Genomic DNA, 276,137 nt, shown 5'->3' on the forward strand with positions numbered 1-276,137 from the left:
AGTTTTGATACATGACTTGAGGTATTTAGAGCTTAGTATTTGGAGATACTGAGTACCAGTGACTGAATTCTGTACTGCAGAGTTTTGTATTAGAATATTTGGGGCTAAGCTATGCCATTTTGGTTATCCAAAGCCAAATGATGCATTCAAGCATGCTGGTCTCCATGTTTTCCCCAAGCTCTCGTGGTGAGTCATTGAGAATGAAGAGTGCTTCTCAGCAGTCATGGTTCCCAGCTCAAATGCCAGACCACACCACTTCTGAGTCAAAATAGGCATTTCTTAATCTTTCTTTGCTAATGGCCGTAGCTCTGAAGAAAGTAATTCAATAATAAAGATGGAAATGGCAGCCAGGAAATGCTGACTGTCTCCGCACGCTTTAACAATACTCCCCATAGAGCAGGATTAACCTTTTCACATCTAGTCCGTATCTGTTAGTAAAGCTGTAGTTTTAGAAATGGGCATTTTTCATTGCTGTGTTCAGGAGCTGCGTTCTTCTTGGATTTCTGCTCTAAATGTCCACATTATCTTTTTAGATTTTTCTTTCTTTCTTTTTCCTTTTGCTTCCCAAGTAGGAGCCAGGAGACAAATGCAAGAGATCACCCATTCTCTTCCAGTGGGCGGAAGACCCAACATTTCTCTTCTAAGAGGCTAAGCATATGTATCTATATATGTGTGTATATACATAGTCCATGATGGCATGCAGAATATCTATTTCCTGACCAGACTATCTTTCTTCTCATAATACTTTTTAGGTATTGTAACAATAATATACAATATATGTGTGCACTGTTTCTATTGCATGTATGTATATTTTATGTTTATATTCATTTTGTTATTTTTTCTCCACATGAACTTCAGCACCTAAACAGCACCACAGGTTTCCTGTCTGATATTTTTCTCTATACCTGGAGACATTTCCTAGCTAGGTTGTCTGCTTTTCTCAAGCTGTTCTGAAATGCCTCTCATGTAGATTCGGTCTGTTGGAGGACATTCCTTCTTGAAAAGAATTGTCTGGGCATGCTACTTCCTGACCTTTTCTAGATTTGGTAACAGAGTGCCCTGTGCATGTATATCAGTAACTCCTCTTGTTCTAAGAAGTCTTGGGTTGGCAGTTGTTGTTCAACTGTAAGGCTGACATCCCCTCTCCCTGGGGCCAAAGAGGAATGAGTCTGATTATGGTAGAGCTGTTGGGGGGATCTGACTTTTCCATGGCTCTGAATTGCTCAGGAAAAGTAGTTGCTAGGAGAAGGCTGCATAGTATTTAGGGCAAGGGTGGTGGCTCTGCCTTTATTAGCAAAGCTGGTTTATTTTGTTATTTGGGGAACAGAGATCAAACCATCTAATTGTGCAATCTGTGTAGGATTTTTCACTGCCTGACCTTCTTCCATTGCTAAAGCTGTTCCAAAATGTTCTACTAGCATTGGGTGGTCTCTCTGCTGAGCTAGCTGTGTAAAGTAGTTCATATCTGTCCCTACAGCTTTAACTCTTCTTGTGTCTCTCCGTTATTTCTTTATAGACTGTGTCAGGCAGTTTAATGGCAAAGGAAAGGCTTTCTTCAAGTAAAGCCTCTTTCCAGGATGCTTGGGATGTCATATGCCAAGCTTACAGTCACAGAGGCACCTGATGCATCCTAAAATGCAGCCCATGAAGAGTAGGTAGGGGGCATTGTCACCCTTCCACTGATGACTCAGTAAAGCTGAATTTCTCCCCTTCACCCTCTGTTTACCAAATAGTTATTTAGGTAAAGCTCCCTGCATTCACACTGTCAGGCTCATTAGGTTTTCTATCACCAGACTACCTTGTTAACTATCTGTGTACATTTGAGGCTTAAGATCAGTCAACAATCATCAGGTGGTGATTGCGTCAGTTGTGTACAAGGCAGCAGCACAAGAGGGGTCTGTGTCCTGCTTACCCCTGTCAGAGCTGCCAAGCAGAAAGAAAAATCTTCAAGTCTTTCTGATGGTTGCTGCCCAGAAAAGAGAGCTGCAGGCCAGCAGTGATGGCGACTAGCAGGAGTTGCAGGAAACATGGTGAGCTGGAAGAGGCTGGAAGAAGCCAAGAGGGCATGAGACTGAGTTATGCTTTGGGCACTAAAATGTTTTGCTGCAGCTTTGGGTGTTGTCCTCTGTCTTTATGATCCAGTATCTTCTTCTGTTGGTCCATTTTTCTATGCTTGAAATACGCATTAAGTACTAAAGTGGCAAGTTCTGTGGTGATTACACAAATATTTGTGCAGAGAGATTTGTGCCTTATACTTGATAATATCACATAATTAACTGTAATAATGTTGTGGAGTGTCTGCCAACATGCAGTCTAAAATCTCACACTAAATAATCCTCGTACATGAAAAAATCTTGGAGAAGGATAACAGATTTCCAAGTACTTATCTGGCTATGATACACAAGCAAGACAGCCACGGGATGATTCACTGCGTTAGAGTTTGAGCTAGATGACCTAATGGCTTCTTTTGGAGAGAAAGCCCTTCTTCCAGAGAGCAATCTTGTCTGGAGAAGACGGCTAATTTACACTTAGTTATTGCAACAGACCACCCGCTCCTGTCTTTGTGGTGCTTGTGTAGCAGTGAAAATGCTGGCTGTAGCGATGCTGACACTGTAGGCCCTTGCAGTCCCCGAGGCAGGAATGTTTGGTCGTGGCCCCGTACCTCCAGCGGTGCTTCACAGACTGTCTGTAACCAGAAAATACCGGTGTTTGTGGCGGATATGCTGCTGTAACCGAGGAGGTAACAGTTTGTTACAGGTCACAGCGTGAGGTGGAAGGTCCCTCTGGTGGAGGAACAGACCCACTGCAGAGAGAAGAGCAATGTGGCAGTGTAGATGCTCGTCCTAGAAGATAATTTTTAGAGGTGCTGAAGTTCAGCTACATGTATGTCTGTACCTGCAGCTTTAGCTGAAGACTATCGGTGCTATTGTTTTTCTGGGAACCACGTCCAGAGAGCCTACATAATAAAAGATGATTCTGTTATAGAGGACTTTGAGCTGAGTGGAAGAAAGGTGTTAGGTAAGGGCTGGATATTGTGTGATGAACATCCTCCTGTGGAGATGGACAGGAGTGTGGGGATGGCTGTGGCCACCTGGGGCTGGAGAAGTCTGTGATCAGCTCCTAGCTTTGCTACCTCTCGTTTGAAATGTTCAGTCTGTCCCTAGAAGATTTTCTCACAGGTTTCTCACGATACATTAGGGAATTTCAGCCTCTTTCAGCTACGCTGTCTCAGAACGATGGGGAAAATTTTCTGCAGATGCACAGTCCTAGAAAAGAACAATGTGTCGGGCATGGAGGCAGGGATCCTGTGGTGCAGCCAGGGTGGCTGGAGCCCTGGCGCTAACGCCTGAAACCAGGCCAACAGCTCCACGGAGCAGCCTCCAAGTGAAGCTTGCGGCTGGGCTGATGGTGGCAAGCTTGAGAGGGAGCTAAGGATTGCTGCAAGACTAAAACACTTAACGAATTCCCATAGGCACGTATGCTTCTGATAGAAGAAAAAAAACAAAGCAGTGGAAGATGATTTCTGACAACCTAATCCCATTTGGCATGTGCCAACATAGTGAAGGAAAAGAAGAACCCAAAGGAAACTTAGGGAAGAACAACCTGCAGGTCAAGCCACTGTCTGTTCTGCATGTGGGCAAAAGTTCCTCGTGGAAACTGGACTTGATAGCTGTGAGACCCCCTAATGAAAAGTAGTGTGGAGGAGAGATTGCTGGCTGTCATCACTGATGGTGACAGGTGTTCACCTGGATCGTGTGACTAGTACCCTTGTCCGTTGTGCCTGCAAACTTTGGGGCGTGGAGGGGGATCCCTCTCTTCCTATGTATCCAAGAAGCCCATCAACACTTTGCCTTAGCTTTGTCCTTACTTTGATATGAACAGTCGATAGGGTTTGTTTTGTGTCCTGCTCTCCTGCAGTGGTCCAGAAGCGCACGCGTGTCTGCCTGATGCCGCAGCGTGGGGAAGGGACCCCCGCCCGCCTGGCGCAGCCACCGCCCTCTCCCGGTTCGCCCTCCACGATCGCCCGGGGGTCTCCCGCTGGGGAGGCCGGCGGGGTCCGCTCCTCCTCCTCCTCCTCCCGCAGCGCCGAGCACGGCGGGGGGCGGCCGCGGGCCCTGCCCAATCTCGGCGTCCGGGCCCGGCTGCGCGTTGGCTGCCGGCGCCGCCGCCAGTGAGGCTGCGCTGAGGCTGCGGGGCCGGATGGCCGAGCCGCCCGCCCCGCTCACTCGGGCGGCGGCCGGCGGCGGGCGAGGAGTCGGGGCGAGCCCTCCCTGCCGGGAGAGCCAGCCCTGCGGTACGCAGCGCCATGGTCTCATGGATCATCTCCAGGCTAGTGGTGTGAGTAGCTGCCGCTCGGGCACCTGCACGCGTGTGCCCGCATGTCCGTGCGTGTGTCTGTGTGCGGTGTCCGCGCCGTGCCTGCTGCCTGTCCCGCTCGCCCCCGCTGTGGATACGCGGTGGCGGCGACTCGGCTAAATTTAGCAGGTTGTTGTTAAGGATGGTGCGCTCGGCTGCTTGGTGGATGAGGGTGAAAATAGGTGGGTCAAATGGTATTTTCCAGCGTGGGAAAATTACCACGGGGTGGGGGGCAAAATGCTGCCGCGCTGTACAGCGCCAGGTGACAGGGGAAAAGGAGGGCGGTTGGCATCGCCCGGTGCTCGGCGATGAACGGGCTCGGGGTCGGGAGAGGGGGAATCGAGCATCAGCGGGTGGGAAAATGGATGTGGATTTAGGCAGCGGAGCTTTGTTAGCGGGGCTCGGCGCAGCTGGCTGGGACTCGCGAGGGGGCGTGGGAGAGGCGGCTGCGGGGTCCCCCAGCCGCTACTGCTGCTTTCTCCTCTCTTATTTTTTTTGTAAAAGAAATATCAAATATTTCTTTCCTCTTTGCAACTTGCCGCCCACCTTCTCAAAAGACGTTCTCGATTTCCCTTTAACCTGTCAGCCTGGGAGGAGCAGCGTGTGGCTCTTTGCACTTGTCCTACAGCTTTTCCGTGGCTGGAAGTGCTGTAGGTGGGAATACATGTAGAAATTCCCTGGAAATTCTTCCCAGGCAGTAGGGGGAAATGGAGCAAGGTCGAGGTATGTGTTCATCTGCCCCACCTGAGAAGAGATTCAGTGAGAAAAAAGCATTTTTGATGCCCCTAGGAAAATTCCTGTGGGAGGAGTTCAGGCTTAAGGTGGGGCGGCAGCATGGCTGATCTGTCTCCCTTCTGGAAATGTGGCTGGTCAAGGTTAGTACACTGAATCAGGTGAATAATTTGCCAGTTTTCTCTGTCTAGTATGCATAACTGCAGACTCAGGAGAACATCTGTTGTGCTCTTAAGTTATTGTAGAGGATCTGCAAGGGCCTGTCACTTTCTTTGTCTGAAAGAAATGTGCCATGATGTTGCACCGTCAGCATAGCTCTGGAAAGGCATTTTCAAGGTCTCCTCTTTGCCATATGAGATGAAACATCTAAAGGAAACCTTGTCTTGATCATAGTTATCTCTCTGTACCACCAAGACATTGGGTGGCTGTCAGATATGAAGATTTTTGCAGGTTCCAGAGTTGAATTTAGCCCCTGGAGGTATATGATCTGGATTCAGCTGCAGCTGTTGCTAGCCATTATTGGGTTTGCACTTCATTCTGGGAAAGCATGTTCAATATTTAAATGATTTAATTTGAACAGCATCACTGCAGATATCTCTGGCAGCAATGTGAGATGTAGCGTGTATTGTCTTTTCTTGCTGCTTTTCTTGCCTCCCTACTAGACTAATTTCCACTTTGAAAAAACCTGTCATCACGTAACCCAGCTAATCCTCAAGAACAAAGAATGTCTAAAGAGAGGTGGTAGTTTGACTTGCCTCGGCACATGCACATACATGCAGGTGATTTCATCTGAGACACATGGACTGGGTAAAAATCTAATGGAGCAGGTCATAAAGTAGTTGACACATGCAGTCAGGTAATTAGCTGAACATACAAACCTTCTCGTTCTCTTCAGCTTTCTCTTTCTCACAGTGTGAAATCATCTGTGTAGAGGGTGGTACCAATTATTTTTTATACTAGATTTTCGGTAGAAAATTATAATTTGAATACGCAGTGTAAATATTAATCATTTAGTAGTCATAGTAATAATTAAAAAATAATTTTGCAAGGAAACCTAGAGCAAGCCAGGCTTGATCACCACTTTCTTTGCGTTGCCACTTAGTATATATCCACCCTTTAAGGGTGTTTTGCACCAGGAGGTGCTGCTTTGTTATGATCCCAGCAATAAACTTGGACTGTGTACAGTATTGCTTAAAATGCCACTTAGTAGAGCTAACATCATAAAGAAAAAGAGGAGAGTATGATTAATTTTGCAGCCCTTCAGATGCTGGAAACCCTGAGCTGTGTAACATGGGACTTCCCCGCAGTCTGGGCGCAGCACACCATGCAGATCTGTCTGTGGAAAGGTTACATGTTGGTCTTTTGAGATCCTTCAAAGATTTTCTTAAAAAAAAAAAAAAAAAAAAAGGGGCAATTCTATTCATCATTTCTACTATCAAAAGGAAAGGATTTTCACAAGAGAATTTGTTTCCTCACTTTTAGATGATGGCAGAGAAGGACACACAGGTGGTTTGATAGCTGATGACCAGTGTGAGCTTTCTACAGGTTCCTTGGTTAAAATTAACTAGCTGAGTTGATCGTGCATCCAAGGGGTCAGAAGGCCAAGCTATATGTGCAGCACAGCACAGGCCTGAACCCGTTCAGGATAACTATAGGTGGGTCACTGACTCCTTTTTGTACAGTGGTCTTCATATTAGGATCATGACAAAGATTTAATCTATCTAATCTGGTTTCCCCATCTCATTATGAATCACTAGTGCATCCATCAGTACAGATATCTGTGCTCTAAGTAGAATGGCCACCTGGTCGGGCTTTTTCTTCCCCTGCTTGTGCCTATTTAGTTGTTCTTTCATCAAATCTTACTAGCTGATAAGGATTATGAGGGAAGTGGTGTGGTGTGCTTTAGTCACACTGTCAGTATTGCTTTGTGCTCTTACAACTTCTGCTGATGTCCATGGGTGATATGTCTGATATGACTTGACTAATAGAAAGGGCTTTAAAACAAAAAGCAAACCTTTGCTTTGGCTCTTTGGTGCTTTGTTGCTTCCAGTATCTCTGATTTGGTTGTTACCATCTCTGTCCTGGCAGTTTCTATTTCCAAAATGTTGCTGAAAGAGAAGAGTCTGTGAGCACATCTCACCCACTTCAATGGGAAGTCGGGCAGCTTACTGCAAACCTTCTCTTACATCATTTCAACTTTAGTGTTTGGACTTTGTGTTAACACTGGTCTGGGGTGCTGGCTTGTTCAATTCTGCCTACAGAGCTGTGTGCTGGTAATCCCCAGAAGAAAAATGATAAAAACTTCAGAGCAGCACCATATACTGCTATAGCTGTGTGTTAAAAGTCGAAGACTTTATTATTGTTCAGGATCTGTACTAGGTACTGTACAAATGCAAGCCAAAAAGATAATCCTGTCCCTGGATATCTTTTTCCTTTAAGAGCTCAGTTCTCATCCTCCTCTGGTCCTGGTAGTTTTTTCACTCACCTTGACAAGAACAAACCCAAGATGTTCTTTTTCGCATGGTAGTAGATTACAGGTGACTTTTCCAACAAAGGCTGTCTGATATCAATGCAATTGCAATTGTTGCATCTTGGAGTTATTTATTGCTTTATCTCTCACAATAACTGCGATGGGATAGCATCGTTATCTGTGGGTTAATTACAACCCCTTTTTTATTCATCACCTCTGGGAAGATCTCAGAGGACATCCTGGAACACCTGTATCTCAGTTTCCTCATCTGTGAAGTGTAATGAACTGTGCTGAACTTATCTTCCCTGATGCAGACCAGAAGGGATCAGTGGCATGTCCTACCATCTACAGTTTATTGATATTCATTTTGAATTAGATTCTTTTTTGCTTCAAGTGGTAGAGGCCACTCTAGCAGAAGAACTTGGCATCTGTCTTTGTTATTGCAGTCCAGTTCAGCTACAGTGCATATCACTATCAATCCTAGGTGGTTACTGGTCTGCTATACCTTTTGGCTGTTGCGTAAAAGCATTTTTTAAAGTTAAAACTGGTATATATAAATGCCACCTGTTGTATTTGCATGGAAATCCTATTCTTTTCCCGGAAACATGGAGCTTGCTTATTGTGCTCGGGATCATGCAGAACAGAAACATGGGTTTTGGCTCCAACTCTGGAAGTCAGGCACATCACACTGCCTCTTGAAAGCCTTTCAATCTGGAACATGTGGCAGAGGAAGGAGATGTCAGTAGAAATGAGGCTGGATCAGACAGGTTATTCATAGTTGAGATGATGCCGTGTGACTTAGGCATTTGAATTCCTGCTGTGAGGAGCTTAAAAGTGCATTACAAATTGTTATAAAATGGTTAAGTATGTTCTTCATGGTGAAAAACCACAGCCTTAATTATGTGTTTTTTTCCTGTATTTGTTTTCTTTTAAATAAAAATATTAGTAATGGCCTGTCTGATCTCTTATGGTTTGATGTGAAATAGGATGGCAACCTCAGATATGTTCACTGAGAATTTCTGGCCCTGTGTGGAAGTAACAGGGATTTGGGATTTTATTGGAGGCATCCTTTCTTCTGGCTGTCCCTGGAAGTAGGTAGGTCTGAACGGAACCAAAGAATTCTTTAAGCGGATGAGTGAAATTTCCTTCCTTGTCACAATTCCTCTGCTGTCTCTTTCTTGGTAACTGTGATGCCATTTTAGCAATGGTAGGTGAGATTGGCCACCCCCATCCTCAGCTGTTATAAATCCGTAGTGCCACTGACTCAGACATTGATTTAATCAAAAGACACTGCTTATATCAGTAATGAATTTCCATTTTAGAGAAACTTAGCAAATCGTTCCTCTTACCATTTTTCATGTATATGGGAAGCCTGAAGAGATTTATGAATGAACAACAAAAAGAAGTAGTCATGTAATAGGGGTTATATGATGATAGAAAAAGATAACTTGTATCCTTTTTATCAGAGGCAGGCAGGGATAGGATCTGCTCAAGGGGGCGAGAGCTGTTCACATGAAGACATAGCCCAGTCCCTTGCTTTTGGTTATTGATAGGTCAGCATTAGCCCCTCAGTTGATATATACAATGTATGTGAAGGTCCTTCTGCACAGTCCGCATTATTTACTTGGTGCTGGCAGGTGATGTGAAGGATTCTGGTGTTTATTGCTCTGTACAGGCCTCAACACCAGTGATGCAAAATTATGTGAAAATACAGCAATGGACCTAGCGTGGCTTGAGCTCTCTGCTAAGGCTATGGGATGAGTTTGCAGTAGACTCTTTTATGTGCCCTGAAGCTGGAAAGTGGGGAGGGCAGGCCACTTGCCATACATGCAGTATTTGCTAAGAAACACTACCTATACAATAAGGTGGTGTAATCCCTCTGAAACAGATCTTGCAGTCTTGCATTGCTGCTCTCCTTTGCATGAAGAGCAAGTGTTCTCTGTGGCTTCCAGCTCAGCTCGGCATCCACCATGTGCATCTCTGCTGCAGCCTTTACGGCGTTGCTGAGGGGGCAGAACTTGTTGGTGACAGTAACTGACAGAGGACCATCCAGCGCAGGTGCGACATTTGCTTTGCCCTTCATGTGAAATGTGACTGTGCTGATCACACTGCAGGGGATAACGCCGCCTGCTGCTTTGTCAACAGTGATCCAGATTTTCCTGCACAAGCACAGACGTGCTGGAAATGCTTTTAGCCCCAATGGGGAAGGTGTTCTTGCATGTTACTAGTCCTGGCTTGGTAAGGAAGGATGTTTTACCGAACTAGAAGTTGTGGAGTATAGCTAAGGGGCCTGGCCTTTGCAGCTGCCTTAGTACAGTATTTTGCCTTTGTGTGACCCTTTCCATTTCACTGTATTGAAGTACTTTGAAGCATTAATTTAGTAAATATTGTGTCACCGGAATGATTTTTACTGCCATTTTACTGGTAGAGCACTGAGACACAGAGAGATCAAGTGATGTGTCCAATATTCCACAGAAAACCTGTGGTAACAGGTAACATATTTCCTCCAGGGTCCTTGATCAATAAATTAATGAAAGGGGATCTGATCAAGGGAATTGGGCATTATGTTTGCGGTTTGTTTTATGGATTTGTGATGGGTATGGTAGGGGTAGAACAAAACTACAGACTTAAACAGTCACTACCTGAAGTAGTCAAACCACCAAAGGCTTAAATATTGTGAGTAATGACCCATTCCCTTTCGGATCCTCCGTGCTGTTGTCAGTGTCATAGACAGCAGAATGCAACAGTCAGATTGTCTAATTCAGGCTACTAAGTCAGGCGTTACACTACCTAAAATTGGTTACTTAGTGCCAGCAGGGAGATTCAGTTCCAAGTTACTCAGCCTGGGGTCCAGAGATGGCTGGCAGTCCACAAAACATCAGGCAGTGCATGAAAACATTCCAGCTCTAAAACAGAGCCCCTCATACAGGCAGTTGTCAGTTATGTACTGACTGATTTCATCAGGTGATACCATTTTTCTTACACTTTTAGTTACAAATTTTGTAATTATAACCTAGATTTGTAAACTATTAACATTTCAACATTTTACCAATTCCATGTGACTGACTTATATATCCTTAAGCAACAGTGGGATGTAAAATGAGCTATATGTTTCTTTCAAGGGGTCAGGTCGTCCAGTGATTAGGAGAGGTTGAGAAACTCTCTTCTGTGCTCTTATTGCAGTTAATAGAGGGAGACAGTCATCTCTAAGGAGCTTCCATTAAAGGTGAAGTGTTGCATAGAGAGCTGTTTGGTCAAGAGGAAATGCTTGATGCAGAGAAGACAAAGGAGGGCATATCATCATGCCTCCTCCTTCTTGAGCAATTGCTTCTGGGTACTAAGCGGTGCATTTGCCTTTCTGCTTCCATGCTTTCAGCAGACAGAGGTGGTATCTTGGGAACTTTCAGGCTAATTATAAAGGTAGGCGAAGACTTGAGTGCTGCAGAAGTATTGGCCAGTTTGGATTGCTGTAGAACCTTTATATGTCAAAATTTCTTCTATGTCCTAATAAGGCAGCTAGGATCTGAGTTTAGATTTCCTTTTGTCTGACTCTGCGCTTGACTTGATGAGGGCCACTGAGCAGATTTCAAGTAGGCCTTGTGAGATGAAATGGCTCAATGGAGGGATGCATTGTGTAATCGGGGTCTTTGCGAGCAAGACCCATGGCAAAATCTCACTTAAATCACCTGTGTTCTTGAAGTTAATCACATGCTGCTTTTTGCAGAGGAAGGTGTCACATACTTTTGTTATCATTTATATGCTATTTAGTGTGTAAACTCTTTTGGGCAGGATCTCATATTTAGTTATTTTTGATTTTACAGCACCCTAGACAATGGGGTTTATTCTCTAGGTGGTTCTCCAAAGCTCTGTAGTAATATAGAAATAAATAATATATAAATAAATGCAACTCTGCCTTCTAGGTGAATCATTTATGAGACCGATCGCGTGCTACTTGTTAATTTCTTTGTGAAGCTGTTACTGGTACTGCGTTCATGTTCTGTTTTGGCATTTCATATGCATGTAGTAAGGCAAGATTCCACTCTGAGGAGCTCCTAATTTAAACTGATGGAATATAGGCAAAACAGATGGTGAGCAGAGCGGTGAGAATGAACTAGAAGAAGCGACAAAATGAAAACTGTGTTTTATCTTTCCATGACTTGTGTGCTTCTGAAGAGAAGGACTGAGATAACAGGACATGCTTGCTCATTCTGCAGGCAGGACCCAGGAGAGCACTCCAGATCTGGAGCCATTTGCCAGAACTAGAAATGTGCCTGTTAGTTTCCTAAGCTTCGTACACAGAACAACTCCATCTTTTGATGTGAATCTCAAAGCAGGCATATCTCCTTAGTGGGGTATCTTGCTTTTTGTTTCTTGTACCTGCATTTTGGAAGATTTAGAGGGGAGGATAAGGGATTTTAATTTCGTATGGGTGGTAAAACAGTGACCTGCAGGCTGGACAAAGCTGCCAAATAGCCAGATGAAGGGCAAGGATAGTACTGAAGGAGGAGAGAAGTTGGTTGTACAGTAAGCAGAAATGAAGAGCAAGGATTATGTTTCAGAAGGCACACGCGTTTATATGGAGGCAGAGGATTAGGTGTTGAGTTGGAGATTGACTCTTGGGAGACAGGGGGACAGCTGGGAACGCTGGCCTGGTGTCATGCTTAGTAAAGGTTTGTTTCTTCAAATGCTGCCTACTTTCTTGCTGCGTGCCTTACTGCTAATGCACTAATTGCTAATAAATATGCAACCAACCAATTCTAAAGAAAGAATCGATCAACTGGTCAATAAAGCTGCATTAAGTCTTTCCCCCTTCTCTCTCATGTAACCAAGAGTAATCTTTTGCTTTCCAAAAAGGCAAATTTTGCAGGACAACAATACCAGTATTGAAGAACCTATTTGTGAGGAGCTGGAAAGAATGCCCTTCACGTCTGGTATTTTGCGCTTTTTTGGATGGGTCCCAGGGATGCCGGGGCAACGTGTGTAGCCTGCTTTTGAGTCTACCAAGCAATTCAATACTATCAGCATCAACAAACAGTTGCAACTCCTGCTCAAGAAGTACTTCTGTTCTGTTGAGTTCATACTGTTGCTTCCTTTCATTCAGCTCAGTTGAGCTCATCTATTCTATTTCTTGTTTCCAGCCTCTAAATAAGTGTTTTCAGAGGAAAGCCAAAAACTGACAGATAGTTCTTGCCTCATGTTTTGGGGAGAGGCTTATGACCAATAACCAGCCTCGTACGAGGGAGGAGGGAAGGACTGGTGCTGCAGATTTTGTATGAGAATACCAACAGCCTGGATTCAGCGGTGCTGCAAACTCCCTGTGAGAAGATGGCAGGCTATTTATTCTTTCTTGATTAGGTACCTGTAAAATAGGCTTAGTGATAACTTCTGTCCATCTAAACTACCAGTTCTGCTTTACATGTTATAGACCCTGGTGTGGGCATGAAGAACACTCTCTGGGGTAGAACTGGAGGGGCAATGTAAATATTAATTTTGACCTGAAATTTCCAAGCCAATGGTCAAAAGTTCAGGATTGATCTGGGATGTTTTGTGTAGGCTGATCTCTTCTGTGGCAAAGCTCTCATGAATGTTAGTCCCTGAGAAGCACTCATGGAGGAATGAAACCCGGAAACTTAGATGGCATTTCATGAGGAATATCCTTCTAGGGAGGATTCATAGGGAGCACTTGGTCAAGATTAAGAGCAGAGAAACCACGGGAAGACCTTCTCCTGTCATCACAACATTTCATGGCTACCTTTGTCTTCAGCGCAAGTACCCTAACACTTGCTTTGAGCGTGTGGGGAGAGCAGCTTACCCAGGCTGCAGGTCACATTAAACAGCCGCAGTTATAAAGTTGCTGTTCTGCCTCAGGCAGTTCCTGCAGGGCTGCTCTGGGATGCCCTCTGCCTTGGGCCCTTTTGTGGACGAGCAGTTTGAGGGTCTTGAGCCTCATCCTGCTCATGGAAGGGTTCTGCTTGTCCTACTGCCTCTTCTGCTGGGGACTTGGGAGGACTTGTGTGCGTGTCTTAACTTAGACCTATGAGCCACCCATATTATGTGACCCACAGTGCTAGATGAGCCTGAATAACACCATCCGGCTCCTAAAAATCTACCTGCAGAATTCATGGTGACACTTGAAGGAGAAAGGTGGATGCTGGAAATGCCCTGAGGCTAAAAGGCTTTAGTTTTAGTGGTATATTTAATGGGAAAAGACTAAATGGTTTCACTGGGCTTGCATGGCTGGAGAATGAACGCGAGACTGGTGGCTATGTGGAAATGAATTAATCTAGTGTTTAGATTTCACTGATCATATGCCTCTGCAAAACCCCCCACTGTTCTAGCTGGTATTTTTTGCTAGAAATCACAGCAGAGAGGCCAGGGACATAATGGACACAGGCACTGAACGAGACTTTCTCACTTCCAGATGATCTGTCTAGGTTTGAGTTGAAGCACATTGGCAGGGCAGCTTGGAGGCTATTTGCCTCTTCATGGCTTAATTGCACCTGTTTTGCGGCTGAACAAAGGATTCCACTTTCCAGGTTTATTTTTTTCACTCTGCTTATAAGGATTTCGGTCAAAACAGAAAGATGTTGCTATTTAGAAAGAACATTAATAATTAAAGTAAGATACTCAGGGGAATATGCCCCATAAGGCTGGATTTGTTGAATTTAAGTAGATCATAATAATTTCCATGGCAACACACTCTACTGTCCTATATACAGAAAGGGTATTTCTTGTAGGATCAAATGAAGAGATGAAGCTGTTAGTTTAAAACAGATATCTTAAAAACACAGACAATGAAATAAGAGTAAATATTTTCCTGCATAAATGTTGTTGGAATTTCCTCATGTTTATTATATTATGCTAACCTCTTTTCATAGCTGTCAGGCTGCAATCAGTCAAACCAGTCCCCTGCTGACTTTAACGATTTAGGTAGAAACCGTGATCTAATGATCCTTTCTCAGGATATCATCTCTCTCTCATAGATACATCCATATCTGTAGATGTATATAGCTGTAACTGTCGTGAATCTGTAACATAGACTACTGTGGTAATTTTGAACAGGCCTACTAGAATCTCTCTGCCTTACTGCCTGTCCCTTTGTCTGTGCTAGTACTCTCCCATCTCACAGCATTAGATAAAGCTTGTTTCATCAGTATTTGGATAGCATTTTGAGATCCTTGTATATGGTATGTTCTGTTACATCTGACTGTTAGATGGGAATTTGTAATGGTGGTCTAGCACCTGAACACTTAGAGATAACTGAGTAACCACGCATTCACTTAGACAATTTGGAGATTCTTTTATCCAACAGGAATTGCATCAACTCTTATTCTCTAATCTAGCAATCGAGTAAGTGTATCATTTTATATGATCAAAAAAGCCTTACAGGCAGATGATCAGAGCCACAGAATCCTTGTGAAATGAAAAGTGATTATCCACACAGAAAAGATGGAATTTAATAGAAAAGTTCTTGATGTAACCTTCTAACAAAAAACCGCACAGTATATGAGAGGAAAAAAATCAGTTAATATCTGGAATAATTGCAGCGTCTCTGTTTTGTCAGTGGAAGCAGGCTAAGTGGTGCATTGCCAAATTTTCACGAGAACTGACACAAAAATTTCCAGTCCTGGCTTGTGGTAAACCTGAAGGATCAAGGGTGGATGTTCTGCAGACAGAGGGAATAAATAGCTGGAAAATGCTTGATTCAGTGCAGCCCTCAATCATTTTATCATCCCTAAGGCAATACCAGGGCTTCAAGTTGTGTTAACTAGTGCAGCTCTGCTGAAGTCAGTGAGTGGTGTAAATCTACCCAGGTCAGAATCCCAAGGTTGTGTTTGTAGCCCAGAATGGTGAGGGCCTTGTAGAAGGTGCCGGCTGGATCCTAGAAAATTGAATATTATAGGACGGAAATTGGCCAGTTCAAGACAACAGAGGACTTCTGTTCCTGAGCCTCATTTAAACTGCCCTTTGAAGAGTGACAGATTGAGGATAGAGGGCTCCCAAAGGTATGGTTCTGTTCTGTCAGGATAGTTATTTTATGCTTTTTTTCATTTTACTGTTGGGAATGTCATCACTAGATTGGCATATGGCTTTACCCGTACTTCAACAACCAAAGCCAATCAAATGGGCTGTCCCAAGAACTGTAATCAAGATATCTCTGACCTCAGATCTGGAACTCTCTGTTTAGCTTCGCTATTGAGCTTCTCTCTAGTAAGTGTTAATGCCCACCGAAAGCTGAGGATGGAGAGTATGACCACCTTCTCTTTAGATTCAGTCAAAAGAATCCTAATGCCTTGCTGCAGACCACCCAAGCATGTATATTTTAAAAGCTACTTTAATTGTGTCAGATGGGGAGAAGCTCTCTTATTTCTCATGCTTCATCCCTGTATCCTTGAAGACCTGTTGCAGAGGATGCTGCACATTGCAGCATGCTGGCTAACCATGGCTTGCTGTCACTAGCTCTTTGCTTGCATCCCTGATTCTGGCTATCTTAAATCCCATCAGTACTGCTTTGCAAGCTTTCCGGAACTAAGAATCCCAAGGGCTTGCTGACAGCCATTTCCAGGGCCTAAGGGGATGTGACATCCATGACTGATGTTATAGACCCTATGCATATTTCTACAGATTATTCCTAGATCAGTGCAGAATGAGCAGAGCTGGTCAAGAGACTACATACAGCCAGAGTGAAAGATCTTGCTTGCTGTCCATGAGGCAGGACGTGCATTTTAAGTACATAAATACTATGCCAGATTTTGCACGGTACTGGAAACCAAACCAGTCTGCTTCCCTTGTGGTTTGTGTATGATTCATAGTTAATCTCATGTAAACCCACTCTGTAAAATGTGCTTCCCCCCCGCCCTCCTCTAGGATTTACTTGTAGGTTATTTTTCCTCTCTTTGCTAGAGTGTGTCCTGAGGTTTCTGTGCTCAGATAGCTCAGCATTCTTTTTCAATTATTATTCTGCTGAGGTTTGCAGATAATTGTCTGTAATAAATCAGATCCCTGTTCAAATCGCTATTGTGTTTTAGGTATATTCTTGAAACCAAGAAACCTCACTCTGGGTAGTCGGTCCCTAAATGGGTGAAGTCTGTGAAGACCCAGTTCTCAAGGCACGTTTTATACAGCTACATATTTTGTTTGAAACAATTAACCATTTAACTTCAAAATAGCAATGCCTTGTTTCTGGAGAGTAGCATTTGCAATACTGTCATCCTTCTGCGTGAATCTTCTTGCCTGGGAAGGAGAACAAACACTGGACTGTGGCATTTAAACCAGCAGTATTACAATGAATAAGAAGTGATAGAAAAGCATACATAAGATAGCAGGCAGCGTGGGCGTTCCCACAAAAAGTACGAGCTGCCTTCTCAAGCAGCTGCTTGCTTAGAAATCTCTGTAACGGACTTGGAAGCATTGGCTGCCTTTCCCTTTGCTTTCCTCTAAAGTTATTTCTGTGAAGCCTCCATCTGTCTCCTAAGCCTCAGTTTATATTTCATTTTATATTTTGCGTAGCTGCCGGCTGCAAGGTATATGCGTGTAAAAGAAGGTGAGAAGGGAAAAGAGGTGAAGTTGCTAAGCCAAATGAAAGAGAAGATGCAAAGCCTTTACTGTTCTGATTTATACAATGCACTGACTTTTTATTCAAGCCCAGAACAAAGAGGTATTCCTCACGGTGTAGGAATGGAGCTATGCCTGTGTCACAGGCTTTGATCTGAACACATTTGTGTTTGGGGAAATGCAGACTAGAAGAGGGTGGAATGGCTTATCCCTTTTATTCCCTAATGCTCTCAGTCAAAGCCTGAAATTCAGAAAGATATGAGAAGTCTGGGAGAGATCAAAATTGAATGCAAATGGGAACATGACATCTGTGAGAATGAAGATTGAGTATCTGGGTATCAATACTGCTGTCTGGAGACATTAAAAAAACCTGAGCCAAACCCTGTCACCTTTTCAAATTGTGAGACTGAATTTTAAATCCTGACTTTTATAATATGTATATATACATGTGTGTATGCGTGCATCAGATCCTTTGATTTGTACCCTCAACCTGCAAGATCGTTTGTGTGCTCTTTTCTGAGAAACCATTAAGTCTGAGAATTTATTTTGAACTGAGATGTTCCTATAATCGCTTCCAAGAAATCACCTGATGAGATTAAATAAACAAATGTGAGAATTGGCAGTACTAAGATGGGCTCACAGAGTGAGATCATCCAAGTGTAATGATGGAGGTGATAAAAGCTAGCACAGAAGCATAGCCTGGAAATTGCGACTTCTGTTCCAGATTTCACGTTGGCTCTACCTGGGCTGTGACCAAGCTGCTGATTTCCAGTGGTGAAAACCATTTAATTTCCAGCACAGTCAATGGAACCAGTAGATGTTCATCATCTCTGAGAACCGCCTGTTGTCTCGGGCTTCTCTAAAGATTGGTACCCTGGGGATCTCTCTACCCAAAATCTATGATTTCCAGTTGATGTTGTGAAGCTCTCAGTATGAAGTGCTATACCGTGATATGCTTCAATAGATACCTGTCCTTGCTGTCAAGTCTCTCCTGCACTGTAGGTAATAGCTGGTTGTTAGAAACTGTAATGCAGATGAACTTTAGTAGTGCTATGAAAATTGGTGTAATCTCAGAGAAACCCCTTCCTCTGTCTTATCTTTAGTTAAAGACCCAAAGTTCACTTAATAAAACACTACAAGGACTGAAATCTAGAGTCCTGGGTGTAATAGCAAAGTGTTTTAACCTGTTAAGCTTCAGGGAGAATCTACATTAAGATAGGAAAACACCAGAAATTAAACAAAGAAATCAGGTGTTGGTCAAGAAATAAAAAATCTGGAGATACTTAATGAGATAAAATGATTTGGGAGGAGCTGCAAAATAATTGTCTTTTTGTAGCAGAAGAATATTCAGTTATGGGATAAATCATGATGTAGGAAAATTAAGTAGATGTAAAGAGATTCCAAAGTTCAGAAGAGATGCCTTGCATTTTAAGAAACATCCCAGAGTGCTGAGGCAATGTGTCTGTATTTGTCTTGATGTGTACATTTGTACATACATACTCTTTGTTGAGCAAAGAACAAAGACACTTTAGAATCCTGTGCAAACTGCAGGAGTTATATCTGTCGCATGCACCTGCAAAGTGAATTGCAAGTCAGAAATTTTTAACTTGGGCTGTGGTTCTGGGCAACATGAAACTATTACTGAGGGAATGGCATGAATTTTAGAGGCTATGCAACTGCATCTCCTCCTATATTAGTACACCCACACTTTATGCTGGTATGCTCCAAGCCAGAAACAGTGACAGTATCCTGCCCAACCCGTTAAAGACACAACAGATGCAGCTTTTGCCTGTCAGCACTGCAGGATGAATGTCCAACCAGGGGAATACTCAGCTGGGCCTATGAGAAACCAGCCTGTAAAATGGGGATACGAGAACTTAATTGTTTCCCCAAGGCTTGGAGAGAACTAATTGAGGATGGTAACACTTACAGAGATGCTGATATTTCTGTGCCTAGGGTCCTGCTATGCACTCAGTTATAGTCCTGAAAAGCCTCTTAGTGTTAGTCAGAGAAATGAAAGCTTCCTGAATCCTGGGGGGTGTTATTTGTCCTGTTAGTAACATAGGTGAACACTTTGAAAGTGCTGAATATAATTCTTCTTAGAATCAGTTTAATTTAATATTTCTTTATTTAACCTGAAAATACAATTCTTCAGCTTCTAAAGGATGCATTTAGGCACTGAGGTGGAGATTGTCATTTAAGGAAGCTCATTAAGGAAGTTTTACCTCAATTAAGGCTTTGCTGGACGTTGCAGTATCTGATCCTTTTAAAAATGATCATAGCATGACTATTGGCCGTGTGTATGGATAATCTACTTTCTCCATGAGGTTCTCAGCTCCAGCAAAAGAAAGAATGTGTCATTTTTATCTCCAGATATGTGCCATGGGCTATGGTGTTTGGTATAGAAGTAAATAAGCTGATGATGACCTCTCTACTAGTGGCTTTATGTAAGAATAGACCACGCAACACCATTACCATAAAACCATTACATTTCACAGCAGTGCTGCACCATTAATGACACAAAGGCTTACACTGTGATATGTGGCTGCAGAGATAAGAGAAATCTAGCTGTTGTTCTAGCTCACCAAAATTGGCTAAACAAGGGAATCAAAGCTGTAGGTGTTTGTAAATACTCATTTCATCTCCCTCACCCAATTTTTTAAAGCTCTTTGCTAATGGCAACCTGGTCCATGTTAAGTCCCAGAGTTAAGACAACGTAGTACTGGTCTTCATATACTTCCCTTGGCAGTCAAGTTTTGTTTTACAGGTAGGTAAGTGAGGTTTGTACTACTGCAACAGCTTATTTGCAGCAGGGTAAACCGAGCATTTTCAGAGTCCTGCTGTAGTGTGACATTCATTAATTGTTATTCCAGGACCCCAGCTTATCTCCTTGGGGAGACCACCACTTGCAGAGGAAAAGGTGTGATGTGGCTGAGCAAGAAGGTTCTCCAAGCAGCAATGACAAGTCCCCTCATCATTCAGGGAGTGGGTCCCTGGCCCTTCCCTGATGGGAAGGGTACAATGCTGCTGTTCTCCAGATCTCGATACAGGATTGGTTTAGTAAGAGGGTTAGCCAGCAGATTGAGGAAAGTGATTGTTCCCCTCTATGTGGCAAGCGTGAGACAGTGTCTGGCTGGAGTAGTGTGTCCCGTTTGGGTCTCCATAGTATAAGGAGGGTACCGACAAAGTGCAGTGAGTCCAGTGGAAGAGGACTGGAGCACATGGTGCACCAGGAGAGGTGAGCAGACTGAGTTTGTTCAGCCTGAATAGGAGATGCTGTAGAGGAGATCTTACTACTGTCTTCAAAAATGTGATGAGTTGTTACAGCGAAGATACAGCCAAGGTTTTTTGGAGGCACACGGTGAAAAGGTGAGAGGCAATGAATGCAAGTTGGAGCAAGGGAAATTCTGTTTGTGTGTAAAGAAAAAATTCTTCAAAGCAAGGGTAAGCAAACATTGGAACAGGGGTCCGGAGATGGAGATACTAAAAATTTGACCAGGCAGGTCCTGAAGCAACCTGATGTGAACTTGAAGTTGGTCCTCTTTTGGATTAAAGACTTGTAGAGATCTCTTCCTACCTAAATTACTCTGTGATTCTAGTCTAAAGGACACATTTCTTTTTCTTACATTACATTCACCATTCTTTGTCTTGAACAGTTTCCAGTGGCACACTAAATGATATGTCACATGGGTTTTGCTTGTTCTCTTCTCAGATGGGAGTGTGGGGAAGAAATGTGTTTACAATGGTTTTGTTTTGTGTTGATGGGCTCTTTTTAATATCTAAGCTGCTGTTTGTTGATATGCGAGAATGTGGGCTGATTTACATCTGGCAGGGACTTGGTGCCACTCCTTAGGTGCTGGGTGAGTCTGATTCCTCTGGAGTCAACCCCGGAGGAAGTTCTCTCACTCTCATCACTAGGGCTCATTGGAGGCTCCTTGGCACGGAAGCTGAAGTGTTGGCTGTCCCCTATGTTCTTCAGGAGAACTTCAGGGTATTATTAGGCTCCCCTACCTGCTGTTTTTTGTCACTTATCCTAACACTGTGGTTTAGGCTTATTCACTAAATGGTCATTTTTCTTCTAATTTATTTTAATTAGAGACAAATAATTTTATTGGTAGTTGAAGCTGAACTCAGAGGTGTAGCCAGAAGCTCTGATTATTCATTAGTGATCCGTGGCTTCAGTGCAGAGGCTTGATTCCTTCTGATTTCTGTTCCTTTATGTCTAGGTTAGGCTGGAGGCTGGTCTGTATCAGTTTAGCTCCAGCTGGAGATCTCTCTCTCTCTCTCTCCTTGTTTATCTCAGTTGTACCATGCATTTCATTAAGATGCTGTTATTAGCTGTATAAAATGGAGGGATTAAAAAGGATGAATGAAATGAGAAAAGACCCTGGAGGAAAGAACTCTATTAAATTCACACTAGAAATCCTTGTCAAATGCATATGAGAAAAGACTAGAAGTCTGTCTTTTTCAAGCTGTGTGACAGTGTCCCATTTTACTTTATTTCCTTTTCTAAAAAATTTGTGCGGGTCCTAGTAAAAAAAGCAGGTGCCCAACCCCTCCCTAAAACCCAGTTATAGTACCCAGAAGAAACACCAAGCTGTGTTTGTGGGCCATAAAGAGAAATGAGGTTTGCATGGCCCGTGAACTCCCTGCAATGTCGCAGCTGTTATATATAGCACATGGCATTCTGATACCCATGCTAACGAAAGCATTGAGATGGTCTCAATATTCTGAAATTACCTGTAGAATCATCTTGCCTTAGTTTCTCTACACTCTTGCTTTAAAACTGGAGTTGAAAAGTGGGTATTATTCATGCCTCGGACATGAGTTTCCTATATAATTTCAAGTGGGTCTCACTGTCCTTATCACTTAAAATAGACATAAACAAACCACTGATGAAATAGAAATAATCAGAAATCAATGGAAGTGCAATCAGCTGTGATACTCAAGTCACTAATATTTATACTGCACTTTGAAATCCTTCTTTGAAATGTGTTATCCAAATGAGAAGATATGTTTTGAAGATGGGTGTGGCGTTTGGTTGGTTCGTTGTTTTTTTACTTAATTAGGAGTTAGATACCAACTCTGGTACATAGAGTTTATGACTGAGTTGGGCCCCATATGCTTTCAGCGTGGCTGGTCCCTCCAAATGTTTGGTCTTCTAGTTTTTCTGGTAAATGTTCTAGAGTCCTTGGAGATGTAAGTACTTATGGTCAGTTATGGATGGAAGGAGTTATGCTGTTTTTTGTTAATTTACTAGCATATTTATAGAAATACCCAGACAGTAGTAAGATTTTCTCCTCAGGCTGTTTTGCACCAAGCTGGCCATGACCCTACCTGTTACTATACCAAACTGCTCTCCTTGGATGGTGCAGAGATCTAACCAGGCTTTCCTGTCCTCCTCCAAGAGCTTGTTGAGATCTTTGAGACCCTGTGCTACTCAAAGCAGCCTTGGGACTGCTCGATTTGTGTCTGTGTATTGAACCATTGGTAACCCATGAGAAGTCTAAAGCCATGAAAAATTTTGCTGAATATTTGCGCCAAAGAAGTCTTTTGGTTTGATTTTTAAATTACATCAGTGAGTTAAAATATTCCTTGCACTTTGTTAAGCACTTCTAGTAATATTCTGTCCCTGGGAAGCTGAAGTAATGTTACTCTAAGGAGATTACGTTGCAATTGATTTGGACAAGTTATAATTTAATTTTTTTATTCTTATTTTCTGTCCCGTGAGTACAACACTAAAAGTTTAAAGAAGTGTTTCAGTGAGGAATAGACAAACAGGAGCTTTTGTGTTTCTCACCACCTTCTCAGTCAGCGGTAGCACTTACGGTTTGATGGTGAAAGACTTCTATGACCTGAACTGAGTTTAAGGATACAGAATATAGGATTATGCTCTAATTTGTGATTTCTGTATGTATTTATGTTTCCTAAAGGTTGATTCATGTAGCATCAGTTAAAATAACTCCAAAATAATACTTGCAGTGTGATCTGTATGGTTTTGTATGAAAATAATGCAGAGCTGCTTTGTTGATATGCAATCCATATTTTATACCTTTTTTTTGCTTAGAAATTAGTTTGGTTAGGTTATATGTCTCTTTCTGTGCCTTTTTGTATCATGAGCCTACCATAAATCTGTAGGCTAACTCACAATACAGATTTTAAACCATCTGTCATCTCTGGAATATAATGTCAGTGCTTCTAAAGAAGCCTTTTTCCACATAAACATCCCCCTCTCCAGAGTCAGGAAAAGCAGCCCTTCCCATTTAAAACATACCATTTAGTTTTCAAATTGCCATTTATTTGGTTTGGAAAAAGACAGGCCTCTCAAAGCAAGAACTATACGGCCAGTACTGGATAGAGAAAACATCAGGGGCACACAGATACTAAGCCCTGCCTTTTTGGAGCAGTGAAGCTGGGTGAAGATCTGACCCGGTCACATAGCAGAGAATGTTTTCTTCTCTAAAAGGCACAGATTTTATTCTCCTCAGTATCACACTTTGATGAATTATTTCTTCTCCCTCGAAAGGGTTGGAACGAAGCAGTGGGCTGTGCTAGTGCTGGGAGAAGACTCAGTCCTGTGGACTCCTTTCTCCTGTGGTCTCCTGCAGAGCCGAAGCACGGAGAGGGGAGGAGCAGCGAGAGGGCAAATGCCTCCGATGAGGCCCACGAAACACTATCTCTTGCAGGCAGCTGCTCAGAGCCTTATGGTGTGTGCCAGGCGCTGCGTTCCTATCAACTCGCAGCTTCTCACCCATAGGTTGGGGCCCCACACCAGCCCTAGAGACTCTCCATGCAGACTCCTCCTTTGAAGCATTGCCTTGGGGGCAAACAAATTCCACTTAGCTTGTCAGCAGTCCATCTCCGCTGGGCCAGGCAGCTCCACTGAAGGCAGCGTGAAGTAGAACAGACCAGCTTAGTAAGCCATCTACCTGCAATGTATTTGTTTCCTAAAATAGCTGCAGAGCCATGGGGTATTTTTACAGCAGCTGCACAGGCCTTTTCTGTTCTGAAGGACTGTAAAGAAAACTTCAAAGTGTTAGCTTGTGTGTAAACTGATGCAATTCTGCCTGAGTTTGGAGACAGCCTGGGGTAATAACCCTGGGAAGGATGAAGTACCTGCTTAATCTCAGTTGGGCTTTAAATATGACAGTCAAGAGTGTCAGTGTAAATATGATCTCTGTGAGACCCGTCACTGCTGGTAGTTTTAGTAGGAACATCAGGTTTTAGCAGTCATCGGGTGCATTATCTTAATGATCCCAGTATTTTACAAGGTCTCTCCATCAGTAGTATTGTTATTTTAGCATTTCCATCTTCTGCTTGTAACAAGAAGTGCGGAAAAGGAAATCACATTTATCTTCTTCAGACAAGTCTGGATGTAGGATCTCAACGTGCGTAAACATAATAGTCGTGTGATAGCTCCAGGCTGGCCAAGGCCACTTCCTCCACCCATCCTCCTCACCACATCTCTTCACCTGTTTGTGCCTAGCTGTGTTCTCTTCCAGCTCCTATGTAAAGAGTGCCCTGGCTGAGGATAAAAAAAAAAAAAAGGTAGTGTCAACTGGAGAGGAGTATGTGTTTCTTTGGGAGGATCAAGACTGCTTAAATTAGAAACATCAAGGACAGCCCTTGCTCCTGCTATTTCTGCTGGAAGGAGAGTCGGGCATCCCTTTGCCCCACAGGTATACCAAGAAAGGCGTTTAGGTTTCATCAGCCATTAGGTTACATTAACCAAGCTGAAGTTTGTAGTTTGCTTCTGTAGTAGCCTGTCTGAGAAGTCAGAGGTGGATCTGGATGGAAAGTGGAGTCTTTGTATTAGATGCTGAGTTCTGAGCCTGCCCTCTCTTTCCTCAGCGCTGTGGGTTTGCATGGGGCTTCAGGACAGAAGAGCTAAGCAGGTCACCCACTGAGCAGGTGGGAGCAGTGTTTCCTAAGCAGAGGGATGTGCTGGGTGACTATTCAAGTGGAGCTTTACACCTTGTTAATACCCGTGGAGGCGGTGTGCGACTGGCCACGGGTGCAGCTGCACAGCTGTCCTCAGCACTGAACCAGCCCTTCTTGGATGTTTGATTCAGTTCAAATGTGTTTGAAGTCAGCCTGATCTGTCTTGGGGTGTCAGGGTCCAGTGCTTTCCTCAGGATTTTTTTGTCACTGAGGCACTGTGCATCTGTGATGTTCTCAGAGTTGTATTGGGATGTCAGGCTGGCATGGCCGAGTATCCACATCTCCTGGGACCCAGGGATGGCATCAGCTGTCACCCTGAGGGTGAACAGGCAAGTTCGCGGCTGCCCTGGAGCCACCATGCAGGACCTATTCTGCTGCAAAGTGACCACTAAGAATCTGCAGGAGCCATCTCCAAGGGAATACCAGCTTGGAGCTGGCCTCCTCTGCAGCTGGTGCTTCCTCCACTTCAATGTCTTCTTGGATATCAGGCATTTGGCCTGTCAAGGGGCCCACATTAACCCTTTCCCTGACCTTACGTGCGGCTTATTTTCACATCCCCAGCTGTTGGATTTAAACTGGGAACCTTTGGTGCAAAGACAGTGACATTTATTTTTAATCTGTGGCATTGTGTGAACGTTAATTTGGACGGATAATAAGGAATGCAAACCCATTGGCACCCTTCTTGGCGGTTGCAGCGAGGAATGCTGGCGTGGTGACAGCTCAGCTGCTGCTCTATGTGTAAGAAGCACGCACTAGCCAGTGAACATGTTGAGGAAATAGGAAATATTTCAGTGATTTCTAAATGTGTCCATCCCTGTGTTTGAGCAGAAGTTTGCCATCTTGGCTGCTGTGTGCTGATGATATGGAAACATTAGTTATCTCTGGGTAAAATAAGGGCTGTTCTATTTGTATTGTAGAAGTACAACGTTCTAAATGTTTGGGCAGCCCAAACACCACTGGTGGTATGGTAACTAGATGAGCAAAACTTAGATGGCTTGGGATGTGGATGGCACCATGCTGATATATTTGTAACAGTAGGTTACCATCCAGAAAATACCTGTGTGGTTAAAAATACACAAGAGAATGTGTATGCAGGCATTTCTGGGGGTAACCTGAGTCCTGGCCAGTACTCCTGAGAATCGCTGAGAGTCTTTCTATTTATTTCAGTGGCTGCTCTACAAAATGGGAGAGTTAATTTTACAGGTAAATGTCTGCAAAACCAGCCCCCTCAGGAGGAAAATAGCATCACCAAATCATCAGAACTCAAGTCATTACGTGGGGCCCTTCCAGGTCCTGGTATGGGCTTTGATGGTGATCTAAAACCTGGATGCTATTAGGAATATTCATACGCCTGGGTTAGCCTGTGCTCTGTGGTGGTTACATCACTGTGCTAGCAGATCTGGAGAAGGAATATAAGGATATAGTAGCCAGGGCTGGCTGCAGCTGTACTGGTAAGTGGAGACAGGAGGAGGTTTGGTGATGGTGCGGCCGCTCTCCTGGAATATGACAGATATTGCTAAAGAGGAGCCAATAGTTCAGTTGCTTTAATATTCCCCTGATAATCAGGAAACTCCACAATACGGGAAGCTTTGTCCTTTCCTGTCTCACTTAGTGGTAAACTTGAATAATGAAAACCAAAACCAAACCTTATATCCTATGTAATGTAACTATATAAATAAATACAGTTATTCAGTTCCACAGATTAACTCCTGGTGACGGAGAGGGTTTCTCCCCTCCTTTTTGACTTTGTTCTCTTTATTCAGTTGAACATCCCTTACACTGCATCAGGAGTAGAAGCAAACAACCTCAGTTATATGTCTTTGCTGCAAAAGAAAGAATCACAGCATTTACAGTCACTCCTATGGATATTTCCCGGTGTACTTCCACACACTTTCGTTGCCCTTCTCCTTTCCCTTTCTCCCTCCATCGTGTCCCTTTTGACAAAGAATGACTGGAAACACATTTAGCGTCCAGATTGGGGATTGCTGCTGCTGATGTGCCTAATAGGATTATAAGATTTTCAGCATTAATCCTTATCCTGTTCTTTAGAAAGACTAACCTTTTACTTAGATTTTTGTCTCCTGTTGCACAATTAATTGACTCTTCAGTGATTTCTTTACAGCTGCTGTTTTGCCCTTTTTCAAGGCGATTGTGAGTGATGTGTGTAGACTTCCAACATGGAGCAGTGTAAGAATTCTTAAACCGTTGTGGTTATTTGTTTAGTGCTGCAAGTGAGCTTTTCTGAACTTGCTGATCAATGTCACTACTTCCTTGCCTTTCCCTATAACCTTGAGGGTAGTTTTTGTTTTAGGCCCGACTGTAGGAACACATCTCTGCAGCTTTAAACATAGCAACTACTCAGTCAAGCTCTGGGAGTCCCTGGTTTGCTGATCAGGATGTCTGCTTCTGCTGTTGCACAGAGGGTAAAAGAGCCAAGGCTTTCCAGGGCACATAGCTCATTCAAAGGAGCTTTGAAAGATGGAAATGGGTGGGGAATGGGTTGACTCTGTATTTGTAGCCTGGTTTCCTAAGGAAATGAGGCTTAAGCAGTCTGTTTTTCCACTGCTGCTAACTTTTGGATCTGCAAAGTGATTGTGGCCAAAATAGATGGGTCAGAGAGGTGTCAAATATTATGTTTCTACATTATTCATAAGAATTAGCTGCTGCATAGGAGATTGTCTCATAGCAGTGCCTGCCAGGAGGTAAAAGCTGCAGTGATATCTCCATAGGTAGGTTGTTAATTTGGCTTGCGAACTGGTGGGCACCAGTCAGGCAATCAATGGGTGTGCCACAGAAGGAATCGCAGCACATGCGGTTTCCAGTTCAGCTGGTAGTTGCAGGAGGGAACTGAAGGTCTGTGCTGCGATTTTGAGGATGTGTGGAGGAAAGCTGAATGTCCTGAGATGTGGTTCAGAGAATGTCAGGTAGAACTGAAGCATTGCAGAAGATTAGAGAAATGAGGAGGAACTGGGGAATATTATGGTTGGAATTTGTGTGGTTTGGGCTGCTGTCTCTCAAACTGTGGGCTGTCAGGATAACTGTCAGGGAACAGCATGTTTTAGAGGTGATGAGCTCATATGCAATGGAGGAGCAAGGGGCACAGGAGCTCCAGGGTGTGGGAGAAGACACACAAAGAAGATTAAGAAGCTCGTGACGCTACGGTCATTAAAGGAGATAAGGGGCTGAGGTGGGGTGTGATAAAAGACCAAACCAACAGTAGGTAGGACCAACAACATTTTTCAGGCCCTGGAAGGCAAGAATAGGAATACTACTTCAGCTTGGTAGGCAAGGGTGACGTCTGTGTGCATGTGTGTGTAAGAAGTGCATCCAGGTGGGATAGAGATCAGTAAAGCACACAAGGGAGGCTGGAAAGGAGACTTAGACAAGGAATGACTTAGTGGCTTGGGCAGAGTGACAAAGAATCAGCCTTGGTTTTGTGTATAGTGTGCAGAAGGAGTGATTTGGCAACAGTCTGAGCATGGGAGTGAAGGAAGGCAGGAATCAACAAAAACTTTAATTACACAGGAAGCTTGGATGAGGGGGAAGAGAGAAGTATTGTCTTCAGCAGTGGAGAGGAACTGAGGGAAGAGATAGAGGATTGATGTGTATGTTTGAATTAAATCAATTGTACTCAAGCCTGATCCAAAGCTCTGGTGAAGACAGTAACCTCAAGAGAATTTTGGAATATGTCCATGTGCAGATATTTGTCTCCAAAACCCTGAATATGCTTTACAGAAATGCCTAAAGGTCTTTTGTAGGGTATATCCAGAGGCTAAGTGACTGCAAGCCACATAGTAAGCTATAGCAGTTACAAGACTGGGATCCAACATTCCTTAAAACAATTTTCAGTCTGGTAAACCACAGCACTAATAAATGTCCATATATGTACACAAATCGCTACAAGGCAATTCAGTGAAACTCTCAATCTCCAATTTAGGGAGAGCACATCACCTTATTAACTGTCCCTTGCTCTGCCTATGCAAAGTTATTGCACAGTTTCCTTCCCTCACAGGAATTTTTTCAAGTGTTTATTGTCTGCAACTGATTCTTTTCAAGTGATCCTGTAAACTGTTTGCTTCTTCAGGATCCAGTTACTTTCTGTTACCAGCACAAACTGAGGAAATGAATATCAATCATTCAGTGATTATTTGCAGGAAATAAAAGCGTGAGATGGCAGCTGGCCTGGGCCAACAAGGAAGGACAGAAAAGCGGTACTTTTTATAAGTAGAGCCAAAAATATTATTAATGTGCTCAGCTGTTAGTTTCTGAATATTGTGGAGCTTTCTTCCTTTTGTGAGCTCTACCTTCTTTGGATTAGGTCCTGCTACCATTGAACTCGGAGGGAATATTTGGTATTGGCTTCAGTGAGAACAGGATCAGGCTATTGTTTGTGTGTTCTTCCTTGCCTTAACTCGTGTTGCTGTTTGTTAAGATACTGCAAAGGACAAAAAAGTGCCCGGTTTCCCAGAATCTTTCTGAGCATTTGTATTTAATCTTTGCATATAGCACTGCCCCTGTGGGTGAAATAGGTTCAGAGCTGACTCTTTCCAGCAAAGCTTTTTGAAGCCAGTGTGAAGCCTCTGTAAAATACTGAATCTCCTCACTCAGTAGCTGCTTTTCTGAAGTCTGCATTGTGCTTCAGGTTTTGCTAAGCTATGCTACAGTAAGCATGATGAATAGCAGGCAGATAGATTGTCTTCGGTCACTGCTTTGGAAATCAAGATGTGTGCTGGCTCACCCCATTCTTTCACAAATACCTTCTTGAGCTACGGGAAGTACAATGGTACACCATATCCAAGAGTGTTAATTTTTAATGTCTTATGCATGTAATGGACTCAACTGTAATTATGAGTCCCACGGCACACAATTGCTACTGGCAGGATGGAAAAGACGACTGTGGGTCCATGTGGCTCCGCAATTAGGGATTGAAACATTGATCATTTCCATTCCCAAGAGCAGTGGAAACAACTAGATGAACTTAAAGCAAAAGCTCCAGTGGAAAGAGGGGTAGTTGAAAGCCAATAAACATTCCCCTGCAATCTATTAAATTCAGACTTTGCAGCATCATCCTACTGCATTGAATAAAACTCACTGAAGCCTGGGCAGGGCAAAGTGGTTTTGACAAGCCGGTGCTTATGTCCAGAATAATTGAAGTGAATAAGCAGCTAGGCAGTGATGCAGAGAGGAGTTAGCATAAAAAAAATCTCAATGTTTTTTCTCAGTAGTGCTATTTTTAACTTACGGATCCTTATTTCTTTCTTACATGAAATCTTGGAGCTGACAGCATCCGTTTCAGACTTGAAAATTAAAGGAAACTGTCTGAAAGAGCAGTAGAGCTGGGATTTTTAGGTCTAATCCTGTTGGCATATATTGGTGGGCAAATTCCTCCTCCCTTGATGAGCCCAAATTGACTTTACCGAACAGTGCAGAGCTCTTCCCTTCAGCAGGTTTAATGTAGGATAAGGCCCAGCATTCAAAATCCTGCGTCAGTAGAACACCTCCAGCTTTTCAGAGTATCAAGTAGAGGTGGAAGGGATTTTAGGCAAATGATTCTCATTTTGTCCTGCCTCTGAAAGCAAGACTCCTATATTTCTGGTGTCACAGTAGATTGTTTTGAAATCAGATTTTTATTTGCCTTTTAAAAGTGGGTGGTCTTTTTTGGTTTGTTTTGTTTTTGTTTGTTTCTTTTGTTTTGTGTGTCATTCAGAAGGTACAGCTATGGAAACCATTGCAAAAGGAAAGTCAATCCCTGCTCTTCATTCATGTCATTGGCAATAGTTTCTCTGAATTCAGTGATGCAAAATCACTCCTGTACTGTACTCAGTGCACTCAAGCTTAAATCAAATTCTAATGCTTTTTACTAGTGCAAGAAACATATTTAACAGACAGGAAAGAAATAAAATCTTCTTCTGTGACAGGAAATCAATTTAATCCCTTTGTTGTTTGTTTTTTTTTTTTTTTTGCAGGCTTATATTTGGCACTCTTTACCCCGCATATTATTCTTACAAAGCCGTGAAATCAAAGGACATCAAAGAATATGTGAGTAATGAAGTTTGTGGCTGTGCTGCAGGGTTTGTTTTCTAAGACTGCTCCTCACCCCATTGTAAAGGTGTTGCCTGTATTCTGGGAAAGCTCGTAAAACAGTCCAAGGGGAAGACTGGCCTGAAGGTGGACTGGCTGATTGCTAGGCACAAGTCTCAAATAAAGAGACTTGGGTTTGTGCTTCTGGCTCCTCTGCAGAGTTGATGTGCTCTTTGACAAATATATGCTATTTCTCTGGTGGTGCGAACTATATACAGCTGACTTAAAAGGTTTTTGGCATCCAGAGCTTTGTGTGTTTTCCTTTGTTTCTGAAGAGCAGCATAAATCAAAGCCTTTTCAAAAAGCCTTGAAGCTTTAGCTGCTCATTCAAAACAAGGATCAGAGGAGGCAACTCGAAGCACGTATGACTGAATCCTCAGATAGAAACATCTTTCCTTGTGGAGCGACCTATTTACAAGCAGGTCTGGCAACTGGGTGTGCTGTCTTGTCCTTTTGCTGAAAAATCTTCCCTCGGCCCCAGTTTGTAAAGGCATATGGGGTCATCGGGGAAAGTGAAATGTGGGAGAATCAAAACCAGTTGGATGCTGTTGGGGTCCTGTAAGATTTGTAGTGCCCTTCACAACCTGAGCACTGGTAACTTCACTGAACCGGGATCAGCCTCCACATCTTGCCTCTTCAATCCTCTCAAGATCTCAGGGATAACAAGTCCATTTTCTCCTCTGGGTAACAGCATAGATGGCTATCCCATTAAGTCCTTAGTGAAAGCTCAAACTGGGACTCGCTGTGGTTGCTGAGATTTTTCCTTTCTGTCAGTCCCCTCCTTCAGATAATGTTTTTAGATGTTCTGAAAATCGTAACTATTACAGAACGTATCAGATACTTAAGGCAAAAATGTCCCTGCAGCCCTTGCACAGCTGTGCTTCTCAAGGTTTGTACACCCTTTCCCTGGAAATGCTGAAGACGTGTGCTAGCATCCCAAAGTGCTGTCTGCCACTGACACTTAACATTTCCGTAGCCCCTTTCTGGAAACTATTTTGTTGAAGGGTCGAATTCCTGTTGGAAATTCAATTGTAAAAGAGGAACTCCCATCAGACACATGGGGACCCGGCCCAAATGTGGGAACAGCTGATCTAAGCCCTGGTCTGCACTTATGATTGTTTTTCAGTTTAACACACCAGTTGTGGCAATACACCCATTAGGGGTCTGATTTTGGGGAAAAAAACCCACAACAAAACAGTAGTAATTTACACTGACACAGTGCAAACTCTTCATGTACTAGTTAAAACTTGTATCACTGTAGTTTATTTTTATTTTGCTTAGTAATAGTAATTTTGATAAATGGTGTTTTAGGCTGATTCAAGCCCATGTGTACCAGGTCTTGGTTTGTGTTTAAAAGTTTTGCTGGCAGTGATGTGTAACTGACAGAACTGTGCTGGCTGTGGGGTTTTGAGAGAGTCACGGTTATGTAAAGACTCTGGCAGAAGCTGCCCTGGGAAGACAATGCTGTCAGGCATTTGGCAGTGCCATTTCACAGCTGTAACACTAAATATAAATATGTATATAAATCTACATATAAATCCCAGCAGAGCAGTTATATAGCTGACAGGTGCTCAGGGAATAATTTCAGTACCTGAAGGGAGACAGAGCACAGGTATTATCCCCACTTCATCGATGGAGGAAGCCGTTTCAGAGCTGGTGAAATCCAGACTTATTGCCACCTCCATCTTCCCTTCCCCAGGGCAGCACCTGGTGTAGATATCCCTCTTGTACTGCCTTATTTTCAGCCTTCTTTTATTCTATTGCAATTATGCCAGCCTTAGGTAACACGCTCCAGTTCTCTAATTCATGGATTTTTGTGGTTTTTACTTCCTTAAGCTTTCTGACATTCCAGCAAAGCTGCTTAGGGATCTCCATTTTCAAATATAGCTAATTAGACAACAAATTTCAGTTAAATTAACAACTTTTGTCTTACCATCTCTTTTCCTTTGGAGACACAGATTCTTAAAGTTTTTTGAACTTTAGGTTTTATAGTTTTACAATGGAAAAAAAAATATTGATGGAGAATAAAATGTTTCTCTCTCATCTCCAGTACTCAGAAATTATTCCTTACATCATCTCTGTTGTGACAGTGCCGCACAAGAGGAGCACCACATCACTTGATAAAAATCACTGGACGTGCTGATGGCATATGACAAATATATTGTTTCTTTGCAGCCCCAGAAGAACCAGTACTACATCAGAGTAGTGTGCTGTGCTTTTAAATGCTGTTTAGTGCTCAGTGACAAAAATCCCCAGAATCTTGAATTATTCAAGGTACTACAGTTTCCCTGACCAAGTCATGGTCCCCAAAGACTCCTTCTGTGTCTGTTGCTACCACTGCAAAGGAGACCGTCCATAAATCACCCACCAAGCAGTCCACCCCGCAGTGTATTTACCATAGTTGAATGCGGTGACGGCACAGCACACGCTTTCACTACCAGTGTGAGGTAAAATGCTCTCACCTAAGCCCCAAGTAATAAGCCGATTTGCTTGCTGTTGTCACTGCAATGGTCTCAGGGTGTGGATGTGAGAAGGCACCACTAATTCAGTAAGATTATGCTCCTGAGCCCTGGATCGTGGGATGGGCATTTACCTCTTTATCTCTCCCTGGCTAGTTTCCCCTGCCTGTAGATATTATATAAGTAATTACATTTGGTCTTAATTGTAGTTTGGCTAACACTCTAGTATTAACCTTTGCTAAGATGAACCAAGTGAGATTTTTTTAATGCCCTGGATAGGGCTGTGGTCCTCTGCTGGCCACTGGAGCTTCCTTTGTAGTGACAGTCAGGCTGCTTGTCTTTTCATGAGACCAGTTCTGAAGGCCATAGTCTTCGATCTGAAGGGCTTGTGTGGAAATCTGATGTGTGTTATATGCTGGGGTGGGAGGAGCTCTGGCATCTTCAGGTCCGTAATAATTGTCAATTACATGGGGCAGGGGGGGAAGAACCTTTTTTCTGTGAGAGTTATTCCGTGCACTTGTGCTTGTGAGAGATAGTTCAAGGCTCTTGGGGGAAAAATGAACTGGCTACTCTTTTTGTTTACCAGGTCAAATGGATGATGTACTGGATCATATTCGCACTCTTCACAACAGCAGAGACATTCACGGATATCTTTCTTTGCTGGTGAGCATCAGATGGGAGAGGTCTTTGGCATGAGATGGAAAGAAAATGGAAATGTTGACAAGGGGGGGAAAAGGAGTATAAAAGTGTGCTGCCTCTTGAACATGGGGTTAGCAGCTTCAGGTGCACGGAGGTGTTTTGTCTGGAGGAGACACGCTTCCTTTCTCAATGTTGTCATAGGAAAAAGCAAGAAAGAAGATGGAACTGCTCAGTGATATCTCATTAGTGAGAAAGCGTTACAAGAGTCTCAGTCCCCTGCCTCTAAGAGAGCTGATTGCCAAGTTGGATGCTTGCAGAAATCATCACGTAAACTGCAGAAGTTTTAGCTGCAGGCATAGGTCTAGACTTACCTAGCTGTGTCTTACAGTAAATACACTGACTCTAGTGATCAAGCAGAAACAGCCCTGCAGCACAGGACTTTGTAGGTTGCTGCATGGGTGGTTGCTCTTGGCATGTTTTGCAGGCCCATTCCTGGTTAGGCTGGGTTCGTGGTTTATTGGAGGACAGTGACAGTCCATACTGATGTGGGCTCTGTAGTGCCAGTGGAAGGATTCCTGGTGACCTCTGTCAGGAGAAGAGCACATAAACACACAATTATCAGATTCGGTTCCTTCAATACGGATGCTCAAGTTTGAAAACGTTTGTTGCTTTGTTGCCCTTTTTAGGAAGGCCTTTCTAGTTGTTGTGGTTTAGGCCAGATTGGCCAATGACGGATGACAGATAGGTCTTATTGCTCTGAGAACAGTTTTCTGCACAATATGCTGTTAATTTCAGAGAGTTAGAAGAGGCTTAGCTAAAAAGTAAAATCACTGAACAGAAAGCTGGTTCTGTTCTACCTCAAACCAGGACACTAGTGGATACCAGTAAGAACAGTAGACTTCAGTATGAAAATTTAACTGTAGTGCATGGCCCTCACCTAAAGCCTGTTCCTGTATAGCACTGCATGCCTCTAGTGAGTCCTCCAGACAAAGGGAATTGGGGGTACTTGGCAACATGTCAGATCTGTTGAAAAGGAGATAAAAGGCGTTATTGTCTCTCTGTCTAATTTGCATGCAGAGCTACTTCCACTGCGTTCATCTGGAGCTTTGTTATTTTGGAGGATCTATTATGTGGGTCTCTTGGGAGGAATGACAGAGGGCTTGTCCAGCCTGTGAAATCAAGTGTGCTGTAGAGATCCTCAATGAGGTGTAAGACCAACCTGGCAAATCCATGCTCAGAGTAAAGCATCGCAGAGGCCCACTGAGTCAGACTTGGATGCTGTATGACCCAGTGGGCTCGGTCACAGTGCTGTGCTACCACAGCAGGAGTCTGTCTGAGTCCAGCTGGGCTGGTGCACAGCCATAACAGGGTCTCTGTGCTGCTCTCGCTTGCACTTGCCTACAAAGGGTAGCGTTGGTTCGTCACACTGCTGGCAGCAACATTCCTGTCAGCATGAGGATGTTGCTAGCTGGCCAGTCTTGAGTTCTAGGCTTTGTCCTCCAGAAAAGAGTCTGGATAATTTAATCTCAAGAAGTCCCTGGCTTGTTGTTACAGCTAAAGCATGTCCTGTTGTTAGTTATTTGCAGTGCTACCTGAAAGCCAAAGTGTGGATCTGCACCTTTATGTTGCATGTTGCTTGGACAGCAAAGGTTCTTGTATTTCAGTTTCAGTCAGATAAGTGTTATCTTAAAAGCAGAAAGGCAAAGAAATGAAAGGTGCATAAATATATCAGTGAAATACCGATTTACTGGTTTGCTCTTTGCTCCCTCATAATGACTGCAGGTGCTATGAAGGCAGCATCTGTGCTCTTCGCATGTAGAAAGCTCCTCTTATCACACAGCAGAGTCTCTTCTACACCATTAAATAATGGCCCTGGTACCCAAGTAAAGATTTACCCACATGCCTAGTTGACATGTAGGCGAAGGTGAGTCAATGTGTTAGGTCTTTGGATTCTTTGGTAAGCAAAAGCTGCCCTAAGCTAGACTGGCCAGTCCCTTCCTGTGCTGAGCATCTCTAATTAAAGGTAGTAGTTAAATTGGGAGTGGACGTTAACAGCTTTTTTTCCTTCTAGGTTTCCATTCTACTATGAACTGAAAATAGCTTTTGTAGCTTGGCTGCTGTCTCCATACACAAAAGGCTCCAGCCTTCTGTACAGGAAATTTGTTCATCCAACGCTGTCTTCAAAAGAAAAGGTAATCACAAATGCCTGTGTCTTCTCTGAGTGGAGCAGATCAACAATGTGTTTAGTCCAGCCCTCGCATCACTCATTTTCATTGAAGGACTGGGAGTCGCTGATTCTCTTCCTCTATAATTTGATCATCTCCTTTTGGTTGGCGTTTTTGGTTTTTGTGATTGTGTGTTTTTAAATACTGGCATCTGTTCAGTGCACTCACACATATTAACTCATCTTTGTGCACTTGAGAAGTTGGGAGGGAGGGGGATAAAAATACCTCCTGAGCTGCTTTGCACGTACTGGCTGAATATATCTGGAGTGTTATGTTGTGGCTGGATGTAATGATTAGAGAAACAGGGTCTGGCAGCCAGAGGTCCTTAACTTTGTTCCCAGCTCTGCCTAAAAAGTCATGCAGCAATGAGACAAATAGCTAGGCCTGTCTGAAAGGGGCTTAGTAAGCACTTACCTGGCTGGGAGACGTACAGCAGGCTGAAGTAAGGCATGTAGTATGTAGAGATCCTGGGCTGAGAAATATCTTGCTCAAATTCCTGATGCTAATTTCGGGGGCAGGAGGGAGCATTACGCTTGGATCATTTGGCTGCCTAGGAGATTCCTGTGGCTGTGAATGGGACATTGCCGGGCAGATCCATTTGGCCCATGTGAATACATGGGCCAAGAATGGCTATCAGTCACACATCAACATGCAGACCACTAAGAAATGAGTAACTGTTTCCCATGTTTAACATGGGCAACCATGGAAGTGAAAGATCTCTGTTTAGCCACAGGCAGTGCATGAACAATTGTGTCTCAGTCCTGACCAAGAACGACAGTAAGGATCAGTCCCCTGTCTCTCTGCTTCCTGGGAACTTCTGCTTATGCTTTTCACAAGTAGTGCTCATGTATTTTGGGTTGCCATCTCTTATCTACCAGGAATAGGGAGGGGAATCACTAAACAGCCATCAGCTTCTCGCAGCTTCCAGTTCCTACTAACCCAGCATATCTAGTAGCTGAGTACTAGAAGTCATTGTTATCCATTATCATCCAGACCCCTGTGTCTTGAGGGAGGGAGGGTGAGGGCAGAAACTTTCATAACTGTTCCATTGTATATTAAGGAGCATTGAAGTCCAGAAGCTCTGGGCCCACCAATTCTGTGGGTATGTTGAAGCCAGATACTGTAATGATGTGCAGAGATATCTTGGATACTTCTGAGACCACCAGTCTTGGACCCAGGGCAGTACAGCTGCAGCTGCCCGGTGCCATAATATGATTCTTTTTAACTATGGGGCAATCCAATTTGTCTTTAGAGTCTATAGATTCCAAATGGCTCCTGGCCCACCCTGGTCCATTCTGCCCAGCTGGGTGTGTCTGTCTTACTTCCAGGACCTATTGGTGGTGGTTGCACTGTGCAAGTGTATCCAAACTTTGGGTCCCAATCTTCCATTCGCAGAATAAAGTTCCCAGAGCCTCCAGTGGGAGTTACTGTTCCCCTGCAAACCTTTCCTCTTTGCAAACATTGGTTGTGAACTTCTCCCCAGCCAAGGTGGAGAAAATGGAGGATGTCTGCCTCCATAAAGATGACCTGGCCCTGCCAAGAGTTTGAGGCTGGAAGCACTCTGAATTGTCCTTATTGTGGTTTTTTTTGTGTGTGTGTGTTTTGTTTTGTTGTCTGCTGCGACAGGAGATTGATGACTGCCTCGTCCAGGCAAAAGACCGGAGCTACGATGCCCTTGTGCACTTTGGGAAGCGAGGGTTGAACGTCGCAGCCACAGCAGCCGTCATGGCTGCTTCAAAGGTAAAGGTGTGGGTCAGGATGGTGACATTAGCATCTCATTTGCATCCATCGCCAACAGCAGCCAGTGTGGAGGGGGAAAGATGTTGAGGGGATGGATTCTCTCACTGGTTTTGATCATGCCTCCCAACTCCACATTCATCAGCCACACAGGTGCCTCTTGGGATGAAGTAAGTGTGGTGCCTTGTGAACCTATAGGAGGTTGGAGATGAAGGATAAAGGCTAAGGTCTGCCTCAGGCCTCTGTTGTGTATTTTCCATCAGTACCCAGGTGACAGCGTTGTTAATGCAATTCTGTTCATCACAGCCTATGCTCTTCATTTTCACTGTCAAAATAGGAGCATGCTTCCATGAAAGACGCTGACATTAGGTGATCACAGTTAACACCCTGGCAGGGAAATATTTCTTTTGGTCAGCACCTTCTGCGGTGAAGGGAAAGGCCATCTGCACCCCAGTTTTTCAGTTGTTGTGCTGAATTGTTGGGAAATCTGGAGGCTCTAGTGACCTATAACTTCGGTACTGACAGAAAGCAGATGTGACCTGAAGTTCATGAAGGCTAAAAGTTTGTCTGCAAGGCTTACACATAACATCCCTGGTGTATAATTGTCTGGAGACATATTTATGTAAGAGTGAATGGGAAGTGACATTAGTTGCTTTTGGAGAACGAGCAGACATTGGATGAGTGGTCTCATCTGAGGAGGTGTATCCTGTATTCTGTTCCTGGTTTAGAGCCAGAACCAGCAAATAGCTGTTATCTCTGGTTTTTTACTTACATAAAAGCTGCAAGGACTTGATAACTGCATTTTGTGGTCCTGCTCTCTGGCCATGGATTATCATGGTTTAGGGTAGTTGTGCACAGAAACTGTACTCTTTGTGTTTTGGGAGCAAGATTTGTATAAAAGATATGGCTTTTATGCAGTCAGATGCTCTTGCAAAAGGACAGTAGAAACATACGGGCAAGGTGGGTACACTGGTATTTGGAAAAATCACAGAATCACAGAATGGTTCGGTTTGGAAGGGACCTTAAAGATCATGTAGTTCCAACCCCCCTGCCATGGGCAGGGACACCTCCCACTAGGCCAGGCTGCTCAAAACCTCATCCAGCCTGGCATTGAAAATGTATGAATAGGAGTTGAAAGAAATTATTTTCCTCTGTCAAATGCTTTTCATATGACCTCAGGTACATCATTTTAGTATGTCTTTGCCTTACCTTGTGTAAAAATGCATAAAACATCCTTAGGAGGCCAAATACCATAAAGCCTATAAAGCATGTTGAATGCAAGGTATTATAGAAGTGGGGAGCCCCTGCGGTGCAATCACAAGGATGTGCAAAAGCTATATCCTGTTCTAAAGAAAAACCCAAAATCGCCTCCCTTTTCCCTGCCAAGCATTGTGCGGCCTGTGGCTGTCAGGCCTGACTCAGTTCTCCTGAACTGTTGGTCTTTAGTGGGGAGGTTCTGCTAACATGGGGACTGATAGCTAATCCAAACCTGGACTGAAACCTGGGATAAATGTGGAGCTAAGGCAAAGCTGTGTATTATATGCCCAATGAAACAACAATTGTGTGATGCCTTCATGGCACTTAACACTTTTACTGCTGCTATGTAAGCCTGGAGGAGTCACGCCATGGACATAAATAGGGCTCTGGGAATGCCTGTTTTGCAGCACTGCCTTTGCTGTGAGTCCCTTCCTACAAGGTGCTGCAGACACTCTGTGCTAGAGCTGTTTTTAGGACAGGGTGAGAAACTATTTGTGAATCCCAAAGAAACTCTGGCTCCTGTTTGGGTAGCTCCTGAATATGAGAAGCTCAACAGTAGCCCAGGCCCACAGTGCCAACCTGTTCATCTCAGGACTGCAACAGTAGTCTTCATCAGCTCTTCATCCTGAATGAACAGTCAGCACCTCAGTTTTTCTTCCCACTGTTCTGCTTTTCTGGTGTTTTTTTTAAGAATCTCACTGCCTTGAAATGTGGATCCACTGGCAGTGGGAAGCTGGGTAGAACAGAGAAGAGTCTTCAGGATACGAGGAAGCAATTGTTTTGCGTGAGTTAATGAAGCTCCCCATTCATTACTGGGAGAAAGCAACTCTGTGCCATGTGTGGTATTGTTTTATGGCACATCTGCCAGCCTAACTTGAGAGAAAACAGTAAAGATATTGCAACCTGTAAATGAACCAGAAGAATCTTCCCTGCATGATACTTTAGGAAGGTGGAAAATGATCATTGATAAGATTGAGGGGCTGTTATTAGATTGATTGATTGATAGACTGATTTTTAGAACAAAGCAAGGACTGTTTATGTCTTCATTGCAACCTTGAAATTTAAATTACTCTGAATATGTGAGGAAAAATAGGACTCCTGGCTTCTTCCACCACTTTGGCATGTGGCCTCCAGCAAGCTGCTGGCTTCTGTGTGCCTCAGGGTCCAGATCCAAGAGACAGGGTGAGCTGATCTGATGGCTCTCCTCCAAAACGGGGTAGTGCTCCTGCTCCCAGTGGATTACTGCGCACCAGCTCTTTGGACCTCCTCAGATTATCTCTAATCTATCAGAAAGCTAATCCAGAAAGAGAAGAAATATAATACTGTTTTTTTGAGCTCACAAATGTGTCTTGAGTGCCTGAGCCAGCACAAGGGAAGGGACAGAACTGCATTGTGAGGAGTATCACCAGACAAATGGAAAGCAAGATCTTCCCTTCCTGGTTGTGGGAAGCAGACAGGTTAGCTCTGCTGCTCATGGAACCACACCCTTAATACATTTAGACTCTTCATGCTGTAATAGTCAGGAATGGTTAAAGCAGCTTCAGTCCCTTGCCCTTCTCAGACTGAATTTGTCTTTCAGGCAGGGAGAGCTGAATGGCTGTGATTTACAGCCTGATGTGTTGCAGTATAGAAGTGCTGAGCTGGGGTTCCTCAGGTATTTAGGATGTGAAGTGTGATGGGTCGGATGTGGACGTGTCTCCATTTAGCTGTCCCTGCTGCTATGAAGGGAGCCAAGAGAGGAGCGCTAAAGCAGTTACGGGTGGTAACAGCTTCTGTTGCTCTGGTTTTCAGCTGCAGTTAAATGTATATCAGTGCCCTTACTTGCTCACTTGAGAAGGAGCTATAACAGAGCTAGATTATCCTGCATGAGAGAAGTTTAAATGAATAATTATCTGGAAAACACTTTGAGCTAACAGATGCTAGGCAAGACTGCAGTGCTGTCCTTAAGGGGGAGTTTCCAGGGAGGGAGGTATTTCTAAAGTTTATCCTGACTTTGCCAATGCTAAGGTTTAAGGGTATCTAGGTAGCCTGTGCCAAGTGTTGAGTGTAGATGGGGAACTGAGCCCTGAAAAGGTTCACTGGGTTTCAGCCTTTAAAGGATCGTGTTAAAATTGGAACCTATAGAAATGACCATGTATTCAGAAGCACTGGCCTCCTGCAGCTTCTATGGAAAACATGGCTTTTACCAGGAGGTGAATATGAGGATCTGTCTTATTTCCTGATTCATTTGGATTAATGGGTGAGGAAAAAATGCTTTTATAGTAAGAAATCGACCCTCAGACTTGGCAAGTCAGCATCTTCTGGTGGCAGATACACAGTGAGATGTTGGGATGAAAGTGTGCTCTGTACAGACCGGTCTTCAGTAAATGAGCTTAAATCTACAGGCTCTTGTACTTGGAGACGTGTCTCCCACTGTGCATAGCCCTGTCCTCTCTCTCTGAGCTGTGGTAACTGATCTTCTTGTGCTCCCACGGGATCCGTCATCATCTTTTGTCTTTTGTGAAAAGATCTTTGGGCAAGGTCCGTCTTTTCCTTCTTTTTATTCATCATGCAGCAAAATGCATCCAGTGCTCTGATTACTGTTTGTGTGTGACAGGCTGCTACTTATATATTTACCACAGGCTAAGATGCTGCAATCTGTGCACAGCCACACCTTCCTTATCTCTGATCCCCTGGCCCTTTCCCCTTTCTATCTTAAATAGCCTACAGTTTTAGTTAGGCAAGTACAGGCTTGCCTCCCTTCCCCTTCCTCCTGTTCCCTTCCCCTGCTCTGTTTTGTTTTGAAGCCACAGTTGTGCTAACACTGGCGCAAACCTGTGCCAATTCATTTTACAAGCTGAAGAGCTGTCAGTGTCCCAAGTACCCTGAGTCTGCCCAGCTGGCTCACTTGGATGTTTTCTCTCTCTCCAGAGAGTCTATTTTTGATGCTGTCTAAGCAGACACAGCCTTGGATATCTAGTCTTATTACCCCTGCTAGGTGTTCAACACAGATCTTTTCCCTGCCCCCAGCAGCTTGAGTCCCCATGAAGGAGCATAATCTCATTTGGGGCTCTTTAATCCTGTTTTCATTACTTGGTCATTCTGTCACACGCTGTGACTTCAAGTGGGTCAGTCCTAAGTGGTGGGATTAGATGACCGGGCAGTAAATCCTTGCTGCTCTTTGTGTGTTTTCAATTAGTTCCAACTAGTTCAGCATTTCTGCCCTTGAAGGGCCCTGGGCACTGACCGCCAGCTTCTTTCCAGTTCACCTCCCCAGTTTACCTTGGGGGAGGAGAGGAGAAGCAGAAAAGGAGCATGCTTTTGGGTCAGAGCAAAAGGGGAGCGGAAGCAAGGCTGTTAACAGCCCCGGTAGTGGGGCAGGTGCATGGCCTTGGCCAGGCAGTGCAGCCATCAGATGGAGGCCTGGGCATAAGTGGGCTTTTTATTGGCACCAGTCAGGTTTCTAATGTGAGCAGCTGGGACACGTGTGGCTGCAGTGAAGAGAGGTACCGATGGTTTGGAGGCAGCAACAGCCTCCTCCAGCATGCTCGTATGTACTCCCTTGCTGTCACCACGCTTCCAGCACTTTCTCATCCTCCGCCTGTCACCCTGAGCCTCCCACCACCTGCTGCCTTGCCCTGTCCCCAGTCCCCAACCCTTCTACTCCCAGCTTTTCTTCCTAAGACCTGGCCCAGCCCTGCCAATGCCTCCTCTGTCTCTACAACCCTCCCATTACCAGTTTTACACTCTGCCTCAGCTTTCTGACCCTCTCCTTCAAGCTGGGTTTCCCAGATCCTGTTTGCATGTATCCTTATTCCTCACCCTGAACAAACCAATTCTTCCAAACAGGCCAATGTCTTTCCCCACCACAAACACAAATCCTGCTCCCAACCTCTTAACTATCCCCAAGGTTCAGCCTCAACTCTGCTCTTCAAAGGAGAGCTGCAGAAAACATCCCACAGCCAACAGATCATCGTAACCCAGAGGTTTCTGACAATGTACCTTCCTCTGCCCTTATTCTGCCCTCCTGTGTGTAGGACAGGGACTGTTTGCACAGCAGCTGGTGCTGTGGCCCATTGTGTGCCCCTTGGTACAGCCTGCCTTTAGGAAGGGGAGTGGGGCACAGTGTGCTGCTGGCAGTGGGTGCAGTGCCTTGGCAGGAGATTATAAATGAGGTGGAGGGAGCAAGCACGCATGACTGGTGTTGATGAAAAGCCTGCTTGTGCCTAATAAGTCTGCAAAACTGTCCAGGAGCCTTTCATGAGTGGGGAAATATGGCTTGCGGTGCTGCCAGAGCTAGCAATCACTCTGGTTATCAGTTAAAAAGACCAGGCACGCAGACGAATGCAGGAAGGTTTCAGTATGCACATCCACCTCTTTTAACGCTCAGGAGTGCAGCATCAGCAGTTCCCAAACTGCCTCAGCTCGCAACTACCTGTCCAGTCCAGCATCCTCACTTCCATTTCCACCTTCACGTTCACCATCCCCTGGGGGGTTGCTGCTCCACTGCTTTAGGGCCCCTTAGCCCAAGAAGTTTATTGGGAAGTCTTCCAGTGTGTTTCCTGGTTTTTAAACCAGGGCACTAAAAGGGAAATGCTGGCAGTGATTTAGATTTTATCCTCTCTAGTCAAGCGGCATCTTTTAATTAATTTCTAGTATCTGGCTGGTATAGCCAGTGCAACTGCCTGAAAATCAATATTTAGATCCCTAATTTTCCATGAGAATTGAGACCTATTTTCTAGGGGAGTTTGGAGCAAAAACTTGTGCAGGAGAGAGATGCTGCCTTTTGTGGCATGACAGTGGAGAACTGCACTTCTACTTGAATTGGGAAAGAGGGAGGCAGGGGGTGGGGAGCATCCTTCCCTTTAAGACGTTGGATTAGGCTTCTTTGTAATGATTAGATCCCACAACTCAGAGGGAGAGTGTTTACTTACCAAACAGATCAGAGGATGGTTCTGTCCAGTCTGCTTAGTACCGTATCTGTAATGGCCACGTTATGTGCCCTGGCCTGTAACATGGCCAAGAGCTGCAGAAGTCAGGAGTCATTTACACAGTTTGAGAAACCTTTGGGGATCCGTGTTATCTCAGAAGGGCTGAGCACACTGCTTTTGGAAGTAGCTTCCTTTAAAGGATCTCCATTTGAGATCCCAAATGAAAGATCTCATGGCTGAGCTATGTTACACCAATAAGGAGAAACAATGAATGTCTTTCTTGAAACGTATGGTAGCGTGCCATGGATTGCAGAATTTTGTGAACTGTTCATGTCATGGTGTGATGTGTCTTTCATTCTTAAATCTTTTGAGAATCTGTTTTTCACAAATCAGTAAAAACCCAGCTACAATCCAGGTAGCTGTTTCCAGTTTGTCTCTCTTGCTGGCTCTTTCGTTGATGTCTCCAAGAAGCAGACAATAGCCAGTGAATGCACAGGACAGCAGAACCAAACAATAAATTTATACAGAGAGACCAGGCTGGGAGAGACAATAACAAACAGTTCCCAGGAGAGGAAATGAACTGCACAAACAAAAAGGGTGGATGAAATTAAGTTTCCACCATCAACATTAACGTCAGCTGGCTTCCCTTTGATTCTTTAGTACTGTCTGACATCTCCAAACCGGGTAGCTGTTTCAGGCTAGGCACGGCACGCAGGCCCTGGCCATAAGGATATTGCTTGTAGGTTTTTGTGTTCATACAGTGAAAGAAGCCATTTCCTCCTTCACTCAGGCCTGTGCTCAGAGCATAAAGCCAACGGTTTTGCTCTTAGCAGGGCCTGCCTGCAGCCAGGCGTGATACCCTTCTGCATGCAAGCCCCCACTCATTGACATGAGCAATTCCCCAGCATTACCCTACTTCTGAGAAGACCTGTGCGTCACCAGGACTAAAATGACTGCCACGTGTCCCTCACCTAATCCTGTGCCTAAATTAGTCATAAATGCACTTTCTTCTAATGGTCTTAGGTCTGGATTACAGAGATGGCCAGACGCTGGGGTTTTCTCCAGGGGGAAGCATCGGCCAAGTGCAAAGAGTGAAGTGACAGCCCATTGTGTTTATAATTTGCTTTACTCTTTAAACACACTTGCTAGGTAACACCCTGTCAGCTGCGGTTATGGAGTGGTTTCTCCACCTCTCTGGGAAAGCTGAGGAAGGGAGAATCTATGTTCAAAGGTGTAGTCCACAGGTGGGTCTCCCTGCTTTTTATGCGTATGTCAGTTCCTGCACATTGGTGCCCAGTGTCGTGCTCATGTCTGCCTGGATTACTTATGCTTCAAATAGACCTTATTCTCAAAGCTTTTATGTGTGTTGCCACAATGGCTCTCTTTTTTCCCTTGATAGGTCTCTCAGCTACTTCATTTACACTTGTATTGGGACCAGAAAAAAGGGCAGGTAATCTGCTGAATGCTTATACTAACTCCTAACTAATGTCTGCCTCCCCATTAGACTAGTTTGAACTGTTTTCAGCTGAGATTGGTCTGAGGCCAGGTGCTGTCTGCTCTGCTTCCAGTGGGTAGATCCTACGTGCTGAGCTTTAAAATCCTGTCTTTGATCTCATCAGCAAAATGCCTTCCAAGTCCTCTGCTGGCAATCAGAGAGACTCCAGCAGCCAGGCAGGGAGCTTTGTACGTGGAAAACCTATCTAACTTAGGTTTTTGCTACTGCATTGGCCAAGCTGCTGTGTTTGATCATGTTTTCTTGCTAATGGATAAAGGGAGCCTCTCTCCCACTGCTGTCATCCCAATAGGATGGTTTGGGTTGCAGTGGAGCTAGTGAGGCCAGGACTTGGCTCAGAAGTGAAGGTGCATCTCTGCAAGCATTTTCTGATAGGTGTGGTTGGGGGAGTCCTGCTGACACCATAGGGATAACTGACATCCTAGGAATATGCGCTACACCTTGTAGTGAATCTCTGCAGAATGGAGGCTGTAACATGCATGCAGACATGTCTGCTAGCGTGGAGGAGAACTGCTAACCAAAGTGACAGCAAAAAGAGAGGAGAACATTAACAGATTTAGTATTGTGCTGGAAGTGTGGTGAGTGTGACTTAGTGTTCCCTTGCCTGTCCATTAACTACTGATCCTAAGATGCAAAAGGCCAGAAGGTGCCATCCTGTATTAACGTTGATCGTATTAAAAGCTTCTCTTCTATGACTTGATGTTTTTTTGTTCCTGATTTGTGTCATTTTACCATGCTGTGTTACAGTTTCCACAGCTGCAAAGTGGAGTTTGTAGATATTAGAAGTGTTTTGAAGCCTAAATAATGTCTACAGAATTCTTTCAGATTGTCAGACTGAAGTTTATATTTAGATATATAATATTTGTTTATATTTAGATCATATTTAATGTGACTACTATATAAATTACAGATTTTCAAATTATGTGCCTAACTTTATTTACCTAGAGCCTATGTAAAGCTACCTACATATCTGGATTATTTTTAATGTAAAACCAATTTTTCCAGATTTATAAATCCATCTCTCTCTAAAAAGTTTTACTTCAAATGTGAATGCAGAGATTAATTATAGAAAGGCAAAATAATGAAGACAATTCTAGCTGTTTCTGATGGAGTGCCTTTTAGAGTGCCCGACACAGTAATCACGTCATATTTTGGAAGGGATCAAGATTTTTGATCCTTCCAAGCAAATATTGGTTGCATCAGTGCTTGTGCGCTGGGCCCACAGAGGTTAATGTTTGTTTCTGGAAATGACGGTGTCTGCAACATTTAGAGGAAGGTAGCATGCAGGTTAGCTGGCTTTGAAAGCTTGGTATTTTGATACTGTTTTGTCCTACTCTTTAAGGCAAAAATAAGGAGAGAATGCACTAGATGTGGGGAAGTAGGGTATGCCTATACTACAGTTGCAATTTTGACTGAAGCAGGTAGAGATGTACCTAAACTAGTTTTAGATTAATTACTATGCCACATGGGTGGGAACTTTAACTTCCCTTAGAATCACAGGTGAGCTGCTGCAGCTTAAACATCCATGTCTTGATGGGCGATGCCCTAATACCATTGGTAGTGTTGTGAACCTAAATAAGGTTGATACCAAGTTACTGGGGGGTGATATTACTGTGTCCTTTCTAGGATTTGTCTTTTGTCCTATTCAATAGCACCAAGCCCTGCCCCAGCCTGGCCCTTTTCTGTCCCTTTAAAGAGAGAACTGACCATCTGTGGACCTAGCGAGGTTGGTGGGTCCTGGGAGAGGAAGAGGTGAAGAAAGCCTGAAGAGGTCTGCTTTCAGCTAGTGCTATACCTTCACCTACAGGGTGAACTTTTCTAGGGGTGAGAAGATCAGATGAATTTGGGAGCAGGTACACTATAGTGAACAAGGAACAGACACACACGTGCTCCCACTTGTTGCTACCAAAACCTCACCGTCTAGCAAAATCACTGAATACTGGATCAGAAATGCCATGTTCATGGGGACGGTCTGTGTCCCAGGATAAGTCTCAGCAGGATGAGGTAGAAGTTGGGTCTAGACAGTCTTGTGCCCAGGGAGGGTAAGGGTTAGTCTTCCAGCACCGCTTCATGCTTGGGTCCTCCAGCAGGGGATGAAGTCCCTGACATGCTGGTCCCACACTGCCAGCACAATCATCCTGACAGGGCAGTTGGTGTTCAGTGACGGGAGAGAGAGAGGTGGTGTCATCCGTAGTCCTACAGCCCTCCCCATTTTCAACAGGTTTTATAATACCACCATGCTGTTTTGCTGTTGACACAATGAAATGTTGTTATCACAGCGACTGTCATAATATTACTGCTGTCACGGTCTGTAGGATAAAACTAGCCCAGATCTGTGTCGACATGCTGCAAGCACACCTCTCGCCCGCAGCATAGACATAACTTCAGGACCTGGATCTTCTCTCTGTGCAGACACACGGTGTGCTGAAATTTCTAGGACATCTCCCGTGTCTTTAGCGGTTGGAAGAGCATCTGTATGTTCACGGCCAAGACGGTAAACAAACATCCCCAAAACAGCAGCTCTTCATCTTCCACACAATTGTTTTAACCAAACACAGCCCAAGGTGTGTGCTGTGCTAAATCTATTCTATTGTGAAATAAAGCTATTAACTTTTTTTTCCTTTTGTTAATAAATGATAAGACTTATTGTGGAATAATAAGCGTCACAGCTGGATAAAGTTGTTATTGCTAAAACATATAATGACTGCGGTGCAAACTCTCACAGTGCTGGCTTTTCAAATGTTTGTGATTTCACATACAGCAGCTGCTTATCTGATGGGGAAATTAAGGTTGGTAACAAAATTTTCCATTTCACTCTGAAACCATCCTGACTCTACTGTCATCATAATTGCTGACATGTTTTCTATTTGGGGCAACTGGGAAAAAATTGTGGGTGTTATGTTGTGCCCTAGGAGTTACTAAATCAAGTCTATCCCTACAAAGACCAAAGGTACAAAAATTTGGAAAAAAAAAAAAAAAAGAAATGGAAGGGAAGTCATCAGCCTTTCACGCATGTTCACTGTCCTCACTCAGCCTAAGCCTTTGCTATCCCTGCCATTTCTGAGATTTGGACAAACTGTTTCATGGAATGGTAGGAACAGTAATATTTTGTTATGATCATAGAATAGAATCACAGAATGGTTTGGGTTGGAAGAGACCGTAAAGATCATCTAGTTCCAACCCCCCTGCCATGGGCAGGGACACCTCCCACTAGACCAGGCTGCTCAAAACCTCATCCAGCCTGGCCTTGAACACTTCCAGGGATGGGGCGTCAACAGCTTCCCTGGGCAACCTGTTCCAGTGCCTCCCCACCCTCCCAGTAAAGAATTTCTTCCTAATATCCAATCTAAATCTCCCTTCTTTCAGTTTGAAGATGGTACCCCTTGTCCTATCACTCTACTCCCTGATAAAGAATCCCTCCCCATCTCTCCTGTAGGCCCCTTTTAGGTACTGGAAGGGGCTGTAAGTTCTCCACCGGAGCCTTTTCTTCTCCAGGCTGAACAGCCCCAACTCTCTTAGTCTGTCCTCATAGCATAAGTGCTCCAGCCCTCCGACCATCTTTGTGGCCCTCCACTGGACCTGTTCCAACAGGTCCGTGTCCTTCTTGTGCTGAGTGAATGATTTGTGTGATGAGCAATATTTATCTTTGCTGTTATAAACTTAGTTTAAATTAAAGCAAAAATCAAGAAAAGATAATTTTTAGATTTTTTTCCTGGAGAAAGTTCAAGTTGTTAAGCACAGCTGCTGGGACTGTGTGTTTAGGGTTGTCATGTATTATATGCTAATGTAACAGATTCACAGATGACAGGCACATGTCAGGCCCTTGTTGTTTCAAAGTTGTCTCTGGGGCCTTTGATCATTATATGCTGCTACATCACAAGTTGCAATGCAAGAATATTAACATATCCTCCTCATATTCAATGCAAAAGGGTGCGTTAGTGACATATTCCCTGCCAGGTTGGTCTGACATGTGAATCTCGTCTCTAATCTGACTCGTGCCCACATGCATCAATTGCTCGCTGGAATGAAATGGTATTTGGGTTAGCTGGCTGGGCAGAGTGGCTGGGAGGAGGTTAAAAGCTTGAGCACTGCTGACACTTGAGCTGGTGGTGTGGGAGGAATACAGCACTCTGGTTACAACAGCTCATCAATTGCTAACTCTCTGGATGTGCTGATCCAGTCATTCTGCAACAGCAAAATATTATTTAGTGATCTGATTGCACTCATCTTGATATCGCTAGGGATCTGTCTGTTGTAGTCAAACTGCAGGGTAGGATGTCTTGTGTTAGCTTTAAACCAGTTACTGAGAATAGGGTGGCAATGCAGGAATTCAGTGCAAGCTACAAAACCCACCTAGAACTGCACTGAGTTTTGAGCGGGTGAGATGACACCCAGCTAACCAGCCATGCAAGGAAATTTCAGTATGCCAGCCCAGTGACAGTTGCATTCATAGACTGCAGAGTAGATGTACCTTAGACTGGCTTAAGACGAAAAACTTGAGATGCCTGTTAGAGTGAGAATGTGTCCCAAGAGTGGCTCAGCCACTGTCAGGAAAGTAGCCAAAATTCGGCTGTCAACTTTTGTGGCAGATTGGAGAGTGAGATGGGAGAGGTGAGGTTTTAACAAAACATCAGCTCTATGGACTCCACTGGCAAGCATATAAAATAAGCAAAATAAAATATCTTGGTATACCAGCAAAAAAGCCTCATCCATTTAAAATACTTTCGGAAGTAGAACAGGCTAATGAGAAAGAGCAAAGTAAGTCTGCAGGAAGAGCATGGTGGGTGTGTGGAAAGTCCTCTGTAATAGCCTGCAGAAAAGCTAGATGCAAAATGCTGCCAAAGACAAAACACAGAGAGAGATCTCAAGAAACCAAAGATTCAGTCAAATAAAGAGAAAAATCCCAGTGCAGCTTCCTGGCTAGCTCCACCAGGTGACTCTGCCCTACAAAGGACAGATCAATTTTATTTTTCTTAAATGAAGTGTATTTCTACTGATGATGCTTTGGGACAGCATTGGAGAAATTATCATTGTGTGCTGTTTGCTTCTTGCTAATGCAGAAAAATGCTGTAGTCCAGGATGTGTAGCCTGCCTGTGGTTAAGTTGATGTGCTATGGAGTTAAGAAGGAAGTTTGAACCCTTAAAGGATTTTTCCTGTATGAAAAGCTTTAGGCTGAAAAGTTGGAAGATTTCTGATCTAGCAATTTTCTTGAATGTAGAAAGCGCAAGCTGTCACAGTGACTGTAGTTACAAACACCTGATGCCTTGTCTATTTACAGTCCCTAAAAGTAAGGTGCCAATGAATTTATATGGGATACAGCCACTGATATTTCCATGACTCTACATGTGAAATTTCTGCAGTGATGTTGGTAAATCAGTACTGGTAGGTAAATTAACGCATTGCCTTCCCAATGTATCCATGCCAGTGCACTAGGGGACAAGGCAGCGTTGCCCAACTGCTTCAAGTAGGGAATGTGTCCAGTCTTGCTTTTGATTGTAGATGGTCAGGATGAGTCCTTTCTCTGTGCCACGCCAGCACCAGAGCGTACTCTCCACTGGCCCTTCACCTCCACCCTGGTTTTGCGGGAAGGAGACTCAAATCTGCAGCCCAGAAGGGAGCAGTGGTGTGTTCTGCTCCAGACCCAACCTAGAGACCTCTGGCAGTGTTCAGGCTATGCTTCCACTTATGTATTGCTTTGTCAAATAAAAGTCTAAACGAAGGTGGTGTGTGAATTGCTATGGAGTGTCTTATCTGTTTCGTTAAACAGGGCAATAGTTACTGGTATTTGCCATCTTCCTGATTTCACCTCTGTCGAAGCATCTGTTGAATTTTTCCTCATTTACACTAGCAGAAATGATTTTGGAATCAGGCTCTATGTATTTAATTCAGTATTTTTGTGAAGACTGTATGCTATGAAATATCTTTTAGACCCTCCACCACTCAATAAAATCCTAAAACCTAAATGTACTTTTTATCAGTTATGCTATTTATATTCTTAATGACACTTAATATAGCCCATAGAGAAGGATAGATAGTTCTGTATTGGTTGTATTTTCTGGTATTCTTACTTTATGGCAGTGGTGTAGTATGACGGTTACAGAATTCAGAAAGAGGTATCCTCTTTCTCTCTATATATAGACAACTTTTTGATGGGATATCATTTTAATGAAAGGTGTGTTTTAATTGACCCATCCTTTACAAAGAACAGCTACATTCCTTTCACCAAGAATATGCATGTTGCCTGATTGAGAGCTAGTCTAAAAAGAAAGAAAAATGTTGTGTTAGTTTATTTCTTAAGTTGCATGAAAAAAAAGCACTGAAATATTTCTTTGATTTAACAGTAGCTTTTTATTACTTTAAAGTGTCAAATTTTCTGTCCTCTAGAAATTCTGTGTATGACTGAGTGAATATCTTCATAGATAATTAAAAGAGAGTTATTTTGATGCAGACTATTTAATTGTGTTTCTGAAGCCAAGCACATACATGACTCAGATCCTAGTAAAGAAAAGTACCTACTAGAAAGTTACAGCAACATCCTGCTCCTTTAGATGTGGCCAAGGCTGCTCTGAGCTCAGAGGACCGCATTGAAGAATCAGAGATGCTTGCTATCAAAAGTTTGAATGACTTTGTGCATAGAAGCAGTTACAAAGGAAGAGCAAAGAGGGGAATGACACTTTTAACAACTCATTTTTGTCCTCTCTAGGTTACTGGACCAGAAAATTTTTTCTCTTGCTACTGTCCTGGTGGATTTCAATGAGCTAGGGAGCAGAAATGCACTGTGGAATCTAACTTTTATGTGTGTTATTTGCTTGCTTGTTTAACTAGGGACAGGGGGCCCTGTCTGAGAGACTAAGGAGCTTTAGCATGCAGGATCTCTCAACGATTCGTGGAGACAGCAGCAGCACCGTTCCTCCTTCAGTCACTGTACGAACAAGTAGCAAACAGAGCCAGCCAAAAACATCCAGAAGTGCATCGGAAGGCACTGGCAGCTCAGGTAAGTGCCAGTGTTATTTTCAGTGTTGTGTTGTCTGGAATATCACACAGCTGAATGAAGTCATGCAGTTGGCAGGAATATATAGAAACAGACATTGCAGGCAGCGCATACCAGAATTCACAGGACACAGACACACTGTTGAGTCTCTTGGCATTTAAGAGAGAAAACAGTGTCATCGTTTGATGATTACTATTCCTGGCTGGTACCAAGGGCTGGACTTGAGCATGTAAGGGAGGCAGCATCAATCCTTGCAACTTGAGTTGTAAAGTTAGGCTCTGCACTGGAGGCTGCAAGCTGTTGTGGGTTTTCAGTGAGAGCAGCTAATGGAAGTGCAAAAAACAGGGATAGGAATGCACAGTAGCAGGCAAGGGACATTATTATCAAAGCCTTTCTTTTATGTCATCTAAACATAAATGTGAGTTCTAATGGATATCTGGTTTGAATTATGCCCACTTGTGCTTCTTCTGAACTGTACGGTAGCTGTTACAACACTTGACAGTTGTAGTTTCAGAACTTTATCCCTGATAAAACCTACTGAGAAATAAAACCCATATAAAGCACTCCTAGAAGCAGAGACCAAGATCTGACAGCTGTTTATGATATGAAGGATGTCTGCATAAGCACAGTTATGGAAAACAAGTCTCTCTGAAGGGCAATGGTTTGTTTTCAAATTCTGAAAGGACGAAGGGAAGAAACAGCATGGTGGGAATAAGATCCATTCCTGAGCATTTAGATACAAAAATTTATTTCGAGCTTGGTTAAAGAAATCTTTGTGAGCCCAGATCCAAAACATTTAATTGGAGACAAGTTTTCAGATTAGATCTCAAAAATTGAGATATGGAGGGTTATCCCGATCAGGGGATTCCAGATGGCTTCTGGGATTCCCGAACACCACCAGAGATCATGCAACTTGACTGCTGTGATGAGAAGCCACAGAAAGTTGCAGGCGTGTTGCAGTTGGTAGCTTGTGAAACCATATGCTGGCAAGTTTGAAATTTAGCAGTTTCAGCTTGTGTGTGTTGAGGTCTGTGCAAATATTCACTGTGTTTCAAACCTGTGTAGATTGCTACCCCTTTTAGTTTGCTTTTGTTTTGGAATGTATTAGAAATGTCTTGTCTCATCCTTCCTAAAGAGTATCCTTCAAGCCCTTTACAAATTCTGAGAATTATGGCTCTGTTTATTTCTTTTTAACATCATCTGTTGGATAAATTCTCTTTACAGGTAAACTGAAATAGCTAATGTTGGTGCACAGTGGTTTTATTCTGATGTTTATGTAAGGTTTTTTAAAGTGTTCACACACAGAATATGAAACTCTTACTCCAAAAAAAAAATAAATATCACATATTGTTTGGACAAATGTCACAAATAAAGCATAATTTAGTTGTCTTAATTCCATGTTGCGTAGAGCAGCCGTTGTAGCTTTGTTCTTAAGGTAGCAAACTCAGCTCACCTGGCCACAAACCCATCTTAACATACAAAGGTTTTGATTTTGATCTGGTTTCATATCAATAGTGTACAAGGATCTCTCAAAATGAATCTCTGAAAAATTGAATTGTTCATAAACTTTTCAAACTGACCCTAGAGTTTGTCACAAATTTTTGGATCGGAGTAATTTGAGGTTTTGTTTTTAATTCTTCTTTCAATGAAAACAACACAAATTTGCAAAAACTGCCAAGACCTTTAGCTGTTCCATCTCACTTAGTGATTTCATTGAGGTCCCTAATCTAGGAGCCTGCTTGCAGGCCCCTTCTCCATCCACAGACAATATGGAGAAGCACCTCCAGAGGGTGATTTCACTCACAGGTGGTGGCATCATGCTGCGTGGAAGACTATGACCACAGTTTTGCTCTCACTTTTAATCACATTAAGTGAAAGAAGTGGACCTGGTCTCTCCAGTCCTTGTGCTGTTTTGTGTGAGCACAATTATATATGTGGTCAGAATGTCTAGAGGGTTGAATTGATCAGTCATAACTATCTCATGTGTATGTGGAAGAGCGTGATCTATCAGCCAGACTGTATCACGTGAGGGCCATATTTGGCATAAGATGACCCTGTTCTAGGCACACCAAGCCCAGACATGGTCCCATCATTCCACCTTCCATATTTGTTTAGTTGGAGTGTTGCATATAAGCAAGGAGCAGAAAGAATATGCTCCTGCCTATTAGTATGCTATATACATGTAATATATATGTATATGACTGTGTGCATGAGCAGTCACTACAGAACAGCTGACACACAGCTCTTCTTCCTGTCCCAAAGCCCTTAGATAACACAAACGTCCATGTCAGCAGTCTCCACTGTCTCACGGAAACACCAGACTTCTCTTTATATTCCTGTTTTAGAGATAATGAGATTAGTCTGAGGGAGTCAGCAAAAATACCCCGGACTATCTCTTCGACATGAGGATGACTCAGCCGAAGATCTCACCTTTCTTGTAAAACGTCTTTCTAACCAGCTGTTAGGAAGCCTGACAGCAGTAGCTTAGATACACAAAATGACTTTAAGAACATTAATAGAGAACATGGCTGGGTCTGTAAACATTGTACGCTTGGTCTGAGTAGAAATCCTGCTTTATGAAGACCTTTAGCGAAGGCTTGAAGGAATGGGTCCTGTGTCTGCAGAAGAAGCACTGTGTGGTTGGGAGGCAAGACCGTGAGTTAGGACACATGAATTCACACGCCACTTTATTGTAAAATACTGGTATGACCTGGAGTGAAGCTTTGTTCCTCAGTGTGTCTGTAAAACAGAACAAATTGTACTTCCCAGGTCCTGAAAGCCATATGTAGTAGAAGATGCTTGTGTATTTTGAGGTCAATACCTCAGAAGATTTCGTATGTGGCTTTCCGGTGCACCTCACTTGAGTGATTATAACATGTAAAATACGTGTGGAAAAGTCCTGTCTGTGGATTGATCCCAGTTTTGCAGGAAGGTTTCTGTTTGTAGTAACAACGCTCTATCTTGCTACTACTTCTGAGAAGTTTCTGGAGAGTTGAAACGGCCTTTTTATGTTTTCCCTTCTTTTATTCTGTCCTCTGTTTCCCAGTCCCAGCATCTGAGAAGCTGCATGTGGGCATGCTGGGATCTTGATGACTTGCTGATCTGGGTGCCACACTTACAGCCCTTCCTCTGCCATATGTTCATTCAGGTGCTACCACCCATTTCCCTACATCCTCCATCCATACCAACCTATTACAGTTCTCTGCAAGTGCAGCTCTCAAAGCCTGAATTTACAAATGATCAGTAACTGTGGTAGGGACAGGAACCTGAAGTGTTATTTTGACTGGATGTGTTGAGGAGCACTGCTGACCATGGGGTTTGCCTGAGGAATGGGGCATTGCTAGGCTACAGCCAACCTTACAGGTGGAAAAGCCAAGGGCTGCTGTAGCGTTTGTAACCCTTTTCGCTTTGGGACTGGCATCCCCATGTCTGGGACTGTGTGTAAGCATCACTCAGCCCTACGGGGGTCACAGTCTTTGACGAAGGAGTACGTACGCAGATTGCCTATGGAAGTATCTAAAGGGGGCTTACAGGAGGATGGGGAGGGACTCTTTATCAGGGAGTGTAATGATAGGATGAGGGGTAACGGTTTCAAACTGGAGGGGAGATTTAGATTGGATATTAGGAAGAAATTCTTTACTGGGAGGGTGGGGAGGCACTGGAACAGGTTGCCCAGGGAGGTTGTGGATGCCCCATCCCTGGAAGTGTTCAAGGCCAGGCTGGATGGGGCTTTGAGCAGCCTGGTCTAGTGGGAGGTGTCCCTGCCCATGGCAGGGGGGTTGGAACTAGATGATCTTTGAGGTCCCTTCCAGCCCAAACCATTCTGTGATTCTATGATTTCTCTTATATGGCTCTCTGGGATGTACAAAGGTTGAAGAATTAATTTTGCCTCTAGCACAGGCTCCTAATTTTCTCAGCAGGAGCGACAGCCACATCAAAGAGAGAATGGCAGCCTTATGATGATGAGATGTCAAGTGCTACCCTCAGATGATGGAACAGCCTAGCTGTGGTCGCTCAAGCTGTCCAGTAGTAAAAAGCTGTGAACTCGGGAAGAAATTCTGAGTTTTATCCAGATTAAAAATACTTTCTTGTACTATTTTTGAGGAATTATTTTTAGCTCAGACAGCTTAGTTGCTGATCCACCTTACTGGGAGCCTCCAGAATAACTGTTTTGGAAGACCTTTGGGGAGATTTGTTTTGAGATCAAGAGGCCAGGAACTGGAAGCTCCTCAAGCCAGCTTTGCTATTGAACAAATGGTGCATGGAAGCACACCCTCACTTACAACAGTGAGGCAAAGACAAGAGATGGCTCTTTAGGTTGAGGTTACAGGATTTTAGATGGGTCCCATTCCCTGAGCAACGAAAACACAGACAGATCTGGTGTGGAACTTGTTGCTAGTTCCAGTCCTGTTGTGTGACTGTGTTTAAGAGCGGGTATATGTGAAAGAAAGTGATTTGGAAAGACAGGGGGATGGATAGAGGTCTGTTGTCTTCCCTCACAGATGAGACCGCTGAAACTCAAGTTTGTCGGTATGAAACCTCCCACTCCCCCTGCGAGCACCAGGGGTGGTTCAGGTTATGGTTTCACATATCTTGGGCATGTTTCCAAGCCTACTGAAACCCGCGAAAAGACTCTCTGACAGTGGTGGACTTTGCCTGTGGCCAAAAGCTGGCTGCAGGCTCAGTCTACATTAAATAATCACTCAGCTTGTTTCATTTCCATTGTTGTTGTTTTTGTGATGCGACTGGTGCTGGTTAAGTGGATTTGTGACTCTCCGAATCCCCTCTTGACACAAAGCACTGTGTGAAGAGCTTGGCATTTAGTTAGTAACAACCACATGCAGACACAGCAAAGGTTTATTTTTGCCTGCTGGAGCGTCTCACGAGGGCAAGAAATAGAATATGCAGGAGCTGCCTTTGAGACAAGGGGAATTACTCCTTCTTTTCCTCTACCTTTTGCTGCCTTTTTTTTTCTGCCTCTGCCTTTTGCCGTCTTTGCTGCCTTTCAGTGGTGTCTGCTATACAGTGAGCTGTCCTGCTCATGCAGATGGCCTTCCACAGCAGGACTGCTTCGTGTATAGTGGGCTCCAGGTGTTTTCACACCCATCGTACAGAAATACCCTTGTGCTCCTCCTCACACCCAGTCAAAAGCCACACGCAGATGACACAAAGGGGCAAAGGCTGTGTCATGGTTTAGGCTCTCAAACCAGGAACACGCTGCTTCTGTCATGATTTGTGTGTGTCTGACGACCTTCCCCTACCATCACATTATGTGAGACGTCGATGCTGCTCCTGTGAAGCACGTGCACACCTTCGTTTGACATCCACTGAGGAAACACTATGATTGCTCTTCCTCCACATAGCAGGCCCATCACCTGTCCTCTTTACCTGATCTCTCACTTTGCTCTTAGTTCAGCATTTCTTGATTTAGTGTCCTGGTACCCTGATGATAGACAGTGATATTTTAGCTTTGATGCATATTCCAATTTGTGCTTCTTCCACAGGCAAAACTGACCCTTTCCTTTGGGAACTGTAAATGTCATGTGGCTACTCATTGTTATGGAAAACTGGAAGCTCCAGAACAACATTTCCAAATATTTTTCAAGGCAATCTGTTGTTCTGGCAAATGTCCAGTAACAATCCACATACAGACACGTCTTTATTAACAATGGGGGGCTTTTGCACTTCTTAACCTTACAATATTGCCTTAAAAGCATCCCGGACAGTGCAGATAAAACTTCTTCCCATGTGATGGCTGGTGAGTGACAGATGTGACTTGAGGAGTGGGATATTGGCCACTGTGTCACATAGCTGAATCCCATAGCTGATGTAAACACGTCTCACAGTTGCTGATGTCAGTGGAAACCTCCAGTGTGGGCTGGGTACTGGAGGCCAGCCTTGCTTTTGGGTGAGTCAATGGGACATACCTCAGCAGCAGGAGATTTGTGTTGCATCATGGGACGATCAGTGTCCAGAGCTGACACGGTCTGGGCCAGAGGATCACATATTATGGAGCCACCCTCTGTATTGCCAGACTGAGTGTCCTTTCTGCTTAAGCTTACCCCAGGCAGAGATCATTCTCAGCTGAAATGACTTCAAAGCAGAAATACAGAGTGTGCTATCTGGTACTCTCCATTCCTCTGCACAGGAGAGAGTCAAGGCTGTTTCTTGGTTTTGCTCTTATGCACTGAAGGCTTTGCAGGACAGAACAAATGAGGGGGAATATCAGGGGGGAATTCAGGGTATGTCTGGATAGTTCAGTCCCCACCAACCAGAAAAACTCCAGAAAGATGTGTGAGAACAACCCATATGTATATGTTGTATGAGCTCTCAGTCATAAACAGTCATAAAACTGTGATCAGCTACCTTCTGATCTAAACCCACAGCAGATCTCTTGGGGTTGGTTGAGACTCATCGCTTTTATACAAAGGCCATAGTTTAACAGCAGTATCCAGTCAATGTGAGCCAGCACTCCTGTTGAAAGGGTATGACCCAACTGCTTGCTTCTGCCCCATACCATCCTTCCCCTTGGACATGTTTAAATCTTATTTATATATGCTGACCCCAGCCAGGGAGCTGATTCAAGTTAAATGCTGTTTCTTGCTTCCAGGTTGCTCTTGACCTGGGTCAGATCCTCAAGCTCATAGACATCAGCAATGGGACAAGGATGGTGGAGGCCAGAGTGCGAGGGGCAATGGGACGTCTGTTTTCAGCAGCAGCACTGGTTTATGCTGGTTTAAAATGACTATGAAACTATGGAAGAACTTTCAGTGTCTACAGTACAGGATCATTATGACCAAAGAAATCACACAGAGCTCAAACATTTTTTTTTTCATCAAAAGCTTTTTTTTTTTTTTTTTCTGGAGTCATTGATGCCACAGTGGGGATTAAATTAGAAGGCTCAAACTGGAAATTATTTCTGGACTGTTTCCTGGGACACAAGCTATTCACAAGATGAAGCTGTTAAGGTCACACTTTTATGAACAGCTGTGAATCACCTGCATTTGCACTGAAGGGTGCAATGCAGTTCCCTTGGTTGCTTTCATTCTTATGGCAGTACCAACAAAATATAACTCCTGCAGGACTCCTCAGCACATTCCTCATTTAGGAAGAGAAGGGATCTGTGGATAGTTTTCCCTCAGAAGCTGCGTGAATGGCTGCACCAGTGCTTGTAGAAGTCTAAATCTACCAAAAAAAAAAAGCCAGGCATGTAGCAATACAAATCCCAGTATTGCACCCTGTGTTTATTATCATACAGCTTTTTGCACTGTGTTACCCATTGCTTATCCACACTCCCGGGTCCCTCTAGTCAGGAGTTATTTCTGTTTACTGATCTGAGAACAGAGCCAGGGAGCTGTACGTAATCCCGGCCTTAACACCCATTAGGCACACAGCCTGGGGTGAGGCACGTCCCTGGGTCTGTGCTCCGTGCTGGTGAATAGAAACGATCATCTCTCTATGCACATGGGGGCCATGAAGTCCACCTCAAAATGATGCCAAGTGTTTTCTGAGAGATAGTAGTTTAGCCTGACGAGTTTCTAATGCTCAGCTCCTCTTTCAGTGTGCACGTGTTGCTCGGTATGCCGACTCCTCAGAGGTGAGTGCTGGATTTCCTGCACCCCAATACCCATGCATCCCTTTTGGGCATGGCTGTGTTCCCCAGCCTGGCTTGCTCCTGCCGCTCTTACTTACTGGGTTCCCTAACACCAGAGCAACAAACCAGGGGAAGGCCAGGCTGCAAGGGAGTTTGTGAGCTGTGTGTGTGCTGATGGCAAGTATTACGGTGCTTCTCACCTTACTGACCTGTGTTACCCAAGGCTGGGGAGCGTTTCCGTGGAGAAAAACCTCAGTCCTTTCTGTTCTAGAGGATGTGCCACTGTCCTTGCTGCACCAGTTTAACTTATCAACCCCGTATCCCCCAGTGCTAGTGTAAGACCACTGGGAACACAGCAAGAGGAAACCTCCCTCAGTCCCAGCCCTGTTTTGCTGTGTTCCCTAAGGACTGGCAAGTGTTTCTCTTTTGGTGGAGAGGACATTTGTGTTTGGGCTGAGCAGGGTAAATAACAGAACCCAGTAGCAGGCCCTGGTACGACGAAACAGGGTTGAACAGACTGTCCCTGCTTTAGTCTGTGTTAGAGTTGTTTTTGAAAAATGTCCCCCTGTCCCCAGTGTGTCTTCTGTTTACAAACTTAATAGTGTAGTGAACGGTTTAGCTGCTGGTGGTCTTTTCAATGCTGCGCCAGTCAGCTTGGTTGCTAAGAGCTGAGCTGTATGATTTCTGCGTTTTGTCCCAGTGGCAGATGAAAGGAGGGGGCGGCCTCTGATTTGGGCATGTCAGAGGATGGGGCTGCCAAGCAGCTTGTCTAGGGAGAAAGAAGAAATCCAGACTGGCAGCGTCTCATGTTGGTGGAAGCAAAATACTTTCATAACGCCTTTATTCCTCATCTCATGTGCTTTTTGTTTATTTTGCACACTGCAGTCAACCCGGAGACGGCAGCAGAGGGACTGAAGGATCACAGTGCTGCCACCGTGCTGCTGGCTGTGTCGCATCCAGCGTACCAGGGTGTGTGTTCCCTCTGCCTTGCACCTGGTGTGCCATGCAGCCCTGTGCAGCATTAGTGCTTGGAGGCTGGGGATCCCAGCCTGACACATTCTCCTTGCACACTGCGTAGGTGGCAAACCAACCCTCGTATTTGGTTTGTCACCCTCCCCGTTGTCCTTTTCTGGTTCTCTGCACTAGCACGTTTGGGGTGAGCGTGCCACTGCAGGACAATGAAGCCTGTTTAAGGCAGTATCTGTTTAAGCAATCATGAAACACTTGTATTCACAGTCTAATTTATTAGCACCCTTCTAATTTTAGCCTAAACCAATTTTAAGGATTTGACTTCAAAGTGTTATTTATAAAAAGAATCACTGACTCCTTACGTGCTTAATAGTCATGAGTTAATCTTAGGAAAGTCATTCAATGATGCTAAAGCTGTAATCAGTCCAATATGTTTACAAATTGGGCCCAAAGTCATGTTGATCTGGTTTAAATTGTGAGCCCTATCTTTCAGATTGGCTTGTTTTACTATCCCCCCTCCTCCTCCCCCGACATAATCCAGTCCCTTGGACTATGTCAATAGGGATATGCTGTGGCTCTATCTCATAGAGGGTTCATTCTGTCTCCACAGGCTGCCCTTTCTCTGTCTCCAAGGCAATAGATGCATTAATGCACTCTCAGACAACAGTCTGCTGTTTAAAATGCTCCTTTGTAAGTGCAGCTTTGGGAGCTGACTACGTAATGTGAACACGTTTTCTCAGTGTCACAAAAAGCAGGGGGAAGAAAGATGCTGTTTGGTTAGATAGGACTAAGTTGTCCTAAACTATTGGGACTCATCTTTCCTTGGCACAAACTTCTGTGTAGCCAGTTTCAGTTGTTAGCAGTATGCATTTCCAAAGCGTTTATAAAATGGGCGGGTAGTCAAGCCTTACCTCAAACAGGAGTATTAAAGGCTGGTTTAGAGCCATGATACAGCCTTTTTGGCAGGAGCAGTTGCCTTAATGCTCTTGTGGGTAAAACTCTATTGTTTCTTTCACTGGCTGTTTCATAGAAACCTCTCAAGCTCTTAGGCGAGCATAGCCTGGTGGGAGCAAAAATCTTCCCATCCTGCTCCCTAGATCATATCCCAAGAGAAGCACTGCACAAGGTAAAAATTGTTTGGGCCAAAACATGGTGGTTTCGTGAGGATATGGCTCACAAGTGCCATGGGAGTGTGCATTTATGCATAGACTGAAGGCCAGGCTGAGTGCAGCGTGAGCTCCCCCTGTACCGGACCTGATCCATCACTGTCAGCAGTGATGGGCTCCTCTGCCACTGAAGCTGTTTGCTTCACAGCAGAGCTCTTTCCCGCCCAGTTGCCTCACTCCAGCCGGCCTCCCGGTCTGCACATGATGAGGCATTGACACAATTCAGGACATTCATCCTCCTTTGCTCTGGGCAGCTTCACTAAATACAAGTGTGTTCCACTATATACACTCCAGCCTGTCTTCTTGACAGCTCCTGTGTCAGCTCACCTTGCTCTTGTTCCGTGGCAGGCCTTTGCTGTCAAAAATCCTTCCAGGTCTTTACACAAGTTTCTGATTTATCTCTTCTGCGTTCACGGCCTGTGGAAAGTCAGGCTGCACCATCAAAGAACAAGGGTACATTTACGTAAGAGCTCGTTTTCCCCTTCAGGAACGACAGAGTGAAAATCTCCAGGAATGTCTGTCTGTCTTTTGGCAGTACATTGTAAATGCTTAAACGCTGGTCAGTATTAAACCAGCTTGCTTGGAACTGGCATTTAAGAAGTAACAAATATTATGTTCAGTAGTATTCTCTCAACTAACGTCTCTTAGGTGCTGTTGCAAAGACCTGTGGCATGGTTGAGAGGGAGGAACAATTTTAATCCTTGCAGAGAATAAATACATCTATAGCTGATATTGAAGAATCAGCTGTATATCAGGAGAACTGTTGTGGCTGCATGTATTTGAGGGGGTATTTAATACTAAAATGCTGGTCAGGAGCCTTAGGCAGTGTAAGAAATGTGCAAGGACATTAGTGATGAATGGGGATGTTTTTGGAGTGTGCACTATAGAGTTGTGCTCCATAGTGTTGACCGATACAGTAATGTATGCCTTAAAAACTACAGCTCGGCAGTGACTGTTCAGTCAGTCAACCATCCACAAGGTGTTGCAGCATAAGGGCAGCCCCTGGAGTTTTTCCAATAAAATAATGTTGGATGGCTTCCTACATGTGATTGTCACCCTGAAGACAAGGTGGCAGATCACACACAACCAGCAGTACAGCACAGCAAGGACCTCAATGGGATATTCACTTAATTGCATTTTAAACAAATGACTTTATTGGTATATTAGATGTATCCAACCCCTTCTTTGTGGTATGCTACAAATTGCACATGAGATTATTACTGTGGAAAGTACTCTTAAAAAAACTAATTGACTTTGCGTCAAGGGGCTGTTCATACATCTCTGAACTAATTCATTTAAATGGTGTAGGTGGTTTCATTCTTGTCCTTAGCCAGTTTTGCTTCCAGCTCTTGTGCTGGGGAGGTTTTTCTTAACCTTTCTCTCATTGAACTTAAAGAACAAAGGACAACTTTCTGTTGCTCTAGGCATTTTGTTCCTTAAAACTTCCCTTCACTAAATGTTGAATCAAATTTTTACAGGGATTATTTACATCACTTTGCAACAGTACGTCTGATTGGCAATTTGTGATTTTCTCCGAGTATTTAAAAATACTTCCATACTTATTTTGGTTATTTCAGGGAAGGAAAAATTTTCATAGAAAATCAATAGGTCCTTTAAGTACATTTGCATTTTACCAATAGAAAGTTAAAACATTCTTGTTTAGTAAACTCCAGTTGAACTACAGATAATATGAAAGCAAAGGTGAAGATTTTTGTGCTCTGAAACAATGTTCCTTTCCCCGCTACACCCAAATGTTTTCCCCTAACAGTTTATTCTTTCCTTTTCTCTATGTAAATATTATGGGACTCTGATGTAAGTGTTACCGATTGCATGAGTTTTCTTCTGAGGTGTTTGTAATAGACTAGCACTTAACAACTTAATCATTTGTGGGATGTGTTTTCATTAACGGATGACTTTGTTGATGTGATTAGACTTGTTTGCTTTGGTTGCACTTGACTTCAGCTTTGGAAAGGATGTCTGCCTCTGTTTTGTGGCTCCTGGGCGGTGTGCGCTGGTGGAGTTGGCTGCTCCTAACTTCTTAATTTGGCAATGAAAACTTTTGGGGAAGTACATGACTTGGGTCAATGTCTTTTGGAAATGATGGCAAATTTATCTTTGTTGCAGGGAAAAGAAGCTGATCGCCGTCATAAAATAAATATCTGTTCTCTTGCTCTTATTAAGTGCTGTGCAAACCTCTTTATATGAATTATTCCCTGGAAAGGCTTAGCTTTGGAGTGACTTTATCTCCCATTACAATAATACAATACCTTGCTCCTGGCTCGTGTAGTCTGTGACTGTGGTTTTCCCCATTGCTCCCGAGGAATTATAGTGATGTGAGGAAGAAGTATTGTGTCCAGCAAAATAATGGGGGGGTTCCAGCTTCTCTCAAAGGTATTGGGGTGCCTGATTCCCACTGTAACTGTATTTAAGTGTCCAAATTCTTCAGAGGATTTAGATCAAAGTAATTTTCTCATCTCTAATTAGAGTGGGCCAGGTCCTAACCTCTGTTGTACTCATGGAAATCCATAAAGAGTTACTCCAGATTTACACAGCAGTGTAGATCAGAGCCTGAGTCAAAGCAATTGCTGAAAAAACCAGCATGCTACTCGGTCTCATTTGTTGCTGTAGAAAGAGTTTTGCAAGTGAGATTTTTTTGGCCCTTGTAGAATCACAGAGATTAAAGGTAACAACAGTCTGGCCCTTCATTCCCTTGTCCATGCTGGGTTGTTCCCTGTGGTGCATTTAATAACTTAGATCCCAACTCTGCAGAGCCCTCGGTTGTCTACTTTAACTTGGAGTATGCCTACCTTCAGTGCTTCTTACACAATCTGTTAGTTATATTGGTTCCCTTTGAAGGAATTAAGATAGGATGATAGGAACTGGAATTATGGGGTCCCTTTAGACTGTTTACAATCAGGTTGTGTCTTGCCTTAGTGAAGAGAGGACCGTAATCTGCTCTGGGTACTGAAAAGACATTTGCAAGAGGCAGCCAGCAGCTTTAGCCCTGGCACATCAGCCGACTTCCTGTTTCTGCAGCAATTCTGCCCCTCCACACAAAGGTGTGGAGCCATAAGTATAACAGTTGGAGACACACAAAACGCAGCCCACTCTGAGATGGGGAGTGAGAGTCTCCCGAAGACGAGAGACCCAGGAGAGACGCCTGGCATATGGTCTGTGCTTTTACACAGCCACCTCCTGCCTGTGACACAGTCCCTGGGGCTGTCAGCTGTTTCTCGGGAGCAGCACTGTACTGCTGGCTCTGCCACTTCGGGGACATCTGATAGTGGCCTGAGGCTCCACAGCCTCAGATCCTAATGACAGCTCTTAGAAACACACAGGAGATCACCCGAGGCCAAATGCTGTCCTTTAGAAGCTTGTGCCAACCCTGACAACATTTTGCTCCACAGTCTTAACCTTCTCAGAAACAAACCTTAGTATTCCAGAACCCATCCATTCACTTTAAGCCTCCATCTCCTTTCTTGCTAATTCATCATGTGTGTGCTTATTATTCTAGCTAATCCCCTGCATTACATTTTCTCCTGCAGAGGACTCTCTTGGTGTAGGAAAATTAGGTTTTTATCCTGTCATCACTATATTCACAAAAAATCGTCTTCAGAGTTGGCACTCATACAGCAGCAGCCCTTCAGAGATGAGTTGCCTCCAGTCCCACAACAGCTTCCACACCATGGGACAAAGCCTAGCACCCTAGATCAATACAAAGTTGGGATTGCCTACAATATAGATGTCCTTCTTGAGGCAAGGTGAGCAGGGAATCCCTTCTCACTCTGGCTTTTTAAAAAAGGGCCTTGTGTACTCAAGATCTGCTCTTGTCAATGGTCAGAAACGCAGTGGAAAGGCCTGGGATAGACCCACTTCTTCCCTTTTCCATTTCAGGGAGGCTGAAGCAAAACTGGTTCCCATTTGGCTGGTTTTCAGTGCCTTGTTCACAATGAGATGAACCAGGGGAGAAGAAGACCTCAGCCAAACTTCCGGTAGACTTTACAGACCTCTCTGGTGCAGAGGGGAAAGCAGTATGTGCCAAGGTCTCCTCTTGATCTTCACGGAAGCAGCTCCAGGACATGGATGTGATGCTCAGGCTGATGGGGAGAGCAGACGAGCCTGATGGAGGCTGTGCCTGTTCTATGCCTGTCATGGAGCCAGGCAACATGCATGGCAGAGCTGCCTGGATGTCTTTTTCACCCAGCACCCAATTCAAGAGAGAGAATAATAATGGAGAAAGCAACGTACGCTGGAAAAACATGGGATTTACGGTAGCATTATCAGGGCTGACAGTTCCTTCTGTCTCCTTTTGCAGCGGCATGTCTGGCTGTAAGAGAAAGGGAGCAGGACAGATTTGCCTGATCATATATGCTCTCAGTTTCAGCAGCCAGTGTCTCTGCACTCTGGTCACTGAATGCTCTAGTTCTGGTTCTCCAACATCCCTCCGTCCTGTCACCTTTGAAGTCCTCCTCTTTCTGGGGAAAGCTGTTGTCTCCTTGCAGCAGCACATGGCTGGGTGTGTGGTGTTGGGCCACTGTGCAAAGCTCAGTGAGGCAGCTTAAAGAAGTCCTGACCCACTTTGACTATCTGGAAATAAACTGCCTAAAGTCCACCCTGCAGTCCACATCAGCGGGACCTCTGGGGAAGAGGGCAGGTGGGAACAGTGAGATGAATTGGTGTTGGGGCAGTACTTGGCCTCCAGACTGCAAATTTGGATATGCTTGGTTCAGGCTTTGCTGAACAAACAGCACTTAAAACAAACTTGACTCCATGTTTTGTTGGATTAGAGAGTTGGCAAGGACCAGCTTCTGCATCCAAGATGACCTAAGCTAAGCTCCTCATGGATAGCTCACTTCCCGAGTGGAAGAAAAAAATAGTAATTAAAATAAAATGTTCCTGTACTGATTTGGCATGTGATCTAGAGAACATTTAATTCTCTGCACAGTGTAGTCTTAACGCTACAGTCATATATAGAAAAAAAAAACAATTCAGCATTATCCCAGGACTCTCTTCAATGCAACTGTCAGCATTTTCAGTACAACTGGGAAAAAAGTCAGCTTCCAGCTCTTCCTGGAAACCTGCGATGGCGTCTTCCAGCCTGCCTATGCAAATGGTGATAAAGGGGTAGAAACACAGGGTCAGTGGCCAGAGGTGGTGTGCACCGCTCTCTTGAGCAGCAGCCGCATCCTGTGGGCTGAACGTGGGGACTGAAAGTGTTTAGCTGCTGACTTGAATTTGGCACAGGAGGGAGCTCCAGTGACCTGCATGTGATTTGTGGTGTTGCTGTGGTCAAATTGCTTCCCCTTTGTCTCTCTGTTACCCAACTATAAGAGCTGTTGGAGAATTCAGTTCTTTTGTGCTTTACAGATCTAAATAGATTAGTAAGCACTAGACTTTTAAGAATCCTCTTTTAGTCTTTGGGTTTTAGTCTTTGGTCCAGCAGAGACTTACAGTCAGGCTGAGACAAGAAGCACAGAGCATTATTTCTATGTATGTTTATACAAGAGTCTAAGTATAGAGTCAATAAGTGTGGTCAACGCCATCTCAACAGCAAACACTTCCACTCCTGACATGTTTCAGAATGAAAAAAAGCCTATCAGTCAAACAAAGAAAGCTCCAGCCCTGCTGATAAGAAACTAACCGTGGAGATGCAGAAAGCTTGGTCATGCTGGATGTCCTCTTCTGTACTTCTTGCTTTGAACTGTCCATTAAAAATACCATCTTGCTCCCCTGTCTGGATTTAAGACAGCAAATGGACTGGGTTGTGCAACATGACCAGTCCCACAAAGATCTTGCCATAAGTTACAAGAATAAGAACCACCGAGCAGGCATTAGTGGTCTGTTGTCGTAGGGCTTCTGGAAGCAGTAGATTCGGGAACTATGGGTGGAATCAGCAATTCAAGAAATCAGCTATTTTATTTATCCCTGAACCAAACAAAAAAATCTCTTTCTAGAGTCAACCTCCAGAACATCAGAAGCTGTGAATTTAGTCTCAATTCGATGTAAAATAATACAAATAGACCTTATAATGGCTTCATAAACAAGGGCCTTTTGATTTCTAACCCCACAGCTGCTATTACTAGAGTGTGATGTGTGAACCTTCTGTCTATTAATCCCTGGAAGATGCATGGCTTTGCAGTGAGGGGGTGTGTGAATCAAACTGTTGCTGATTTCCTCATCCTTTGTCTTCACGTTTAGACTGTAAATGGCCATGTTAAATAGGTGTGGACAATAAGTATGAAAAGCCACCTGAGACAAACTGTGGAACAAAAGGCTCTGTGTTCTCAGATGATGAAGAGAACGATTCATTGGATTGTACATCCATGAACAAAAGGCCCAAAAAGAAGGATCAACCCCTTGAGGTACTTCAATATTGTCAAGGCTCCTCCTGTGACATTCCTTGAATGCACGTTTCTCTCTGGTCTAAAAACACTGAGTCCAAACAATACATTTCTGGTCTTTCAGGGGTGGGTCTTGCCATGGGTTCACTCACTTTTCTGCATGTGTGGATTTCCTGAAAGAAGTCTGAATTAGTGCCAGTGGAGGTAATAGTTATATGAAGCTTCAGAGTCGGATCTGAATTGCAAAATTTGGATCTCGCTCTAAACCATGTGCTAATGTGGAGATATTTGGGTGAGAGGATTTGGATATCAATTGATAGTTGATTTTTCGTGTCTGTAGAGTAAAATATATTCTTCCCCTCAAGGCTGGATAGTTAGCGGTGAGAACAGCCAGCACCCACAGGCAGAACGCTCGTAGTTCAGAACCCAGTCCCTGTCGCTTGAGTTCACACCTAGCCAAACCCCACTGAAACCAGCAGGAGTTCTTCCTTCATGACTTTGACAGGTTTTTGAATCAGGCACTGTATTAACAAATATGCTTTAAGTTGCTTCATGGAAACAAAAGAGCTAAAGGAGATGCAGATCTCATTCTGTGGTTTGACAAAAGCAATTTTAGCAACATTTTGATGTGGAGGAAATAAAACCTCCATGGGAGATGCTGTAGACAGGCTCCTTCCAGATCTGGGCAGGGAGGATGGAGCCACAGCCAGCTGGTCTCAGATCCGAGCTGGGAGATCTCCACTATGGGGAAGCTGGGTTTGTTCCCCCATCGCCTTGGCTCAGAGTGAGGGAACTGGAGCAGTGTGGTTTGGTAAGCAGTTGTGTGACCTTGTGGTGGCTCATCCTACCTCTGGGGGGAATCTCACCAAAAGCTGGGCTGCTCTGGTCTTACTGTGGAAAGGTACAGCCTCTGTAGCTACTCTCAGAGCCGCCAAGTGGCCTCCTGGAGGAGGCAGAGCTATTCATTCCTGATTTAAGAGTCTTTACTGTGCAGTTAACGGCTGCTTTGCTTTAAAAGCTGGCTGGCTCCCAAGGAGCAGCCTTCTCCCAAGCTGCAGCAGATACTGCTGTAGTTGTCAGCCTGTGTCCCTAATCTCCTCCTTTACAGATAGTGACTCAGAGACAGCAGCTATGGAGTCTGGGGTGGTGTGGGATCCCTGCTTGCCATACACAGCAGCTTTCTTCCTCAGCTTTTCTACTCCAGATGTGCCTTTCTGGACACAGCTGTCCCATCCAGCTGTGTTGTGCTTTTAGGGACTCACTGTGGGGACTTGGGGTAAAATTTCAGGCTTGGAAGATGGGGTGGGGTGTTGGATTAATCCCATCTCTGAGAAAAACTACCTTGGTTTATGGGCAAGCTGGAAGAGTTGGAGATTTTAGATGGAGTCTAAACAAAACCTCACTGCACTGCAGTTCCTTATCTATATGAACGTTTATACCTTGCTGCATCACAAGAATGTGGAAATACAAGATGATCTTGGGTTGGAAAGTCCTATAAAATAGAAATGACAAAGTCCTCATTTATGAATGGTAGGACCCTGTCATAGTCTTACAGGTAAATAGGTTGATTCTGTTAAAGAAAATAAAGCTTTGGATATTTAGGTAAATGGGTAGAAGAGCTTCCCAGGCCTTGCAGTGCTACTTGCACAGCATACATGATGCTATGACAGGCCTCTGCACTGAGAATCTGTGCTCCTCCACAACATCTGGTAACCATTTATTTTTCTGAAGTTCGCAAGACACAATGCCATGCCAAAGCTCTTCTGAGAGAAGTACGCACTGCAGATTGGGGTGGGTTTTTTGTTTGTTTGCTAGTCTAACTAATTTCTGTCTCAGCTGGGGAACGGGGTTAATGACAGTAAACCAGTTTCATGGAGCTGGTTTGGCTCCTCCTGGGCGTTCAGGGCTCCTTTTTAAAGCTCTCTGCATCAGCTGACTGCAAGGCAGAATGGCAATAGTTGGCTTCTAAAATAATTTCAATGGATTGTGTCTGGCCTGTCTCCCAAGCGAAGGGCTGATCTTTTAAAAGGGCTTTAACCAAGTGCCAGGTGGGAAGGTGTTGGTGTAACCTGGGTAAAGGACCACAACAGGTTTCTTAAAGGAGTTAGTCTTCAGCGGGTCATTCATTAACGATCTTCAGGGCCAAGATCTTCCTCTCCATTACTTTGTGTCTGGAACAGGATCATTGCCACAGAGGTGCCAGAAAGATGGGTGAGTTTTAAGGAAAGAAAAAACCTTTCCTGTTATGCCACTGAAGTTTTCTCATGCTTTTCTGCAGGCACCGCCTAGGACCCTTAGACCTCGCTTCAGGAAGAAAAGTACCTCGTCCTCTGCCACTGAAACAATGTGAGTGCAATGAGCCAATAGCACCAAGATCCACAGAATGTCTCTCTTCTGCCTTAAAGAGCTACTCGTTGATAATGTAGGAAACAGCAGTGGGATGGATGTGCTTTGATGTACAGCGTTGTAGACACGGCCTTTCTCTCTCCTCTCTCTGTATCCTTCTGTTACACGCTTCTCGCGTTTGTCCGTGACGTGGGTAGGACAGTCCAGCAGACACCTGCAGGTTGAGAGTCCTTGTTTCGTTTGCAGAGTGTGCACCCACTCTCGCTAATCCTGTGAGGTTGTACATTTACAATTCTCATTTGTGTCTGCATAGCTCTAGCTCTGTGAATGCACAACGGAAACAAAAATAATCAGTTACTCATGATGATACATTGACAGTGGTTTTATTTATGGCTTTATCATTAATGAAGTGGATTTGCAGAAGCCATGGATTTCTCTTTCCTCCCTTCCTCCTCAAGACTGTGAATGATATAACAAATGCCAATGTACTTTGACTGTACAAAATGTCTAAGATTCATTAGTGAAAGCTGAGCTGCAACTCTGTTTCTCTTTCTGCAAGTACATCACCTGTATTCTGAGAAAACCATTGTGCTAAAAACCATAGAGACAGAACCACTTACAGAGGACGAGGAAGAGATGTGCAAGAGAAAATAAATGGTTTCAATGATGTAATGAAGGAGGAGTCTTAATTTTGATCAGCCTGAGCCAGGAGAGTATTGTGTGGAAAATGATGGCGGCTAGAAGAGCTAGATCGCATCGCTTGTGGCAAATGTTCTACTGCCAGTTTTAAAATGTGAGCAAGCCAGGCTTGTCCCAGCTGCAGCGACAGAAGTTAGAATCGCTTTAGTGATGCACTTCCAGGGGAAAATGCAGCTTTCTCCCCTGCCTGCAGCAGCATCAGTCCCAGCGCTCTGCTCTCCTGGAGAGGTGCTGCTGTTTTACTTGCACGAGCAGGGCAGGGCGCTGGGTCTGAGCTGCTTTTTGAAGCCTGGAGTTTCGCCTGTAGCATGGAGTTTGGTTAGAACCACAAGAACCAGATGGAGTGGTGTGTTTGTATCCATATATAAATGAGAAATATAAAAGAAGAGGAAGACATGGTAGGGTTTGTGTATTTGTGCTTCGAGTTGGTGTCTCTTGTAAGTGTTGAGCATGTGAGATTCACACATAAGTTAACTACGTGTCCCTTTGTGTTTGCTCTTGGACCTGTCACATAGACTAGAAAAACATTTAGCATTACGTAGAACGTGCCGCCACTAATGGGTCAGTACACGGGCTTGATGATGAACAGTATTGTTAATCTAGTTCAGGTGCAGCAGCCCCGGATGCCAACAGCCGGCTGGAGCGTATCAGGCTCAGAGATAAATCTGAAGTGGCCTTTGAAACCTTTTCTCTGCCGGGTATGCACCGATACCCCAGCTGTCCCTGTCTGATGGATCCCTGAGGTTTCCCCCAGAGCTTCCTACGTATGTGGGGAAGAGAGAAATAAATTATGTGCACGCACAAATGTTTATCTGACCTGGTTAGGAAGCAGGTATTTCCTGTGTCTGCCACAATATTTGGCTTCATCACCTGAGAATTTTATTTCCTTTACATGTGCTAATATTCAATCATATTTTGCAATGGGTAAGAAGGAAAAAAATCTTCAGAAAGTAAATTGAAAAAAAAAACCCAACAAACCTGTCTAAATAGCAGTTACAGAAGAGTCAGTCCTTGGAAAATACTCAGCAAAAGCTTTGAGGAGCTAAGCTTGTGTGTTTTATTTTTAAGCAGCTTTAGAGTTGATTTGATTTCTTTTGGCAAACATTAAAAAGAAATAGAAAAACTGCCTGCAGTGTTAGCAGAAAATAAAATCCTGTTGCAAGCAAGCTACGTTTCCCTGCTATGCAATGGGCTGCCATAAGATAAAAAAGCTGACAAGTTTGCACTCAATTATGCCAAAAACCCCAACAACATAGAGCTACGTAACAGCTGACATTCTATTCTCTGACACGCTGTATTAACATTGATTCTCACTAAAATTATTAAATGTGCGTCTAATCTGCTGTTTTACTGTAAACTTGACTGTTTAGCATTTCTGAAGTGCTGAGGTGAAATTGTTGACAAGGGAGTTGCCTTATATCTCTCAAAACATTCACTGTATAAATGAGAAAAATAAACCTTTTCATATCTCTGGCAAAAATGTATTAATTTATCAACCGAGCTGTATATTTGTGTATAGATAGACGAGAAATGTGAATGCCTCACCACGTACACTTGGTGCCGTAGTGTTCTGTATGCAGAAGAGAACGGTCGTTTGCTTTTGATTCCTCATCTTCCACACACGGGTTGTTTACAGGTGTTGCCCCAAGTCTGCCATGTCACTCTCTGGCTACTCAAACAAACACTAGACACGTCAAGGCTTTTGTTCCAGTTTTTCTCTTGAGCCTCCGCTAAGGAACAAGCCCGACCAAGCGACTTCGTTGCCTTCCTGCGCTGATGCCGACCCCTCCTGGCAAAGGAGCGTTTGCAGGGCTTGAGCAAAGGGAGGTGGCCTGGATGGACGGTGGCTTCTTGTGTTGACGGGGAGCGGTTCTCCGGTGTAAGCCATCTCACCGCTTGCACGTCGCTCCTCCTCAACGCAAGGCGTCTTTCAGCTAGTGGTTTAAAATAGCAGATGTGGCTTAAGTAAGAAAAGCCCGGTTTTGGGGCCTTTCAGGCAGCTGGCCTCTACGGTCAGTTGTCTAGGGCTAGCAGGCACCTCCCGACTTCTCAGAGACGGCCTGGAGAGCGGAAGCCTGAAAGAGCAGGCCAGCCCTAGGAAATACAGCCTTTAGCCAGCACGTGCAGTTTTGAGCATTATTTTTGCAATATTGAGGCTGAGGGAAACTGCATCTGAAGATGGTCCATGGAAAATGGGCCTGTGAATTACTTCACAAATTTACCATAAATTCACTGCAATTATGAGGGGAATGAGCTCAGAGCAGCTCAGTGCAGTCCTCCACGCCTCCTCTCCTGTCGTAGGGGCCAGTGTCAGCGCAGTTACAGCAGTTGCCAACTGCTGAATCAGGATCACATCAAATATAGAGAAGACGGAATTCATGTGTATCACCATCCCCTTGGAATTAATCCCACGCTAATTTAAATTGTGCAAGTGCAAACCCAGCACAGAAGGAAAAGAGAATGTGGTTATTTATCCCTAACGAGAGGGAGAAAGCCGCTTGGAGAGATGCGATGTTCCCTAGCCTCATGTAAACAACCCGCTGCCTCTGACTGCTCCCTGAAGTGTTCTCACGTCGTGATGAAACCCTCGTACTTGTGACCGAATGCTCCTTAATCAGTCTCCTTTTTGCTGTTTGTTTCATTTTGCATCTAGCACCGTATTTGAAATAGCAGAGAACACTACGTTGGGATTTGCGTTTAGACGAACTATTTGAGGATCATAATTGTGCACTTCATGTGATTTCTTTCCTGTGGTTGGTAGAAAAGATCCGTGATGAAATGGTACACTTAAGGCCTCGCAAGGGTGGCCATTACAACAGTATTCCAAAGGTTGATGTTTTGCTGGTTTTGCTATACTGCTTGATATACATCTTGAATAAAGTCTTAAACTTTTCTTTAAAAAAAAAAGAAAACAAAAAAAGAAAACATCATGTATCTGGCAGGCCAGAATAATTACTTTGATCGCTGTATTATTTTTATCTCAATTCTGGCTGACTGTATATAGATGTATTCACTAAGTGCTGCATGTCCTTCGGAACTTCTTTCTGTATTATGAACTGGAAAAAAAAATACAGCTACTAAACACTCTGAGTAACCGGTGAATTCATTGTACAGCAAACCATCTCCTGCTCTACAGGTGGCTCTGGAGCTCATAACTCTCTGCTTAATAATGGGTGGGTTATTAGTGAATGTTACGAAGCTACTGCTGGCAGCAATTCCCCTTCGTACACTTGCTGGAGTATCAGCTCTGTGGAGAACACCTCTGATCTACCCCTTAGCAAAACCCGAGACTGCTTGCACTGTGCACTCCAAAAGGGCCCTGTAATAAATCCTTGCGTGTGTTCCACATGTATGTGTGAGTGGAAATATGCAGCATGAGGTATAACTAGGCTTAAAGAAAGAATAAACAAGCAAATACCCAGAACTGACTGCTTGAGGATGCAGTGTAGGACCAAAGAATATACTCTACTACTCAATAACCAACACAGGATACAAAACGGGAGTCTTGTAATGGAACTTGGTGGCTAATTCAATTTTAAATTAGTTATAAAGCTGCATGTAGCCATGAAACACCATGGGTTTTTTGTGCTTTCTAGCATGGAGACAAGGCAAGTTTATGTGGTACCGTGGCAGGCAACGATACTGAAACAGGCCCTGCTCTCCCTTCTCCCCTTGCCAAAGGAAGACTCCATTCAATGAGCTACCAATAAGTATGGATACAGCAAAATATATCCTGGGGTTACTTAAACATGTTTCTTTTAACAATTTTAAGATTAAATATGTGGAATTATTCGCTTTTAGTGATGTTTAAACTGTATTCATCCATGTACATACGTTATACACAATCATGGGAAAACAACAGACATCAGAACATGTAGGTGACCAGCTTGTCCTCTGTTAAGTAAAATACATACTGCAGCTCAAAATAATCTTGAATATTCCTTTATTTGTAGCATTGATACCCATAATTCTGATCAGATGGTATGCATATGTTTATTTAGAAAAGTAACAGGTATTACAGATTTATGTCCTAAAATTAAAACCGTACCACCACCTCTTTTCTGAAGAGATGCCAAAATGAAACTCAGATTTCTACACGCGAAGATTCGTGCGATCGTGGTACTTCTGGTAGGGATCATCAACATACCAATTTCTTCTTTTCCAGAAAGAAGTGGTCATTTTGTCAAGGAGTTTACATTGCGTTCTAGTGCACAACACCAGCTCTCTCAAACGCTTCCTCTGGGCAGCTGACTTCTTCCACAGCTTCTTCTTATAACCAGCCTGTCAGAAGAAAAGACACAAAAGACTTTTAAGCGGGTCGCTGCAAATACACATATGTAGCAATACTGATAAGCAAACCAGGGCGAATCCCCCACTTTCAGGAAGACTGGAGTCTCTCTACAGAGCTTTTTTTTTTTTTTTTCCTTTAACTTCCATACTAGCTGCTGCCCTCTAACGGAAGGAAAACACTTAGCCCACTAACTGTACAGAACAAGCTTTCATTACCAAAAAGGTCTTACCTTTCTCCTAACCCAAAGGCCATTGTGCAGCCTGAGAAACCTATCAATGACAGCTTTCACCGTTTTCCTCTTTCCATTCCGTAAGCTATAGTAAGTGAGTGTTCTCGCTGGTTGCTGAAGTAGGCTTGGAAGCAGAGATGTGACACTAAAAAAAAACAACAACAAAACATCCCCAAAACAAGGGAAAAAAATAGAAAAGGAATGAAACATCTTTTTCTAAAAGTAATCACTGGATTTTCCACATAATGAGAAATCAGAATTGGCTGTGAATTGTCTGAAGAAGATTAGGAAAAACTCAAAACATTACAGCACGCTATTTAATGAGTGTGCATGTATGAACACTAACTGTGCTGCTGAACTCTCACTGACATTTATCTGGCAGTTATTGTTCCATACAGAACAGCTTTTTCATCTACTAAAAGCGGTTAAACGCTAAGAACAAACGCTCATCTGTCACTGGCATTCAGAAATTACTTTTAGAACATTAACGTAATCAAGACAGTGCTGACCATAACAAGCCTCTCTGTCATGCCTACACCTGCAAAGTATTTTCTGCTTTACATCGTGCTTCAAGCATTATGCTTAAACAGAACTGGGGGACTTAGGGCTAAAACAGAGACCCGTTTGTTAGAGTAAGGAGCAGCCCAAGAAATTTCTCAGGCAGAGAGGTTCGTACAAACCTCCTTTCAAGCTTTCTTTCCGGACAGACCCGCGCACACTGTACCTGCTGAGGACCGAGGAGCTGCCTGCCCCGGGCTGGTTCCCCCAGAGCAGCCGCGATCTCCACAGCGGGGCCGGAGCCGATGCCCGCACCTCCCTAACGTGCCGGGCGGAGAGGCCGGAAAGAGCCCGCCCCGCGCCGGGGCAGCGGGCGGCCCAGCAAGCCCAGCGCCCCAGGAACCCTGCGGAGAGCCAGACCCTCAGGAGACGCCCCGCCATATACCGCCCCGCGCCGCCATTTCACAGGCGGCCCCCTCGCCCCCCGCCCAACATGGCCGCCCACCTCCCCTCAGCGGCCGCGCGCCACCGACCCGCCACGGCCCCACGAGCCGCCGCCGCCGCCATGTCCCAGCGCCTCACGGCTACGGCGGCCGGCGAAGGTCACGCTGCGCCGGGGGCGGGGCGGCGCCGTGCCCCGCCTTGTAGAGCACTGCCGGGAGCAGCCTCAGACTACCATATCCTCCCTGCAAGGGACACAACAACCCAAACCCGCTTCACCCCTCCCCGCTACAGGACCACCGATGACCGGGGAAAACGGCTGCCCGCCCTCGGGGGGTGCCCCGGGACTCCGCTCCCGCGCATGCGCCACGGGGGCCGCCCCGCTTCATTTGCATACGGCCCACTAGGTCCCCTCTGATTGGACGCGCTGCCCGCCGCTCTCCCCCGGGGGCGGGGCCGCCCTCGCCGGAGCGGAAGCCCGTGCGGCCCTCGCGCATGCGCGCCGCGCTGTACTCACGGTCGGGGGGGCGGAGGCAGGCGGCGCTGGCAGTTACCGCGCACGGCGCCGTCCCGCCACCGTCCCCGAGGCCATGCTGCGGGCGTGCCACCGAGCGGGGGTCGCCGTGGCTGCGCAGGTGAGCGGGGCGGACGGACGGACGGACGGACGGGCGGGCGGCGCGCAGCGCTGGGGAGGGGAGCTCCGCTGGCCGCCCTCGTTACGGCCTTGCTCCCCGGGCGGTGAGGCCTGTCCGCCCGCCGCGCAGGCACTAGGCTGGGCTGGGGCTGCCGGCGGGGACAGTGCGGGGAGGTAGGGGGGGTAATGAGGCGCGGCGCGTCCTCTGACCGCGGCTCGGTCTTCTCTGAATGACTCCGCACGCGCGGGCTGCGATTGGCTGCTGGGCTGTTGACGGGCGGCGACGAGCGCCAACGGGGCGCCGGGGCGGGCGCGGGCTGCTAGGCGGACGGGCGCGTGTACTACGAGTCCCGGCGTGCAGCGCGGCAGCCCTGTGTGGGGCTGAGGGGGCGCCGTGGCCGCAAGGCATGCTGGTCGTTGTAGTCCACTATGGATGTCCTACCGGGTGGCGGGGCTAGGGGAAGTAGGGGGCCGAGGCGTGTCGCGCCGCGGTGCATGCTGGGGGCTGTAGTCTCCTCGGCTGTCATTGCCGGCGCCGGGCCTGCTGCCGCCTCCCCCGACGGTCCCGGCCTCGGGGCAGCGCCAAGGAGCGGCGGCCACAGCCCGGAGCGGCGGCACGGCTCGGCGGCGGCACACGGTTGGGCCGGCTCCTCGGCGGCGGGGCGGCTGGGCCCGCTGAGCGGCGGGGAAGGACGTGACCTTGCCTTTCCCGCCGCGGCCTCCCCTGCGCCGCCCCGGCCCGGTCTCACCGCCCGTCCCCCTTTCGAGCCCCGTGGGTGCTAATGGCGGGGGTCCCGGTACTCAGGGTGACGAGTAGCGTCAGGTCTCACGGGCGAGGGGCCCGTGGTACCGGGTGGCTGTAATGGGGACCCGTTAGTCCTCCCAGTGAGACACGAAGAGGGGCATGTGCGGTGCCAGAGGGGAAGTGCCCATCGGATGTATTTTCTGGACCTTTGTCCTTCCTCATCAGTAGAGATCAGGATGATATCATCATATATGGGCTGGAGCGCATATGCTATGAGGACAGGCTGAGAGAGTTGGGGTTGTTCAGCCTGGAGAAGAGAAGGCTCCAGGGAGACCTTATAGTGGCCTTCCAGTACCTGAACGGGGCCTACAGGAAGGATGGGGAGGGATTCTTTATCAGGGAGTGGAGCGATAGGATGAGGGGTAATGGCTTTAAACTGAGAGAAGGGAATTAGATCTTGGGAAGAAATTCCTTACTGTGAGGGTGTTGAAGCACTGGAATGGGTGCCCCAGGGAGGTTGTGGACGCCCCATCCCTGGAAGTGTTCAAGGCCAGGCTGGATGGGGCCTTGAGCAGCCTGGTCTAGCAGGAGGTGTCCCTGCCTATGGTGGGGTGGTTGGAACTAGATGATCTTTAAGGTCCCTTCCAACCCAAACTATTCCATGATTCTGTGATAATATGCTATAGAGCCTTTTTAAAGCAGTTGGCCAGCTGTAAGAAGCTGCGAGGGTTTATAGGTGAGGGCAACTCCCTTGCTACGGCCCCAGCTTGTATTTCAGGTGTCTGCTTAACAGTAATAAAATTCTTTGTATTCTGCTTTACATTCCAGTGTTCATTACTTGCTATGCACATAGCTAAACAAAGGAAAAGCTCTGCGATCAGCCCACACTGGCTCTGCAGTTGAAAGGTACCCGCTTTAAAGCTAGCAATCTTTTTCCACCACAGCAGCTGGCATTTCCTCTGCTGCTTTATAAGGCTGGAGAGTTCTCTGGGCCAGGTCATCTGATGCCCGCTAAAATAAGGCTCTAGGTTTTCAGGCCTGTGGAAAGTTTGAGCTGGGAGTTGAGAAGACAGAAAACAGGCTTTTGCAGATGTTTATCATTTAGGGCTCTGTGTGTGTATTCAGTCTTTAAAAGAATGTGTCTAGAATGACTGTACAGCGGTGGAAAAGCCAGTGTTGTGCTTTGCAGCTCAGAAGTGTGTCTTTGGTCTATAAACGTGCGGTGGAAGAACCATGCAGACACAAAGATGCCACGGCACTCTGTGAAGTTGGTGTCTGTATCCTTGCTGTTTGTTTCCTTCTAAAAATAACTCCTTTTTTTTTTCTTTTATCCTTACTCACATTTCCTGATGAGATCAAGTACAAAGGAGATTTAGTTTTGACAGCAAAAGTGGGTATGCAATGAAATAGTTTTTTATACATTTTGCTTCTTTTTATTCATATTGAGGGGAAGTTTTGTGGCATACTGTAGTATGTACACATGAAGACTGTTGCTGGTCCCATGGACTTTCTGCAACTAAACCTTGTTTGGTTTTGGGTGGCAAAAGACTCAGAAACTGGAAATAAGAAACAAATGTTTTAATTGTAGTGCTTGTTTTGCAAGAGGTGCAGAATGGTGGACACTAATCAAGAAGTGCTAACCTGATCTGAGATGATACTAGGTAGTTTTTCCACAAGTAATGAAAACTCCTGTCGTGGAAGTAACACCCTCTGGCTGTTAAGAGGTTGTCAAGCAGATGCCGATGCCACCAGGCCTGGAAGGGGCACCAACGTGGTGACATTGGGATGCTCCATCTGGTTGTGCTGCCCCTTTTCTTGCTAATAAGGGAAGGCATCCTTGCTGCCCACATTTGGGGGAGCACGTTCAACAGACATGTTCTTGCCAGAGCAGCAGGATTGGTTTATTCTCTGCTCCAGCTGTGGTGATCCCTAGCCAGCCACAGTGACACAGTTTTAATATCTTATTATCCATCTTCTGTTTTCTCATCTTTACTACCTCTTCAGTATTCTCATCCCTCTTTTTCTGACATGAGACTCAATGCATCTCATGTCATGTTCAGGAGTTTCTCTTGCCCTATTCAGTTAGCTAAAGCTCAGACCAGAGCCTCCGCATCTGCCTGCAGAGCTCACGGTGTCATTGTTGTGAGTGATGACACCTCGCTGGTACCTCACTATTCGGCTAGCAAAACTTGGCTTTTTGCTTTGAGAAACATGACTGTTTTGCTTTGATAGAGCCCAAGAAAGAAACGTGTGTTTGGTTTGGTTTTTTTTTTGCTTTTAACATTAGGAGTGGCAAGTTTTAACAATGTTTTTTTAAGCATGGAAATAAACTGTTCTTACTTATAAGTTAAAAGGAAGTTGACAGTGAGGCAAGTCTGCTTCTGTTTTGTGATGTTAAGATACTCCTTTACAGGTTAAAAAAAAATCCATTTGTCTAAGGAGAGCTGGACCTGGTCAGGACTGCAGAGTCACAGGTCTTGAGGATGCTCGGTTGCTTGAGCAGACGGAGGGAGCTGGGAAGCAGAGCGTGGCTGGGTGAGGATAGCAGAGCAGCATGAAAGTTTGAGTACGGAAAATCCCGGTAGAGAGCTCATGGTGGAGACTGTGAAAAAAAATTATCCTTCTCTCTTACCGCAAGCTCTGTGTGTGTAGGATCAGTAAGCTTGTTAAAAGTAAATTGAAGTTCTTCGTCACAGTGATTTCATAAATGTTTTCAGCTGCATGTGCAGTGCTGCAGAGAACCTCTTCTTCCCTTATTTGGAGTATTGCGGTAGTTTTCTTTGAAAAGAAACAGAGGTCTTTTTGTAAAAAGGTATGATATATGGCAGAAGTCTTGAATGATGGGAAATTGATTTGAGTTCTGTGGTCAGATGTCCTTGTTACATCTAACCTCTATCAAAATGAAGACGAGCTTCCTCTGAAGTTTCTGGTTTGCTCTTTCTGTTTAAGTACACTAATCCCACGTTGCAGAAAACCGTACGTGTCCTGCAAGATTCATTCTCTGCAAATTCTGGGTCAAGATGCTTGAGCCTGGTGACTAGGAGAGGTTTAGCTGGGACTGAATGAGTGCAGAGGATGGCATGTCCTGTATCTGGTTATTTGAAGTTACATATGAGGTATAAGCCTCCAAGGCAGATTTTATTTTTTTAATGATGTTCTGCAGTAGCGTGCTGTACCTGTCCTGTGCCCTTTGCCAGGGGGAGCTCACGTGGATAACCTCAAATGTCAGATTCTCTGGGCCTCTTAATGTTAATCAGAGTGAAGGTATGATGGGCCCTGCGGAGTGATTCTCGTGGTGATATAATAGTAGATAACGAATGTAAAAATAATAAACTTTTAAGAAGTCAGGTGAAACAAATAACGTGGAACTGCTGGAAGAGGAGGAAGAATGTCTCCTTTGAGACATTATTACAAATACATAACACGCGCCTAAAAAAATGACAAACTTCTGGAAATTATGCAAAGGGGAGATTAGAAACTACCTGTAATTTTCCACATTGTGGTGATATAGCAAATATAAGCAAGATTATTATGATGGCCAAAAGAGAGCAATACTTCTTTAAAAAAATTCAATTTTTTAAAAAAAAAAAATCAGTGATTTTTGGAGGTAATCATGTATTTGTATGTGAGGGAGGAAAATTAGATTTGGGCTTTTGCTCATAAAACTTTGGTACGTAAAGATTTCTGATTGTTGTTCCCCTGGCCAGCTGTGGGAATTTCTGTTTGCAGCATCTTGAAAGAAAGAATTGGTGGGGACTTGTTTCGGTTTTAGTTTTTGCTCTGATTGCTACGTGTACGCTAGTGCTAGATTCTGACAGCGTAGACTGAACATCTTAATGAACTATGAATAAAAATGAGGATTTGGCTAATTGTAGAACGGCCCAGCTTGGGAGGGACCTCAAAAGATCATCTGGTCCAAAGGGCATCTGGACCAAAACCAACAATTCCACAAAAAAACCCCTTTCTGATGTACAAAGCGCAAATGCTGAACAAGAAGCAGCCACGTTTCTCCCCTGCCGTGCTCGCTCCCTGAGCGCAGCCTGTCCCTGAGTGCGGGAGCAGATGTGTTTACTGAAGGTGGGAGAACTAAATGGGTACGGTGGTGTTTGCCATCACGAGGCATGAGTAGGACTGTAGCCAACATGAAAATGGGTGAACTGGGCCAGGTACCGAGGTTGTGGTTGTGGCAGTCCCCAGGATCACCGTCCAGCCTGAGCACGGACGGGTGAGTGAGTTGCCTTAAGCTCCCTGATATTTATAATTTTATCTCCCATTCTGTCCATTGTAAACCAGAAAATCAACCATAGAGCACAGCAAGAGCTTGTGAAGGTCTCAGGGGTAAGAAAAGGGTGTTTCCTGTTCCTGTACGAATGCTCCTGTTACTAATTAAAAAAATTTGGCTGCTGTTCTGGAAAGAATAAGAAGTCAGTGTTCCTGCCTTTCCGTTCTACGTTGTTGGACAAGGATGGGACCTAAACCACAAGGCTTTTGCTTGTTACTTACTGCCATATGCAAAGGGGAATAGAGAAACTTATATTCTGGGGTTATGTTGTGGTGAAGCATCTCTCAATTTTCCTTTTTCTTTTTTAAAGAAAAAAAATTCTAGTCGCCCAAAATGTCTCAATTGTGGGAAAAGTTACTTTTGTTCCTTGTACTCTAATTTCCCATGAGCCTGGTATTCCTCTCTTAGCAATACATGGCGGGGGGAGAAAAAAACACTTGAGGGGGACAGAGTTTTTCCTTCTGTAGGCTGGAGTAGCTTAACCAGTCTTTCTGGTTAATCTTAATGTTCAGCTAAACTATAAAGAAGATAGAAATCTTGGATAATATGGGTTTTGTTCAGTAGAATGTAATGAAATATCACTGTTCATATGGTAATTTCATTTATATTATAATCCGATGTCTATCTGGAGAGCGGATGCGTTGTTAACTCTTTTGGGGAGTAAGTCTTGGTTTGGAAGCTCAAGTACATCTTCAGAAATAGAAATAGTTTTAAGTATTAAATATAGTTTTTAATAGTTTCAGGTATTTAAACAGCTGTTGTCTTCTGCACTGCTCACAGCCGAGCTGTTCTTGTGCACGAGATAGTTGAAGGGAATCTGAACTAATCCAATTGGACTGCCCAAACTGGAGTTAGGGAACATAAATAGGCGAAATAAATGCAGAAATAAGCTGGGGTGAGGGTTTTTTTGCTCATTTTTCAAAATGCCTCATTATTTCTTAAAATGCCCTTAACCTGCAAGCTGCATGTGAGAAAACTCTCCTTTGTTTAGGGAAAACAGGGTCCAACATCGCTGCTGTAGTGCCAGTTAGTGCTTTGCTTTGGAGGGTGTGCGAGATGTGGCGATGGAGCCAACAGTCCGATGCTGCCGTTGAGGTGAAGGGATGTTGAAACGTGCTCACTGCTGAACTCTTGCTTCTTCCACCCCTTGCAGAGTAGCCGGTGTGGGAGAGCGTCGCTCCGTCCGTTACGACTGTACCGTGGATATGCTACCTCCTCAGGAGAGTCTGGGTACGTAGAAGGTTTTGGAGGGCAGAATTGGTTCTTCTGTTGTGTTGACCAAGAGGGAATCTGCTCCTTAGTTAAATGTGAGAGCAAGTTGGAGGTGGAGGGAATTTTTTTTTAATTTTTATCTTTGTTGAGTAACTCTTATTCTCATGGTTTTGTGTGTTCCTTGTTTGATTCAGTCATATTTAAATGAAGCTAATCAAGATGATCAGTATTTAGAAAGAAGGTTGTGGGTTGCCATCTTATCTTTGGGTTAGTCATGGACCAGTTTGGTAGCAGGGATCAGCTGGCGCTGAAAGTGATTTAAAGGGGTGCTGGGTTTGTTGGCAAGCTTCTGGAACCAAGTGGTTGTCCCCATCTGTCAGCTGAAGACTTACAAACTGTTTGATGTTTGTCATATAATACAATGTACATAACTTTTGCTCTTCTTTCCCCCTGCAGTGTTTCTGCAGGCAAAATCATTGGTGCAGGTCTCCTCTTTGTGGGTGGAGGAGTAGGTGGAACCGTCCTGTATGCCAGCTATGATACGCAATTCCGGGAGAGTGTAGAGAAAGCTGTTCCCTACTCGGATAAACTCTTTGAGATGGCACTTGGTCCCGCACCTTATAGCGCACCGATGCCAAAGAAACCAGTAAGTGTTTCCCATTCACTCCAACCCTTTCATTTTTCTTTCTTTTTTTTTGAAGAGAGCATCTGCTCTTAGTTTTCAAATTCTGTTTAATTTTGCTGTGTGCTAAGAATTCGAGAATTTTAAGAATTTTTAAGAATTCTTAAATTAAGAAGGTTTAAGAGTTATGAACTGAGGTACTACTTTGTGCTGCATAACACTGATGCTGGTACATTTCCCCTTCTCATCTCCTGATTGCAGTCTGTGGGTTGTAAAACTATTGTTTTTATTTACAGTAAGATAATCTAGTAGGATCCTAACTGAATAGCTGCGCTGCTTATACTCAGAAATAAATTGGAGAGAGACAGGGGCAGGTGACATGCTAGAATTTAACTGTTTTACTAAAGGCTTGGTGTAGTTAGTGATGTAGCAGGATTAAAGTGTCATTCTAAGCTGAATTTATTTCACAGAGGTCAGAGAACATTTTTGAATGAATAAAGCTTTGAGTGGTACAGAGCCATACATAGGCATCATACTTTGAAATCTTAGTGACTTGACCCTGCAGAACGTAAAACCTGATACTGCTTTAAGCACAACTCTGGAAATGCAGTCTGGAAGCTTCTGTGTTCCTGCATCTGAAGGCAAACACTTCCCAATTAACCAAGAATGCTGAAAAGCTGCTCTGGCCATGGCTGTCCTGAGCCTTCAGAAGTCGTTTGACCTTCAAAAAACCCAAAATATTTTTCATTGGAGTTTAAGAAAGCTGTTCTTAATGAATGGGAGAATATCAGTTAACCAAAACTATATCTCTTTTGGTTTTAGCCACACTTTACTTGTGATCATCCAAGTTCTTAATGCCTCCCAGGCACTAGTAAATTTTGCAAAACAGACTAGTCAGATGCCAAAGTTATCATCTGCCCAGTCGTGGCTATAACTCAAATGCTTTTATTTTTACTTTGTGGCTTTGCGTGATGGATATTAAAGGATTAATATTAAACCTTGCAATACTCTGGGCTCGGGTAAGTGTTTGTCTGCCATGAACAGCAGCATCTGAATCCTTTCAAAGGGAAGTCGGTGAAGCTGTGCAGATCTGGTACTTCCATGCCTGTAGCATCTTCTGTTCAGTGATAACCAGATAAAATCATGTTTGTTCTTTTTAAACATATCTTTAATTATGCAGTCATGTCACTTTAAAACAATTATATATATTTTCCACTACAACTTGAAAAGGAATTGTGAAAATTGCCACTGTTATACCTTCAGTTTTCGAGAGATGAAAATTACAAAGATTCCTTCTTAATTAAAAATGTAGCCAAGAAAATATATGGCCTCTTGAAGTGTAGATTTATGATACAGTCGTCTGGACATGGAGTTGTTTTTTTCTGTTATAATGGAATCGGTGAGACACAGGCCATTTGGAAAACTGATTATGTTTCTTACTTCTGATTTTTCAAGATACAGCAAGGTCCACTGAAGATCTCATCTGTAGCAGAAGTAATGAAAGAGTCTAAACAGCCCGCTACCAAATCCCAGATGAGCAAAACAGAACCTGTTGCTCCTTCAGAGGAAAAAGAAGGTAACTTTACAGAATGTCACGTAGACAGAAGCAAAACACTTAATGATCTCTTACATCGTACATCCTAGGGTAGATTAAAACAGTCCATCGGAGTGGTTGAAGATGACTGTGTTGCTATTTCTTAGAATTAATGTTATTTTCTTTTCAGTCATGAGAAAATTTCTCAAAAAAGGCTTTAGGGTTTTTTTTGGCTATTTTTTTTTTATTTATTTACCTTATAGAATATTTGGAATCTAACACAAACAATGACTATCCTGCATAGCTTAGATATGAAACGCAGCAGAAAGAGCACTTTGGGTGCTGCACTCTGAGGCTATTTACTACTTCTTCGTTTTAGTGCAAGAACCTTAATTTTGGATAATTACTGAGGTACTGTAATGCTAGATCAAATGGAACTGTTTTAGAGAGGAGCAGTTGTGACATCTTTTTACGTTTATCTCTCATGGCCGTGTGTGTGTATATGTAAGTAATACCTGGTTGCTGTTTGTCCAGGAAATTCTCTTTTTCTAGAAATAGTATCAGTGTCCAAACAATATGTTTCTACAAAGGGAAAAAAAATAAGTCATAGAATCATAGAATACCAGGTTGGAAGGGACCTTAAGGATCATCTGGTCCAACCTTTCTTGGCAAAAGCACAGACTAGACAAGATGGCCCAGCAGCCTGTCCAGGTGGATCTTAAAAGTGTCCAATGATGGGGAATCCACCACTTCCCTGGAGAGATTATTCCAATGGCTCATTGTTCTCATTGTGAAAAATTTCCTTCTTCTGTCGAATCAGACTCTCCTCTGGAATATCTTGTACCTGTTACCCCTCATCTTTTCCGTGTGACTCCTCGTAAAAAAGGAGTTTCCATCTTCTCTGTAGCCACCCTTTAAATACTGGAACATGTTGATAAGGTCTCTCCTAAGCCTTCTTGTCTCAAGGCTGAACAAACCCAGTTCTCTCAGCCTTTCCTCATAGGGCAGGCTTCCCAGTCCTTTGATCATCTTGGTGGCCCTTCTCTGGACCCTCTCCAGCCTGCCCACATCTTTTTTGTATAGTGGGGACCAAAACTGAACACGGTATTCCAGGTGTGGTCTGACAAGCACTGAATAGAGTGGGATAATGACTTCTTTATCTCTGCTGGTGATGCCCATGTTGATGTAACCCATCATCCTGTTGGCTTTCTTTGCCACAGCAGCACGCTGTTCATTCATATTGAGCTTCTTGTCCGTCAGGACCCCCAGGTCCCTTTCCACAGAGCTGCTGCCCAGCTGGGTAGATTCCAGCCTGTGCTGCACTCCTGGATCATGTTTTCCCAGGTGCAAGACACTTGCTGTTGTTGAACTTCATGAGGTTCTTGTTAGCCCACTCTTCCAACCTATTCAGGTCTTCCTGCAGAGTGGCTCTCCCTTCTGAAGTGTCCAGTTCCCCACTCAGTTTCGTGCCATCAGTGAACTTCGTCAGGGTACACTTGATCCCATCATCCAGATCACTTGTGAAGATACTAAATGGCATTGGGGCCAATATCGATCCCTGGGGGACCACACTTGTGGCTGGTTTACAGTTTGAAAAGGAGGTATTTGCCACCACTGTCTGGCCTGTAAGCCAGTTCCCCACCCACCGCATGGGGCACTGTCTAGACCATAACAAATCAGTTTCTTTAGGAGGAGGCTGTGGTGAACAGTGTCAAAAGCCTTGGAAAAATCCAGGTAGACGATGTCCACTGCTCGTCCCACGTCAACGGAACAGGTTACTTTGTCATAGAAGGCGATCAGGTTTGTCAAGCACAATTTGCCCTTGGTGAATCTGTGCTAGCTTTTCCCAGTCACGTGCTTTATTGGACTTGTGATACCCCCGGGAGGATTCGTTCCGTAACTTTCTCAGGGACTGAAGTAAGACTGATGGGCCTGTAATTTCCTGGATCCTCCTTTAAGCCCTTCTTATAGGTGGGTGTGACATTAGCCTACTTCCAGCCTTCTGGGATGTCCTCCGGTCTTCATGACTTCTCAAAGATTATGGAGCGTGGCCTTGCAATGACGTCAGCCAGCTCTCCGAACACCCTCGAGTGGATACTGTCAGGGCCCATCGATTTGTAGGGGTCAAGCTCCTGTAATAGTTCTCGTACCAACTCTTCCTTCACTGATGGTGGGTCTGGACTGTTGTTCCCAAGGCCTGGGGCCCAACAGTGCTGGTAAAGACAGAGGTGAAGAAAGTGTTGAGAACCTCTGCCTTTTTAGCATTGTTGGTGACTAATTCACCTCTCCTGTTTAACAGTGGGCCATTTTTTTCCTTCTGTTTCTGCTTGTTGTTTACGTACCTGAAGAACCCTTTCTTGTAGTTTTTGACATCTCTGGCCAGTTTCAGTTTGAGCTGAGCTTTTGCTTTTCTAACTGCATCTCTGCACGCCCTGGCAATGCTCTTGTAGTTCTCAACGATATTCATCCACTTTTGCATCTCTGGTACACTTCTCCTTTGGTTTTGAGCAGACTCAGAAGCTCACAGTTAAGCCAGGGGTCTGTTGCTCTGCTTACTTCCCTGCCCTGTAAAGGAGATGAACTGTTTTTGTGCTTCCAGGAGAGCACTTGAAAAACTCCCAGCGTTCGTTAGCTCCTTTATCCTCCATGGAAACTTCCCATGGGATCCCTCCCAACTGAGCTCTGAGCGAGCTGAAGTTTGCTCTTCTAAAATCTAAAACCTTTGTCTTGTACTAACTTTCATCATGCTCAGCAGGATCCCAGGCTCCACAACGTTGTGATCGTTGCAGCAAAGGCTTTCGCGAGCCGAGATACTACAAGGCAGGTTTTCTTGGTTTGTGAGTAGCAAGTCCAGCAGTGCCTTGTTACTGGTTGGCACATCTAACATTTGTATGAGGAAGCAGTCCTCTGCGCATTCCAGGAACTTGATGGATGATGTGAGCTGCTGTATTTTTCTTCCAACAAATGCCTGGGTAGTTGAAGTCACCCATAAGAACCAGGTTCTGTTGACTTGAAACTTGCTTAAGTGACCCAAATATTGCTTTGTTGGCCTTATCGTCTTGGCTTGGAGGTCTGTAGCAGGTGCCTACTGTAAGATCCACCTTGGAAACAACCCCTTTGATCTTGTCCCAGAGGCGTTCGATAGGGCTTCTACAATCGCCGTAGTTGACTTCTATACATTCAAGGTTCTCGTTAACATAGAGAATGACTCCTCCTCCTCCTCTTCCCTGCCTGTCTTTATGAAACATCCTATAGCTGTCCATCATGATCCTCCATGTGAGTTGTCCCACCATGTTTCAGTTATTCCTATGATATCATAACTTTCTGACTGAGCACGGAGCTCCTGTTTGTTGCCCAGGCTGCGTGCATTGGTATCAGTCTTGTATCCCTGTTCTTACGTTATAGCTCGTATATACTAACTGGTTTTGTTCTATTACTGTATTTAACAGCAGGCAAGGCTGCAGCACAGATCATCTCCGCAACAGGTGTAGCCATGTCGGTGCCAGCTCCGGGCATACAGACTGAAGAAGGTGAAAAAAATCATGTGAACACAATAATGAAAAAGAAAATCCTGTAGCTTTGAGCATATAGATTCTTACTTCTGTGTTGGTATTTGTCAGTTTTTAAAGGCGTCATTCGTTGTGCCTTTTGTAGAAGAAACAACTTCCATCATCTGTTAATAGATTTTTAACACACGCAGAAGCTGAGATTGATACCTGGGACAGGTATAGGTATGACCACAAGAGGAAAGCCTGCCTTGATGCTGAACTGGAACTTCTACAGTCCAGTTTGCCTCTGCTCTTTGTGGCTTTCTGATTGCTCTTCAGAAAAGCGTGTCTACCTGGGGCCAAGTGAAGAAACTGCGTTTTGTTAACTCAACAAGAAACACTAGCTTCTATATGAGTCTCTTTCAGATGAGATTATATTTATTTCTTTATGTATTTCGTAAAGGTACTTTGATAAAAAGTATGTCAGCAATAAGTAAGTACACTCTTCACAGTTAGCATCAGCATTATTAAAAGGTAACCTGGTGGGTTTTGTTGCAGCATGAGTCTGAGAGCTGAGAGGTCTGGGCTCTCCTGAGTTGAGATGCAGACTTGCGGTTGGTCTTGAGAGAATTACTTAGGTCAACACTCACTCTTAAAGGCATTTGGCTAAGGAATAAAGTATAAAAGGCCTTAGGCTAGAGTATAATTGTGATTCACCATAGCTCCCTTGCTAATCTTTTTTTACTTTGGCCGGAGTCCCCAAGCATGCCAAAGGAGAACTGGGGAAAAAAAAAATCAAACCAAAACAGACACTCACTTAAAATTTAAACTTGGCTTCCTAAGTGTTTTCCATTTCATGCTTTGCCTTTCACTTCTGAATCTTGTATATTTTTGTAACTAGACAACATAAAATCTACAGATGCATGCGAGATATCCATGCTGCTGTTTTTAATTTTAAGAAAATTTGAGAGAAGATTTGAGACTGGCCTGTGTAGTTATGGGTATAAAAAAGTTTGAGGTAGTTTCAGCGTGACTTCTTGCAGAAGTCAGATTTATAAAGTGATACTGACTATAAAAGTTTTCAAAAGAAAGTTCCTTCCCTACAAGTAATCCGTATACCAATTCGGACACTCTGCTAAAACCATTTAACTCTCTTTGCTTCTGAATAGGTAAAGAACATGAAGGTTCCCATGCTATAAAAGAACGGTCACCAGAAGAAGTTGCAGCCCGGCTCGCCCAGCAAGATAAAGAGGAGCAAGAGAAGATCGCGGGTGAGTCCTCACTGATAGTTCTCCCTATGCGTGTTATTTGTGACAGAGAATTGTTGGACTGTATTGGCGTTAGAGTTCTAAGTTGCTTACACACCTCTCTGTTGTTGTCCCTGTGTTGTGTTGGCAGAAGGAAGGCTGTTGAAGCTTCTGCCACTCACTAAGAAGTAACTGATGGTTAAAGAATGATGGAAAATTTTGGGTTGGAATGGACGTCCAAGGTCTCTACTCCACCCCCCTGCTTGGAGAGTTGGGGCAGGTTGCTCAGGGCCTTCTTCCCAGGAGGTTTGAAGCTCTCCAAGGATGGAGATTCTTTCACCGCTGAGCAGCTTTGCCATTGCTTCTTATGATGGAGAACTTGATACGTCCAATTAATTTCTCTTGTTGGCACTTGGATCTGTTGCCTCTTGCCCTTTCTCTGGGCACTTCTGAGAAGTCTTGTTCAGTCTCTTCTGTAATACTCCTTTAGATGTGGAAGGCATGACTTAAGATACCTCTTTAGCTTCTCTTCTTTAGGCTAGAACAAGCCCAGATCCTTCAGCTTCTCATTGTGTCACATGCTCCCAGCCCCTAACCGTCCTGCTGCCTCTTCAGCGTTCACTCCCCGGTGTGTTTGTATCTTTCTTATACCAAGGCTCGCAAAATGAGACACCATATTCCAGAAGTAGTCTCGTAAGTGCCGATTGGAGGGAAATCACTTGATCTGTGGGAATTGCTCTTGTTTGATGCAGCCCTGTTCACGGTCAGGACTCGTTGCTGCCAGAGCATGCTGTTGATTTGTGCTCAGGTTGCCATCTTCTGGGATCCTCAGCTCTACAGAACTGCTGCCTTGACTTTTTCCTGTAGTGGTTCAGGGATGGTATGTTGAGGTGCTGCGAAGAGTTGCCTGTAGGTTCTGTGTTGGGAACTATGACGATTCTTGCTTGGATTCTAACTCAGACAGTCCTATTAATCCAGATGTATTACTGAGATGTGGTCTGGCTTTTCCTGTGTCTCAAAACTCGTGTCTTCTTTGTGGGTCTTGCTCAAAACAATGAGCTTTGCTTCCCCCTTGCCCCCCACTTAGTTTATTAGATTTTAAATACTTCTGGGCTGTTGTTTGGTCTTGGTTTGGCTACAGCATGATTGTTTAAATCATGAGTTTTGTTTAAATCGGGGTTCTTTCCTGGTTTACCTCAGGGTAAGACAGAAAAACTGAGAAATTTTCTTTTTTTTTTTGTAGATGGTGTTTTACTGTCTAGTATGTCCGGGCAATCTGTGACCAGCTACTTTGGTACTTACCTTCTGAAAGCAAACCCAGCTCAAGCTGCAGATTGTGTGCAGTGTTAGAAAGCTTCCATATTGTCCTCCAGCCAGTGTTGATGAGGATGAGAGGGAGACTGGCCTCTTGCAGAAATGAACGGGTGTTGAAGGGTGACTTCTGACTTGGGGCAGTGCAAGGACGGCTGTCTGCAGTGGCTCTGCAGACCTTCTGTGGTGAGGGAAGGAGGGTGGGTACACTAGAGACACTGACTACCAGGATGCTGAACAGAAACTGTATTTAAAGTCAGCAAAAGTTTACTGTTAACATAGGTGTAGCCAGTGAAAATAGGCTTGAGGGGAGTTTAACGGTACTGAGACCACATACTGGGCAAACTTCAGCCTGCTGTGGGAGCTATGGCCTTTTTGTTTTATTATTCTCCTCGTGCTTGGAAGGGGCTGATGGTGGAGGAGGCGCTGGTCCGGTGTGGTGTGTCTGATCTGACCTGTCCAGCCACTGTGCGCGTGAAATGGCATCTTGGCAGACGCATTGACCACGCTCAGGCTTTTCCTCTGAGTGCTTTGGTCCTCAGCCAAAGTCCGAGCCTCGGGCTGTTGTTGCACACGAGGGATGAGAAGGGTGTATAAGCCTGGACTTAACAGGCTCAGAGCAGATGTGCTGGTTGTGGTCTGCTGCCGCTCGCTTCTGTTCAGAGCTTTGTCTGGTGTAGAAGAGCAACATGAGCAGAAACAAGAGGCTCGGCATCAGTTGTCTGCTTCGTACAGGACTTTTTTGCAAGTGAAGAAGTTGAGATGTTACACTGAAAAAATCCAGAGGAGTATTTACTGGAAAGGTGGATTTACTTACCCAACTGCTTAGAAATAATGTCTGACTCCAGAAAGGCAGACATTGCTCACTGATTAACCATTCTGATTCAGCTCCTGCTTGAATAATTAATAGCTCATTTGTGCTTCTATACCAATAGGAATAGGTAGTTGAGTCCACCACCACCTTGGCTAGGAAGGATAACTCTGTGTTTGGAATATATCTTCCTTGTGGAAGACAGGAAAATTTACTTGTTTTCTCTTAATTACCATTGTAACACGTGAAAATGGATAAATATCTACTGGGTTAAATGCCACCCCCCTGCAGAAACACGGTAAAGGTCTTCCACTGAGGAGCTTTAGCGCTCTAAGTGCAGACTTGGACCTTGGTACTCGTCTAAATAAGGAGTATATTCTGGCAACGTTTCTTCTGTAGGCTGCAAGCATAGTTCCTAAACTGACCAGCTCTTTTGAGTCATAGGAAATAAAATAAGGAGATGCAGAGGATATAACGTGTCATTTTACTAATTCTAAGGCTCTTTTCTTTATAGTTTCATTCAGTTAACTGATTTTTTTTTTTTTTTTTTTTTTTCCCCAGCCCTTGCAGCAACTCTAGAAGGAGCCCTAAGCGCAACAGCTCGTGTAACCCTTCAGGCGATTACTGCCCAGGAATCTGCTGTGCAAGCAGTGAATGCCCATTCCCAAATACTGAAGGAGGCCATGGACAATTCTGAGGTAAACTGGACAAATGGGAACAATTTTATTTTTATATTGTGTTCAGCCAAACTTCTCATTTCACAATTAAAAGATGAACTTGGAAGCTTTTCTTGCAATGTCTGTACTTTTATCACAGTTTTAACTAATCTTTCCACTTGTGAAATGGGTGTACTTGAATGATGCAGCAGGTTTGCTTTTGAATTTGTTTTTTTTTTTTTTCCCCCAACTCCAAGAAAAAAAGTTCAAGTTCATACATTGATAGTTTTCACCGTGTATTTTAATTCATTGTATTTTAATTTCCAAGCCTATTTTTTACCTGGATACAGTTAGGGTATCATACTGTCCACCCTGTTAATTCTGCTGAACCATTCTCTTTGCCAAAATCTTCTTGCTGGATTGTTCTTTTCTTGTCTGGAAATGAGTAGGGGATGCATGAGCGACACCAGTTTGTGGTTCTGGTGTGCTAATGCTGGAGTGTGTGTGGAACCACTGTTTCCTATTCAGTACTGGAGCGGAGAATATAATTTAGTGGTTAATCAAATGAACAGGGGCATACGGGCAGCTAAACAAGGACTCAAGATTTAATCTAGTAGTTAGAAAAACAAGTATCTTAAGAGTTTGCTTTTAAGCTTAGGTGTTAAGCTTACTTTAAAGTTAAGCAACTTGAAAGCATTACGGTACTTGAAAGTATTAAGCTTAAAAGCAATTTTAAAGTATTACAGTACTTTAACACATGTAGAGATTTTCCCCCAAAATCTTGTGGCACCATACAATGATCCTCGCACAAGCTCTTCTGCATGGACAAATGGCTGTTGCTCAGGTGGAGAAAAACGTTAAGAATCAAACAAAAGAATGGAAGGGAAAAATAATTTGTAAAGCTTCCAGCTGTGCTGTTGGTAAAACATGACAATGTTGTTCAGCTTTAGTGAAACAAGAGTAGGAACTTCTGAATCCCTGCAGGCTTTCTTTTTTTTTTTTTTTTTTTTTTAATTTTATTTAAATAACTCTCTTATTTCATAATTGTGGTGGCCCTAATTAGGAATCTGTGTTTCTTAGGCTGCTGGGGAGAACAAATCATCTCAGTGGCGGACTCTGGAGGAAGCGCTGAAGGATCGGAGGAGAGCAGTAGATGAAGCCGCTGATGCCCTTCTGAAAGCCAAGTAAGTTGCTTGTTCTTAAGTGTTATCAAGTGGTAAGTTCACATCACCCCTGCGAGGGCTGGCAGACACCAGGTGGAGTTTGTAGAAAGTATGCAGTCACCCACGCTCATATTAAACTGATGTGTTTGTGCCAAATAAAGAAAACTCAAATACGCTAATGACTATTTCAGTTTGCAGCATGTGGATTGTAGGTGCCTCCGCTCATGGTCCTCGCTGTACCAGAGTCTGAATCAGTCCTATTCTTTTTAAGAACTTATCTCCTTAATATTTATATATACTGTTGTTATGTTCAAGTAAGATTAAAAAAAAAACCCGAATAATCCTTCTAAAATTACTTTTTGATAACTTTTTCAATGTTAAACCTATTGCAAGGACTCCATGACTCCCCACCCTGTGTATTGAGTCAGTAACACCACTTACTTTCAGTTGCAATGAAAAATTAAACCTTACAGCATCGTTTGGCAGTCCCATCTGTCAGCAGAGTTGCTTTTAAGGTTAGATTTTTTTTTTTTTTGTGGAATACTTGAATCCTGAAATGGAGCCCTGCTCATAACCCAAGGTTCTGTATGAACTGCATTGATACGCCTTGAGTCTGGTGTGCAGACTGTGTAGGGATTATAGCAGCAAAAATAAGGTGACAAACCTCTCCAAGGTGCTCTTGTAATGAGTGTAGAAGTAAGAGGGCAACAGTAAAAAGAGGGGAACATCATCCTTGAAGTTGCGCAGTTGCTAGTTAAGTTACAGACTTCTCTTATCTTTGAAGTTGCTGTGCTGAATAAAAATAATTAGGAGGTGTAACTGAAAGAGCAAAACAAAGCTAACCCAGATACACCAGCTTTTATTCTCTATTGCTCTACTGGATGCCTTTGCTTTTATTTATTTACTTGCTTATTTATTTTAAAGCTTGTTCCTTATTCCAATGAGATCATTAGAAACATCCATTGGTTTGAATGGATTTGGAAAAGGAACACTTTTTCACTTTTCCCTTGATTGCCAATTATGCTAGAGGAAACTGGTTCTTTCTTAATTACCAAAAAAAAAAAAAAATCTGTCTTTTCAGAGCTCTATAAATTTTCTCCCATCCTCATTTATCTCCACCAGTCACCATGTCCAAAACGCTTCTGCAAGAGTAAGCCATCTATATTAAAAATATTTCCTTGACACTCTGTTATGCGATGGAAATCTCTGCCTTCTCATACTAACAGTTTTACTAATACTAACTACTTTCAGTGAACTGTCTTTCATCTGCCCCCTCCAGCTGCGTCTTGAGTCCTAAAGTACTAATTGTACTATAAATAGTTCTCATTTTACATGGAATAGACACACTGACATCTTTAGGCTTCAGACTGTGGAAAGAAAAATCTTCAGTCACAGCATCTTAGCCATAGAGCTGGTAGATGGGAAGCACCAGTAGAGTTATCCAGTAGCTCTTCCTATAAACGCAGACAGCAGAAAGTAAACTCTTCTGTATGTGTTATAATTAGCAGCTTCCTCCCTTTTCAGAGAAGAGTTAGAGAAGATGAAAGGCGTAATCGAGAACGCCAAGAAGTCTCAGATCGCAGGAGCCAAATCTCACATTACTGCTGCAGAAGAAAATCTTCATCATATGATAGTTGACTTGGACAATGTCGTGAAAAAGGTAATGCTTCCACAGGCTGTTTATAATTGCCATTAGAGTAATGACGGCTTGGAAGCCTACGCAGACCTCCCATTCCCAAATCCTCTGTAGCAGGTTAAATATTTTTAAAGTGTAAATTCCGTCCTTCTTTAGCTATACTCAGTCTTTGAGCTGATTATGTATACCGGTAATCAGATGTGACAAGATCTTTGCGAGAACTTGAACTGTGTCCTGAAAGAGTCTCCGGCCAGCTTGGCTGGTGCCTGTCCTTTCTGTGGGCGACTTGTAATTCTTTCCATTTGATGCCAAGAGGAATTTACCACGCGGTTAGGGAGGAGTAGGAGCAATGTGTGCTAATGACTTGGTGGATAAATCACTTTATAGCTCAGAAGACTGGGGAAGAAACATAAAGGTGACATTTATCTCTCTGCAGGATGGCTGATAATAAGGTGCGGTTTGAGTGAGTTTAGCCTAATAGCGGGAACAGCAGAACTTACTGAGAGGGAGGGCAGCAGTCCCAAGATTAGCTTAGTAGGCCTGTATGGTAGCTGTAAGTAGAGAAAAAGAGCTAGAGATCTTTTAAAGATCCTTTTTTGGTCCTGCCTAGGCTGCAGACTGTCTATCTAGTTACAGTGTGCGTGTGAGACGGAATGGATTAGTAGTAGTTCCAGCAAATAATTATTGTATACGAGAGGTTTGATATCACAGGGTGAGTTTTTTTTCTCCCCCAAGAAAGCTTTGATTGGGCTGGAGGGTAACGATATCTGCCACTAACTCAGGGCCTGGCTTTAAATTTTGTATGCCTCCCTTTTCGATACTTGCCTTGAAAAATAAACATCTTCTTTTTGTTTGTTGCAGGTTCAGGCAGCACAGTCTGAGGCCAAGATAGTAGCTCAATATCATGAGCTGGTGGCTACAGCTAGAGAAGAGTTTCAGCGAGAGCTGGACAGTATCACCCCCGACGTACAGCCTGGCTGGAAGGGGCTAAGTAAGTCTCCGATTGTGGAGTTACAGCGTGCTTGTTACAGGCCCGTCACTTTGGTTTGTGGTGTTTCTGTAACTACGGGCACTGAATTGGATGTCCAGCATCCTAATTTCCATATTGTTTGAAATGAAAACTAGTTCACAATTAAGTAATCTAAAGCAGGTGTTACAAAGGGATTACTTCTGGAAACTACCTGTGCTGTATTGGAAGTTTCAAAATATGTAGCTCTTATACAAGAAATATCATATGATTGTTTAAACATCTCTTCCCTCCCCTGGTATTCCAGGAAGAGAGCTAGGTCACTCCAGATTTGGATCAAATCTGTGTTGCTCACTAATCAAGCGTTTATCTGGTTGACTCTCTGTGATTTTAAGTATTACAATACACCACTATCACAGAGTGATAAAGAACTCCCTGAATTTCTCTAGATCCGCCCTGAAATGATAGATGTACTGAAAGATAGAATTCCTTGTTCGTACCCACCTACCCCAGTATATGTTACTTCTAAATTAAATTGACACAGTAACTTACCTTGAACAACCGGGAATGCTGCACAGAAGCAGTGAATAGGCGTCTTATTTTTGTTTATGCCATTACTACTGCAGTTCTTCGCCTGAGATCAGAAATCTCATGAACTGCCTTTCCTTGTGCAGGATAAAGGGAGAATATCTTGGGTTTTGTGATCGCTGACCTTTTGAGGGAGGAAAGGGAATCTCCTGGTACCTTCTGTCCACTCAGTTTCATACTGGTGTTACCTACTGAAGTATACACGGGACTGACGTGTTAGGGGCCGTGGCTCTCACTGCCGCTTGGGAACTTGTTTCTTAACCAGCTGCTTCTGATTTATAAGATCATAGAAATGTCAGACTAAAATTTCCAGTGTCCTGTTGCGTTTTTTTACTTCAAACTTGCATTCCTTGCTTTGGCTAAATTTCAGCATCAGTCTGTGGGTTTCCAAAGGTGATTTTAGCAGTTGGGATGTCTGGGGCTATGTCTTGCCTATAATATAGAGAGACTTTTATACTTGATGTACTGTTCTTCCTGAATTCCTAAAGACTAGGACTCATGTTTCGTCGGTGTAGATAAGCTCTTAGTTTTCTGTTTTAGTCTTGCATGACTGACTTGCTGTCGTGAATGTGCATTAACTTCTCCAACCTTTCCTCTTTCTGTTGCAGAGATAACTGACTTAGGTGAGTTCCTGTAATTTGTTCTGCTCTTGTGAATGTCATCGCTTCTCTTTGTTCTTTTTTATGTTTGTGTGGTACCTCACTTGAAAGTACAGGCAGTATCAACAAAGGGGTGAAATGTTGCATTCCTAAATCGTTTCAGGCTGAGGTGTGCTTTGGGGTCCTTTCCGCTAGTTTTGCATGTCTAGCTTAAACCACAAAGTCTTTGTCTAGCAGCACTTCCCAGGTGGGCGATCGCTGGCTTGTGAAAGCCAGGGTTGAATTTTCGTTGTGAATTTAAGCCGGTCGGTACCTGCTGCTGAGATTCCAGTGAGAAACAGAAACTTTGACCGTTCCAGTTAACCTGTGCGATGGTGTTTGTCCTCAAGTAGGGTCACCTCGCAGCGCTCCTGACTTGAGAGGTGCTGGATACACCAGCTCCTGCTGATACCGCTGAGACCTCTAGGTACTTGGTATGCTTGAAGAGCCACATAAGGCCGCTCCGAGCTGGGTCACCAAAACCAGATCCGTTTAATTTGAAGTTGGCTTGATTCTCCAAATTTAATCTTCATGATTGATTTTAGAAGTGCTGATTAACTCTGTGATTCTGAGGTTGATTATTATTTATTTATTCCCTTTTGATCGAAGAAACATAATTTAAAATTTTTAAAATTCAAAAGTGCATTAAAACCCCATTCCGTTTGTAACAGCGTTAAGTTCAACAGCTGAGCTTAGTGCTGCTGGTCAGCTTCCCTGCTGGACACGAACGCCGTTGCACCGAGCCCTCCTGCACCGGTCCTTTTTCCAGCACTCCCCAGCAGAACGGCTGAAGGACTGTGGAATTTCACTCGCTTTAGACCCTGCGGGAACGCTTTCCCGAGTAGTCCCTGGTTCTCCATACAGGCAATTTAGCGGGCAGCCAGTGCAAAATGAGCTGCGGCATTTTACAGAGCCAGTGCCACTCTCAGGTCACCAAATGCCGCAGGCGTAGCTTGTGTCCTCCTCCTCTCCCAGCAGAAAAATAGCAAACTACTTAGCTGACACAGCTGTAGTTGTGACCCCTGCTGCTCTTGGAGTTAGACAGACCCTGAAAGGTACAAATTGGGGTAAGAAGTCTGATTGGGAGCAGTTCGTCTGGAGGACTGCTGAAGAGAGAACGTAATTCTGGCTGCCTCTCACAATGACTTCAGTGTCTTCAGGATCAAATTTCTGTAAGCTTGGACCCAGCTGGAGGTATCGGTCTGCACCAGGCTCTTACATATCCTGCTGCTCTCTGTGCTGTCACAGGGGAAAATACCTGGTGCTGTGAAGACCAAGAAATGGCCAGAGTTGTTGACAGTCTCCTCTAATTGAGTGTGACATGGATATGGGAGTGTAAATAACAGCTGTGAATCACTTCAGGGAAACTAAGATAATTTGTTTTCTATCGATAGAAAGTACTTTCTTGTAGGTGTGGCTCAGAAAGTGGCATTAGGTGGCCATTAGCACAGGTCAAGGGCTTGAAGAGCTCAGAAACTTTCCATAAAACGCGCTCACTGGTCAACCACGTGGAGCCTTAGCGTGCTCGAGTGGGAGGTGGGCAGGCACCACGGCGGCAGTTTCCTTGCAGACCTTCCTAATGCCCTGTGTTTTCTTTAGCTGGCCAGTTATCGACAGATGACTTAAATTCCCTCATCGCACATGCCCATCGTCGCATCGACCAGTTGAACAAGGAGCTGGCGGAGCAGCGAGTGAGGGAACAGCAGCACATCGAGTCGGCCCTGGAGAAGCAGAAACTTGAGGATAAAAAAGCATTTGAGGCAGCCGTGGCCAAAGCGCTGGAGCATCACAAAAATGAGATTGAAATAGAACAGGAGAAGAAGGTAAAGTGGTTTAACGCGCCTGGTTGAATCTCTGGCTCCAAAAGGGTGTAGAAGAGCAGCTGGGATGTTCTGAGTGATGGGAGACATCAGACAGGGTGACCTGCAGCCTAAGCATGGAAAGGGGATGTTGAGCAAGGAAACTCCTGCAAAGTTAGAATGGTGAAATCATACAGCGAAACAGGGAACGACTTTTTCATGTTACCTGTCTGCTGTTGGAGATAGGATTACTGGATCAAAATAAATGTTTGATCTGACCCAGCACGTGCCATCTTGAGGTTATGTAGTCCCCCTGTCCTGCCTTTAGCAGATATCTCCATGTTCTTCCACTCTTTACCAGCGGTTTGGGATTTGATTTCTTTCAAAAGCACCACGAGAACTCAGAATTTTAATGCTGCTTTGGACATGAACCAAGTGCAACTTAGAAATGTAGGGATTTGGGCATTGGCGGTTTTATCTTTTGAGACACCATATTGCAGGCAGAAACTTGTGCCAAATACTCTTGCTGTTTTCACATACATGCCTCTGAAAACGAGATTTAACACTGGCCATTAGTCGAAAAATTTGCATTGACGTGACGGAAACAGGATTTCACCTCTAGCCTGTTAGTTCAAAGCACTGCAGTAACAGGTATTAATTTAGAGCTCTTTCTAGAAGTTGCTTGAACTGTTCATCTTTGCACTTAACGGAAAGATGGAAATGACGCAATCCTTTTTAAAAAAAAAAAAAAAAAGCCCAGAAAACAAACGTATTTGGCTGCTTCTAAGTAAACCTGCACCACGCTCCCTTGTGCTAACCCGCGCTCTCTAAAGTGGCTGTTTTACACAAGATCAGGTAAAAGGGGTATTACCATTTTATTAAGCTGTGTCCAACTCGGACAGTATTACAGCAGGTAGGGAAAAGGTAAAGTACTTCTTGTTTGGAAGCTGATTTATAAACACCGGAGTGTTTAGTTTGTTACGTTACTGCATCTTTCATATGGTATTTTGATAACTGCACTAAGTGACAAGTGAGTATAACCACCAGTTACTGGCACTGTGGACTGTGAAGCTATTCTTCCAAGGCTTTAGGAAAAGGCTCAGCTGTAAAAATGGACCTCGACAGTTTTTAAAAATGAAACACGGGCTCTTATCAATGCCACTTCTATACAACGTACCCTGGGTAATCACTGGTGGATGATACAGTCATAGCCTGTGACGAGCAGTTGCGAAATAGCAGCGTGGTAACAACTGCTGGTGGGTGTACAGGTTGAAGAAGTCCGAGAGGTGATGGAGAGCGAAATGAGGACCCAGCTCCGGCGACAGGCTGCTGCCCACACAGACCATCTGAGAGATGTTCTTAAGATCCAGGAGCAGGAGCTAAAGGTGGAATTCGAGCAGGTAAGGGAGCGGAGTCCCCAAGGGCATTAGGGGGATATTTGAACCCTTGCAAAGCAAGAGCTTCACAGGATGAGAGTCGCAAACCATCTTCCAGAAGACCAAAACGCGGGCTGGGGAGGGAAGTGATGAAATGATGGAGCTGATGAAATAAAGTGTCTGAACGCATAGGTTTTATTCAGACTTGTCTTAAAAGCTTTTGCTATAGGTGAGAAATTTTTGACAGTTGCAAGTGCAGTAACTGTTAAATTCACCCTAATAAGGCTTCCTACTAGTATGTTATCCTCTATGTTTTGTCCCTAGCAAGCACAACAGATTTATAGAAACATACCTTAAAAGTAAGTTAAATATAATTTATCAGACCAGAAACGGCTGTTCTGTATCTCGCTCTGTTTCAGAATTTATCCGAGAAACTCAGTGAACAAGAAATGCAATTCAGACGCCTTACTCAGGAGCAGCTCGACAACTTCACCTTGGACATAAACACTGCCTACGCCCGGCTGAAAGGAATTGAGCAAGCAGTTGAGAGTGAGCACGGAAACTGCATCTTTCTAAGGACTAAAGCTGTGATCCCTTAAGGCCCCTTACCCAAACCTGGGTGCTTAAGCACAGGCTTTGGCACGTAGCTCGTGGGCCTGGGCGTCCCCACACTGCTGAGCACCCAGCAGATCCCAGCTGCACAAGTCCAAAGCTGTCGTCTTGTTCTGGTCCTGACTTGCGGATCAGACTCGCTTTGAGTCCAAGTGCCGAGGGGGCGGCTGCTTTTGAAAGCAGAGCGTTCAGAAGGATGGGTTTTGCTGCTTGTGTTCAAAACTCTTCCCGTATGTGTGCCCCCTGCTGAGAGTCCCTTTCTTGGCTTATTTTGCAGGTCACGCAGTAGCAGAAGAGGAAGCCAGAAAGGCCCATCAGCTCTGGCTTTCTGTTGAAGCGCTCAAATACTGCATGAAGACAGCCTCCGGGGACAGTCCCACAGAACCGCTGGAGAGCGCAGTGAAGGCCATCAAAGCCAGTTGTTCTGACAACGCATTTACGGAAACCTTAACAGCAGCTCTCCCTCAGGAGTCCCTGACGCGGGGAGTCTACAGCGAGGAGGCCCTCAGAGCACGTTTCTACACAGTCCAAAAACTGGCCAAAAGAGTGGCTATGATCGATGAAACGAGAAACAGCTTGTACCAATACTTCCTGTCTTACCTGCAGTCGCTGCTCATGTTTCACCCTCAGCAGCTGAAGCCACCTGCCGAGCTCAGCCCCGACGACCTCGACACGTTTAAATTACTGTCTTACGCTTCATATTGCATTGAACACGGAGATCTGGAGCTGGCAGCTAAATTTGTCAACCAGTTAAGAGGAGAGTCTAGGAGAGTGGCACACGACTGGCTGACCGAAGCTCGAATGACCCTAGAAACGAAACAAATTGTGGATATCTTGACAGCGTATGCCAGTGCTGTGGGGTTAGGAACAACTCAAGTGCAGTGAGGTAGGATTGTAGTTTCGGAGGCTGTTCAGAAATCGTTTGTGCCGGAAAGAAATCCCATGATCTCCTAAGGGTTGCAAACCAAGCTGTTGACAGGGGCTGGAAACGTTAAATCAAAGCACGGGTACGGTCTTGTTTCCTTGCACTGTATTTAACTTCACCACCTGTTGTATTTGTATTGGTTTTGAGTTATCATGACAACCAACTCCAGGAAGCTTCTCTACAATTTCTGTAACAACTTTATTTCCCCATTTTACCAAGCGGGCTTGTGATCCAACCAAAATAATGTTTGTAACCTACCATTAATGATTTGCCACTCTGTCAGCTGAATAAAACAAGACTTCAACTACTTTTTCCTGCTGTTTGGTCTCCTATTTAAAAATCAAATACAGCTGGGGCAGTACAGGAGCAGCTTTTCTCCATGACCTGAAGAAATTAAAACCTATCTCTGTTTTACTCCTTTGAAGGAGCAAGAATTAATTAATGTGATCAATGTGTCTATTCATTAATTTGTACAGTTGTAAAAAAAACAAACCTATAAAATCCATAGATGATACAGGTTTGCGTAGACATAACTTAGGCTGGTCTCAGAGTACATGTTCTGGTGGACATCTGTCCCTCTGTGTTTCTTGGCAGACCTGCCCTTCTGTCGTTTTACAAGACCAGGTATTTCTGTCTAGAAGCCAGACTTTGATTCAACCATGAGAACTCACGTAAAGACCAAGCTCCTTCCTTCTCTTACCTTTCCCTTAGTTCTTATCATCAGTGGAGAAAGATTGATCAACCTTACTTAGTGCTCACTTGCTGAAATGAGTAACTGTAGCTTTGTCTACTCCCTGATCCAGTTTTAAATTGTTGGTACAATAAAGCAAAGAGCATAACACCACCTCTGAAAGCCCTTTATCTTTCATCTACCCCTTAACCTGTACTCGTCCCACGTTGCTGGAACAGGCATGTTTGCTTTCTGGAGAGAATCTTGCCTTCCACCAGCTTTCCTGCCCAGCCACTCCTGTAACGGGAGGAGGAACACTGGACTTTCAGCCTTTCAGCTGTAGTTTGTTCTACTTCTAGAAGCTGTTATTTCCCAAACTCATTACTGAATTATCCTCAAGCTGCTTTCCACAGCAGTGTGCTCTTACTTGTCCTGCAGCATCATACACATCAAGGTTTTATTTTTCACAAAGAAAGAGAATCATCTGTTAACTACGTTTCACTGGAATATGGTTTAATCCTCTTTTAAGAGGATTTAAGACCATTCTTTACCTGTTGAAGTAACTACCTCAAAAAAAGGCAGAGAAGAGCAGCACAATGCTGTGAGGGCCAGTTAACTGCAAGCCAGAGAACAGAACAGCACAGTCATCTGTCTTGCCAGTCCCCTCGTTAGCTTTATTGCTGTATTCTGCATGAACTTTACTCGCTCTCTCACAGAGCAGCCGCAGCACTTTGTAATCAACAGGTTTTGCTTAGGGATTATCAGAATACAGCTGTATTTAATGTCAGACATTTATTAGATGCAGTCTCCAGCTGTACAAATTGTAGCTTTGTAACACATACAGTCCAAACCCTGTCCCAAAACACCAAAAAGGATGACAAATAACACCACAGGTGATGAGTATGGCATTACTTACAGTGTTTACATTCAGAGTAAACTTGATATTTAAGTAGTTCATTAAAGTCAGATGGAAAGGAATTAAATCTTGTGCAGGTTTAAGTCACAGGAGGTCCAAGGGAAGTCCTGCTCAAGCTGTCAAAGTCTTGTACCTGCTGGGCAACGTCCAGGAAGTAGCACTCCTCTCCCGGCAGCCCTCCAGCACCTCAGCCAAGCTGCTCAAGAAGGCCACAGCTGCCTGGCAGGAGCTACCCCCTCTCCAGGGAGTGGTGTGGAAGAGGCTCTGTTGGCGTAGCCCACGCTGAGTTTGAAGTTAGCAAGAGCGTTAAACAGAACAGCTTCTAGCTTGCTCCAACAAGGACAATACGCAAGCAGGTCCTGTATTAGAACGCTCTGGAGTGCTCAGCAGTGCTGCAGCACCTCCCAGAAGCCAACCCTGCAGTGATTTCACTTCTCACAGAAGCCTCCTGGTGTAGAGGAAGTGCTCGCTCCCAGTTTTCCCACGGGGAAGGCAAGAGGGACAGCTAGTCACGGTCACTATCGCTGTCACTATCGCTGTCGCTATCGCTGCTGTCGCTGTCTGACTTGATACTCTCCAACGTCTTCCTGCAGATGGAAAACAGTCCAGTAATCAGTCACCTCATTGTGGCTTTTGCTTGAAGAGAGATACCCAAAACACAGGGTAAACACCCTCCAAAGAGAATATTATGGGCTGTCTGCAGAATACGGTCCACCCAGCATTTGGTAGAAGCACACCCCCCCTCCTTTCGGAAAAGCAGACTACTTCCGTTACCCAGAAAGTGGTGGGCCAGCTGTCAAGTGTGATGGACTTCTATTTATTCATTCCCTTGGACCAGACCGGTAGCTCCTAACTGTGGTCCTCAAGGCTAAGCCCATCATCTGAGCTTGGCTGCATCAGCTGAGAAACCAACCATGGTGTACTGAAGATTGACTGTGAGCCTCAGAACCCATGAACCACATGCAGGGCCATCCCATAGCACTTCCCTGCTTTTATTAGCCTGAAATCTGCGTCTTCTAGGTGGCCAGACCCAGCTAGGGCAAGATTCTGGGAAAGAAAGGTGAAAGCAGACCTGAGCAGTGGAAAAGGCTAACCTCATCATGGAAAGTTACCTCCCCCCGCTCTTAGGTGGTATGGATACAGCATGGGATCAAAAACTGAGGGGACAATTGTTCTGAAAGTCAGCGCTCTGCTGCCTTGGCAGAGAAACCTTTCCACAGGCTCCCCTCAACCACCCAGTCTATGATACCCCTTCAGCTGTATCATGAAGTACTCCAACTTACCTCTGCTTTTCAGAGAGTTCAAATTCCTTCTCCGTTCTGCTTTTAAGCCTTTGAGATGAAGGAAGACCGAGGGACGCTGCCAGCTTTACCAGCTTAATTGCCTCATCTGGGCAATTGGTTTGTTTAGCACAGGCGAAAAACTCATCCATCACCTGGTCACTGCAAAAGCAAAGGCAAAGAGCAACTGTTCACCGGGGCCCAGGTAAGGTGGTCATTAACTTACAGCAGGTGCTTGAGAGAGGGAGAGGAGATGACAGATTTTTCAGATCACTCAACCAGCCCAATTCTGCTCCTGACAGAGATCTCCCCTCAGCCTTGACCCCATACCAATGTGATGCAGTTGGAAACTCCTATCCTAGCAGAAATACTTCTCCTTGCACAAAAACAAGGCAGCAGCTTACTGCTCAGGATAAGGCTGCCAGGATAAGCCTAAATAACGTTTCCCTTTTTACAGTCCCCACATCAGGCCCTCACCCTCTTTTACGTGGCTGGCAGAGGTAAAGCAACAGTGTACAAGCACTTTAAATCAAAGGCACTGGGAGCCACTGACAGCTGGCTCTGCTCTGCCAGTTCCATTTCATGTCAAAGTGCTGGCTCTGCTCCTTCGTCACCTGTGACAGCTGTTGGGGGCACCTCTCCCCTTTAGGCAGGGAAACAAGCAAGTGTCTGCAGCTGGTGCTGCAGGGAGCTTGGCAGAGAAGGGAAGGAAGTGAACCAGAAGAGACTGATCCATTTGGAAATAGCAGGGACACTGCTTTATTTCCCATCACATTCATAACCCATGGCATTCACAAACCACCAGCTACACCATGATTTCAGAAGAATTCTTCTCCTTTCCCCATTCCCCACTTTGAGACAGGGGTTGTGACGTGGCTTGGCAGTGTCAAGGCTTCCTTGGGCCACGCTAGCGGCAGTCTGCAGAGCCGAGCAAGCACAGAACGCCACTAACAGCTGCCTTTGGTGCTGCACACCCTCGCTGGGCAGGCAGCCAGAAAACACTGTGCATCTCAGTGGAATTCCCATCTCCAACATCAGATTTAAAGTGTTCACTTCCATGAGCAGCAGCAGTTTTTTGGTGCTTTTTTTGTTGTGGTTTTTTTTTTAATGCATTGCTATTCCTTAGAAGTTTTCTACTTCAAACAGTATTTTTTCCTCCAAAATCCTGAGAAAAGCTAACTGTTGTAGCCTAACAGGGTACCACATAAGATTTAGGGTTTGACTTCATAAACTCGTCTTCAGGAATCCAGACGCCTCTGAAGCCCCTGTGCTTGGTTAATAGCATTTTAGAATTTTTTTGAGCGCACGGGAAATGAGATGTTTTCAGGAGTCCTGCTTAGACTGATTTCTAATGCCAAGTTAATCAGTGGCACTGTTCTCCATGTCCCAGAGACATTCAGTGACATCTCAAGGATCCACCACTTAACACCCCCCGCCCCCCAAGCTTTGCATTTTCAACATTTTTTGAGACAGAAAGGTCTTGGAACATATCAGTTGGATAAACAAACACCCGCGCTCACAGGGACAGACACACACAAACTCACGCTCTGGAAATAACAAAGATATGGACTACTACTGTTGGTTATAATAGAAATGCAAAATTTCAGCCAAAGGGGAGACTCAGTACCTGAAGTCAGAACCTAAAAGTACTCACGTAGGAATCCTATTGATTTGCTGGAAACGCTCCATCATGCTCCTGTTCAAAAGGAAAAAAAAATAATAAAACCCGCCAGAAAACAAGGGAACAGACAGCTATTAAATCTCTTGGATAAGCCGCTGATGAAACACAGGCAAGCTCCGTTTCGTTAAATGATCTTCCCCACAGATCTGAAACAAATCCCATGCCGTGTTCTTGCAGATGCAATGTGTGCCAGCTAACATAGTTGATTAAACACAGAATGTCTTAACTAGTGCAGAAAAACTAGAAAGTGTAGCTGGTGACAAGTTTACTTTAAAAATATCACATGTTTTTAGAAGGGTACTTGCCACTTCTTTTTTTCAAATGAGCCTGTCCAAAGAGAACATCTGTATTTATCAGAAAATAGCTCAGAACCTTAAATGGGAGGCTAGATATTTTAACCTCTATTTCAAGTTGACAGCTGTAGGACAGTAAACTCTAGCTTCTGAAGAGTACTAAAAATAGTCTCTTTAGATTTTTCATTAGGATTAATTGTAATTAAAAGTTTAATTAAACTCTAATTAATCGCTTTAGCAGTTTAAATTTCAAAGGCTACTAAAAATTGGAAAATGGGAAGCTGTAGGAAATTAGCAGTGAAGTGATAACCAAACCCTACCTTGCCAGAAGCAGACGTATGATACTCGAAGCCAGTTGCTACATTAACTTCTAAACCATTTTAAAGTTAGACAACTGTAACTTGGTGCCAAGAATGAACAATAAAATTAAGGAAAAAAACCCCATCACCTTCCTAACAGGACTTATCCCCTCCCTTTGTCTGCACTGGCGTTCCAAGGCAATCGGTTGTTAGCTTTTGATTTTTGTGATTAAGCCTTGAGTTAGTGTCCGCAAGCCAAGAGCTCAGGACAGCCACACACATACCAAGCGTCCTGGGTTCTCCCAACCCTGGAAAACAACAGAGCGACGTGGCCCAGCGCACTGCCTGTCCATTCTAACGGGGCCTGCTCCCGCCCGCTTTGCTCATGGAAAGCTTTGATGTCTTCAGCACACTTGGCAAACGCCAGCTGAATCTGTGAAAAGATTGTGCCATTAATCCCAAAACCTCTAGAATTAACATATCCCTTTCAGGGCAATTCCTCCTACAGGTCTGCCCCGTATGTGATTTAAATTTGTGAATTAACAGCGGTTACTCCTGGCAGAAAAATTTCTCACTTCTGTCAGGACAGTTGTCCCCACTAGGCAAGCTCCAAGATGGCTTTGCAGGGACAGCTGTATTTACAGACCTCTGCAGGACGCATTAACCTTTAACCCTCCTCAGGATTGAGAAACCAGTTACTGCAATGACATCTTTGGCAAAAATCCCAGAATTCTGTCATGTGCTTCCCCGGAGATGTGGCTGGCTGGGCTGGATTATTCTTCCAAACCCTGGTGAGGATGTGATCCTCTTCTGTGTTAATTTGAGGTTTCTCTATAGGTTGAAGACAATACGAACGGCCTAGCAGGCCTGGATAAGCTCACACAGATCTGGACATTTATAATGGCATATGCACTGGAACTGGACTTCTAAGACCGAAGAGGGACAATAATAGAGCACTTAAATGCAGTCTGTACGCTGCACACAGAAACGGGGAGACATCGCTACTCTTTTCACTGAGCTTCTGTGTACTTGTTTTGGCTAGGATAGAGTTAAATTTCTTCATAGTAGTTTGTATGGGGCTATGTTTTGGATTTGGGATGAAAAGTAACAAAGGGATGTTTAGCAGTGCTTACATAGCCTCAGGGCCTTTTCTGCTCCTCACACCGCCCCACACTGGAAGTGCACAAGAAGCTGGGAGGGGACACAGCTGGGACAGCTGACCCCAACTGACCAAAGGGATATTCCATACCCTATGGCATCACACTCAGCAATAAAAGCTGGGGAAGAAGGAAGGAGGGGGTGTTTGGAGTAATGGCGTTGGTCTTCCCAAGTAACTGTTATGCATGGTGGAGCCCTGCTTTCCTGCAGATGGCTGAACACCTGCCTTCCAATGGGAAGCAGTGAATGAATTCCCAATTTTGCTTTGCTTGCACGAACAGCATTTGCTTTATCCATTAAACTATCTTTATCTCAGTCCACGGGTTTTTGCACTTTCACCTTTCCAATTCTCTCCACTGTCCCACTGGGGAGGAGTGAGCGAGCGGCTGTGTGGTGGGGTTAGCTGTTTACTGGTGTTAAACCACGACAGCTTCCTTACCTCGTCAGGGTGCCGCTCCCTGCTCATCAAAGACAAGAGCTCTTCCAACAGGTCATTCCTCCTACTAAACCCCAGCTGCTTCATATCTGTTTAGAGAAAGGCAGTAGTCAGTAGGTGTCACCGGTGTCAGTAGGTGTCACCTCTCTTGTGAGGCCAACGGCCATTCTGTGTGACTGAGCTGCTCACGTATTAGTTCCCTTTCCCTTCATTATCAGGCCCCGAAGGTTCTGTGCTTCAAGTAGACGAACCAAACAGATTTCTTCTTTCCCTCCCTGCTGGCCTCAAGATTCATGGGTGCCAGGCCAACTACTCCCTTCCTTAATGGCCTTCAAGGTCCCAAGCATCTGGCCAAGCCGGTGGTGGTGATGACCCCATCACAGCACAGGGAAGGGAACAGCACACACAGCTCTGTCTATAAAATCAAGTAGTTACAAGTACACCAAGTGGCAACCTGGACCCAAACTGCTGCTGGACAGTGAGACCCATGACACCCCGGTGGACAGGGACACTCCCACCATCGTCTGCTTCCTCCCAGGACTGAGTGGTGACTTGTATTCTTTTCTATGTTTTTTGAGTCTAGATTATGACTTTTATGTTGATAGAGCAAACCAAATATCAAGATTTGACCTGATCTGCAGAGGGTCCAGGTGATGAGAAACCATAAGGTAAGTGACGCTATAAAATTCCACCCTACACTAGTTATAAAACTGTACTACACTGGTTCTGCTTATAGGAATCCTGTGCTATTTCAATTATAAATGCTATGCTAATGATAAAATCCCCTTTAATTGTAACTACAACTTAGTGCTGCCATGATTTTGCCAAGAATCCCTAAAAGAACCTGCCTGTCCCCTCAGTGTTGGGTGACAGTAGGATATTTTCTGTGTGCTAAATCCTGTATCTGCATTGTCTCTTCTTTTTAAGGGGCAAAGAACAGAAGAATAATTTAAATGAGTTAAACCTGGGCTGCTGGTTAAGGTACCACTCTCTGATAAGCATTCACTTTTCCAAGACTCTGATATTTAACTGTGACACTGCCATGATCTCTCTGATAGTCTGTGCTTTCCCTAATAGAACAGCCCCACCACTGCAGCAAGGAATAACATCCCTCATGCCAAAGCACCTTATCACGGCTATTCTGAGCACTGGGAAATTTCCCAACTACCTCCCACTTTGCACTTCTCCTGACTTTTATCAAACAAACTGTCTATGTAGGCTTGTGACTATCACCAACCTTCCCAGACTGAAGGGATCACTTCCAAGTGGTTGGCCGCATCCAGTGCTTGAAGGAGGTCCAATATATTTTTAGGAGTTGGATAGAAAACCTGAAGAAGGAAGAGAATTGCTTCAGTGAACTGTAACTGTTCCTTTTCTCCATACTAAAGCTTTGAGGCTTGCTTACCCTAATACACACTTACCGAAGGGGACATTTCTTTGTACCATTTCAACACAACATCAATTTGTTCCATCATACACAACAACGAAAAGAATTTTGACCTACAGGAGGGAAAAATGTTCTAATTCAGTAATGATTAGATCCACTAAACCATAGAGATGCACCAGCAAATGACTTCTGATCAGATTTGTATTGCAGACCGTGGAAATTTCACTGTATGATTGCAATACTCCATACAATTAAAAAAGCAATAGCGTTTTTTTATGAGACAACTTAATGCTGATACTAGGTAATTTGCAGAATTACTAAGTGGACCACTGGATTTTAAAATCTTGAAAAAATGTAATCTCCCTGCCTGATGCCAGGTTTGAGGTATCTGAATCTCTCTCAAATGCAACCTCTGGTTAAGAACCACTTTAAGAAGTGAACTAAATTAACCTTGTTACTTGTGCAAGTTTGCAATAGAAGCCTGGGACCTTGATCCAATGCACTGATTAGGAAAAATGTCCCTACACCAAGAAATTAATTCCCATTAATTTCCCCTGATTTATTTACAGGCTAAATAAGGTAAAATAATCCGAACCATCCCACCCCTGAAAGTGCATCTGATTTTCATGATAATTATTTTTCATGAATTTACAGGAGCATCTCTAGTTCCAATGCATAATTAGGCTTTTCTTCAAATCAGTATGTTTCAAGTACTTAATTGCATTCAGGGACTGCAGCACTTAATGACACTGGTAAATATGTTTCAGAGGCCATGACTGCAGTATCAAATGGTGGAACTACATGGGAGTTTCACGGCAAAATACACCTGCTGCACTGCAGCCTCTCTCTACAAAACCATGCAGAGAGCTAGGTCTGACCTGTACACTATTTTGGTGTTCCCTCCTAAGCTGCCATCCTAAGTGGACAACAGGATTGTAGAAAATACAACTGCTTGGTATAGTTACTGGATGGGTATTAAGCAAAACTGATGCTCCAAGAGACTTTACTTCAGTTCGGGCAAAACCACAAACTGAAAACAAATCCCAAGCTATCACTGTTGACAGAGGGACCTAATTTCCAAACTGCATATAGGATAACCAGCTGGTGTTCAACAAAGCATCCTTCTGCGCAATGTCAGAATCCTGGTTTGTATTCAAATTGACAACAGTACACAAGATGCTGAATATAAGCGGCACTTCACTCACCAGTAGGCATTTAACTTATCCATGTCCAAGAATTTCCAGTTGTCTCCCTTCTCCATTACCTTATTTAACCGATAGGCAAGCTTGATATCCTTAAGATCACAGCACTGCAATAAACCAGTCAGATTTTAAAGCTACCAAATATAACACTTAATACATCCCTCTGAGACTCACTTTCACAAAGGTATAAAGAGTACTGAGCTGCCAGCAAACACTTTTAACAGAACGTGATTCAGTGCAGTGACTGCCTAAGCATTTTGTTTAGTTGAGGCAAATGTGTGACTCTCCCAGCTGTCCAGAGCTTTCTAACCTAAACCGACACCTTCTGGTGCAGAGACTGTCTGACCGCTGGAGTGTCACTAGAAGCAGGGGCAGGGCACAGAAGACAGGGACTTACGCAGCTGCCTCTAGCAAGAGATGCACCTGTCACAGGCATGCGAGTTACTAATTTAGAAGGCATCAAGCAAAGAACTGAAACACTATGGAAGAAAGTTACAGGAGGTGATGAACACAAGTGAACAGGGGAAAGATACTGAAAGCTAAATCTTGTGTGACAGGCTGGAAAACTCACAGGCAATTCTTAAACAGCTGGAGGGCTCAAAAGAATTCTGACTGCAGGGAAGAGGTACTTACCGCTTGCATAGCAGTGGCAAAAAAGTTGGCTGAAAGGGAGAAAATGGAGTCCGTTAGCTTCAAACTTTCAAGGAGACATATAGCAGCTCATTAACCCAGCCTCCCAGAGGACGGACAAGACATGTTCAGTTAGAAAGCTGAATTTGTAGCTCAGTTTGACAATGTAGCAGGGATCTTCACTTTCTATGTAGAGACTCTGGTGTGACATGAGTTTTGCTAGCCAGTGTTCTGGAAGCTATGCTGCCGTGCTTTTGGAGACAGATTAAAGCAGATGATCTGTTTGACTTTAGGCAGTTTTACAAATACTTCATTCTCTTGTTTGATGCAAGACAGCATTGTTTTTTTGTATCCTGCCTGTTAGACAGAGGCCGCCGCATCACTCACCTTCCCTATTACTCCAGTGCAAGAGAACACATGCAGGAGACAGGCGTTCAGATAGGTTACTCACCTCTTTAGCACACCCCAGAGCTGCCCAAGAACATACAACTGCCACCCAAAAATGTCTCCTTTCATGAGGCTCTGACTCTGGTTTCTGTAAGTGACATTTCAAAGCAGCACGGAGACTGATGCTGCCTGAGGGTGGCAAAGAAAGCCACAGCGGGAGGGAGGACAAATTACCCTGCTCAATAGTTCATTTAATTTGTGAGGTGGGAATTGTGGATAGGTGTGTTTGGTTTTTTGAAGGGAACGTAAGGGCACTGGATGCTATCAGAGACTGAAACAATGGCTAGTTTTGGGTAGCAAAATAGTGGGAAGAACTGTAAGGCAAGTTACTTAAAAGTACTAGGTAAAATACACCCCCCCCCCTTCCCTTGCAAAAGTTAGTTAATTTATTAACTAAATACTTTAAAGTCGGAAAAAACATTTTTGTGTTATTCAGGTGCTTAGTATACAGTTCAGCTACAGCCTGCAGAATCCTCTGGGCCAAGGAAAGGCCTTGCAGGGAACACAGAAGTTTCTGAAGGTAAGAGTTAGTTCACATACAACAACACACTAAGGAAAAGAAGCCTCAGTTTTCTTCAAAGTATCAACCTGAATTCTGCAAAAGCAATTACCAAAATAGATAAGGATCCCACACTGAAGAAGAGCAGAGAACATCTACATACCCATTTTGCTTAGACAAAGTGGCTTTGATCCAGTCTTACGTGAGCAATCTCTATTTTTTAAACCACTGAGTAGAAAAGCTCATTCAACTCCCATTATTCAGGGAAGCCTATATCTGCATGTCCATCATTACTGCCTTCACTAATAGTGGTATTTCTAAAAAGTGCGTGAAGGAGCAGAGTAGATACAGTCATTGGCTATGCTTTTGGCAGCAGCTTAGAGCCAAAGCAAGAAATGGTGTAACACACATAGCAGGTCAGAAGGAAACAAAACAGGTGTACAATATTCTATTTCCAGGCTTCTTTCCAAGGACAAAAAAAAATTGTGGGTAGGATAATCTAATATGCTACTACGACATAATATCATAATTATCTTTTTCCTTTAAATGGCCAAAAAAACTGTATCAACTCCTCACTGGTTTCCTGAAGCACGCACTGTAATAGCTTCTTCATACTATCATATACAGAATTGTCAGCTGCTTGAGTGGCTTCTGACACGTTGTTCACACCACGTTGTACACAGCACAGCTAACAGGCCCCTCTTTGCCACCCCTCTTCTTCAGATTGAGGCGGTGTCTACTTCTGTATGTACAAAAAGGCTCTGAACATCCTAGGGCAAAGTTGTGTACGTACAGATGGCAGAAAGATCCAGCGAGATGTGGGATGTTCAGAATCTACCCTTTCACAGGCCCAAGCTTCAGTTTTGCATGAAGTTTAATTTCATGCAATTTTCTGACAGGATTAGGACGAACTAGAATAGGTACTCACACCACACTACAACAAAAAACAGACGTGTATCATTTCATGAAACTGCTAGCAGATGTTTCTCCTTAAACTAGTCTTGTGAACAGCCCTGTGATTTTTACCCTGTGGGACTCAAATACTCGTTCACAAATACTCCTACTTCCACACAGTAGACAGCATACCAATGCATAGCACATCTTCCCGGCACTGGAATTTGTCCCTTTTTGTTTCCAAAAAGTATCAGAAGGTGCTGATACAAGCAAGCTGCATGCATTCTTTCTAGTGGGATAGGACTACTTGAAATTCCCGAGGTACCTTTTCACCCGAGCTTAAACAATGCAGATTGTCAGAAACATTGAAGTCCATACCATCATCAGGATCCTGGGGAATGAAACTCCTCTTTTCAACGTCATCTAGTACTTCAAGGATGATGCCTGATGAGCAAAGATCAACTGTGGGACAAACAGATAAGCAACATCACATCTCAGTTGTACTATATGCTTCATTAGTAAAGAGTGTCAGCCTGCAAATATACTACAGAAATGGAAACATGCACCACGATTTCAAACAAGTGTCAAGATTCTTCTATCTCTATCCCTAATCGTGGTGCTCCACACCAGCTGCAGTTTTATTTGCCCTAAAATTTGCCCTACTATTGTCTGATTTCCACAGCACAACAGGGCAGATTAAGAAAGATACCCGTACTTTCTAGTAAGGAATCCAACAGGCCTGAAAGTTTGTCTGTTAGAACGTGGCACTGGAAAAAGCAATGCATTTCATAAACAAAAAAACCCCCAACAAACAGAAAGACTTCAGAGCAGCTCCTCCACATTTGTTATAACACAAGGACTGCAGTTACGACTACTGTGTCTATTTTCGTGTCCACGGATTTTTGGCTAAAGGATCTCAACAGTTGGGCTCCTGCCTTCTGACACACCTATATTTCAAGACAGCTCCAATGCACAGAACTGTTGCAGAAAAACAGAATCCCTGGGAAATTTCTTCCCCGTGAGTGGCACAGTCTATGTAATCACAGGCGCTGGAGTCAGATCCAGCCTCCAGAGAGACTGAGTAGCATTTGCTTTTTAGCTTTATCAACTTGTGGCCACAAATGAAAAGGAAACGGGCTTTCTTTCCAGTTCTGTCAGTTCTCAAAACATAAGGACTCTTCCCTCCCTGTAAGATGTTATGAGCTTCTGTAGCTTTTTTGGCACTCAAGCAGAATCAGACTGTACAGGTAACATTAACATTGCACACATTAGAAGTTGTCTTTTAATCAGTAAATCAACTGCATTCACCCATCACATTTGGAAAGTATTTAAAGCAGATGTTAAAAAGGACACATTCATGTACAAGTTGATATTGCACGTACCGCCTCTATAAAATATCGAGAGAAGATGATCATACGTTGCAAGGCTAGGCTCTGAAATGCAAAAACACTCAAGTTACTTTAACATTCTTGGCTGAGCTTTATGCCTGAGCTCTAATTCACAGCCTCCATCCCTTCCAGTGAGGCAGCATGCATAAAGGTACTCAGTTCTCTCCTCGTCCACCCTAATGCTGGACCAGACCTCATGTACACACGTTACAACTGGGAGAGATGATATCTGACAGTGGACCACCAGCTGTAGCATGATATGGCTATGGGGTGAGCAGTCAAGCTTCCCTGCTCCAAACTGAAAACAGAAATATTTCATAGGTAGTTTCCCTTCTGCTCATGAAGCTATCTTTAGCGTATCAACAAGCACGTTACTGGGGCAAAGCACACTCCAAAAGACATCGAATTGGTTGTGCAGATACTCCCTGGTTTTGCAATGTTTATTGACATCAAAACCCATCATCTACATCAAAAGCTTTTTTTTTCCTGTAGAAATGTAGATACATCGACCTGAAAAGGTTTGGGTGGCTTGTGAAGTAAATCTCCTTGATCTATGGGAAGCTAACAGACTCAGCTGACTGCTACAAATACGCATTCATATTATTCACTATTTCTACAGCAGTACTACAATAAGGACCCAGTTGAGAAAGAGTATATAGGCCAGGACACACTCCCCCACTGCATACACACACCTGTCCTTGAGTAGCTACAGGTAACTACAGGTAAAAATGTAATGATAAACATACTCCTAACCTAAAAGACTACAGCATCAAAATGCGTCACTATTTGACCTCAGGGACTAAGTGCACCCGCTTTACTGTAATTAGTAATCAACACTGAACAAAGACTCAAAAGATGATGATTCAATTTGAAATCCACAGACACTGGCTTGCTGAGTGGCCACAGCTCAGTACTTAAGGATTTTTACTTCTCAGTTCTCTTGCAAAAGGACACAAATAGTGAAGTTGAGAACACAGTGAGAAATGCTTTTTTCCACAAGCCTTGGACTTCTTCCTTGCAATTAGGAATCACTACGTTGTTTGCTAGTGAGCTCTTAAATTAGCAATTCTGGAGGTGGCACTGAAATATAATAATTAGTATGGTTGTCTTACCTATATCAAGTGCTTCCATTTCTTTTATTACTGATAAAGACATACTTTTGCCTAAACCACCACATCTTCTCAGAGTCTTCAGCAAAGCATTGAAAGTTAGCAGATTTGGCTGCACTTCCTGTTGAGCCATGTGATTCAGGAAGACCTTAAACAAAACCCCCATCACACGTTATGGATCACAGTTCAGCTTTCAGTTAGGTATACATGCATTTCTTTAATCCGTCTCACTCCCTTCAAGTGAATGACTCTACCTCAAATGATAATTTTTTTAAGGCAGCACCATCTAATTTTTAATTAATTTGAGCAAAAAACAAGACTACAAAATTACAACAGATTTGATCTTGGAGAATTGTGTATAGAACAACAAGGAATTTTTTTTAATTTATGTACTAATTTTCCTTACTGATGTTATGTCATTAAAACTGAAGCTGCTAATGTTACTCCTCAAAATCTCATTTCTATCACACCAGTTTTTACCTAAAATTGTTTGTTTGTTTTTATCTCCCAGCATAATTTCCCAATTACTTTCTGTCTGGGCAGTTCTCGGATGAGGTACATTCTCACAAGGCAAACCATTCTGCAAGAGCAAGGCTGGATTTTGTACATTTTCCACTCGTCAATGGCTAGTTTGTATGTTTAAACTACTGTACTTCCTTTGCAGCAGATATTAATATCTTTGGGGAAAGCTCTTGTTTTTAGTCTTCTAACAACTGCAAAATTCTACTGATAAAGCAGACCCAGCCCCTACATTCTTACCCCTTCCCCACCTCTTCTGCTCAAACTTCTTACCTTGGCTAATTCCCATCTTTCTAAGAACCTCTCCTTTAGATATGGGACTGCTGCAATCAGTGCGTTGAAGGTGTGCACGTCAGCTGGAAAATGTAAGATAATTCATTTTAACTGACAATTACCACAGAACCACAGAATGGTTTAGGTTGGAATGGACCTTAAAGATCATCTAGTTCCAACCCCCCTGCCATGGGCAGGGACACCTCCCTCTAGACCAGGTTGCTCAAAGCCCCATCCAGCCTGGCCTTGAACACTTCCAGGGGTGGGGCCAACACTTCCAGGGATGGGGATTTCTATATTCTACAGCAACAGTTTATTCTAACATGGCTCAGTTTTTGGCAAAGTCTCATGCAAACCTGTTTCCAGTGAGCCGGCCACATGCCAGCTGCACTGAAACAAACAGTTTGCATTCAGCTCCCATGATCTAGCTGAGGTCCGTACCCCTGCGCCAATCATCACTGCCATGAAACAAATATTCATGTACCCAACAACTGCTTTCTGCTACTTAGAAGACCACAAGTCAAAATCAGGAGACACTTACCCTTGTGTCTTTCATTCAGCATGTCTATGTACATGTCGTAAGCTTTAGCAGAAGCCCCATGCTGCAAAAAACCAAAAACCCGACAAAAATAAACAACTTCTTTGACTGTGTAAGATTTCACAAGCTGAAAAAAGTCCTCCCAGCACTGAAGGATAACTTTACCTTCACCATCCCACGGATCATTGTGCAGTAGGAGTGTGCATTCCTCTCTGGCATTACCTTAAATATCCTTTCAGCATTGTTGTTCTCCCTAGAATCAACAAACAAGCTGAATGTTAAAAAACTCCATAAAAGATGCCTTTGGGAAAAGGATTCAAACAGGACAAAATAATGGGCTGTACTCCCAAGGGCTGACACTCAATTATACTGCTTGTGATACTTTGAGCTATGCTACAATCACTTGCTAGATTGCCAGCAACACTTTTGAAGATTAGCAAACACAACTAGATCGCCATCAACGCTTTAAAAGATTAGCCAACACAGACGTATTTAACAAGTAACATTTGCAAGTATGGGCTGCTATAAAGTCTTTAAGTCTGTTTCATAACAATGCATGTGCACAACCCACTGAATACAGGAATATTCACGACATTTTCCATACCTCCATCTAGAGTCAGACGACTGTGAACCTCTTTGGGATTGTCTCTTTCGAGCCTTCTGCTCTGAAGCGTTCACCTGGAGAGATTTTTGCAGAAATAAGCTTCTCAGAGTTCACTACGGTTATGACAAGATTTGGTAACAACATTGACGTTCAGCAGCAATTTATACGCTACCAAAGGTGTTTTTCAATGGGTTACATTAAAATAATTTTTATTATCATGTTCAGTAAGCAATAACTAGATCAAGAATACTGTTTATATTATTAAACATTCTAACAAGACAAATATATGTATTTGTGGAGCTGGTGGGAATCATTAGACTATAGCACATACTCTGGAAAACTCTTTCTCCCTCAACAGTCTTCCCAGGAATAGGAATTGTGCATCACATCTACTACTGTACCCTGCAACCTGATACTCTGAGGTGACACAAGGAGCCCTCAACTTTATTGAAACCTAATTAATATGGTACAGGCCGGAAGAAAATTAACTAGCTGATCAACACTACAGGTACCAGAAGTCTTCTTTGCAGGCAACTATAAAAACAAGGCTGTTAGTGAGAAACAGTTATTTAAACACAGTTCAGCAGAACTAAACCAAGACAAGGTTCCAGCTGCTAAGTTCAGCTTTATGGAAGCTACTTTTGCTAGTAGGTTAGACACGGTATTGTTTTAAGTGCCGCATCTCTAGAGAACGTTGACTGCATTTGACCCATCTCACACCATCTCCCAGGCAGGCAGTCACAGTACAAAAATTTTGACATCACTTTTATACAGTCCCACTACTTATAAATAAATAAATCGAGATCAACAGGTTTTTCATACCCCTGGTTCCTCCAAATCCTCTTTTTGTTCTTCCTGTTTTTCCAGAGCAGATTCTCCATCACCATAGAAGCACAACAAATCTAAAAGGCTGTTTGTGGTCTCCAAAGATACAGGGGTACCTATAGAAAATAAGGGTGTACAACAGTCACAGGGAAAGTAAAGAACAAACCATTTTACAGCCGTAACGGAAAGCTTTCTAACACCCCGTTACACCACTTTGTTCTCTTTCAACGTAAAGGTGTTCTCCAGCAAGTTTGTAAAACCTGAGTATGACACTAATACTTCCACAAACCCATTCATAGCAGGAGACGATTTTAACAGCAAATTAGAGTACCTGTTTTTCTATTGAAGCCAGTGAAAGGGTAGTTTTCCTGACCAAGTGGGAGTGGGAAGTGGCAGCTTGCAGCCAAAACTATGAAGCAGAACAAGCCCAACACAACACCTGAAATTTCTAATGCCTGTCATAACTACCCCTAGGATAAACTCTGCTGTGAAGACCACTTCATGTGTTTCACTTTCTATGAAACAAATTTAAACCCAACAAAAGAAAAGAGCTATTTGATGGAATAATCTCCTTTCCATCTTGCAGCGGATACGAGAAGGTCTCACCTTCCCAGTAAGTTTTCCTCCTTTAGAGGCTGTGGCAGTTACAGCTTTCAATTGCTTCCTCCTCATTCACCCATGACAGAGATAAAGTCTAAATTAAGGAGGAACTAAGAAAGACTCATTTATTGAGGGCAGGTCCACAGAAGGGGCACTCAGCTGGTATGCTACACTAGTCCAACACAGCGGCAAGTGCTCAGCACAGATGCAGTACATACCAACCAATAAGTTACTGCATGAAGGCCTTTGTGGGCAGAACGGTATCACTCCATCACACAGCATCTGCCCACAACAGGCCCTACTCTACTGCATCACAAATTCTTACACTTTGGAATAGAAGAAAAAAACTCAACACTTTATCATCTCCTTCTTGATCAAGAAATCATTTGTTCTCTGTATCACCAAAGTGACATGTCAGACAAGTGTTGGATACGGAGGGCCCAATAATTCTGGAGAACCACTTCACCAGATGTCCTGGGTTGAGCAACACAGGACTAACGTCTCTTCTAATGCTGGGGAAAACTCCACTTTTGGAAGACTCTAGTGTCTGAATTCGTGAAAATACTTACTTTTATAGCCAGATAGGCTATATGGGATTCAAGGTTTCAGTGTTTTTGAGCTTTGCCAGGTGCAGGAATGAGGAGTGAAACCTGGGCATTTGACCCAGGCTGGCTAACAGGATTATTTCATACCATGAATGTCACATTCAATAAAAATTAGGAAGTTTGCTGTGTTGTTTCTCTCTCCCTTGATGGCAGTGGTCCAGAGAACTCCTTGCCCCGGTGCCAGATCCCTGAGGCCTTCCTTTCCTCCCAAAGCCATTGCGCTCGCAGTGTCCCACGTTTGCTGTCCACTGCTGGGAGTGCACAGCTTCCTACTGATATAATTGGCTGAGTATAATTCTTGTATATCTTATATTAGTATTGGGATCAATACTGGTTGTTTATTATTATTGTTAATTATTTATTCTTATCCTATTAAATCTATTTATATTTCCACCCTGGCGTTTCCTTGCTTTTTCCCCCGATTCCCCTTTCTGGGTGGGGAGGGGTCATCAGGCGATAGAATAATTGTCTAAATGACAATGAATTGTTATGGGTTTTCTCAAACCATAACACCAGACCAGAGTCAGTTGTGAAAGACAGCAACATAATCATGAAATTGTTTCCATAGCCTGTGCCAGCTACTATGATATTTTTGACACAATTCAAGCAGAGCTCCACCACAGAATCTTGTCAGGTGACCGAGCACATACCTGCTTGTACCAGTTGATCAAACAGGTCCACAGAATCTTTCACCCTTCTGAGGTGGATACGCTCTTTTAGAGCTTCCTCACTCACTCCTTCAATCTCAGGTGTAAGAGTCTCAGGCATCAAACACTAAAAGCAAAGAGTGCGAGTTAGACATGAGCTCAAACCTTCTCTAAACCACTGCTATAACACTAACCAAATATGATTTCTCTTCACCCAGTATACTGCTTTGGTAATCTCCCGACCTTTCCAGCCTAACAGAAGCAGTACTTTCAGTGATGAAGGACCACTCATCCTGATCTCCCACTTTCATGCTAGGAAGCCAATATTTAAACAACATTCCTTTTCTTACTTTTATCTACAGAACCTGATACGATACTGAATTCCTAAGGAAAAATGTTCACTTCAGAAACATAATGGAAATACAGTACTGCTTTCACAGCTGTCTGCAAAAGAGTTAACAAAACTATCCTTTTATGTTAGTTTTGGACCAGCGTGACAGTTGATTTCACTACCTGACAAAGCATAAATACGACGAAAATGAAAGGCAAAAAGCTTACTGGTATGTTTGGCTCTGCAAAAGTCTTGTCAAAGTATTGAGGAAATTGCTTAATAATGTATTTTGCAGCATTTCTCCCAGCCTCCTTCGACAATGAATATAGACGCTGCATAGGAATGAGAGAGAACAAGATGAAGAAACACAAAATTAAAAGTCTGAGAGAGAAGAAAAACATTTTCCATAACACTAAGCATTCTGATGGGACCAAATTAAACTCATGCTCCATTTTCAACTCTTAGTAAAAACACAGGCACAAAACAGCATTGCAGATAAACATCCTGGTATTTATGCCAATATAAGAATGTCTATTCTTTAAATGAGACTGTAATTTACTTTGTTACTTAGTCAAGGGACAAAGTTCTGTACCAGACATCTGAAACGCTGCACTGGTACCTCATGCTCAAAAGCATCTTTAGAGTTAAGGCACTCAGATCTTTCTCTCCTTGACTGTCATTTCCAAGAACATCACCTGATTCCCATTCACCTCTTTTCCTCAAGTTCTAGACTCAGACTCTCCTTTGCTGTTTCTTTTAAAACTCTTCACACTCTACAGGTGCCTCCAGCCTTCTCAATGACCTCACTTCTGGTACGCAGAACTGAAGTTCTCTTGCAGCCATATCTTTGATTTGCCACAACATCTCAGCTCAGACTTTTGTAATTGAAACTAGGCTCCAATTAGAGTTTTCATAGCCTAGACAAAGGGGGCAAGAGGGAAGCTATCAAGGATTTGAAAGTAAATACTTACAGCATTGGCTGCATTTCTTGGCATAAGGAAAGGGTCATCCTGGAACATATAATGAGCAGCAGTAGGATCCTGTAGAAAGGAGAATCCAGGATTGAAACATTCATAGTTACGTACACAGGCACGCAGTATCCATATCACACTGCCTCATGGAATTTCAAGCACAATGAACAGTTCCATCATAACCACCACCTGATGCCCATTTTACAAAATGTGTGCCTGTTTGGAAATAGTTAAAAAAGCATTTCCATTATACACACACACGCAGGCTAATATAATGACAACAAAAGGTCCTTACTATAACATAACAAGCAATGAGTGCCCGGCAAAGCAAGCAGGACCACAACTTCAACAGTCTCAGGGGAGCCAAGGGAACCTGCAGGATCAGATTCAATTTCCAGAACCCAAGACAGATAGGGTTAAAGAATGGCATCACAGCATTTACAGTTGCTGCCTAGCAAGAGGAGACACTGATTGCTCTTTGCAAGGCTTACTTTCTGGACTGAGATTGGGAAGAGGCAGTCTGGATTGGGAAGCTGAACTGGTAAAGGAACTTGCTCCTGATGTTGGCAAAAGCCTTATCAAAATATTACAGCTTTCACTTGTAGCTGCAGCTCTCTCACCATTAGAACGAGGTTTTAAAGACATGTGTTGAGCAAAAGTGAAACCTCTGTAAAAAATAGGTGTAAAAGTCCCATCTTTCATTTATGGTCAAAGTAGAAGTAAGAGTTTCCAGAGTGCAAAGCTACTGCACGAGATGGACAACTTAACCTGTTTCCATGATCAATAGAACCACTTACCCTGTTCACGGTAGAAGCCAATGTTTGAAGAACTGCTAGCTTATCCCTAAACATAAAGGAGCTTTGATTAATACTCGGTTACAGACTTTGATCGTCATGCATTACATTGTATGCAAAACAAAATAAGGATTTTCAGTTCTAGGAAACAATGGTTTTGCTGCACTTAGAAAATAGCATTTTTTGCAGAGGCAGGGAAACTTCAACTGCAAAAATGGTCTCGGTTTTGGAACAAACAAGGAAAAAGAAAAGACTTTAAGGAAAACCAGAAAAGGACCTGTGTTTCCTGCTACCACTCCTGGAATACAGCAACCTGAATTTTCTTTTTCAACTTTGGTGGACCTATTACATTTGGTGTCTAACAATGATTTTCTTCCAGGTCGACAGATATTCCAGCAGTAAACACTCACCAGGTTTTCTTTCGTGGGAGCACAATTTCTTCTTGAGTAACTGTGAGAAACAGTATTAAAATTGTTATTAGAAACAAACAGATACCCAAAGAAAACCTTGAACTCATGAAAACTAATGATTTAAGCTGATCCAGCTCAAAGTACTAAAGCAAAGATTTTAAAACCACAGTATGATGCAGGCCAGTTTACCGAATGGTAATAGAAAAGGCTGACAGGGAGCTTTACAGTCTTGTGTCAAGACAGGATCAGGGCCTTACAGTAAACAAACCTGAGAGGTCGTACTTACTGATCCTCAAAGTGATTACCCATCCAAGCTTCTTCAATCATTCTTATTGTATAATCTTCTCGTTTGAGCCCCAATCTTTACCAGTCCTTAGTTTCCCCGCTCTTAGTCCCCCAGTTTCAAGCTTGCCATCTCTGCCCATTTGGCTTCTCCAGTTCAGCTTGTCTGCATACTGCAGCAAAGAGCCCTCTCAAGTTCCTGCTCTGACAGCCTGACACGAACTGTTCAGCTCCTTCCACCCCACAGATCAATCCACCCAGCTTTCCCAGAGAGGAAAAAAGAAAAAGGACAATACCAAAAGCAGCAGCTACAAGCTGTCAGCAAAGCACCTTAGCAAATTAATTCACAGAGGAGTTACGTGCGACCCCCAGAGCCAGGGTCTGTAGAGGTACTTTTCCCACTGCCTCTGTGTTGATGCTTCTGAGCTGTTACTGACTGTCAGGAACTTGTTCCCATGTGCAGCACAGCTCCAAGCACCCCAGCTAACTTTTCTCACAAAACTTCTAGCAGAAATACGGTAAGGAGTACAGAGAAGCAGCAAGAACATGACGGAAACTGTCAGAATTAAGGTAGAAAACTTATTTTTATTTTACAGTCTATTCAGTTTCAAAGGCCAACTGGACAAGTCATGGAACCAGACAACCGAGTTCATGCTCTCGGAGCACAGAGCTGATTGGTGGTGAGGGTAATCAAGTTAAGCCAGGAAACCACTGAAGACTGGGGCGGGGAATGAAAAAATGGAAGGAGGGCATTCACTGTCTTTATTTCATGACAGGCTATGTTGTGTGTAGATAAAAAAAAAAACAACAAAATATTTGCAATAAACTAGTAAATAAGACATCCATCGTACCTTCTGAATTTTCTACAGTCTTCCCAAGAGCTGTACTACTGGAAGAGCACCTGTAAACCAGAGTTTTGAAATTATGGTAGTCACATAAATACAGCAAAAGCAGATTAATGAAATTCTGTACTACAGGCCAGAATTAAGTAAAATATTAAAAGGGAAGAAATAACTGGAAATGCTGCACCTTTACTAACTCTGAATTATCATAAAACTCGTATTTGATGCTTCTCTTAAAAGCCCTAATTTCAAGAGACAAGAAGTTATACACAGAAAATCGTATTACGTAAAATTTGTAATTCTTTATTTTTGGGGATACCATGGCTTTGAAGTAGTTTCCCTGCATAACTGCACCTTGGAAAGAAAATCCTGAACATAAATCAGAAAAGACACGGAGTGTTTTAGAGGCAGGATCTAGCTGAAAGTAGTACCTTTTTAAAAAATATTTTAGACATCAGTAGCATTTACACAAGCAGAAGACCCTGAGTCGGGATGCAGGGAAATCAAATCCGTTGAGTTCCACATGCCATCTACAGAGCTGCAGACAGTACACTCGCGTAACCACAGCTATACAAGGCACATCCACATACGCTTGCTTCTGCTGTACACTGCAAAGCTGCTGCTGTGCTCAGTTCGGAGCCACAGCTCCAAGTGTTTTTTACATTTTATTGCCTTTAACACAAATTAATATTACATGAAAATACTATTTTTTTTCCCCTCACGAAGTGATCTAACACAACAGCTTGACCGTAACCGCCATTTGCATGTGCGTCCACACTGACCTTGACCCTGAAGGAGACGCCCTTAACGTGCATTCACACCTCCGTGCTTTACAGTGATACTGCATAATTATAGCAGTTCCTATGTCACATAAACTTATTAGTTATGATTTTACCAACTCAGATGCGAGTTATATTTTGCACACAGGGTACCCAGAACAGCGAGAACCTTTCATTTGAGGCATTGCCCGAAAGTAACCTCCCACCCCACCTGCTTTTTCGTGTAATCACTTAACAGCTCAAGGTCACTCCCAGGGCAGCTCAGAGCCCACCAAAAGTAGGGAAAAGCCCCCAAAGAAGCGTTCCCACTCCCTAGGCCCAGACCACGCCATGCCACCCCGCCCCAGCCTGCCCACCACGCATGCGCACAGCGCCCCCGTTGCCCAGCAACCCCCACTGCGCCTGCGCGGCCTTTCGCGCCTCAATTCCCCCAGACACGTCCCCCCCCGCCCCCCGATTCCCCTACGGCACCGCCGCTGCCCTCCTCTTCCCTCCGCTGAGGGAACGGCAGAGGCTTACCGGTATCGCTCTCGCCTCCCGCCCGGCAAGCAGCACCGCCTGCTGAGCGATAGCACTTGCTGCCAGGAGCTGGCCCCCAGCCGCCGCGCCGCCATGCCGGCACTCGCGCAGTGGCCCCCGGGAAGGAGGGCGGTACCACTCCTGCGGCGGAGGGCGGGGGGGAATCCGTCCCTCTGCCGGCGGTGGTACCGCCCGGCCCCGCCTGCCCGTGCCACCGGGACCGCGTGGTGCTTGCCGTGGCGCAGAAGCTTCGGCGGCAGCAGAGAAGGGCGAACCAGCGGCCGGGGATAAATCGCTCGCCCGCCATGAGGCCGCCGAAAGTGGTGCCGTGGCGGCGGCTGGTTGGTGTCTCCTTCGGGATGTACACGGCCGAGGAGATTAGGTGAGGAGCCACGGCAGGCGATGGGTTGTTCTCTTCCCCCGCCCTGTGGGTGCTGTAGAGGACTACAACTCCCGGCGTGCCGCGCGCCACCACGCCGACAGGCCTTGGCGGGCTGTGGGCGCGCGGCCTGCTGGGACATGTAGTCCGGCTGCGCCTTGGCCCTCAGCAGCCACCGGGATGGGGGCAGCTGAGTACCCCCCGATCGTCGAGGGTTGGGGGCTGCTGAACTCTCTGTGGGGCTCTCAGACCTATTGCGTATCTTGGGGCCGCTGGGGGTTTTGGAGGAGTAGGGAAGGGCTGTGGGGCCGGGAGCGGTTCCTTGTGTGAGGCTGAGGGGGGCAGGGGAAAAGGGTCTGTGGGGGGACAGGGAGGCGGCCCTAGCTCTCTCAGGAGAGCCCCTCGCTGGCAATGGACCCAGGGGGAGGACGGTCGTTTCCATGTGCTGTCAGGGGCAGAGGCTGTGGGGTGCGGCATAAACTCGTTCTGGAAGGGCGAAGGCTGCGCCTCTCTCGGGGGGCCTCTCCTGAGGGCGGGGGGGTGTTGGCTTCCCGCCACTGCCTGCACCTCAGCGCCAGCAGGACCTGACAGACCCTGGAGAAGCCCAGTGCTGGTCAGGCTGGTCTTGTTCCTTGGTGGGCACACTGCTGGAAGCCTGGCCTGGGATCTGATCCCGAGTGTCCAGCACGGAAGAGACCTTGCTGGTTTCAGCAAGGGGAGAATGTTCAGGTATTTTAACACCAGCATAACTATCACGGAGCTGAGATCTTTGTTGCAGAGGGGTTTTTGCAGCTTTTTACAGCAGGTCGTCTTTCCTGGAGTTCTAGAGAGCTGTCAGCATTTCTTTAGTGTTGGTGTGATGTGCAGCTGTCATCTGTAGGTGTTTTTGTTGGTTTTATACTTCTCCTATTGCTTGAGAAGACACAGACTTAATAGAATGGCTAAAGATGTAAAAGAAATATTTGCTGTGGTATGAATGGTTGTACTTGGACAATTAAATCAATGGTACAGAAATTCCCATTGCATTTGCAAAGTTCCCTCAGAAAGATGTTTTCATCAGTAAAATGTCATATAGGTAACACATGTCAATGCTAGTTGTAGCATTCAAGTATATATCATGTGCCTGTTTACTGACATTGATTTTCTCTTTTTTTATTCTTTTCTTTCAACTTCAGGAAACTGAGTGTAAAAGCCATAACAAATCCTCAGTATTTGGATAATATGGGGAATCCAGCCAGTAATGGACTGTATGACTTGTCTTTGGGACCTCCAGACTCCAAGGAAGTGTGTGCAACTTGCATGCAGAACTTCAGGAACTGCCCTGGTCATTTTGGCCATATAGAACTGCCTCTGACTGTCTACAACCCTCTTTTTTTTGATGTATGTATGCCTAATTATTGTCTTGCTGGTGAAATGGGTGGTGGTGCTCAAGCTGCCATACAGTTTTTAGCCCTTGAAAACAGTAAAGGTGCCGAGATCTGTCTTCTCTCTAAGTTTATGTGTAATAACATCAAAGGTAGTAGAAAAAGTTTGTTGTGTCATGATAGTTCAATAAAAATAGAATCCTTAGGCTTTGCAAAACATACACTTCGTTGTAACTATTATTTTACTCAATATTGATCAACAAGAGAGGGGGAATGTTGATCACTAAACTATATGACCGACTGTAGGGTGTCATGCCTTAATTAAATAGATGGTGCAGTAAAAATTGTTAGTTGCTTCCTTTAAATGACTGCTACAAACTCACACGAACAGCTACCTAGGATCTCCAAGTGCTTTCTGGACATTCAGGGCTTGTTTTTGTTCTAAATAGCTGTGTTGTACATTCTGCCCAGTAGGTCCTCTTATTCCAGAATAAATTCTAGGAAACTGGATCAATGTGGTTAGAACCCAACAACCTATCCAGTAATATGCTGAGATAACGTGTGTGCCAAGTAAACGGAACAATATAGCATTGCAAGTTTGCTGTCAGCAGAGAGATGAAAAATCCTAAGCTATATAAAAATCCATGAGTTTTTTCAATTAAAAAAAAAAAAAAGGCTGTCAAGATTTCTTCCATCCGCAAGTCAGATACATGTGCTTCTCCTAGCTTTACAACTGTTGCATTTACATGGTATGTGGGATACCTAATGTAGAGCAGAGATATGGCTTGGTGTGCATCTTTTGGGACAGGTGTTATAAGCTTGCTTTGAAAGCTACTGGTGATGGTGAAACAGCACATTTCTAACTGCATCGTGTGGGTGTTTTTTCAAAAGGTCATCTTTTAAATGTGAAAGGATTCCTGGCTGTAAGGGTAGGATTTGCCTTGTTTTGGTTTTATGAGAGTTAGATGCATAATCTGATTATACTTTTTGGCTCTTTCCAGAGTCTGAGGAGTGGGGCTATTTACAGAGGAAGATTTATCTAGCCTGTAACAGGAACCTGAGTTGGGATGAATTTCCCCCCTTTTTTTCTCCCCATTTAGAGTAGCTGGCTCCTGCATAGGCTACTGAGACTAAAAAACCTCACTTCCAGATGACTGAAGTTAGATGAGGTCCATCCCATTTCTAGTGCTGACCCAGCTCTGAAGTAAAGTAACTTCTATTTCGCCAAGGAATAAAACCGTAAAAACCGACAAAACACTGACATTTTTCTGAAGCTGGAGGAGAGTGTGGTTACATGAAGAATTTTGAGGGACGCTGGTAGTACTTGTGACTAAAAGATTTCGTTTTACTAGTGTGGAGTTTTAGGTACCACATTGTCCTTTATGGGACAAACGGTTAGAAGCTGTAATTACAGAGCTATGTAAGAGTAGTCTTAGTCCCAGAGTTGCTATAGGTACAACAGGCTTTTCCTCTTAACCTCTGTATCTGTTATGTAGATGGTCTGCAGATAGTTTCTCTACAGATACAGATTGTGCTTTGCATATGAGTTTGTGTGGTTGTACGAAATATTTTTTTTCAGTCTAATTCTTTATGATTAAATTTCACAATTAGTCTAGTTTCTCAATTACAGTAGCACTTTCTCTAAATTCAAACAAATCTGTTTGCTTGCTTACTGTGCAAGCTACTAAATCTACCAGGATAACTTTTCCCCCTTTTCTTTCCAGAAATTATACCTTCTAATTCGAGGTTCGTGTTTAAATTGTCACATGCTGACATGTGCTCGAGCTGTGGTTCACTTACTGCTAAGTCAGCTGAAGGTTCTGGAGAAGGGGTTGCTTCATGCCGTTCATGATCTTGAAGTCATTCTGAACAGGGTAAGTACTGTGTATTTCTCCATTCTTTTTTTGAGTTGGTAGCCCTGTAACTATAGAGCTTTCCCAATTTCTTTTATTCTGTTTCTTTTAGTTTTTAGAGCAATGTGCAGATGCAACAGGTTCAGAAATCGAAGAAGAGTTAAATCGCCACGTTCAGGAAATATTACAAAGTTCTCAAATAAGGGATCAGTGTTCGAATGTAAGTACAATCAGCGCTTCTCCTGAGATATTTGTCCTCTTAAAATAGTAATGTGCTGAAGAAAGTTTGTCTTGACTGTATAAACTCTAGATTTTGTCTTAGAGTTCTGAACTGTGTTATATTTAGAGGGCTTTCTGGTGAAATGTCTGGAATTAAGCTTAAAAAGACTTTATTTCCTGTTAGTATAACTATTACGTTTGTGGAAAATACACTTTGTGTAGGTAAATGTTTTAGTGGTGTAAATATCATATAAAAATAATACGATACTGTTGTCAGCACATTACCTACAGATGTTATTTCTTCTCTGTATTACGCTCCAGCTCTTTTGAGCTGCAGAACTTTTTTTTGAGAACTCATGCATCCAGCAAATTTGCAGTTACTTACAGTGAAATTTTTAGAAAGTGTTATGTAATTGAATTCTCATTTCCATTGAAATGCAGTTTAATGTACCTTGTTAGTTTAAAGGAAAATCTTAGTGAAGAAGATATTTAAAGGTCTAACATCTTAGAGCAGATTTGTTTATAAACCAGGTTTAATTTCTTAAGCACTTGTTTCCAAACTAACCTTGATCACTTTGGAAATCATACATTCATGAGCAGTCAAAAGAAATTATTTTTATCAGTCTTCTGTCTTCTTATATCATCATTAGAGAAAAGCTTTAAAATTTAGTACTGACTTGAAAAATGAAGACTATTTATTAAATAAATTTAAAAAGGAAGGTGGTGAGTGTTGGGAGGTGTATGTTTCCAGGAGAATATGGGAAGATGATGGAAGAACGCCAGAGATCAAGGCATGAGTTAAATCAATACAAGGATGTGTGTGCAGTAATACAAATAATGTTTGTGTTGATAGTTAACATCAGTTATATAGTGTTTAATAAATTCTTCATATCAAGTGTGTTAATTTATTTTTATTATTTCATTATTTTGAAGTCCTTTTTCTTTTTTTCCTTTATCAGGTAAAAAACGTGTGCGAGTGTAGAAATAAACTGATAACACAGTTCTGGAAAGCACATATGAGTTCAAAGAAATGCCCAAACTGCAAGTAAGGTTAACTACATGAAGAAGTAAATAGCTGATGTAAAGTAAAATATTGTGAGCATTTTTATTAACTTTTACCTGCCTTTCCTGGTTTTCTTTTTTTTTCAAGATCTAGGAGATCACTAGTGCGAAAAGAGCATAACAGCAAACTGACAGTAACCTATCCTTCTACAGTGTACCGTAAGTCTGGAGAGGAGGGCATTCTGGATGAACCAGCAGGTAAAGTATTTGTCTTCCCCTCAAATATGTTTGCACTTATTTTCCTATATTCAAGGTGCGCAGATTCTTAGCAGTGATTTGAGACTCATTTATAAAAAATTTAAATAAAACAGTAAGCTCAGCAGTAGGGGAATACTCCACTCCGTTAAATTTCTCTATTTGCAAGCCTTCTGTGCTTTTGCAACTTTGAGTGTCTTTATGTCAGAAAAAGAAGTACAAAAGCATAATCTATGTCAACTCTAATGTGGTTTTGGGACACTTAATTTTTGGCGGGTAGATCATTTTCTGCTAGATTTTTAAAATAGAGAGACTAGATAAAAAATAACTAGGAGGAAGATCACCAACCTTACTTCAGAAAGAAAATTGTGTAATACGAACTCTTATGGAAGTATTTCCTCTTAAAGAGGAAAAGATAGTGAAAGTAGGTCACACTTTCTAGGCTAAATTAAGCTAGTCTTTGAATCACTTTAAACTTACTTTTTTCTTCTTGTTGTATCCTTCATCCTTTACATAACCAGGTAGAATTGAAGCAGGTTTGTGTGTGAGCTCTTTAACCCTTAGAAAATATTTATATAGAGAGCTTATTCCATTTGCTTATTCTGTTGTCACTTTTCAGTGACAACTGTGATTTCACCCCTTTAAATTGTAGGGTGCTACTTTGGGCTTTTTATTTGAGCCCCTTTTGGACTGTCCAAAGTGTGGGGGCTTGTTTTATTATGCTAGTGAAGAAAATAGTTGTTCTGGAAGGTCTAGTGACTTGCCAGATTTGGAATACCTTGCCTTACCACAGAAGACTTCAAAACTAACCATATTCTTGCAGTCAACATTCACAGCTGAAGTACAGTTAATAAGTATCTTGCTCCTGTCGGTGTTCAAATCCCAAGGCTGTAACACTGCTTGATTACTTTCATTACAGGGAAGTATTATATCTTCTGAAATGGGATGGACTGTACAGTTATGTTCATTCTGCATAACCTGTGTCACGGTCACGGTTGCTCGTTGTATTGAATCTCGGAAGGAGTACTTTTAACTTTGGCATTGATGTATTCATTTTTAAGGGATGGAAAGTTTTTTTTTCTATGTGAAGGAATGGGGGACTGAAGCTTCAGGGTGGAAAAATCTGGATTTCTGGACCTTGGCCAAAAGAAAAGTAGGAAACCTTATCTGAGGTCATGGGAGAATTGCTTTTTGTAGAGGCATGTACTCTGGCTTTGCTGGGACACATGGGGCTCACCTGGAAGAGGAGTGGAAGTTGAGACCTAAAATCTCTGGCTTTTTTTGAAAAAATGATCTTTCTGCTTTTCAGTAGCAAAACCATGCGTTTTCCTTTCTCGCCAAAATACAGTTAGCCCAGACTCTAACTTATAATATAGATGGATTGCTGACTGTTTCCATTGTCTCATCCAGTTGGGTATTTCGTGGCAACCTTGATCTCACTGGTAATACGTGAAACCCACTTCTGTGCTCACCAGCTGCAGGTGGACTCTTGATTTGTGTTTTGGTCAGTGGATGAGATCATTTGGAGGAGTCCAGCTCACCATTAATCAAATAAAGCATAAGCTTTAGATGGTTAAAGTTGAGTTTTATTTCAGTTACTTATATCGAAATGGCTCAGAAATGGCTTTTTTTTTTCCATGCTGAGAAGGCTGTTTAGTTAATTTCATATTCCCAAGGTGATCATGTTAATGACAATTTTAATGTAGATGTCAGCCAGTATATTTTGTATGTACTTCCATTCCTTCTCTGAGCTGGAAGCATTTAGCATTATAAACAAAAAAACTTTCAAAGTAACCTCTTGTGATTTTCTTTTCTTTTCTTTTTTTTTTTTTTTTTCCTTTTTTTTTTTCAGGTATTGAGGAAAGCCAGTTAGGTAAGAGAGGGTACCTGACACCGATGACTGCCAAGGAATACGTCCTGGCTCTGTGGAAGAATGAAGGTAACGGTTGTTAAGAGCAACACTACTTTGTTTTCTGTATCATTTCATGGACAAAGTCTGCAAATGTTCTTGTATGAGCTCCTTGTCAAATCTTTGTCTTTTGCCTTAAGAGCTCCTCTCTGCAAGATAGATTTTTGTTACAGGAGGACGGATGGCTAGTGAACGTAGAGAGCTGGATTCAATGAATAGTTTGACTAGCTATTCTTAAATTGCGGCTCTCCACAAATCACAATTGTTGTTTACAGAGAATTTGGTATTTATATGGTGCTGCACCTAATATTCCCCACAGTTACATTGGTTAAAGACTGAGAATGTATTTAGCAGTCTCTGCTTTTGAGTTCCCTGCACTTCGAATCTGTCTGCAGTTGCCAGGAAAAACCAAAGCATTTTTATCTATTAGTCACAGCTAGTAGCTGGAAACTGTTTCTTCCTGCTGTTTTGCTTTTTTCTTTTGCTGTACTCTATATTTATGTTCATAGTTGTTTCTGAAAAATGATGTACGTGGCCAAAAAGAACAATGGCAATTCTTTCTAAAGTATGCCTACATGTTTTTGTTTTAAACAAGCTCACTAGGATTTAACTTAGCAGATTGTCTTGACTTGCTTGATGAGATGCGTGTGGGGGTTTGGATTCCTAAACAATAGCAGTGCTAATAAGTTTATCTTTTCTGTTTTATCTTTTTAGGTTTCTTTTTGCGTTATCTCTTCCCTGGGATGGATCCCCATGACAGTTCAGGATTCAGTCCGGACATGTTTTTTTTAGATCTACTTGTGGTTCCGCCTTCAAGGTAAAATTTCCCCCAAAAAACTTTTGTAGAAATCATGGGGTTTAGAACATACTTTTTGCAGGAGTCAGAGATGCAAACACCTGTAGTACAGACACTGGCCTGCTAAAGTGTCAGTGGAGTGTTTAAAAAAAAAATAAAATAATGAAAATCACAGCAGTAACTGATGATGAGTTTTATTATAACTTCAAATGAGTTTGTTAAAGGACTGAAATACTGATTATGATAAAATGTATTTTAGTATTAATATTTTAAATTATTATAGAGTATTGTAGCTGTATAATACTGGTAGAATTTCTTGTTAAGGAATCATTCCTCTTTTATGACTGTCCCAGGATAATATATGACTTTTTTAAATGCTCACTGTTAGTTTATAGGGATTATTTTTTATTAATTGAAGACTTAGCTTAGAACGTTTGAGGCTTATTATGCTATTTCTCAGTGGCTTTAATCTTCTAAAATAATTTTGATCTGCTGTAGGTATCGTCCTGTGAATCGTCTTGGAGACCGACTGTTTACAAATGGTCAGACTGTGAACTTGCAGGCTGTCATGAAAGATGTGAAACTGATACGGAAGCTCTTGGTTTTCATGGCAAAAGAGCAATGTCAGCCAATAAAAATTACAGAAGAAATACAAACGGTAAGATTCACTCTTTATCTTATTCTTTGGGTTTTGGATATGTGGATTGAGTTCAGGTAGGCTCCTGTTTAAACTGTTCGATAACAATTTTTGCCTGAGCTGTTGGAAGTTGTCTCCACAGCCGTTTTTTTTTCTTTTTTCCTCTCAGGCCTCTTTCCACTCACCTGCCTGGTGCAGAGGGAAAAATACTTTACGCAGACTCCTTTAGACATGTTTTTTGTATTAGATAACTGTATGTGAGACATAACAGGCTCCTGTTACTGGAGAATGAAATATATATGGCACCAACAGTTCATAATAAAACTTTTCCAACATCTCATTGAAAGAAAAATGATGAAGGGGGGGGAAAAAGCCACTTTATCTTTTAAGCCTAGTAGAGCCAGTTGTGATCGTGGTTGGTTTTGATCACTGATGTCTAAATAGAAACAAAAAATTCATAAATAACATTAATTAGTAACAATGTATGTCACCATGCCTCTTCATATTTGTTGATGAACTGTATTATTGAGGGTTCTTTGATACTGGACTTATTTTCACCTGAACTTGATTTACATCCTATATGTAAAATATTTTGAAAACATTTTTAGCCACTAGGTGGGGATATGTTTTAAAATGTTTCATATGACAGGAGGTTAATGTGTTTTGGATGTGTGGTATACCAATTTTTAGACTGTGAAAACAAAGCGATGTAGGTGATGAAAGCTCTTGGATTTATGTTATTTTTATCTAAGAATAGGACTTTCTGGTAGCACAGTGATTCATAGCACAGACTGACTAACCAGTAACACCTGATTTGTAAAGAGGACTGTCACTTACCAGGAGATGATTGATTAGCAATCATCTTTTAAAATCCCACTGGTATATGTATCTGTAGTATTTGTTGACTCCCATCCAAGTCAGTTTATGAAGCTTGACAGTAGACCTGTCTGAGGCACTTGGTTGTAATAATTTGAAAATTAAGTGTACATTGTTAATACGGTTTGGGGTTTTTTCTTTTTTTTTTTTTTTTAAAGTTAATGTCTTCAGTGAGGTGGAAAATAGTGGCTAATGTTTCATTTGCTATTTAATGTTCTAATTTCAGCCTAGTAAATGGAAGGTATTTTTTTGTTAAGTTCAAGTTTCTGATTTCTGTTTCTATAGGAGACAGGAGAGAATAATGAACCTCTGGACCATTCTGTCCTGACAATGATAACAGGACAGACCATTGCAGATAAGCTGTACAATGCTTGGATTCGTCTTCAGAGCCATGTCAACATTGTATTTGATAGTGATATGGACAAACTAACAACAGAAAAATACCCTGGTATTCGTCAGGTGGGTAGCTGTCAGAATCTTAGAGACTCTGGACTTTGTGTGTCACGGACAGTGAAAACAAGAAGCTGATGGCATAAGAAAAAAGTGAAATATTTGTGGTTAGTGTGTAGGCATTTTCGCAATACTTGTCACTGTAATGTCTGAAGCATCTGTCTGATGTTGCATGCTTTCACATTTTAATCATTAACTTAACTTCTGTTTTCAAAGCTATTAGAGAAGAAGGAAGGACTGTTCCGCAAGCACATGATGGGAAAGCGTGTGGATTTTGCTGCTCGATCAGTCATTTGCCCCGATATGTACATTGGTACCAATGAGATTGGCATTCCTATGGTAAGAATAAATAAAGGAGCGTTTCTTTTTGGTGCTTCTGGGAACTGAACTACACTGTAACACTTTCACCTATATAGTAAATAGTTTAAAATTTAGAGACTTTCTGACTCATCTGGACTCTTTCCTCTCCAGTGTGTCATAGCTGTGTGTTAGTTACTACTGTGTGTTAGTAAAGAAGGAGCATTGAAGAGCAGGAAATTCTTACCGTTACGCAGAAGACCAGATCTGGGAAAGAGGCTTTAAAAAAAGGAAAAGATGTACTTGCTTCCTGGGGTTATGGACTGTTGCAAACTTTATAAGTAGATCCTGTTTTTCCTGTGCTCTTTGTACAGTGTATCTTGTAACAGTTATGGCAGCCTTTAAGAAAAGGCCTTAATTACGTCACCAACTTCATTCATCCTTAATGATTTTTAACCACGCGGATGACACGAAGCCTGAATTCGAGCTTTTCATTGTATCGTCTTTTCTGCTTGCCTTTCTGCAAATAGTGGACCTGGTGATAATCTGCTTTTTCTCTGTATTTGTCAGTTTGTTTGCAGAATCTAAAATCATACTTTCTTTTTTTTTAATTGTTAATTGAGTTTTCCTTTTCTACTGCAGTAGAAAATCATAAAAAGGACATTGTTTCTATTCTTATGGTAGATGGTTTTAAAACAGAAATGTATTTATTTGGCATGACAGTAGATTAAGGAGGAGATGCATTCACGAGCTTAAAGTAATTTATGTTTACATTATATGAGTTAACATTTGACGCTGTTTTCTCAGTGACTTAGTACTGTTTTAAGCCAGAGTTGAGCAACTAGTTATTTCTCTCCTCTTTTCCCTCCTGTCTAGGTATTTGCTACCAAACTGACTTACCCTCAGCCAGTCACTCCCTGGAATGTCAAAGAGCTGAGGCAGGCTGTCATAAATGGCCCGAAAGTTCACCCTGGGGCCTCCATGGTCATTAATGAAGATGGATCTCGTACAGTGTTGAGCGCAAGCAGCCTGACCCAGAGGGAAGCCATAGCCAAGCAACTCCTCACTCCTTCTTCAGGAGCACCCCAGTCAGGACTGAAGATTGTGAGTATGACAAAGGGCTTGTCGAAGCCTTCTTACGCCTGTGGTAGTTTTTTTTAAAATAACACTGCTACTCACCTTGCTAGTGATTCCAATAGGCTCGCTCACAAAGACTCCTAGGGCACAGTTATCTTTTAGTAGGTGGCTGAGAAAAAGTTGCTGGGGGGTGTGGGAAGAAAAGCTTGATTCAAAAGCTTGAGAAGCTTGAAAAGCTTCCTCAAATTAAAAAAAAAAAAACGCTTTTCCGTCCTGAATTTTACTCTTAATGTGCAGCATGTGGCATTCATCTCAACAAGATGGGGAGTAGTCTTTCTTTTACAGCTGACTATTCCTGGGAAGGTAAAAAAGAAGATAAATGGATCTTTATTCCAAGATATGATTTGGAATATCTTGGAAGATAAAATGCTATTTTCATTTTATGCTTTTATGTCCCCCTGCCTTCCTGCCGTTCTCAGCCAGTTCTGTCTTTTTTTTTCCTCTTCTTTTCTGTATCTGGAGCAGTTTTTTGGTTGTAGTTCTGAAGGCTGAAATTCAGTATACTTGTAGAGTAGATACAGCACAAGCAGTGGATGTGACCTGTCTTCCAGGAGAGTGTTGCCCGTGTGTATGTACAAAGTAGAGCCCTCTGTTCTGTGTCAGCCATGTTGGTAGTGAAACCAAGCAGGGGAGGAGTGGTCTCTGTTTTAGCGCTGATTGCTGTAATCTGGGATCCATCTTACCATCACCCTGTCATTTTACTGATGACAAAACGAGAAACAACCACACTGATATCCATCTGTTTGTATAGACGTTAACATTTGTGAAATGCTTAGTGCTGTCTCTGAAGAATAGCCACAAGGAGGGTGAAAGATTAGATGACCTTTAAAGGTCCCTTGAAACCCAAAGGATTCTAAGATTCTATGGTCAGTTGTTTCTTTGGAGCTCCTGGAGGGTTTGAGTTCTCTGTGCTACAGCTTAGTCAACCTTTGTAACTTCTTAATGACTATATCTCCTTCTCTTGCAAGAGTTGAGAATTTATTACTTAGCTGCTAGTGCAAAAGTTTTGATGATGTGTAGTCTTTTCATAATGACTGTTATGCATACCCCTGTCTCTGTTAGAGGCGTGGTAGAGATCTAATATATGACTGAGTCTTTCTGTAGTGTCATTTCTCTCAGAACCTGTCATGGAGGTAAACATAACAGTATTTAGTCTGTATAAACTGTTGATAATCACTTAAATGGATGTATGGGTGTTACCGACAGAGAAATTAAAATGAAATAGTATTGTGAGACTCTGTTCTAGGTAAGAATATATTGTGTTGTACTCAAACATGAAATTATAACTTAAAGATCCCCAGCCTCTACTTCAGCTACTGGGTCATATTATTACCTTATTCTAGGTTGTCCAGTGCTGGGTGTATGGCGACAGGTATTATCAATTCAGCCCAGTGGGTTTTGGGTAAATAGTTTGTTTTCTCATTTACAAATGGCATAGTTTTCTTTCTTTTTCAGTCTTTGATCCCTATATTGCCAAGAGAGAGGAGAGATTGGTAGAGTGTGGCTTGCATGCTGTTGACTTGGTTTGATCACTGTGGTTTGTGGGAGTTAATGGAGGATATTCAGCTTTAGAGTGTGGTTTGGTGGAGAGCAGAGGGCGTTCAGGGGCAAGTAGTCTTGATTTCTGTTACAAAGTTTTGTGCAGAACATTAATGCAAGGAAGAAAATAAATTGGACGTGTATATTTTAAGTTGCAGTCTTTTCAGAGGCATGCAACCAAAATTCCCTTGCAGGTATGTCGACATATTAAAAATGGAGATGTCCTTTTACTGAACCGCCAGCCCACTCTTCATAGACCCTCCATCCAAGCTCACCGGGCCCGAATCCTGCCTGGAGAAAAAGTGCTGAGGCTTCACTATGCCAACTGCAAGGCTTACAATGCTGATTTTGATGGCGATGAAATGAACGCCCATTTTCCACAGAGTGAGCTGGGTAGAGCAGAAGCCTACACCTTAGCTTTTACTGATGAACAGTATCTGGTTCCAAAGGTAAGTAAAACTGTCAGATAAATTTACTTCTACATGAAATCACTGTGATTTTTTTATTGGTTTTCGTTTTGTTTTGTTGAATGATAAATGATTGTTGGGTTTGTTTATTTTTTTTATAATTCTAAGATTTATTCCTGGTTTCTGTTCTGTCTCCACTTGTGATTCTCTTCGTCTAAAGAAGGCCCAGCACATCCAAACAATATCATTCCTTTTAATGTTAGTGTCCAGAGGAGATTTAGTGGAGAGTTGTGCTGTGATGACAAGTTCTTTACAAATGACTTTAGTGCTTTTATCCAGCTGGAATAATTTTGGGAGCTGCTAGCACATGACTTCTTATCCCTCCAACACTTTTTTCTTGTTACCTCTCTAGGATGGGAAGCCACTTCCTGGCTTAATCCAGGATCACATGATTTCTGGAGTCAGCATGACAATCCGGGGCTGCTTTTTCACCAGAGAGCAATATATGGAGCTTGTTTACCGAGGACTAACAGACAAAAAAGGAAGAATTAAAATCCTTCCCCCTGCCATTATGAAACCACAGAGATTATGGACAGGAAAGCAGGTAGTTTATAATTTATTGGTTAAAGAATGCCAGTGGTTCCAAAGTAAGCAGAATGCTAATGTTAAAACCAGTGCTGCTGAGGGTTGCTGAAAAGCCAGATTCCATCATCTAATCAACACCATGTAGATCTTGGTGTGTGTTACTTGACCTATCAGAGTCGTCTTTCATTTAAAATGACAGTATTAGAATAGTACTTTTAATTGCTGTTCTGAACAGTGTTGCAGATAGAAGTATAACCCTGCATTTTGTGGGCATGGGAGCAGAGAAGGAATTTGTTGGTCCTAGTAAACTAAGTTATGCCAGTCAGGGCTTTTAAATCTCTCAGCTTAAAGGTTGTGAGTAAATGTTCTGGTATTTGACTTGTTGGTTGAAATCATCATTAGGTTGATGTAGTATCTGGGAAGCCCAAGTCAATGCTCCATTTGCTGCTATTTAATAGAGTTTAACATTCAGTCCAAATATTATGTCTCATAATGTCTCATCAGGGGAAATTTTCTGCCAGTTTTTCCAGTAGAACCCAACAGACAACGGTTTTCCTTTTTTTTTTTTTTTTTAATATATAGATATATATGTACATATCGATTTATTGGAAAAATCTTTGGTGCCATATGTTTCTGAATAATTATGTGTCTCAGCTCTTTGGTCTTTCAAAGGCTAGAATAGCAAGAGGATATTCCTGTCTTGTAAACTTCAGATTTCTGAGCTTTTAAAGCTTTGCTGTCAGTGGAAAAAACACATATGGGATGTTGCTTTTCTCCTCCATGCCAAATTCTTTACGTTGAGAAGGGAATATAGCAAATAAATAGTTCCTGCCACTGTTCCTGCTTCTTTATAGGTTGTTTCTACATTGTTAATAAACATCATTCCAGAAAAACAGCTCCCACTGAATTTGACTGGGAAAGCTAAGATTGGTGGAAGAGCCTGGGTAAAGGGACCTGCAAACAGATGTCTAAATCTTGATTCAATGTGTGAATCTCAGGTATGCTGGGGAAGCAACTCTGGAGGATGGGCTGGGCTGAATTGTAAAAAAAAAAAAAAAAAAAAAAAAAAAAAAAAAAAAAAAAGCATGTATAGAGTAGAGGAATGGGAAGGGAAGCAGGCGGATGACAAAGTTAAAACCAGATATTCAGCAACAGTTACTGCCAGAAGGTGGTGATTAGAGGATAGGCCTGGGGGTCACAAAGAACTGTTCTGTTCTTGACTGATACAGATTCCATCTGTTTTTGTTGGACCACGTGTCTTCATTGTTTGACTTTATAGGTGGAAAAATACAGATGGTGTTAGAAGTTTTATTTCTGGTATAAATTCTGGAAGTATAGATAACGTGATCATATTTAACCGTTCACCAAATGTGGGCTTTATAAACTTAAACCTATTTTCATGTAGATTACACAGAAAAACCTATAGAGATCATAAGATCAAAATTTCTGTTTTCCTGAATAGCTGTGTTTTATTTTTCAGGTTATTATTAGAAATGGGGAATTACTGTGTGGAGTCTTGGACAAAGCTCACTTTGGCAGCTCTGCCTATGGCCTTGTCCACTGTTGCTATGAAATCTATGGGGGTGAAACCAGTGGGAAAGTGCTAACATGTCTAGGACGCCTCTTTACTGCTTATCTGCAGCTGTACAGGGGATTTACAATGGGTGAGTAAAACAAGGACTAATTTACCAGTGCTGTTGTGCAGCGCCTCCTGAGATATAAAACAGTGTAGATGTCTTGTGTTGAAATTTTGTTTGTATCAAAACCTCCTATAAGTCCTTGGTTTTACTTCTCTGAAAAAGAATTGTTGTATAGAAACCAGAGCAACTGATAAAGCAAGATGGAAGAATTTTGAGGGGTTATTAATCAAGTCTTGCATATCTCATTCTACTGTAAATCTTTTGCTAAATGTTTGACTTTCATTACAGCTCTGCAAACTCATACAAAAATGCACTTGGCACACAATAAGGATTTGACCCTTACTGTACTCTCTTCTCTTGCAATAGTTGAAATATTTCAAATTACCATGTAGAGCTTTAAAAGATGTTTTTATACTATTGAAATACTTATAGTATGTAACAGCACGAGGGTTTAAATTGGCTTTGATCTGAAGGCACAATATGATCACTTAGAGTTATGTAGACGTGGTCAACTGTTAGACAGCAGTAATGAGGAACCAACAGACTGCTGTGAGCCAAGGGAAAAGGAAGGAGATCTTTTGAAGTGAAGAAGGTGATTAAGGTAAGACACAGAAAATACGTCTTGAGAGCCAGGGTGCAAAAACTAGATAGGAAAAGATCACGGGCCTGGGATCACTAGGGAGTTAAAACATCAGAAAAAGAGCAGTGGGACTGGGGCAGGAGTCTGGGATTTGATGAAGATGAGATGACTTGGGACAGAGCAAAATGAGACTTTGGGATGAGATGAATAAGGTTCAGGAGGAGATAAAGTAGAAGAGGCAAGGTTGTAATGGGAAAAGGAGAGCAAGGCTGGACAGAAAGAGTGAAAATAGAGGGACATGCGATGGGGACGTAGACGCCTTTGCCTTGTAAACATGTGCGCAGCTCACTAGTAAAGTGTCCCACTTGTCCCCTTACAAGTGCTGTAACCTGGGAGGAACCTCTGGAAGTGATCTAACACAGTTCCCTGCTCAAAACAAGTCCTGACAGATGAGCCTGTGCCGGGCTATGTCCAGTCAAGTTGTGAATATCTCCAGGGATGGTGATTGTGCAGCCTCTCTGAGTTCCTGTGCCAGCATTTGACTGTATACGTTGTCAAATTTTTTTTCCTCTTGAAGAAAATTTTGTTTCCTTGTATCTTTAAAGGACAAACACGTCGTTTGGCATCTCCTCATCCATCATGTGCTCCAGCCAGTTTAGTGGCACTCACTGTAAGCTGTTTACACATAGCTTATAGGAGTTAGGATTCCAACCTTTTATTTGTTCTAAACTGTTGTTCTTGTGACCCTGCCATCACAAGGGTCTGTATTTTCAGTTTACCTTTTTAAAAAAGCTAGGAAATGACAGATTCTGCAAAGTTCAGCTAATAGGAACTTTGAAGTGGGTGGAAGAGAAGAAACAGTTTCATGTGACTGGCCTGTAACACATTTATTTGTGTGAGTGCACTGATTAAGATTTTATAAAACTGTTGAAGTTAAGACTTTTTAAGGTAGGAAGTTGGTTTTGCACCCTTAAATCTTAGCTTACTTGATGTTATGTAGGTTTTTTGACAGCCTATGCCTTCTCCCTCCAAAAGCCACTCAGAATTTTTTTTCTTTTCAAACTGCAGTTAGTCTAACAATTATTTTAATTGTATCTTTAATTGTGACTTTCTTTTCCAGCTCTTTGCTCTCAAAATCCCTGACATCAAATGTAGTTCCTTCCTAGATCCTTTTTTAGTTTAGAACATTATGTGCTCTGTCTCTCTTCTTTAACAGGGATTGAAGATATTTTGGTTAAACCTGAAGCAGACCACAGAAGAAAAAAAATCATTGAAAAGTCAAGCCAGCATGGTATTGAAGTAAGTCTGTCTTGGCAGAATTTTTTTCTCCCCCCATAATGAAAAATTTTTGAAACTTTGCCCTGTTTAATCATGCCTGCTTTGCACCTGACACCCCCCATATTTTACTTTCAGGCTGTTAGAGCTGCTCTTAATTTGCCAGAAACAGCATCACGTGAGGAGGTCCAAGGAAAATGGCAGGATGCCCATCTCTGCAAAGACCAGAGGGATTTTAACATGGTTGATATGAAATTCAAAGAGGAAGTAAACAGTTACAACAATGAAATTAACAAGGTTGGCATCGAGGCATCTGTGTTATACTAATCTCGTTTGAAGACTTTGTTATTAAGTTCATGTTGATGAGGGGTGCCTGACTGCTCTGGAGGCTGAATCTTTCCATCTGTCCCTGGCATGAGGCTTCACATACTGCCTCACCACCTCATCCTTGTCCTCCCTGAATGAGAAGGTGGCTTAATATTCAGGATGCTTTTAAAATTATAAATAGGAATGTTTGTGATTACTCGTTGTTTCACTTTTTTAAAGCCTTCAACAGGAATTGCTTTTGTTTAATATTTTGTTAATAAGGTTTTGTTCCCTTCCCCCCACCACAACTCTTTAGGTTTGTATGCCCCTTGGTCTCCACAGGAGCTTTCCAGAGAACAATTTGCAGTTGATGGTACAGTCAGGAGCCAAAGGATCCACTGTAAATACAATGCAGGTAATGACAGCTAGAATACTTGGCAGCTACATGTGTTGATGTAATTTGTCCTGGAATGTAAGCTATTGAGAAGTTCTTGTGAACATTTTAATTTTTTTTTACTGTGTTTTTCAAGAAGAAACATTGAACTTACATGAGCAAAAAGTTAGATGGAAAAGTGATGTTTCCTTTTTTCCTGTCTACATTTAGATTTCTTGTTTGCTGGGCCAGATTGAGTTGGAAGGTCGAAGACCTCCGCTGATGGCATCTGGCAAGTCACTGCCATGTTTCCAGCCTTATGATTTTTCCCCTAGCTCAGGAGGATTTGTGACTGGCAGATTTCTCACTGGGATCAAACCTTCTGTAAGTTTAATACTGCTTGTGCAGTTTATTGTGAAGCTTATTTTAATCTTGTTATTTTAAAACAGTGTCTGCGATTATAGATAAATCAGCTTTGTTCACCTATTTTTCATATGTGGCTTTTGAGAAAGAGTACAAATTGCCCGTCTTGGTGTACTTAGCAGAATGATGAAGGTATTGTGCTTATGTTTAGGAATTCTTCTTTCACTGCATGGCTGGCAGGGAAGGTCTTGTGGATACAGCTGTGAAAACGAGCCGTTCTGGATACCTGCAAAGGTAAGAGGCTTGTTTTAGAATTTGAACCTTTAAAAGGTCCTTTTGGTTGGTTGGTTGGGGGTTGGTTTTTTTGTTTTGTTTGATTATTTTTTTTTTTATTTTTTTTTTTTTGTAGAGTACTGTAGACTGGAAGAAGCGCCTGCATTGCTTAGATTAGCTTCAGTGTACTTGCTTTTTGGAAAAGTGTTTGTTGTCTGAGCGTTGAATGTTTGTTCTAAGGCCGACCTGCTAGAGAACTAGATCAAGTAGAACTTTATCATCTCTGTCATATAGCAGCAGCAATGAGATATCTTTTTTTCTGGTACAAGTAAAGATGTACAAATTCCAGGCAACTCTAGTTTGTCTTGGCCACATTGCGTGGTGCTCTCCTTTATTCAAGCAACACCTCCAGTATATAGAAGATGATGAAACTTTTTAATTGTTTTAGAGGGTAGTGAGTGATTCTAAAGGAGGGATTACCCCCTTCTTTCAGACAGCTGCTTAAGAGTGACAGCAGAAATAGAGAGTAATTTGTTATTTCATTTTAAGTCACTTCGGTCCAAGGAAACTGAAGGAAGCAACATACAGATAGCTTTGCAATATTATTACACGTTTCACTTGTATGTTGTGTCTGTATGATTTTGGCTTCCAGAATTTCTGATCAGCCCTTAAGTACACTTAAGGTATTAATGAAAACAGTATTTTTCATGTTAGAGTTGTATCATCCTTGTTGCTTTGTAACCTCTTAACAGTGTTGTGTTGGTTTTGTTTTGGTTTTTTTTTTTCTTTGGAACAGGTGTATCATAAAACATTTGGAAGGACTGGTAGTTCAGTATGACCTGACTGTACGAGATAGTGATGGCAGTGTGGTGCAGTTTCTGTATGGAGAAGATGGGCTTGATATCCCTAAAACTCAGTTCTTGCAACCCAAGCAGTTCCCTTTCATTGCAGATAACTATGAGGTAGAACACCTGAATCTTAAGTATTTATTATTGGGGTGAAGGGAAGGACTGAAATGCACGGTTAACATCTGGCGTATCTGTTAGGGATCCATCAGCATAGTTGTTTCTCTCAGTCACTCTCAGATTAACCTATGTTTTTATTTGCCATTGTATTCAAAATATGGAAGTGAGTCTTAAGTCTGTGGCATAATTAGAGCAGTCTCAATTTCAACAGAGCACCAAGTGCTTTCCTTATTCTCATCTATTCTAATTCTGCAGTTGGATTTAATGCAGATGACTTTACTCTTCAGTCTGTCAAGTTTAATTAACTTCCTTTTACCAGTATCATCACTGGTTACTAAAGAATGGCAATAGTCACATGAAGGTGTAAGGAGTTTTGTCTCAGTTGCATTGAAAACCATTTTTTAAAATTGTTTTACAGCAGCTGAACGTTTTGAGTGGCAGCAGGTGACCTTTCAGTTTGCTTTGCCTTTTCTGCTATAGTGAGCATGGAGAGAAGAATAATCATACATATAACTTTCTTATAGGTAATCCAGAAGGCAAACCATCTGGATGAAGCTTTAGCAAGGATGGAGTCTCACCAAGCTAACAAGCAGTTCAAAGCCATCAAGAAGTGGCGAGCCAGGCACCAAAACTCGGTGCAAAGAGAAGGGGGTTTTCTGATGTTTTCACAAAAGAAAATGGCAAGTGTAAAAGCACAGATTCCAGGAGGAGAAATCAAAAATGGAAGAGATCCTGCTACTTTACAGGTAACACAGAGGCAGTTGAATTGGCCAAGCCCTTTATAAAAGTTACAGAATTCAGTGATTTATATGGGTTTTTTTTAATGGCTTTTTATAGAATCCTAGAATCATTTAGGTTGGAAAAGATCTTTTAAGATCACTGAGTCCAACCATAAACCTAGCACTGCCAAGTCCACCACGAAACCATGTCCCTAAGTGCCACATGTACACATCTTTTATATACCTCCAGGGATGGTGACTCAGCCACTTCCCTGGGCAGCCTGTTCCAGTGGTTGATAACCCTTTCGATGAAGAAATTTTTCCTAATATCCAATTTAAACCTCCCCTGGCACAACTTCAGGCCATTTCCTCTATCGGTTATTACTTGGGAAAAGAGACCGACCTCCACCTCGCTACACCCTCCTTTCAGGTAGTTGTGGAGAGTGATAAGATCTTCCCTGAGACTCCCTTTCTCCAGGCTAAACAACCCCAGTTCCTGCCGCTGCTCCTCATAAGACTTGCGCTCTAGACTCTTCACCAGCTTTGTTGCTCTTCTTTGGACTTGCTCCAGCACCTCAGTGTCTTGTAGTGAGGAGCCCAAAACTGAAAACAGTATTCGAGGTGTGACGTCACCAGTGCTGAGTGCAGCGGGACAGGGACAATCCCTTCCCTAATCCTCCTGGCCACCCTATTTCTGGTCCAAGCAAGGATGCGGTTGGTCTTGTTGGCCACCTGGATCAAGCGTCCCAAAGTGTTTCACAGTCTACTTATACCAGTTACTTTTTGAACGAATCGTGTCAGCTGTGTGGGTTAGCTGAGATTTATTTATTAAAGCCTGTGGGCTCTAGTGCTAGGGCAGAGGCCAAAAACTCTGAGGTAAAACTGGTTTTAGAAAACAGCTGATGTTTGTGGGTGGTTTTGGGGGATTGTTTTTGTTTGGGTTTTTTGGTGGTGAGTTGAGTTTGGGCTTGTTTTTTTTTCACGTACACAGAGATCTCTCTTGCATGGACAGGTACCTGTTAGCTGAATGAGATCCTGTTTAAATACAAGGATCAGAGAGCTGAGCCAGCCCTGCCTAGTGTCTCAAAAATGTACTCTTGCTTAAGCCTCTTGTACATCAGGTTACTAATCTGTATGCTTCACAGCCTTGCTTTCACAAGGAATTTACTCTGGTAGAATGTGGACAGTTAGGATGAAACTCCGAAGTTGAACGTCTTGAGATACAGAATTCCATGAGCTTGTCTGCAAATGTTATGCCTAATCAGTGGTTCGTTTATCAGCTCTGAATTTTTGTTCCAGTTGGCACTTTTGATGATCAAAACAGTTTGGCCTGGGGATTCATTCACTATTTGTTTGGTTTTTTTCTTTTAGTAGCTTAGGTAGATACAGATACATGTTTGTTTCTGTATCAGTATATTATAAAGTTCAGTGAACAGACTTCTGTGGCAGAAGCTACTTCTTCCTTCATAAGATAGCAAGACATGTAGAAGACAAGTTAGCTCATTTTCTGTATCGGTTTCTTGTTTTAAGTCACTATTAACTTCTTTATTAAATGCAACATTTGAAATGTTACTGAAAGACTAGCAAACTGAAGAATAGAAGTAAAACTGATTAGCATGCATAAAGTGCAAGCTATGTTCAAGGTCTCTGCTGGACTATTGTGCTTGAATGTTGACAGCTGAAAATCAGAGAAGCTCCTTTGTCCTGCCAGCTTTAGACAGGCAAGGTGGTAGTCAGCTAGAAGTAAAGACTTAAGTATGTCAAGGAGGTTCCCTCCCAAGTTAAAATCGTTATTAGAGGGCCATATTTCACTGATTTCTGGAGTAGTTACTAAGGGTAGATAACTCTAGTTTGTAAAGAACCTTGAAATCATATTTGGGATCAAAAGTGTAAGTGTCAGAAAATGGAGAATGTCATATTGGTAGCTGAGTTGTTTGCTGTGTGTGTTACAAACACCCTTAAGTTTTATACGGGTAATCTTTTCCTCCTTCTCTGTGGCCTGATCGCTGGGTTATTTGGTTTTGGTCTTACTGTGAAAAAACCAGCCTGCTTAAAAATCCCCTCTTACTTTCAGTTACTGAAGATGTGGTATGAACTAGATGAGAAGAAACGAAGAAAGTATCTGAAGAAGACAAATAAGTGTCCTGACCCAAGCCTCGGTGTCTGGCGTCCAGATACTTATTTTGCATCTGTTTCAGAAACATTTGAAAATGGAGTCGAAGATTATATCAACAAATGGCAATCTGAGAACAGTCAAAGTTATATGCACCCAGCACTTTCTTCTGATAGGTAATAACTTCTGTGTCTTTACTACTTTGCAGTGAGACAAAAAAAAAACCCGAAACCTATTTTTGGACTGAGTTTGCTAAAGATTAAAAATCTTTATCAACTTTTATTTTTGATGTGAGCTTTGCGAAACCAAGTGGTGGGTTTCACAATGTTCCCTGAAAGCCAGATGTGCTTAGTGTGCAGTGGCGAGGCCCTGGTTATCTGTTTATTCCAAATCTGAATTTTCTGTGCTGCTAAGGGCTTTGACAAAGGCTTTATGGAATAACAGCAACATATTGCTGTCCCCCTACATATAAAATAATACTTTACAGTAAGAGTTAAAAACCAAAAAAATGCTCTTGCCACACCTTGGAGTTAGCAGTGCAGGTAAGATGAGCAAGTGGGAGTAGATGGATTCTCTTTTGACATTGTGGGAATTAGAATAGAAGTAAAATATGGTTTGGCCAAGGCCCCAGTTCTGTGATAATGGGCTGTACTTGTCAGATCAGATTTAGAGAGACAATTTTACGGTTTCTGGAGTGTATTTATCCGTAAGCTCCCAGGAGAAATTGACTGAAAGAGGTAACTGTATTGAACTGAGCTATGTTTCAGTCTCTTCCAAGTTCTTTATTTTGTATTACATTGAGCTAACTTCTTATTTCCTGTCTCCAGATTAAAGGATTTGTTGTATTTAAAGTGGCAGCGATCTCTTTGTGACCCAGGAGAAGCTGTAGGTCTTCTTGCAGCTCAGAGTATTGGGGAACCTTCCACACAGATGACTCTGAACACCTTCCACTTTGCTGGCAGAGGTGAAATGAATGTCACGTTGGGTATTCCAAGGTGAGAAAACTGTGTTCTCAATGGGTCCTTTGCCATTTTTTGCACTTGTGTAATAGTGCTTAATCTCACTGGTGGGTATATGTGTAATCTTGAGAGCAAATGGTCCTTCAACTTAATTGTAAATTGTGCCTGTTCAGAACTACTTTAATGTTTTACAATTTTAGGTTGTTTTGGTTCACTGTCCGGATACAAAATATCTGTGAAGGCCCCTTACTCTTATCTGATGTATAGCAAGTGACTTATTTGTTTCCATATTTTATTCAGTACAGTATAAACCTGAAGAAATGGGGCTTTGTGGGTTTGCCCTATGCTGACCTCTTCTTCCCCCTACAAACTTTTAAACCTATTTCTGCCATACACAACATTTCACCGCAACTATGAAATCTTGTGGGTTTAGTATTGTTAATCACCTATGTAGAAAGAGACCTGTTTTATAGCAGCCGGGGTTTCCCCTGGCTCTTCTGTATGGTGACAGTGACTTTATCAGCGCACGTGTGTTTACCAGCCAGTCATCAGCTTGTTCTGAATAACATGGGGGTGGGTGCTGACCTTGGCTTCATGCGTCGGTGTCGTGCCTTCGATGGGAGATGGTTGTGTTACTTCAGAGAAGCAGGGGAGGGGGAGAAAGTGTGAGGAGGCATGCATTGTGTATCCTTAGGAAACAGGCTTCATTAGTTCTTCTGTTATTGTCGTCTCGAGTCTCTTCCCGTAATTGGGGTGATAATCTAATGGAGGCAGTGGGGCTACTGTTGTGCTATGCCTGATGAGGAACCAGAAAAGCGAAAAGAAGCACTGCAATGGTAACCACAGCTCATGATGCATATGGCTTTGGTGGAACTGGCAGTTGCTGCGTGCTGCCTAATTAAATGAACTAGATGTTTATTTGATTGCATGGTGCTTTTATTGCTTAATTTGGATCATCATTCTTTATTTAAAGGTTGCGGGAAATATTGATGGTGGCCAGTGCAAATATTAAAACACCAACAATGAGTGTTCCTGTGTTTAATACCAAGAAAGCTCTCAAGAAGGTGAAACAGCTTAAGAAGCGGCTCACAAGAGTGTGCTTAGCTGAGGTGAGCCTCCTATTCAGTGTATCCTTTGAGAGTTAGCAAACAGAATTTCCTATTTGAGCTCATCACGTAGTCTGGCTTTGTAGCAGTTTCCATTTTTGAAGGCTTATCTGTGGGCGCAAGATGACAGGGTCTGTCCTTTTCTTGCATAATGAACCTATAATATCTGCTAGGAATTGGAGCATTGAAAGGAATTGCAGTTACTGTGGCTGTATGAGACTTAAATTCAATTTAACCTGTAGAGCATTGTCACAGGCTACAAACTCTATCAAAGGTAAAGGGGGAGGGTTCATACATAGCAGTAATATTATGGCAGCAGGAATTATGTTTGTTGCCATAGCCTTGTTTGTTTTTTTCTTCAGGTTTCTTTATTGTCAGTCTCTAGAATTGGAGGGGTTTTGTTTTGTCATTAAGAGACAAGCCAGTCTGGCTGTGACTGGCATAGTAGAGACCTTTCTGTTTGTCCCCCACCACTTCCTAATCTCATGCAAGTGGCTGTGCTCAATAACAGCAGAACATGTGGCTCCTTGGAGACTTGATATACTGAAGTCTGATGTATTCTGTGCTCCCTGTCTTCCCAGGAGTGCAGTCTTTCTTGTGCTTTTCTCCATGCCCTACCCTCTTTTGTCTTACTCTTTCAAGTTGAAAGCAGCAACGATAGAGTTAACTTAGCTCTGTGCTGAAATACTGTAGTGCTCAATGAGCATGGGTCAGTAAAATGAAGCTGTTGGCCCACTCTTGGTGAAGGAGTCAAGTGGGAGGTGAGGCTGTTCTCCCAGTATTGTCTAAGTTAATTGTTGAGAGGCATTTAAGCCAAAGTGAGTACAATAATGTAGAATCTTTTCACCCAGGAGCTGCCACAAAGCCTCCAGAAAAGTTTGCCAGTTAGCCTTGTGTAATTCTGGTCTTCTATGGAAAGGATTGGAATTGCAGGAAGTAAATGAAGTGTTTTCATTAAAGGAGTAACATTCCTACTTGGCACTTTTGTAGGTCTTACAGAAAGTTGACATAGAGGAATCCCTGCGTGTGGAGTGCAAGCAGAACAAACATCGCCTCTACAAAATCAAATTCCATTTCTTGCCTCATGAATATTACCGAGAGGAAAAGTGTGTGAAGCCCAGGGAGATCTTGCACTTCATGGAAAGAAGGTGAGTTTGCTTATAGACATTTTTAATATTTGCTCTTCTTTTGCCTTTCCGTGGGCTTGAAGGATCATTGCATGTTGTTTATTATTGCTGCTGTGGCTTTCAGAGCAACAGCTTCCTGCAGATGTCCTTTCAGAAGCATCTATGCAGTTGCTTTTTATATCTTGAATAAAACTGTGGATCTGTGGCCTGGTGACAGTGCAGAATTGTATCAAATCAGATCTTTCACATGTCTCTGATATATTAGGAGAAGAACCATATAAGCAACATCTCACTCCTTATCTTTGGATGCTTAAGCATTTATTACCAGCAAAAATGTTTGAATACTTTAGGTATCCCTTGGTGCTCTCATTGAACAGCATTAAACCTTAATTTTTTTTAAAATTATTTTTAAAAAATAAATTAATTGGAAAAGACTGGCTTTCTTCCCCCCCCGCCCCCGCATCCTTTCCCATAGAATTATAGAAACATAGAATTGTCTAGGCTGGAAGGGACCTTTCAGATTGAGTCCTGCCATCAACCTAACACTGTCAAAAGCCATCACTAAACCATGTCACTAAGCACTACATCTACCCATCTTTTAAATACTTCCGGGGATGACAGTTCTCATGTCTGGCCAAATTTGTGTAGTTAAAAGTAGAGCATTTAATGATAAGGGTCTGTTGAAAGCTGTTTTTGCTTTGCAAAGAGGCTTCATTGATTTCTTCTTTGTTCAGACCACATAAGTTCAAGATGGGTTACTTTATTTAGCAATTTTGCATGTGCTCATTGATTTTAAAAAAGAAAAAAGTCCGGTAGTAAACCATATCTTCTGAAAGGCAATTTGATGTGCAGATTTTATGTCCGATCAGCTTATAATTTTAAGCTGTGGCTGCATGGCTATGTCTGTGATGGTAAGAGAGATGATAGCAATCTTTTGATTTGTAAAGGAATGGGAAAGGGATGAGAAGAAAAATTATTTGCCTTATCCTATAAGCACTTCTGTATCCACCAGGGAATATGTCCTGTCATGAGTAGACTCACTTCTTAAACAAAACAATTTAATTTTCTGACAACTTGAAATTGACTGTGCTACTGCTGAGCTTTGACATTCTGGGTTGCTGCTTCTTTCAGGTTCTTCAAAATTTTGCTGGAAGCAATTAAAAGGAAGAATGCAAAGATGGCATCTTTTACTGAAGTCAGCACCCGGAAGGCAACTCGGAAAGATTTAGATGGTGATCAAGACAAGGTACAGGAAAACATTGCCTCACTTTTATTTTTGAGAACCAGAATTTGGAAAAGCGTAGCACGTTTCAGTATGAACACAAAATGTGTGAATACTAAATTACTTAAATATTTTCTTTATGCATAAACTCTTTTTGCAGTCTCGTAAAATTAACAAGGACATTAAAGTTACTATGTATTAAATCATAATTTACGTAGGCATTTTCAGAATACAGTCTTGTTTATTTCAGCCTCAATGAGATAAAAGCATATTACTCTCCATTTGCTGACAGATCAATGTCCTGTTGTAGCAGTGGTTGTCAAAACTTTGGGGAAGATGCTTTTTTCATTGAAAGGTTTTGGCATGTTCCTTCTGCCACTCCTCTCCCATCAAGGACTGTCATATCATCAGGCTGATAGCTTATCTGTCTTGTAGACATTCATCTTGTTTAATGTTAAAGTTATCGTGAGTGTAAGTTCATTATTTCCTTATAGTAGTTGTCTTACAGAAATTAATTTGTCCTTAAAGGTAGACCATTGAACAAGGGATTGTTAAATTCCAAATATATGGCTAAAGCCTTTTGAGGCAGTTGATGCTTCCTAGCGGTATCAGCCTGATTATCTTGTCTGTCATGGATTTCTAGACACAGAATAATCCTTCAGCAGAGGAAGAAGAGAACATTGTTGACGCGGAAGCTGATGAAGGGGATGGTGATGCTACAGAAGCAAAACGGAAGAAGAACCAGGAAGAAGAGGTAATGATTTTATAGGTGCTCAGGATGCACATGAATTTCCAGTTTCCTCTGCCTTGGTTTCAGTTGGGAAGGAAAGCTTCCATTGAAACAAAATGCTGGAAAAAAACATACCCCACTTGAAAGGGGATAGGAAAGTCTCTGCTTTGTGCTGATGAGTTTTGATTTGTAGGGACTCGCGATGGCCTTGGTTGAGCCTGGTCACTGCTGTCCTTTAAGAGTGATAAAGTACCATGCAAGTTACAGATGGAAGAGATCTGTGTTTTCCAAAGCCTTGTCCATCAGGCATTGGGTAGATGTGTCTGGCAATCAGGTTGTCTGTGCTGTATTTCACTTTAACTTTACTTATTGCTAATTTCATGCCATTAATTGTTGGGTTTTTTTAAAGTTTATTGTGGTTCTTAATAAATATTCTCCCTGGCTCTGCATGTTTCTCCGTGTTTACTACTTCATAATTACTGCTTAAAAGATGGGTTGCTGTAACTTCAGCAAGAGGGTAGAGTAATTGAAAATCCCGAGGGAATCCCATCATCAGAGTTGGATTGTGGGAAGAGCCTTTTTCAGGGGGAGAAAATTAAATCCTGCTACAGCCCCAGTAATGTGTGGCATCTCAGACTGTATTGAGGAATAATGGCAAGATTATAAAGAAAGAGAGACTGAACCAAATCTGTCGTATTACTTTCTTTACAACAGAATTGCATTTTCATTGTATCATAGGTGAGGTACTTGCAACTCAGCTGTCAGGAATATTGGTGAATAAAACTATTCATGATGTGCTTTGCTGTACCTGTTCTGGCTCAGATAATTACAATATTATTTCTTTGTAGGTTGATTATGAAAGCGAAGAAGAGGATGGGGAAGAAAACATTGATGAAAATCTAGAAGATGAAGACGCTGAATCAGAAAAAGAAGAAAGGACTCCTGGTGCTGAAGAAGATCAGAATGAAGCAGATGGTGGTGATTCTCAACATCTTTCCTTTATGTCTCAGACTAAAAAAGAGAAAGATCGATTACTTCAGTCAGCACAGTTGCGAGTGAATGCTGTTCTAGAGAGCCACCCGTCAATACAGGATTACACATTTGACACTGAAAACGAACTTTGGTGTGAGGTAAGGTGGTGGTGCCTGGAAACATCTGTGTGTGGTTGGTTGCTCCCTGGTTGCATGTAGCTCCCATAACAAATGGCTCAGTGGAGTGCTGCTGTTTTGTCTCGACAATGCTATATTAATACAGAAAAGTAGTAGTACAAATGTATTTCTTGACATAATTTTTAGTAACTTCTAACTTTCAGAACCCCCAATGAAACTTTTTTTAAAAAAATAGGTTTTTGGCGGGCTTATTGTGTTTTTAATCTAAATACGATGTACTACTGTGTAGCTCTTGATAAATAAAAATGATGGCTGGACAGCTGAAAAAATCCAAGCATCTTAAAACCCAAACAAACAAAACCCACAACAAACACATACCCCACCACCCTAAGAAAAGCCACCCAAAACCCAACAATCATAAGTTCAGAGATCTTGAAAGCATTGTGTATGAACGGTCCTGGGATGTGGTGTTCGTATTAGCATCATTCAGCTGCAATTCTAGTCAGACATTTATGTTCCTGAACACATAGCTAGGGTAATTCCAGTTGTCGACTTTTTGCCTAAAAAGAAGTAGGCTGGTCATTGAGCCTAATGTTCAAGCTTTCTTACTGACCAGCACTACCATGTTTTCTTTTTTTTCCTCTTAGGTTTCATTGGCGCTTCCGTTGATGAAGGTTTACTTCGATATCTCCTCCTTGCTTGTCTCTCTCGCACGAAGCACAGTCATTCATGAAGTGAAGGGGATCACACGATGCTTGTTGAATGAAAGTACCAATAGGCAAGGAGAGAAGGAACTTGTTCTGAACACCGAAGGGATAAACCTTGCAGAGCTGTTCAGATACTCTGATGTATGTAACCTATTTATAATCTCGATCTTGAATGATCTTTTGTGTTCTAGGGAGCGATGATGGATGATGGGTGCCATCAGGGGTGATGGTAGCCTTTTCAGGTCACAAATTCTCTTCCTTTGCCTTTTTCCCGCCAGATATGTTCAGAGCTCAGCAGAGCCTTTTCTCAAGGGGAGCTTGCAAATCAGTTTTTGTGCAGCAGCCCAGTGTCTAATGACAGATAATTCCGCACCACACTTGTAACTGTGTCTCTAAATGTTACTTGAGGGAGTTCTTTCATCTAAATGAATTGCGGTACTTGGAGATGAATAGTTCTGTTATGCCATCTACCCCATAACCCTACAAATACAGGACTGGTTTATGCTACATCTTCCCTACTACTTTTGCTAAAAGTTCTGTCTGGTTGAGACAGACCGGGCATTGCATTGTATTGCTTGCAAGACTTTAACATGTTCCTCTGCTGCTTGGGAAGGTTTCTTTGTTTGCTTTTTCTAATTTCAGGTCATTTTCTTCTGCGCTGAGTTTTGATTCCAGTACTCTTATTCACATACAAAATGCTGCGATCGCTAGCTTAAACATAAATCCCCAGAGTAATTTTTGTCTGTATTTGACTCCAAGCTGCTGCCTACTTGTTCTGCAACTGCTGGTGCTGCTTAAGCTAATGAAAAATGAAGAAAAAAAGCTGTCTTAGCTTAAGTTGTTTGGAAATACAGAGTAACTACTGTCCTACCTGGTGTCTAACTACTGTCGTATCTTGTATCTGTGGTTTTTTTGCTTTCAGATTTTGGACCTGAACAGACTTTATTCCAATGATATTCATGCCATGGCTAAGAATTATGGAATTGAGTCTGCCCTGAGGGTGATAATAAAGGAAATAAAAGATGTATTTGCTGTATATGGTAAGATTTTGTTGTATTTGTAAAGGTAGTCTTCATTATCATATAGATGGGAAAACCGAGCCACAGTGCTTACGAAGTTATGTTTTTGCATGATCTTCATTTATGTGTAGTTCTAAGTTGCACCTTTTCATCATTTTAATCATTATAGTGTCTTCTGTGGAGACTCTGTTAGTTAATTGTTAGGTTCCATTTAATCAGTAGAAAATTCACTAGACAAGGTTGAATTTGTCCCCTTTTCACAGAGCTCTTCTATTTGGGTATATTTATTTTTTGCCAAGCTTGGAAGGTCCAGACAAACTAACTATTAACATCTGAGGAACCTAACTATGGTAGACTGCATAGTGGCCCCAAGAATAGGATTAATCCTGCCTCACTGTAGCTTTTTAATGATGGGACTGTAGGCTCCCTTTGAAGTTAAGTTTTTATATCTTTCCTGAAATAGCTGTGCTGCATTGTCTGAATGTTTTTCTCTCTGCATAGGTTTTTCAGAGAGTCCAGGCAGCCAGCTTAGGCAAGATGCCTGACTTCGTAGGCTGCTAAAATTAGGCATGTTGAATTTCCCTTAATTGAGCTAAGTCTTGTTATGAATTAAACTATTGAAAAGAGGCAAGATTAATACAGCGAGAATTTTAGCAACCAGTTATATCAAACAGATTTGCCAGCTGGCAGCCCAGAGTGGTCTCACCTCCAAGTTGTTCAAAAACTGCTAGGTAAACGTTGACAGAGCTGTTAATGATTCCCCCCTTACGCTGACTCCTTCAAGCATTATTTAAAAATAAGTGCTGTTTCTTTTTAGCATAAATGCAGTTTTCTGTGGATGTCTAATATCATGCACAGAAAATATCAGAACCTTTCTGGCTCCGGTGCCTAGCTACTGCAGGCCACCAGGTGAGGGGCCAGAGCTCTGTTCCATCACAAATGGATGGATGCGTGATCTCCTTCTGCATAAACAAAGATGATGCAGACCTTACTGATTTCATGTTGAGGAACTCTGCCACCTCACAACATTCTTGACGTTTTAGTTTCCCTGGAGAGATACTCTCCTATATTATAGTGAGGTTTGCCTCCCTTGGATATTTGAGGGAAGCAGTTAAGCCAGCTACACACAGAGAGGTGCAACTGCCAGGAGAATGTTAATAGAGATACATTGTGTAGATTCAGGAGATTTAATTTACTCCTGATTTTTTTTTTTTTTTTTTTTTTTTAAAACCCCAACCTTAGCCCTTGAATGCTCTGATGATTGCTTTCTTGTGTTCTTAGGCATTGTGGTAGACCCTCGTCACCTTTCACTTGTGGCAGATTACATGTGTTTTGAAGGATTTTATAAACCGCTGAATCGTTTTGGAATTCAGTCCAACTCCTCTCCTCTGCAACAGATGACGTTTGAAACCAGCTACAAATTCTTGAAGGAGGCAACAATGATGGGTAAATGGTTTAGTTTGAACTACAGTGCTGCAGCATTTCACATATGCTTTGTTTTCATGGTAACTTTCCACTAGTTTGAGTAATGCATAATTGCATTAGGGAAAAAATGCCAGAGGCTAAAATTTTAATTAAGCCTTTGCCTAGGAAAACGTTCCAGATGTTTTTAATACAATTCTGTCAGCTTAAATTAAGTCAGCTCCCACATGTAATTTGTGGGGTCTGTGGCTCCTTTCTTTAAGAATTAGATAGGCATTTTTACAACAAACCTTAATATTGTTAAGATTTGTTATAGCAAAGCCTTTTAACAGACTACTAAATCTGCCTTTTTCTGTCTCTACCATTAAAATTGTCATCTCTGCTTTGTTTTCATGTCTGTATTATAACTCCTATATTTTCATCTCTAGCCTTGCTATTCAGAATTTTATTGTGAGAACAGTCCTCCTGATTTTTACTTTGATTCTGTTTTTCTTCTGCTTTGTAGCACTTTACTATCTTTACTTTTTGCCTCAAACACAGGCAAAGGGTCAGACTCATTTGTCTAATGGTAGGTTTCTGGTGCCAGTGAGATGCCCAAGAGTATCCTTGCAGCCCTCTAGTTGCTGCTCTGGAAGGTGTAGGGGTCACATGGCTACATGGATTGTTTAGGATATTTAAAATAGCACTAACCATCTACATTAAGGAGTCCCATCCAAAAACACTTGTGCTTTAAGTCTGTCATTAGACAGTTTGCTTGATCTCATGCTTTGGATACTAATTACGTCTCCCTTTTGCACATAGTCTTGGTTTCTGTCACTTGCCAGTTGGTCCTTCGGGGAGGCTCCTGTGCTGCTGCCTTTGCTACCTGATACAAATGGGAAATGCTGTCAACATGATCTCTTCAGCTAGTATCTTAAACTGCCTTGCACAGATGTCAGAGATGCTTTTATTACTGAATTCCATTTTGTTAATGCTGTTTTCATACCTTTTCCAGGAAGGTAATTTGGATTTTAATGAATAGTATTGGTTACAATTGACTTAAAATTAATCTGAAAATCAAAAAGTAAAATTGTAAATCTAGGGTGAAATTGAATAGAAGAGGATGTTTCCTGCACAGTTGCACTCTCACTCTGGGTTTACATTATATCACATATTGACTTAGAAATAACATAAGGTTTTTGCCAAGTGAAACATAATTATATTTATGGATAATATTATTAATAAAGACATGAAGTGCATACTGACAGAAGTGCATGGTGAATTGGCAGGAAAGCTGCACTGATTACAAGTGGAGGGAGTTATTGATTTCACCAAGATGGAAATCAAAGTTGTAATGTGGATTGCAGCAGTCTGGATCTAATTTGCTTTAATGTAACTGGTGACTTGACTGTACATTTAAAGAGATACTGCAAGGGTGTTCGCTTATGGCCCTGATCAATACGAAGGAAAAAAGAAGGCGTGTGACCACTAATGTAAGACCGCTCATTAGAGTGCAGGTGCTGATGAGGGTTTAGCGTGCAGAGAGCACACTGCATCAGAAGTGAGATCCAATCTCTTTGGCTGTTTGTTCAAAGAATAACTCTTTGTTAACATGGCAGGAGCACACAAGACAGTTATGACTGGTTTGGTTAATGATCTAACAAAGGACCCTTTTTTTTTTTTTTCTTTTTGCTTCAGCTGAGACACATTTAGGAGCAGCTATTTAATTATTCAGCTGTAGCTGAGATCAGAGCTGCAAGCACATGGCATACACTGTGCTACGGTGCAGCTCCTCCCCCCATCCTCTGTATGATACAAAGTTTGGGACATTTTATTCAGTGAAGATGACCCAAACTTATCAACTTTAACAGCTTTATTTGCAGTCTTCCAACTGCTCTAATGATGAAATTCCAGCTTGCTGTAGTTAGAATGCATGAAAACCAGCCTGGTGCTTATAGAAACAGTGAAAGCAAAACAGTCCTAACCAGACATGTCATCTGGAGAGCTTCCAAATTTCTGTGACACTATTTCGCTACAGTGAGTAACCACAAAATCAAAGGAATTCATGGAATGTCTCTTCAGTGAAAAGTTCTCTTCGTATCTAGCCAGAAGGATTTAAAATCCACATCAAAAGGATTCACTCTAACAATTGAAAAACGCAGCGCTGAAAAGGGAATCTTTTTGGTTTTGCCTCACTGATGTATTTTTTTTAGTGATCCATTTAATCAGCAATATGTGTTCACCAGAAGGTCAAATCTCTGTTCTCTTAGAATCCAGAACGTGTTGTCTTTTTGTGCTGAATAAGGAGAATTTTAGTGATGTGTGGCTTAATTCTCTGCTTGCATAAAAAGATTGGGATGAGATAATAGTTCTTGTAGGAAGGGGTAGGAAGATTTCTCCCAGAAATACAAATTCAGTCTGAACGGTAGGTGGTAGTGCTACCTACCCCCACTAGGGGGGACTGAACCAGATGACTGCTTGTATGTAAACCAAAATGATTTCTTTTCAGCACTGACCTCTGAGAAACCTTTGGAAACGTCCTAATATGATGTTGTTTGAATTCTGTTACAGGCGCCTATGATGAACTGCGATCCCCTTCTGCGTGCCTAGTGGTTGGAAAAGTTGTGAAAGGAGGGACTGGTTTGTTTGACCTCAAGCAACCCCTTACATAGTATTTTGGTTAGGATTCTGACTACAACGTTCATTGAAAGATACGTATGCTCTCTGGCTATGCAACAAGGGCACATACTTTGTCCCCAGTTATCTTCCCTGTGCCAATAGGTTTGTTAATCTGGATACCTGATGAGCCTAATCTATTTAGTGAGAATGTCTGCACCTATAGGAGCTATCCTTTGATCCAAAGAAATGTTTATTTACTGTTCATTAATGTAAAAAGTGAGATTATTGGTTTACACAGAAGAGAATAAAATGAAGGAGGCCATCTGGGTCTCAACCAGGCTGTGCAACAGCTGTGGCAGACAGAAGTCAAAGCAGAATCTGTTTATGCTGTCTGATATTTGTGGGGCAAAATCCCGTCTGGGTGGGTAGTGCTAGTTGCCACACGGTTGTTATGTGACAAAATTCCAGTATTGGAAGTAGCACTCTGACTCACAGGCTGAGCTGGGCAGTGCTGTGCTGAAGCGTCAACGTTGTATTGAAGCATCTGTGCTTGAGGCATATCCTCTTCTTGTGCTGTACTTGCGTGCACTGCCATGACTTTTATAACCTTTAGAGGATGCATTTTCCTATTCTGCTACTTCATTCATTATGTGTCTGTGACACAATTGTTAAATTTCTTGATTAGATGAAGACCGGAATTCAGAGTGTTCGTGGTTTCTATAGGCATTTTCTAATGCCTACTCATGACTTCTTTGTATGGAACAGATGTCTGCACAGTGAGAAACCTGACATTTGATAAAGATTTATTTCTTAAATGGCAACGTGAGCTGCTGTAACAGTGACTGCACAAAAGACTCCTGTAAGAATTACTGAAACAGAATTTTTAAACTATTTTTGCTTAAATATTTGGTATCAAAGAGGGTATTTAATAAAGGACATTACAAAGAAATATTCTGAACACCCTATTATGTGGCTGTGTTACTGAGAGAATTTTGTCATGCGGCCAACAGCCATCACTTTGACTCTGATGGCTGTTAAAAATCGTGTAGCTGAGAGCTGTTAGCCACTCTTCAGAAATCAGACTTTCTTGTTTTACATTTGATTTTAATCAGAATTAAATGTGCACAAGTAGTTAAAATTCCTTTGGGTTTGCAAGTTTTCTATCAGATTTTAACCCCGGATTGTTCTCAGTGGTACCCCTAAGCTAGTGGAAAAGTGCCAGAGCTCACTTAGCCAGCTGAGGAGCTCCTACTTCCAGTGGAGCTGTGCTAATGGGGATTAGATCAGGTAGTGGGAGACGTTGCCTTGGGATTGTGAAAGAGCCTCTGTGGAGTATCTTGATGGACTCCATCAAGGGGCCTCACCCCCTTAAAACTGTGTCAAATGTACTGCAGATTGCGCTGAAGCTTAACAAATGCATTAGGCCGGTAAGCTCTCAGGTTTCACTTCGCAAATCTTCGTAAAAGATTTCCTTGTGTCTCTCTCCAATCTTAGCACCTGCTGTGTATTCCTCAGAAACGTGTCATTCTGCGAACAACCTGGACAGAATTGGTTGGATACAGTTTCACAAATGGTTAGATGGGAAAGAACAAATGTGGTAACAAAAAGATTTTTAATTTCAGGCTACAGTCTGTACTGTTACAGACCATTTGCCGAGTGAGATCCCCAGAAGGTATTCACAGTCCTGCAGTGAAGAGCATCTATGCCACATTTTCTATCTGGAGATGTGGCATCCTTTAGTGCTCTGAAGAGTTTGACCTCACTCACTCATTCATCCAAGTGTTCGTATCACCTCTCTGTGAAGCTTAAGAGGTCGCTTTGATTGTGTCAGGGTAATGAATTGCCCTCAGAGTTACGGAGCCGTGAAATACAAGGAAATTTACTAGTCTTCTATTTTGGCATAATATAACCACATGCAAATACCCCGTATTTGAAATGTGTGTATGTGAAATTATGCTGTGCTGCAACTGAAAAGAGATCGAGTTTCCCAAGCAACCTGATGTCCTTTTCTAGATACCAGCTTGCTTTTCTGTTGCTGTCCGAAGCTCCTGTGGCCAGTGCTGCCTGTAGCGATCCTTCTGGCAGGCTTGCTTGCTTCTTCAGTGGTGAGAAGTTGTCCTGTGTAGTGGTGGGGCAGCAGTCAGCCAGCGTGCTTTAGGGGAGCAAGGGGTGCAGATGATAAATGAGCAGGGCAGTAGAAGCCTATAAATATTACATAGTCTCATTTTGAGAAAACGTACCGAAGTTACTGTCCTTTGCTTTACGCCACATTGTATGTCACGCTGCTGTTTCTTGCTCCCTGCGGAATTGGCTGTGCAGGAAATGGTGATGAATTCAGTAGGTGATTAGTCAGTCCTGTTCCCGGGTTATCAAATACTGATGACAATTTAAAGAGTCTTTCGGGAAATGCGCTCGGGCTGTGGCAGGATGAGCCAACCCCCACTTTCAGTTTTGAGTTGCCTTTAAAATTTTGGTCCAGGCCAGGATCCAAAAAACTATTCAGATCTGTACTGAAAGAACTGAGGTTGTAGGAAAGCCCCTAACATTACAATTTGGATCTTAATATCTGCTTAGGAAAGCAAAGGAGGTGGTTGCTCCTGTTCATGGACAGAAGTAACACGGGAGAGAGTATGGCAGGACTTCAGATGAGAGTCTGTGTCTTCAGGGTGGAGAACTGTGTGTATTTTGGCAAGTGAATGGGCTAAGTTTATGCTGTGAAGGAGAGGCAGCTGAGGTAGCAATTACTCTTAATCCATTGCATGAGCGGGTTGGCTAGGGAATCATCTAAACTGCCCTTTATGAGACGGGAGGAGTTTCAGTTTGCTTAAAATTCACGTGTGTGCAGAAAATGGAGGTAGAAGAAATGTGCTGCTTCCTGTGGTCAGAAGACTTTTTTTCTTTTCCCACAACATGTAGCTCTATTCAGGTAGATGTTCTGTGTTTAAAAGTGTCTTCGTTTCCTCGCAACGATTCCTGTCGCTGTACAGTTCTTTTTGAAGCTGTGAACTACCTGCCCTCAAACATAGTCTGGGAGAAGGCTCTTTTGCTGCTTTTGTAATTATGTAAAACAGACAAATGGAGTCAGTTTTGGCTTAAAGGACCCCAAAGAGCTGGCAGTAGATGGGATTTCATAGAGAGGAGGAGATCACAACTGAAAGGCCAGAAGAACAGGCTAGAAAGCCTCTTTGGAGCATGAGAATGAAGCTTTTGCACATCCTGAAATAAGATGGGATTTTATAAGTGAGACTTCCATTTTCTTTTTTTCTCCAAGTATCTTACTGCTCTGAATCAGAATTCAGCGTGACTTTTCTGCTGCTAAGGAAACCTGGTTCTCTCTGGTGGCAGATGAAGCTCGACTAGTAAGAAGTGGTGAAGAAACAGATGGCACTGAGAACTCTTTGTGCTGTTTTTGAGTCTTTTCTGCAGCGTCTTTCGTCACCTATCTTTGACATTACTTTGACAATTATCAGAAATAATGCAAAGCGAATACTGAACAGTCAAATCTTACGGTGATTTCCTCTAGTTTGTGTATGTATGCTGCATTTCTGTTTGTAGGTGATTTAGAAGTCAGATGCAGTGCTGGCTGGCACTGGCCACGTTCTTAATGCTTCTTCCCTGGGAACCATCCCTTCTCTTAACTATCTGTAGTGTAACAACAGCTCCCTGTAACTACAGCTGCACTGTAGGATGCCAAGATACCCTAAGACTGCAAAAACGTGGGAGGAATGAAAGAAGAAAAGGTACCTTCCCAAATTGCTTGCTGTCTATGTGTTATTTCCATTAATAATAGCAAATGATCTGTCTGGAAAGCTAAACATTATAAGTTTGACTGAATGTGCACTCCAGGAGCAGGCTGGTTAGCATATGCAGATATGAAAGCTGGGGGAAGAGGCTTTTTTAAAGCTGTAACAGAAGGAACTTAAAGTTATTCAGCCAGAAAGGGAGGCAGTGATCTTCATCTTCTGGTCATGCGTGCTTTGGCAAGCAGGGCATATATTGTGGGATTTATCCTGCTTGTATGGTACAAAACACCCACTGGCTGATCCAGATTTGTTACCTCTAAGATGAAGATAACAAATCTTTTCAGTATGTTGGTATTGGTGAATCAGCTTGTGTTTGCATGGCAGTTGGAAAGTGAGCTATGTTCAAGCTTAATAAGGCATAACAGAAGGCTTGTTCTTGTCAGTAAACATTTAAGAAATCCTAAATCAGGCAGTGAGAATGGATACAAATAGGAATTAGCGCTTCTTTCATCTCAAAAGCAAAGCTAAATGTTAGAAGACAGGGAGCAGAAAATTTTGTTTTGTCTGATTGTTGGTTCCCATGTTGTTATGCTTGTGTAGGTCAGTAACCAAGCAGTGGCAACAACACAGCTCGAAGAGTTCTTTAATCATTCTGAACCTCTCTGGACAAACCACTTGAAACTTGCCAGTAAGTACGGAAATCTGGAAGCTACCTCATCTGCTGAGGAGTTTGGCAAGTACAAGGGCGTGTGACACCTCAGGGACACTTCACACGAGGTCGGATTGTGGTGACCGGGCCACGCTCCTGCATCTGGCTGGCTGGCTGCAGGCAGATCAAGCCAAAGCAAAAACCTTTCTCTTCTCTGGGATTAGATCAGACAGGAGAACTTGTGAACATCGCTCATAAAGGCTGAGATCCAAGTGTTTTGAAGGTTTCGGTGCTGAACGTGGTAGTGTTGATCTTTGGGGTGGATGTGAAGGCTGGGCTCCGTAGGTGTGAAGATGACTGCTGTGCAGTAGGTGAGAAAGAGTTCTGTCCGTTGCAGCTTGCCCTTTGGCAACCTGCTGACTCAGCCAGAAGGGAACAGTGCAAACTGTGCATCTGCACTCCCTGCTTTTCATTCCTGTTTTTATAGCACGCGAAGCAGTACGGGTGATGATTCACCCTGAAGACCCTCAGTTTTGTTCTGTAAATAAGTGCATAATAATAATGTAACTAAAAGAGAGCAAATGTGGCTTCTTTCTAAGTATGGCCAGGGAAGAGGAGGTGAACCATGTCTGGTCGTGCCCGTGAGCCCGGTGTTGGGAGCAGCTGCTAAAGACACAGGAGACCAGCTTTGGGCTGTCTGCAGTGCCACGAGGGGCTTTAAACCCACCTTGGTGAGTGCCCTAACTACCAGCCTGGGGCAGGGAAACTTCAGTTTTCCTGCTTTCAATCTCCTTGCCGCTGCTGGAAGTAATGTGCTGTTCATAGGGATAAGGGAGGGAGGAGGTCAGCTCCGTTCCCAGGGGAAGGGAGGGGGAAACTAGGGCTTTCTTGGAAGACCAGAGAAACCTTTCTCATAGTGTTTGTGCAGCCTCATACAGAAGGGTGGAGAGAAATCCTGCTTCAAAACAGGATTGCAACTAACTCTTTTTCAGGATTTCAAGGCATTTTTTGTAGTGTGAAAGACGGGGGTTGGAAATCCCTCGGACAAAAGAGGGTTATGAAGCCCTGTGTTACAGGGGGTTACAGCACTGTAACCCCCAGGTGAGGCAGCCACCCAGCTCCTTCAGCGTTGCCTTTCTCTGTCATTTCTGGTTTGCTCTGCAGTGCAGTACCGGTGGGGTGAGGCCTGAGGATGCTCCTGGTGGGAGGCGGACACTGGCAGAGCAATGCCCGAGCCCAGATGCTGAGCCAGGGGTATGGTGGGGTGCTCAGAGTGCTATAGGGTGAGAAATCAAGGTACCTACAGAGCTCCCCTGCCTGCAGGGTCAAGGGGCAGCCAAGCAGCGGTTTTCAGGAATGCAAGGTTGATCAAGGGAGACATCATTAGTGCATCCTCCATGGAGGCCTGAGCCGTGGAGCTGTCAGCCAGAGCCAGCCCAACAGCTCATTCCCACTCCTGTTAGAGCCAGGATTAAGCAAGCAGCTTGTTAATGATGCTTTACAGTTTTCTGGCTTAGATCCCTTGAAGGAGCTGACTGTCCAATTGCCCTGGAAAACTTTAGGTCTTCACGGAGCTGGAGAGGATGTAGAGCTGTTCCCATTTTCCTGGGTGTAGCACACTCTGCCAACTTTGGGAAGATAAATGTTACGCGTCAGCTGGGCTGCCTTGAATCTGGTGGGGGTGCAGCTTGGTCTGCAGTAACACTGCTGCTGCTGTTTGGGTTTTGGAGCCTTGCCTAGCACTACAGAGAGAATAACAAGTGATCAAGAAGTAACAGTGGAACATTAATGCAAACTGCAATAAATACAGAGATGCATTATTAATGGGACATTAAAGCTGAAAGGGCAAGTAGAGCAAATCGTATGCTGACAGTACGACAGCTCTGCAGAAAAATCCCAGGGCTGTACCTTGGGGAAAAAAAAAAAATCGGTGCTCTGTAAAACACTTCAATACAGGGTTCTTCTGCTTCACGTTATACTGTGTTTCCTCTGCCTGGGATCCTGGATTATTTCTGGAAGATGCAGAATGTGAGGTGTGTTTGAGACCCAATAGCCTCGTGAATGTAAATAATGCTACAAACCAGGGCAGTGCCTTCGGGCATCCCACGGGAAACAGCTGTGACTTCACGGATCTTCTATAATTTTGGATGAAGTTACAAAACTGGATTTTTATGAGAGTGGGAAGACAGCGGAGTCTGAATTCCTGCTCTTGCCAAGCTCAGGCTGGGCAGAGGTTTGAGACTGGACCCAGACCGGTGCCAGGTGAGGGGCAGCAGCTGGGAGTTCCCGTTCCATCCCCTCTTTGGAGAAACAGTGCTGGGGACAATGATAGGTAATTTTACAGTAAGTGAAGCTCAGGCAGCAGCTCTTATGCTTTCCCTTATGTTTTGGGGCCAGGCCAGGGCTCTGAGCAGGAGAGTTGCTGAAACAGCTCTTTTAAGGTGCTCATGCATCCCATCCTCCACCCGCCAGGCTGCGGGTCTGCTCGGTTCTCTCTGGTACAGCAAGATTACTACAAACTCGTCATCCTTCACTGGAGATGGATCTAATGCCCACGCACGTACTCCACCTTAACAGGCCAGCAGCAACTGGGTGACACAAAGCACATGGTGTGAGCATGGACAGGATCTACCCCTTTTACCTTGACCCATGGAGTCTTATTGACCCAAATCTTTGCTGCTAAGTGGCTTCAGTTCTTCATGTTGGACCCTTGAAGCCCAGGCAGTGCTTTTGCAGGCTCTCAGCTTTACCCTTCAATTGCAGAGGTTTCATAGGCGTTGGTTTGACTTGCACAAACAGCTCTTGCAGCTGAAGCTCCAGCAAAGCCAGTCCTTGCTGTGTCCAGCTTGACTCTGTTCCCCAGCTCCGTCCCCAGCCCCAGCACCCCGGTTTCCCAAGAGCGTCCCCCTTGCATGAAGTGATCACCCTCTCCAAAAGCCCATGACAGCATTGCCCCTTGTCTTCCCCCTGGTTCATGTTGTCTTGCCCAAGTTGCTGGCGGGGCTGGTGCTGTGGGAAGGGGGAGGGTTGTGTCCCATGCTGCTGCCAGGGAGGCAGGGGACGGGCACGAGTTGCTGCTGCCTTCCCCTTATGCAGTGGTGGGATGCGTCCTCTCTGCCCAAGTGCCTCCCCTGCCTGGAACGTGTGTGTCTCCATTGATACAGAAACCAGTCCCTCCCTCCCTGGGCTGAGTGGCCTGTGACCAGAGAAGGTCCCTGCTCGCTCTTGGCCAAGGGTTAGTTACAAAAGCCGGAGCTGATACTAGCTGCTTCTCCCTTATCTATAGGGAAATTCCGTTGCTTCAAATTCAAGGAACTTAAATTAATTTTTTTTTTTTTCCTCTTTTCGGCCAAGATCTGTCATCCCAAACTGTTTCCACTCCAAGCCATTTATGGGAATGAGTCCTTGCTGGTTCACTTTGGGGGTGGGATGGGAGACCAGCATGGCGCATTGACCCAGCAAGGCCACAGAGCGTAAAACCAGGCTGGGATTCATCCATTGCAGCTAAATCCTGACGTTACAGTCCAGGGGCTGTGCCTCAGGGTTCTGCGTTTCCCAGGGCCTTTCTAACTGTGACTTTAAGTTGGCAGCTGGGACTTCTTTCCACGCTGTGCTGCAAAGCCATGGGAGGCAAATGTTTTCTGCTCATGGATTTGTGGGTATTTTTTAAAGGAAATGCTTATAATGGGATTGAGTTTTCTTCCTGGAAATGCTGAGTGCTTCCAGAGAAGGAAAGCTTTTTTTCACCATGGTGAAAGGGGTATGCAAGTTGGATTCCTGAGTTCTGTCATCTATGCAAGAAGATCTGATCCTTTAAAATGAGGTTTTAGGGATAAGGAAGCAGAAATGTCGACACGAGGAACACAGACATCCTGAGGAGTTCGTTTGACTTTGGCTTTTCACCTCGCTGCATCACCACAAAAACCCCAAACAAACCCCAGAGCATGATATCTCAAACCAAGAGAGAGGTGTTTTCCTGGTGTAACAAAACCTGACGTTTCATTTGCAGTCAACAGAAAGATTGCATCTGAGCTTTTCCTTAGGGGAGCTGTTTAAGAAACCCACAATTTTTGAAATGATTTTAGATGTGAAAAGGTTTGTGCTACAATTAAATAAACCAGCCAGTTTTCAATACCTCTCTGATTTTTTGTCCTCTAATGCTTTGTCACTGCGTACCTGTCATATAGAAAGCATCAGCTCTGCAGTGTGTCTGTGGTTTCTTAGCAAAACCTCACACCGCTTAGAAAAAGAATTGTCAGATGTGGTATCATTGAAAGTGGTACGATTTAGGTGGGTATCTGTCAAAGACTGTATTTACAGTCGCTGTTTGGGATGACAGGATGAGAAATCCTGGATAAGCACACAGAGTTAAGCAGTACCCAGGGGCAAGAGAGAAGGGGAAAGGACCAGGAAAAGTCCTGTCATTTCCATTAAAGAGGCAGTTGACACCTAGGTGCGCTGGCGAAGAAGATTACTTCTTAATTATGCATCTTCACAGTGATACAGCTACCTGCCAGCCAACTATTTGTAATTGTACTTAATTACCTCAGAGCATGACTTCAAAAGGCGACACACTCTGCAGCATCCAGCTGTGCTGCACTGCAGAGGGGGCAATGCCACGGGGAGCTTTAAGCCCTCGGGGGCGTTCTTGTGCTACGCTTTGCGTTGTCTTCTTTTCTGGCTCAGTAGCAGAAACGTCACTATTTTTCTTGCAGTGTTATTTGGCGGCTCCTTCTGGTTCTCTGGAGGACTGGCATCACCTCGTCAGTGCCCTGCTATCAGGTCAGGCCAGAGCATCTCAGCCTTCGCTTCCATAGAATCGTGGAATGGTTTGGGTTGGAAGGGACCTTTAACGTGCATCTAGTCCGACCTCCCTGCAGTAAGCAGGGACATCTGCAACCTAGATCAGGTTGCTCAGAGCCCCCTCCAACCTGACCCTCTATGTTTCTAGAGATGGGGCATCTCCCACCTCTCTTGTTCCGTTCTTGTCTTGTTACAAGTTGATTAAACGCAATGAAGCTGGAGGAACTCAAAGCTCCCGCCAGGCAAAAGGGAGAAGCTGCAGGGTTAAAGCAAACATTCGTAACGCTCACAAGATCTGGGCTCTGTTCCCAGCTCACATGCAGATGTCTCGTGATCTCAGACAAATCGCTCCTCCGGGCGGGGGGAGGCGGGGGCTCATCGATGATGCAGTCCATACTTCTTTAATACAGGCACTTTGCAGCACCCTGTGAGATTTGCCAGCAGAAGCCACTGCTCCTAAATAAAGGCTCATAAACCTGTTTCCTGGCCGCATTTGCTGCCTGTTTCTGCTTCAATTCTGATCACGTCAAAGATGTACAGTGCTATTTTTGTTAACTCTGAAAGCCCTGTGCAGAGCTTGCGGCCACTTTTGAGTCAGTCCTTGTTTTAGCACCCTGCCAACCACAGTCATCCTTTATTTTGCTCACCATGGCAAGAAAAGAATTACGGTTAGGAAGCATTATGATATTGTCTTGTTAAAGACAGAAGGGGCCAGAAGCTTTTCTGTTTTCATCATGCGTGAGTCCTCTGCTGCGCTGGTCCAAGGGAGAGAGAAGATTTCCTAGCACAGAAGCTCTTTAGCCAACTGTAAGCACAGCCTCTGCTTTTAGCATAAGGGTTCCCAGTCTGCTTTCCTACCTTCTGCCCACCGCGAATCATCAAAAATGATCCAGACCCCCAAAATGATGAATCCCAGGAGGACCCAGAGCTTTGGGTCCTGCTGCCTCTTTGCTGCTTGCATTTGTCTTTCAACGTTGGGTCAGCTCGGATGCGTGATGCTATTTCTGCAAACCTTGGGAGCGTGGCAGAGGACTCGGGCATTTTTTGGCAGTACATACCTTAGTATCCTGCAGACTGCAGTCATCTTCTGCTCTGCTCTGATGAGAAAAACAGCGTGTTTGGGAAGGAAGCAGTCCATCCGAATGCAGTTTCCCTCCGCTAGATAATCCCCTTCCGGAAGAGAGAGGTGTGATGATGCACCGAAGAGGTTTAACTCAATTCCCAAACGTCAATTACATCTGGTCTCATTAGTGTTTTACAGGCAATTACTCCTCACACTAAACCTTTCAAGAGGCAAAATACCCAGGAAGCAACCAAGCCCCTGAGGGAGAGGACCAAGGGAATATTTTTAGCTTTCATCAGTCATTATCTTAGATTTCGAGCAGCCCCACCAGCCTTAGCTGTACCCATCGCTGCATTGCTTAAAGCTCGACTTAGTGTCCCCTTGCACGACACTGGCTTAGATGAACTTCTCTATTTTTTCTTAGCTTCAGCTGATGACTTCCGGATGGTGTGGAAAGCCCTGCGGCAGAAAACACCCACCTCCAGAAACCAATCCCCATGGCAGAAGCACTGATTTTGGGGTTGTTTATAGGACTCGGGTGAGGATTAGGGGCCAGACTGCTGCATACAGCTAACGCTTTCCTGGGTGTGCCCTGATGCAGATTGTGAGCACGTGGACATGGTAAATATGTCCCTAGGAACAAGGTTTCCCAGCATAAGCCTGGGAGATCCCTGAGATAGACCCCACATGCTCTACTAGATCACTACCATCAAATTCATCACCCTCCCTATTGATCCGCAGGGCACGGTCTTCCCCAGCCCAGGGCTTTTTTTTCTCCCTTGTGACTTCTGCAGAGGTTTTGTTCCTGCTCTCAGGCCAGCTCAGGAGCTTCCCTCCATTAAGAGAAGCAACAGGGTCCTCCGAGTCCAAGTATTTCCCAATGAATGGGACCAACCCCAATAGGAGCAACCGCTACCATGAGCCCAAACTGTCCTGAAGCTTTTGCATGTGGTTTAAGAAAAGGATTTTCAAGGTTTTTCAGCTGGACACACACTGAGCACAGCAGCATTGCCCTCCACATGGGCACACAAGCGTGGAGTTGCATTCGAAACAACAGAGATCAAAGCGTGTTTGCTGTCCAGCTGTTCGATGTTCAGTGGGTGCTAAAAACTCCCCATTTGCCTCATGTTTCCTGCTCCAGTGGGGTATTTTGGGGAGTGGGGTCTGGCAGATGATTTGCTGAGATGGTGGCGCATGTTGAGAAGCTCCTCAAATGGACAAAAGGAGGCTGAGGGCCGACCTCATGGCTCTGTACAGCTTCCCGAGGAGGGGAGGTGGGGAGGGAGGTGTTGCGCTCGTCTCCCTGGGATCCAGTGACAGAAGATGTGGTTCAAAAGCTGTGCCAGGGGAGGTTCAGACTGGACATGAGGAAGCATTTCTTTACCGAGAGGGTGGTCTAACACTGGAACAGGCTTCCTAGAGAGGTGGTCGATGCCCCAAGGTCGTCGGTGTTTAAGAGACATTTGGACAATGCCCTTAACAACATGCTTAACTTCTGGTCAGCTCTGAATTGGTCAGGCAGCTGGACTAGATGATTGTTGTAGGTCCCTTCCAACTGAAATCTTCTCTTCCCTTCTCTCAGGGCTGATGTGGACAGTAACTCATTAACTCAGACATTAACTCAGATCATTAAAGGCAGAAAACAAAGTAAAATCCAAATGTGTTACCTTTAAGAAATCTTATGCTATTGGGTACCCTCAGATTATGAATAACTGGAATCATTAATACTGAAAATAAGGCAATACCTCATTTAATTAGTAGTCAAGAGCTTGGAAGATGGAAAAGAACAGAGGTGAATGAATAGAAGGAAAGAATTAATGATCTGGTAAGCAAATTGGTGGATTTCTTTCCAATGGAAATCTGGAAATCTATTCCTGAGTTACAATAGGCCTTCAAAAAAAAGATCAAACCATCAAGCTGGGTTGTAGTCATGGGTATATCAGGGCTAGACCATGTCCTGGGGGCCACTTTTGTGACCACCAACTTCCTGCTAACAGTTTTGACCAAAAGGTTCTGCTACCCATCGCCTTCCCAAGCCACCCCTGCCCTCCCCACTGCTCTTACAGCTTCTGGCTTGGTGGGAGCTGCCAGGAAGGTGCCTTTCCCAGGTATGGCTTCTTTTTTTTTTCCTGCTTGGAAAATCTGCTGGTGCATATTTAAATGGCAAATGCTGGCGCAGCCCCAAGACTCTAGCTCTGGGGCACACCACTGGGGGGGAGAAGGTCGACGTCCACCCTCTCCACCCTCCCCTGCACTTGCTGGGTGGGCGCTGGGTCCACCTGGCTCTCAGAGGTGGCCAGGCGTTTGTCCTCAGTGGGAGGTGAAAGAGTTAATGATTAATTGCTGGCACAAAATGCCAGACACGCAGGTGAGGTTTTACTGTCTGGGAAAAATCAGTACATGGGATTTACTTTGGAAAAATCAGCGAGGGTTGGTGGTCAACGCAGCTTTGTCATAGTTCTGCATAGCATTGGCCAGAGAGGGGAAAGCAAGGGCTGGGGGACCCCAACTGAGATGTCCTGAATTCCCATTGTCCCTCATCCCTGGTGCCTTCCCTAGGCTCCACCTGGAAATGTTTCTGGCTGCATCCCCACCCTTCCCACCACCTCTCGGCACATTGCCCATGACCCAGGCATCGCCCACAATGGTGCCGATGGGGAGCAGTGGGGGACGTCTCCGGTGACAGTTCACGGTTGGCTTCTGCCGGGTGCCAGCCCTGAAATGTCAGGCAGTTTGCAACTAGCTGTGACTCAGCTCTCAGGCTTAGGAATATAGTGAGGATAATTACGTGGTATTTGTATTGCACCATGCTATTTTTAATTACCTCTAAGCTGAGATACAACCCCTTTTTCCTTATGGCTATCAGTAAAGAGCCACATGCTGCTTTCTCACAGGTCCTTCCCCTTTTGTTTTTTTTTTTAGATTTAAATTCATGATGTGGTTGCTTTTTGTCAGCAGAAGCTTAACAGGCCGTCTCCAAACTGCTACCTCAAATGTATCTATGGATATATATGTAATGATATATATGTGTGTATATGTAATGATATAGATGTATGGCAATTTATTTTTTTTGGTGTTTCACTTCAACTTCTCATGAAAGATTTCAAAGCAAATAATATTCCCGGCGAGTAAATCAGAATAGAAGTGTTGGGCCCATTGATCCAGCTTTAAACAAACTGTGCAGCTGTGAGCGTGCATACAATTATGCATATAAATACAAATAAATAGAAATGACTCCACCCAGTTATGAATAAGTTAACTGCAGCGATGTCTTTGCAGAGCAAGAATAACTACTCATGCAAATAACCTCCTTGAAATTTGCCTGAACACCTGCAAGTGCAATTGCTTTGACGATGCGTGCAATGAGAGGGTTCTATTGGTGGTGCTTTTGCGAGGCTGTGAACGAGCAGTTGTGAAGCACCCGAGACCCACGTCCCCACGGCACTGCGCACGCGGTCGTGTTTACATCCAGCTTGAAAAACAGACAGGGAAGAGATTTCCTTGGAGAAACTAATGCTGTGGCTTTTCTGACTCTTCTAAGGACGGAAACCCAGAGCCTTGAGTTGGAAAAAACACATGCCAGTGACAGAAAGCTACGGGAAGTGTGATTTACGAAGAGATTTAAATGTTGCAGCTGGGAAGTTTAGCTGGGGGTGGAGAACAAGCCGATCCAACCACCAAGAGATAAAAATCTCACAGAAGTACTTTTTCCCAAAGACTTATTTGGCTGAGAATGCAGAAGTGCAACAGTTCTGTGTTAAACAAATTAACTACTGACTATCTATTACGAAAGACTCCGTCTCCAGTCTATCTGCTTTCAACAAAGAAACACACACCTGGAAAATCATGCAAAGTTTGATCTGGGAAATTCTGGCTTTCCCCCAAATCCAGCTTTGATGTGAAATGCTCGTCTCCGAGCCCAGCCTGGAAGCCCGAGAGGGATGGGAGCCCCGCAGGGGCGACCCCTCCTCCCTCCCCCTGCAGCCGCTCACCCTCCTGCTCCTTCACCCTCTGGCTCAAGTGCCGGATGAATGAATTCCCATCCCTTTTCTACCCAGATTTTTTTTTTTTTTAGAATAGCTGCCGCGCATGTGGGACTCGATCCTTTCCCTTTGAGCATCCTCCACCCCAGCGGCAGCACCACAGCTCTCGCCCAGGTCCGACCTTCACCAACTGTGCCATCAGGTTGTTGGCAAGAAAAACATGTACAATGCAGGGTGGTTCTTGCTTCAACAAGTGTCCTGGTGGAGCAAAGCTCCGGCTGGAGCAGACAAGTTGGCTGTAGGCTGGGCAGAGGGTTACAGGCTGCTAACAGCTAAGGCTGCTGACTCAGTTGTAGACAGCAACACCTCTAGCGTGAAACAAGTAGACCCAACCCAACCAGGCTTGAGTTTAAGGCAGCATAGCGGGAAAAGCTGTTTTCAAATTCGGCTGATTTCATCCCCAGCATACATGCATGCTCTAGCAGAGCTGGGCTTATCAAAAACATAAATTTAGGTCAAAGAGACCATCTGACATCTGGCCATAGGAAATGAGGAACTGATGACTCAACGAATTCTTTTCCTCATTCACCATATCTTGATTCTGATCTACATGAACTAAACCGGCCGGTGCAAGTTCCCTAAATTGATTTTAAATTGACACAATTAAAACAGTAAGAACACATAATGGAGATGTACATAACCCAATTTAACCCTTCCTTAAATCAATTACACTAGAATTTAGGAATTTGCAGGCAGAAGCTAAACCAATTTAAGAAAGAGTCGAGACAGGATAAGTACCCTTGTAGTGCAGGCGTGCATTACTTTGGACTAATTAAACTCTATCTAGTGCGTGTTGTAATGTCGCCAGACCACAGACGATGTCTCCCAATAATACACACTTAATCGATTCATGAACTCCAGCTATTAAGGCCAAAGGTGCCAATGGCTGCCAGGCTGTCACCAATCCTGACATCTCATTTTGTTCCATCTCTACGGCACCCACTACTTCAAGTAAATTGGTTGTGCTGAACTCATCTTCCATAGGAACTTGAGGGTTTTCTGGACTCGCTTGTGATTTGATGTGCTTCCTTCCCATGTGGACACCATGCATGGCTTCCACTTGAGTGACCTAGCACAAATGCCCCATCGTGAGGACATGACGGCATGTGACAGATGTATAACAAGGCACGAAGGGCAGAGAAGCCACTGGCCCCAGGGAAAGAGAGCAGCAGAAAGCCACAGGTTGGATAATTTATTAAAACACTCCTTTCAGAGAGCATCTGTCTCAATCTGAAGATGTCAGAGGAACAGGGAACACATTGGTGCAAAGTACCCATGGCTACAGCTGCAGATATCATCCGAGCTTCCCATCTGAATTAGTCCAGCTTTAGCTCACACTGTAAGTGTGAGCTCTTCCACTGCCTTTTATTTATCGTTAAAGTGCTCTTCAGCACTTTAGGACATTAAAGTGCTCTTTAGCACTTTAATAAGGGGTTTGCTTTTTTTTTTCCTCTGTGTGATGTTATGTCAGCTTTTTTGTCATTATAAGCTGCCATCCCTGACTAGTAATTGCTGTTCTTAAAGATAATCAATAAAGACAAAATTATCTGTATAGGGCAGTGAGTGGGCTGGATGGGTGAGTGCCCTCCAAACTGATAAGACTTTGTTAATCAGGAGTAGAGTACATTTTCTGAGGGATGGATCTGAGTTTTGGAAGATCAAGTTGAAGAGACAGGGAAATTCTTGCTGTGTCACTCCACTCCTCTGAAAATGGCAATTCCATCACTTGTTGCCTCCTGGTTCCTTTGATGCGATGAATTCTCCTCCAACTGGTCCATAAAGGCACCACCTCCAGTCCCCTCCTGTCCTTTCTCCAGCCAAGTATCATCTCTCTTTTCCAGAAAATAGGAAGAGAAACATAAACCTAAGTGAGAAGGAGAAGTGGTAAAGCCAGCCAGGATTTGCTAGGAGGCCAAGTATGTGAAGATAAAGCCCCAGGAGAAACAGAAGCAGGCAGTGAGTGAGGAGGAGACAGGAGCAGGCACTGAGCCACTCAAACCAGATATCAAACAGACATGTATCTGCTGCTGGTCTTGGTAGGAAAGCACCTGGGCAGATAACCGGGCCAGCACAAGCCTGCAGACCATGCCCGTGGTGATGAATCAGTGGTACGTCAGGCAGAGCATCGCTAGGTGCAGAAGGGAAACCTCATCCTTGTGAACGGGATAGAAACCACGTTGGAAAGGGTGTCCTGGGAGACAGTGTTAAGGGAGGTTAACAGTCAGCAGCGCCTTTTACAGACCACGGCACTGCTGGGGAGATGAGGATAAGCATCGGTCTACTCTGCTATCGGAAGCAGCGCCATCTCACTACACAGCCAGTTGCACAAGGTCCTGGTACAGAGAAAACAGGTTCTGGTAGAGATTTGTTCTCGTTCATGAATAAAATGAACTGGAGACAAGGAGATGGCAGCGAGTCACTCTGCCACTGGAACAGTCCCAGAAACGCAGCCTGGGGAAGGGGGATTTAAGGAGCAAAGGCTGTCGCTGCACGGCTGGTTGCTCAATGCACCTGGTCTACAGCCAAAGCATGGAAGGATAAAGTGAATACTTTCTGCCTGACCTACATTCTGCATCCGTTTACGGCAGGACAAATAAAGCAGGCTGAAAGCCAACGGAAGGCACATCCAGAAAGCTACTGGAAGCGGGGCCAGGCTTGCACGGCGGTCTGTGTGGAGCAGAGCCGGTCGCGGCGTGCAGGCTGGGAAGCAGCGTGATTAATGCGGGAGATAAGAACATGGCAGTGAAGCCAGAGGGATGCTGCCAAGCTGTGATGAGGAAGTAAATAGCATCAGGAAGGTGAGATTTTTTTTTGGTCTTGGTTGTATACTGATATCTCTGCATGCATTCTTCCAGTGCTCCCAGAGACTGAAAAAGTGGCTGTAGCTAAGCCAAAAATGAAACATCAGAGAACTGCGTGTGCCCTACCTGGCAGGTCTGAACAAAGTGAACTTTTTCCTTAAAGATAAGGCTGATTCCTGAATTATTTTTAGTCATATTTTCATAGAAACCACAATAACTGTTGGGGGGCGAAAGGAGCCAACTGTATTTCACAAGGAGCCCCACTGCCCCTAGGGATGCAACGTCTCGCATGCCCTCAAAATGGGGAACGGAGAAAGATCTGGCCAGCTGTACACAGAGCAGCAGACAAAAGCAAGCATAAACCAATGAAATGATGATTGGTATTAGATGTCAAACCGGCCGCACGCCTAAGTCTTGTGGTTGCAAATATTTTTGGCAGCGTTATTTCAAGCAAACATCCGGAGGAGCAAGACACTGTTTCTGTCACAAGTTGCTACAGGACGGCTGGAGAAATGTCACTTAAAGGCACATGTGTAAAGACCATTTTTAGTGCATTACCGATGATAAAGGGGCTTAAAATGGGGAAGTTTTGCCTTTGATTTTTTTTTAGGTGACATTTGTCTAATGAAAAGCTGTGGCAGATTTACTGCAAAACAGACTGTAGTCATTTGGGGTTAAAAAGAAAACGAAGTTGTTGCTCTCAGGTGCTAAACCAAGACACGTACCAACAAGAGCCCTCTTTACCCAGCCTGTACCTGGGTACACAGTGGGTTTAGGAAGCTGATGCTGAGAAGCTCCCGTGGCCTGAGACTTCTAGGACTTCTAAGCAAAAATCTCTTCATCCCACCTTCGTCTCCACAAAGGAGGAATGTCAAACTGTCTCATTTCCAAAGACAAGAAGCACTAAGGGTGCCTACGTTGGATTAGTTTTCATCTTCGGGAAACCTTTTAGAAGCTTTTCTCCTGTATTAAAAGCCCACTTTTTTGCTAGTGATAAATAAAGGTGGCTGGGTCAAGTAAACTGAGCTCTGTCTTCTTACCGCTAATTAAATAGTAGCAATATTGATTTAAAAGAAAGCCAAAGACCTAATTTTCCAAGATAGTTATCCATGTTACTCTTCATATCTTCCATCAGAAGCAATAAATCACTTACGCTCCCCAATGCGGGGTAAGTGATCAGAAGAATATAGATATGAATATAATTACTAGAGAGTGCAATTACATTATCAGCAAAATTTATAGCTCTAATTTGATTTAAATAGCCGTTTTCTACGGCTCTTCTGTGTGGTTTGCAAACAGGCTACTCCCTAAGAACTCACATTAATTTTTATACCTCTGCGTGCTGCTGCGGCTGAAGAAAAGCTGTGAATGGGTGGCTCACAGCCACGCTCTTGCATGAGCCATCTGAAACATCGCATTTTTTTCATCTCCAGTTCTGCATATCCTTGTTACTATCCATCAGAGGCTGTAATGCCTAATTAAATGAGCTTCTTTTTCCTGTTTTCTTTTCCACTATAGCCTTTTAATACAGTTTAACTTTGCTTAAGGCAAGGTCTGTGTATCTGCTTGCCTGACGTTGTTTCTCTGAAATTTGACGCTGGTTTCCCCAGAGGTTCATCTGACCCAACCTCCAGGCCTCCCACAGTGATGTGGATATTTGAGCCAGACGCTCTGGGCTTCCTTTTGCAGCAGCCAGAAGAAACAGGGACGTTTAAGGTAGGATTCACCCTCCTTCACGTAGCAAGGTCTCCAGCAGAGTGAGGAGACCCCACGCTATAAGTAGGAGCCCCACGATCATCCATCAAACACCTCCTAAAACCAGGGGGGACATTTGCAATGAATTTTATAAGGGCTTTTCATTACTGGCTGTGGTAGAAACATTTGTCAACATAACCACAGCACGCGCAGTTACCGCTGGGAGAAGATACTCCAGCAAACGCTCCGGGAGAGTCATCCCACCAATTTGTCAGGCAAAATAAAAAAGTCACAGAAAACACTTTTTCACTACCAAAGCTTAACGGCTGAGCCTAACGTCTATGGCCACAGCGGTGGTGAACGTCCTTGGTGCTTCTTGTTCATTATCAAACAGAGAATGAGGATAATATGCAAATGCTGCATTTCCTCTGAAGCCACTTCATCCTCGCACTTGTTAACGCACTTTCTCTCTAATGCTTTTAAACTAGTAAACTTCAAAGCAGTAAAAGTATTTGATAGTGATATAAGTGCATTTCCATTTGGAGAAGGAAATAAACTATAATGATGTGAACATGTTTACACTAAAATATTTGTGGCTTTTCCTGGTAGGATGCCTCTGCGAAAAAAAAGCCCAAGCAAACAGAGAAGTTAATACCCCTAATTAAAGTGGGTATAATCTTTATAAGGGATTACAACGCCAAAGGCCGGACAGACATTGCCGAAGTCCTACTGACAAAGCTTTCTGCACGTTGCCTTGCTTTCAGCCGTGCCAGGACACCTCCTGACAAGTGAATTGAAACCACTTGCAGAGGAAGAACCGCAGTGTCATCCAGCTGCTCTGGCGCCTGTTGCGCTGCGGTACCGGCACCGCTGCGGCCACGAGGCTGCCATGCCTCAGCTCTGTGGTATCAGCTGCTCTGCTTGAATTTCTGAATGCTGCCCCAGACCTAAAAAGGGAAATATTTGTAAAAACTAACTTTAGGTCTAAGAAAGGGCTCACTGGTCTCTAATCATTAGAGGAGAGAGAAAAAGTCTGGAAAGGGGCATTTGAGCCACCAGTCTTTCTTCCACCTTAATATTTCCCATAGGTTTTGGAAAGACCTCTCTTTCTGCTAGCATTCTCAGCACACAGACTCCCGGCCAGTTAAAAGTCTCAGCTAAAAATAAAAAAGGCTCGAGTTGACCTCGGGTTGCATCGTGGAGAAGGAAATGTCTTGGCTCAGTTCAGCTTGCCAGGGAAGGGAGCGCTGCGGGCACTACCAGAGGGATGGGAATTGCTGTTTGGGTAGAAGGGATAACGGGCAAAACGGGATCTGGCAGGGAAATGGGAATGCTGGTGAAGGGGATGATATGGCAGCACTGCTGGGGGACAGAGAAAAGCCAGGAAAAGCCCTGGTCCCTCTCTTAGGCTTGGTGCTGCGATGCAGGGCAGGAATGGGCAGCCTTTGTGGTACATTACAAGGGGCTCGGTGACATCTTCTGCTATCTCCAAGGCAGAAAGCTCTCAGCAGAGCAAGGCAATGTGACCTGCTGCCACATTCACAAGCTCCCGGAGTACATCAGTCCATCCTAAGCATTCACCATGTTCCTGTAGAACTCGTGTCTCGTAGTTGTCAGCTCGTGGAGATCACACATGTCATTATGCGAGGCTTAAAAATGAGAAAAATATTCAAGCAAGGTGGATGATAGCTTTTTTGATAACAAACATTACAAAAATAAAAAAATATTTCCGATTGCGTTTTAAAACACAGCATCTTTCTCACAAATTACTTTGTCAGTTTCTCATTTAACACGCCTCTGAAAGCGAAGACTGGACCATCAGTTTTTCTCCTTGGTCTGGCAGCAGAGCTGTATTTATACTTCTGATTCACTGAGGCAGTATCAGAACAGCCAGGAGCTCACAGGCTTTAGCCACTGTCTCTCAGGAAAAAGCGTTTCAGCAGCAAGAGTGTTCAGAAACAAACATGCACTCCAAAGAAGCTTTTTTTTTATTTTCCCCAACAAACAAAACGGAAACAAAAATAGAGAGAATAGACAATGCAAATTTAAGTCAAAGTAAAGACATATCACAACACACTGAGCATCCAAAGCATGGAGAAGGTCCAAAGATGCCTCCAAGCAATCCTGCTACTGGGTTTTCAGGTTACATGATTTTTGACTCTATCAGTCTATTACAATGTCAAAACCACATTATTTCTGGTTCTCAACCTGAAATGCCACATCTTAAGCAAGTCATTTGGCAGCAGTGGGAAGGGTAGAAATGGCACGCGTTGGCTCAGGGCACTTCATTTTGAACTGGCTCACCAGCCTGGCTGGCGAAAACAGCTCTTCTCTGTTTTCAGAGTTGATTTATCTTGGCCCAGGCGTCTCTTTTGTTCTCTGGCACGACTTCAGCAATATTACCGAGGGAGCATGATTTAACATTTGTACATTTCTAGGAAGAGCAGCTTTATTTCTCCTGTCAAGATAAGACATCTTCCAGACGCAGGAAGTGCTGGTGGTCTCACTGCAGTGGAGTGGCTGGCAGGTGAGTCCATGCTCCGAAGGGGGGGTCCTAGAAGCACTGCTGAGCCCCCAACTCTAAACGCACACCCCTGCCTCCTGCCTCTCTATTACTAGGGCAAGACAGGGGCGCCCACTGGCCCTTGTTGTAACGTCTACTCAGATTTACAGAGAAAAAGCTCTTTTCCCGTGAGCTGTTGAACCAAAATAATCTAACAATGACTCGGAGTGGCCTGCTTTTGATGAGTACTCAAAAGAAAACGTGACCCTGACAATGAGGGAAAAGAAAGAAAGGAGGAAAGAAGATGGTTTGGACCTGCTCAGAAGATGCTTTGGTCATGGGTGGGCTACACGTCTGACCACACGACAGCAGACAGAAGTGCACAGACGTCACGTGTGGTGAGTCTCAGACCATGACGCCCTGCTGGGATTGGCACGGGCAGGGGAAGAGAGACATTTACTGGGGTAAATCTTTCAGAAAACAGCCTTGTTTCTGGGGAGGAGGGATCGGCTGTGGGATTTCTACGCTCAGCATGTGAGATGTGTCAAAACTGCCCAGTGCAGCCTGGATAACCCCCTGCTCTCAGAGTTTGCGACCTTCCCCTTCGGGCACCAGCAAGCAGCCTCACACCTCCACGGTACGAAAACAGGACTGTTTTGATCTGTCCTTAAAAGGCTTCCATCTTGCCTGTTCTTTTTCAAGCTTTTTAATTGTTTTGTCCCACTCTGATTCCTATTATGGCACAGTAAAACTGTGTGCTGCAGAGAGCACGCTTTATTGAATTTGTTATGCAGTTCAGAGAAGTAAAAGAAACTCTTCAATGACAGATCCTCGGCAGATCCTGAAAACCCTGCATAAACTCCTGACACGGTCAGGCACTATTTATTCACAATGTAACACAAAGCAGGACCCTGTCTGCCTGTGGCACATTGTCAAAATACGCTCTTCACGCTTTTCGCAGCTGAGAAAAGCCTTGATGGGTTCTGGTAATTGCTCTTGCAATGTCAGGCAATGCTAAATCAGCTCTTTCCTCCTCCTCATTACTCCTCTGGGCTCACAGAAAGCAGAGAAAATACAACACATGGCAACAGAAACAGAAGTGTTTGGGTGTGCTTGGTTGGTTGGAGGTCAATGGTCACCCTTCAGCGTCTCCCGTAAGCAAAAATCCTCCCCCCTTTCCGAAGCAAAGCCATAGACTTTGACTTCAGGGCAGCCCCCTGGGACCTGCCCTGCAGATGTGACTGCCACTCAGCAGCTGTAGTGCTGCTGCCCAGTTACAATTTACGTTTGTTATGCCCAGACAGAGTTAACTTAGGACTTTCTATATTAGGTAAAAACACTTTTGGGAAAGCATACACTAAAGCAATCAACAGCCTCCGTTCCCAGATCTTGTCACTGCCTGAGAAGAAGCCCTCTCAGCCCTGGAGCAGAGCTAATAAGCACTTTCCCCTGCTACATCAGCTTTACAGCTTCTACATCAGCCTGACAGAGTTTGTGCCTGGCAGCTGTAGCCTTAGTGCAGTTCTCTATTTTATCCATTTATTATAAGCACCAGCTTAGCCTTACTCATAGCAAGTAGCCATTCTGCTCACACTAATAAGTATTTTGTGCCATGGCTCTCTGGCTCATCTTGAACATAGCCCAGGTACTGGAGGTGCTCTTGGAGGCTGCAGAGAGGAAGAGACAGGAGGTTTCTTTCAATGACAGCCTCGCTAGCCTCCTCCTTTTCACTGTTTTCATCACTGCCTATCTGGTTTACCTCCAGCAAAGCTCCTGTGAAGATCACAGCGGTGGTTTTCTCAACAGCATGGTGCTTTTTTATCATTTCACAGCAGGCTGGATCAGTGAAGACACTAGTTCTACTTTGCTAAGTTGGCACCTCAATTGGCTATATTTCACGTGTCCAAGTATGGGCATGAACAAACATAGGCTTGCCATGACTTATCTGCAAAATACTAATTGTATCTCAATTAAAATGTGTGCATGGGATAGACAGCAATGGATGAAGGTTAAGCCAAGCGATTGCTTTAGAGAACTTGACACATACAAGCCCATGGAACCTGACAGGAAGCATCAATGGTGCTGAGAATTGGCTGATGTCCTTGCGAGGCCACCCTCTGTCGTCTTTGAGAGGTCATGGAGATTGGTGGAAGACCCCAACAACTGGAACAGAGTAAATGCTGAACACATTTTCAAAAAAGCCCAAAAGTTCAACCTGCAGAAAACAGGTGAGATGATAGTCTCACTTCAGACCCTGGGAAAGTTGTGGAGCATGTCCTCCTGGAGCACATTTCTGAGCACCTGAAGGGTAAATCATGCCTGATCAACCTGATTCCCTTCTACAACAGAATGACTGGATTTGTAGGTGAGGGAAGAGCAGAGGATGCCACTTACTTTGACTTTAGCAAGCCTCCAACAGTGTCTCCAACAATATTCTTGTATACGAGTTAGGATGTTATGGTTTGGAGGGGTGGGCAATGAGATAGGTAAACACCTGGTTGGATGATCAAGCTCAGGGAGTAGTTAATGGGGTGTACTCCTCCTGGAGGCTGCTAACAAGTGCAGTACTGCAGGAGTCTCTCCTGGGACCTGTCCTGTTTAGCATCTTTATCCATGATCTGGAAGAGGCGATAGAGCGCACTGTCATCAAGCCTGCAGGTGATACCAGGTTGGGAGGACCTGTCCATATACTTGAGGGCAGGGCTGCCACTCAGAAGGACCTACATAGGCTGGAGGTATGGGATGACAGAAACCTTATGAAATTCAACAAGGTTACATGGAAAGCCCCGGGTTGGGGAAGGAAGAATCCCTGGCAACAACACAGGTTGGGGAATAACCGGGTGGGGAACAGCTCTGCTGAGAAGGACCTTGGGTCTTGGTAGACAGCAAGTTGCACATGAGCCAGAAGTCTGCCCTGGAAGCAAAGGCGGCTAAAAAGCATCCTGGGCTGTGTTAACAGGATCATAAGCAATAGATTCTACCCCTCTACCTACCACTTTAAATGAGACACCTAGAGGGGGGCCACCAAAATGGTTGAGGGCTAGAACACCATGAGGTGAGAACACCATGCCCCATGAGGAGAGATTGAGGAAACTGGAAACTTGTCCAACCTGGAGAAGAGATTCATAGGAGATCTGACTGCAAACCCCCCAGTACCCATGAGGAGGTCATCAAGAAGATGAGAGCCAGGCTCCACACTGCAGCCCATGATGTGAGAATAAAGAGACAACAGATACCACTGAAAAACAAGAAGGTCTGACTAGATATAAGGAAAAACTTTTTCACTGTGACAACACTCAAACAGTGGAGCAGGCTGCCCAGGGAGGTTGTGCAAACTCCGTCCTTGGAGATTTTGAAGCCCCGACTGAATAACACCTTGAGCAACCTTGTCTGACCTCAGAGCTGACCCTGCTTTGAGGAGGAGATTGGAGAAGAGACCTCGTGAGGTCCATTCTAACCTGAATTGCCATATGAACCTAATGTAAGTCATTTAAGTTTAGTTGCAGAGTAGCTTATCTAAAAAATGGTAGACAGGGCGACTTGAAAGTTTGCTTCACTGATAAAGAATGGCACAGAAAGAGTGTGGTCTGTGGTGTGTACATACTTCCCATGACACAACTCTTTTTTTTAGGTCCCTGCTTCGGAGCTATGCCAAAGGTTACAGCAGATATGCTAAGTAAACAGGCTGATCAAAACCACAGTGTTGGAGTTTAAACTAGCAGGTGATAAGTGCTTATACTTTACTCTGAAGAAATCTACTAATCTGCCTAAACAAAATTCAGGAAAAAATGACAAATTGTATCAGTGATTTTTATTGGGTTTTAAAGATAACTGCTACAGGAGCTGCACAGGAATTAGCAATGTTCTAGAATAAAAAAAAAAGGCAAAATTTACCTAATTTCAAAAGAAAACTTGCTAAACAAATCTATAGAGTTGCTCCGTTTGCTTGGTATTATAGATTGATTTGGTTTCCATTTTAACATGGATGTTTTCAGGAAGGGCTGGGGCAAGGGAGAAAGAAGGGGAAGAAAGAAGCCAGAAAAGCCGTCCTTTTGGCTCAGGCTGATGTGATAGTATTTAATATTTCCAGGGGTGGCAGTCCACAGAACAGTCTTCTGGCCGAGGTATGCCTCCTGGCCAGCTGAGCCACGGGGAAAGAGCTTGTGACAACCTCCCAAGGCTGTTTGTCACAGCGGGCTGCATGCTTTTCACTTCTCAGACAGCTTCACTCCACGTGCTCTTCTCTCTTAGATTTCTTAGAAAAAACTCTTAGATATCCCCAATCTCGTAAAATGATTTAAGGTTATACTTGCTCTCTGTTACTAACGCTTTGTGGCATTAGGTAATTGCTTAATTGAGCATTTAGGAAAGCATTAATATATTTTTCTCTGTGAATGCATTATTAATATATACATTACAATCTCTGCTGTTAAGGCTTTGTACAATTATTAATAGACTTCAAATGGTATGAACTGCATGAAAATACTTTCTTCTAGGAAAAAGAAACTCAAAAGGACACAAATCATATCTGGTCTATTATAAATTACATATTTGTATTGATACTTCCTTACTCCAATAGTCCTAAGCCTGTCTGCACCTGTTAATAAGGGAAATATGAAGATTTCTATTCTGTTTCCCCTTAATTCACAATGCTAACTTAGATGTTTGAAGAATAACAAACTGCTTTGCATCCACCCATTTTGATCACTGCCTTCTCTGCAATACAATGCTTTATTTTCCTCTAGAACAGCACGCTACATACAACATTACTCCTTCCATCTAGGTCGTATTTAGAATTGCACTGACAACATCTGCTCCTCTGGAAGTGATAAAGGCACTACACCTACAGCCATTAATTTGTTTTGAATGCTTCTGGGAAGAACACATTAAAGCCTTTTAATGAGATATTTTTTTCAAAATAGCGGGCAGTGCCAAAAATGCACATGGGCTTAAACATAATACTGAGGAATACAAAATGGTGAAGGAATTAAGGCAAAGACAAAAAAGAGGCACAGAAATTATTTAACGACCTGGAATGGTTTGGGGATATTATAACAGTTGGGTTGGGGAGTAATGTTATCAGGCTGACTACGTTAAAATAATCATAAGTACATAAAACCTGTTACTGGGTCGGATGAAAGCTCTGTCTAGCCCAGCGGTTTCTGACAGCAGCTGATGGTATGCGAGTAGGAAGAGAGCAAGAACAGGGCAAACACGTTCTGTATTTCCCTCAAATATCTTCCCAGCTCCAGCAACTTGCAAGTCAGGAACTTGCTGAGCTAGGTCAAGAGTCTTTGATGATTTTTCAGTTGCTTTTGAAGCCCATGCAAAGTTTTGATATCCACAATAACCTGAAGCAAAGATTTCTTACGGCTTCACTATAGACTGTATGAAGCATTATCTCCTTTTGTTTGTTCTGAGCCTTCCAAGTTCTACTATCATTTGATGTACCTCACTTCTCGTGTCTGATAAGTTAGTGAACAATCTTGATTCCTGTTCCTTATTTGGGCCACTGATGATTTTATACAGACTGTGATATTATTCCCCCTCCATTGCAGACTGAAGAGACCCAGTCGAGTTAGCCGTGCCCCATCTGGAAGCCCTCCTGTTTCTGATCACTCTATTAAATTATTTGAATATTTTCAAGTTCTACCACGTTATTTCTGAGATGGGGATACTAGAACTCCACAGGGATTTCAAGATGCAGGTGGAACAGGGATTTATACGATGGCATAATTGTTCTTTCTCTTTTGGTCTCTATTTCTCTCCCAATAAATTTTAACAATAATCCTTGCAGTTCTCAATTTCCATTTTGATCACTGCTGAGCCCTGAGCTGATGTTTTCACAGATCCACCTCTCATAACCCCAAGGCCTTTTTCCTCAGTGGTATAAGTCAACTCGAAGTTCCTCAGTATATATGTAAAGTTAGGGCTTTTTTTTTCCCTCATATGCTATCCTTTCATATTTATCTGACTTTAATTTCACCTGCCATTTTTTTCTCTCAGTCTATTAGTAGCATAAAGTCTTTCACAGTTTTTCTGTTAGACCTACACAGAATAGCTTAGTATCACCAGCACATTTTGCAAATCACTGTTCACCTCCATTTCTATCGTTATTTGTCCATGTCTCACATCCATTAGCAGCCTATTTTTTTACTTCCTTTGGGGAGGAATCTTACTGAGTGCTTTTGTAAATCATCATAGACCTTTAGCTGAATCCATGAGCTTGTTGACTTCTAAGAAAGCTGACAGATCTGAGAGATACTAATTTGCCTTACAAAAGCCATAATGACTTCCCCTAATGTGTCATCTTCATGTGCCCACTAAGTCTTTTCTGTTCTTTAGCATCATTTCTACTTATTTTTCTAGTAAGATGTCAGGCTTCCGGGTCTACAGCTTCCAAAATCTTCTCTGAAATCTTTTCAAAAATCTGGTGTCACACAAGCAACTTTCCAGTTCCCCCTGATGCCGAGGTAGTTTTAAGCGAGAAGTTATGAGACAGCAGTTAGTACCTGAACTGCTTCATCTCTGAGCTGCTTGAAAACTCTTGGTTGAACACCATCTGGTCTCAGCAGTTGGCTACTGCTCATTTTGTTAACATGTTCCTTCATCTTTTATACTCACACTTTAATCTGAGACATGTTTTCCCAATTACACCCCTTAAAGAAGCTTCCCAGTATTGGAGTTTACCCAAGCTCATCCATCCCATTCACATACGCAAAAACACATTTAGCTTTTCTTTTATGGCTGTATCTTCTCCAGATGTTCCTTCTGCATCTTAAACAATTTGTTTGCCTAATAGAGCAGTCAAAACTCTGGCAGGCTTCCTGATTGGTACTGAAAAGGTCTTACTATTATTTTTTATATCTTTTGCAAATTGACCCTGAACGGAGGTTGCTTTTGTATTTAAGCCATCAGAGGTTACAGTCTTTTCTCTTTCTAATTTGGATACAACTTCTGCTTGTTAAGGGAAGCCTTCTTCATCTACTAATGTCACTTACTATGTGTTTTACTCACACAGCCTTCCTTTTAGAAATTCTCTTTTTCCGGTGCATTTGTTCTGCCTCCAGAACAGCAGCTTTAAACAGTCTCCATACCACCAGTGAAGACTTAACTCTTTTAGATATTCCTTCTAGGCACGTTTTAATAAAAGGTTTGTCTTGTTTTATATTACTCTGCTTTTTTGAAAAGAAAGCAGAATACTACTGATTTTCTTTTTCTTGGTGCTATAAGGGTGTTGAATCCTAGGATGTTACAGTTACGGCCACAGCGTGGTTCTTTTTCTATAGTATTATGACGCAGTTTAGGACCAAACCAGGGGTTTCTTTTCCTCTTCTCATTTCCCAACTAGCAGTTGTGGACAGTTTCTAAACAGTTAGATACTGCATCACCCGCTCCTGTGACATTTACCTAACCTACATTTGAATTATTGAAGACACTTATGATTGTGTTTCCTGCCCTGCAGACTCTTCCCTCCTTGGTAGCTAGACTGGTCATGCAGCCCTAGTACTTGTAAACTAGTACCTAGTAATTGGAAGATCCTCTACGCTTTCTTTAAAATATAGCATCACTCATCCACTGGCATGCCTTGTCCTGCCTCTGTATTTTACAAACAATAGAATACATAAGAAATTTGATTTGTTCACTTTTCCTACTCGCTTTCAAAATCTGATGCTATCTTCCCACTGAGATTAATAATGTTGTAGCTCCTGTCTCAGGCTGAAAGAAAACAGGCAGGTCATGGTTGCACATGCTGTTCATGGCAAGGGGGTATATGCATACTGCATAATTATTCTGGTAACTGGTCCTCTATTAGCATAGCTGGGGTGTGTGGGTTTCTACAGTGGAGTCCTATCTCCATTACTCTGTCCTTAACCGTTTCTAGTACGTATTTCACTTTCTTTGTGCTGGGTGTAAGGACCAGAACAGAATAAGTCACCTTCCAGGTAGAAGAGTGGGATTGGACATTAAGATGATAAATATCTATCTGGTTTTGCCTTTGTCCTCCATAAAAATTTGGCAGGTCCCACCTATACAGATGTGTAATGTCATTATGTACACTGTTCCAGGTATGGAACAGTGTAGGTCCAATTCATGTCTAATCACAGGAGAAACTTCAGTTTTTTAAATTACTGTGGAAAAGAGCCTGTATTTTTAGCAACAAACACCTAATTACAAAAGCACTCTGTTGAGAAAATGCTTCTCTTATAAACTACAGTGGGACTGTCTAAGCATTTCTTCTCTAGTACAACAGCAGTGTCACTATTCTGTAATTCATTCATCAATCACAATAAACATTAAAGCATAACACAGCTTAATAAAACCATTAGAGCTGTGCCACAGGAATGATTACAAAGACTGGTAATAAGAGAGAGCCTTTTACTTAAATGGAGCATTCACCAGTAAGTAATCACTTACCTTACCCCACCCATCAAAGTAGGACAGCTGGAACATGGGAAGCAGCAGATTCAGACTCTTTCCTAGAAGGCAGAATTGAGGATTGAATCTGAAAACATTTTTCTTGTATGGACCTAGTTATGGTCAGAGCTGAGATCTCTGAGGTCTCTGATTCATCAGTGGCTTGCTCCTATTCACTGGTAAAAAGTGAAAGGCATCCAGGGTCCCAGTTCCACTACAGAAAAGTAAAGTTTATGGAAATGGCTAGACACAAGCTCACAATTAAAATAATACTACAGGTGGGGTCAAAGGCAATTCTAAAAAATCAACTCAGAAAATCACAGGTGTGCACAAATCTAAACCCAGACCCAAATAAATAATTTTTGTTTGGCAGCTGGTGCATATGCCAAGGGGATGGCACTTGCGGGCTTGCTTAAATAAAGATATTGAGGATAAACATGTCACAAGGCTTTCAGAAGCTTTCTGGTGCCTGACTTCCACCGATTCAGCAAAGTGCCCAGATGCACTTAAAACCTCCTTTCCATGCCTAAACTATATGCTTAAGCACCTAAATGTCTCTGAGAATCAGGAAGTCCATAACCCCAAATCTCAGAGGTCATGGGAACTATTTTGTATACCGTTTGATGAGATGCTGCCTTTTTGCCCATCTGCCCTTCTAGCATTTCCAGCACTGCTCAGTGGTATGAGCTACATGCACACCACCGCGCATACCCCTCACGTCCGAACCCCGGACTCTCCAACTGCCGCCATCCCTCATGGAAGAGCTGGCGATGTTTCCGAGTCCACATCACGTTGCAGCAGCAGGAGCCGGCGGCAGCACTGTCCACACCTCCGCCAGCTCCCAAATCCAAACATGTTTACTGCTGCAAGGCATTACACTGCCATCGTCAAAGCTGCCCATAGTGACATACTTTCAGCAGCAAATATAGCTGTTGAAAACTGATGTGAATCTATTCCTAGCAATTTGTCACTGCGGTGGAAGAGAACATGTTCTGAAATGCTTTCTGCTACTTCTCTTCCCCGCCCCCTGCCCCCATAGACGGCATGGGTGTTTTTTCTTAGATTTATTAAGGTTTTATTTCTGACCCACGGAGATCACTCCTGCATTTTTTTAAAGAAAGGAATACAATGCATCTCTGTTGAAGCTGCTCTTCTTCAAGGCTGCTTGCAAAGCCTGGTTGGTTCCCAGCCGAAGCCCGATGTGATGGGCCCTGTGACACCCTTGTGCACACCTGGCTGTACAGTTGGGGTCTTTATTTTCATCCTCTGGCTTCATCTGAAAGTCTAAAGCAATGAATGGTTGCTTGCAATCATGGAGGACTAGAGTTAAGGGCTAATCATAAATAAGTCTCCTGTCCTCAGTTATGCCAACAGCTGAAAATATCAACAAGGAAATATTTTGTTGAGCAAGCTCGTCTAGTGGAAGTTGTTCCTGCCCACGGCAGAGGGGTTGGAACTAGATGATCTTTAAGGTGCCTTCCAACCTGAACCATTCTATGATTCTATGATCTGCCCTGACCATAAATCAAAACACCAAACAGCCAACAGAACACAAAAGCAATATATCATCTGTTGTAGAGACTAAGAGATGCAATTCGGCAAGAAACATGAAGAAAAGATTAATATATGGATAAAAAGCACATTTGCTTATCTTATATAAAATTTGAAAGCATCTAAACCATCCTGCTTCAGGACATGAGCTCATCCACCCACCCCATGCAATAAGGGAACCCGTCAGAAAATTGTGGTTTTCAGATCTCCTTGTGCAGCAGCTCTGCTCATAGGGAAGGGATGCGGACCTCTACCGCATCACCCCTTTTTAATTGTGAATGACATTGTAGGGCCAGTTTTAGCCCACCTTGTCTAAGAGCAGACGTATCCCCCCGGCTCTCCTGACATGGCCACCATAGCGTGTTCTGCACTATAATATCAGCGTTCACAAAATAGCAGCCACTGATACCTGGAATTGCTGTTCCTGTTTTGCAGCAATCATCTAGGTTAGGGAGCAATTTTTAGATACCATAGCAATATGCCAGATATTTAAAAAATAAATAAAATAAATGAAAAAATTCCTTGCTAGAACAATCCATAATGACTTAGTCTGTTTCCTTGCTTAATCAGCTCTTCCGCAGCCAGCGCCCAGGCCTGCTATCTTTGCTCCAGTGGTTTTTCAGCTCTATTTTTTTTTTTTTTTTGGTGTTTCGACCTGTGACTGCTACGCCTGTGGCCAGGCAGGTCCACAAGGCCGTTTCTCCTCTCTTGCACGTCAAGCAGCTGTTCACACCAGAGTCCACCACTAAATCAGACATTTTTATTTTTTTTAACGCTTATTGTCATAGCGTTGAGGGGAGGCTTGTCAGGAAAACAAGTTTCCTCAGGCAGCTGCGGGGAGGCCCAAAAACCCTCATGCGCCCCAGCTCCTGGTGGTACGAGGCACAGCAAAAGCAGCTAAAAAGCTGCGATTTGGAGACCGACTTCGTTTTTCCAGAGGGAGAAGGTCTGCGGGCGCTACACAGGCAGCCAGACACCAGGCGGGGAAGCGGGGCGGCCGGGCTGAGGGGGTGTCCCCCCGCACACCCCCTTGCGTGCGAGGGGAAAAAAAAAAACCCAAACCCGCGATTTCTTGAAGAAAGAAAGGCCTGGAAAACGTTAACTTCGGAAAATAACACCCCGAAAGGCTGGGGAGCGGAGGGGTTGGGGCCCTTCGGCCGCCCCCCACCTCAGCCGCGGCCGCCTCAGCGCTGCCTCCCCTCGGCCCCGGCCCGCGCAGGCCTCGCTCCCCCCTCCCCCGCCCCGCTGCGGAGCCGCGCTCGGCCCCCATTGGCTGCGCTCCGCCACGTGCCGCCGCGCCCCCGCCCCCCCAACCCCCCCCACCTCAATCTCCTCCGCCGGCTCCCACGGAGCCGTTACCTGCGGCGGGGCCGCGCCGCCCGCTCCGATGCGGAGGCGAGGCCGCCCCACCAAGTCCAGCGCAGGTAAGGCGGCGGAGACCCGCTGCCCGTGGGTATGAGGCGGCGGTTTGGGGTAATTTTCAGGGGGAAAAGGGTGGGGTTTTTTGTTTTTTTTTTTTTTTTTTTTTTTTTTGAGGGGAGGGGGAGGCCGGCGCGGGGCCTGCGGGTGTAGGGGGAGCCGGGGCGCTGAGGGGGCTTTGCCCTCAGAAGCGCCCCGGGGGCCTTTGTCGCCGCTGATGAGGCTCTGCGGTGCCGTTGAGGCGTGAAGGCACGGACGTTTGAGGGTGTTTTCTGAGGGGGGGGGTTGAGTCCCGGAGCTATTTAGGTGCCCCGGGGCCGGCTCTCCCTCAGCGGGTCGGGGGTGCCCGGAGGCCTGCGGGGTCGCCCGCGCCAGGCCGCCGCGTCCAGCCCGCTGCGGTGTGGGGCTGAAGGTGTCCAGGACGTGCCCACCAGCGGCTGAGGCTTCCAGATCTCTCTCGGGGAAGGCTGGGAGACGCCGGGCCGGGGAGGTCTCCAGGCGGGGAGGTGAGGGGTCTTGAGGAGAGGTCTTGAGCAGATGGGCGATGGAAGTCAGGTCTGTCTTGGGCCTCTCCAGGGAGGGAGAGGAATGCAGCTGAGGCTGCCTCACGTTGTTCTTCTGAAATAAAATTTATAGCCTTCCGCTTGTCTACGGGTTGTGATAGCTTTTTTGTGGGTGATGTTGCCTTTTCCTGCTTGGGAGTGATGCAGATGCAAAACAGAAATGACTTCTACCATTGCTGCCAAATCCTTGTTATCTTCTTCAGCACCACTCGGGGGAAAAAGAGTTTTTTGTGCTCAGCTTCTTTTTTTTTTCTATTTCAGTATAAGATCAAAATATAAGGCTGATAGAGGAGAGGTGTTTATTTTGCAGCTCTCTTTAGTTACGGAAATGAATGGGAAATGTTCATAAAATTACTGGAGGTAAACAGCTTTCCAGTGGTAAATGGCTGGTTTTGTCTCATTCTGAGAAAAAAGGTTAAATAAGGATGCGTAGTTCTTGTCTAAAGGAAACTTGTTGAAATAAATGTTCCTTATGTGTCTGAAGTGGATATATGTTTTTAAACGCAGCTTACAATGGGACTGTAGGGATGCAGTTTGGAATTGATGTGCTGTTTTCCTGCAGGCTGCGTTATTCTATCTGTTTTGCTGCAGTGAGGTTGCTATCTCCCTTCTAGATCACGAGGCAGGAAACCTTGAGCTGTCTCCCAACCCCTCTGCTAGCCAGACAAGAGGCAGCAAACGCAGAGAATTTCATTGAAAGGTCAAAATGCAGCTGGAGAGTTAGCGCGCGCAAGCGCTTTGGTGTGTTGGCTGCTTCCTCGGGGCTGATGAGAAACGGGCTTGTCCTGCCTCTGGTTTCCTGGAACATTGTGGGTTTTAGCATCCTCTTTTCCACAGAGTTTGATTAAATTGGTCAAATGACTGACAAGCAGTTAGGGGCAGGAGGTAGGAAGACAAAGTGCGATAGCAGAAACTTCCTTTCATTGAGGAAAATAGGCTAAAAAAGCTTTATTTTGTTTACCTTACATACATCAGTTTAGGTGATGGATGCAGAACGTGCCAAGATTGTTGCGGGGTTGGGGTGTTTGGAGGGCAGGTTATTTTGTTTAGATAAGAGAGCCTGGAGAACTTAAGTTGGAATTTTGTTAAAGGCCAAATTACTGAACCAAGACGCAGCCAGTGCTTCAAACTTGTAATGGAGTAATTTTCAAATTACAAGTGAGTCTGAATGAAACTTACTCAAACACAATAGATTAAAGCATCTGCAGCAGATGCATCCAACACTTCAAAACCGAGCAGTGGTAATTTGGATGTAGGACTTCTGGATCATGGAGGAGTCTCCCCTGTTGCAGGCAACTCGGTCTCCTAAGGTCTTTCATAAATTATTAAGGACTTTCTTAAAACTTGTGTTGGCTGTTATTTTCCATTACTCCTGTGGGAAGGCTATTCCTTTGCTGCTCAGGAATCTTGTGCTTATAGTCCATATTTATGACCACTTTTTGCTGTGTGCTAACATTGTCCTTGTGTTTGAATTGTTTGCTTTCAGCTTTGGTGTTTATGTGGTGGTGTATCTAAGGACAAACTCTCAACCTGTTTGCGAAGCTAGACAAACTGAGCTCTCTCTTCTTGGAAGCAGTTCTTCCTTTACGTGTCCCACCAGCTCTCTCTGCAACCTGTTAGGTCCTGAAGTCTTGAATTCAGAAGTTAAGCACTAAAATTGGTTCCAGCAGTGTTATTTGCTGTACTGCAATTTCCTTTTAAGCCTTTTCTTCAGTGGAGGTTTTTGGTATCTCCTCTTTTTCTTCTGTAGACTCAAGTGTGATTTTTGCCATGATCTCTTGGAGTGTTAGATGATACTGTGGTAAAAATGCTGCTGTACTATTAACATTGTTCCATAATTACCACTTGTTCGATGCTATTCTGCTGCATAATTCAGATGTAATATGAAACATCTTGGCTGTGTAAGCCTGCTGGCATGTTTCCTTAGCCCAGTAAAGATTAATGCTATGCCCTGTCTTTTCCGATCATTTCTTTTAGGGAAGACTTATTCCTCAAACTTCCCATGTAAGGGGAAGACGTAATTTGTTTTGCCTTCCTTGCAGGAGCTCAGAAAAATCTTCCACTTGTGCTAGATGAACTTATCCAGCTGGTGGTTTTGCCCCTTCTGGCTGGCGTGGCTCTTCCTCAAAGTACAAAAGTGTAGCAGCACTTCCATGTAGGCAGGGTCTGTGGGCTTGGGGAGGAGGAAGTGCTGCGGAAAGGAGCATGTGAGATGTGCACAGGAGGGGTTTCTGAGTAGCAGCTGCCTGCTGTTATGCTGTAATTTGTTCTTCCTGCATGTTTGCTGGCTTTGGCAGATGCTGAGAGGAGTGGCTGACCTCAGGTTCTGAACACTCTGAGCAGGCAGACCATTGTTTCTTACACAAGTAACATAGAAGGGAAAATAGGGATTTGCCCTTAAAAGAGGGGGGGGAAAAAAAAAAGGCAAGGGGGGGACTCAAAAGCTTCCTCTGCAAGAAATAAATGTATCTTTTCAATACCACACTGTTCACAACAGCAATGCTTTAATTCACCTGTTTCTTCCAGCTTGGCTGGAACACTGACTTTCTGTGGTTCATTTGGGAGTCAGAAAAATTCCAAATTCAGATGCTGTTTTTGTCTGTTGCAAAGCATCAGCTGCCCTCTTAAATGTTGAAGCACATCATGTTGATGTTTTTGTGTTTATGCATTATGGACTTTTGCTGTTCCTCACTTTAGAGCATCTGAAATAGGTTTCACAGAAAAGCTTAGAAAGCTTAACTAGAGAAGAGGGTGCCGAGGCAGAAGTGAAGTCAAAAGGGTGATTCCTGTTTTGAACACTGGAGTGTCATTCAGAACCCCACTGAGAGTTCTTTGCCTATAACATTATTTTAACAGGCACTGTCAATATCTAAAAAGCTTCCTGTGGATGCTGCTGAAAGGAATTGATGATGTTACACTCTGAATATCTCTAATTATGCTAAGAATTGAATCAAATTTGAGCTGGAACCAATTTTTTTTTTTGTGTTCAATCTGGATGACCCAAAGTTAAGAGCAACTTGTAGCCTAGCTATGTGTATCCTTCCTAAAAGAAAAGGCTGGGCAAATACACATAATAATGTAAGGTTATTTGTGATTTCATGAGTTTGTTGGTGGTTGATGCCTTTGAGAGTGTCTGTTAATTGCTCTGAAATTTTCATTTACTCCTTTCGCTTTTTGCCAACTGTGTCCACACCTGTAGGATTCCGTATTATGTTCTCCTTTTCTGAGAAGACAGATCTTGACCAAATGAACTGCAAATTGTACAGACATTTGTTTTTACTTTTTTTTGTCTGATTAAAAAGCCTTACCTCTGACTGGTAAGTTTGTTTTGTAAAATATGTTATACACTAGTGTAATCAATGTCCTGTTGTAGTTGCTTGTAACCATATTGTAGGCAAAGCTTTCTGCCATCAAGGATGTATTATTTCTATTGACTTAATTGAATTAACCAAAACAATGGACTCTACTGTTCATCAGAAAAGACATGTTTGTCAAATGCTTTTTTCATTCAATAGTAATAGGTGCTAAGGAGATAATATTCAAACAAAGTTTATCAAATATGGAAGTATGTTAAAGTACCAACTTTACTGTGGGGTTTATATAGTTGCAACTGAAGAAATAATTGACAGAAGCATCTAATTTTAAGTTCAGTTCCAGTTTTTCCTCTGACAAGAAGCTGTCAGTCTCTAATATGCAACAGCTCCTAGGCTGCTGTCTTTTCGTGTCTTGTGACTGTTTCTGCTAGGAAGTGGTAGCACGATGGTCAGAGGATTATTTGAAGATAAATATCCAACAGCTAATACATTGCTACAGATTATAATGCAAGACTCTCATGCTTCAGCATGCCCCTGATAAGTCTGCCTCAAATCTTTAATATCTCTGGAATTTTTGCTCATGATTGTGGCTTAAAGGGATTTTTGTCATGTGCCACTGAACAAGAGTCTTTATGAAGGTATTTCAATGCTTATTGTATTATAGAAAGAGATATCCCAAAGGCACTGTTTCTGATTGGGATAACTTGTCTCATCCTGTCCTTCCCTACTTTTTCATGAATATTTTGTCGCTATGGGCAAACGGGCCCATTCAGGTAAAAGGCTTTTTACTTGCCTGGTATAGGTTTGAAATCCAATTACAACATCTGGGCAGTTTTTCAGTTAGCTCTCCTGGTCTGTTAAACCTGTGTTTAAAACTTGGCTTAAAAATTTGGATTCACTTCTGCAGAAGTCATTGGAAAGCGAGGCAGTCCTCACTGTGCTGCAGTTTCTGGAGTGCCTCTTGCGAGAGGATGGTCGAGTGTTGTTCCAGGTTGATTGTTTGCTTTTTTTTTTTTAATAACAAATTCTTTATGTCATGAGAGAGTATGTTTCCAAGCTGTTTATGTATTTAAGAAATACTCTGTGTTTTGGAGGGATGAAAATATTTCTAATCCATTGAAGTTATAAGGTAGCAGTTTGACTGTACAACGCTTGCAATTGTGGAGTCCTTTGTGTATAATGGGTTGCACAACTAACTGTTCTTAGCTTCAGCTTTTTTTATTCTTTGTATTGTTGTATTTTCTCTGACTGAGGGGCTTGATCCACTGTTGATTTTAAAAAAAAAAAAAAAAAACAAAACCAAAAAACAACAACACCACTTTATAATGTTTGTTTTTTTTTAAAACAGACAGAGGTCTTTTGCAAAATGTATTTCACTATGGTTTATTGTTTCAAATGAAGAGTTGAAAAAGTTTGAAAGCATAGGGAGGATCTGAAGGTATCATGGGTTGATTAGGAGACTTGGGAGGGAGAGTTCCAGAGCAGGGGCACCCCTGGGGGACTTGTGGGCCACCTATGCCAGATCCGGTAAGCTGGTAAGAAAGCACAGAGGAGCAGAAGAAACCCAGTGAGAATTACAGTGGAGCTGCAGACAGAAAGCATTGCGCACGTGACCCCAAGCTGCTGCACTGCCTGTCGTCTCCCCAAGGGAGTTGGGATGGGCTCTGTGTAACGTGTGGCAAAAATAAGGAGAATTGAGACAAGGAAGCAAGGAGGAGAAGTGTTTGGCTGGAGTTTAGCCTATGGAAGGGGGAAAGAGAGATTTTTTGCTCATGGTTTAAATTGTTTGTTTTCTCCTCTTAGTATCAGAATTGGTGATTAGAAATTGTATTAATTGTCAATAAATGATATTACTTAAAAATTCCTCAAGTTAATACTATTTTGCCCGTTAAAGAGTTGAGCAGGTTTTGAGGATGTGGGAGGGAACTAGGGGAGTTTTATGCTGATTTCTAAATCAATTTTTTTAATGACATTCGTAAAAAAAGAACAGAAGATAAAGTAGTTGAAGTTTTTGTGTTCTTAGGATTCTTCAACTGAGAGACTCTGCTTAGAAGATCTCTTAAACATTTTTTACATCTGTTAAAAAAAAAAAAAAACAAACAACAAACCAACCAAACAAAACCTACCACCTAATTAACTTTTTTTTTAACATCTCAGCCCTTACCTTTGAAGGAAACAAAATTAATCCTACCTATAAATTTTCATATTGTTACATAAATTTATAACATTCTATTCACATCCGTCTTAAAAGCCATAATGAAAACTAGTATGTCATCTGTTTGGTCAATAATGAGGCTAGATTAAAATTTATAATCTTTTTATGGGTGCAACTCTCACAAATAATCACAGATATTAGTGTTGTAGTTGTCACTTAATTTTTGTCATCTGTTTTCCCCTAGCGTGTGCCAGGAAACAATCTGTAATGGGTTTAAGTTTTCTTAAATGTACTCTTCTAACTCCTTGCATAAGGTTTTGCAGTATGTCTGTGGAGTTTTTTGTTGTTTTAAAAAGTCTCAGAACTGGAAGTTCATGCAGAATTCATTGCTGATAATGTGCACAGCATTTCAATGAAGAGTATCTTGCTCAAGTTTATTATATGTGAAAACACCTGCTCTGTCCTTTAACTTCCCATTTCTTTTTTGAAACATAAACATTGCTCTAAACCAAGTACCTTTCATTTTATCATTTCCTGTTTTTTGAAAGCTTGTTTTGTAAGTAATTTATGTGTATCTTATTTAGAGGAGGGGACATGAAATGGGCAGGTGTTTTGGGGGTATTTTTGCATTATTTTTACCTTCTGCTTCACAGTCTGCTCAAGCCCCGTTGCTCTTTATTAGTAATTCCTTTATATAGGGGTGACTTGGGTTTCAGTGGCTGTGGGCTTTACACTGCAAGCTTCTTGATCTTATTGCATGAACTTCAAAGGCTGCATTGTGTAGCAAGACCTTGAGATGGACTGTCTTGCAGGTGACTCATAAAGCTTGCTGTTTCTGCTGCTTCTGGCGGTACAGTGAGAGGGAAATTTAATTTGTATTTTTGACTCCCAGGAGCTTCAGGTGTAGTCCAAGATCATGTTGTGCTAGACGCTATACAACTGTAGAACAGAAGATGCCTCTTGTACTGCTGGGCTGTCAGCAGTATCTTGCCTAGGGTAGCTTCCCCATGGGCTCTGGTAAAAGCAAGTGGCTAATAACAGCCTGTGTGTAGGTATTCACATAGATTTGGGGGATAAGCTCCTGCGTGAAAAGTTACTGACTGGCAGTTACTGTCCATGCTGGTGCTTCCTCTGTGGCTCTGCTCCTTGCCTGCACAGTTATTTTGGAACAGTACCTGCCCACATAAAATGCTGAGCTCAGCTGTGGAGGCTGCTAAGTGGACGCTCGGAGTGTGGGGAGGTGGGAATGTGCTTGAATTTTTAGGGTGAAGAAGGTAAGTGGAAACATCCCCTGCCTGGGATTCTGGGGGTTTAGTGAGAGGTTGGTGAGGGATATAAGTATATGCCTCTTTCTGCACTCGTATGCAGGCTGTTCTGGTCCTGTCTCCGTGCCTGGTGACACTGTTGGCACTCAAACAATGGTGGCTGAGAGTCCTTGTCTTTGGGTAAATCCAGGTGCTGTACTTAACCAAATGCAATTTTTCAGGGTGTGGCAGTGGTCACATACAATTTGACACCCACTGCTTTTTAGTTTTTAGCATTCCTACATAAAAAGACATCCTGAAGACTTAAATTAATTGCTTCTGAAATATCCCAAGTGCGGAAATTTTGTCTACTTAAGAATAACAGTAAGACAAAAGTAAACTATGGTGAAAAGAATAACACCACAAGAAGCTTTGGAGTGTATTCCTACTGATGTACAATTCAGCTTTTACAGCAGCTTTACACAGATCACTTAAGTTCAGTAGATGAAAAGCAAATTTAAGTCCCTGGAGTCCTTGTTAATTACGCCACAATGAGTAGCTATGGAAATGTCAATGCAAAATGTGATTGTAATACAGTATTACTACTGAGACATCTTTTGTACACAAATTGAGACATTTGCATTTGTGTCTGCCAAAGCAACTGCAGCGCTGCCCCTTTCTTAAAGGGTGTAGTGGTGTTTGGCAGTGGTGTTTCTATGCAAACAACAAAATCTGGATGCTATAGGCACAGCTTGTTGTTGGTGCTTGGTTTCTTAACTGTCATGGTTTTCTCTGTAAACGCATAGATTTTTTTTTTTTAAGCTCAGGAAGACTGTGGGAAAGGTGTGCTCTCAGGTGCTTGTTACTGCTGACCTTGCTCTTTTGAGCACGCTTAACGCCATTCCAGCCAGTGGAAGATGCTTATTGACTTAGATAAGACTGCAGGGTCAAACCCTGAGTAATTTTTAAAAAAAATGCTGTGCTGGACAGATGTATTTTGACTCGATATATCTGTCTGCCTGCCTATATTGACTTGATCAAGAACAGACTGACAAAACAGAACTGACAAAAGTCAACCTGAAGTAGACTGTTGCAAATGAAAAGAAAACTGACACAGTTTCAGTTATATAAACAAATTAAAAAAAAAAACATTGAGCATAGTAGATACTAAGAGCTGGACTCAGAAAGGGTATGCTGAGGTGATTAATAAAATTCTCTGTGTTTCCTTGTTCCTTTTTGCACATCCAGGTTGAATGAAGCAACCAATTGGGGACGACTGGAATTTATTTTGCTCAGAGGCAGGGAAGACTTTATGATAGCACATGTTTATTGCAGTCTTGCATTCCTTGTTAATCCCCTTCTGTCTTCATCACTCTCCACCTCATCAGTTCCTTCTCCATCTTTCAGATCTCTTGCAACCTTTTTTTTGTTTTGAAAGTCTTTATGAAAAGCACATCTGTGGTAGGAAGTTTGCATACAATTCTGTAGTAGAAAGTTCTCACCCTTGGAAATGATTAAAAGTGTGCTGTTTGCAGAGCACTCTTCTTTGATGATTTATACAGCAGAGGAGATTGGCTGTGTCATTCTGTGCTGCAGGATGATTCCAGGAGTATGTTAGTGCCATTAGGCAATAAAATTTTTTGTATACATTGGGCAGTGTGTCACAAGCAATTCTTTCTGTCAAATTACGTCAGAACCTGGGTCCTAGAATAGGAAACACTAATTTGCAAAGAAATAAAAACCTGCTTTGAACAAAGCAAAGGTAGTGAGGATGTAACTTTACCCTTGTAATTCAAGCTGTAAAACTTCATGGATTTGATTCAAACTGCTGGAAAATATGTGCTTAATTTGTAGTGCGTTCCCTTAGATATGTTACCAGTACCATGGATGGACCTCAGGATGTCACTTGGTACGTTGTTGCAATGATTTCTTGGTAGCAGGATCCTCTTATACTTAGTCTGACTGATTCTTTTGTGCAGAATCCATTCTGATCTAGGTTCTTACAGACTGTGATTAAATTACCTCTTTATGTTGTTTACTCAAGAGAAAATTATTACCTGCATTGTTCTGTCATGAAAATGGCTGAAGCTTGTTTCCCGCTTTTTATTCAGCATTTTTTCTTTTTAAAAAGGAAAAGTTCCATTTTTAGACTTCTCCCCAGCCTTGTAGGTAGAGATCTGTGGAACTGACAGATGTAATTATTGGTTGGTTGTACATTGTAGTTTAGGTATATGCAGTGTTCAGCAATCACGTCCATGTGGTAAGCTGTCCATGCAGTAAACCACCCATGTCAGCGAGCAATCCCCTTCCCTTTTGCCAAACAGTGCTGAGTGCCTTTTATTTGTGCTGATCTGAGACAGTCTCCTCTGAGGTGGTCTGGCTGTTGGTACTCTTTGTAGTACATGGAGGAATCCTGGAGTTTCCACATGGTCTGCAGGCTTTGTCATGTGCTCCTCCACAGCTCTGCAGCGTCCTGTAATTGCTGCTCATTTTGTGTGCCATGTGTGACCATGCTGGCAGGCTCCATGAACTGGGGCTGCTCCCTCTGTGTGCTGGCAACATGATCTCTGTGGACACCTGTCATCTCCAAGGTGTGTTGGTATGAAGGTACTGGGTCCCAGGTAATGATAAGGGGGTGCTTAGTTGTCTTGTCTGTGTAGCGTGTCAGGAAGGACGTGTGTGATACCTGGAGTGTAAGGTAATCATGCAAGTCCTGCTGGGTTGTCAGTGGACATCTCAGAGTAGAGCAGTTCAGCTTGGTGATCCATGACTGGGGTGGTGGTGTCAACACCCAGTTTTGCTCCTCAGTGCTGTTCTTATTCAGTGGTATAGATGCAGCCAGTAAAGATGAGATGTTGCTCTGAGAAAATGATGAGTTTGGAAGGCTTGATAGGTTCCATGTGAGCTGTTGTCTTGTGTCCTGACAAGTTGTGTGGGAGGCTGGGACTAGATTTGATTTCCAGCTTAACTGCTAGCATTATGGGAGGATCTTGGGGTGTCACTTACCCCTTAGGTTTCGGTTTACCCTGTTCCAAGACAAGCATAATGGTGGTGACCTCTGTTTGTGCAGTGCTTTCAGATCTAAAGGTGGTGTTCAAGGTATTGCTGCTTTGTGACAAAGGCCTACAAATGTGTGTGACAGCTCAGAGTCTGTTCAATTAATAAATACAGCTAGGTGGGTAATTTGAGGTTCTTTGAAGTATCATAATAACAAAGTTACCTATGTTTGAGATAAGTGGTGAAGTTTTTCTCTGGCAAAAAACATTGGGCTTTTTTTTTTTTTCTTCCTGCTCTGTTTTGTGGGTTATGACCATTTTCAGGTGACTCTAGAAAGCATCACTTAAGTGCTCTTCAAAGGACTTAAGATGCTGGAGCTGATCTTTCTCTCTCTTTGTCCTACCTTGTCTCCCAAAGGTTTGTGGCTTTTGACCTTCTACTACGTATATCAAATTTGTTACTGAGAAATCATAGAATCATAGGGTTGGAAGGGACCTCTGGAGATCATCTAGTCCACCCCCCCTGCCAGAGCAGGGTCACCTACAGCAGGTTACACAGGAACGTGTCCAGGTGGGTTTTGAATGTTTCCAGAGATGGAGACTCCACCACCTCTCTGGGCAGCCTGTTCCAGTGCTCTGCCACCCTCAAAGTAAAGAAGTTCCTCCTCTGTGGTTGGCTGATCAAAGGGAGTGCTGCTTCTGGAGGTCAGTAAGGCAGGAGAAACTCGTGCCCATATCCCTCCTTCTTTCAGGGCAAAACCAGGAGGCTCGTACGAGTAGGCTTTGCATGGCGTTTCCTTGTTTGCTCAGATTTTTGGTTAATGGCATCAGCCTGTGAAAAGTTAATGTGCCAGCCTCCATTTTTCTTTCAAAAATCAGGATTTAAGCATGCTGATAGAAACTTTTGGGAGCTTACAAACAGTAAGCAGTGAGTTTGCTTCTCCTTAGCTAATGATCAGTGAGTTGCTCATCTGTGAGGCAACACAGTGTGCTCCTCTTTGCAGCTTTCATTGGAGGGGTGCTGCTGCTGTGCACAGAAACTGCCCTTGTACTGGCAGCCTTCTGGTCCTGCTGGGTGCTAGGCAAAATTTCCTGCATGCCCTCTTTGGTGCTTGCTCTTGAAGTTGCTGACCACATTGTTGGGGCTTCTGAAGGGGTCAGCAGTAGATTCAGACTGATGAAGAGACAGGTTTGCTTCACCTCAGGGAAATCAGGGAGTTGATTTGATACATGGGCACCAGTTTTGAAGATGGGATGCTTTGTACAGGTTATGCACACAAACAATAACGTTTGACAGTAACTGATGTAATTGCAATTATTAAACTTCAGGCTTATGAAGAATGCAAAGACCTATACCTGGAAACATGTACCCGTTTTTAGAATCATGTCCTGGTGGTGCATCTGAAATTAGTGTATTCTTGATCACAAGGAGGTCAGGAGCGATTCAGTATTCCTGACAAGATAACCAAGAATCGCAGTCTTCTCTGGGAAATAGTAAATTGGCAGTCATTGGATGTCCTGTGAACTTTTTTCTGTTCAGAAAAAGTAGTGATAATATTTTTCTTTCTTTTTTACAGCAATGCTGAGTGACAATAAATCTGTGAAGCCAAAAAGTGATTGTTCACCTCCTGTGCAATGGTGTAAGGTGACTGTGCATGAAGATGAGAAGACCAAGCTGGTTTCTAAAAAAAGGTACTCGCAAGTAAGTGTCATTGTCATGGCAATATAAAGGTCAGTTGCTCTCCCTCTAGCCTGGGCAGTTACAGGAAGGTTGCAAAAATCAAGGGATGAGACTGATACAGGAACTGTATGGAGGGCTAGGCACACAGCTTTCCCGGTGAACCTAAAACACTTTGAGGAGCCTAGCCTTACTGGTAGCAGTACCGGTTTTCCCAAGCCAATATGAGATCCCAGAACATCACTCACAAGTATTTCCAGTCTTTTTTGTATCCAGATAAGTAACAATGTTGAGGCTTTTGTACAGTCTGATAACTGAAGAAACTGAAGGGCAGTGGATGTTTAGTGGGATTTGGGGGACGTGTCCCCTCATAGTTAATTTGTTTGTGAAGATTTCTGGAATGCTACATCACAAAATCTTCATTACTCCTTTGTTTGTTGCTTAACATCAAATTGGAATTAATGAATGTGTGCTACTGTACATACAGAACCATATTTTAAACTGGAGGAGCTCACTACTGTGATGTCTCTGCCACATGAATTTGTAGATCTTAAAGCTTAAAAAAAACCCAAAGCCAAACTGTTATATCCTCTAGTGTTTTGAGCACCTGAATCATGGTGCAGCCCCAGCTGAATCTAGAGATACTTGATAAACCTCTGTGGAGGAAAATTAGCCTCATTCATCTGCTGTGAATCCCCTGTTTCTGCCAGTCAGCTGATTTCCAGGGGTTGCAGCCTAACATGCTAATGAAAGTTTTAGACCCCCTATCAGTGCAAAATTTAATTTAGTTAAATTAGATGTGAGAACAGTGCTGCTTTTCCAGTGGCCACCTTATTTGCAGCACATACTACAAATTAAGTGCCAGGATTGCATCTATTAGCCCATGTGGTACAAGCTTTTTTAAAAAAAAAAAGTCTGGAAAACTTGTATTAACTTCATTTGAAAGAGTTGCAAGAAACACTGAACTCTTAGTAGGTTGTATATATTTTTTTAAGACATTTGAACAAATGTCCAGTCCTTAGGAAACAAAAATCAATAATACAGCTCAAAATACATACATGAGCAACAACCTCAACTCTAACGAAATAATGGTGTAATTTTTGCAAATTGTTTTAGACATGAAATGAGCCAAGTGAATATTTGGAGATCAACAGTGAGATTCTTTAGGAATGAGAAATGAATAGAGCAAAAATATGGATAGTCTGCATGACTCAATTTTAAAGGTTTTTTCTTCTTCTGCATGTTTTGGGGATGTAAATAATTGAATTAGGCTTCTCAAGATGAATCTGAGCATCTAAATTCTGCATTCTAGCCTGCTGGAAAGTTTTACTTGTGAATGATGACCGTTGATCCAAAATCTTGACATTTGAAGTTCCATCCCGTTTTAACTTGCATGAAAATGTGTATTTCAAAATGAGGTTGTCCTTTAAAGTAGGAGAACAAAAGTGTCTTCTAGTTTTCTTATGCAAGGAGAGCTGTTTGACCCATCAGAGATGCATTTAAAGTACATGATGCAAGCATAGAACTGCATAAATCAGAGTATCACTCTGCAACATTTTTCTTATCAAAGCGTCTATATATGTTTGTACTTCCCTGAACATAGCTGAAGAGTTGTGAAAGATTTGCAGTGAACAAAGCAGTATTTTTTTTCTTGGTTTGATTTATGAATCATAATTTCTTTTGAATTTAGTTCTTGAATCAAATTCACCTCAAGTTTTACAACTGCTTTAAATTTGCTTAAAAATACTCATTTAACAATTGATGGATTGCTGGAAAAAAGATTATTATTTTTTTTTCTCTCCTTTCTCCTATCCCTACACCCTCCTGTTTGCTTTTAGACTTCTTGCACTGTTTGTAGTCGGAGGGTGTTTCCTTTATATCCTCAAATTAAGTTTTGGACCTGAAGAATGTGACAGAACAAAAATGCTGTATGTGGACCTCGATCGTGTAAGGGTTGGTATTTTTTGGTGTGTTTTTTTTTAAACTTGGCTTAAAAAAAGTTATTAATTGACAATATAAGAGTTATAAGGGTGTATAACAAAAAACTAGAATGCTGAAATTATTCTGTGAGGGGAAAAATATATTTTGCTTCATTATATGCCATGGAACTTATGGGTTTTGTTCTTGTGGAGTGACAACAGAAGTGCATAGAGAAACTGGATTTTTAGGGGTAAAATGAGATAACTGTGACTGTTAAGAATAACAATAATTTGAAATGGGCATGTCATCATACTGTTGTTGTGTCAGTGCAGATGACACTGGTGATCAAAAAATCGATGCAAATGAAAAGTAACATATTTTTTAAAAAAAAACCACCACCAACAACAAAACTCCAAAATCCCCAAACTCAATATGTTAAACCAAAGGGTTATCTTTACCTAAGCCAGTTCCCCAGCCTGCTTTGCCTTGTAGTTGATCAGATGTTTTTGGACTCACAGGACAAAAGTGCAGGAGGGTGCACCTCTTGGTTCATTTATTTATTTAAGGTAGCAGCTACTTACTGCAACTACAGTTTTGCATGTGGCTTTTAAGCTGGTGTAACACATACCAATAAAGCTTTCTCTTATTCCTTGCTGGGATTTCTCTGCCTTTGCTACTTAATGTGTTTGCTCTTTGTATCAGTGCTACCTTGGCTTAGAGTTGTTACATTTCTGTCTGTCTTGGAGCTAAGAGACAATTTACAGCAGAAAGCCTGATTTAAGATAGTCTCATCTTAACGTCACTGTATGTGCATCTTCTCCCACCTTCTTCATTGCATGTTTTTTTCCCCTTCTGAGTCTCTTTGCCTCCCTCTTTCTTCTCATTCAACTTACTAATGCATTCTTGCTTCCAAACAACCATCACCTTAAGCCAAGAAAACCTAAAGACTGCACGGACTGTGTTTATTGCTGTCTTATGATTCATTTTGTGTTAGATGCAGGATGAGGAAATAGCATTGCTCTTTCTCTAGTTAGGTAGTAGCTGATTGCAAACAGTTTGGGGCAGTTGTCAAGTGATTGGCATTAATTTTTACTGATAGGATGCACAACCGTCAGCCTTAAAAATGAGGTTCTTCTGAAGATGCACTGACTCTTGCTGGCAAAGTACGGCATGAAGTTGCGCAGTTGTGCTTTGCCCAGGAGGAAGTGTGGTGTTTATGCCCAGATTTGCAGAGACCTTTGTAATGGTGACAGAGGCAGTTCTGTAGAACAGTCTTGTTTAAAAAGTAGAACAAAATAAAAGCAGCACAACTTCCCTGCTTGTGCACCCAGATACACGCTTTCCTTTTAACAGTACAGAAGGGGAACTGAGTTAGAACTAGATTTGAATCTTCTTTCTCTGCTCCCTGTGTTTGCTCATGGTTTTTTTGTGTTCTCTTTTATTTTTTATTACAATGGAAGAAAGATCAGTAGAGTTGTATCGTGGAAGAGAAAATGCAAAAAGATTTTGTTTTAACTGATAAAAATAATACCTTTGCTGTTTCTCTTCTTCCTTACATCAGATACCAGTTTGGCACTACAAATTTCTAAAAAATGTACATGAATAGGTTTTTGGGGTGTTATGTTCTTTTTTTTAACGAGATGGATCAATGTGTGGTTTTATTTGACAGCTTAATATTTTTCTGCATAAAGAACAGTAGTCTTTTATTTTGGTGACTAGTCTTTGAAAGAAGACCTGAAACACCTCCACCTTGCATTCTTTTCAAAGCTGTGTTTTAGTCCTTAGCAATACCACTTTAGTGATGGTTTTTGTAAGTGTTAGGTGGATGGTTGGACTGTATCTGAAAGGTCCCTTCCAACATAGCTGATTCTATGATTTTGATTAGTAAGCAAGTTCAGCCTGACATTTCACAGAACTTTTGCCCGGTGGGTGTGTCTCTAGTAAAATCCTGCTGCAGGCAGAACTCGGGTCATGCAATTGAGCAGTGGAGTAGAATTCCACTTGCTGGCTTACAGCTGAATTAGATGGGTATCAGTATGTCTAGGTTTTTAATCTGTTTTTATAAGCAACAGTACAAATGTTCTCAAACGGCTCATTTTCACATATCCCTTTTAGTAGCCTAATTTATTCTTTAGAAAAGCTCCTATCCAGATTTAAGTGACTGGATGGAGAGACATTCCTTTGCAGGTTTTTTACCCTACGCTGGTTAGTAGCTGCATTTGAGTGAATGCTTTGAAATGTTTTGTATTTCCATGTTTAAGCTTTCGTTATAAACCTCTGTTTGCTAAACTGCTGGTGGTCAGTTGGTGGGTTGCATTAAGAGGGCTTTGTATGTTCCTGAAGCTAGCTTTCCTGACTGAAATCATGTGGTTTTTTGTTTTAGAGAGCACAGCAGTATGCCAGCGCTGCATTGCAGGAACAGTGCCGGCCTTCTTATGTGAAGAAAGAAATGAGGAAGTTATTTGCAGAGAAATACAGCATGGACGTATCTCCCTTTGTAAGAAAAAATACAAATGAAAATGAAAGCTTGTTTAAATATGAACCTCCCTTTGGATTTCACAAGTTCTTTGATAAGCTTAAAAATCTCCTTGAACTCTTACCGGAGCATGATTTACCAGAAGATTTGAAGTCAAAACACTGTAAGCGTTGTGTTGTTGTTGGCAGTGGTGGAATTCTTCATGGGTCAGAGCTGGGTCACTTATTGAATCAGTTTGATATTGTTATAAGGTATGTATTTTCCATTTAAGGATTCCAACTACTTCAACATTACTTTATGAGCCAACTTGTGTTTTTTAAGGGAAAAATGTCTCCAACATTTAGGCAATTTATAAAACTATTTCTTAGAGTGCTTTTGAGAAATTGACTTGTGACTTGGAGTCTTAGAAGCAAAATAAATTGTCATGTTCAGAAGACAGGAATTCAGTATAATTATTTGTGGACTTCAGATACAAAAAACCCCAAAACAACCATGGGCAGAAATGAGATAGAAACCAGTGAAATCTGAGACAAGTAGACAATCCTGCTTTTATCCATGCATATGTTTAAGCTTTCAGAAGCAGGCTTTAGAACTCACCTCTGCCTTTTTCCCCTTGATTTATTGGGACGCTTATTTGAAGGATTTTTTTTTTATAACAGCTATTTCAAACACAATAAAACTTAGTTGGTGTTTCATTAGACAGTTTACTTACACCCTGTATAGCATGCTTATCTTTCCTTATCTTTACAAGATTAGTGCATGCTTTCTATGATTATGCATATTTTCTAAGTCTGAATTAAATTAATACATGCTCTGTATCCGTGCCTTCTGAACATTACTGCTTGAATCCTCCTTCTTTGTATTTTGAATCATGTATAGTCACAAATAAATTTAATACAGGCATTTTCCCAAATTGCTTTGTAAACTAAGTCTTGCCCCTCTTAAAAAGGGAAGACTTGATACAGTGAGTCAATAGCTCTAATACAAAGGTAAACAAACCTGTTAGCATGTGGAGGGGCAGAGAACTTGCATTAACTGTTCTCTGAAATTAGGGCTGTCAGCGTGAAGGTGACTTTTCTGTTGATATAGAAAAGTTTGTGGGACTTACGCTGTTCTGCAGAACTGATGGAGCTGGACGATGCTGTTCTTGTCAGCACTGTGCTAGCATCTGAAATTTTTGATGAGCTGGAATGATGTAAACCCACAGGATGCATCACATAGCATTGAAGGGATAATTTGAATGCCTTTCTGTGTGTAATACTTGTGTGTGTATGTATAAAAAAAGATAACACAGGCAACTTATTATGCATTTTCTTTTCCTTCCTCTTTTAAGCCCCTCTGACTTGGCACGAGGCAATGAAAATGAAATTCTGCAATGCTGTTTTAAGTTACTTTTCTATTCAAGCTTTTCTTTTTGAAGTTTTGCACTCATGCCAGTTAATCCAGAAACAGAGTTGGCTTCTTCTCAAATATAAGGGATGGATGAGCATGTGGGGCAAGGAACATGGAGATACTGAGAAAACACTGTTCTCCGCTCTGTTAAAAGTCTGTGGGCCACATAAAAGTTCTTTGCTTAGTGTCTGATGTTTTAATGAGACTATAACCCATGCTTATTAAATACAGTTTTGCTTCATTGTGGCGTTTATTTTTTTTCTTAGGTTAAATGACGCGCCAGTTCAAGGATACACAGATCACGTTGGTAACAAAACTACTATACGGATGACTTACCCAGAAGGAGCCCCCCTTTCTGAACACGAGTATCCTCCTGCTAGCTTGTTTGTGGCTGTTTTGTTTAAAAGTGTTGATTTCAATTGGCTTCAAGCAATGGTAAAAAACGAAACCTTGGTATGTAATGTGGCAGTGTTATGTACCTGTGATTTTTTTTGGGCTTTTTTTGTGTCTTTTCTAATGCTTAAGAAGCTGGCTAATCTGTTACTTCTGGTTTTGTTATACTGAGGATATTTTTACAGTTGGTACCAGCATTCATGTTGAAGCCCCGTGCTGACACTAACAGGGTTTTTTCTGCAGATATTTGTGGTTTGCAAGCTATGTGACCAAGCTATATGACACATCCAGTGTTTACTAAAGTGGAACTCGTTTCACATTAGGTTTAAGTGACTCTGCAAGTCTGCAGAGCCTGAAATAGACATGAGATTTCTGGATGCTAGTCCATTATTATTATTTATTTTTAACAGCTAAAGTCTGTGCTGCTACAATAGGCATACCTGCAGTTAATGTGTAACTGGAGCATCACAGTTTGCCTGTGGCTCAAAAATTAAGACGTCATTTATTTCTCACTGAGTATTTAAAGAAGTGTGGAGATTCGCAGGGAACTGAGAGAAAAGTTCCATGTTTCCAGACTCTCTTTAAATTGGTGGTTTTCACCTCTTTCAATTTGCAGGCAGATAATTTCTGCAAGTTGAAAACCAGTAGCTAGGTTTCTCTGACCACAGATTGAAGACAAGTGCTCTAAACTATTGAGAGACATTTAGGAGACAGCCTGACAAGCTTTTTAGCAATTTAACACATACTAGTTTAGGTACTACGAGTTCCTTTCTCAATTCTGATTTTTATAACATGAGAGCATGTGGAAGGTCTGTTTAATGCTGACCATGACTGTCCACTACTATTTAGTCCAGAGCGTGTGTGCAGGGATGTTGCCTTTTTTTGAACAATGTGAGTGTGTTTTGTAGAGGGGAGATTTTCCTGAATCTGCACAAATTTAAGAACTTCTACTCCCTGATATTTTTTTTTTTTACCAGGGACAGGAAAATGTTAGTCTATGACCTTCCCTGCAGCAGTGGGGTAATTTTGATGACCAGCAGCTTTCTAACTTGAGTTGAATCCCTAACTTGTTTTACAAGCTATCTGTCTATTTAATGTTTTAAGGTTTGGTTTTGAAGAATGACTAATACAAGGATGGCTTTCTCTATCAAAATGTTTTTTTGGGATTGAAAGAGTGATTGCTTTTTGTCATCTGCATTATCCTTTGTTAATGAGTTAGAAGATTGAAGTATATGCTTTATGAAAAGAGTACCTCTTCTTGTTTTGCATGGCTGAGGAGGAGATCTGCTCATTCCCACCTTCTTCCTTGTTCTGGGTTATTTGCTGCTGCAGAAAGCCAGTTTTAGGAACTGGTCTGGGAAGGGACATACTGGACAGAGTCCACCGAAGGGCCGTGAAGATGCTTAAGGGACTGAAAGAAATGCTGAGAGAGATGGGACTGTTTAGCCTAGAGAAGAGAAGGCTCAGGGGAGAATCGTGCTAATGTACATAAATACCTGAAGGGAGCGTGCAAAGAGGACAGAGCCAGGGCCTCTTCAGTGGAGCCCAGTGACAGGACCAGAGACAATGGGCACAAACTGTAACACAGGAGGGGCCCTCTGAACATCAGGAAACGCTTTTTTACTGTGAGCGTGACTGAGCACTGGCACAGGTTGCTCAGGGAGGTTGTGGAGTCTCCATCCGTGGAGATATTCAGAAGTCATCTGGATATGGTCCTGGCCAACCCGGCTCTAAGTGTCCCTGCTTGAGCAAGGTTGTTGGACCACTTGACCTTTAGAGGTCCCTTCCAGCCTCAACTGCTCTGTGATTCTATGAACTGAAAACATACTTCTTTCAAATACTAGGCTTTCAGTTGGTTGAGCTCTCTGTGCAGGCATTGGTACTTTGAGCACAGGTGGGAAGACAGGACCATAGCAACCTGGATTTGATTAGTTCAAGCTGCTGTAGAGTTGTAGGTTAGGGTAGCAATAAGCCTGTTTTAAAAAATATATGTCTATGTTGCAGCTATATCAGTTTTATCATTTGCTTAGCATTATGTATTATATGGAAAGATCTATAAAATTAGGCTGATTTAGTATTGTTTTTTCCATTAGTATGCGTTTAATTGATTGCAAGTGGCATGAGATCAGAATCTAACTTTCTGAGTCTTGTGTAAATCCTCTTCTGAAGTGTTACATTTATCACTAGGTGGATGCTGTCAAACAACAGCTTCGCTTCAAAGCCTGAGCAAAATTTTTTTAAATCCAGTGCTTACTTCAGAATGCCTGGTTAATGTTTGTGAAAAACTGTGGTTCCTTTTCTGATTTCTTTAAATACTGCTGCCTGTTATGCTGGGGAAGGTCCAAAGAACCCGCAATTGCTGGTGGATGTGTTGATTTAAACAGAAAGTGCAGTCAAATATACAGAATAAATAACTCTTCCCTCTTCTGTCCTCTCTGCAATTCCAAATACTTTGAAGGTTTTTCCTCTTCTGGGTCAGTCACGTGAGCTGTACGCTGGTATTGCTGATCCACCTTAGCTATAAACAGTTTTCTGAATTTCTCAGAATCACCAATGAATTCTGTAACTTGTGTACTGTGTATGCCATACACTTTTCAGTCTCAGAATTTGCCTTTGCTGAACTATTTTTTTTTTTTTTTTTTTTTTCCTTTCTCTTAGCCTCTCTCGGTGCGACTCTTCTTTTGGAAGGAGGTTGCTGAGAAGATTCCTCTTACATCAAAGCAGTTTCGGATTCTGAATCCAGCCATCATCAAAGAGACAGCTTTGGACATTTTACAGTTCCCTGAACCTCGATCAAAATTCTGGGGTTGGGATAAGGTAAGAAGTTTCCTTTTGGGAGAAGGAGGCTATAAAATACAAAGTGAAATAAGAAACTGAAAAAAGTTTTGGGCTCTTCCTTCAATATAGTTTCTCTGCAGTTGCAGAGCTGGTCTCAAGTAATAGGGAAATTAACGTGCTCTCAAAAAGCTCTGGTATTTTCTTGTGTAAAATCAAAATAGGATTTCAGCGCACCTTCTTAGATGAGGTAGTATGCCTGTGCATGCCTACATCAAATGGCCTGTTTTACAAAGCACTCGGATGCAGTGAGACATAAATTCATTCCTGTACAGTGCGTTAACTCACAGGTCATTGTGACTGGTGTTAAATATTCAAAACATGCATTTGATGTATGTTAAGTGTGTTAAGAGCAGCGCTGTTAATTCAAGCCAGTAATGCGCTATAGACAGATGTGTCTCCAGCTGCAGGGAAAGCAGAGAGAGTATGGAAACCAGGCCAGTGTAAAACAACCTTCCAACTGATGGAATTGCTGTGTATGCCACTGTGCTCCATAGCAACTGATGGGTATATCCTCCCTCTTTGTCTGTCGCTCAAGCAATAGTATAGTGATGAATTGTCTGGTTTGCTTATACACTGCACTTTTGTTATTTTAATTATTTGTTTGAGAAATTGGATATCACTAGTTCTCTTGAACTATGAAAAGTGTGAATAATGATGGTCTCTTTACCTTTTGTATGACAGCATTTAATGGTGGCATTATTGCACCAAGGTTTGAAGGATCTTCTCATGCTTATTTATAAAAATAACATACTAAGCTATGTGTCTTTTAATTGTATCGTAGCATACTTGCCTTCTTCATGGGTTGTTCAGGGAAAAGTCAGATTCTGAAGAATACTGTTAGAGAGCCTGTTGCTTAAGACTGAAGTAAGCGTACATCAAGAAATGTCAAGTTTAACTGCATGTCAGGAGTTTGTGTGTTTAGAGCAAGGGTTCACTTGTAGTTTAACTACGTAGTAATAGGGCATCTTGCCTTCACAGAAAAAAATTGTGTTGACAGCCAGAAGTCTTGTTACAGGCAAATATTCAAGTTGTATTGTATTTTGCCCTGAAGGTTTTAGTTTTCTTGATCACTTAATTGATTTTTAGTTTTAGCTGTAATTGATTGTTTAATTGATTTCAGTTTTAAGTAAGGAAAGGGAATAGACAGAGCCGTTCAGTTTTGTAAAGTGTTTATAAAACAGGAAAAGGAGAATATATTTGAATTCAGCAGGTTTTTCTTTTTTTCTCCTTTTTAGAACGTACCTACAATTGGGGTGACAGCAGTTGTTCTGGCCACACATTTATGTGATGAAGTGAGCTTAGCAGGATTTGGATATGACCTCGATCAGCCCAGCACACCTTTGCACTATTACAACAACCTCTGCATGGCTGCCATGAATGGACAAACTATGCACAATGTGACAAGTGAAACAAAATTTCTGCAAAAACTGATCAAAGAAAAAGTTGTCAAAGACCTCACTGGTGGGATACATTGTGAATTCTGTGTCAAAGACAGCTAGTGATTGAAGTGTGGCATTGCTGGGACTTGTTAAATTTCCGGAGGTTCAGCTGGAACAACCTTTTCACTGTCTTAAGTTGTTCTTTAAAGTGTGTCTAGAATGGATGTGGGATCTCTGCTGCCTTTTTTAATGTCAAGTTCAATTTGTTGGACTTTTAAATTTATTTTGATGTCAGATTTTCTTTGCACATTTTTGTGGATAACTATGTAAATACAACCTGGAGTTTAAAGAGATCCATTTAAAATATTTAATGTTTTATGTTGTCTGAAGAAAAGCAGAGTTTTTGTTTTCAGATGTATATGGTACGCACAATGCTAGCCTGAGTTGTCTAACAGCATACAAGAGTTATTTTCCACTGAACTATTGTCTTTGTTGTTCCAGTTCTTGGTGTATGGCTCGTTTTCATGCATGCCATGAAAAGAAAGGCGTATATGTCTCAAGTCTTTAATTTCTTGCAACTTGAGCATTGTGTTTTCCCCTCAAATATTTATATTCTTTTGGTTTTGTGCTAATATTTTTTTGGGGGATGAAGGAGGAATGTGGGAGTGGAGGTGAAGGAAAAGGAACTGTTGTGGCAACAAGTGAATAGTAAGTACTTTGACGTTCATGATTGATATTAAAATCAGTGATGTGTTAATGTATTTGGTTAGAATCCTGCCTTATCATGAGGCATGTTTGGGCCCAGGGCACGCTATAAGAGGATTTAGCCAGTAGGAGACTTTCACCTGAATCATATCTTTTGTCATTTCCATTCCTTAAGACCCGGATAAGTATTTCTAACTAGTTGATTTGCAGCAGAGTTCAGGTACCCCAGTTAAACAAGTGGCATTAATACAGAATGCCCCCCTCATTTTTAAATTTTTTTAGAGTAATTCGAGAATTTCTAGTTCTGTAAAACCCTGGTTTGTATAAATCTTCCATTTAGCAATAATAGAATCTATGACTAAGCTAAAATTTTCATTGGTTTTCTTTATGTAATGAATTACGGATATCCTAACCTTAATTCACAGTGATAATAACCCATATGAACTCTAGTGTTGGCTATCTAATTGAAGGGAGAGGTAGAGTTGTTGATTTTCCTGGCTCAGCTTTTAAGTCAGCAATTGGGTGAGTGCGTGTCAGTAGTAGTATGATCTAGTAGCAAGCTAGGTAACTGCTGAAGCTGAAAGCAGCATACTAAAAAAAAAAAAAAGGCAAAAAGCTATAGATATATGTTCTTGTGACTGGAAATCAGTGCATTGCAAAGAAGCTGAACTGTGCAAATCTACAAGCAGGTTTTGGTGTTCGTTTTCATTTTTTTACTAGTGGAGTAGTAGGTATGACTGCATTTGCACCGAGTAGTGTTATTACTCAAATCTACAATATGTGAGCAATGCTTTCTTTGGGAACAAAAACTGCAAATTGACTGAAGGTTGGCCTAGAAACATTGTTCATAGTCATGGACTTTCCACACGGTGAACATTCTCAACTTTTTTTACTTTTTGCTATGAGCGAAGATATGAATGTAGCTGTAGTTTTAAATTCACAAAATACTAATGTGGAAAAGCAAGATTAGGGTGGTTGAGGTTTTTATTTTTGGTTTGGTGGTTTGTGTTGTTTTTTCTTCCTTCCATGGAGAGAAGATTTAATGAATGATAATGTTAGAACGCAGTAGAGTAGACTGATTCTGGCCGTTATACTAACAGGCAATAAAATGACATCATATCATAAAGTGTAACTCTGAAGAAAGTTGTGGACCTCACCTTTCATAAGTCCCATGTACCTATGCATCCTTGAGAGTCAGGTGAGCAAATTTGAAAATCAGATTTTTGTGTCTGGCACTGTTTGTGTTCATAGCAATAATATTAATCTAGCTTCTACTCCTCCATGAAACATTAATTTTTGTACTAGCAATAAATTTCTAGTCTATGTTTTTCTTGTAAGTAAATAATTCTATTGTTTAATTTAAAAATATTTCATGTGTGAAGAGTTTTATACAGATAGTCTTTTAGTTAATATATTAAAATGTGCTAATTATTTTCTCCTGGTATTTAAACTGGAAGCAAAATACCTTAATTTCTTTTGGTATTGGTGAAATTTTGGAAGAGTTCAGAATGTGTGTGTTGGGAGTATGTCCTGAATACACCAAAAGCATGTGTTTCAGAGAACTTGGTCCCTCACCAGTTTGCTTTATTCAGTAACTTAAAAATAATCAGTTGATTAATATAAATGCCAATAGCTTTTTGGAGATGCTGTATTTACTGTCAAATTATCAAATTATGTTGATGTAGGATTAGATTGTTTTCCCACTAGTGTTATGGCTTGTGATAAAACATTGGTCTCCGTGGTAGTGTATACTGCATTGAATACACCTGCACAGACTTGACCATCTGTGAAGTGGCAGCAAAGTTCAGGTTGCAAAAAGCAATAAACTGATGAAACCACTTTCTACGTATGTATTTGTCTCACAGTTTGTAATTTGTTCTGCCTCCTTTATTAAGGATTTTGCATGTCTTACTGGTCTAATTGAGAGTCTTGATGCAATCCCAGGCACTCAAGAAGGGAAATTAGTGGCTGATGATAAACAAATCTTTTTCCTTTCATTTATGCCTTTTTAATACTTATCAGTGGAGTTTCATCTCTCCGGTGCCTGGAAGAGAGAATCCATCTCAACACTGATCATACTGTAGGCCTCCAGGATTTTGAAATTAATGTGTATGAGAATATTTCAGATGAGGTTATAGCACTGGCCTGAAATTCAAGGATGCGGGTCCTTCAGTGCTGGAGACAAACTGCAGCTTCTGGCCTGGGCTTCAGTCTTACTGGAGGTGCGATAAGAACAAAAGCTGTGCGTGTCTGTGTGCTGCTGTGTCACAGATCTTAAGCTTTGCGAAGAATCTGCATTATGCCTTGTAGATACGCCTTAATGGTGTTTGTTTAAAAAGTCAACAAAGAATTTGGGAGCAGTAATAAAGCCTTTGTGTTCCACAGTTCTCTGCGTAGGAGTTATCACAGTTGTGGATGTGTCTGACCTGTTCTGATGACAAATTTTTTTTCATGGTTTCTGTGCAGGGAACATAGCTTTAACTTTGTCCTCCCTTGAATTTAGAGTGGTTGTTAAGTACTTGCATTATCTTTTATGCTTTAGTCTTTCAGGTGCGATAAGTAGAAATTCTCTGTTAGGACTAAACGATTCAGAAACTGCTTTGGAAATTTAGATAATTTATGAAGTTGGTTTTTTTGTTTGTGTTTGTTTTTCCTTGCAATACATTCGGATTTGTGTGGCCACTTAGAGAATAGCAGAAGAGATAAACAGCACACTTGTTTTGGCCAGGTATGATTTGTTCAAACAAATGGAAACTTTGAATTGCCAAGTGTGAATTTATGATGCCTTTTTTTCAAGTGTTTATAGGAGTCCTGCACCCAGATGGTTTATCTGCAGCGAGGGACAAACTCATGTCGCCTTGGGAAAAGTACAGCAAGTAAGGTTACAATTTGTTTGTTATGATACAGTGACTGTGTGCCAGAGTTACATGACAAGACATTTAGAGCCACTTGACTGCAGAGTGTGAAAGTTCTGAAAAGGGTGGTTGCTGTCTGTGGCCGGTCATCAGTTGATGTTGGAAGTGCATATTGAGCTTGTAGGGTTGCTGAGATGTTGGTAAGGAACTGAAGAGCAGTTCGGCCTCTTCCTCAGGTGGGCGGGTGTCAGCTGAAGCCCCAATAGCTTTAGCTCTGCTGCTGCGGTTGAAACTCCAGCAGGAGATGGGAGGGGACCAGAGGAGGCAACTGTGTAGCACGAGTGTGATCTTTTGTTGCCTGTTGCCAAGGGCAGATGAAGGAAGAGCTCATGCCCCTCTATTAAGACCAGCACAATTGGGATGCTGTGACTTCCTTCCTCCAGCCTGCCAGCAGCAAGGTTTTATACAAATATCTGATTTTACCAGGACCTGGATCTTGGCCTCTGAAATTTCTGTTGCCTGGGAAGGCTCTTGCCTTTCCTAATTTCAAATGTACCAAAGGTGATGATATTCCACATAGTTTGTCAGCATGGATTTATTTAAAAATAAGAGAGCTAACATTTGTTGCTGTCATCTAAAATGAAGGCTCTTTGTTTCCTGGGAAAGAACAACCTTGCCTGTGTGTTATAAACAAAGCCCAGGAATGTCCTGCCTATTGGAGTTGAGATGATTACCAGCTCTGGCAAAACTGTAGAATATGATGATAATTAAAAATGCTGCTGATGAAAAGCTAGGTGCTATTGAAGAAACCATTGCCTGAAGTGACATATGACCAGATCCAAATGATCTGAAGAGGGACAGCTGAGCCCTGCTGTCAAATGCAACTCCTTTGTTCTGCAGCCACCTAACTCTGGTAATTGCCTTCTTGCAGCAACATGGGTCTTGACCTGAAAGTTCCCAAAGCTCTAGGAGTTATGTTTGTAGACAAACATAGGTACATCCTGGTCACAGCAGGTTTGAGTGGTTTGGCATCAGCCTTGCCCCATGTCTCATGAGATGTTGGAAGGCAGATGACCTGCTCATGGAGTCCCCGAGGGGCTTGGTCACACCACACCTAAAACTGCCTGTATGTCTAATCACCTTTAAGAGGTACATAAAAAGTGCTTTTCTTGCTACAAGCAGAGAGTTCAGGGTTCTCTGCCTCCTTGGCTATTTTCTTTACTTTTCCTAAAACAACGCTGTGAGCGTGGACTGAAGCACTCGCCCACATGTGCACTGGTGGTGCGGATCACAAACTTGGGTATTGAGTGTCTGCATTTCAGCATGTCCCCAGCCACAGGATATGTGTGTCCTAAGGTGAGTGCTCTTGCTGTCTGACCAAAACTTCTCACATTTTATATAATCCTCTGCACCGTTCCTGCGAAGGAGCTGCAGTGGCTCATAACTCTGTGCTGGTCTCTGTATGAGCGGTGAGGGACCTCTACACTGCTGTGTGGGAGTCCTTCTGCTTAGACACCACCTTCACTGCTCTAACGCTACCAGACAGAGCTCCGGTGGGAATGTGATGCCACCCAGGTGCCAGGCTGCAGGCTGTGCCCTACTCTTATGCCAGTACTGGACGGCAGCAGTGAGCACACCTGTGGGAGGTGTGCCCAGCTAGAGGAACTCCTCTGCTTGGTGACAGAGCTCTGGGAGGAGGTATGTTGAGGAGGACCAGGGATTGCAAGAGAGAGAGAGAGAAAGACTGCTGGAATTGCACCCTACCTTCCCTGGGACAGGCCCAGCAGGCAGACAGGATGCGTGATACAGTCTTTCCTCTGCCTGGCTGAACATAGTGACTAAAGGGAGAGGGGGCAATGGTGACAAGTTCCTGGCTGGCACAGCAGGCGCGTCTCCTCTGTGACTATCCCACCTTCCCAGGTGCCGTTGTACAACAGGTATGAGGCTCTGTAAGTGGAACTGAACAATAACGAGGATGATGGTTGATTTAGCTTGGAGGTGTCACCGAGGTTAAGTCAGCCTCTGCCAAAACTGCTTCCATAAAGAAAAAAGATGGGTCATTGTCATAGGAGACTTCCTTCTGAAGGGAACAGAAGGCCCAATGTGCAGACTGGAGCTGCTTCTTAGGGAAGTCTGCTGCCTCTCTGGGGCCCAGGTTAAAGATGTGAAGAGAAAGCTTCCTGCCCTGGTGTGGCCCTTGGGTTACTATCCTTTATTCATTGTTCAGGTAGGCAGTGATGAAGTTGCAAGAAGTCTGAGGGCAATCAAGAGAGACTTCGGGGTCTTGGGACGATGGGTTAAGGGATCAGGAGCACAAGTAGTGTTCTCTATCTCTCCAGTTGCAGGGATTGATGAGGGAAGAAACAGGAAGAGCCAGCAGATCAATACCTGTCTCTGAGCGTGGTGATACTGGCAGAATTTTGGGATTTTTGATCATTGGGCGGTTTACCTGACACCAGGCCTGTGGGTGACAGATGGGCTACACCTGCCTTCACGGGGAAAAGGATCTTTGCACAGGAGTTAGCAGGGCTTGTTGAAAGAGCTGGCAGAAAAGGACCTGGGGGTGTTGGTCGACTGCCAGCTGAATATGAGCCAGCAGTGTGCCCAGATGGCCAAGAAGGCCAACAGCATCCTGGCCCGTATCAGGAACAGTGTGGTGAGGAGGACTAAGGAGGTGATCATCTCCCTGTATTTGGCACTGGTGAGGCCCCACCTCGAGTATTGTGTCCAGTTTTGGGCCCTTCAATACAGGAAAGACATTGAGGTGCTGGAGCATGTCCTGAGAAGGGCAATGAAGCTGGTGAAGGGTCTGGAGAACAAGTCTTATGAGGAGTGGCTGAGGGAGCTGGGGTTTTTTAGCCTGGAGAAAAGGAGGCTGAGGGGAGACCTTGCTCTCTACAACTACCTGAAAGGAGGTTGTAGCGAGGTGGAGATTGGTCTCTTCTCCCAAGTAATAAGCGATAGGACAAGAGGAAATGGTCTCAAGTGGTGCCAGGGGAGGTTTAGATTGGATATTATGAAAAACTTCTTCACCAAAAGGTACTGGAAAAGGCTGTCCAGGGAAATGGTTGAATCACCATCCCTGGAGGTATTTAAAAGATGTATATTTAAAAGAGGTATATTAAAAGATGTGGTGCTTAGGGACATGGATTAGTGGTGGTGCTAGGTTAATGGTTGGACTTGATGATCTTCTATGATTCTGTGGTTTATTCCTTGCACCTTTCTGTATCAAAAGTATTGCACTGGTGTTATAAAAGCAACAAGATTTTTTTAATTAAAAAGAACAAAATAAGATACCTTCCTTCAACCACAACAAGGGATCTTTTGGTGGGGACCAAGTATGTGTTCCTCACAAGCTGGAATTCAAACTTTATCACATGCGACTGGCTCTGGTATGTTCACAACACCATCAGTGGCAGCTCTGATGGTCAAGGTAGGAAGCAGACATTACATCAACTGTGCTATGACAACTCTTATGGCTTATATTGATGTGCAAGGTCAGGAATTACTGGGACTGGGTTTTAAGGTGGGGGAGTGGAGAGGCAACGCCTGTAGACTTTAATCTCTTCAGCTACCTGCCTGTTCCAGATGACTTACCCTTTTCTTCTTGCCCAAGCATTTGTGCAACACCTCTTTGTGGTATAACAAAAAACCCCTGTGACTTGAAATTCTCATACCTATTAACACTTGCATTTTCCAGCCTGTGAACTGGAATTAGAGCTGCTCACGTGTGGAGGGTTGAGCAGGGCTGAACACAGGTTGTTTGTTTCCCTCGGGGGTCATCTGCCTGGTCATTCCTTCTCACAGTCTGCCTCTTGCACTCGGGCCAAAACCAACTTGTTTCCAAGCTCCTACATATGCCTTTGAGGAGAACAAAGCCTTCTTGTTCAGTGCAGCCACTCCTGCTCCCCCGCTGTGGGCAGCGAGGAGCCCTGGCCTTTGGAAGGAGGCATTTCCAGTTGCATGGGATGGCTTCATCAGTGGTGACATGTTGGAGCTGCTCACTGGAAGGTGCTGCCAAGGGTCAACAGGAACATGATGGGCAAGTTGCAGAAAAACATTTCCCCCCCCTCACCCCATCTTTCTGACAAAGGAAAACTATAAATAAAAGCAGGTGCTGCAGTGCTAAGCATTGTGTGCGTCTTTCTCAGTGGTCTTTGCTTTCCTGCTGTAGCCAAAATAATTATTCTGTAGCTCAAGGAAGTCTTGAGGCCCAGCTTGGACCTTGAGTATATAAGTCAGTCCTGAGAGGGGAGCAGAAACAAAGTGCCTTGCAAATCTCTCCCTTTCTCCAGCCTGTTTCTACCTAATTTCAGCTGTAAAAAAAAAAAAAAAAAAAAAAAGCAGCACATTTATTTCCTCACCACCACCTCAAGCTGAGTTAAGGATGAGAGGATGTGAGGACCCTGGTGGAGCCAGTAGAGAAGCTGCAAGGGAGTTTTTCCTCTGCAAGAGCTGGATTTGTTGCTCATCATTTCTTCCCTTGTGTCCCCTTTGGTTCTGCCCCCTCTATTTTGTGCCATCAGTATGTTTTGTTGTGTTGGAAAACAGCAGTTTCCTCTTTTCTCTGCCACCCTCTTGTGCTCCTGTGTGCCGCACCGGGCTGTGATGTGTCTCTGGCCTCTTTTTGAGGCCGACCAGCTGGAGGAGTTCAGGTGGGAATGGTTTGTGCCTAAGGGATGTGAAGGCATTTGCTGTGGGGTTAGGAGGCTGCAGCAGAGAAACCTGAGAAAAGGCCTGGGGGAAACATGGGATACGGTTGGGAGGAGATTTGGGACAAGCAGGCTTGGAGGGGAATGAAACCAGGACCTTGCTGGTGGGCTGGAGAAGGCAGGAATCTCATTTGAACATCCAAGCGCATCCTTAGAAGTGCCTCTGCAGCAGGACAGCAGCTGCCAGGATTGACCCTCTATAGAGCACCGCGTGCCTGGGCCTTTCATGCTGCTGCAGCATAAATGACCATAAAATATCACAGCAAAAATTTTTGGCCAACTTCTTTCTGCTGAGGAGAGCAGATGCTCATAAGGTGCTGGTGTGATTTTTTTTTTTCATGGCTTTGGTGTGGCTGTACCTGCAGGAGAAGATCGGGACGTGGGTCCAGAGCGGTTTTATGATGCCTCTGTGTTGTTCTGTTGGGGAATGCAGTTTGCAGGTTATTGTAGTTAGTTGTTTCGTGCCTTTTTTATGCAAAAATCTTCAAAAAGAAAGAATAATTGGTTTGTTCTGTCAGTTGAGTGTTGAGATTACCATGAGCATTTTCAATTTTATGTCTGGGTGGAGAGGTCTGGGGTTATTTTTAAGCAAGTCCTTTCCTGTTTATAGAGCAGTTAATTGGGACAGATCATGGTTTAGCACAAAATCCCAAGGGGTTTTCCCTCTGGGTGGTCACGAGTGTCTGAAGCCTGTCACCATTTCTCCTGTATGGTTTTATGGGACATGATTTCTAAGCCTACTTTTCCCCCTAAATGGGCTGACCCTCGTGTCACCAGCCAGCAATTTGTGCCGGCTTGTCCCCGGCTCTGGCCGCTGCTTGGAAATGGATGGATGAATGTCAATTTGTAGCTCTGCAGCCTGGGGAGACACTTGAGGCGTCTTGGGCTGGAACCTCCTGCTGCAAAAGGACAGTCCCAGCCTATAATGGCTTATATTCAGACTGCATTACAAATGCCAATGATTTTTGATACCTGGGTACCAAGAGGGGATGTTCCCACGCCCAACAGCAGATCTGGAGGTTCACAAATAAGACATGCTGAACTTTATGCCGTGGTATAGAAGCAAATGCGGCGAAGCGGTCCATGAAAGTAGTGACAAGGAGGGCTCCCTGTGGTCAGTAAATGCAGCTTGGGCTTTTCTTCCAGCTGAGCTTCAGGGAGGCAGTTCGCGTTTGCAGGAGGCCTGGAAAGGAGAAGTGGGTGCGTAGCCCCATCTAGTGCTTTGGCGTGAATCGTGCTGCTAAACTGGGCTGCGCACGGGCTGCGGGCCAGCTCTGCGCCCAGCTCCAGTGCGCCGTTTTGAAGGATCAAAGCAGGAAAACAAACAAAAAAAAACCCTCACCGCTAATGCAACACGTGTGGGTTGTCTGCTGGAAGGTAAGCCTGAAGTGAAGGCTGCGGGAACGAACTGTTTTTCTTGCTCAACGCATAAGCGGAGCTCAAGATAAGGACTTTTATCCCATGGCTGGGTATTAAATACAGTCAGCTGTCGGCCCAGCCGCAGTGCAGCAAAGGATGCAACCCAAGGTGGCAAATACCAACCTGTACCCAGGCCTGGTGCTCCCCAAGAGGAGCCAAGTATTTTTTTTTTTAATCAGATAATGTTTTCTCAGATTGTAAATTTCAGTTTCTTTCATCTGTGTAGGCTTGAACATAGCAAAACCTGTATCTAATACTATTTCTGAATTCCCTTAGGGTCAGAGTCTCCATCGACGATCTGAGAGCTGGATCAAGGTGGGGGGATCTGAGAGCTGCTAAAGGACCTGGGTGTCTGAGTCGACACCTGTGTGTCCCTTGCCTGCAACAAATCAGCCTAAACTGGGCATCTAAAGAAGAGCCGGGAGCGCCGGGTAGGTGCAAGATGGATCATAGGGCTCTTAGATAGCAGGGGTGTAAAGTGACAACCAAGGGATGGGATAACAGGGCATTCCCCTGTCTTGTGGCGGTCTGTGATGTTTGGTGGCTCATTCCGTGACAAGCCTGTTTCTCTACAGAAGTGTTTCTGTGGATGGTGGCTGTTGGTGTGCAGAGTGTTCTCAAAGCAAGTGAGGTGCCGACCAAGGGCATGGCTGTAGCAAAGCCATCTGAAGAGGTGGGACATGCTACATGGTCTGAAGGGAGGAGAGCTGACGTCCCTATTCGTACTCACTGTGTCCCCAATCCGTGCCCCCCCCAGACACAAGGATGTGTCCTCTGAGCAGAGCATCGCACTCACCTTTAGTGCTGGTGGCACTTGGGTTGCCAGAATACAGCAGCAATCCTGAATCTACTGCCCGCACCTGCAGAAGAATAATTGTGAGTCTTCACACTCTGCATAGAGGTATTTAGGTTTGTCCCTTCTTCATTTATTTTTCTTCCTCTGGTGGTTGCATGGAAAATGGGTAGGAGAGACCACTTAGTGATTTAGGATGTTTGTGTTTTTATTCCCCGCCCCCCCCCCACTTCCTTCCCCAGTGTTTAAGAGCATTTGGGCAAGGGTCCTACTCCCTCAGCCCAGTCCAGGATCCTGGGGCCTGGAAGGGGCAGGTTGGGATGTGTTTTGCAGGTTGCATGGACAGGGAAAGTCACCGCTCAGCTGTGACACTGCTGCTCTGTGCACCAGCAGTGCAGAAGGGAAACTTGCTTTGTGTTTGAAGTTGATGTGGACCTTGCCTGCCAAGCCAGAAACACATCAGACCTCTGCAGAAGAGTCAAAAAAATGCCATCGTCTTCACCAGAAACCCCGAATCTGTGAGAATCCACTGTATATTGGAGGTAACAGTTAAGGTCTCTGCTACCTCCTGCCCTGAGCCTGCTTTGTGTAGCTTCTGAAGAATGACCTCATGGTCTTGATCAGCCAGATCTCATGGTCTTTCCCCCCACATGGAGGAGTTTCTTTATTCCTTCTGTAAGTTTGTGCCTCTCCCCTACTCTGGGAACTGTGGCGTGAGGCACCGAGTCACAGAACAGTGGAAATGCTGCAGTGCTGAGCTGCCTCCATACCACCTTAGAATCATAGAATTGTCAGGGTTGGAAGGGACCTTAAAGATCATCTAGTTCCAAACCCCTGCCATGGGCAGGGACACCTCCCACTAGATCAGGTTGCTCAGAGCCCCATCCAGCCTGGCCTTAAAAACTTCCAGGGACGGGGCTTCCACCACCTCTCTGGGCAACCTGTTCTAGTATCTCACCACCCTCATGGTGAAGAACTTCTTCCTAACGTCCAGTCTGAATCGTCCCATCTCTAGTTTTAATCAATTCCCTCTAGTCCTACCATTACGCGACAACCTAAAAAGTCCCTCACCAGCTTTCTTGTAGGTCCCTTTGCAGGCCCTTGCAGGGCCTTTCTGGGAGGCATTTGCCCCAGGTGCAGCCCAGCATGGGGTTCTTCCCCTTCGGTGGGCTGAGGAATGAGCTCTTCTTTGTGCACTGTGTAGTTGTCTCTTGGCTCAGTGGTTGTACCCATGAGGCCTGCAGAAATGACCTCAAAAGGGATTTCAGCCCTTTGACTGCTAATCTGAAGCCCTGGCTACAGCTGGATGCAGAACCATAGGCTGCTGAGATGATCTGTTCTCCTAGAACTCAGAGCACTGGGATTTGGTATCACATGAAGGAATTTCTCCCATATCTTATTCTCTTCCAGCACAAGAAAGTGGAAGAAGGCACTTGAGACAGAGGTTTTTATGATGCACCTTCACATCTCTGGATGTGGAGTGCATGTGCAGGATTACTGACGCCTCCTGCTCCGGCCTCCACAAGTGTACATGCTGTTGCTCAGGATTCCTAGAGGTTTGCAGGCAGCAGGAATGTTTTGGATCTGAGAGAAACTGAGATTTATCCACACAGGAAAGTCTGAGCAGCTGTAATGGACAGGACAACAGTGATGCATATAAAATGCTCGGCAGCCCTGGCTTTAACCCAGGACACCAGGAATTGTGCTCAAGTTTGTTCCTTGCATTGGAGCATGTATTTGATGAGCCAGAGCTCGTCAATTGATGGTGGCTAATGTTGCAGCTCATCTCGGTGCTGGTGCATCTCTGTGAGAGATGGTTTCAGCAGATTGTTGATGCTACAGGCAAATGAAGAGGAGATCAGACTGAGCCCTGGGAACAGTCTGAGCCCATGAGCTTGTGGCAGTGAGTCAGTCTTGATCTGTCACAGATGCGACTCCTGTGTTGGGTACTCACAGTGAGTGCTGTTCAAGAGAAGACTTGAAATCAATAGTGTTTCCTAGCTCTCGGCTGTGAGGTTGCTCCAGAGGTCACTTAGGACCTCATCCAAAGCTTACTAAAATGCAGAGGCTCATTGACTTCAACAGGCTTTGGACCCAGTGTGCGAGGAGCCAACTTTACAGAGCAGCAAAATACTCCCAACACATGGTAGCTCCACGCAGGCGTAGTGCTGTAGGAGGGAAAGTGCCATGCAGAAACCAAGCAGTTACGTGACTTTTGGGGGTACCTTCTCGCTTGTTAGGGATTCATTAGCACCAAGGTGAAGGCACTGGGTGTTTGCCTACTGAATTCACCCAATCCCTTCTGTATTTGGTAGCACAGGGAGACTCCAAGATGGCCTTTTCAGGCAGGTGAAGGTACAGACAGGAGTTGCCTGTACTCCGGTTGAGAAAACCTTCCTGTTATTGTCAGTCCTAGCCCTTTGTGGAGGCCAAATTTAAGGAAAACTGCGTATTGGAGTAAAAGCAGGAATTCTGCCAGCCTGAATGATGTGTGCATATACTCCAGAAATCTTGTTGTATAGAGTTTTGAGGAAGGAAACAGTCTCCAGCTCTAGAGGGAGCGTTGCTACATACGTTGAGCTAATGCATGGAGGTCTGTCCGGCCTGGCTAGTTCTCTGTGCCACCAGAGAGACTTGGAGTGCAACAAAAATCCTGAGACCTCTGAAATCGTGGCTGGCCAGGATACATGAGCAAACATAGACCAAGGCAATGCAAAGGGTCAGTGGCAGAGAGAGTGATTCCTTTCTTCCCTCTTCATCAACCTGGAGAAAGGACAAGATGTAACAGACACAAATAGCATCCTGGGAGGTTTAGGTTCAGCAAGAAGATTTTTTTTTTTTTTCCTAACATAAGATTAGAGAAGCATTGGCATGGATTATGCCGGGAGGTCTTCCAGCACTGGAAAGTTTGAAGACTGCATTGGATGAGCTCCAGCCAGGACTGTTTCAGCTGCAGCTGATCCCACCGTGGGCAGGGGATGGATTTAGCTGCCCCGGAGGGAGGAAGGGAGTGTTCTTTCCAGCCTATTTCTTTCTGCCCTTTTGGCAGATATTAGATGATACGCATGATATGCAGTGATGCTAGGGTTGCAGTTACTCACCCTTCCTCCTGAAACATTTTTAGCTCTCCTTATAGGACATTGTGAAAAAGCAAAGTCCAGAAGTAAAACTGGGACAGATTCTCCCCCGGAGCTAAAGCTGATGCTGGGGGCAGAGGGGAGGGAATTGCAAGTCCTTGATTCAGAACTAGCTGAGTGTTGAACCCCACCATGGACAAAATTAGAGCATCTCCTGGACTGATTTAAAATTCACAATCCTGGAAAAGGCACCTTATCGGCTCGCAGACGTTGTTATTTAGTCTGAGAGGCAGCTTTCAGGTATGTTTGAGCACTGGGGCTTGAACTTACCTCTCTCCTTGAGTGGTGATTGGGAATGTCAGCTGGAGAGGAGATCTGGGGACAAAGGAGGTTCCACATTGCGCAGAAATAAATGGGAGGCTCAAAAACTGCAAGAAACCTGCTCTCTGCACTTCTCTTTAGCTTCTCTCTCCTCTTGTGAAAATAGTGTGTGAAACCCGGAGAAGCCAGCTGGAGCCGAGGGATGCAATGGACCCTGACACTGTAAAACACTTCCCTGCTAAATCCTGCCTGCAGCCTGTCCAGGGAGGATTTGCTCCATGGCTCATTGCACTCTCAGCTGGCATTTTGTTTCAGCTGCTCCTCGCACCTGCAGTGGTGGTGGCAACTGGAGAAGCTACCCTGTGAAACCTGCAGCACAGATGAGTTGGGATGACACAGGGCGGATGTGTTTCGGTCTATATACATCACATCACACAAAGCCACCGAGGCGAGGTGAGGGGTGGGTTCTTTGCTGGCGCAAACTTGCATAGCTGGGAGCTGCATCAATTGATGCCACAGCAGGGTGTGACCTCACCCATTGATGGCGACTGCAGCCGCTTCTGCCATGTCTGTTGTCCCTGGAGAATCTCTTCCTTGTCTTTGAAGGCCTTCTGCTTTTTTGATACTCTGAGCTTTCTGATCACTGTGCTGTTTCCACATTTATTAGGGGAGAGGAGAGAAGAGAGGAAAAAATATTTGGGTAAAACAGTGGCCTGGCAAACTCAAGCGTTTTTCCCTCAGCCCAATCCTTGTCTATAAAGAGATTGTACGCGTACCGCTCCTGTTCTTGTTTTGGGAAACACTTGCAAGTGTGACCCCATGTTACTTATTCTTGATGTACGTTCTTGCCCATAGCTAGTCTCGCTAGCTTGTTGTGACACTTATTGGGAGATGTAGCCTGTCCCTGGTCTAGCACGTGTGACAGCCAAGTCTCCTCTCTGGTTCCAGGCTGGTTTGCTTGCTGCTGGCGATGGCTGCAGTGGGTTATGGCAATGAAATGATCTCTTTTTTTGGCCCTCGCTCCAGCTAACAATGCTTGGGGGAATCACCCTTTTCAACTCTAAGCTGATTCCTGAGCATATGCGGGCCAGACTGGGAGAGCTCCACTGCTCTCCTCCCAAACAGCACTTGCCAGATCAGAGCTCTGCTGTCATTTCTCTCTGCAGTCCACAAAAGACAGAGTTGCCATAAAAGGATCACACCTGGTAGTACAACAACCTCCTGATGTACCTGTGAAGAGATCCTGATGTTCAACCCAGCAGCTGGCAATCATCAACATGCAGAGCTCCAAATAAAATACATTCCTGTGCAGCTTTCGAACCTTTGACAGAGATGTTTCCCAGTGTAAAGCTGCCATGAAAAGTGTAAGCCAAGAATATATCATTTCTTAACCAGCGGTGCTAGGAATACTGCTGCAACACTCAGGAATGAAGCAAATACACCTGGAGCGGTTTTATTCTGGCTCTGAACTTTTCTTCCCATCTGCACTAGCTGTTAGGCAAGAACTGAATGGTGCTCAATTCATCATCTCATCAAAGGGCTGCATGAAAGGAAGGCACAGGAACAACAAAGGAGGTGTAACGAGTTGTCCATGGCATGTGGTTCCCCCTGCTAACAGCAGCTGAAACATGAAACCTGTGGTATTGCCCGAAGTCTGCAATCATCCCGTATGCTACCAGCTCCCAGGAAAAAGCAAGGACGTGCAAGTGTTTTCTTATACAGAAACAAGGAGGCAAATGGGTCTTGAGGCCCCTCATCCAGCACACGTGTATGAATGTTGTTCCAGGAGCACCTGCAAGTCCAGCAGCGGGTTCCCATGGGATAACCATGGAACACTTTCAACTGCCTATGGAGAGCACTGATGCCCCATGAACTGGTGGATCTTTCAGCAGGTCTAATTTTGCTTTTGCGTGATCTCTGTGAGCCCTTTAGTTTGGGTTGCAATTTCAATATGCGAGCAGTTTGCTTTTTGCGGATGTGCCTTCAGGCCGGCATGCCTGCAGCAGGCAGGGCAGGTAAAAGGGGATGTGGCTGCCATTCAGCGTGCCGCCTCTGCTGTAGCTTGCATCTGGCCTTCACTTTGTTCTTGAACAAGTTGTTGCTATGTTGAATGACAAGTATTTTTCCCCTTTTTCTTTCTTTTTCTCTTTTCAATAGGTTTACTGAAGAAATAAAGATTACGCAATGTGACCTCTGCCCATTGGTCCCCCAGGTAGCTCATGGCCAATTTTAAATAAACTTTACATATGAGGAGAGTTGTTAAAGGAGTTACAAGTTCATAAACAATGTAAAAATCTGTGCCTGGATAGGGGAGGAAAGGGGTAGGTCATTTCCCACCCTGTTTCAGTCAGCCAGCTCTGGCTGTGATACTTGGTGGGAATCCAGGTTTGCTTAATCCTGCTGCTCACAGACCGTCTAACTTTGGCTTTTGCGGGTACGATTCCAGAAGTGACTTTGGGGATGCAGAAGCATGATATGTGGTGTTTCTCATCTTGCTTGGAAAGATGATGCTTGAAAGTTCAACAGGGAGTCTTTGCAGGCAGGAGTTTCATCCTCACCGGAGGGAACCAATGGATTTGATGGCTTCCTTGCTAGCAATGAGCAGGGAATCATGTTAGGGGCAGCCTCATCACCAGGTTGGGCTGGAAGAAGACGAAAGGACCACGCGCATCTCCTGTTGTCTTGCGTGTTGCTTTTCCTCCGCAGCAGAAGGGATCAGATACTCTCCCATGCTCTCGCTGCTGTGATTATACAACCTGCGTTGCTGCTTCTCCAAAGCCCTTTCAAAAAGGCAATCCTGCTGACAGTCGTGCTGCCCTTGAGGTACCTCTCTCGCCATTGGCTCTGTTTTTCTTCCAGCAGACAAAACCTGAGGGATATAAATCAAAAGGGACAAGTGGAGTGTAAGGAAATGGGCTACTTCGGTGCGCATATTAGGGGAATCTCATAAAGTCCTTCGCAGCAGCCAGGAGATTCCTGCTTTTGCTGCAAGACCATAAAAGTTGCTGTGATAGCTCTCGTGTTTTCTGCACCCCGAGAAAGAGGAAATCATTTGTCTCATTTGCTGCTTCTACTGATGCAAGATTTGCCTGTGTGAATACTTTTCTTTTCCTTCACACCCCCAGATAGACTTTCCATTGATTGCTGCCCAAATCCGTGGCCTTTAGATCCTGGAACTCAGTGCTGAAATAGCCTCCTTCCAGGTAAAAAGGAAGGATGAGGAACTAAAAAGTGGTGGGTTTCACTTCTTTATCAATCACAGTGCTTCCTAAACTATGTGATTAGGGAAGTGCAGAGCTCAGGAAAAATCCAGGCTGAGGACCTGGCCTCAGCATCAAGGATTTCCTTTCCGAGATGAGCTAACTATTGCTGTACTCTCCAAAGTAAGGATCTCCCACTGTTTTATTGATTGTACTCTATTTTTTTTTATGTCACACACCTCATTCAAAGAGCATCTGAACACAGTTTTCTCATGGAAAGTGCAATTGTTTTCTGGAATGTGTTGCTGTGGAGTATTGCTGAATCCAGGCACTTAGCAAAATTCAAAAGGAGGTTGGATATTTGTATGGATCACACCACTAGTCAAGACCCATAAGGGATTATGCTAACAAGTTTTGGAGCAGATATGAATAGCGCTTTCAGGCCTTAGCTGTTCTCTAGTGCTTAGAGCTTAGGAGGAGGCCCTCATGTTTGAGAGATTCCCAAATATCTGCCTCCTGGGTGTCTTCTTGTACCTTCTCATCGCTGTGTGCTGGAGAAAGCATGGCTCTGTTCCGTATTTCCTTTGCTGTGACTATCCATTTGCAGTGTGTGTAGACTAACTAAAGGATCATAAGCAAGATGCTCCTGACAAATGTCATGCTTGTCCCAACTCTGAGTGAAGGAGAAGCCAGCACAGGCTGGATGCTGGGATTACGTGATGTATCTTCTCATGTCATTTGGGACGCAACTCTTATTCTCTTTACCCTAACCTGGATTACAGGCTAAGAAGGGTCCAGACCCCTCATGAACAAGGAGCAGGATAAGGCACCTGTGTGGGGCTCGTGGTTCCCTGCCCCTCAAGGCAGGTAAGTGACAAATACCCTCTGATGGCCACCATGTAATTTTGGTCCCCTCTCACTAGCTGTGCTCCTCACAGTCTCTGGTACAAATAAAGCCACTGAAGGGGACAAGGAGGACTCTGCAGACAACACAGGCAATGGGTGAGGGTACTGCTCCCAGCTGCCATCCTCTGCCTGGGTCCTGGGGTGGTTGCTTTGCCCTGGGGAGAGGGGAGGTGTTGTCTGGTACCTAAACAAGCAGGCATGGAGCGGAACACTGCTGAGCTTATAGTCCTCCTCCAGCAGAGCCCTGTGTTGCATATGAATCAATCTATCCATCCATCCATCCGTGGCAGAATTAGAGATGGCTGCGATGGGAATATGCAGAAGGCTGGCACGTCAGGCCAGTTTTGAACTGTAGAACTAAACTTTGCTAAATTCGCAACAGGCTTCTTGCTAATGGTCAGTTCTTCCACGGTATTAACCAGCATCACTGCATATATGGGACTCAGCCTCTAGCAATCCTATAAGTATCAGGTAAAGGTGAGTAGGCTTGAGAGAGCAAGTCAGAACCAAACTGCTTGATTTTTGGGTTGTGTTTTTTTTTTTTTTCCCCTTCTTCAGTTTTCCTCATACCTGGTGTTTTTATGCTACTGCCCGATCCCAAAAAGGGGAAGGGGTGGGGGGGAGTCTTCCTCTGCTCCTGGTACCACTTACCTTGTTTTCTTTGTCTTGCCAGCCATCCTCTTTGTGTATTGGAGGGATGCTCTGCCTCTTTGCAGCCTCTTGTGTTTATCTTGGCCTCCCTCTGTTACGGGATGTCTCCTAAGTGCACCCACACCACCTCTGCTTGACTTTTTGGTGATCACAGCGCTGACATGCGTATGCAAAATTGTGTCTGGCTATGCCAGCAGTGTTACAAAGCACTCGCGTGCTCTTGCTGGATACAATTTTTTCTTTGGTAAGCTTATACTGTGGTTCAAGGCAAGTCAATATTAATTTTACACTGGTCAGCGTGTTTATAATTTATGGATGTCATAGGTGTCCGCATCGCCTCGGCAGGCTCTCCTGCGTGGGTGCATCGGCATCGCTCACTGCTCCGGTTTGGGTTTCATCATCTCTGCGTGGTGTGCGAGGGAGCTAAAGTTTGCCTGCAAGCGGGTGCACGTTTGCATCTTCCCCTCTCCGTCCTCAGCATCGCTGCCTGACACTCACGTCACCCGTGTCCTGGGCCCACGTGACCACGCCGGACACGAGGGGACCCAAAGCCACCGCACTCCCCGGCAGAGGGCAGTGACAGACAGATGGACAGACGGATGCACGATGTATGCCAAGCGCTATTTTGCTCTTCTCTGGGACCCTTTAGCCAGGGATCTCGAGCCAGTTAAGCTGTAGCATAAGCCACATACTTAACTGCTTTGCTGGATGAGGCCAGGCTGCTCAGAAGCTGGCGGGATCAAGGCTTGGTCTCTCGTTTCCCCAGCTGAAAAGGAGAGTGCCTGCGGCTCCAGCCCATAAAACCTGAGCTTGGTGTGGGTCTTTGGTAGGATGAGGGTGGGTTAAAGAGGTCCCTGCAGGATGATAATTCTTGCATGGTTCTTAAGGAGGATTTCTCTTCGGCGTAATTGATTTTGAGTGAGAGTTTCAGGGTGGGTTGTGGGGGAGAACACAGATGAAACCCCATGTTCTGGCCGTAGATTTTTGCCTGAACAAGTACACTGAGAAGAGATTGCAGATGGAGACCTTGGGAAGTGATGCCAGGAGAAAACTACCACCCTAGAACATGTGTGAAAGTAATAATATCTTTTTTTCTTTGACTAGCCGCCGCCTCCTCCTCTTCCCTTTCGTTTCCCTGCTGGTCACAAAGTCCCCAACTCAAAGCACCACACTCGGACACCAATGCACACAAACAAAGCATGGGTATTTTATGCACTGACCTACTGATAGCTGGAATGTGAAGCGGGAGAGCTCAAATAAAGCATTCAGTATTAGCCTGTTAAAAATCCAGGAAGATCTTTCTATAAACTGACACTCTCCCAGTTTGCCCTGAATAGTGTAGTGCACCTGTTCTTGTGAGGTCTTGAAAGCCACACAGCAATGGACCTGGTTAGCATTTAGATGGGAGACCTCCAAGAGCTTTAGGTTGTTGAGAAACAAGTATTGGAGGTTCAGTAAGTGGCGTTTTCCTCTGAGTCAGTGTTGAACAAGCGCAAGTTCCAGCAGCAGAAGGTGTCCTTCTGGCCCCCAAGAGCTCTCCAAAGTTAAAACCCATCAGGTCAACGTCAGATGCACTGAGATACACTAGGTGTCTGCTAAAGAGGAGAGACATGCACAGTTCGTGGATCTGACACCCATCACAGTGTCCACTGATGGACTGGACCCTAGTATTCAAGTTTTGAGCAAAAATGATTATATTTTTAATATGGTAAGGGTCAGGTTAGGATGCTGGAGGAAGGAGATTTTGAAGGAGGGATTCACATCTCCCTCTGCTTCTCTCTTTTGCTTGATAGCATCGAGCTTGACAGTAGCCGGTCCTGACTCTTTCCCCCAAGGGTTGCCGGATAGCACTCTCGCTCCTCTCGCAGAGCCCTTTACTCTTGCATGTGTATCACTCGCTGTCTTCTGAAAGCAGAACATCTGATCAGTCTACGTTTCCTCTGGACTCTTCCTTGGGGGCAACATGACTGCTAACTTACACTTGAGGATTCAGATCAGAAGATGCTTCTGTGGGTGTACCATTACAGCCCATTTCCACAGGCTATTTTGGGGTTTTTCCACCTTGGGGAGAAATAAGAAGGCTGATAATAGATTTTCGCCGATTTCACCCTCAGACTGAGGTGGGTGGAGAGGCTGTAGTGATTACTAAGGACACAGCAGAGGTTTTTTTGGGTTGCTAGACATTCAGCATGGGTCCCTTGCGCTGGGGCTGGCTTTTTTTAAAAATGAACGTGAGCTGTTGGACTTGGCGCTGTGGGATTCTGACACCACCTGGCAGAAGGGTTGCGCTCAGATCAGGACGACTGTATGTGTTTAATTTTAAGCTGGAGGAGGAAAACTATGGTGAGTCCTGGGTCAGTGACAATGAAGTCTGGATTCCAGATGTGCAAAGCCTGGCAGCGTGAGACGGGAAGGCTGTTTAGAGAAGAACATTTTGGAAGTCTGGGGGAGTGCACAGTGGGATACTAGATCTCAAATTAAACCTTCAGCCAAAAAGGGAGGAATCTAGCAGCAGTTTTATCAGACTGGGCTACTGCAGGAATTGATTCAGCTGCAGGCCAGGAGTTTTGCTGAGAAATTGGCTCCTGCAGCAGCCTTATCTGATGGGTCAAGGGAACGGCTTCCAGATTTTGCAAAGTGGTTCATCTAAACGTGGGGCGATGGGGCAGTGAGCTGGCTCAGGATCTCTGGGTGAACTCTTGAAGGTGCCCAGCATCGAGTGGTGCTTTTGACTGAAGGTTGTACATGTCTGGAAGCAGTATTGCAAAGACAGCAGGGACGCATTGCTGCCAAAAAGCTGCAGAGCTTCTGTTGGTTTTGAAAGCTCAACTATCCTGATTGTCTTACCCCCACAGATGGCAAATGGGAAGGAGGTTTTGCAGCAAATGATGCTCCTTGGATGCAAAAGCTCATGTTTCGGTGTCAGTTAGTCATATTGTCAGCTCCTTGGATATGAGTGCGAGATGGCTGTGGGTCGCTGGAGCAGCAGGTAGCATCTCCTGTTGCAAGCTCGCCTTTGTGCATGGCCCCATCCGCTCCTGTGGCTCTTGGCAGGTGTTCAGTGCCTCCTGTGACATGAGTTGTCACGACTGCTGTGCTTTGCACTGATGAGGGATCCATTTCCAGGGCAAAATCCAAGTGTTTGACAGCAGCGTGACTTGTCTTTTTGCGTGGTGTGAGAAATGGGCAATGCCAAAATATGACTTGAGTCTTTTGAGAGGGCTGTGGCTCTCTACATGCATTCTGCTCTTTTGCCTGATATGCACCGCATGGTAAAAATCATGCTTTTTAAAAAATTCAGTATTTAAACATTTTCTTGTAAGGAAAAGCCTTAAGTCAGAAGGAAAAAACACAGCTACAGAGAAAGGCCGTGCCCACAAACAGGCAGGTAGGCACCTTGCTAGTGGGGACCATGGTTCCTACCAATGTCAGGCATCTCCAGGAGTAAATAGCAGCTGTGTGAATTTTAGGGATGTGAATTTTGAGTTAAGATTTGAAAATCCCTGCTATGTGTCTTTTGGATGCCCAATATCTTTGGTGGATGCAGGCTGCTGGAGAAGTGCCCTTGGAAAACTCAAGAGGTAGAGAGTAGCTTGTACACAGGGCAGATTTTGAAAGGAGTGTGGTGAGGAAGAGGAGGACAGATGAAATACTCCTTGAGCCCCATGTCTTATGCACTTTCAGTGGGGCAAAAAGGCAGATGGGAAAATAAAAATACATTTGCGTTACTGAAATTAAGTGTGTAACTTCGGGGGGGCTGCTCTGTTCCCCCAAGAAAGTCCAGAGCTAACCTGTTGGCTTGCAACCTGACCTTCTTCAGGGACTCACTCATCTCTGGATGTTTTCAATCAAGCCATCGGTGGAGAGGTCCCAAAAATCAAGAAGTCATCGCCTCCATGGCAGTAATTTTTGGGTATGACCACCCATTTCAGCAGAGAGGCTCAGCAGCCGGTTGGTCATGGAGGCCACATCCTCTTCCCTGCTCTCTAGGGGTTTTCCACAGGCCAGTGTTGGCAGACATCAGGTTCAGTGTGTTTGGTAGTTTCAGCTTAGGTTCACCCACTAACTCAGGTCCTTAACTTTGAAGTAGCATGTGGTCTAAGTTCCCTCTGAAATCAACAGAGAAAGAGATGAGTTGTCCCAGGTCTAGAGTTCTAATTGTCTTCACAAACTGTAAAGAAAACACAGGGCAGTGGGACATCTTATTAAAAATACAGCTGGATAAGATGAATTCAGGCCCCAATCCTTGGCACTCTGGGTTGAGATCTGAAATGTTTTGACTGTCGGAAAGCCCCGTATCTGCCGGCTTTTACCTATTTCTCTTCCAAGAATGGCTCATTCCTGCAGACCTTGGTGTCTCCCAGAATGCCATTTCACAAATTGTTACACCAACGCAGCCTGCTGCCACCCTGTTCCTGAGCAATGATCGAAGTGCCCCTGTGAATCTTGTAAAAGTTTGCTTTTGCTGTTACAAACCCTGAGTGAAGCTCCACCTCTAGGATCTCTGATGTAGACCCGATCCCGTGTTGGACCCAGCTCTCGCATTCACCTCCCTCCTCTGATGCCCTAGTCCCAGGCTCTAGCTGACTGCAGAAGATCTAACAAATATAGGAGTGGTTTTTAAAGCAGTTTCCTAATGAGATGCAAGTGTCTGCTGCATAGGATGCTGCATGACTGGACAACTACCACCTTGCCACCGCAGGACCACAATGCACCATCTCAGCTCTGCCCTGGGAGCACCTCCTTTGACTCAAAGCTATCATACCCTGCCAGGGAGCTCCCAGGGGAGAGCCTTGGGGGAGAGGGTTTTCAAGAGTGGGTGTTGCGGGGACCTTCCCGTCAGCAGGTGTGGGGCAAACAGCCAGATGACGACTCAGAGCATAGCAGGGAATGGGGCAAGCCCTTACAAGGGAATGTACAGTATGCTGGGCACACACAGGCAGCGTCCATCAGCAAGTACAGTAGCAGCCTGGAATAGTTTGGCCGGGTAGCCCTGCATGAGGGAACGGTCCTGAAATAGGTTGATAGTCTTGATGTTATTTTTGTTGCGCTGGAAACCACAGCCCTGGCATCCTGCGTAGCTGCCAGCTCCCAGGTGGCTGAGCTGGGGTGGGTGCCCCTCTGTATCCCAACACGGGAGGCAGAGAAGCCACCTTTTACTGGGCAGGGAAAGGGTTTTTAGAGAGAAACGGTGGAAGAATTGTAAAAATGAGCTTGTAGTGCTCTGGAATGGAGCAATATGAGTGTGGCATGAGAAGCTAGTAGCCTATGATGCTGAGGACCAGAGAATGAGGAGAGGGGCCCATGGAGGGATCACTCCTCCCTTCTTGCACTGCTTCATCATGTGGATGGTGGTCAGAGCTCTGTTGCTGCAACAACCTTTGTCTCAATGGTCCATGCAACATAATAAATGCTTTTGTCAGAGCCACCATCTTGAAATCAATCTCAAATTGTAAAATGCGTCCACTGGGAACTGAACGGTGGTCAACAAAATTCCTGATTCAGTCAAAGGCTGGTCCACAAGAAACCCTAGGGTTGTAGCCTTAAATCACTTAGGGCTATGGAGTTTATTTGGTCTGTAGAAACTTTCTGACCTCACTGATTCATTTTTAGCCAAAATCTGTGCTTTTTCATATCTCAGCGTGAGGCAAACTTTAGCAGGAAAATAGTTGAATGCTCAAAAGCAAATTTTGCAGGAAAAAAAGGCGTTAAGCCTAAAATTTCATATAGGGAAGTTGGGAGGAAAGCTGTGCCAAGCTTCACATATGAAGCTAACTCTGACTTATTGGGTCCTCGAAATAAGTGGCCACTTTTACAAGGCGATGACGATTTCCAGATTGCATTTTCCTGCCTGCTTTGAGTGGGGGTGAAATGGGCTAACCTGCCGTCATTGGATTTCAAGGTGGATCCCTTTTTCTTACTGCATCTGAAAGATAAGCAAAGCGAGGAAACTGAGGTTGAAATTTAGGGACTTGTGAGTCTTCGCATATCTCCCAGGAGTTATGCTTGAAGACGTGGCAGATATATCTACTTATGTCCCTGCACAGTGACAACAAAAAGTGACGCATGATCATAAAGAGGAGAAATATCTCCAGAAACAGAAGCATATTTAGCTGCAGCATGTGCCCCTCCTTTGCTCCTTTACTTATGGGGTACAAAAAGCATGAAGGGATCATGTCCTTTCTTCCTTGAGGCGGTTACTTAATCAGAGATGGGGCTCGTTATCCTCTATGGGAAGGTATAGAGAGAGGGATGTTCTTTGGGTACGTAAGAGATGTTCCCATGCAAGAATACTTAAGCATCTCATGTTCTTGTGGCTCCCTGGTGAGGAAGGGGAGGCTGTTCCTGGGTTATAACATGGAACTGAAAAATGAGTCTTTCAGACGAATACAGAGAGAGGAGGGGGCTGCAGGGAATTCATAGGTTTCACAGATTCCTGTCTGTGAATTCCCTGTCTTCTGCTCTTGGAGTGAAATGTTGTGGCTCATTTATTCTTGTCACTACTGTGAGCTGCTGTGAACACTTTTGAGTTAAGCTATACCTTGTTAAATAACCATCAATATGGGCACAAGAAGAAAAATTATTCATGGATTTGTCCTGGTCCTCAAAGAGTTGAGTTCCTACCCTTGCAACCAGCATCCAGGTTTCTCTTGCAACTTCTCATCCTCCTTAGGAAGGACAAAACCCCTCCCATGGCCCTTCCAGTGACCTTTCCACCTGGAAACCCTGAAGCTGTGACTTCATTTAGAGTGTAAAGGGGCCAGCTCTGGATTGTGTCAGACAGGATGTCCTGGGACTTGAGGTCTTAAGGAGAAGTGATGGATAGAAAAAAGAAAGGAAAAAAAAAAAAAAAAAAAACCAAAACCTACGCCATTTTTGTTTCATTTCCCAAAGGCCTCCTTAACACAGCTTCATTTCGAAACAAAAATGTGCAAGAGCTGTGTGCTGGAATGGGAAGACGGTCTCAATTCACAAGTGTGGGGTTAGCTCCTGGGCTTGTGTTATGCTCCTTCAGGGCATGTGGTGAGAGGATGAATGTCTCTGGGCAATGCAGAAAGGAGAGGACTTTCAAATGTCCCCTGCCTTCATCTCCCTTGGGAGGAAGGGGAACATGTTCCTGAAGTCTGCAAACCAAGTGCATCTGAGGTGAAAAGTGGTTTTGGAGTAAAGATTAAGCTTGTAATAGATGGGCTATTGCATGGTTGATTATTGCACAGCTGCAAGAGTGCGTTTCTCTCTGTTGTTAAAGTGAATTAAATTCAGTTGTTTTCCTCTAGATGCACTTGTAAATGTGGTGGAGCCTTTTGTGGTTCTCTCGGAGTTGGGATAGTTACATGAAATGGCCCCTCTATTGACAGTCCCCAATCTAACATCTCTTAAACCTGATAGAATTGCTCATATTTTCAGAGTCTCCGATGGCCACAAAGATCCCAAAAATACTTGAAGACAGTGGGCCAGAAGAAGAGCTTGTGGGGTTTTATGCAAGCTGATTCTGTGCCTATGAGAACAGCCATTGCTTTTTACTGAAAAAAATATATGCAACGAGTTCTATGCTCGGTAACAGCATTCCCAGGATTGAACCTAAATGTAGAGAGGAATTGAGAGATATATATGAATTATAAGTTTAGTAATTATCACTTTCACCTAGCCACCTGCCCTGAATTGGCTTTCTGGGTGTATTTTTTTTTTTAAACAATCAAATTAAAACATCCCTAGTGAACTTTGTTAAATACGAAGTACATAAGGAACATATGATGTGGGGTGTGGTAGGAAGGTTTACTGGCTCTCATTTGGGATGACTGGGATAATATAGCCTGAGTAAAACCGATATGAAAGATAATGCAGCCTGGAAGTGTTTACAGAATGAATCTGAGTTACACTACCTGAGTTATCTAAACCATACTTGGGTTATCTCTGGGATGTCAGGGAACCCTTCTATTATATACATTAGTGCATCATACATATTTAAGCACCAACCTACTTTTGCAATCTTTTTAAAAGTGTAATCTTATAATGGGAACTGGCCTTTGGCCAATATCCATCTGCTTAACCAGAGCTTTCTTACAGCATGAGGAGGAGAAAAAATTATATAACGAATGTTTTTTGGAGCACCTACAATATCTCTCCAGCAGATGCTATTCCTTAGTCTTATATGGGTATTGAGGCTGGTGGAAAATGTTCAGAGCTCCTCAGGAAATCTGGGCTCTCCCCTTTCAGCTGCCATAAATCCCCAATTTGTATGCATGAACAAGGCAGCAAACTGCAGCTATCTTTGTATGCCTCCTCACCCACCCTTGGTGAGGTGGGGTGAAAAGGCTCCTTGGGGAGCTCTGCAGCAAGCATGGCATTGAGGGAGACTCCATCTGTGCAGGATGGACCTCGTAAACCTGTTTAAAGCCCTGATGATGCCAGCGTGCTCCTTCTGCTGTTGAGGGGAAAATCAGTCCCCAGGGTGGGGCAGTGATGTTTCAGGGGATTGTATCCCTTCAGCTGGGGTGAGATGAGGCAGCAGCCCACAAGGCTGCATGGGCTGCCAACACCATGGCCATGCCTGGTGCTGCTTTGTGTTGGGGCTGCAGTGTGGCTTTCCTTCCTCTCCCAATGCAAAGGGAAGGAGCTCTCTGTTCCATGTTAGGGATTTGTTTCACTTCCACTGTGGAGGGCTGGGGACATGATGTGATGGTAGCAACCACTAATGGTAGGATGTGTTATATCTTAATGTCTCTTGACAGCAGGAAAGGTAAGACTTACTAGTTTTCTTCATCTGGTATTCTGGATGGATCATGCTGTTTCCTTACCTCTTTCCATTGGATGCCCAGTCTAATTCTACCCCTTCCTTGTCAAGAGGGTGGATTCCAATTTCACCTGCACTAGCTCTGTGGAGCAGGGGCCATGGTTCCTCATCGACGTGCTTAGCAGTACAGTTCTGCTGGGCATCATCACAAAACAGGTAACAAAAATGTCCGAACTCATGGAAGAAGTTATTGTGGGCTTTTTTCTCTTAGCTATGTTTCCAAATGTGGACACTTTAATGGGAGATTGGGGTAGCTTACGTCAAATCTAGCATTTATAGCTATATCTTTGCATTTGCCTATGTGTCTAGCATGGTGGTACCTACACATTCATAAGAACGTGACATGTGGGACTAGGAAGGATCACGTGTATGTATGCTGTGACCCTTTGTATTGCAGGCAGCAGTGACATGCAGCCACCCCATGTCCACCCTGCATCTTCGTTAATTTAGTCAGATCCATCTGACTGAAAACACCTTGTGTCTTGAGTTCTAATCGGAAGGCTGTTCCAGGCAAGAGCTTCTCAGAGGGTTGTCTTCTCTCTCGAATTTCTCGCCTAATTTATTCCTGGCCTCTTCATACCCATTTGTTCCCCCGCCAACATTGTCTTTTAGCTTCAATAGGTCAGCTGCCTCGCTGGTGCTTGCCCCTGATGTATTTATAGACAGCAACCATGTCTTCTCTCAGCTTTCATTCTGTGGCCTAAATGAGCTTTGTTAGGAGATGACTACCTAGGGAGCAGAGATGTGCAGACACATCTCAGCTGGCCTGACAGTAACTGGTGCCCATGACAGACCCAGGGTGTCAGGGCAGAGTGGGCTGTGCAGGCCCAAGGAAGAGCCATAGGGCAACCTAGGCAGCATATGTCCTAGGTGGCTGCACACGAGGGTGATGGTGCCCAAGAGATTGAGTCTGCATGACATTTTGTGGTGCAGTCATGCTGCCTTTGTGCCACATCACAAATGGATGCTGAGAAATTGCTAACAACTGAGGAAGGAGCTGTGCTGATGCTTCAGGAGCCGTGCACAACCCATTGGTGAGAGACCCCAAAGGCAATCGTTTTACTTTTTCCCTTAGATGTTTAAGAAGTGGTGCAAGCATGAGATCAAACCATGACTTTTCCAGTTGGAGATGACTTTTTCTACTATAAGTCACTCAGCTGGAGTGCTGGTGCACTCTATCTCTGGACAGCTTTTAAAAAGATATATCAAAGCCTGTCCCACTTTCTCTAGCCATCATGGAGCATGCACATGGAAAAAATGGCACAAACTGTGTGAGCAGACGTTGCTGCCCATGTTTGACTTATTCTGGTGTCTACACACACGTCTCCCGGCAGGGTGTGAAGGGATGGAGAACGTGGCTTTGCTATGGATGTGTTAGATGACCCTACATCAGCTATTCCACCTCTTTTTGCTTTCTCATAATCTCTTTGGTCTGTAACCTCCCTGGGGACGACATGGACTCGACACACAGCTTGCAGCACTGCAGGGGACCCTGACCTTGGGGTTTCCAGGAGCTTATCCAGCAATAGCTTCCTGCATTGTTTATTGTTCCCCTCTGTCTCTGACCCAGCTGCTTCCATTGCAGCATTTACAAGGGTTGATGGTATTCCACAGGAAGGAAGTATAGCTGCATTTTAGCTTATGTTTATGTGGTTCTCCTACTCAACCTATGCTTAGGGCTTCTTCAAGATCTGTCATCACTCAGCAGAAAGGAAGGAAACAATGAGTCCTTGCCTGAAAGTGATTTTTTCTTTTGCAGAAACTTTTGATGAAAACAGATGTCTTTTTGGGTCTGTCAAAAGAGAATGGAAAATGTTGCACCTGAAAGTGGCGGTGGTAGCTTGCTTTTCCCATCCTAGCTTGCTTCTGCCACCTGGTCATCCGTCCTGTTGTCTCCTTTTTGGTTGAAATCTGTTCTCACGGTGCGTTCATAGCGACACAGTCTGGCTGTGCCTCCTGACCCTGCAGAAAGTGGAAACCCCAGGAGAAAAGTGCAGCTCCCATAAAGCATGGCGATGCACATTTTAGGTCTGATGGTTTGTGTGTCGTCAAAAAATTTCCATGATAAAAATGACATTTTCCAGGGGAAGGTTAAAACAATATTGATGGACATGTGACCATACAAGGACAAGATAATCCACCCTGGTTATGTGCACCTGGCCTTTATTGTCATGTTGTAAGAGAATTGGATGCAACCACTTTGCATGTGATGTGCTGCTTTGAGCCTTGTCTGTACTCTAACACAAAGTCAATTGCTGTACACGCTTTATTTCAGGAGATATTGGAGAGTTAAGGTGAGGTGCTCAGACACAGCTCTAGGAAATATTATAGTGAGGACCAGCTATAGAAAGAGCTTGCATTTAGTGCAGGGTTTTTACTAAGTAAAAGTACTTGGAGAAGATGATTTCCATTTTTCATCTGCCTCTCTTGACTCGTCATTTGATAGCCAGACCTGATATCACCACCAGTTTCTTGACCAAGTGAGAAGTTTTCAGTTCTGCCCTTCATGCCCTGACCAGGTTAGCAAGCAAAAGTTTGCTAATTGTTCTCATTGACAAATTCTGTGAGATTAACATTTTTCTCCCCTTTGGAGCAGGACAAACTCCAGAAATGTTTCAGTTGTGTAGACAGAGGGTAGGGACTGGTGGAGACCAGCACAGCAGAGCCAAACCCCAGTGGCATGGACACTGGTGTGGGGTAAGAGAGATGAGTTCTCCCGCTCCAGCATGGTGCCGTCAACCTGGGACCAAGCCACAGCACTTTAACCTGTTTGCACCAGCCAGTTGAGGGACCCAGACTGTAAGAAAATTATTTCATTTTCCAGATGAGGCTCATCAGGGTCAGAAGTTTGTCACAGGACTGGGGGACAGTATGGTTTGGTCCACTCCAGCAGCCACAAGGGTATGGGGGCACACATTGGTGTGTGTGACCTTGCAGGTGCGAGCTGCAAAGAGCCACGGCATTGGGACCTGCTGAGATGTGCCCATTGCGGTGCTGTGACCCACGGGCTCGTGCAGTGTCACTGCTGGAGCAAAAGCACGTGGCATCAGCTGGGGAAGGGCAGAGCTGGGGCTGCGCAAGGGTTTCCAGGCAGAAAGCAATTTGTCAAATTGTTGTGCTACTTTTCTCCTGACCTGTGTGATCAAGAGCAAATTGCTCAGACAAAAAAAAAGACAAACCACCCCAAAAAAGGAAGGGAGACTGAGGTTATAGACTACTTGCTTGCAAGAGGGGCTGTGAAACTGCATTTGAGGGAAGTGCTTGGTCCTTCCCATCGCGGGGCTGCCTGTGCTCACTCAGATTTTCAGTGCCTGCAAGTATGTGTTAGAGGGAGTTAACCATCGCATTTTTGTCAGCTCCCTCCTCAAAGGCAGAACTTGACGTCCTGCCTCTCTTTCTCGTATTTGTCTCCCCCCACCTCCCCTTTTCCCCTGTCCGCATGACAGTCATAAAAATATAATGGAAACAATATGGGAATAGTCCTGGTTAGAGCAGCTTCCTTCTGGATGAGAGCCGTGCGCAGGAGCCGGGGAGGCTGCGAGATCACTTTGGAAAGCCACCGAGGGTGGGTCACGGCATCTGTATTTCCAAAACCGGTGCTGTGCTAGGACTGTACCGGCAGAGCAGGGACAGTTGGGTACCCGGCACTGGGCATCACGCTTGTGGGATAGGAAAACCCAAGATGAGGTTATTATATTTGATTTTTTTTCTTTTTTCTTTTTGTACTGAAAGACTCTTTGGGGCAAGGCTGTGCAACCATCAGAGGGTGCTAAAAGCATCCCGAATCCTCTCCTCCTTCCATCCTGGCAGCGGGGCTTGCCGGTCCCTGCCGGGCAGGAGCTGCCATGGATGTGCTTGTTGACTGTAGCCTATTGGCAGCTGCTTGTGGCCAGGAAGGACAATATGCTGATTGCAGAATCCGGTTTAATTACTCACAGCACATGCCATTAAAAGAAATTGGCTTGGCTTTCTCAGGAGCAACACATCTGAACTGACTCACCTTCATAAAACTTGGCTCACATGCTAATTAGATGGCTTGGCTTAAAAAGATTGAGCCCCTATTCTACTACCAGCTTGCAGGGCTCAGTGTTATTTAAAGACCCAAGGTTTCCTTATATAAGAGTTCAATTGTTTCTTCAAGAGAAAAAAAAAAAAGACCCAGAAAAGAAAAGAAAAAAGAAAAAACCCAACCCACCCTTTAAACAGAATATAAATTTATACATCACTGAGTTCTTAATTTTCATGGAATTTCTCTCCCCCTCACAGACAGAAGTTGTATATACAGGATTTTAGTATTTCCTCTCCGGCTCCAGCCCCAATTTGAAGGACTGTAAAAGTTTGAACCGATTCCAATAGCGCGCGGTTTGCATGGTCTCTGCTACACTGCAGAGTCAAAACAGCCCACACAGTAACAGACGTGCAGTAAATCTTCGGAGAAGTGTTTCCTTTCTTCACACACACACACACACACGCAGAGGAATGAAATTCAATTATAGTTTTAAAATAATACTGAAATTTGGAGGCAGAAGAAAAAAGCAAGCAACGCTCCTCGCAGCGAGGAACCCAGTGTGTTTGGAAGCACTATCAGGTTTCACCAAGCTCAGAGCTGATGATAACGTGTTTAGCATATTCTGTGGTCGGGCTAGTTTGCAAACACAAACTCATTATTACTGAATAATCATAATAGTTAATTGCCTTTGGAGAGAGATTTAGCGTCTCCTCGCACTGTGTTTTCCGCCTATCTGATGTATTTTTTCACAAATCTTGGGAAGAACAGAATGTAAAACTGCAGATCACCACATTAGCCTTTAATAATGCTGAGAGACCTGCGTGCACTGCAAATACACAAAATCCTTCATTCTCCTCTGCTTTTTCTCCCTCGTACATATTATAAACAAAGGAAGAGAGCAGCAGGCTGTGCGCCAAATCTGCCCATGTTTTCTTTTTATCTTTCCTTCCATCGTGCGCTTGCCTAATTGTATCGCAGTGCCTGTAGGAGAGGGGCTGTATCATCATATATTTGCAAAACGCGCAGCAGCAGCGATCGTCGCACCCAAGTCAGTCCCCAGGGCTTTGCTGGCTGAGTGTGAGGCACATTTTAATAACGGAACGGCGTTGGGTCAGGGTTTTCCCTTGTATCAAGCCTGCAGCATGTGTCTGGGCTGAACGCCGCAAGCCAGGATGGATCTGTCCTCCCCTGTGAAGGAGGCTGAGTTGTGATTTCGGAGAGGAGAGCAGCCTGTTTCACGGGAGCTGCTGCTGTTTGCCAGGCAGGAATGAGCCCAGGGACTGGGTGTAAAGGCTTTCGTTTCTCTCCCGGGCGAAGAAAGGCTGTGAAAAGGACCCAGCTGAGAGAGAGACATGAGAGTTGGGGAAGAGAGATTGAACTGAAGAAGGGGAGAACAATGAGAGGTAGCAAGAACAAGGTGGGTAGCAAGAAGGTAGACGAAGCCCAGGAGCCCAAGAGATCCGAGTGGTTGAAGTGTTTCCCACTCTGACCTTTGGTGGTTGAACGTTGCCTTGGAATTGTTTTCATGATCGAGTGGAAAATGGGGATTGCGCCCTCGCTCACTCCCCCTGGGCATTTGTATTTCAAGGGTGTTTCAAGGGGTAGCTCAAGTCCTGCTTTGCCCACAGTAGCATGGAGTGGTTTCCTGCTTATAGGTGTTCAACTGCCCAGCAAACCCCAAACGCCAGAGGAGCTGGGCTGTGGAGGTTGGAGACAGTGTCTGCCACAGAGTATTAGAAGAGGCTTTGGTCTATGCATTTCTGGAGCCCGTGGAGAATTAACGAGGGGAAGGGAGCAGGTGAGGCATGGGAAGCATCTCTAGCTTGCACGGGAAGCTTGCATCTCTGCCTGAAGTTGCCTAAGTAACGTCTATGCTATCCACTATTTCAAAGCCTGGTCCTGGTTTCCAATGCCTTTACTACCAGAGTCTGAGTTTAGGCTTTGCAGCTGAGCCCAGTTCAAGCTATGTCCCTGTAAATTCAGATAGAGTAGGCTAGAGGGCTGGTGCAAGTCAGTGAAATATTGGTGAAATGTGTCCCTGACCGGGGATTTCAACAGCACGCACACTCCGAAGCAGCCTGTTGCACAAGCCTGTCTCAAGTCACATTGCCTGTGGTTTTTAACTGGTAACCAGCTCAAAGCCTAGGAATCTTTCCAAGTATCCTGGATGTGTTTTGTACCACATTTAGTCCTTTCCCTTTCCTCAGCAGCCTCCCTGCCATCCAGTTATTACCTTCACCTAAATCACTTGGTCACCCATTTTCGACAAAGGCAAGGTGATCTCCTAGATCACTTGGTTTTTTAATGGATTTTTGCAAACTGATGGGAGGGAGAGGAGGGACTTGGATTATACCCCTGGGAAGATGCTGTGCTGGCAGTGCCACAACCCCTTTGCTGCTGGGCCATGCATAGGGCAGCACTGGCCGCAGCATGCGTCTCATCTTTCCCAGCTTGGGACAGATGTTCCCAACTTTGGACAGTATTGTAAGGGAAAAACCTTCAGGAAAACAGGCTTCACTGGGTCTGCCACCCCAATTTATTAACCTGTGAAGTTCAAAATCCATAGTTTCAGTACATCTTAAAATATATCTCTTTGGGGGTTGCTTTGCTTTTTTACGTCCTCTTTCGAATAGCCCTTTGACAGTGCTGGGGAAAGACTCCGAAAGGTGCTTTGCTCAAACTCACATGGGGGATGAGCCTACATCAACACACCTGAACTTCTACTATTGTGTTCAGCTTGCTGTCAGCAGCTTACCCAAAAATTTAGATTGCAAATGCCATAATAATTGGAAAAACATTGACCTGATTTCTGCCCTCCCCCCCAGTTCATTCACGTATTCATTAGTGAAAATACTTTCACAGCTGACAGATCAATATAGACTGGTTTCCATGCACGCGGCAGCTGAGAGTCCCAATGGATATGTAATTGCCCAAGCCATTTTGGGTCACCAAACAGACAGGCTGTTTCAGTCACTGCACATTAAACTTCTGTGAGCCTCTAAACTGAGGGTTTGCTGTCACATAAAACTGGTGTAGGATGGGCTTGGGAGCCAGGATTTGGTAGTATAGAGCACTTGCAAGTAAGGGTACCAGAGTCTTTAAGGGGATTCAGGACAGCTGTGAACCTGAATGGTGGGGAAAAGAAGTCCCTTCACTAATGAGACAACTGTACTTTTGTTTCCTATTCAGAATGATGTCCCTAAGATATCGCCTGGGGCCAGAAGCTCTCAACTAGAGCATGGACAATACAAGTGAGGAGGCCTCTGTTCTTCAAGACCCATTTAAAAATACTTTGATGGCTCACAGGGAAAGATGAATTAGCATAATCTTACCAGCTCTTAGTGGTTTTGTTTGTTTGTTTGTTTGTTTTTCCCAGGATGCTTCAGTGCTTGTTCAAAGGTGTGAGCTGGTTTTGGCAAGTCACTTACTCCTCACAGGGACTGCACTGGGGGGTGGCTGGAGACTTACCTTCTAGAGAGAGTCTTTTGCCTATTAGACCCTTCCAAGTGTCCTGTTCTAGCTGAAGTGCAGCATCACAGACTCTCATTTCGCCTCCTTTTGAGTTAAATTGAGGTACAAGCTGGGCTGCTGGTACAATGAGTTTCACTATTACAGAACTTGTCATAAACTGACACCTGAAGGTGCAAAATGGCTTTCTGGGCCAGAAACACGGGCTTCTTGTCACTGAAAACCAGTGGTTTGGTGAAAGATGTTTTACTGGGATGAGAAGCTGAGCTGTGAGAAACAGATTTTTGTTTGTTTGTGTGCCTTAGTTACAGAACCAAACATTTGTAAAAAATTTAGGTTTTGCTCCAGCCAAGCTTAAAATTTTTAGCTTTCTTTCAATAACCCAAGAAATTAAAAAACATTCTTGTGTTGAGCCAAATGTTCTTTTGGTTTAAAGCAAAACATTTTTTTTTTCAGGCCTTTGTACAAAAAGCAAAGAACCAAATAGCCATGCGCAAGTGACAGCTGCCTTATATCCAAAGGCCCATCTCTTTAGGCCTTTACGCACAGTGAAGGAAACTTGGATGCAGTTTCCTCCCCCACCAGTGGAGGGTCCAGTTTCAAAACCCAAACGCTAAGGCAAGCAGTCTCACCACAAAGCTGTATGATATTCAGTAGAGGATGCTCTTCAAATTTGCTTCTTAGATCTTTGTACGACGAAACCTTAAAAATCCTTTCTGCCACAGAAGGAGAGAGTACTGCTTTATCTCTCTAGCCCATAGATTAGGTTTCCCAATATTCATGTTTATGTATGAAAAGTTTAATGGTGTCAGTAAGAGAAAATGAAAAATCCCACCAGAGGTCTATAATAAAGTGATTCAGAAGGCACGTTGCAGCCCGTATCTAGACTGGGAGTATGTTTTGCCCGGAGCTCAGCGAACCACGTTTCTGCAGGTGGTTTTGTGTCTCCTACAGGTCCCTTCTCTTGGGGGCATCTGAAGCTGGGTGCTGCCATCCCCAGCAGTAGGAGGTAGTGCGTGGTCCCTGGCTGGTCCACCGTATATCACGCTTCTCCTGCAGAGCTGACGTCAATAAAACAGCCCACTGGCCTTTGGTAACGCTTAATTGCATAGCTCTGTCCTGCGGTCTGGTGGTATGGGGCGGGAAAATGGGAGATGTTCAGATTGCCCAAGGAAAATGAGGAAATTGAAGCGAGGTCCCTCATAGTCTGAGCAAATGTACTAACCGTGAAGCTATTAGGTAAAAGAAAAGGGTGTTGATGTGTATAAGGGAGAAACAATCATAACTGCATTTTTGGGTAAACTTGCTCTCCACTGAAGATAAATAGTCTGGCCTTCTCTGCTAGGAAGTCACAGTCTCCCATTCAAATCTTTGGGTTCTCTGTTCGCAAAATGACCTTTAATTGTGTTAAAGGCTCTGCAAATCTCTGTTTCGGGGAGAGCGGTAGCCAGAATGGAATGGCTCCTTACGTAAAGCTGAGAGACATGAATAGTTCAAGGCAGCTGCAGGGATTAATGCTTTGCAGGGCGGCTCTTTGTCTTGGGCCATGGAAAGGACTGGTATTTGGCACTCTGTTTTGTTGCATATTTTATGGTCTGGAAGAGGTCTTAACATCTTTTATAATGCAGTCGCTCCACAATGGCTCTCTTCAGCGGTGCTGTGAGCTCATTGGTAGGGCTGAATGAAAACATGCGCTATTTTTCTTTTTGTACGGGTGTATGGGATGGGATGCTCTCCACCAAGGAATTTTTTTCCAGGTAGAGCTAAATGACTTGCTTCTAGGATCTGAGATTTCAAAGGTCATGAGATTTGGGGTGGAGTTGTGAGTTCTGGCAAGATGACACATGTTTTTGGTTTGGTTTCTGCTTTCAGAATGGGAACATGCCAATGTGGTGAGCCATTGGCACAGGGCAATGGGGTCTGAGACCATGACTGATGCACTGCGATGCCAGAAGTAGGGATACAAAGACTATCCTCAATAGAGAGCAGCTCAAGATATTCAGCAGTAGGATCTCTCACTGGTGGTAAAGGAGATAATCTTGAGCCTTGTAGGACGATTTGGCCTCTGAGGCCAATTGCTATTGTGTGCGCTAAGCCAGTGTGCTAATGGCTGCATTTTAGGGAAACAGAAGACATATTGGTCATACATCCTACCCGCAGAAACTTGCTACTGTACCAGTTATTATTCAAAATGTCCTTCATGCTGCTGCTTTCTTGCAGTTTATTCCTTCTTTGTAGCATATATTTGCTTTCCACTTGTTTATTACAACGGCGTTTCTCTCTGCTGTCTCAACCTTTGCTTCCTAAAAACTTGTAGCATGTCTGGTAACTGCTTTTGTCGAGCTGGAGGGACAAACCAGATGCACCCTCCTTCTAGGCTGTAGGAAGTCTGTAGGAATGTGGTTCCATTTTGAAACTTGTGTTGAGGGGAAATGCACACTCTGTGAGATCATCCACCGTGATATCTGTTGGGAAGAACTAGACTCAGCTTACCCAAATCCCGTCCGACAGGAAAAGGAATTCCTGTGTAATAAAAATTAAGATAATTGCCTATGAAGAAGTGTTTCATTGTGGAGGGTATTTTCATACACATTAGCGGACAGGAGGTCAAATTCAGAGAACATAAGATCAAGCCCTGGGAGAGGCAGCTTTGCTTTTCTTTAAATTAGCATTTTGGTTTTTTTTTCACAGATACTGTTGGATTCTGGGGTAAGTCCCCACTTTTCTGGGGAAAGTTTAAAAGCCCTAAAAATTGTGGGAGCTCTGAGCAAAAGGAATGTCACTGTTCTCTCCACCTCTTCCACATCTATTGAGGAAGCTATTCCATATATATTGAGGAAGAAAACAGCTGTTTTCTTCTGGCATCTCAAAGCGTAAAGATGAGTATCTGACCTTGCCCCATCTGACCCCCCCAAGCAGGAGAGCAGCAGCTGGGCAGGACCAGACTGCGCATCTCTGGATGTGAAAATACCAAGAAGATGGAGTTTAAAGGAGTCACAGCCAGTTGTGGAGAAATATCTGGTCCTCACCCTTTACCTGTTCTGATCCTGCCTGAATAAATTTCAGGTCAAGGGATGATGAAAGTAAAGTGTGATTTTTCTTGTTGAAGAGGGGGAAAATTAGGAAAGAGGAAAAGGCAGGAGGAATTAGAACTATTATACATGCAAGATGGTGGGGCTTTTGTGGCTGTGGTAAGGGCAGTTGGGTGGAGGATGAGGACAGAGTTGCGCAAAAGACTCTGTTTGGCTCTCAGTCTTCCACTTCGCTACAAATACATGCAAGCTCAGGACCACTGGGGTTAGCTTCACAGTAAGGTTTGCTAGGAGAGGTAGTGGAGGATGGACTAAGGAGGAAAAGAAAGTATGAGAAGACGCCTTCAAAATATTCAGAATGAGGAGAGATGCTCTTGCTGGCATTGGCCATGGACTTGGAAGACCTTGGCTCTGTCCCGGGCTCAACCATAAGGCGCATATTGGCAATTGTAAGGTGCACAGTTTTCAGCTCGTAGATTTATTTTGCAGCTGTAACAGGCTAGGAGCACGTACACTCAGCTGTCAGCTCAAATGCTACGCCCATCACTGTGTTCATTGGTGAGTGCCTGTCCATCTCCATAGACCTCTGGTGTGGCGCTGGCCACATCATTTCTTCACAGTGGATCAGAGAAGCTAGAAGTCTGCATGAAATAAGAAAACCATTTGACTGAATCCTTTGAGCATTAGGGAGCCTGCTCTATCAGTTTGAGGTACTGCATGAAATACCTTAGGTCTCCATCTGGTAAATAATTCCTGTCTTTCCACCAAAGGGATCTAAGAAGGAGATAAGCAGGGCACCTTTTGACAAAAAACTTGATCTTCTCATCTATTTTGGGTCTGCTAAAGGCCAGCACTGGCATATTAAGAGCAAAGACTTGCAAACAATGATTCCCAGTTTCTGTCTGCAGGAGGAGGGCAGTGATTGTGCAGTCAAACAGCACCTCGTGGTTGGGATCCGCATAGAATTAGCAGAAGCCCAGATCTGAGCTTCCAGGCAACATACTGCCGACAAACGATTCCCAAACACTGGGACTTATTCAGGCTTTTATATCTGCTTATTTTATGCAGTAGTCCAAGGGCCCCTCAAAAGTATATGTTTCACCACTCTGTCCTTTCATATCAGTTTGATAAGGAGGGGCCTTGCACTGAAGAGCCATCTGAGGAGCAGTGATTGCCTATCTGCTCATCTACTTCAGCGGCACTGTCCAGAGAATATTTTTTCTCTTTGTCTCCTACTTACTATTATCTCTTGCCATTTGTCCTTGATTTTATCAGTTGAGAATGTGTCTATGTGTTGTCTACAGCAGATTTTTGAATGAGTGCCTTTTGGCCAGCTGGTGCTGTTGGCATTTTGGTGCAGACTGGTGAGAAGAAAGGAGAAGGAATTGGATTCAGGACTCCAAAAAATGAAACCACCTCATTTTTCATCCCCTTTGATTAACTCCCTGGTTTATTTGCCTGTAACAATGACAAATGACGCCACCAGCTGATGCTATCACATTTGGCAGAGTCAGCCTAGTTTTGAACTCGACAATTAAAACTCTACATGGGACAGATTTATGGTAATGTTTCACAAACTCTTGGGGAAAAAATGTCTTTGACAGATACAAGCTAAGTGGGAATCCGAAAGGTTCTTAACAGCAAGAACAAATAGTTCCTTTATGTCCTATCTATTTATTCTGAGCTACTAATATCCACTAATGCTACTCACTATCATGATCGTAGGACATCTGTGTTTTATTCTCATTGGTTTTTTGTCTGTTTTACTGTCAGTCTAATCCTGATCTTATTTACCCCAGTGTAAATTGGGAATGCTTCCACGGAAATTAACTGCGCCAGCTTTACAGGAGTACAGGCTCCAGAGAGGCTTAAAATGCCTCGTCCAAGCAGCTGAGGGCAGGTGGTTGCTTGTTGAAGGAGAAATCTCACCTTTCACTTAAAATCTGCTTTTCAGCTTCATGGCTCTTACGAGAGGCTCTCTGAACGCAGAAGGCTCAAACCAAGAAAGCAAATTAAAACCCCAAATATATTCTTCCCCTCTTGTTGTTATTACCTGGGAGGTGGCTGCGAAGGTGTCTCATAGTTGTTGAGTTTCCAGGTCAGACGCTACTGAATGTCAGGGCTTCGTAAGGAAGTGACTCTATGCCATGCTTGTTGCATCCATTAATGCCAACAAGAGTTTTGTGTGCAGAGATGCTCTGCATGTGGGTTGGACCCAAACTTATTCCCTTCCTGAATCAGATATCTGATCTGTTTTACAGCCAGTGGAGAGGAACAGACATCTCCAACTTCCCTGAACTACTTGAAATGCCATGTTAGGGAGCCATGAGTCCCTCCTAGTGTCCTGAAGTCTGGTTTAATCCCCATCATGGCTATAGCAAGTGTGGTCGAACTTTGACCTTGCAAGATCTGTACTCAAATCCTCATGTCCCAGGAAGCCATGGCACATAACCCATGTCTAGGAAGATAGGAGAGGGGGAAATCTCCAGGAGAAGCTCCAGACATGGCTCACGGGAGGGCAGAGGGTTCCCATGAGGCACTGCAAGATGGGAGCAGGAAGACCGTTGGGACATCTTCTTGCCTACCCAGGCAGAGAGGAGTAGGGGGGCGCTTGTGTTCAAATCCACTTTTCTGGGAAACTGCTCTAATAAAAGCAGGGATCTGATCGTCCGTGCCTGCTGGTGTGTGGCATGCTGCACATGCAGGAAGATAAGCCGGTAACAACACTCCTGGTCCACCAGAGGAGATGCAGGTAGACCTAAAGGGCCCTGCCTTTGCCATGAAGTCTAAATGCATGGATTACAGGGAAAGCCACCAAAGTGAGTGGCCGTGCTGTAAGTCCAATCTGTACAACGTAATGCACTTGCCCACCCTCCTCTCCTGCAGTGCTGTTAGTAATTCATTCTGCACATCTGCGAATGCTCCTTGTCTCTCTCCGCTGCCCGTGGCTTTTGTTTAAATGTTAATATCGCATGTGCTACCTTTTATCTGGAGATGAGGATGGATTGCTGTGTCAGGCTGGATTTAAATTCATTTTGCTGTTAAAAATTTGTAATTATATTGAAAGGTTGTATGAAGTCCAAGACCTCTCTGGGCTACTGTGGTTAATTAGCTGCTACAGATATTGTGCATTCAATCAAATCATTCTCACTGCATTAAATTAAGTTATTAAACATTTGAAATAGTTGAGATATCAGCAATGCTTGATTGCTGGAAGGTCACACACTTCGTTACTCATCTAGGCCAAGTGTTGTGTGTCGGGCAATTTAAGTGCAAATGGATTTGCAGGTTGAAGAGCCCTCTGAGAAGGCATTTGCTAATGGTTGGCAGATTTGCACAGACACTGAGAATGTTAGAGGCTGAGGCTGGGACCTTCATGATAGCAATGAGTTCCTCGTGCAGCAGATCAAGTGAGGTCTGTCCCTGCCTACAGGTTCCACTGAGCAGAGTTCATTAGAGACCTATTGAAAAGGTCCTGTCTGGCCAATTGAAGGAAGGGAGAGGATTGCTCCACATAAATTCAGATGGGAGCAAAGAGATAGCTTTTAATGATGATATGAGATTGGAACTGCGTAAGGAACTACTACATATAAATACGAATAGATGCCTTTGTGCTGCTCTGAAAAATGTTGTGTTTTGTCCTTGTCCTTCTTTTCTAGGGGCCTTGTCTTTCACACCGTCCTTCATGCCAGGAGGTCAAGGTGGGTCCCGTGTCCACTCCTGGCCATTGCCACATGCTGGATGTGCAACTCACGTTTAGCTCCTCACAGCCAGACCTACACCATGCTGCAATGTGCTGGGACACCTACATACCAGAAACAACGAGGGGAAGACTACCTACCTACACAGGTCAGCCGCGGGTTGGAGACGACACTGCTCTGGCGGTGGTGGTGATATAGTCCCCAGTTGCAACCCCTCCTTGTTCTCTTAACTTGTTTTTGTCCTGCTACACCACTGAATGCATTTGCTGATCCGTGGCAAGGAGCTGCATACGCTCTTCCAAATACCGCCAGTTCCTCTCCCAGACACATGGGCAGCCCAGTTTGTCTCTCCTGTGTTTGGCTCTGTGCTCCCTCCTGTGCATCAGCCATCCCTGATGGCTTGCAGCTCATATCTGGAGAGAAGAACAGCTTTGGAGATGCTAATGGCCATTTCAAGTGCAATCAAAAGCCTAGCGTAGTGGCCATGGACACGGAAGACATCACTTGAAGCTGCATCTGGTGGCACAGACAGGCAGCAGAAAGCCCCCAAGCTGTTGGCCAGGCTCTGTCCGTCATACTACATGGCTGAGACAACCGGTGAGGTAGCTAACACAGATGCCTTCATTTTAGAGACTGGGGAACTGAGGCAGAAGGTTACACAAGGTCACAGACAACAGAAATCTTAATTTCTCAGGAAACAAACCCAAAGCTTTTCCATCACTGAAAGTCCACTTCAGCACCTTGTTGGGGGTATTAAAGACAGCCCTCAGCCCCTCTCTGCAGGGATGATGCTGCAGCACAGGGTCCATAATTCAAAGCAGTGCAATAGATCCTCCCTCCTTAGCAGCTCCCACCTGCTGCCTCCATGTCCCTGGGCGAGGGAGGCAGCAGCGAATATTCAATTCTCTGAGAAAATTGCAGTGAGCTGTATTGTACCCCTGATTCTTATTCCAGGTGCTCCCGAGAAATGGATATTGCTATCTACTCCTCTGCAGGAGCATGATGTGCTTGTCTTCATTGCTCTTCATTTTGGAAAAACAGAGAGGAGAAGAGGTTATTGTTTCTCTCTCTGCTGGACATGTGCTATCTCCCAGACCCGCAGCCTGCAGCTGGTTTTCTTTGTCAAATGATTTTGGCTTAGCTGCCGTGATAATTACACAGCTGGGCAGTGGGAAATCCCGCCCAGTAGCTGACGCCTGGCTAATCGCTGCTGGTTGTGTTCGGAGTCTCGAGGACCTGCTGTAATAACACTGCCACTTAATTAGTCTTTTCCTGAGTATCGGCTTTGGAAAGCAAAGGAATTGTAGCTTCCTATATCCTCTTAACTATGTGAGTACATGATGGGTGAAAACAGTCCTGATAAAGAACCACGGAGGGAGCTTATGCAGCTGGATGTCAAACCTTGGCCCTGCCTCAGTTTCCCCTTCTTGGGTTTCTCACTATCTGGTGTTGAGACAATACAAATAACACCCACTCCTGGGGCATGGTTTATTATAAGGTCATTACAGTTCAAATGTCAGAATAAATCTATATATTTCCTTCTCTGCCAGGGCTGTCTATCAAGCCGATCACCTCTCCATTTGTGGGGATTTCATCATGAGCAGCTCCAGATCGCCCTCCAGTCTAACTGTTCTGCTTAAGGGCCTCTAAAACCATCCTGTGCTGGTATTCTAGCTTTTTTTCTAGATTTGTATAAGTGACAGTGTCTCTTCTATACTTGGAAGGTTCTGGTGCATCACTTAATAGTGAGCTGAATTGCAGTAATTTACTGTACTTGTGCTTTCTCCCCGTTTCCCACCTCAACTGGGAAACCTTTTGCAGAGGTTTAAACTAATTTATTCCCCCCGCCTTGCTTCTCGTGGGCTTAGGGGACAGTCACTGTCAACCATGGCTCAGCTGACAAGCAGCGGTGTGCTATGTTAGGCTTAAATAAACTTTGATGAAAACCAAATTAAAAATAGTGTGAGGGCCGTTATTATCCAAATGTGGAAAAAAAAAAAAGAAAAGCAAAATCTCACCTGCTCCTCTTCCTCACCATCCACTCAGACCTCTTAAGCCTTCATTACCCTCTTCTCCTCACCTGTCCTGTGAGAACCTACCAGCCTGTCAGACCCTCCTCTTTGTTCCCAACTCCTGACAGGTACCTTCATCCTCATAACCAGCCCCTGACCTGCCTCCTCTTCACCCATCCGTTTCTCATTCTTTTCTTTCTCCAAACCACCCCAAAACCATCCCTTCCTGTCATCAGTTTTTGACGTGGCTGATCCTCCAAATATGCTGCTCAAAGTCCTCCAAGTTGGCACTTTTCCTGAATGGCAATCCTGGTTTTGCCCAAATCTGAGACTCTTCACCTCCCCTCTCCCTCCTGGTATACTCTCCCACTTGCCACCAATGTTGCCCTCCCTACCTTCACCTTCCTTCTCCTGGGCTTCCTCACAGAAGTCCTAGCTCTGGCAGGGTCATTGAATACTTAGCCCAGTGCCTCAACCAAAGAAAACATCCAAATAGACCTTGAAAGCAAGAAAAGATGATATTTCCAGGAAAAAAAGCAGCAATAAGATGGCTCTACTTTATTCTAAAGACTCCAAGATCTCTTAGTTTTAACTGGGCAAAGAATGGCTCTTTCAATGGCCATTTAACGAGAGATTGGGTAGAAGACTGAAATTCAAAACCTGGTCCAAATTCACAGAACTTCAGGAAGTTGAGATTTGTTATTGTAGTTTGGATCCGTGTTGTAAAAGTGCAGGCTAAAGTCTGGCATTCAGAGTCTAGTCCAAATTTCCCTCACTTCTGTGCAGTTTCTGGTTTCACTGTTGGGTCAGAGTAAAGTTATCCCTGGAGACGGGGTGCAAACACCTCCTTAGTGCTGAGTTGGGTTCACTCTTCAGCTCCATCTCTGAGTTCAGTGCTTGGGGTAGAAAAGCATTAAAGTTCTTAATTTTCTTTTTAGTTGCTAGTATTGTGTTTGTGTTACAAGTCCATAATACTTAGTTTTTTCCTGTACGTTTTTCATGTCCACTTTTCCTGTGCCAAACCTTGAATATTAATGCAGACTGTATCACCCATGTACTTTGTGGAGCTTATGTGGTGGGCCCAGAGCCATCAGCTCTAACGAACCTGTGGGTAAATGCTGTTTGGATGCTTTGGAGGACAGGTACCAGCACCTTCATCTCCCAGAACCATGGACACAAATGTGATTCTAGTACAAGTTCTACTGATTTTAGACTTCAGATACTTATTTTCCTTTGCTACATTTCTTAATGTCCACAGAGGTAGTTGGTATTTCATAGAAAAAGTTCAAGCCATTTCCACCTCAGAGTTTTTTGTCCCCGGGTGGGTCAGCACAGCTGGTCCACAGTCATAAAGCTTGGCCACAAGGTGGTCAAAACCAGACCATGGTCACAGCCCTGAGTCCTGTGGGCGATAAAAGTGAGCTGGGGAGAGGAGATAAAAGCGAAGGTGTGATAGTCCCTCCAAGGGATCTGCTTACAGAGTTGGATGAAATTGTTCATTCAAAACATTCTTTTTGCCGAAAACGTCTTTAAAAAAAAATTAAAAAAATTCTGTGGGAAATGTCCAATTTCAACAACAATTTTGGGGTTTTCATTGAGAAAGAAAAAGCTTGAAAAATGTGCAGTTTTTTGGCAAAGGAAAGCTAAAGAGTTGGCGAAAACCCAAAACAAAACCAAAACCCAGAAACCCCAAATTGTTTTGGTTTGTGGCCAAAATGTTTTCAGTTTTTGATTGCCAGAAACCAAACATTTTTCAGTTTTTGCTTTTTCAATGAAAACCCCTGAACTTCTGCAGAAAAACGTTAAGATAAGCTTTTGTTTTCACTTATTGTCTTTTGTAGGAACAGAAACAATTTCTGGCTTTACCTTTTTCCCATGTGGATGGATGCGTGTGTGACTGGGATTGCGATGCCTCATTTGTGAGCTCCCTTTGCGTGTCCACCTGAGGTGCAGCATTTTCTCTTCCTGGCTTAGCTCCTCCAGCCCTGGCTGCCTGCCCATCGCTGGCTGTCCATGGATAGATTTGAGCATCCCCTGCAAAATACTTTGGACCTTCAGCTTCCAGAGATGTCAGTAGCGTCTGAGAATGGCAAACACATTGTGGGAGTAGCTGGGCATCACGCAGGATCTGGCCCTCCATGAAACTACCTTCGTTTTGGCAGGGAAGGCTGCATTATGCAACACCTCTTGGCTTCTTAATTGTGATTTTCCAGCCTTGCTTCCCACCCACCGTGCCTGGGATTACACCTGTCTTAGTGTGCGTGTTCTGCGTTGCTGTGTTCCAGCTTGGATACACTCCCTTAAAAACAATTACTTCATGTGGTGGATCTAGCTAACACTCCTTCGCAGCTCTCAAGCTGCCTCTGACCCTGCAGATGCTAAGTGTTAGCACTTGTGCTCTAGTTGCTGTAATTCTCATTACCTCAGCGCAGACAAGACCTCTTTACACCTTGAAAGCTTTAAAATCTTTTAGGGGGATCAGCTATGGAAGGCTGGATGGTGGTGGTTGGTTTTTTTTCTTCCCAATGATGCCGATTGCCAGTATCTGCCAATTACTTCACTGGAGCTATGTGAGATGGGCACCCGTGGAAGCTCAGCCAACTTTTTGCCTTTTACCACCCTGCTGAAGTCATGGCCAAATATAAAGCTAGGCCCTTGTGGGTTTTCTTCTCGGTTTCACATGTGAAGGTGACCAGCTGTTGATTGAGTGTTGCAGAGATCTTTGGAGAACAGTATGCGCTCAGCTTGGAGATGAAGGGCTAAATTCAGACCATTTGTGTTCTTGGCATGATGCTCGTCCTCATTGGCTCTGTGTTTGCTTTAGAAGTCAGACTAGCTAGCATGCCCCGGCTGCCGGCTAACGTGGACTAATTCTGACTCTCTTCAGGCTTCAAGGAAACAGATTGTGGAGGGGTTTTCATCACAAGAGGAATTAAAGAAGCTAGCAAGATATCTTAACCCGAACCATGTCACTGATGGCTTTCAATCAGGAAGGAGGACAGATGAGATTAACCTCAAAAACCCCTCGGCTTCCTTGCGGAGACTGTAAACCACAGTGCCAAGTGAGACAGGAATGCAGGAAGAGGATCATTTTTATGTGGACATGTAAGGAACTGGACTTAGACCACCAAGCCCATTCCATATTGGCCACTGAACAGTCATCAGAGGGTGTTGACTTTTGACCACTACTGTTTTCGTTAACAGGGAAAATAAAACCATATGTTGCCTAAGTAGATGCACAAAACTTTTCTCCAAATCCCTACAGACAAACTGTCAGCAGCAAAAGTATTTACTTTGGTAATGCAGCTGGGCTTAATCCCAGCCCCATTGTGTTTGTGCATGCCTTTTCACCACTGAGCTCAATAACATGCTGTTTGCGAAGAGGGTGAATGAATGCATGCAGTATGATTTCGGTTATTAGGCCTATCGGTTACAGCCCGAGACAAAAGGCTGGAGTCAACAATGGTAGCGCTACATAGGCACTGCTCATACTTCAAGTTAGGCTAAATGGAAATCTTAGTCATCAGTCACGTCAACTAGCCATCAGCTTGAGGTAGGCCAGTGGGACTTGGCCCAGTGGTGCAGATCCTCAGCTGGCTTAAATCAGCGTAAATCCAGTGTAGTCCAAGGAGCCACAGCTGAGGATTCTGGCGCCTACTGTCTATTTGTGAGTTTAGTGGTTGCTGAATACTTAATTTGCTGGGCTGCAGGCTCCCACAGCTGAGCGATGGATGTGCTCGCAGCCTGCTCCTTCCTGACTCGGAGGACAGCAAACCCTGGTGAGGTCCTTGTCTGGGACCTCTGCAGGTACCAGCCTTCATCTGAGGGTTGGAGTCCTGGGTGACTGCTCCTCCTCTCCCACCTACTGTCCCAGGGAAAGCGGTGTCTCTGTGTTGAACAAGCTGGTTGAGACATTGCAAAGACTGAGGGCAAGAGCAGTAGCTGGGCTAGGTGCTCATGTTAAGTAGATTTATAATTAGGAGGGTTTCAGGCAGTGAATTGGTGATGGTGACGGCGATGGGGGATGCGCTACAGCTCTGATCTCAGGTTAGGTACTCTATGATGCCCTCTCCATGGATGACACGTCCAGGCATGAGCTGCCTCCTCCTGTGATAAGCTGACATGCAAGGAATATGTTGCATGTGTTTCTGCAGGGCTTTGGCTTGTGCATGCGTTCAAAATGGTGCCGTCACTGAGTTTTTGAAGCTGTCAGTGGCTTGGGTGCAGCTGATATCATAGAATCATAGAATGGTTTGGGTTGGATCCCTTCCAACCCAAAGGTCATCTAGTCCAAAGCCAGGGACATCTTCAACTAGAGCAGGTTGCTCAGAGCTCTGACGAACCTGACGTTGAATGTTTCCAGGGATGGGGCATCTACCACCTCTCTGGGCAATCTGGTCCAGTGTTTCACCTCCCTCATTGTAAAAAATTTCTTCCTTATATCTAGCCTGAATCTACCCTCTTTCAGTTTTAAACCATTAACTCTTGTCCTATCACAACAGGCCCTACTAAAACATCTGTCCTCATCTTTCTTATACGCCCCTTTAAGTATTGAAAGGCTGCAATAAGGTGTCCCCAGAGCCTTCTCTCCTTCAGGCTGAACAACCCCAACTTTCTCAGCCTGTCCTCATAAGAGATGTTCCATCCCTCTGTTCATTTGTGTGGCCCTCTTCTGGACCTGCTCCAACGGGTCTATGTCTTTCCTGTGCTGAGGGCTCCAGAGCTGGAGGCAGTATTCCAGGTGGGGTCTCACCAGAGCTGGGTAGAGGGGCAGAATCACCTCTCTCGACCTGCTGACCAAGTTTCTTTTGATGCAGCCCAGGACATGGCTGGCTTTCTGGGCTGTGAGCGTGCATGGTCGGCTCACGTCCAGGTTTTCATCCACCAGCACCCCCAAGTCCTTCTGCACAGGGCTGATCTCAATCCCTTCATCTCCCAGCCCGTGTTGATACCAGGGGTTGCCCTGACTTAGGCGCAGGACCTGAATATGGGTCTGAATGCAGTGCCATAGGAAGATCCCCAAATTAAACAAATTCATCCATGCACTAGTATGGTATGAACCCAGCCCAGAGCAGGAATATGTCTTTGCTTCATGCTTTGCTGTGATAACAGGTTTCTTTTCTAGGATACATCAGTTCTGACATTCCCTTCCTTGAGCAGGAGACAAAGTAAAAAAGCGACTGAACTGCCTCATGGGTGATGACAGGATGGGGTTAGAAAAAAATGGGTGAAAGTTACATGGAAGGTGAGGAAAGAACTGAAAGATTTGGGGTAAATGGGGGGGTTTTCCGTGCAAGGCATGGAACTGAGCAGATGTAGTGTTGGAAGCTGTGTGTAATTTGAAGGAATGGGGCAGGGAACAGTAAGATAGGTGGCCATCCATGGTCAGCATTTGTGTGAGACACCTGAGATGGGAAAGCTCACAAGAGAACAGATTTGGTGCCTAATGTGGCTGGTTTGCATCTGCCCCAGGGCCTGCTTCAAGCTCTCGGCATTCGTAACCCTCAAACATGGAGATACTCTGCACCTGGATTTTGATGTGGCTGAGTCCAGAGCAGAAAGGCAAAGGCAGGCGTCCCGGTTGCTGTCACTGCAAACATCTGCAAGCGAGAGCGAGCCCTGCAGCAGCAGGTCTGTGCCTGTAGCTGATCCTTTTTGGTGGCAGCGCGAGCAGGACGTAGCTCCTCTCCCGGAGGCAGCGTGCTGTCAGCGTGCCCCGCTCCCCATTGTGCTTAGGCTGGTGACAGGGCACAGCGCACACCCTCATGGCAAACTTCTTGACAAAGTGAAAAGCTGCTGCAATTTCAGTTTGGGAAGCGGAGAAAGGCCACCTGTCCTCACCGTCACCAGAAGAGACACGACATTTCAGTATGGTTAAAATGGAGAGTCCTTTCTCGCACGGCTCACACAGCTTCCCATAAGAAGCCGTTTCGGTGGACTCTCCTTGTGCTGGAAATACCACATGGAGACCAATTTCTAGCAAATGGAGTTGTGCTTCAGGTCTGAGGATCCCTGACTGTGGTTTGGCTCAGTGCAAATTAACTTTGTAAATAAGAGAGGAAAGGTAATTTTGGTCCCCAAGAGGGCCAAATTTCTCACTGTAAGGCAAATATAAAGAACTTATTTCTCTCAGGGTAAAGGCTGATAGAGAAACCAGATCTTCCCAGCTAAGAGAAGATCTCGTTCTGCTGAGAATTCCACGAGGATGCAGCTTTCTGTTCTAATATTCTATGACAAACTTGAACGGATTGCTGATAGACCTAAGCAACACAAATCATTTAGACTAGCAAACAAACCCATGACAAGTTGAGTGACTTAAAATATCCTTTGTAGAGCTGGATAACAAAGGAAAACACCGGATAAAATTTAGGGATATTTCCTAAGTGTAAAACAAGGGACACTTGTTTTAGGGCTGTTTGACACCTTTTGCGTCATGATATTGAAAAGTATTACAGCACCACCGATCATTTCTGTAACATCGAACCTTTGGGATAGGAAGTAGATGTATTTTGGGGCAGTGGCAGGGCAAGAAAAGAAGCACGGGGTGATGCAGAGAAATTAAACACCAGAGATTGAGACCAGCACCTTTGACATGCTCCGGCATCACATACATTCAGCATCGCAAAGCTATGGCTGTATCGGAGTACGGCCATCAGTAATATAATCTGATTAAAATGCCAACATGGGGTGTGGTGTGAGCTGCAGGAGAAGCGTGTCCCCTCCTGGAGAGGCTGTACGTGAGCTGATGGGCACGGTGAGGCGAGGGCAGGGCTGGGGAAGCTCTGCAGAAGAAACATTGAAGACAATGAGGCAACCACTAAAAAACATCCATGGAAAAATGCTGATATTTTTTTCTGGTTTTCTGGGGAGTGGCAAAATGACTTTTTTGTGGAAGAATTTCAGCTTTCAGTAGAGAAAATGAGCGTTTCAATATTTTTCCCCAAAACAATTTTTCCTCTCTTTATTTTTCATTTAGGCTGGAGACTGTTGTTGCCACTGAATCTTAGGTTTTTATTTGAAATTTCCTATGGGGTGGGGCATTGGGAATGATTCTAAATAACTCTTTCTATAAGAAAATCCCAACCCTCTCAAAATTGTGCTCATGCTTCTTCTAGACATCCAGGAGACAGTCTCCTATTCAAGCTTCTTCTCGAGCAAAGCTCCTTTAAGGGAATCCTGACGCTCCTTAGCCCCAAATGTTTTTGTGCTGTTGCTTGGCAGTTTTCTGTCCTGCTGCTGTGCCAAAAGAATTGTCTGTGGGCTGTGCTGCACATGGGGTCCGTGGACTTTTTAAAATCTCGATTAATTTATTTACCCCCTTGACCCCAAGTGTTTTCTTTCACTGACTTGGTTTATAGATGTTTGCATGGGTCCAAAGGAGGAGGACATTCAGGGACCTCTTTAGCTGGCTTTGCCTCTGGAAAAATGTCACGTGGAAGATGTTAGGGGAGCATTTTCTGGCCAGCGCCATGTGTTACTGAAGCGATCATCTCTTTGAGATCAGTCCCCGGTGGAACAGGGTCTCCTCTGCTGACCTCAGCGCGGCGTCTTCATGTGCCAATTACCTCCGTGTAATTAAGGTCTAAGCAGCACACTACAGGTTAGGCATTGTGTGGCGTGCAGTACTGCTTAGGAAAAGACAGGAACACAAGCGCTCCCTGAACAGCCATGGGTTAGCTAATGCCATTTTAAAGGCTTCCCGTGTCTTTGCTTGGCTCTGGTGCCCCGAGAAGGCTGCTGCAGGAGAGGGGGTTGAACCGCAGGAAAATTATAAGTGAGTTAAAATGTTCATGGCCTCCTCAAGCCAGCTAGGATGCTATTTAAAGGAATGTATTATTCCCTGCTGTATCTTCTGGCCTGCACAGGGAGCTTTCATTAGAGCAGCTGGCAGAGAGAGAGAGAGATAGTGCCTTGGAGAGCTCACGCGGCTTTCCACAACATCTCGGCTTGAAAGAGCCTTTGACTGTGCATCTTGCAAAATGTTTTCTCTGAGATGTCAAAATACGCATCAGTCAAACCAAAGGAGTCTGGAATGTATTACGTGCACGTTGGTGCACCGTTACTGTTAGAGCTGTAGCCATGCAGGAGGGGGTCACAGCAGGAGCTCCCTGAAGCTCTGCAAAGGCACCGTGGTCCTCAGGGGATTTCTGAGGTCCTGGGGAGTACCTCCACCTCTGTCGTGGTGGGGACAGACCTCAAACCCAGGGGGGGTTCTCCTCTAGGGGGGACAAACCTTTCAAACCCCATTGGGTTTGAAAGAAAGCAAGCAAGCAACTTTTTGCTACCCCACCTCCCAAAGAAGGGCAGGTCTCTTGGCTTTCTTCTTCTCCAAAGTGTGAGATCATATACATTGAGGTGATGGGAGGGTGCACGGGCAGGGACAGAGGGTCATGTGTCACAGCATGCAGCTACAACCTCCATGGGGACCATCTGAACTGGGATTCCCTGGGAGGTGATGTAGCTTCCAGACCTGGTGTGGTCCTGTCTCGCCCCAGAAAACATGGTTTGTGTTTCAAAGGTCAGCTTGCCTCGCTGTGTCTGACCCGTGCAGTTGAGGAGTGGGAGACTGACCATTACGCAGCCTTGCAAACGTGCCAGGCAGTGTTGTGATGTGGGAGTCAAGTGGCAGGAGCCCATTTTATGTGTCTCACACCCAGCCTTGAGGACTTGAAGGCTGTTGAAGGGGGCTGGGGAACAACAACATCCCAATTTTCCTAAGGAAAATACACCACAAAGCGAACTCTGATAACACAGGGATGGACAGGCAGGGAAGCTGCATTTAGTAAAACTCCTGGGCATGTCTCTGGAGCCTGTTGAGAGCTGCTTTTGGTGTCCGTGTTGTCAGAAAACATCCCAGTGTGGCCTCAAGCATGGCCAGAGGGTGTCCTTCAGAGCATGTGGGATTTCATGCGCTTGGCCAGGCTTGGGTGGCTTGCTGTGCTGCTGGAGCCCTCCCGATGGTGCCAGGCTGACGGCTCGAACAGTGCCAGCCATGTCCCCTGGGCAGCCTGGGGAGCAGGTTCCTCCCGAGCCGGTCGCTAAAGGGAATGCAGGCATAGTGTTTCCATGAGTAAGCCTTGCTTGCAGGGGTGCATGTTTGCAGGATGAGGCCATGGAGCGAATTAGCGAGCTCCCAGCCTGTTGTGGAGCTGGCGAGGTACACGTGGTGTGGAGCCGGGCAAACGCACGCTCGAGAGCTTTTAATTTCACGCTTCCTGAGCAAGCACACTTTTCTCCATAAAAGCTGCAAGGCTCTTGGTGGTTTTATTTCTGTATTAAATTTAGCATTTCTTTAAAAGTGGAAAAGGCTAAAAATGGGGGCGGTACAGAGCTAGGGCAGATTTGCTTGTGGGCTGGGCCAAGGGGCACCACTCTAGTTTGCACTTAACGATGTGCACAATGCGGTGTGGTCCTGCCCCGTACATCTGAGACACTTCATGTCACTAATCATTCAAAAATACACATTGCAAACACCTTGCTCAGGTTGAGCTGTGACCCTTCCCTTCGAAGCCCAGAGGGTCGCAGATGAGGTGTGAGGCAGGGCTGTGTTAGGGGTCCCCAAGCAAAGTCAGCGAGGGTTAGTACATCCAAACAGCAGGTCCCAGTTCAGGTCCGGATTGCAGTCCCACGCCACGTTAACACCACAGCACTGGAGTTGATATGCTCCCGCAAGGACTAATTAGACTTGATTTTGGATGATGCTGATGTGGCCAGACCATTTCCAGATCTGAGGCCACCCCTGGGATCTGTGCATCTCGTTCCATGTTGCTGTGCTCCCAGACATGCACAGAAAGACATTTCTCACTCCCTTAGTGAAGCAGAAGGAAAGAAAGATTGTAGTGAATGTAGCAAAACTGTTGGGTTTGCTTCATGTAAATGTAAATTTTTTTCTTTTTCCTTTCCTCTAACTCACTCTTTGCTCTCTATCCCTAAACACCATCCCAGATCTGCAAATCCTTACCAGGTTTCCAGTCCTTACCTGGATCCTAATCCTTTAAACCCCTTTTCCCCCATCTAGTAGATAGCACATGGAAAACGTGGAGTTCACGGTCATGCTCCCTGCGCGGATGTGAGTGCAGTCCAAGCAAATAAATCCTGAGTGCAAGCATTCATACATGAAGAACTTCACACTCGGAAACATGACCACACTAAATTGCTGCCAGAGTTTTAAAGGCAGCTTTTGAAAATATTGGCCCTGCATCTTGTATTTCTGGAGCAAATGGTTTGATTCATTAGGGAAACATCAGCTAACTGCACACAGGACTGCATCCTGGGGATGCAAGGAGGGAAGAGGCTGGGTTGAAGACAGCTCTCTGCTTGTACGTAAACCCACCCTGGGCTGATCAGCTACCAGAGGAAAAGGAAATCTTTATGATTTCTGCCTTTATTTTTCCATGTCTCTGCAATTACAAAGACTTGATATAGAAGAGTGTCTTTCAAGTATATAAGGCATATGCTCCCCAGAAACATTTAGCAGCAATGTTTTTGGCTCCTGTAACTAATGCTAGCAGAAGGTTCAATTTCCTGACCATCAGCAACAGTTTTTATTAAGAACGAACATTTTCCCTTTATTTTTCTCCCAATTCCCAAAGTATTATTGATAGTTGACTATTACTATTTTATGTGAGGTCATCGCAATTAGTTTTGAATTGTAGATGTGCAAACATGCAGTCTGTAAAACTCAGGTCGGTGTTGGAGTGCGTAGGTAGCACATGCCTATAAACTGCATGGAAGCTATGAACTCCATCACGGAGAAGTTAGGAGATTCCAGAATGAAGGTTTTATCTCCCATCTTCATTTAGCTTTCACAAGCCTATGCCTCATGAAGATCTGAGAACCATTATACGGTATTTTTGCGCAGGACCCTCTCCATTCAGCTCACTGAAGAAGCATCACTCTTGTGAGGAGCACCCACTCAATATTTCGTGTCAGCCCCGTGGTTGCTCCAACACGTGTGCTACCAATGAGGTGGGAATCTCAGTCCATCACGGCCCTCCCCGTGTCAGCCTCGGCTGCTCAGGGCCCTGCTGACCCGGAGTCCCGCTCTCCTCCTCTGGCTCCTCAATCAGGGGCTCAAGCCTCTCTGTGGGTCTTGCCAACCTGTCTCACTTTCAGCCCTCTCAGGCTTCTTCCAAAAAAACTCCCTTGCTTTCCTCCACGCAGCAATCCCAGTAGTGATTTATGGCGTAATTCACGAGTTATATACTATTATAATGTGTATAATAGTACAGAGCAATGATATCTGAGAGAAATAGACAGAGCAATGAGATCTTCTGCTTCATTGTAAGGACCCCTGTACCTAAGCCCCTGTTTTACAGCTGCTTACGTACACGGGATGGGGGCCAGCCCTCGTCATCCCTTTTACTGCAATGTGCTAAACGAGAGGGAACATGTTTATGAGGATGGGAGTTTAATTTTAGTATCTACGAATATTTGAAGCTACATGATCTTTCACTGCACAAAACCCATCGCTGACACTGGGTCACCGGGGCAGCAAACCAGTTGCAGGTGCTTAATCCTGCGAGAAGTCCCATGAACTTGAGGAAAATCAAGCACATGCATGGACGTCTCCAGATTGGACTTGTCATTTCAATACTGATATGAAAACCCACAGATTTTATAAGTTATTGGTCTGTTGTGTGTTAAAACTTTTAAAACAGTGTCTTGGGCAAGCTTCTTCTATGTGTAACTTAGGGTTAAATTTTATCCTCCCCTAGCCCTTACCTTTTACTACACATTTTGTTTCTATCAGGATTTGCTTGAATTCACCCAGTTAATATCTAAAGACAGAGTTTGTCCTTCTCTCTGTTGCTAAGTTTAGTTATACTTAAAGTGAGGAGATGTTAGATTTAAGGAAAAAGTACACCTAATAACAGTAAAATTCAATTACCGAACATCTATCAATGACAAAGTGTTGTGGAAAACATTTTGATCTGAACAAAACACTTAGCTCTACACAAAATGAAATATTGTCTGATATCTAGGGCTTTTCATAAGCAAGTGGAAACAAATGTAATTATGATAGGCAGAAAGGAAAAATCAATATTTTTCTTTGAAAATTAGCCTTTTCTGGATTGTTTTTTCTGGCTGAGACAGTCTCACAACATTTTATGAAATATTTTGATCTGCTTGAAATTGTCTGTCTTTCTTTCTCTCGCTTTATTTTTTTTTTAACCAAAAAGATGTATTTCTGGCTAAAATTTTTTGCTGTATCCAGAAAGGGAAATTGTTCTGTCAAGGGTATTGTAAAAAGCCCTGTGTTTCATTGGCTTTTAATGGAACCTTAATAGAAGTTGGCAGCATAGATGACGAAGCTGGAAGGCTGCAGTGAAATTAAAATAATCAGTTGTTGTTCGGAGGTTCATGACCATGAGAAAGTCCTCAAAGCCCCTAACTATTCACTCAGCCATAAAAATGGCTGATCTCATTTCTTCCCATCACGTCCCATCCTTGGGAGCAACACTCCTGACTGCAGGAAGCCCATGGGGGACCGTGCTGTTGCTGTTCATTTTAGATGGAAGATGTGCAGATACTGCAGTGAGGAGGGCAAGGATCAGCTTCACCAAAAAAAAAAGTGCGTTGAAATCTGGAAAAGCTCTTGGATCTGGGAAGGAGAGGATAAATTTTAATCAATGTCAATGTTTCCAGCCAATTTGGAAAAGCCTGACTATGCATTAAGCTGTAATGACCTCTGGCAGACTTTTAATCTAGATTCAAGTGTTATAACTTTCTTTTTTAGTGACGAGCACGGCTTCTAAATCCTTTGAAACCGGTACATCTGAATGAGTTTGTGCTACTTGGAGCTTACATTGCACCCACTGGAGGTTCCTCGGATTTTTGCCAGAGTATTGATGAAATCAGAGTTAGAAGCAATGTTCCCCAGGAATAACACTACCTGGACTGGTACTTCTCTTGCTGCCTTGCACTGGTTATTTCTCCCCCTAACAGACCTGCATGCTCTTTCTTTCCCTTCATCATTACTGCTATATATTCAGACGCCTTTTGGCTTTCAGTCTATCAGTTTTTCTACTGCACAGCCTTTAATAATGGTTATTTCCTGGTACTGAACGCTCAACTTGGTCTAGGGGGACCTGTTTGTAGCATAGTTTTCTGTAATTACCCAAAATTTACACAGCAATTCCAGGCCCTATTATATGGGGCATAGTATGTAATTACAGGCATAACATATTAGGTCCTAATAACAGCAAATATATCATTACACAAATCATTCATGTTGCTGTGCTGATATTTTTATATGGAGTAAGAGAATACAATTACCAATAATTACAGTACACATCTTACAGATGCAGCTTAAGTGATGCCACTGCGACACACAGCAGGGCAGGGGCAGGAATAAGGAAACTCCCAGTGAAATATGGTAGAGTCCGTGAAATATTCCATCCAAAATCCAAGGCGGAAACCCCGTGCAGTTTTGTGTGTGTGCATGTGCATATGTACCTATATATGACAATTGTATTCACCAAAGCAGCCATCTAGGAAGCGGCATCCACATTGTCTCACTTAGCTGATGGATCTCCTAGTTAGTTACGGGGGGCAGATATTTCTTCAGGCCCCGGGGCTGTAGAGGGAGGGAATAAATCCTATAAACACAGCAGCAAGCAGAGTTGGGCCAGCAGATCACCAGGTGAGCTGTGCAAACGGTGCATCTCACCTTCCAGTTTGGAAGAGCTGGGCTTGGCCCAAGATTTGTAATAAAAGTGCTTTGAGGCGCTTTAAACCTTCCCTGAATGGTAACCACTGATCCCTGCCAAACGTAGGTAGCTTGTAGGGAAAATGTGTTAGTGCTGGCACCCATCAGGCAGCGCCAGCTGTGGTGGGGATTAATGACGGAGAAGTGGTGCGAGGCCAGTCCTGACCTCTGTGTGCGGTTTTATGAGTGATTTGGGTTCATGCATATGGATTTATGAGTAATTTGAGTCGATGCACGTTGGTTAATGGGTTGATTTAGGCACTGCCATCCTGGCACTCCGAAGTGCATCTTCTCAGCCCTTGGTGTGGAAGGCAGGTAGGTGGAGGGCAGATGCAACAGGGACTTTTTTTTTTCCTATGCCACTATATCAAAAAGTTCAGGTGGTGACTTCTGTTTCAACATCTACCTATTTATATCTGTTGCATGGTTTAGGCTGAAATTTGTTTCCCTTGCTGACAGGTTAACCTGCTTCCTGGGCTCTGTCTGCAGCATCCCGGCAGCACTTTTGACAGCACTAACTTGCAACATCAAGCCTTCCTTCTCCACAGCAACAGGATAAGGGTCAACCACCCTCACCCAGGTTAATGGGAATTTTGTTTACCTCTCCAGGGCAACTCAAACTGACAATATGAGAAAAACATGTAGACTGGGGTCTTCCCTCAGGCATATTCTTAGGGGCATGTGGTTGGGAGTTATCGATATGACTTGCCTTGCACTTGTCCACCTTGGTTTGGCTAGAGGCCTTGGCTTTGCCTGTGCCATCCTGTTTCACTTTGGAAATACCCCAGTTAGAGCAGGGATGATGAATGGGAACCATGGGGGCCAGCACCAGCCTGCCAAAGACATTTTACCTGGCCATGGAAATACTGATGGTCCAGCCTGAATGGGATTATTTCTGTTCATGTGGGGCAGAGGGAGATGGAGGCGCTCACCTGAGCCTGGTGTGAGTTGTCGTGCCAATGTGGTTGCATTGGTCTATGAAGGGCTACTTCCAATAAAAAGGGCCATCATGAGTTTGCATCAGGGTAAAGCCAAAATAATACCACTGCAGACACATGGAGACACACAGCAGAGCACGAGCCACTTCACAGTAGAAAATATGAAAGCGTTGTGGCCAGAGCTCCCTATCCCAAGTCGATGCACTCTTTTGGGGTCCATCCCACCTTGCTTTTTGCCTGGGCTTGGTCTGGTCATGGCCAGGATTCAAGCTGGGGCAGCACCACCGTGGAGTTCTCTGCCTGGAGGAGGCTGGTCCTTTGTGCAGGGGCTCTGCACTGATCGCTCGCCCCGTGATTTATCTCCTCGATGCTTAATGAGGTCAAGAGAAGTGGGAACCGATGATTTACGTGAAGTAGGCAGGGATGTTTTCAGAGGCGCAGGCATCTAGTGAGCTGTGTCCTCCTGAAGTGTGGCTGTTCTTGTGGTGTTTTCATGCTCAGCATTCAAGGGTAGAAATGATAGGAAAGGTCTTACTGCTCCTCTGCTGCTCCCCAACAGAAAACCCTTGAAAGAAAGAAGAATCTGACTTTATGGGGCAGATTATTACACATGATATTTTTGAGTGTCTGTAGACAGCCTTTCAACCCCTGGCAACTTAAGCTGACATAAAACCTGGTTTGAAGATGTTTGTATTTAGAGGTCTGTGCAGGGCAGGGCTCCTTGTGAAAGAAGGATTTGGCAGCTGTGAGGACATTTATTTAACAAGCAGGTAGATGGTGGCTGCTGCTGCGAATCCTGTGCAATACTTTGAACAAGTCTGGCAGTGTTGCCAAGTTCATAAGACGATCCTCACCTTTGGTATCACCTTGGCTGCTAAGTTTCCTCAGCAATTGTTAGATCAGAAGTCAAGGGAAACGATAATGTCCTTCACCCACTGCTGCTGGCATCCAAACACGGATGCAGTATGAGC

General features: G+C 43.8%; 6 protein-coding genes and 1 non-coding gene across 27 annotated transcripts; 4 read left to right on the forward strand and 3 right to left on the reverse strand.

Moving 5' to 3' along the window:
- The first annotated feature begins 4,130 nt into the window (after positions 1–4,130).
- REEP1 (receptor accessory protein 1) lies at positions 4,131–75,072 on the forward strand. Of its 11 annotated transcripts, none has more exons than XM_074587293.1 (11): positions 4,163–4,338; positions 31,021–31,093; positions 34,181–34,257; positions 36,305–36,425; positions 38,085–38,198; positions 45,762–45,812; positions 52,702–52,870; positions 60,429–60,464; positions 61,347–61,430; positions 68,819–68,958; positions 71,216–75,072. In XM_074587293.1, exons 1-11 carry the CDS (start codon positions 4,307–4,309, stop codon positions 71,285–71,287), a joined length of 969 nt encoding a protein of 322 aa, XP_074443394.1. In that variant the 5' UTR covers positions 4,163–4,306; the 3' UTR covers positions 71,288–75,072. The 11 variants fall into 11 exon arrangements, 9 of the variants coding, with proteins under 9 accessions (XP_074443394.1, XP_074443398.1, XP_074443396.1 ...); XM_074587294.1 differs by lacking the exon at positions 4,163–4,338 and adding an exon at positions 27,177–27,241; XM_074587297.1 differs by lacking the exon at positions 61,347–61,430.
- An 836-nt stretch (positions 75,073–75,908) lies between these two features.
- Positions 75,909–77,809, reverse strand: MRPL35 (mitochondrial ribosomal protein L35). Its single transcript, XM_074587303.1, has 4 exons — positions 77,534–77,809; positions 77,227–77,404; positions 76,503–76,647; positions 75,909–76,263 (listed from the first exon to the last, which is right to left on the reverse strand). The coding sequence occupies exons 1-4, from the start codon at positions 77,565–77,567 to the stop codon at positions 76,075–76,077; spliced, it is 546 nt and encodes a 181-aa protein (XP_074443404.1). The 5' UTR covers positions 77,568–77,809; the 3' UTR covers positions 75,909–76,074.
- Positions 77,622–103,994, forward strand: IMMT (inner membrane mitochondrial protein). Of its 6 annotated transcripts, XM_074587287.1 has the most exons (15): positions 77,920–78,076; positions 84,256–84,332; positions 84,771–84,960; positions 86,392–86,512; positions 89,920–90,000; positions 91,128–91,229; positions 93,889–94,025; positions 95,064–95,167; positions 96,671–96,806; positions 97,644–97,773; positions 98,946–98,960; positions 100,575–100,798; positions 102,043–102,174; positions 102,570–102,699; positions 103,040–103,994. In XM_074587287.1, the coding sequence occupies exons 1-15, from the start codon at positions 78,032–78,034 to the stop codon at positions 103,645–103,647; spliced, it is 2,232 nt and encodes a 743-aa protein (XP_074443388.1). In that variant the 5' UTR covers positions 77,920–78,031; the 3' UTR covers positions 103,648–103,994. The 6 variants fall into 6 exon arrangements, 4 of the variants coding, with proteins under 4 accessions (XP_074443388.1, XP_074443389.1, XP_074443390.1 ...); XR_012587020.1 differs by lacking the exon at positions 98,946–98,960 and having other exon boundaries at positions 77,635–78,076; positions 97,644–97,787; XM_074587288.1 differs by lacking the exon at positions 98,946–98,960.
- A 1,012-nt stretch (positions 103,995–105,006) lies between these two features.
- PTCD3 (pentatricopeptide repeat domain 3) lies at positions 105,007–127,658 on the reverse strand. Of its 2 annotated transcripts, none has more exons than XM_074587291.1 (24): positions 127,516–127,658; positions 126,227–126,276; positions 125,094–125,133; positions 124,687–124,732; positions 123,890–123,958; positions 123,146–123,250; positions 122,591–122,714; positions 120,733–120,851; positions 119,911–119,984; positions 119,472–119,559; positions 119,310–119,370; positions 118,769–118,851; positions 117,980–118,124; positions 116,862–116,912; positions 115,858–115,941; positions 113,643–113,671; positions 113,013–113,116; positions 111,842–111,920; positions 111,658–111,748; positions 110,424–110,509; positions 109,111–109,259; positions 108,208–108,249; positions 106,557–106,715; positions 105,007–105,860 (listed from the first exon to the last, which is right to left on the reverse strand). In XM_074587291.1, exons 1-24 carry the CDS (start codon positions 127,608–127,610, stop codon positions 105,779–105,781), a joined length of 2,055 nt encoding a protein of 684 aa, XP_074443392.1. In that variant the 5' UTR covers positions 127,611–127,658; the 3' UTR covers positions 105,007–105,778. The 2 variants fall into 2 exon arrangements, with proteins under 2 accessions (XP_074443392.1, XP_074443393.1); XM_074587292.1 differs by lacking the exon at positions 127,516–127,658 and adding an exon at positions 127,000–127,346.
- LOC141744278 (small nucleolar RNA SNORD94) lies at positions 119,092–119,233 on the reverse strand. Its single transcript, XR_012587389.1, has one exon. It is a non-coding gene; the product is annotated as a small nucleolar RNA SNORD94 (small nucleolar RNA).
- Positions 127,659–127,717: 59 nt separating the features above from the next.
- On the forward strand, positions 127,718–162,967 carry POLR1A (RNA polymerase I subunit A). 2 transcript variants are annotated; one of them, XM_074587286.1, is made up of 34 exons: positions 127,718–127,897; positions 129,070–129,274; positions 130,983–131,132; positions 131,224–131,331; positions 132,290–132,375; positions 132,481–132,590; positions 134,440–134,526; positions 135,211–135,313; positions 135,791–135,950; positions 137,091–137,264; positions 137,472–137,594; positions 138,429–138,656; positions 140,423–140,677; positions 141,048–141,239; positions 142,075–142,218; positions 142,701–142,884; positions 144,657–144,739; positions 144,854–145,012; positions 145,338–145,436; positions 145,626–145,778; positions 145,969–146,051; positions 146,827–146,992; positions 147,520–147,741; positions 149,789–150,003; positions 150,655–150,822; positions 151,760–151,895; positions 152,883–153,040; positions 154,151–154,265; positions 154,885–154,995; positions 155,820–156,101; positions 156,728–156,928; positions 157,710–157,827; positions 159,088–159,252; positions 161,779–162,967. In XM_074587286.1, exons 1-34 carry the CDS (start codon positions 127,821–127,823, stop codon positions 161,877–161,879), a joined length of 5,121 nt encoding a protein of 1,706 aa, XP_074443387.1. In that variant the 5' UTR covers positions 127,718–127,820; the 3' UTR covers positions 161,880–162,967. The 2 variants fall into 2 exon arrangements, with proteins under 2 accessions (XP_074443387.1, XP_074443386.1); XM_074587285.1 differs by lacking the exon at positions 127,718–127,897 and adding an exon at positions 128,498–128,623.
- Positions 162,968–194,380: 31,413 nt separating this feature from the next.
- ST3GAL5 (ST3 beta-galactoside alpha-2,3-sialyltransferase 5) lies at positions 194,381–219,405 on the forward strand. 4 transcript variants are annotated; one of them, XM_074587306.1, is made up of 7 exons: positions 194,381–194,519; positions 206,364–206,478; positions 208,303–208,411; positions 210,768–211,111; positions 212,519–212,705; positions 215,304–215,462; positions 216,719–219,405. In XM_074587306.1, exons 1-7 carry the CDS (start codon positions 194,483–194,485, stop codon positions 216,980–216,982), a joined length of 1,215 nt encoding a protein of 404 aa, XP_074443407.1. In that variant the 5' UTR covers positions 194,381–194,482; the 3' UTR covers positions 216,983–219,405. The 4 variants fall into 4 exon arrangements, with proteins under 4 accessions (XP_074443407.1, XP_074443405.1, XP_074443408.1 ...); XM_074587304.1 differs by having other exon boundaries at positions 194,390–194,519; positions 208,303–208,417; XM_074587307.1 differs by having other exon boundaries at positions 194,413–194,519; positions 206,364–206,488; positions 208,303–208,417.
- Positions 219,406–276,137: the final 56,732 nt, after the last annotated feature.

This window comes from Larus michahellis, chromosome 5 (genome assembly GCF_964199755.1).
Source record: "Larus michahellis chromosome 5, bLarMic1.1, whole genome shotgun sequence".
NCBI classification, from domain to species: Eukaryota; Metazoa; Chordata; class Aves; order Charadriiformes; family Laridae; genus Larus; species Larus michahellis.

Coding starts and splice junctions, on each gene's coding strand:
- REEP1 (XM_074587293.1), top strand. CDS start 4,307: ATGGTCTCATGGATCATCTCCAGGCTAGTGGT. Junction 60,465..61,346: donor GGTATGCCGACTCCTCAGAG/GTGAGTGCTGGA, acceptor TGCACACTGCAG/TCAACCCGGAGACGGCAGCA. Junction 61,431..68,818: donor GTCGCATCCAGCGTACCAGG/GTGTGTGTTCCC, acceptor CATGTTAAATAG/GTGTGGACAATAAGTATGAA.
- MRPL35 (XM_074587303.1), bottom strand. CDS start 77,567: ATGGCGGCGGCGGCGGCTCGTGGGGCCGTGGCGG. Junction 77,405..77,533: donor GGCTCGTGGGGCCGTGGCGG/GTCGGTGGCGCG, acceptor GGCTCTCCGCAG/GGTTCCTGGGGCGCTGGGCT. Junction 76,648..77,226: donor AGCTCCTCGGTCCTCAGCAG/GTACAGTGTGCG, acceptor GTTTTTTTTTAG/TGTCACATCTCTGCTTCCAA.
- IMMT (XM_074587287.1), top strand. CDS start 78,032: ATGCTGCGGGCGTGCCACCGAGCGGGGGTCGCCGTGGCTGCGCAG. Junction 78,077..84,255: donor GGGTCGCCGTGGCTGCGCAG/GTGAGCGGGGCG, acceptor CACCCCTTGCAG/AGTAGCCGGTGTGGGAGAGC. Junction 94,026..95,063: donor AGGCCATGGACAATTCTGAG/GTAAACTGGACA, acceptor TGTGTTTCTTAG/GCTGCTGGGGAGAACAAATC.
- PTCD3 (XM_074587291.1), bottom strand. CDS start 127,610: ATGGCGGCGCGGCGGCTGGGGGCCAGCTCCTGGCAGCAAGTGCTATCG. Junction 119,985..120,732: donor AGGATTTGGAGGAACCAGGG/GTATGAAAAACC, acceptor AAATCTCTCCAG/GTGAACGCTTCAGAGCAGAA. Junction 115,942..116,861: donor CTCGATATTTTATAGAGGCG/GTACGTGCAATA, acceptor TTTGTCCCACAG/TTGATCTTTGCTCATCAGGC.
- POLR1A (XM_074587286.1), top strand. CDS start 127,821: ATGAGGCCGCCGAAAGTGGTGCCGTGGCGGCGGCTGGTTGGTGTCTCC. Junction 131,133..131,223: donor TTGAAGTCATTCTGAACAGG/GTAAGTACTGTG, acceptor TGTTTCTTTTAG/TTTTTAGAGCAATGTGCAGA. Junction 135,314..135,790: donor CTTGTGGTTCCGCCTTCAAG/GTAAAATTTCCC, acceptor GATCTGCTGTAG/GTATCGTCCTGTGAATCGTC.
- ST3GAL5 (XM_074587304.1), top strand. CDS start 194,483: ATGCGGAGGCGAGGCCGCCCCACCAAGTCCAGCGCAG. Junction 208,418..210,767: donor TGGACCTCGATCGTGTAAGG/GTTGGTATTTTT, acceptor TTTTTGTTTTAG/AGAGCACAGCAGTATGCCAG. Junction 211,112..212,518: donor CAGTTTGATATTGTTATAAG/GTATGTATTTTC, acceptor TTTTTTTCTTAG/GTTAAATGACGCGCCAGTTC.